Source organism: Podarcis muralis, chromosome 2 (assembly GCF_964188315.1).
Source record: "Podarcis muralis chromosome 2, rPodMur119.hap1.1, whole genome shotgun sequence".
In the NCBI taxonomy this organism is placed as follows: Eukaryota; Metazoa; Chordata; class Lepidosauria; order Squamata; family Lacertidae; genus Podarcis; species Podarcis muralis.
The window spans coordinates 27,814,176-28,102,533 of record NC_135656.1 but is presented as its reverse complement, the minus strand read 5'-3'; the positions used below and the strand labels follow the sequence as shown (position 1 = coordinate 28,102,533).

The window sequence follows — 288,358 nt, the reverse complement described above, 5'->3', positions numbered from 1 at the left end:
TGGCTTGATTACAAAGTTTTAGAAAAGCATTCAGAAGAGGGGGAAATGTAATTCACAAAACTGGCTGGTCAGTGTACAGGATTTTGCCCTTTCAAGCCAGACGATCAATGTTTTGGGATGCTTCTCACATAGTTAAAGGTAAAGGGACCCCTGACCATTAGGTCCAGTCGTGGCCGACTCTGGGGTTGCGGCGCTCATCTCGCTTTACTGGCCGAGGGAGCTGGCATACAGCTTCCGGGTCATGTGGCCAGCATGACTAAGCTGCTTCTGGCGAACCAGAGCAGCGCACGGAAACGCCGTTTACCTTCCCACCGGAGCTGTACCTATTTATCTACTTGCACTTTGACGTGCTTTCGAACTGCTAGGTTGGCAGGAGCAGGGACCGAGCAATGGGAGCTCACCCCATCGCGGGGATTCGAACCGCTGACCTTCTGATCGGCAAGTCCTAGGCTCTGTGGTTTAACCCACAGCGCCACCCGCGTCCCATTCTCACATAGTTAGCTGTACTTAAATCCACTAGAATCACAAAGGTGGATTGTAACTATGCTTGTCTTTCCCAAAGACCCATCTCTGTGGGAAGAAAGATGTCTCCTGTCACTTCTCAAGCACAACCACAGAGGGGAACTGTGCTTGGACAGGATGGTTGTATTTGCGTATTAGGTTTCTTTTAAAGATGTTGTTGAGACACTGGTTTCTTCATTTTTGTGAGCTGAATTTTATTGTTTGAATTTTATAGATTTGTGAGCCATGTTTTTGGCTGAAAGGCAGCACAGGATTAAACTCTGCCCTATCTTTTCTGCCATTGGGTCTAAATTTTTAGACCCAGCTCTTGAGGGGAAAAGCCATCTGGTCTGAGTTGCGGAGAACTGATTTCCCACAGGCTACTTGTGTTATGATGACCCTTTTAGCAGTGGCAAGGTTTGCTTGGGCAGTTTGAGACAATTTTCTGAAGTCTGAGCCCTTCAGTCTGATAAACAAGTAACGTTGTATTGTTACTATGAATATCTTGGAGGTTTTCTTTGTATTGCTGTTTAGTATTGATTGTTTTTGTTGTTTGACCTACGGAAGAAGCAGATCGATGGACCGATTCACTCACAACATAAACCTTCATTTGGCAGAAAGGACACAAAATGGGGAGAAATGAGGCACCTGATATGTGAAGCCACCTCACCCCCCCCCCCACTAACAAATTATACCATGTGTATATTTGTAGACCAGCCTTTTCTCCAACCTGGTTCCATCTAGATGCTGTTGGATTGTAGCTCCCATCATTCTTGGCAGTTGTCTACATTGCCTGAGGGTGGGAATTGCAGTTGAAATTCCTGGACTGCTGGAGGACACCACACTAGGGAGTGCTAATGTGGCTACACCCTCTCTAACCCTCTAACTAAGAAGCAATAAAAGGGTAAAAGTAAAGGACCCCTGGACGGGTAAGGTAAAGGTAAAGGTAAAGAGACCCCTGACCATTAGGTCCAGTCGCGGATGACTCTGGGGTTGCGGCGCTCATCTCGCTTTACTGGCCGAGGGAGCTGGCATACAGCTTCCGGGTCATGTGGCCAGCATGACTAAGCTGCTTCTGGCGAACCAGAGCAGCGCATGGAAACACCGTTTACCTTCCCGCCGGAGCTGTACCTATTTATCTACTTGCACTTTGACGTGCTTTCGAACTGCTAGGTTGGCAGGAGCAGGGACCGAGCAATGGGAGCTCACCCCGTTGTGGGGATTTGAACCGCTGACCTTCTGATCAGCAAGTCCTAGGCTCTGTGTGTTGTGATGTGGGGTTTGTGATTTCAGCTCTCTTGACATAATATGCTGGAGTCAGTTCTCTAGTAACACTTCTTTATTAAAGCAAACAAGACTGGGACTTGAGGAGGGGAGAGCTACATTTATAGGGACAGGGAACTAGCTAGAAAGGATACATTTTGGAGGGAACAATATCAGGCAATCACAGTCCTGCCTTTTGGAGGAAACCAATAAGACAGAGGATCCAAATACAGCAGCTTAAATGAACCAATAGTAGCTGTACCCTCTGGAACCAAAAGGCAGTTGCAAATACAGACAATAATAATACAGATATAAGATCCTTTGACTCAATACACAACACTGTGGTTTAACCCACAGCGCCACCGGGTAAAAGTAAAGGACCCCTGGACGGGGGTAAATCCAGTCAAAAGCAACTATGGGGTTGTGGCGCTCATCTCATTTTCAGGCCGAGGGAGCCGGCGTTGGTCCACTGACAGCTTTCTGGGTCATGTGGCCAGCATGACTAAACCACTTCTGGTGCAACGGGACACTGTGATGGAAACCAGAGTGCATGGACACCCTGTTTACCTTCCCACCGCAGTGGTACCTATTATCTACTTGCACTGGCATGCTTTCAAACTGCTAGGTTGGCAGGAGCTGGAACAGAGCAACAGGAGCTCTCCCCATCATGGGGATTCAAACCGCTGCAATCTTCTGATTAGCAAGCCCAAGAGGCTCAGAAGTCCCAAGGAGTTCAGTGCAAGATACTCCCGGGAAAGTAGTGGCTATAGGACCTCCACTGCTGAACTAGAACCATGGACCTCATGAAGCAGGACTCTTTTCCTGTGTCCTACAGCCTAAGCCCCCAGCTGCCCAGGACACTCAGTGACAATGGCTGAGTTGGAAAGGGGTCCTGTTTCTGGCCATAGCCCCTTCTGGCCGCTCTGCTTGCTGAGTCTTGCTTTGTGTAAATATCACTAGGTGTTTAGCAGTGAACTGATGGACTGATAGAGGAGCTTTGCACTTGCCATCTCAAAGTAAACAGAAGCTGCTGCTCAGTGCGAGAAGGCTGGAAAACCACCGGCAATGAAAGAAACACCCCACCCTCTCAATTCCTGCCCCTCCCTCCCTGCTCTCTCTCTCTCCCCCCCCCCCACCGCACACCTGCAAGCTCAGGTAAAGAGGTTTCTTTGGGTGCCTGTGGGAAACAGACAGTTGGAATTATAATGCAGCACCCAGAGCAATATTTTTAGATGCCTCGTGACTGATGATTGTGCAAAGAGGAGGCACAGCAAATAAAAACAGAATAAACCCATTGATATTTTGTGGATGTCAGTGCACCCATTTGTCTAGACATCCTGTTAATTTGCTGGGCTGTGTAACTATGACTGTGCAGAAAAAGTTTCATCTTTCAGCGGAGAATATTCTATCAAGTGATATACCTACTGTAAGGAAATTAACAATGGGACAACAAAAATGGACCCTACGCGCCCCAAATGGTGGACAAGAGATTGATTTTGATGAATTGGAAGAATAAAGATATGACACAGCAGGTGGCGCTGTGGGTTAAACCACAGAGCCTAGGACTTCCCGATCAGAAGGTCGGCGGTTCAAATCCCCACAACGGGGTGAGCTCCCGTTGCTCAGTCCCTGCTCCTGCCAACCTAGCACTTCAAAAGCACGTCAAAGTGCAAGTAGATAAATAGGTACCGCTCCAGTGGGAAGGTAAACGGCGTTTCCGTGCGCTGCTCTGGTTCGCCAGAAGCGGCTTAGTCATGCTGGCCACATGACCCGGAAGCTGTATGCCGGCTCCCTTGGCCAATAAAGCGAGATGAGCGCCGCAACCCCAGTCAGTCACGACTGGACCTAATGGTCAGGGGTCCCTTTACCTTTACCCTTTAACCAATGCATTGACAGCAGGACGTCACTCGCAACCTATGAACAGACTGCTAGCATTGGAAGATGGACCATAAATGTAGCACAGATCCTGTAGCAAGAAAAGTCAGCGGCTTTGACTGAAGCAATCGGAAGACCATCGGCTGAGTCATTCACTCTTCTGTGCAAATGAATCACCTCACGTAAATCATTTTCAAGACAATTTGCCTCTGACGCTTAGCGCTCACAGGTAGAGAATGGCAACATCAGCATATGGAGGAAAAGTGCTAAGCAGTTAGCTCATGGGTAGGCAAACTAAGGCCCGGGGGCCGGATCCGGCCCAATTGCCTTCTAAATCTGGCCTGTGGACGGTCCGGGAATCAGCGTGCTTTTAAGTGAGTGTCCTTTTATTTAAAATGCATCTCTGGGTTATTTGTGGGGCATAGGAATTCGTTCATTTCCCCCCTCCAAAATATAGTTCGGCCCCTCACAAGGTCTGAGGGATAGTGGACCGGCCCCCTGCTGAAAGTTAGCTGACCCCTGAGCTAGTTGCATATAACTGCCCACCTCAGAAAGAGGGCCAATAGAGAGAAGCTTCTAGAAGCAGACATTCTGAACAGGAAGCAGTTGGCTCTGTGTGAAAACAGCTCAGCTTGGCTCCCGCTTGGCTGAACAAAGTCTTTTTTAAAAAACCTAATAAAAAACAAAAGCTTTTTTACAAGTATTTTGTACCAGTTGTCCATCATATATATTCCCAGTGATGGTCCTGATGAGCCTTGCCCTTTGCAGGATCTCACCCACAGGAAGCACACCTATTCCTGCCAGTCACCGCTAATTGTCCAAGGCCCTAGCGCTGTTCCTTCCCTTACCGCTTAGCTTCCCTATCCATCCATCCATTCATTCCCTCCCTCCCTCCCTCCTTTCTCCTTTATGGCTGCCTGCGTTGCCTCAGCAAGCTGTTGTTTTTCACGCTGGCAGTTAAATGAGCCATTGGCAGATGGCCTGTCAAACAATTAACCTACCAAATGGCAGGCAGTGCCGAGCACCATCGCGGATACTAATCCAAGAATCCATATTTGCCCAGTTTGGCAGCCTTACTTAGCGGTAGATAGTGGTGCGTTCAGGGTGACAGTGCAACCGTTCTTTGCACCTAAAAAGGCCAAGAGGTGACTTTGCTTTTTGTCCCCGTATCTTTCTGAAATCACATCTCTATCTTCTCAGTTCAGAACACTCGGCTCCTTTCCAGGGGAGTCACTACCCCCCCCCCCCACAAAATATTGTCTATACTAGGGAACTTGTTCCTATGCAGGGTAGATGGATAATGGATTTCAAGCCTCAATATGGCATACTAGAAAGGGGCAATTTTATTACAAAGGAAGACAGATTTGAAGGAGGATTGTTCTACCTGCTGTAGCAGACCCTCCAAGGGTCCCTGTTTAACCGAGACACAACCAGATTTACTGAAGATGCCCCGGTTTCTGATTTGATAATGCAGTGCCCCATTTTTCCTTAGGGTGTCTCTATTTTCATTGGAGAAAAGTCGGAGGGGATAGTAGGATGTCCCCAGTTTCATTGGAGAAATGTTGGAGGGCATGGAGTTATGTGACCTCGAGCCATAACCTTTCGAAGACATCTGAAGGCAGCTCTGCATAGGGAAGGTTTTTTTAAATGTTTAATGTTTCTTCTTCTTCATAATAATAATAAGAAGAAGAAGAAGAAGAAGAAGAGGAGGAGGAGTTTGGATTTGATATCCCGCTTTATCACTAGCCGAAGGAGTCTCAAAGCGGCTAACAATCTCCTTTCCCTTCCTCCCCCACAACAAACACTCTGTGAGGTGAGTGGGGCTGAGAGACTTCAGAGAAGTGTGACTAGCCCAAGGTCACCCAGCAGCTGCATGTGGAGGAGCGGAGACGCGAACCCGGTTCCCCAGATTACGAGTCTACCACTCTTAATCACTATTTATACCCCACCCTCCCCGGCCATAGCTGGGCTCAGGGTGGCTAACACCAGTAAAATTACAAATATATATATATACAATTTAAAATACAGATTAAAATATAATTTAAAATGCAGCCTCATTTTAATAGTAGCCCATAGCTCAAAACCATAAGGGGAGGGAAACACAAGGGTCAGACTGAGTCCAAACCAAAGGCCAGGCCTTATGTTTTTATATGTGTTGTAAGCCTCCCAGAATGGCTGGGGCAGCCCAGTCAGATGGATGGGCTATAAATAACACTATTGTTATTGTTAGTCGTCGTCATCGTATTGAACAGGACATCCCTATTTTATTGAAGAAATGTTGGAGAGTATGCTTTGGCCCAGGAGAAAGAGGTGCCTCTTTTTTCACTTGACATGGCATCATTGCTCTTGGCACTCAGGAGTGCTCCTTCCTGTTTTCACCTACTAAGATTGCATAGTGATGGTGCCACACTAGAGGGAAAAGATGCCCTTTTAGAAGTAAGCAGATGGAGTTGGGGAGATCCTCTCACCATTGCAGCAAAGGGCTGGGAGGAGAGGTGGGCGGGAAACTGTGTTTTTCCACCCATTGCCACCCGTGGCTAGAGGGTATATGGCCACACAGTTAGACTAAATACAAAGGGAGGAATGGGAGGGGAGTCATGTCACTCACCGCTAGTGATGTTGCAGGCGCTGCATAACAGAGACCGATGACACCTCCACGATCACATTTGACCCATTTAATTTATATATTTTTAAACTGTTGCTATATCTGTATTGTCCCTGTTATACCTAATTGCATATTCAAATGTATCCCTATCGTGTTTTATGACTTCCTTGATATTGTATGTGGGCTGGAACTGGTCCATGACCGAAATAATAAAATTCATTCATTTGACCCACTGTAGCAAGGGGATGTGATCGCTTGTTTGGGCGTGTGGGGGGGGGGAATCATCTAATTTTCATCAGCAAAAAATGTTTTAGTTTGAGGGATGGGGGAATGTGATACCCTTCCCAAGGGAATGGAACTTCGGAGAAGACACCTATAATCCCTGCTACAAATGCATTTTAACGTGTTATTCTCACAAATCTGTGCTTTTTTATGCACACACCCCCTTCAAATGTTCACATTATTTGGTTGCAGAACTGCATCACAATATTTGGAGAGGTGCGAATTTCAAAGGATGGACGGTGTTTCGGAAGACGCAAATTATGTAGGCTTGCGTTCAATCTGAACTGAGCTGAGTTTCTCCTCCCTCTCTAGCAAAGGCTGGCACTGGTCACGAGCTATTGGCATGCCCAGTGCTGAGACACAGGTCAAGGGCTCTTCCACCCCTCCCACTGCGAGACATAATAGAAGCTTTGCATTGCCAGTTTGAAGAGTGGACACTGTTATCAAGACGGGGGAGTGAACTTTAGGGGAGAAGAGTGCTTCCTTTAATGCACTCCTGCACCTCGCCATGCAAGAGAATGAAATGAAAGGAAATCGCTCAGGCAGTGGACCTGTCCCAGCTCTCTCTCTCTCTCTCTCTCTCTCTCTCTCTCTCTCTCTCTCTCTCTCTCTCTCTCTCTCTCTCTCTCTCTCTCTCTCTCTCTCTCCATAGGCGTTTTCTATCTGAAATGAACAGGGGCAGTGGATTGAAAAGGCTGGATCTGCAGCCTATTCATGTGGCCACCAGGAGACACTCTTAGTCAAGAAACGAATTGCATGAAGTCTTATTCTCTGGCCTCTTCAGAAGCAAAATGAAGAGAGAACCATCCACCCCCATTCCTGATCGATAAGGCTGAAATGATCTTGATTATAAGGATTCTATAAGCTCTCTCTCTCTCTCTCTCTCTCTCTCTCTCTCTCTGTGTGTGTGTGTGTGTGTGTGTGTAGGTTTGCAGCCACAGCCAATCAAACTTTGTAAAGTCTAGTTTTAAGGATAATGCGTGTTGCTGGAAAGAATAGATGTAAATGTGATTAGCAGGCTATTTGTAAGTGGATTAAAATTTTGTTTTAAATATTTGATTAGATCACACACCTGGTATTTGCTGCAGTGTACCTACTTAAGAGCACTTAAACCAGATTACGTACCCTTTTATGCACTTAAAAGCCCATGCAGTCCCAGCATGGGTAGAAATATTTGTTCAACTTTTCAAATGTGTGCTTGTTGATGAAGTAGGGGGAACTGTTTCTGCTGGTGACTATGCATACAGATTATTTTGAGCAGGGTGTCTGTGTGAAGCCAATGTCCCAGATGAACCAACATGCCCACTGGGCAGCCCAGGACCTCCATAAACACCGGCCAGGTTTGCTCCCCAGCAAAGTCACTTTGGCGCTGCTAACACAGCGGTTTGACTTCATACCTGGAGGTGCACTCTATTGTCTCTGGAGACGGATGCCACCAACAACACCTTTGTCATTCTGTGTATTCCCTCTGCACAGGAAAATGCCACCTATGGGCCATCAGAGCTGTTGTCCAGAATTATTTTTGTTCCCCTGCCTAGGAGTTACTTCCCCCCTCCTATGGATTTATGGAGCCAATAGCCCCACTCTCCACGCTCCCATGAATCTGCTACCGTGCCGTGCATCAGAGCGGCCAATACCATCGCTCCAAGAACCCCACTCTCCTCCTTATCGCCAGCTTTTTACATCCCATCTGTGTGTTTCCAAGCATAATTCTGCCTGCGCCGCCGCTTCTCTCCCCGAGAAATAATAGCCCTGAGTCAACAAAGCAAGCACAGCTAATGGTGAGTAAACACACTCTAAATTTCCTGGGATCAATATGAAGTGGCTCTCGTAGAAGGCCCTGGTACAGGTTTTAGGATAGTGCTGCAATTGTGAGCTGAACATGTGGTCCTAGGAAACATGGACCATGTTTGCTTATCAGTAACATCACTGGTTTGGCGATTCGGGGCTATTAGCCTCTTGTTGGATGAAGAGAAGCACAGAGGATAAAGAAGGACTGCAGCAGAGCCTAACAGGAGCAGACACGAGAGGCTCTGGGGGTGACAGAAGGAGGAGGCCAGGAGAGCCTCCTTGTACCCTTCCTGTGCACAACAACCTTGTAAGGTGGGACAGTTGCAACTTGATCTGGTCATCGCTGCTGCCATCAGTCCCTTTCAAACTTGCAGCCTCAGACCAGAGCTGTAGCTAGGTGATCTTGCGCCCCTGGCAGAACTGTCCAGATTGCGCCCCCTGGCTACTGGCAAATGAGCTCTTCTTTCTGCTCCTCCACCACCCCATTCAATTCACCCTCTACAGTGGTACTTCGGGTTACAGACGCTTCAGGTTACAGACACTTCAGGTTACAGACTCCGCTAATCCAGAAATAGTACCTCAGGTTAAGAACTTTGCTTCAGGATGAGAATACAAATCGCACGGCGGCAGCGGGAGGCCCCATTAGCTTAAGTGGTACCTCAGGTTAAGAACAGTTTCAGGTTAAGAACGGGCCTCCAGAACGAATTAAGTTCTTAACCCGAGGTACCACTGTACTTAAAACATTTTCTTATAAGGCAATAATCAATATTTTTATTTATAGACATATTTATGAACATTTTTATAGCCGATTTTGCACTCCCCTCGCCTGCGCCCCTGGCAGGGGCCCACCTCACTGCCCCCTAGCTACAGCTGTGCCTCAGACAAGAAGGGACTCTAGGGTGCAAACAGGGCCATAAATAACTGCCCCAATGCCATCATGAACCCACCCCCTTCCTTTTTTAAAAGGCTGTCTCAAATACTACAACAACGCAGAAAGTTACACTTAAGATGTACGCTTGCCTCTGCCATCTGGGCCGGATTGAAGAGGAATCAGTTTCGGCAATAACTGTGTCAGTAAGCAAACATCTGGAAGCTCAGTGTCTAAATCCGCAAAAGATACCCGGAAATAGCAGTCCCTGCCACCACCATCACCGTAGGGATTTAAACCTACGTGTGATAATTTCCTGCACTATTTATAGTCCCAGAAGGCTTGAATGCTGCCACACCAATTCCTCTGCCTCAGGTCCCCACAGTAGTGCCTTTTGACCTTGGTCAGCTAGAATCAAGGAGCAGAAAGGCCTGGTCAAATGACCAGAGCCAACAGCCTTTTGGGCAGGGCAGCGGGAGAGAATGATATTCCCTGTGACTGAATCTGCCCTGGCAGTTAGTTCACGTTTTGACTCAGGGATGCAATAGTATGTCAAGGGCAGGACCATATTTCCCATCAGCTGCGGCATCCACAGGGGATCACATCCTTCAGTGCTCAGCTTTCATTCTTTCGTTCTTAAAAACACACACACACAATTCCTTAGCTCTTTTATTTGTCAAAATATAAGGGAAAGTGTGCAGGCGATATTAAGTAGTCAATGTGCTCCATGATTTCATGTATTCTGGCCAACCAATGCAAAGGCACTAGGCTTCTGCTTGTGGCTCCCTGTCCCTCCTGCATTAGGTAATGTCCAATTGGGATGCGGGTGGCGCTGTGGATTAAACCACAGAGCCTAGGGCTTGCCGATCAGAAGGTTGGTGGTTTGAATCCCCGCGATGGGGTGAGCTCCCGTTGCTCGGTCCCTGCTCCTGCCAACCTAGCAGTTCGAAAGCACGTCAAGTGCAAGTAGATAAATAGGTACCGCTCCGGCGGGAAGGTAAACGGCGTTTCCGTGCGCTGCTCTGGTTCGCCAGAAGCGGCTTAGTCATGTTGGCCACATGACCCGGAAGCTGTACGCCGGCTCCCTGGGCCTATAGAGCGAGATGAGCACCGCAACCCCAGAGTCGTCCGTGACTGGACGTAACAGTCAGGGGTACCTTTACCTTTACCTTTACCTTTAATTGCCTTGGCAGCAACATATCTCTGTGGATCTAAAGGGCATATGTGCCTTTTGTTTTTCTGGCTGTTCAAGTTGCGCAAAAGAGCTCAAAAAAGGCACAAGGTTATGCTTGGGGAAAGGGCAGTGGGCGTTGACTGAGATTTGCACAGGGAACAAAGGGAACCAGAGCTATGACAGTACCCTCCAACATTTCTCCAACAGGGATGTCCTATTCAAATAATAATAATAATAATAATAATAATAATAATAATAATAATAATAATAATACTTATATCCCGCCCATCTGTCTGGGTTGCCGCTCTGGGTGACTTCCAACACATATAAAACACAATAAAACATTACACATAAAAAACTTCCCTATACAGGGCTGCCTTTAGATGTCTTCTGAAAGTTGTACAGTTCCTTATCTCCTTGGCTCGGGGGGGGGGGGGTGTCACATAACTTCCTACCCTCTAACACAGGCATGGGCAAACTCTGGCCCGCCAGATGTTTGGGACTACAATTCCCATCATCCCTGACCACTGGTCCTGTTAGCTAGGGATGGTGGGAATTGTAGTCCCAAACATCTGGAGGGCCAAAGTTTGCCTATGCCTGCTCCAACATTTCTCCAATGAAAATAGGGACACCTTAAGGAAAAGCGGGACATTCCAGGATCCAATCAGAAACCAGGGCAGCTTCTGTAAATCTGGGACTGCCCTGGAAAATAGGGACACTTGGAGGGTCTTCTATGAATTATTAAGAACTTGGGTGGCATATCTGCCCTGAGCGTGTGGCCATGTAGGAGTGATAGGAAAGTTGCACTGAGAGCACTGGAGAGTTGTGAACAAGTCATGGGCCAGATCCTTCCTTCGAGCTATGCTACAGTGGGTGAGAATTCCATCACCATGTCCTCTTGCCAGCGGGAGTCACATTGACACTTCTATTCCCTGTGTGTATCTGTCTGTGCATTGTCTCATTCCCACCCAGTGCCACCCCTGCCCCAGGGCCACGCTCCGGCAGACTCGATGACCTTCATTCACGCCGCATCCAGTTTGGTCACAGCTGGAGGAATATTAGCCTGTTCCCATTTATTGAGTAGCTGTCTGGACTGATGGGATTTATGCTGGCATCTGCTTTTTGTATTAAGCAGGCAAGTGAAGTGTAAACTCTCCCACCCGCCTGAGCACAAGCCTCTCATGTCTGGCCTTGCTGCTTCATGGACACCCCTTTCTGTGAAGCCTGTGACATGCCTTTCCCTTCCAGGGTCAACCAGCCCAGTTATTTTCACAAAGAGAAGCAAACAACAACGATGATGATGATGATGATGATAATAATAATAATAATAATAATAATAATAATAATAATACCCCACCCATCTGACTGGGTTGCCCCAGCCATTCTGGGCAGCTTCCAACTAATTAAAACAGACCACAAACATTAAAAACTTCCCTATACAGTGGTACCTCAGATTACAGACGCTTCAGGTTACAGACTCCACTAACCCAGAAATAGTACCTCGGGTTAAGAACTTTGCTTCAGGATGAGAGCAGAAATCACGCAGCAGCGGCACGGCAGCAGTGAGAGGCCCCATTAGCTAAAGTGGTGCTTCAGGTTAAGAACAGTTTCAGGTTAAGAATGGACCTCCAGAATGAATTAAGTTTATAACCCGAGGTACCACTGTACAGGACTGCCGTCAGATGTCTTCTAAAAGTCAAATAGTTATTTATTTCCTGGACATCTGATGTCAGTGGGCAGGCATCACTATCGAGAAGGCCCTCTGCCTGGTTCCCTGTAGCCTCGCTTCTCGCCATCAGAGAACTGCTAGAAGGCACTGGATCTTAGTGTCCAGGCTGAACGATGCAGGTGGAGATCCTCCTTCAGGTATACTGGGCTGAAGCCATTTAGGGCTTTAAAGGTCAGCACCAAATCGACACCATGGCTGACCAAATTAACCTTACACACATGTATATTTATTGTTTGTTTTATTGTTTGTTTTATTCATTACATTTACAGTGGTATTGAGGGCACAAGGAGGGCTGCAAATTCTCAAAAAGGCATCTTTTCAAATAGGGCTTTGCTTCTTCTAAGCTTGATTGGGTGGTCCAATATGGACTCTTCACCTGAAAAACCTGAGCTGCCACACTCCCAAACTGGCTGTTTGACAACGTTTCCTCATACTCATCCAAATTGCCTAGTAGATTCTGGGCCATCAAATCATGTGGGCATCTATATGAAACTAGGGCTCTGTGGGCCAAGTCACGATACACTCAGGTCTACAGCAGGCTGACAGCATCTTTCGCAGAATTGCAAGCCACTATGTGTCTGCTTGGATGCAGCAATAAAACACCAGGCTTTCCTTGGTTGCTGGGGGTGGTAGTGACTTGTAATGCATTTCCTTCCCTTCTTCTTCCGCATGACTATTTGAAATACAGTACCATCACATCTATGGGACGCGGGTGGCGCTGTGGGTAAAACCTCAGCGCCTAGGGCTTGCCGATCGCATGGTCGGCGGTTCGAATCCCCGCGGCGGGGTGAGCTCCCGTCTTTCGGTCCCAGCTCCTGCCCACCTAGCAGTTCCAAAGCACCCCTAAGTGCAAGTAGATAAATAGGTACTGCTCCGGCGGGAAGGTAAACGGTGTTTCCGTGTGCTGCACTGGTGCCGGCTCGCCAGAGCAGCTTCGTCACGCTGGCCACGTGACCCGGAAGTGTCTCCGGACAGCGCTGGCCCCCAGCCTCTTAAGTGAGATGGGCGCACAACCCTAGAGTCGGACACGACTGGCCCATACAGGCAGGGGTACCTTTACCTTTACCTTTACCATCACATCTTACACATGTTTAACTTGCACAATTTCAACCAGGTACAGTTGAAAGCAGGCTGGTTGAAAGTGCGCAAGTTAAATCCAAGCATGGTGGAGAGCTTAAAAGCTCTTTTTGCCCAGCAAAACCGAGAGCTTGAATACTGGGAAACCCAAGCAGATCCAGCGTGGGGAAAAAGCTCCCTGCTTTGCTTGATGGGCATAGGCTCCAGCAGAACTGGGGATTCTTTCTTTTCTTTTTTTAGTATATAATTTTTATTAAATTTTCTGTTTTACAATGTGAAATACTAATTTTACATCCTTAAGATATCACTGACTTCCCTTCTTCTCTTTCCATGGTTCATTTTACATATCATAAATCTCTGCATATTTTACGAAAACTATGCCATTCAGTATTCCATTACTGCATCCATCAAAACTTATTTACACTGTTGAATTTATCTTGATGCTGCCAGCGTTTTCAGCTGTACACAATTATTTCCCAAATATTTAATAAACATTTTCCAGTCTTCTTTAAACGTCTCTTCTTGTTCTCTTATTCTACACGTTAAGTCTGCAAGTTGCGCATATTCTGTCAACTTAAGTTGCCATTCTTCTTTCGTTGGGACCTCGCTCGTTTTTTATTTTGGGGCTAATGAAACACGGGGTTCAGTAGTAGCATACATACCGGTAAATGACCTTTTTTTTGACACCTGGGAATTTCAGTCTGAATTATCCCCAACAGAAAGGACTCTGGGTTTTTTTTTGGGGGGGGAAAGTACTTTTAAACATTTTTTCCCCCAATTCATTATGGATCATTTCCCAATACTCTTTTACCCTTTTGAACTGGGGGTTCTTTCTCTCTCCTGCTCACCCACTATTTTTAATATATATATATATATATTTATTAGTTTTTTAACATAACATTTTCAACAATTATTGAACATACTTTTATATCTTATACACTTTTTTTTGAATTCCATCCATCACCTCTAAAATTTTTTCAATCTTTTCACTTAATTTACATTTCTTACTTTCTTACCAACAAAGGTCCGTATAGTTAAAGCCATGGTTTTCCCAGTAGTGATGTATGGAAGTGAGAGCTGGACCATAAAGAAGGCTGATCGCCGAAGAATTGATGCTTTTGAATTATGGTGCTGGAGGAGACTGTTGAGAGTCCCATGGACTGCAAGAAGATCAAACGCATCCATTCTTAAGGAAATCAGACCTGAGTGCTCACTGGAAGGACAGATCGTGAAGTTGAGGCTCCAATACTTTGGCCACCTCATGAGAAGAGAAGACTCCCTGGAAAAGACCCTGATGTTGGGAAAGATGGAGGGCACTAGGAGAAGGGGACGACAGAGGATGAGATGGTTGGATAGTGTTCTCGAAGCTACAAACATGAGCCTGACCAAACTGCGGGAGGCAGTGGAAGACAGGAGTGCCTGGCGTGCTCTGGTCCATGGGGTCACGAAGAGTCGGACACGACTAAACGACTAAACAACAACAACACTTTCACTATTACATTTAAATAACATAACTAGTATCTCTCTTCTTTCTCTTCTTTGTAATATTTCATATATTTCTCCTTACAAAACTTCTTGTAGTCCTACTAGCGTAATTTGTTGATCACAGTTGCTCTTCAAATAGTTCGTATATTTATTCCAATCTCTGGTCCCCGCAGGTTTCGAATCCTTCCTGTCATTTTATCCAATTCTGTGTAATCCATTAATTTTATCTGCCATTCTCCTTTCGTTGGTATTTCTTCTTGCTTCCATTTCTGGGCCAACAATACTCTTGCTGCTGTTGTTGCGTATAGAAACAATTTAACATCCTGTCTATTAATATCCTCACTTATAATACCAAGTAAAAATGCTTCTGGTTTTTTAAAAAATGTATATTTCAACATCTTTTTCATCTCATTATATATCATTTCCCAGAAGTTTTTTACTTTCTTACATTCCCACCACATATGATAAAATGTTCCTAACCTGCTCACCCACTAGCTGTGGGCGGCTCCAGGAGTTTGAGGAGACACGATTCTCATGTGTACGAGAAACCCTTGGAACTGAATGCCCGTGTGAGATGCAATCATACTGTACCCTCGGAGAAACATGCTGCTTACCTGAGAGAAGCCTTGCTTACCTGGGAGAAACATGCTGCTCACTCATGGGCAGGACGTAACAATGAACATGTCTTCCTCCAAATCAAATGTCAGAAAATACAGTGATTCATGCTTAAACAAGCTGAGTTTGGGTTGAAGGTGTTCTGACTCTCGTAACACTCCTCGTGTCTCATGGTAAGCCTGCGGTGTAAAGAAGGCCTATTTTGTCCCGCAGGACTAATGCAACCTTCAAAAAGTTTGGGAGGAGGAAGGGATATTATGGGCTGTCCCGTGAATCCGCTGGATGACATCATGGAAGAACGTTGCTTCAGGAGAGTGAGGAAAATTCTCAGGGATGATTCACACCCTGGCCGGCACTTTCTTGATCTCCTGCCCTCGGGTAGAAGATATAGAAGCAGGATTAGTCGCATCAACAGGGAAAAGAACAGCTTCTATCCGTGGGCTGTTCGGCTGCTGAATGAAAAGATAACAACAGGGCAACTAACTTTTGGGTTTGGTGTGTGTGTGTGTCAGTAAACGAGGGGAATTAAGACTAAGAGAGCTGAGTGGGGGGTACTCGTGTAATCTCACTGTATATAATCTCACTGTATACAAGTTGTACAAGTAACAATAAAGAATTTCAAATATTTATCTTGTCACCTTGGTTGATAGTCTCTCTAACAGACTGGCACCAGCGCACCACTGTTTTGCAATCAGATGCTCTGAAGTTAAGAAACAACTATGGCCAAAAAGAAAACAGCTGTAAGGTGAGTGTTCTTTGTGCAACTTCCGGCATGCCGAAGGCTCCAGGTAGTCTTGCTGTCCCAGGGAGGCTCGGCCAACCGCCCAGGGAGTCCCACAATGTCCCACAGGCATCAATTCACAATCTTAAGTGGTTTCCTTGGTAACAGCTGTTACTAGTTTTCCACCAATCAATGGCAAGCGGGGCTGGGAGAGTCAGTGTCCTACATAAAGAGTCAGACACATTAGTACGCTCAGCCGAGGGCTTATTCCCTCTGCGGACACGCTGAAGGAAGCAGCTATGGCTAAAGGGATAGGGGTCCAGCAGGCCGCACCGAGGCGATGGACCAGCTCCTTCGCCGCACTGTCACTGCTGTGCCTGGCTGTCCAAGCAGGTAAGGAGGAAGGGCTGCTGGGAAAGAGCTTTGCTAGGTGAGCAGGTTGGGCTGAGGCAGCAGGAGGAACTGTGAATTTATTCATTCATTTTACACTGCACAGAGTGTGGCACAGAGCCGCAGAAAGTGGGGCATGTTGCAGAACTTTAGCACCAGTGAAGACACTTTTAAGATGCACTTTAACCAAACTGTATCACCAATGTATTCTTCATTGGACCCGATGAGAATTGAGCAGCAGGGAATTTAAGGCTCCGGCCACTCCCTGGCTTTAACATCCCAGGGTTGAGACAGGGTTCGAGAGCAAATTATTCCATTCTACTGAACTCCAGGTACGTGAATGGTTTCCCCAAGGTTATACAAGGTGTTTGGCTGGGGAATAGATGCCAGGTTTCCCAAGTCATGGGCTTATTCTCCAGTTCTTAGACCACCCTGCAAGACCTAACGGGTCTTGCTTAAGCCTGCATATATTGAACAGGCTGCGCCCAGCTAGCGCTCAATGAAACCTTGACCTTGAAGATTCGGCCTGTCTAGTTCTCTCCTCTACAACACCCATTGGCAGAGAATCCCGAGTTATAGAAAAACTGGACTGCGTGCTAAAGAGGAATTTATAACCAGCCGCACTCTTACCAAAAGCCACTTTGATCATAATTGTAAGGGAAAAGAAGCATATATGTTACCAACAGTAACTTCCAGCATCTTCTCTCGATGCTGGATGTCAAACTGACCCTTCAAGGCGAAAGGCTGTGTGTCTCTCATTTCCAATCCTCGACTCAGCTTGGTTTAACTGTGCCGCTTGTGTTTCTGGAAGAAGCTAATCCGCTGGATAAGACATGGATTTAAAAAGATATTATATGGGGGCCAGTTTCACCGCAGGCACAAGGAGTGGCTAGGCAGATGCAAAGGAGTTAAAGGAAAAGTTGGGGTTGCATACTTCCCTACCCCCAACTCTGTACCCTGCTGAACAGGATTGTGGCACAAGAGGCAGATTCATTATGGAACTTAGTATGTCAGCTGTCCTTAATTCATGGGCTCACTGTGCCCCTCTTTTGGAGGGAGCCCTGGTCGCTAAATCTCACCATTGTGCTTGGGTGAATTTATAAATTCTGAACGTTATTAGAGATCACGGTGTGTTGTGACCAACCAGATAGATGGGTTCTAATGGTGTTTTTTTGGGTGGGGTGGGGAAAGGGGGAAAGTCAGTTTTGCATCCCCCACGGAAGTGATTTCCTCATGAACACGCTGCGATCCTTTCAACTGCTTAAATGCAAAATAAACATGCCAATTTTCCTCTCTCAAGTACTGGACGTTAGTGGGTAGTTGCCCGTGCAAATAGCAATCGAAACCAGAAAAGAATAAAAATGGATGTGGAGACCACACACAGAAAGACCATCTCAAGTTTAAAGTGGTGGGGAGGGCGGTGTTTCAGCTGCGGGTCTGCCTCCCTACGGAGCAAAGAGTCACAAACACTCTTCTTTGTCAAGAAGCTTCGACAAAAGCGATGTTTTCATAGCAATAGCTGCATTTGGTCCTTCCCCTTTAAGCTGCTCTTCCCCATCCCGCTGGTGTCTTTGTCCTAAGAGAGAGCTGGAGATTCTTTTGCCATTGAATTTTAACCTTTCATCCCTGCCCAAGTTGGACTGGGCAGGAGACACAAGCCAGGATACGGGGAGTGTGAACAAGCTAAGCTTTCTTTCCCTAGGGAGACCAAAGAAGTGTAACTTGGCTCAGCGTGAGAATTTAATTCATCCAGCGGCAGCGGTTTCATTGAGTTAATGACGGCTGTGGAACTGTTGGCTGAGCTCCAGCTCCCATGAGTAGTAAAGTGAAAACTCCGACATCCGCAAGAGCTGGCTGGGATTAGTCAAAGCTCCGAGGCGAAGGGTGACTTTAATTACCACCTTCAGTATTAGGGAGTCAGGCAGTCAAGGGCTGCTGACCTTAATTATTCTGTTGCAAACCTTGGGAGATTTCTAGAAGCTAGAAATTATGAAATATATACTAAAACCTTGGAAACCCCGTCCTTCCATTTCCTTTTTTAAAAAATGATTTTTTATTTTTTATTTTACAAGCGTAGAGTTATAACAATACCAAGTAAATATCTGCATTTAGAGATTTCTCTGAATCTCCAGACTTCCCACCATGGGTCATACTGTCAACATTTTCAACTGCATATTATTTCGTAATGCGTATTTTGTATGCGTCCATATTGTCCATAGCGATTGTTACATTACAAGTGTTATTAAAAAATTCTGCTAATGTTTTCATCTGCTTGCAGTGGTCTCCTAAATAAATTAGAAATTTTTCGCCTTCTTTCTTAAAGTTTTTGTCTTCTTGGTTCCTGAGTTTTCCGGTCAGTTTTGCCATTTTGGAGTGGTCCTTTTATTAACATAGTTCATTCCTATGTTTGGAAATATTTGATGCAGTCCATCAAAGACTAAGAATATGTACAGCAAGTGCAAACAAGCTGTTTTCACACACACACACACACACACACACACACACACACACACACACACAAACTTCACATCAGAACTCCTGCTTCACTTCTGGTAAGATCCCCTTACCTTGGGGGATCGCCTCAAATATTCCAGTGAGGTTTTTGGGTTCCAGGAGACATTTAAATACTTCCAAGAAAATATACCAGTTGATCATTCTGGGCTACTAGCGTTTCAGAAGTATGCTAGTACAGAAGCATAGCATGTATGATACCCCATATTTTTCTCTCCTGCAGCAGCCCATGCAGCTAGCTTCTCTGTCAAATATTTCACATTATGGCCTCATCCTAGGAGTCGCTAAGATTGCAACTAGGCCTAGGAAGGGCGTGCCGTTTATACTTTCTGTTGTGCTGCCCTAGATAGTTACAACTGCTTAGTAAATGTCAATAATATTTTTAGAATAAATTTTATTTTTGCATTTTCTATTTTACATAAACAAATGAATACATAAACATATAATCCCTTCTGACTTCACCCCCTCCCAATGGTGGATCTTATTGTACTGATTTTACCCTCTGCATCTCTATCATAACTCTATTTTTATAAATCCTTTGTCAATCTATAGTTCAAATTTTGACTACACGTTTTCTGTCAATTCTACCAATGTACAGTGGTGCCCCGCAAGACGAATGCCTCGCAAGACGGAAAACCCGCTAGACGAAAGGGTTTTCTGTTTTTGAGTTGCTTCGCAAGACAAATTTCCCTATGGGCTTGCTTCGCAAGACGAAAACGTCTTGCGAGTCTTGCCATTTCCCCCCCGCTTCCCCCCCTTTTTCTAAGCCGCTAAGCTGCTAATAGCCTTTTAGCAGCTCAGCCGCTAAGCCTTTAATAGCCGCTAAGCCGCTAAGCCGCTAATAGCGCTAAGCCGCTAATGGGGTTGCTTCGCAAGACGAAAAAACCGCTAGACGAAGAGAATCGCGGAACGGATTCTTTTCGTCTTGCGAGGCACCACTGTATGTAGTTATTTACAATAGCTTTTCAAAAAAATTATAAACTTTCCCCATTCTTTATTAAAGACCTCCTCTTCCTGATTTCTAATTCTTCCTGTAAGTTTTGCCATTTCGGCATAGTGAATCAGTTTTGTTTGTCACTCTTCTTTGGTCAGAGTTGTACCATCTTTCCATTTCTGAGCTAAGAGAGTCCGCACAGCCGTGGTCGCATACCTACAGTGGTACCTCGCGTTAAGAATTAAATTCGTTCTGGAGGTCCGTTCTTAACCTGAAACTATTCTTAACCTAAGATGCCACTTTAGCTAATGGGGCCTCCCACTGCCGCCACACCGCCACCGCACAATTTCTGTTCTCATCCTGAAGCAAAGTTCTTAACCCAAGGTACTATTTCTGGGTTAACGGAGTCTGTAACCTGAAGTGTCTGTAACCTGAAGCATCTGTAACTACTGTAAATAGTTTCGTCTGGTCCTTCGGGATCTCTGGTCCTATAATACCTAAAAGCTTCTGGTTTCTTAGGAAAAGTTATTTTCAACATTTTTTCAGTTCCTTATATATCATTTCCCAGAAGTCTTTTTTCATCTTACATGACCACCACATATGATAAAAAATACCCTTTTTTATTTACATTAATAAATGTTAATAATAAGGCATAGCATATCACTGGTCCAGCCTTTGTGATCCCGGTTTTAAAATACGGTCACAACTGGAACAGCAGCCTACTGAGACTGACTCTTCTACTCACCCTGGGCAGAACATCGATCACTGGCTGCAACTAAAGTGGATTCATAATTGCCCAATACCATGGAGCTTTATGTAGTTCAGAGAACCCAGAAAACTTATCAAGTGTATCTTCACAAAAGGCTAAGATGTCTGACATGGTTTGAAAGCTGCAGTTTGGGGAGAAGGATCCTCTCCTGCTCTCAGACATTTTGGATCCAATGACCACTTTTATTTCAAAATTCCCTATGCTCTGAAAATCTGAATACACCAATTGCATAGGAAATCTCTGGATTTAGGGAGCAGACAGTGTGAGACAGCTGTAGTCAGAGGGAAATGCTGCAATGACAGGGAGCGTTAAAGGAAGCACAAGGGGGTCCACAATCTACATTAAGCTGAAGTACGGACAGGCCCTAACCTAGGTCTGTTACTTTCAGTGGGTCTACCGTGAGTAAAACCTAGTTGGATCCCACCTTATTGGCTAGTGTTAAGGGGAGTTGGAGTCCTAGAACATCTAGAGGGCCACAGAATCCTCATCCTGGCCCTAAACCAGTTCTGGGTTTGGAAAAAAAATTAGTAAAATTAATTGAAAATAGAAAAAAGGCTTCTGAACTGCTCTTTGTGGCTTTGCTGAAAGAAAGGGGGAATCTGAGGCCAGCTTAACTCGATTGCATAGCTAGTTAGTCAAATTTATTTGTTAGAAACCATTGGTTATTGCATTCCCATTGTGCAAAGTGTTAGGACCAAACCAAGAGAATCACAAAGGGAAAAAGGGATTTCAGGAATGCTCCTCAAAATGAGCTATCCCAGATTAGCACCACCTTCGAAACAGGTTGAGACCCTACCTGCCCATACACTGTCTTGCCAGAGTGGTACATGCGTTAGTTATCTCCCGCTTGGACTACTGCAACACACTCTACATGGGGCTACCTTTGAAGGTGACCCAGAAACTACAATTAATCCACAATGCAGCAGCTAGACTGGTGACTGGGGGTGGCCGCTGAGACCATATAACACAGGTCCAGAAAGACCTACATTGGCTCCCAGTACATTTCTGAGCACAATTCAAAGTGTCGGTGCTGACATTTAAAGCCCTAAACGGCCTCTGCCCAGTATACCTGAAGGAGCGTCTCCACCCCCATCATTCAGTCCGGACACTGAGGTCCAGGACTGAGGGTCTTCTGGTGGTTCCCTCACTGTGAGAAGTTACAGGGAACCAGGCAGAGGGCCTTCTCAGTAGCAGCACCCACCCTGTGGAATGCCCTCCCACCAGATGTCAAGGAAATCAACAACTATCTGACTTTTAGAACACATCTGAAGGCAGTCCTGTTTAGGGAAGTTTTTAATGTTTGAAGTTTTATTCTGTTTTTAATTTTCCGTTGAAAGCCGCCCAGATGGGCGTGGTAGAAATAATAAATTATTATTATTATTACACTGTACCATCATGGATAGGGGACGCGGGTGGCGCTGTGGGTTAAATTATTATTATTATTATTATTATTATTATTATTATTATTATTATTATTATACACCAGAGTCAAGGGGCCTACTCTCAAATGGCCCAGTGGTTTCCTATCCAGCCTTCCCTTACATACTAATCAAACAATTGGGGGCTTCCCCCATGAATTTCATTCCACCCCCATTTCCCCAGCCCTGAAATCTCGCCTCTTGCTCATTGATTTTGTTTCACACTCTCTGCAGTCCAGAAGGCGGACCTCACTGGGGATTCCACAGTGGCCACCATCAACCACTCCCTGTCATTGCTGCAGCGGTTGCAAGAGCTCCTGCAGAACGGCAATGCCAGCGATACCACCCTGCGGGTGCACACTGCAGGCTCGGACGAAATCAAAGTCTTCCACACCCACCAGCTGATGCTCAGCTTGCAAAGTGAGATCTTCGAGAGCCTCCTGCACAACCAGACCATGATCACTCTGCACGAGCCACCTGACAGTGCAGCCCTTTTTGAAAAGTTCATCAGGTAAGAGGCTGAGCTCACTGACCTCATCTGGGTGGCCCTAAAAGAAGGAGTGAATGAGTCCCCTTCCTCGGTCCTGTTGGTTCTCAGCTGGAGGAGCTGTAGTTGCCCTCTGCTCTCCTTCCATCTCTCTCCTAAGAACCTGGCTGAACCTTTTTATGCAGTCCTGGGATGCAATATGGCAGGGTAGTCAACATGATGTTTTCCATTATATTGCTGGACCCTCTTGGACCATTGGCCATGCTGGCCAAGTCTGATTGGAGTTGGGATCTAACATCTACGTTGGCAGCCCCTGCACTTTTGCCTATAATAAGACAACTGGAAACACAGCTTGCTGGGAAATGTATTCTAAGAGAACAGGAAATGGAATAGACTACTGTAAATGTAACCTGTCCTTCAGTTCTGTGGCATGGCGTGTGTCCGATTTGCCAAGCTGGGAGAAACCAGAATGGGGCTTTTGTGGCTGAGAGCAAAGGGAGTGAGGCTGGACGCCCAAGATCAAAAAGAGACAGAAATGTTGGAGATGTGTGATCTCCACACCCTCCAACATTTCTCCAATGAAAATAGGGATGCCCTATTTAATAATAATACAGTCAAACCTTGAATGTAATCCATTCGACTTCTGAAATGTTCAGCAAAGTCAACGGAGTAAAAGAAAAGCTGTTCGACTTCTGAAAAACATTCGAAAACAGAAGCATTCGCTTCTGGGTTGTTGGCATTCGGGAGCCAAAATGTTAAGAAAACAGAGCCATTCGAGAACCAAGGTTTGACTGTAATAATAATAATTTCATTATTTATACCCCACCCAAGTTAATTTAAAACCAGCTAGGTGGTGGTCTCATGCAATGCCAAGACGTTTGTATGCTACCCATCTCAGTAGCTAGCGCAGTCTATTAAAAATAAAAATTAAAAAAAACATGAAAACCGTTGAGAGAAGAAATGTCACCAATATGAATGATGATTGTGTCCCTTCTCTAGATATCTGTACTGTGGTGAGATCTCCATCCTCCTCCACCAAGCCATACCGCTTCACCGACTAGCCAGCAAATACCGCATCTCTAGCTTGCAGAGAGGGGTAGCCGAATACATGAAAAACCATCTGGCCAGTGAGTCGAACCAGGGCCACGTGGTGGGCTGGTACCACTACGCAGTGAGGATTGGCGACGAGGCTTTGCAGGAGAGCTGCCTCCAGTTCCTGGCCTGGAACCTCTCAGCTGTGATGAGCAGCGCCGAGTGGGCCTCGGTGAGTGTTGATCTCTTGCTGCTGTTGCTGGAACGATCCGACCTGGTTCTGCAGAGCGAGTTGGAGCTGTACACAGCCGTCGAGGAGTGGGTGGTCACACACCAGCCCGAGGACTATGTCGTGGAGAAGATGCTGAGGTCCCTGCGTTATCCTATGATCTCCCCCAGCCACCTTTTCCACCTGCAGAAGCAGTCTCTGGTGATGGTGAAGCACTACAACGCTGTGCAAGACCTGCTCTTCCAAGCCTTCCAGTTCCACTCAGCCTCCCCAATCCACTTTGCCAAATACTTCGACGTCAACTGCAGCATGTTCCTGCCCCGAAACTACCTCTCCACCTCCTGGGGTTCTCAGTGGGTGATCAATAACCCAGCCAGGGATGACCGCAGCACCAGTTTCCAGACTCAGCTGGGGCCCAGCAACCACGACTCTGCCAAGCGCGTGACTTGGAACGTTCTGTTCTCCCCACGTTGGCTCCCGGTCAGCTTGCGCCCCGTTTACTCGGACTCTGTCTCGGGGGCCATTCAGTCTATCAGGATCGAGGACGGCCGCCCCCGCCTGGTTATCACTCCGGCCACGACTAGCTCCGACTTTGCCGGAGTCAGTTTCCAAAAAACCATCCTGGTAGGCATGAGGCAGCAGGGCAAAGTCTTTGTCAAACATGCCTACAGCTTCCACCAGAGCACAGACGAGGTGGCCGACTTCCTGGTGCATGCCGACTTACAGAAGCGCACCTCCGAATACCTCATCGACAACTCTCTGCACCTGCATATCATCATCAAGCCTGTCTACCATTCTCTGATCAAAATCAAGAAGTAGAAGAACGGCGGGAGATAGAGAACCACAAGACAAGGCAGGGGACGAGAATGACTGGATTGTACTGAAGAACAGCAATGAATACAGTACAAAACTGGCTGGCATCTTGTAATCTATGCATGTAAACTGGGCATGCAGGCCCTGGGTGCTTCTTGCATGAAAACAACTTCTGCAGCTACAAACCTGGGGACTTTAAAAAAAAGAAAAGAAGATGGGAAATTAAAACATGTACAGTCTCAGGGGTGGGGAATTCCCTTATCTCTGTTTTCAGATGCTTCTGTTTAGCTCTCTTCCATCTTTGAAGGCTGCAATCCTACATGTGCTCACCTGGGAGCCAGTTGCACTGAACTGAATGACTTACTTCTGAGCAGATGTGAATAGGATTGCACTCTTAAGGAACTCAGGTAGAACTGGAGGATCTCAGTGGTGCTTTTGATTAGATCGTTCTCCAAGATACCTCCCTTAGCAAGAGATTTGCCTTCCTAACTTGTTTAGAATCTGCCTTCATGTCTTGCCCATGATGTGGTGATCCCGTGGAATTGTTGTAGTTTGAGAGATATAGACAAAAAACAAAACAAAACAAAAAAACCCCAATGGTAGGTAAAAAGTCCTTAGAATACTGTAATATTCATATGGGTTCTTTAGTCACCCTTATTTGTTGATGCATCCAGCCTTCCACTATTCCCTCTAGTAGACTTGATACTAGATGAACGAGTTTGGTTCTTTAAGCGTTAAAAGTGGCACCATGGTCTTTGGTTCATATAAAGGGTAGATTATACATCCATACCCTTATTTTGTCTCAGTCCAAACCAGAGACGCGTGAATCCCATCTCCTGCTGCTTTTGACTGGATATCCTAGCCACAGAGTGGGTTTTTGCTGTCTTGCTGGTCAGGTAGGAAAGCTGAGCCTACTTTCTGAGTCCCTGATTAGTGAATTAAATACATACGAACCAATTGACCAGACCCATCACACTTCCTTCTCTCCATTTCAACCTCTGCCTCCTGGCCCTTGTCACATGATTTTTTTCCAAAGTAGGCAGATTCCAGTGTCCCATCCCAAAATAATAGCATCTTCACCTTTAATAAGAAAAACAACAACAACAACAAAGGCTTTCTTGTTGGTTTTCTAAACTTTATGTGATAAGTGTAATTATTTGTTTGTAAAATAAACGGGGCAAAAGCTGGTTTAGAACTGGAGGAGTTGGGTTGCAGACTACGGGCTAGGTGGAAATATGGTGCTTGTGCTCTCTCTGCAGGTAATGTCCACAGCCTTTTGAATAGATCATCAGTTACATAGATTTCTAAATAAAAATCAGGAAATGTATTGCTGGGGATGACTGTGTGGTGTTATTTTTGAGGTGAAAATGGTTTTTGAGCAGTGTTCTGCTCAAAGAAGGAGTCTTCATTGTCTTCTGTTCAATCTTCCCTTTCATGTATTGACTCCCTTACTTAGCCTGTAATCCTCTCTCTCCTTCCCCCAGTGTCTTGTTGTAAACTGCCCTGTGGTCCTTGAATGAAGGGCTTTATAGAAAATATAATAATAATAATAATAATAATAATAATAATAATAATAATAATAATAATAATAATTAATTCAGTCTTCAGCTAATCTGCATGGCTTCCAAGCCTTTCGCACCCCTCAAACTCTTGAAATCCTGAAAATTATTTTGATGCACACAAGGGTAGTCAAGGCCCCAGTCCCCCATGCTTTCTTCTTCTCCCAGTGAATGCATGCAGGTTCTGGGCCTTTTCAATTGGTTAGAGCATGGTGCTGATAACGCCAAGGTTGCAAGTTCGATCCCCGAATGGGACAGTTGCATAGTCTTGCATTGCAGGGGATTGGACTAGATGATTCCGAAGGTCCCTTCCAACTCTACGATTGTGTTCTATGGTGGCTTGGTCACCATGTCAAGGTGGTGTCACCAGTCACTGAGGGGGTGTTGACAGGGCCGTCTTAAGCATATCCGGCACCGTGGTGCAAATATCCCTCCGGCGCTCCCCCGGCAACTCAAAAACAAGGGAGGGGGCGGTAGAAAATGTCCTTTGCTTCCCCCACTGCCCCGATCCCCAGCGTGGTGGCGGCGATTGAGCTGGCGGACATGGGAAGCCCGAGAGGGCAGCCCGGGAAGGCTGCGCCGCCTATCGCCCGGAAGCAAGAGGAGGACAATGACCAGGAGCAGGGCTGTCCTTAGCAGATGCAGAGGCTTGGGAGGGAAACTGCGCAGTCCATTGAAGGCAGTGAAGGTCCTGTGTGAGTGTCTGGAGGCGGTTGGAGGATGGATGGCAGCTAACAGATTGAGGTTGAATCCTGACAAGACAGAAGTACTGTTTTTGGGGGACAGGGGGTGGGCAGGTGTGGGGGACTCCCTGGTCCTGAATGGGGTAACTGTGCCCCTGAAGGACCAGGTGCACAGCCTTGGAGTCATTTTGGACTCACAGCTGTCCATGGAGGCACAGGTCAATTCTGTGTCCAGGGCAGCTGCTTATCAGCTCCACCTGGTACGCAGGCTGAGACCCTACCTGCCCGCAGGCTGTCTCGCCAGAGTGGTGCATGCTCTGGTTATCTCCCGCTTGGATTACTGCAATGCACTCTATGTGGGGCTACCTTTGAAGGTGACCCGGAAACTGCAATTAATCTAGAATGTGGCAGCTAGACTGGTGACTGGGAGTGGCAGCCAGGACCACATAACACCGGTCCTGAGAGATCTGCATTGGCTGCCAATACGTTTCCGAGCACAATTCAAAGTGTTGGTGCTGACCTTTAAAGCCCTAAACTGCCTCGGTCCAGTATACCTGAAGGAGCGTCTCCACCCCCATCGTTCAGTCCAGACACTGAGATCCAGTGCCGAGGGCCTTCTGGCGGTTCCCTCATTGTGAGGTTATAGGGAACCAGACAGAGGGCCTTCTCGGTAGTGGTGCCTGCCCTGTGGAACGCCCTCCCTTCAGATGTCAAGGAAATAAGCAGCTATCCTATCTTTAAAAGACATCTGAAGGCAGCCCTGTTTAGGGAAGTTTTTAATATTTAATGCTGTATTATTTTTAACACTCGATTGGGAGCCGCCCAGAGTGGCTGGGGAAACCCAGCCAGATGGGCGGGGTATAAATAAATTATTATTATTATTATTATTATTATTATTATTATTATTATTATTATCCTAAGCCTCTGCGAGGATCGCTCTCCTCCTGCGGAGGCTTGGGAAGGAAGCTGAGCACCCGCCAGCCATATAGTGGGTGGGGTGCAGCTGGCGTGCGTGCAGGGAAAAGGGAGGCTGCCGGCAAATCCGCACAGCTCCCCCACTCACTAGGACGCCCCTGAGAGGCCAGCGCCCTGGCGCAAGAACCACTAACACCAATGGGAAAGCCAGCTCTGGGTGTTGAAACGAGAGGTGGCAACAACAGGCAGGTGTTTCCGCCGGGTGGGCACGTAGAAGAATGCTGCTAGATGCTGGTGGTCATTGTCATTATGTACAGCTTCTGCTGATGGTTCCACGGCAGCCAGATCCTCTTTTTGAAGAAGAAGAAGAATAATTTGGATTTGATATCCCGCTTTATCACTACCCGAAGGAGTCTCAAAGCGGCTAACATTCTCCTTTCCCTTCCTCCCCCACAACAAACACTCTGTGAGGTGAGTGGGGCTGAGAGACTTCAGAGAAGTGTGACTAACCCAAGGTCACCCAGCAGCTGCATGTGGAGGAGCGGAGACGCGAACCCGGTTCACCAGATTACGAGTCCACCGCTCTTACCACACTGGCTCTTTTTGGTGTCCACCAAGCCTCTGATGGCCAGCAGCAGGCAGCCTGCACGTGCCTCATGAACATCACAGCGGAGATAACCTGTGAGCTCCCAGGAGCACTCTGCACATCCCCAGGGGACCTACTCTAACCAGTGTTGGAGGTTCCTGACATCGCGTGATTGCCCTCTGCTCGCTTACTTGACGATAGCAGCCTTTTCCTTGTGTCATATTGACAGCTGATTAGAACACAAGGGGGGAAGGGCGGGAGAACAGGCCTGCACCAAAGAGACCCTCAAGCTTGCTGGTATCCCTTTTCACCTACAAATGTGGCAGGGAGACTTTGCAGGTTTGGCTATGCAGGTGACCTGCACACAGCTCCCTCCTTGCAAATCGGGGATGACGCAAACAGCAAGAGAGGCTGGCGAAAGGTCCTGCGCATAGCTGTCAACTTACAGATTTGAAAATAAGGGACCAGCAGCCTTGAAAATAAGGGACCAACAGCCAAAATAAGGTACCTGCAGCCTCACCTGTTCCAGGCACTCCAGTCTTCCTGCAGTCTGGTCAAACTCATGCTGGGTAGCTTCGAGAACACTGTCCAACCAACTTTGTAACCAGAGGTTCAACTGAATAGAATCTGAATCACATGCACCACAAGGCCTATGCAGCCTCAACTTAAGATGGCTCCCCGGCCTGGCTTTGCACTGCAAAGTTTGCAGCAGCACGTGCAACAAAATGGCGTCCAGCATTCAAAAACCCCCTCAGCTTGCATTAACTAGCCACACACAAGGCATGCAAGCTCCACCCCCCCAGTCGTTCTTAGACTTCTTATTGGGTGAGCAACACAGCCAAGCAACACAGTTGGAGCCTCCCTCCTCCCTGGCCGGCAGGGAGGGAGGGAGAGGAGCTGCTTCCTTTGAAATTTAAGGGGCATCCATCAATAAGGGACAGCAGCGGGACATGATGCTGGAATAAGGGACTGTCCCTTCAAATAAGGGACACTTGACAGCTATGGTTCTGCGTGGTGCCGGTGCCGCCATTTTGAGGAAGGCCCAACAAGATCCCACGGGAGCTGCTGCTGCTGCCACCGCCCTTATTAGCTGAGCAGCCCTTGCCAGTTTATTAAACCAGTCATCCTGATCAGCCATAGTTCAAAGCCTATGCTGATCCCTCGCCCCCAAAACAATATCATCAATTGGGTGTTTCTTAAAGGAGATGCTTGCAGGCATAACTGACCCCAGCCAAAAGCAGAGCTTGAAGACAGCGCCAAGCGTGGCAGGCTGGAAATGTTCTGCACCTCTGCAACCAGCTGTCGGGTTTTACAAAACGGGAGTCCTTGTGTTATATGCTGTAAGCCGCCCAGAGTGGATGTGGAAGCCCAGCCAGATGGGTGGGGTAATAATAATAATAATAATAATAATAATAATAATAATAATAATAATAATAATTCCATATCCATACATGGAAAGTGTATATAAATCACTCCTTTAACCAGGCTCCATAATCTCTTAAAGAACATAGTGACCTCACATTGCTTTGGCCACGTGTTTGCCAACCAGAAAAGATGGGAGAAAATGCATGATAATGTATATGGATACCCTTTGAGGTGAAGGGACGCGGGTGGCGCTGTGGGTTAAACCACAGAGCCTAGGACTTGCTGATCAGAAGGTCGGTGGTTCGAATCCCCGCGATGGGGTGAGCTCCTGCCAACATAGCAGTTCGAAAGCACGTCAAAGTGCAAGTAGATAGGTACCGCTCGAGCAGGAAGGTAAACGGCATTTCTGTGTGCTGCTCTGGTTCACCAGAAGCGGCTTAGTCATGCCGGCCACATGACCCAGAAGCTGTATGCCAGCTCCCTCAGTCAGTAAAGTGAGATGAGCGCCGCAACCCCAGAGTCATCCACGACTGGACCTAACGGTCAGGGGTCCCTTTACCTTTACCTCTTTGAGGTAAATTATTTGAAATAGTTCTTATTGTATATGATGCATTTGGATTTTTCTTTAGATTGCTTCAAGATCTGGTGATGGTAAGTGGGCACTAAATGAACTTAATAAGGGTAAGTGTTATGTACTAAGCTTGGCTGCCAATGGCCGCTAGTCACAACAGCTATAGGGTCAAAGACAGTACGGTATATCTAAATGCCAGGGTGCTTCGACATTTAGTATGGAACTGCCATGCTTCAAGTTAGTCAATCTTTAGAGGCTGCCACATGATGCTACTAGGCAGCCTTTGTCATCTTGTATTTTCCCCAATTTACTATCTCTTCACCTCCCTTCTATGGTTTGAAGGCTACCTCAGAGTCTGCTCCAACTGGATCTCTCTCTCTCTCTCTCTCTCTCTCTCTCTCACACACACACACACACACACAGTGTGGGTCATTCTACCACCAACTGCCAAATGTGAATGATCCTGACAGGTCTTTCTTAGACGCTGATATTGAAATATAGTCGGATCTTTCTTGTGTACTGCTTTCTATTCTGAAAAGCTATTTTAATACTAACTATGCAGAATATACCCAAGAGTGTATTCAAACCAATGCAGGTCTGCTGTAAGCCCATGAAGCATGTGTTTGGCAGAAACTGCAACCCGGAGTAGGCAGCAGAAAATACAGGAGGCTAAAGAGGTCTCTGGAAATGGCTTGAGGTTGGTATTGGATAATGCACGGTTCTATTTTCTTCCCCACGCTACCTTGCCACAGTTCACGGGATATACAAAAGTCAACATTTCTCAACTCCAATGTACGCATTTTTCAAAACCAGTTGCCAGTTCTCATGAAGAAAGAGCCATAGAGTATCCAACCCAACGGGAGACTCGCCAGAAATGCTGTGTGTGATCTCAAAGGTCTGTATCATTCCTCCACGTATTCAGCGATGGCTTCTGGTTGGCGAACAGTCTTGTTGCCCCTTGTTGGAAGACAGCCAACCACATCAGGCGTTTACCATTGCTTCCCACCCGCATGGTCATGACCTGAAGCTGTGTGGCTTCCAGAGGTCACCCCCTTCGTGTTCCTACCCCCAGAGGGATGTTCTGGAAAGTTTTAAAAGACTGAACTGTACTTGACTATGCAGAAATATAGCATGCACACAGCACTAACAGCAACCCATCTCCCTATAGGGTCACCCGGTTTGTGTGTTCTCCTCTAGCATAAAGGCACAACATAGCCACAAGCGCTTCCATTGAAAATAGATATCTGTGCTTGTGGAGGAAGGAGACCTCTGGCTCCTCTCAGTTACCATACCAGATGGATAGATGTTTTTATGCCCATCCAGAAAGATACTTATTGGAGTCTGGGGGAATCAGTCTTGGAGTCTGTTAAGACTTTTGGGGCAAACTGAATCCCTGGCAGGAGCACCCGCAACCAATTGGGTGGAGTCTTCCTTTGGGTCATCCTTTCTGCAATAAGCCACCTTCTCACAATGTCTTTGGCCACTTTGCCATCCGACTGAGTGCCAGAGGCAGCTCCCCGGGACTTCTCAACCAGCTTGGGTCCCCTCAGTTCTCAGCATCGCCGGTTCCTGCCATCTTTGCAGTGAGGGTTGGTGCCATTAACTGTGATATAGTTCAGCCGTGGAGGGCGCTGGCTGGGCTGGAAGTTTTTCTTGGAGATGCCACCTTGGTTGGAGGGGACTGAGAGAGAGGAGGCCTCAGTAGGACCTAAAGGGGAAGAAGAAGAAGAGGAAGGAGGAGGAGGAGGAGGAGGAAGGAAGATGACTCTGATTAAATTTCATAGGCGTTTGCATCATAACTGAACCCTAACCAGTGTTTGCCTGACACAACCAACCCCCCCCCAGTCCCTCATATTTCTTCATGATATAATTAATTACACTGACCTTTGTGTTAGTTCAATAGCATTCAGTACAATTCTGCCATCTCTGTAACCTTCAAAACCCTTAAACATGAGGTGGCATTTATTCTATGTAAGCTATTTCATTAATCCATTAATTATTTTATTTATTAGATTTATATACTGACCTTCAACATAAGATCTCAGGGCAGTTCTCACAATAAAGTACAGGATAAAACAAGTAAATTATTCCAACGAAACAGCAAAACAATAGCTCCCCCTTCCTGTGGTCACATTTAAAAGGCTGTAGAATATTAATCAGCCGAAAGGCCTGGTTGCAGAGGATTTTTTCTGCCCGGCGCCTAAAAATATATAACGAAGGCACCAGGCGAACCTCCCCGGGGAGAGCGTTACACAAACAGGGAGCCACTACAGAGAAGACCCTGTTCTCATGTTGCCACCCTTTGGACCTCACATGGAGAAAGCAAACAAAGAAGGGCCTCAGATGATGACTGCAGAGTCTGGGATGGTTTATATTACTCCAAAGTGAAAATGCGGGATCCTGCATGTGCACTGGAGGACAAGATGCTTTCCTTAAGCTCTGGCACCCAAATTCATAGAATCATAGAATCATAGAGATGGAATAGACCACAAGGGCCATCGAGTCCAACCCCCTGCCAAGCAGGAAACACCATCAGAGCACTCCTGACATATGGTTGTCAAGCCTCTGCTTAAAGACCTCCAAAGAAGGAGACTCCACCACACTCCTTGGCAGCAAATTCCACTGTCGAGCAGCTCTTACTGTCAGGAAGTTCTTCCTAATGTTTAGGTGGAATCTTCTTTCTTGTAGTTTGGATCCATTGCTCCGTGTCCGCTTCTCTGGAGCAGCAGAAAACAACCTTTCTCCCTCCTCTATGTGACATCCTTTTATATATTTGAACATGGCTATCATATCACCCCTTAACCTCCTCTTCTCCAGGCTGTGACCCATGGTTAACTTTACTACAGTGGAGGACGGCTGTTAACAGCAGCAAGATTTTACTTGCAGTTGCTTAGGTGCCCCTACCTGAGGATGGCTGGGCCTGTAGAAGTCTCACTCTGGACAACTGCACGGCTGCCCTCCCAATTCCCCGGGTGTTGTGAGTCCCTCCAGCGGCCGTTATCTTGTGTTCAGAACTGCTTTCCAGCGGATGACGGCGGGCAACATTGTTCTTCGGACACGGGAGCTGCAGGGGGAAGAGGCAAACACACAGGCTGAGAAGGTGGTTCGTGAACAGGGGGTGCGGATCTCTTTTACCATTCCATCATTTCTTATTAAGGAGCATTTGCAAGGGAGATATGAAGGGGGAGGAGATAAGGTCAGTCTACATAACTTTAATCCGCACTATTCATTCTACAAAAAAACAGCTTTCTGGTTGGGAACATGGCCAGGGGCAGGGGGAACAGTTCCCCTTTTAACGGAAGAACCACACTTTTTCTGTGCTTTTGGTTTAGCATTTGAATGCTAAGTTGGAAACATGCAAATTTGCCATGCACAAAATGGAGACTGGAGACAAGTAAGGGGCTATTTAGCCTGGCTGGGTATTTTTTTTTAGATTGCAACCAGGCTCTGTCGGAAGGTCTCATGTGAGTCTTCCTTTTTTTAAAAAAAGAAAAGTTTTTATTTATACTTTTCAAGTTTATACATTTTTATCTTTTTATATCTTTTATATCTTTTTATATCTTTTTTATATATGTGGTGGACTTGCAAGAAAGCAAAGGTATTTTGGGAAATGATACACGAGATAAAAAAAGAAGTTTTAAAAGAGTATATATATTTAAAAAGCACGAAGCATTTCTGTTAGGGATTAGAGGGGCAGAAATTACCCCTCCCCCCAAAAAAATGTTAAAGTTGTTTATGTATGTAACAACAGCAGCTAGGATTCTATATGCGCAGAAACGAGAGAAAGAAGAAGTTCCAATCAAAGGAGAATGGATAAGTAAGATCAGGCATCCCCAATCTTTGGCCCTCCAGATGCTTTGGCCTACAACTCCCATGATCCCTAGCTAACAGGACCAGTGGTCAGGGATGATGGGAATTGTAGTCCAAAACATCTGGAGGGCCAAAGGTTGGGGATTCCTGGGGATGCAATGGAGGTTGCAAAAGCGGCAAAATTAAGAGACTCTCATGATGAGGGTTTTTAGGGAAGAATGGATGCCTTTTTCAGACGGTTTGAAGAAATATCACAGTAGGACGAACTCGCGAACAGGATTTGAGCTACGAGCAACAGAAGCAACCAGCTAACAATATTGTGGTTAGGATTTGATAGATACAAGATAGGGGTGGCAGCGGAAGGGGAGAGATAACAACTCCATGGGAAACGGGATGGGACATCGGCAAAAATAAGAGAAAAGGCGAAACTGTGTACAGTGGTACCTCGGGTTAAGAACTTAATTCGTTCTGGAGGTCTGTTCTTAACCTGAAACTGTTCTTAACCTGAAGCACCACTTTAGCTAATGGGGCCTCCTGCTGCCACTGCACCGCCGCTGCACGATTTCTGTTCTCATCCTGAAGCAAAGTTCTTAACCCGAGGTACTATTTCTGGGTTAGCGGAGTCTGTAACCTGAAGTGTATGTAACCTGAAGTGTATGTAACCTGAGGTACCACTGTATATGTCAAAAATGTTGAAATTAACAAAACATAATTGGGTAGCTGTGAGATGCTGAAGACGTACCCTGTGGCCGGTGACCTCAAAGGACCGAGACCTTCGCTTCCTCCTCTTGGCCTCTAGCGATTCTTCCCTCTTCTCAAGCTTCTTGTTTCCCTTTTTGCTGACCCGGAGCCACGGCCCAGGGGAGCGTCTGGGGCCGTTCCTTCCTGGCACGGTCTCGCCAGTGCTGCTGGACAAGTTGTCCTCGCTGACGGCGTGCTGCAGGCCTGGGCTGGCAGGCCGGCAGAGGGCTGGGGTCTCTTGGCACAGGGGGTCCTCACTCTCGCTCAGAGAGTGGAGGGAGAGGCTGCTGTGTTCCTTGGTCGGCTCCAGCAGGTTTCTCCGGTCGTACTCCAGCACCCGGGAGCGGCGCCGGGCAGCCTTCACCGCGATGCTCTTGGTGCCGCTCGCTATCTCTTTGCGCTCTGCCAATGGAGGGTGTGTGTGCCAAAAAAAGCATATTTTTTATTGCACTTCGCATTTTCCTCTTTTTTAAATGCTTTTTATTGGTTTTCTTACTTGATAAACACATACAATAAAGTAACCAAAATAAGAAGACGACAGCAGCAACAACAACAACAGAAAAACAAGGAACAAGAAACATACATACAACCATAAATCCGTAAGTTCTTACACACAGACTTACGTCACCATATTCTTCATTCCCAATTCCTTTTCTTCTTTCCGACAGACTTCCGTCTTCCTCATAGCAGGTCTGTTTTGTCTATTTGTTAAACTGCTTCTTTTATCATTTCATCATTTCTACAGTTTCCCAAATACTATACTTATAATCCATATTATGGTTTGAGAAAATTAATCAAAGCAAATCCAGGTTTTGACTTGGGGGCACAGTTTTTTTTTATTTTAAATAATCTCTATAAATTTCCTATTCCTTTTGGAACTTTTGGTTAGGCCATCTCCTAATTTTCTCTGTCATTTTTGCCAATTCGAAATATTCAATTTATCCTGCCATTCCTTTTTCATTGGTACTAATTCACTTTTCCAATTTCTAGCTATTAATATTCTTGCTAAATAAAAAAAAATCCTTAAAATATCTGGGTTATAGTTACCTCCGCGCGGCAGGATGCCGTCAGAGCAGTGGTCGCTGCTGTCAGGGGAGGAATTTCGTTGGCTACTCAGGCTTACCAAACTCTCTCGAGGCACATACTGTGAAGAAGAACAGAGGCAGGAAAAGTCACGCACACACACGAAACGCTTGCTGCTGAAGCACCTCCTCTTTCTGCTCGGCGTGATCTTCTGTAAAGAAGCTGTGCTACGAAACTGCAGGTCCTTGCAGAACACTACCAACTACAGTCGTACCTTGGTTCTCGAATTTAATCCGTTCCGGGAGTCCATTTGACTCCCGAAACTGTTCGGAAACCACGGCACGGCTTCCAATTGGCTGCAGGAGCTTTCTGCAGCCAATCGGAAGCCGCGCAAGCAACGTTGGGCATTCAGCTTCCAAAAAATGTTCGCAAACCAGAACACTCACTTCCGGGGTTGCAATGTTCAGGAGGCAATTTGTTTGACAACTAAGGCTTCTGACTACCAAGGTACCACTGTATGTAGAAATGTCTCTTGTTACAGAGGAATGCCCGTGCATTCTTGAGACAAAGGCACACATCCTCTGCATATCAAGTCAGGGTTCTGTCCTCTCCCCCATGCTTTTTAACATCTACATGCAGCTGCTGGGAGAGATCATCAGGGGGTTTGAGCTGGGTGTTCATCAGTATGCAGATGACACCCAGCTCTACCTCTCCTTTAAATCAGAACCAGCAAAGGCGGTGAAGGTCCTGTGTGAGTGCCTGGAGGCGGTTGGAGGATGAATGGCTGCTAACGGATTGAGTTTGAATCCTGACAAGACAGAAGTACTGTTCTTGGGGGACAGGGGGCGGGCTGGTGTGGAGGACTCCCTGATCCTGAATGGGGCAACTGTGCCCCTGAAGGACCAGGTGCGCAGCCTGGGAGTCATTTTGGACTCACAGTTGTCCATGGAGGCGCAGGTCAATTCTGTGTCCAGGGCGGCTGTCTACCAGCTCCATCTGGTACGCAGGCTAAGACCCTACCTGCCCGCGGACTGTCTCGCCAGAGTGGTGCATGCTCTAGTTATCTCCCGCTTGGACTACTGCAATGCTCTCTACATGGGGCTACCTTTGAAGGTGACTCGGAAACTGCAATTAATCCAGAATGTGGCAGCTAGACTGGTGACCGGGGGCGGCCGCCGAGACCATATAACACCGGTCCTGAAAGATCTTCATTGGCTTCCAGTATGTTTCCGAGCACAATTCAAAGTGTTGGTGCTGACCTTTAAAGCCCTAAACGGCCTTGGTCCAGTATACGTGAAGGAGCCTCTCCACCCCCATCATTTAGCCCGGACGCTGAGGTCCAGCTCTGAGGGCCTTCTGGCAGTTCCCTTGCTGCGAGAAGTGAGGTTACCGGGAACCAGGCAGAGGGCCTTCTCGGTAGTGGCGCCCGCCCTGTGGAACGCCCTCCCAGCATATGTCAAGGCAATAAACAACTATTTTACTTTTAAAAGACAACTGAAGGCGGCCCTGTTTAGGGAAGTTTTTAATGTCTGATGTTGTATTGTTTTTAATATTCTGTTGGAAGCCGCCCAGAGTGGCTGGGGAAACCCAGCCAGATGGCCGGGGTATAAATAATAAATTATTATTATTATTATTAGTCACTCCCCCCACCCCTGTCGATTCACACCTCTTGAGTGATCATGCCGTTGACATGGATAGGAGGCGGTGTCACTACTGCTGAATTCTTGATCTGCCGGGCTCGAGGGCTGGCCTTGAACACCTGGCCTGCTTCACTGCTGAGAAGAGAAAGAAAGATAACCTGTTCGTATCAGATCTTGAGATGGGGGCTGCATGAGATACATTTCACAAAAAGGTATCAAGTTAATCTTACCTGTCTGGCTCGGGGACAAGGGGTGGGAGAGTGCCCCTGCGAGAATCCCTCCGTGGCGGCTGCTGGTACTCAGAGCCCAGGGTCCTTACACTCTCTTGGTCAGAGTCCAGGATACTTTCCACCGGGAGCGGGGGGAGCTTTGGCACAGAGGTGTCCTGCAGGGAAAACAGAACATGGATGCTCTGAGAGCCCTGCAGGTATAGCCGAAAGCAACTGCAACCTTGCATTCTCCACCTACAGTTTGTAGCTGAAGTTGATGGCCCAAGAAGGGGCAACACCACCGGTGGCATTAAGGGGTAAAGGGGACCCCTGACCATTAGGTCCAGTCATGGCAGACTCTGGGGTTGCGGCGGTCATCTCGCTTTATTGGCCAAGGGAGCTGGCGTACAGCTTCCAGGTCATGTGGCCAGCATGACTAAGCCGCTTCTGGCAAACCAGAGTAGCGCACAGAAACGCCGTTTACCTTCCCGCCGGAGCGGTACCTATTCATCTACTTGCACTTTGATGTGCTTTCAAACTGCTAGGTTGGCAGGAGCTGGGACAGAACAATGGGAGCTCAACCCGTCACGGGGATTTGAACCGCCGGCCTTCTGATCAGCAAGCCCTAGGCTCTGTGGTTTAACCCACAGCGCCACCTGCATCCCGGTGGCATTAGGAAACAAGTTATTAGCTTTGCCCTCTCATTGGATCAACTTTGTTTGCTACACCGCCCTTCATCATAAGACCTCAGGAAAGTTCATAGAAAAAAATACAGGATAAAAACAAGCAAAGAAGTAAAACGAAAGAGCAAAACGATATCCCTCCCTTCCCACAGACACATTTAAAAGGCTGTAGAATATTAATCAGCCCAAGGCCTGGTTGAAGAGGAACTTTTCTACCTGGCGCCTAAAATACATATAATGAAGGTGCCAGGCAAACCTCCCTGGCAAGAGCACTCCACCAATGGGGAGTTGCTACAGAGAAAGCCCTGTTCTCATGTTGCCACCCTCTGGACCTCAGGTGGAGGAGGCACATGAAGAAGGGCCTCAGATAATGAGTGCAGATTCTGGGACGGATTATATGGGAAGAGGCGGTCTTTGAGGTGTTGGGGTCCTGAGCTATTTAAGGCTTTATAGGTCAAAACCAGCACTTTGAGTTGGGCCCAGAAACTAATTGGCAGCCAGAGCATTTGGGCCAGGATTGGTGTAATATGCTCGGCCGCTTGGTTTCTCTGGGTTTTGCCTGCTAATTTATCTTTCTGATTATTTAACGGAGATGCAACAATGAGCCCAAGGATAAACTTGGGGGTGAGGTTGGCTGCCTCTGATTTGGAGGTGGTTAGGTTCAAAAAGCCTTCTGCTTCGTTGTTTAGGCTTGCGCAGAAAGCCTAGTGAGAAACAGGATTCTGGCTAGGTCTGTAGAGCCCCAAAGTTGCCTTACAAGGGCCATGCCAAGCCAAGCATTTCCTGCAGAATGGGACTCATAATAGGTCAGACAGTGTGGTCTTTATAGGTGAAGGCTGGTGCCACCAATGAGTTGTTGCTGTGGATTAGGACAGGACACGGTGGCAGCATGGTACCTTGAGGGCCCGGGAGGCCGCTCGGTCAATGGCAGCAACACGGTCCAAGCCTCCCTCATCCAGCTCATGCAAGTAAGCTTGATACAGTTCTTCTAGGTGGGATGGCACCGACAGCTGAGACTCTGGCAAGAAGAGAGAGGATGGGGAAAGGGTTGCACAATGGACAAGTCAATGCTCCACACATGTTTCAGGTCTAGTCTGCAACAGCGACCATGACCCCTATTAGACGGGTTAGGCAGAATACAAATAAAGGAATGGATGTTCCTTTATGCCACAGGGACTGCGAGAACACTAATTGCCAAAAATTGGGAAAAACAAACAATTCAGACAAAAAATGAGTGGCAAGATAAATTATTTGATTATATTGAATTGTCAGATTGACAGAAGCCATTAGGGGTCAGCCCAAGCAAAAATTTCAAAAAGAATGGGGAAAATATAGAGATTACCTTAAAAAGCAGTGCCCTCAAATTAATATTTGGACTTGTTTCTATTAACTTCTGCAAAATAATGGTATAAAAGTTAAAAACAGAAAGAAAATGTGGTAATAATGAACTAAGAAGGAGACAGTTTACCAAAAAACAAAAAGAGAACCGTGTTGAGGATGAAGGAAGTCAATTGGAAGAAAAGAAGAATTGAAATATTATATATATATATATAGTTTGATCTGTGTAAGTTTCCATACGTTATTATGTTTTATTTGTATTTCTTTGTTGTTTTTTGTTTTTGTTTTTCGATTGTGTATTATTACTTTTATGTTTAGTTCTGTGTATGTGTGTGTGTATGTGTATGTGTTGTAAAACAAACTTAATAAAAATTTGAAATTAAAAAAAAATATAATACAAATAAATCAATGAAAATATCTAAAAAGAAACACAGTCGTATCTCCTGACACAGCCAATAATTTCAAGGTTAACAGAACCACATTCTTCAGCAGTGCCGTACTAAACTCCGTGGAGGCCCTTAGGCAGTCAAAATCTTGGGCCTCGCAAATAATTTCCTAATATGTTTTTGTAATTTTCTTCCAATATTATTTTTGATACATTGTTGTGGGGCTCATAAACTGGTGCATACGCTGCCTATTTGGTAATCCGGCCCTGTTGTTCAGCCCTCAAATGTTTGGGTAAACTGTAAAGGTGGTTTTTTTTAACTCCTCCTGAATGTTACGTAGAACAGCACCACATTATACCATGGGTTCAAAATGGTCTATGAACATAGGCAGTCTGCATCAGATTGATAGAAAGAGTGGAGAGGGAACAAAATGCGAACCCATGCTGTGATTTAAAACATCTCAGGGACATTTCCACACTGGTGTACCTTTCTCACTCACACACACACTGTCAGGGGCTAGACTGAGGAGGAGTGGTGGAGGCTGCCCCCCCCTTCCCTGAACCTTCCTGAGAACAGGAGGACAGTATAGATTTAGAACAGTGGTTGGCAGAAGGCCAGAGTTCAGAGGTTGCAGAAGCTGGGAAAGAGCAACAGCAGAAGGAGGAGAAGCCACAGGCAGAGGAAGGGAGGTGCGGTAGGTGCGACCCGCCCCGGGTGACATCACTGCCCCGCCCCCCTGGGATGCTCGCTGCTCGTGGTTAGCCCCGCCCCTGGGTGCACAAGATGTACACCGCTCCGGGTACCGGAGCACTTTGCTCCGCCTCTGGGAGAAGCCCCAGGGGAGAGACAGCTGACAGACTCAGTGTCTCTGAAAAGCATTCCTGGCACACCCCTCTCCCAGGACCAGGCAGGCATTGAGGGTATTAGAACAGAGAACTCGGCAGCAGAAAGCTCAGATTAGCTGACATAGGAGTGACGTAGAATTGGGGAGACATGGAGGAGTGGGACTTTACTTGGAGCAACGCCATTATATAGGGAAGCAGTGGCATAGCGTGGGGGGTGCAGGGGGGGCCAGCCGCACCGGGCGCAACATCTGGGGGGGCGCGCTCGCACTCGCAGCTCTCTGCCCCTACTAAAATCCACGGGTTAGGGGGCGCAAATTACTTGCCTTGCCCCGGGTGCTGACAACCCACGCTACGCCACTGTAGGGAAGAAGAAGAAGAAGAAGAGTGTGGATTTAATATCCCACTTTATCACTACCTGAAGGAGTCTCAAAGCGGCTAACATTCTCCTTTCCCTTCCTCCCCCACAACAAACACTCTGTAAGGTGAGTGGGACTGAGAGACTTCAGAGAAGTGTGACTAGCCCAAGGTCACCCAGCAGCTGCATGTGGAGGAGCAGGGAAGCGAACCCGGTTCCCCAGATTACGAGTCTACCGCTCTTAACCACTACACCACACTGGCTGCATTCCTTTGCCACTCTCTGTGAATGACTGAATAAATTGCACAGTAAGAGCTTTTATCCTTTCTCTGATTCCCACCGTGGGAGGGATCTGATTCCCTGAAGCCTTACACACACACCCCATTCTCAATTAGTGCAAAAGGTGGGAAATGTGGTTTTCTGCCTGTCCTGGATCGCATGCCCTAGGAATGCAAGGTGCAGCGGATCCCCTACATCTGCACTGAACAGCGGTTGCGGCCGTACCATGGATGATCTGCCGCTGTTCGTGGATGATGCGGTGGCAAAGGCTGCGGTGGCGCTCGAAGCGGCGCACGGTCCGCTCCTGGTGGCGGATGAGGCTGTCCTTCAGCAGGGCCCCCGACTGCATGGCCGTGTTCTCTACCTCCAGCTCGTGGACCTTGCAGAGCAGGCTCAGAACCTCCCGCTGCTCTTCGGAGCTGATGCGCCAGGGCAGAGCCTCTTCCAGCCGGTGCCCACGCTGACGGACCTCCCAGAACCGCCTCTCCAGCTCTGTCTGGCACAGGGGGGAAGTCACACGCCGGGGTCACAGGGGGCCAGCAAAAGCAAGCAGAAGGGCTGCCCAAGAGACTCCTGCTGGCTGCAAACAGCTCAGCCTCAACAGACGCTGCAATCCCCCTGCGGCTGCAACCCTGGGCCCTCATCCCTCTCTTCCCTCGGAGTGGCTATTGCTTGGCTCCTTTGAGCTTCAATACCTTCTGCTTGTGAAGTTTATCCTGCTCCCTCAGGAGGGCTGCAATGTGTTCCCGGGCTAACGTCACTTCCTGCGGCTCCGGCACATCCGACAGGTCGTCCCCAGTGTCGGAGTCCTTCTCGCTTTCATCTTTGCTGTAGCTCTCCTTCCTCTGCTCCTCTCGCCACTTCTGGGCCCGCCGCGCCTTCTCCTGCTCCCAACTGTAGGGCGAGGCGAGTGGGGAAGGAGGAAGGAAGATGCATCAGGGCCCAAGCGCTGGTAAACCCAGCAGTGTTATTTTCCCGCCCTTACTCAGACATGGCAGCCTAGGCTCAGAGCACAGACTCACAGCGAATTCTCTCTCTGAATGTGGGATGGTGCCCTGGCAGCTCTCAGCTCCCTACTTACTCAGCAATAGCCAGGAGGTGGCGAGAACTCTCAATCTGGATCTCCATGTAATTATTCTCTAGCTCCATGAGGTGGCGCCGCACGTCCATTTGTTCCCGGAAGGTGCTGATCAGCTGCTCCCTCAGCTGGTCCATCTCCTGCCTCTCAAAGGGGTTGCCCTGGAGTTGCACTTCAGCTACGATGAACAGCAGGTAGGGAATAAGAACCAATGCAAGGAGTCTGGTCAAAATGTCAAGCAAGAAGACGCTACCAAACACCCCTATTATTTCTCCCTTCCCTCACGTTGTGCTATGAGGGCAACCAAGCTCTCCACTGCACAACTTGCTGCTGCTGTTGTTGTTAGATACACAACAACAACAACAACAACAACAAATTTATTATTTGTACCCCACCCATCTGACTGGGTTGCCCCAGCCACACTGGGCAGCTTCCAGCATATATAAAAACATAATGCAGCCGTAAACATTAAAAACTTCCCTATGCGGGGCTTCCTTCAGGTGTCTTTTAAAGGTTATAGTTACTTCTCTCTTTGACATCTGCTGGAAGGGCATTCCACAGGGAGGGTGCCGCTACAGAGAAGGCCCTCTGCCTGGTTTTCTGTAACCTCACTTCTTGTAGTGAGGGAACCACCAGAAGGCCCTCAGAGTTGGACCTCAGTGTCTGGGCTGAACAATGGGGGTGGAGACACTCCTTCAGGTATACTGAGCCGAGGCCGTTTAGGGCTTTAAAGGTCAGCACCAACACTTTGAATTGTGCTTGGAAATGTACCGGGAGCCAATGTAGGTCTTTCATTCCCTTGGTGTGTCCGGCCTGAATGATTGGGGTGGAGATGCTCTTTAAGGTATACAAGGCCAAAGCCATTTAGGGCTTTAAAGGTCAGCACCAACACTCTCCAAAACCTTCAACACACCGCTGAGCCTATCCTGTTTGGCCTGATGTGTAAAAGCTGAAGGAACTGCAGCCTTTCAGCTACGTTTGAGGGCCACAGGAACATCTTGCCCACCCATCCCATGGCACCTGTTCCCTTTGTACAGGTGTCACTTGGTGAGGCATGAAGCTACCACAGGCATAGGAAGGCTAGAGGCAGGAATGTAAGTGTCCATGTCCTGGCAGAAACATCCCTCGCCTTTCCTACCTTGTATACTGCGGATGTCGGACCGCATTGGGCGTGGCTCTTGCTGTTCAATCTTGCGCTGCAGCCGCTGAATCTCACTACGTAGGTCGGCAATGATACTTGTGTACTGGGCGATGTGATATGAGACATTAAGAAGGTTACGCTTTACCTGCCAAGGGGGGGAGAGGGAATGAGTACTGGAAATCCATGGACACTGTGGCATCCAATTTAAGTTCTCTTAAATTGCTAGATGTGGGAGGAAAACTGAAGGACATTCCACCAACATTACATATTATATAAATGTTATGTGGAAGGTACTAAATGGGAAGACTGGAGACATCAGTGGTGGTGTGAAAACATACCGGTATGTAGGGAACCTTGATGAAAGTCTGGATAATATTTTGTGAGGGGAGAACAGTTAGAAGGTTGCTAGACTGGAAATGCAGGATACGGGTGTTTTTCTACCCCCCCCCTCATTTTTTCTAGAAGGACATAAGTGCAACACCATCAGATGAAACCAGTGGTCCATCTAGTGTAGTATCCTGTCAATCATATAGCTGCCATGCTCTGAAAAGAGATGTCCTGTATGATATAAAACTGTCATTTCCTGGAGCAAGTCTTGTTCCCTACAATTGTGTGTCAATCTGAGAATGGTTCCAGCATTTAGGATGCTCAGGACTGGAGGACTAAAGGATTGGTTTGGCTCTGGTGGAACAACTAGAATGTCCACCCAGTGGCGTAGCGTTTTGCCCCGGGCACAAAATTGTTAGGGGTGCAAAATTGCAACACCCGGCGCTGCCTCAATACAGGTGCACACTTCCATCACTGGGCTCCACTGAAAATGGATTCTCCAGGCAAACCAAGAAGTGAGCACTCCAGACAACGGAACAACTCTTCTTATTTCTGTGGCTGCAGTCCCCTGGGTGACACAGATGTCATTTCCCATTCATGCTCTGCACAGCCCCGGGCTCTGGAAACCCACGCTATGCCACTGTGGCCACATAAGAGAGAAGTTAGAAATCTAGGAAGTGGAAGAACTTTTAGAGAAAGGGTGTGGGGTCTGGGGGATCCTACCGTGGTGCGGATGCTCTTGGCACGCTCTGCATAGGTCAGGGTGCTGCGTGACTCCTCAAAGGAACTGCTGGCAGGGCTGATGTGAGCAATCATTACCGTTCGGCTGTTCCCGCCTAGTGAATCCTAGGATTAGGGAGCAAAGTTGTAGGTCTTAACATAGGAGCCAGGACTCTTGACACAGAAGAGGACAAACCAGCCAGATCAGGAAGAGTAGAGGAGCAAGTGGCAGAGCCAGACACTGGGCTCCACACTAAACCTGAGCTGGACAGCCAAGAACTTTCTAAGCCAAAGCCACCCTAGATTGGGGTGCATGCACCACAGAACAGTGCTCCTAGAGCCATATTCCCTTTCCCCTGGTTCCACCGACACCAGGGGCCTCATCTCCCCAAAGTCTGCTTACTAATATAAGGAATACTCAAGATGGTAGCTGAGTGAGAGGCTACAGGATGTCCAGGACAAAGGACTAACCCAGTGTTTCCCAAGCTTGGGTCTCCATCTGTTTTTTCAGCTACAATTCCCATCATCCCTGACCAATGGTCTTGCTAGCGAGGGATGATGGGAGTTGTAGTCCCAAGGCAGCCGGAGACCCAAGTTTGGGAAACATGGGACTATGCCTTTGTCTCTTAACTCTTCAGGAAGGGTACAGAGCCTGATACATGGAAGTCTGGCCTAAGAGGAATGAAAGGTTTCATTTGAGTTCCAAATCTTGTAAGTGCAAGTTGTTTGCTTGGAGTGATATAAAGCCTTGCAACTCCATCCTGACCCTACTTGCCATGGCACCCTCGGGTGTTGATCACATGTCACGGCCTCCACTCAAGGGCAAGATTGGGCACTGTGGTCCTGTCATCCCACCCAGCCTACTTTGAGGGACGTTTGGTTCCTAATATGAGAGGACTAGGGAAGGAACTAAATGTTGTGGCAAATATGAGGCTATCAACAATACCAAACCCACCTTGAATTTTTCCACTTCCTCCCACCTCTGTCACCTTAAGAACAACACCACTGTCCCTTTGTTTCCTTGACCACAGCCACCAAATATGCTATGTTTTTTTCTTCCCCACCCCACAGGAGACAAAAGAAAACTCTGTGGTGTGGGGCGGTGGGTAGCGAGAACCAGACTGCCGCCATTTTGTTGTTGTTGTTGTTAAGCAGAAGGACTACAATTCAATGCACACTGGCATGAAATCCTTCCCCGCAAGCCAACCTTGCCTCGTGAACGTGTGAGAGAGAAGATATCATTTCATTCAGGCTATGCCCACCTTGTATGATTAGGCACCTTCCTTGCCAGCCCTACCCCGCAGGCAGACCTACCTTTAAGAGGCGGGTGAGCTTGCTATCCCGGTAATTGACATACTTGACCCCTGCCCTGTCACTGAGCGCATTGATGCAGTTGCCAAGGGCCAGCAGGGAGCGGTTGATGTGAGCCCCTTCCTTCATTCGCTTCCCGCGGTTCTGCGTCTGTGGGAGAAGGAGAGTAGGAGGGACACAAGAATGGAATCGTTGTTCCGAGAAAAACCAAGCAGGGGGCACGCTGAGACGTTTTCTTCGGCTGCAATTTTGAGAGTGGGTTGGAATCTCTTGCCCTCGTCTTCGCTGTGCTCTCTTGTGCCCTCGACTCCAGCTTTCAAGCTTCTTCCAAAGCAGCAGTCTCAGGAAGGAAAGAATGCCACTCCTCTCCTCATTTTAACCCCTTTCAAGCCCCCCTTCAGACAGGACACCCATAGTGTGTAGAGGGACCAGAATGAACTCAGTGGCCCCAGACCCATTGCTGGCTGTACCCCTCCTCACACCGGCCTTCACATATTTAGCAATTGCAATAATAACAATAATAATTTTTATTTATACCCCGCCCTCCCCAGCCAGAGCGGCTCAGGGCGGCTAACACCAATAAAATCACAGTAAAAACGTAATAGGGGGAAAAGAGAGGGGGCGGGAAAAACACCAATTTAAAATACAGGTTAAAATGCAATTTAAAATGCAGCCTCATTTCAAAGTAGCTGATAAATCAAGACCATAAGGGGAGGGAAACATAAGGGTCAGACCGAGTCCAAACCAAAGGCCAGTTGGAACAGCTCTGTCTTGCAGGCCCTGCGGAAAGATGTCAAGTCCCGCAGGGCTCTAGTTTCTTGTGACAGAGCGTTCCACCACATCGGGGCCAGTGCTGAAAAGGCCCTGGCTCTGGTTGAAACCAATCTAACCTCCTTGAGGCTCGGGACCTCCAGAGTATTGTTATTAGTGGACCTTAAGGTCCTCCACGGGGCATACCAGGTGAGGCAGTCCCGTAGGTACGTGGGTCTTAAGGTCTTAAGCGGACTTTTTAAGCGTTCCCCCTTCAGAGCCTGCCTTATCATGGTTCCCGATTGAGAGGAGGCCCATTAAGTTCATTCAGGCAAACAGAAAAAAGCCCCTTCAGCTCTTCGCACTAAACATGGGACACTTGGGAGTGGAGCAGGCAAACCTGGCACACACACAAAGATTTGGGGGTGGGGCCGATGTGCCCATTCCTCTACACACTTTGGCCCTCACATGTTCAGGCTGAGCACCAGAGGGCTTCAATGACAATGCTCAGGAAATACGTAGCCTCCAGAACAACCCCGTAGGCCAGTGTTTCCCAAACTTGGATCTCCAGCTGTTTTCGGACTACAAGTCCCATCATCCTTGACCTTGCTAGCTAGGGATGATGGGAATTGTAGTCCAAAAACAGCTGGAGACCCAAGTTTGGGAAACATTGCCCTAGACCAGGGGTAGGCAACCTAAGGCCCGGGGGCCAGATGCAGCCCAATTGCCTTCACAATCCGACTTGCGGAAGGTCCAAGAAGCAGAATGTGTGCTTTTATTTATTTAAGTAGAATGTTTGCTTTTATTTATCTGGCCCACCACATGGTCTGAGGGAAGGTGGACTGGCCCACAGCTGAAAAAGGTTGCTGACCTGACCCCTGCCCTAGACTAACTCCTCCTGACGAGAAGCCTGCCCCTTTCTGCTCGTACCTGAGAGGCCCGCTCCGAGCCAGCTAAGTCGATCATGAAGAGCCGCCCGACGCGCACCTCCTGCATAATATTCTTGACGCGGCTCTTCTGGCGCACGGTGACCTGTAGCACAGCATGGGAGCGCGAGGAAGTCCGGTTGGCCGCCGTGGGCTCCTGGGTACGCTGCTTGTTGCCTTTCATCAACAACTGCATGATCTGCAGGGAAGGGAAACAGCGGAAGGCACAAAGGCATCCTTCTTAAAATGGACAGGGAACCTGTGGCCCAATAGATGTTGGACTCCGACTCCCATCAACTCCCGCCAGCATGGTCAATGGTCAGGGATGATGGGAGCTGTAGTCTAGGAACACCTGACGTTCCAAAGTTTTGCCACCTCAATGTTAAATTGAGCCATGGATATTGTTGACAGGAGGCTTACTTAAACTCTGGCCATTCTGCGACACTGGAAACAGAGAGGATTAAGGAACCGCAGATAAAAGAACAAGTTTATTCTGGCCTGCAGACCTCTTGGTCACTGTTCACACAAACAAAGGCCAATATTCAGCTGGACGTGTCTGTAGGCATTCTTTAGAAATGTCCATCCTACCTCCTCCATATTGTTCCCATATCAGACTTACAAGAACCCCAACATTTCTCATTGTGGGAAATTATTTTGACTGAAGTCGTAAGACAACATCCCAGAGTTTCTCCTTTCTTTCTGCTTTCTGCTCTCTCCTGAGTGGACCAGAGGTAGTAATATTTCATAGCAATATTTACATGAACAGACACTTCAGGAACAGGACTCTATAGGAATAGGAGTCTACACTCCTCTTCCCTCCTCTTCCCTCAACTCAGAAAAGTGCAGAAACTGAAAATATTAAAGGTTTTGTAAGAGCGAAGCCACTACCTGTTGGATGATGAGAAGATGCCCCACAGGTGGTGAGAGCACAAAATGGAGTCATCAGGGAAAGACATAAGGAGGTAAAGCTCATGAGAATTGTTATGGGGATTTGGGGGGGCCGAGGACCAAAGAAAAGGAGGAACATCCTGGGAAACAGAAGGGGGAAGGGGACACCCCAACAACTCTGAGAAATGGATCTGTTTCTGGTTGGCCAAAACCTAAACAGTCGTTTTCCTCAGGTGGGGGGAAAAGCAGCAATACCACACTTTTAAAGCACCCATCAAAGGATTCTCAGAACTGTAATTTTTTAACGGTGTTATAGGTCTGTAAAGAGTAAACTACAATTCCCAGGATTTTTTTGGGAAATCTGTTTTAATTCTGTCATGTGTACGTAGCCCAAGTCTTCTAAGGCTGCACTCCTATGCTCATTTATCTGGAAGTAGGCCCAACTGAGCACAGCAAGACTTTCAGGTAAACATGCTGGTCCATTCCTCAAAACCACAGCATCTGCTGTTGCCAGGAAGTAATGGGCTGATCTCTTTCTCCTCTTAGCCAGTATCCAGGAAAGAATATTGAATTTCTTGTTCCATCACTGCTAACGTTTCTCCCCTCCTGCCTCGAAAAACTAAATCCAAATGCAAATAAGAATAACCTTTTCAAACTCAGCCTTAATGCTTGTCTCACCTCTTCATAAGCAGCAGAACAAACAATTGGGTTGACTAATATGGTTTTACTCTCTAGCAACAAAAACACAAATACAGAATAATTTTAAAAAAGGGGGGGAGAGGGTCGGATTATTTGTGGGCCATTAACCACGATGCTATGTGGGGATGCTGCACTGACAGCGTCCCTAACAACAAGGGCAAAACATGCAATCCTGGTCACAGAAGGAATGAAGAAGCTGAGATAGATGTACCAATGGTCTTGTCCAAGGCTACCCATTGTTGGCAATGTCATTCAGTACTGTAGGGCTATTCAGTATCGGGATCTTCAGTTAGAATTATCTCCAGCTTGCCGTGGTGATAGGTACACAATTATGGCAGGCTCTTTCAGAACATAAAATTCATAACCGGGATCACTATCCTGTAAAACTGCATTTGGCAGCAGCGAAATTTATGGCTTCCTGCTCCTCCCCCGTTGTATAATTGGTATATTCCCATTCACCTCCTTAGCGTTGATGGTGGACACTTCCGTGATGCCAGCCACTTGGATTATCCCTTTGGAATCTTCACGCAAATCCAGGTAGCCCAGGGAAGGGTTCAGCAGGTCCCGGATCATCTCATTGTAGATCTAGAGGGGGGAAGTAAGAGGGGCTGAAGGACCATTGCAAGCAGCTTAGCTATCTTTTAGCAGGTTCTAGAAGGCACCAATATGGGAGCCTAGGACTTGCCGATCAGAAGGTTGGCGGTTCGAATCCCCGCAACGGGGTGAGCTCCCGTTGCTCGGTCCCTGCTCCTGCCAACCTTGTTGGCATGCAGAGGGCCGGGAGGCCAGCAGGCTAGCCCCGGCTGGGCCGTCTCCTTCCAGTGGCCCAGTGCAAAGACCATCACCTCTGCTCTGACATAAATCAGCGACCTGGGCTTACTCAGCCAGGGCACACTATCAGCAGATCGAACTGCGCACACAGAATAGGCGTGAGGCTTGTGGAAGCATACTACAACTACAGATTTATTAATCATAAATCAGGACAAAGAAACATGTCGTCTCTCTCTCATGTCGTCTCAGAGAGAACAGCTAAAAGCAAAAGCTATACACAAACAGAAGTTCCCAGCATACTGTGCTGGAATGTAAACGGACATGTGACACGTAACAATCCCATACCTGTTCCTTAAGGTGGATTAGAAATGTCAACAGCCCTGCCCCTTAAAGCCCCCCCCCCAAATATTTTCTGTACTTTTGCAAGCCACAGGAATTCCCCATGCCCGATGATACCTCGCTCTTGTTTGTGAGTGCTCCCAATTTGGCTTCATAAGCAAGAGCATCAGAAACAGACGGGATGATTTGCAGTGTTGATATCTATCTTTCCATGCCGTGGCCTTGACTACGATGCAAGTGTGCTGATTTATTACTTCCTTGTTCTGCCCAGAGCATCTGGCAGTATTTTCTCTTTTGGGTGCAAGAGAGGAACAAATGAACTATATACGTTGGCAAAAGAAATGTTTATTAGAACCTTCTTCCCCTTGCATGCACCTCACAAGTAGGTAAGATGTCACTCTTGTCTCCCACAAGGGTCTGCCTATGGCTGCAGCACTGGCTATTAGAATCGGACACAAGGTCACTGAGAAGCTAGATCTCAGAGCCACATTTGAGAACTGCTTCAAACTCTGCTCCCCACATTCTCTCCCCAACAGGGACCCTGGAATCATAGCTGCAATTGCTTGTTGGGCCATAGAAGGCTCCATTCAAAATGACACTCCACCTGAATTGCTGTGTTAGCTTAAAAGCAAGCAAGGAAACAACCCTGAAAACCACTGCTGGCCATGACTCCTTGCGGATACCTCCCATCAAACCTACAGTAAATGTCAGGATTCCTGGAATTGGCCATTAATGCGTCAGGCAATCAATAAATTCAATACCAGAAGTGTCAATAAGGACTGCATTAGAGCTGTCTCTCCTGCTGGCATCCAATTTGCTCTAGAAAGTTAAGGATGCAGTCTAAGACCTTATTCACATTATTGTTCTGCCTATAGCCTGTAGCAAGGCAGTAGCACAGATACTTCTGCCATGTATCGAAGTCAGTTTGGATCAACTTGGAAGAGGTTTGGGCTAAAGGCAGTGGACAACAGACACGTGCAGGTGCCCCACTCAATGTCTGAAAACAAAACAAGACCCTATGGTTTCCATGGGTTCAATATTCTGAATAAGCATTGAGAGTGAGCCTTTCTAAGCCCCTGCGGAAGGAAGAAGCCTCAGCCAAAGAAGATAAAGAAGAAGACTGGCAAAATAAATTACTGAATTATGCAGGACAAATTATTACAAAAAAGGGGTAACTGTTTAATGCATTTTTTTAAGCTTTGTGTATAGATTTTTACATTAGTATAACTTTTAAAAATCACTTGTAATAAGATGAAAAAGGTTTTAAAATTGGATTGTTACGTATATAAGGTTTTATGGACGTGCATGAACAAGTATATTATAAAGGAACCAAGAGGGGGAGTGGAGGGTAGTCGACCAAAAAAAATTTGTGGTTTAAAAATTTGGTTATGATCCACCCCCTTTTTTCCCTTTTGTTATTTTTGAAAAATAAAAAAATGTTATTAAAAAAAGAGAGAGAGTGAGCCTTTCGAGACATGGTATACAATGAAACCTCAGTTGTCGAATGCTTTGGAAGCTGAACAATTCGAAACCCGAACACTGACAATCTGGAAGTGAATGCTTCAGTTTTCGGATGCGCCTCAGAAGTTGAATGGCTTCTGAGGTGAGCTTCTCCATTTTTAAAAAGGAATTTGGCGACCGGCAATTGTGCCTTAGTTGTCAAACATTTCGGAAGTCGAATGGTCTTCCGGAATGGATTTTGTTTGACAACCAAGGTTCCACTGTATAATGAAATTAAGAAAAAAATTCAAGTGACTTTTCCCTAGAGTTGCCATATTTCAAAAGTTGTTGAAGAATAGTAATAATAATACATTGGTACCTTGGGTTACATACGCTTCAGGTTACATACGCTTCAGGTTACAGACTCCGCTAACCCAGAAATAGTACCTCGGGTTAAGAACTTTGCTTCAGGATGAGAACAGAAATCGTGCGGCGGCGGCGAGTGGCAGCAGGAGGCCCCATTAGCTAAAGTGGTGCTTCAGGTTAAGAACAGTTTCAGGTTAAGAACAGACCTCTGGAATGAATTAAGTACTTAACCTGAGGTACCACTGTAGTAGTAGTAGTAGTAGTAGTAGTAGTAATAATAATAATAATAATTTTGCCAAAGTTGTTGAGTTTTGTTGTTTTCATGGAAAATTGTTGTTTTTATGTTGTTTTATGGAAAATCAGCAAAAATGAAACTACTGAAATGTGAATTTCCTGGACATTTTGCCGATTTCTGCCCAGACACTGCTTCCAACTGCAATATTCTGGATATGTCCAGGAAATTCCAGGTGTATGGCAACCCTGCTTTTCCCAAGAGGCCAGAATCCTTCCTGCCTGGGGACACTAGACAGCGAAATCCCAAAGAAAGCCTCAATGGTATTTAGGTATGTGACTACAGTGACAAGGATTCTCTTATGCTCAGAAATGGAAGGAGGAGAGAGAAGACCCTCAAAGGAAGAACGGCTGATAAAAAAATATTGGAATACGCAGAGATGGCAAAATTGATGGCACTGATAAAAGACACAAATTTAGAATCTTTTAAAGAAGACTGAAAACCATTTCTAGTGTATATAAAAAGTTATTTCCATATGCAAAGACCATATGGGTTGAATTTGGAATATAACTGTTGAGTAACAAATGTAACTTTCTATATGTGAAAAGATAAAATATTCTTTTTTAAAAAAAAAAGAGAGAGAGAGTGAATTGATTTGAGGAACAGAGGCTACTGAGAGCTGGGTTCTTGCATAGAGGGGATGCTATAAGCAAAGATAGGCAGATGATGGCTAATGTCCTTTGCCTTCTCTTCCTTTCTCCACCCACAACTGCCAAACCCCAGTTGTCTCTTAAAGTTGGAAAGAAGAACAAAGGGACTACCGCACTCATGTCCCAGTGGTGCTTTTCCAGTCTCTTAGCTTTATTGCTGGTTGTTCCAAGCTGCTAATGAGTGTCAATATTATACTAGCCTGAGTCCTGGTGTGTTGCCAAGGTGATTATCTGCACCCAGGACCTTGTGCACACCAGCCATAAAGGCAGAAGGATGGGGGGGGGGGGAGCTGCTAGAGAAGAGTCATGGTATGGGGTACAGGAAGGGGTAGGAACACTTGAGACAACATCAAGATTTCAAGGCGGGGGTGTGTGTGCTTCGGTTGTGAAGGCAATCTTTCCCACGCAAGTGTTTAAGGCGGAAGGCATGCGCATCATCACGACAATGTGAAAGTAAGTACAGTGGTACCTCTAGTTAAGAACTTAATTCGTTCTGGAGGTCCGTTCTTAACCTGAAACCGTTCTTAACCTGAGGTACTACTTTAGCTAATGGGGCCTTCCGCCGCCGGAGCACGATTTCTGTTCTCATTCTGAGGTAAAGTTCTTAACCCAAGGTACTATTTCTGGGTTAAAAAAGGTAAAGGGACCCCTGACCATTAGGTCCGGTCGTGACCGACTCTGGGGTTGCGGCGCTCATCTTGCTTTATTGGCCGAGGGAGCTGGCATACAGCTTCTGGGTCATGTGACCAGCATGACTAAGCCACTTCTGGTGAACCAGAGCAGCACGCGGAAACGCCGTTTACCTTCCCGCCAGAGCGGTACCTATTTATCTACTTGCACTTTGATGTGCTTTCAAACTGCTAGGTGGGGAGGAGCAGGGACTGAACAACAGGAGCTCACCCCGTCACGGGGATTCAAACTGCTGACCTTCCGAACGGCAAGCCCTAGGCGGTAGTGGAGTCTATAACCTGAAGCATCTGTAACCCAAGGTACCACTGTATGCCTTTGCCACCCAGCTTCAGTGTAGCTCTGCTGCTTGTGTACATTTTGGAAGGATGTGCTTCAGCAAAATCTCCAGCTTGTTACTTGCACATTCCACTGTAAGCAAGGAACAACTATGTGGGAAGTAGCTTTAACTCGGGACGCACCTCAAAAACAGTTGTGTGACTCAGCGCACAGGAAATGGGAAACGAAACAGCATTATCGGGCAGCGATTCCCCTCCAGGTCTGGGCCACGATGGCTAGCTCATCAAGCTTTCTGTGGGCACCTTTGGAATTTGGACAGAGCGCTATGGGCACCCCCACTCTGGTGTTACTCCCCTCCCCCCATTTCCCTAAGTCTCTTCCCTCCTTGCCCTGGGCAGATAGAAAAACAGAAAATATCTGTGCACACACATATTCTTTGATTTCCCATGCAGTCTAGGTAAAAGCTGGATCCTGTATGATTAAAACTGATCTTCCTTCATTTGCATTATTTTGCATAGCCCTCACCCAGTCCCCATCAAAATATAAATTACATTGGTGGACCATGCAGTAAAAATAAATAAACAGATGTGGTTCTTGCCGGCACCATAAAATACTGACCCAAGATCAACATAATTTTTACATAGGGTGACAACTGGCGTAGGGGAGAGATTTGTGGGGACCAGGAGAAGACTTCAATGGTGCCCTTGTGCCCATGGGCGCCATGCTGACAACTCCAGAGATAGGCCATCTTTTGCACCCCCACCCTGCTTTCAAGGTGACCCACCTCCAAATAGGACATAGACACCTTGTAGTCCATGTCATCACTGGTCTCCTCGATAGCACGGAAGAGGTCGTTGAGCGTTCGCACATAAATGCCAGGTTCATTGTCTGTGCCAAGCATGGTATAGGTCTTTCCACAGCCTGGAGGCGAGAGGAAAGTAGGGAAAGGATGAATTGGTAACATGTTTCCAGTTTAGGGCCACCCAAAGTTGGATATCCATCTTATTAGGTTTCTTCTTGAAAGGAGCACTTTGCTCCTTAAGCTCTTTCCTTCCTAACAAAGGTCGTTTTCAATATATTAAAAACCACTGGTCAAGATGAACTGTATCAACCTACATAATAAATGGATTTCTGGATGTCCAGCTCCTCACCTTCTGTGTTCAGAAAAGCACAGGGACAAGACTATGGAGGCTAACATGTCTTTTATGGAACAGGGACAAGTCTTATCTGGAACGAATATGGTGTGCTGGAATTAAGATGAGAAGATAGTACAAATTGGACTTTGCTCAAGGATGTGCAAGGGCGTTTGCACTACTTTTGTGCTTTGGATTTGCTCTGCTGTTAGCCAAAGGATGGTTTTCTAACGGTAATGTGGTGCGCTTGAAAAACCACCACACAGAAGTGGACAAGGCCCTTGTTTCATTAACATAGGGTGCTTGCAGGCTTGAGATCAGAGGTCATGTCTTTTATTTGTTTTTTGGGATGCTCACACAAATCTGCTCTCAGGCTTCCTCTCTCCGACTCCCTCTTCCCTGTCTAGATCCGGAGTCACTCCTCTTAGAGCCATTACTTCGAATTCAGCCCTGGGTCCAGAAATGGCTTCTTTTGACCCTTCCTCACACATGGAGAATAGAGCCTGGGGCCCCATATGAGAGGGAGCAGTTCTGAGGCTTGTCCCATTGCTTTCGGAACTAAAACAGTCCATGCCTAGAGCAGCCTATAGACCTTGGTTCCTACAGTGAGAAGAGACGGTGTCTCACGTTCCCATATGAGCCTGTTTTCTTACCAGTGGGGCCATAGGCAAAAACAGTAGCGTTGTAGCCAGAGATGACACCTTCAATGAGGCCTTTGGTGGTGGCACGGTAGACCATATCCTGAAAGAGGAGGGGAACAGAAGAGGGTAGCAAAGGAACATCCTGCTTCCAGGAAGGCAGTGGAAACAAATAGCTCAATATGAGTCAGCAGGTGGCAATGAACTTTGACTTTTCTCTAACACCACCTGCTCTTTGCTGCTTCCAGCATAGTATAACAGAGCCCTCCAAAGGCAAGAAGAAACGGCATTCCTTAAGGCAGCTATTTAGCCATGAATCTGAGTTCGTTTTATGTGGTTTAGCCTTTATCATCGTCTTTTTAAAATAAAGCTTATGATGCTGTTTAAATTTACTGAGTAAACGGCCTCAGTCCTGTATGTCTGAAGGAGCGTCTCCACCCCCATCGCTCAGCCCAGACACTGAGGTCCAGCTCCAAGGGCCCTCTGGTGGTTCCCTCACTGTGGGAAGAGAAGTTACAAGGAGCCAGGCAGAGGGCCTTCTTGGCAGTGGCGCCCTCCCTCTGGAATGCCTTCCCACCAGATGTCAAGGAGATAAAGAACGACACAACTTTTAGGAGGCATCTGAAGGCAGTTTTTAATGTCTGATGTTTGGTTATGTTTGCATATGCATTGGAAGCTGCCCAGAGTGGCTGGGGCAACCCAGCCAGATGGGCGGTGTATAAATAATAAAATTATTATTCTTAATAAGCAAACAAACTGGGATCCAGAGCCAGCCCAATTGGAGACAACACAAGTGATCTCTTGGTGCATCCATTTTTGGGGGGATGTCCTGAAGGAGTATTGTGGCAACCGAAAAAGAATGCCCAGGGGTGCCTCCAAGCTCAGAGAGGAGGCTGGATGCAGCCCTCAGATCACACAGTGCGACTGCACAATATCATGGGCAGGATCTACCAGGCTCTGTTTAAGGGAACACTTAAGACTAAAGTTCCCAGGATTCTTTGGGGGAAGCATTGACTCATAAGGTGGAATAAACATTGACTCTTAAGGTAGAATAAGAGTGCTCTAATTGATGGCGTGGAGGTGGCCTTGTAGTCACGTGCTCTCAGTCACTTCCATCCCACAATGTTCTCTCCTTACTCACTGCTCCTTCTCCATCTCAGCCCCTTACCACCTCTCACTTCAGGAGGAAGAACTGGCAAGATGAATGGCAGATCTCACTCAAGGAGCTCCAATTTCACGGCAACGTGCAAATTAGCTTGAAATGGAGCCTGGTGAAAGGGGAGCTTGTGGTTTGGCCCAGGCATGCCACCTGCCACCACACCTGAGACAGGTTGGAAGGCAAGGCTGGGATGTCAGAGGTGCCTTAGAGCTGGGACCATACGTTTTACGGCAGATCCGTGTAACACTCCCCCAGTTATCTTTCCTAATCAAAAGCAGCTCTGGGGAGGTTGTGATTGGGAACTGAGGAACAGGGAGGAATTGAGTAACCCTTTTTCCTCTGGGAATTTCCCCACTCGTAAGCTTCGCAGCTGGTTTTTTTATTTGTGCAGGGGAAAAGATAAGGGTACTTTACATTTCTTCTGTTGGGTGAAAAGGGGGAGGGTGATTCAGAACAGAAAAAAACACCCACCCCCACCTCCCTTGGGAAATATTTAGCTCTTCCACCCCAGCATCCCTTGGATCAGCCAGGAAACCAATGCATGTGCCTATCGCCACATCACATGTACTTTGGGCTCAGGTCCCTGGGTAACTAGGTATGCATGTTCGTCTGACTTATTTACCTGGGTAGCAGCAAAATCAAAGGCTACATCAAACATATAGGACTTCTCTCGTGAGCGGTTGGCGCGGAGCACGTCATCAGGGTCCTCCATTGGGTCCATCAGAACGACCATCTGCAAAAGAAAAAGAAAAAGGTGATGGGATCTTTTTGATACACATTACACTGGAGAAATGGAAGCAAACCGCAAGGAAGCAGTTGGAAAGAGGAAGAGAAAATGTGTGCACCAGTTCTTACTCGGCCCAGAGGAGAGTCACCCTGCTGCCAAGGCTAGCCACTGTTTCCAAATCCCAAATCTTTCCAGAGTACAGTGGTACCTTGGTTCTCAAACACCTTGGTACTCGAACAACTTGGAACCCAAACACTGCAAACCCAGAAGCAAGTGTTCCGATTTGCAAACTTTTTTTCAGAAGCCGAACGTGCTCCGTTTTGAGTGTTATGCTTCCGATTTGAGTGCCACACTTCCGTTTTGAGTGTTATCCTGAGATCTGACTGTTATTGCTATTTATTTAGCATTTCTGTGACTCTTTTTTGTTTGTTTTTGTGACTGTGTGGAACCCAGTTCAGTTACTGATTGATTGTGTGACTGCAGTACATTGTTTATTGCTTTCATTTTATGGATCAATGGTCTCGTTAGTAAAATTCATGTTAAATTGCTATTTTAGGGGTTGTTTTTAAAAGTATGGAACGGATTAATCCATTTTGCATTACTTTCTATGGGAAAGCGTGCCTTGGTTTTGGAACGCTTTGGTTTTGGAACGGACTTCTGGAACGCATTAAGTTTGAGAACCAAGGTACCACTGTAACAAGATTTGCCCATCCTCTTTATCCTCCCCTTTTAGGAGGAAGCAATAAAGTGGCATCATGCTGACATCGCTTAGAGCAGTGGTTTCCAAACTTAGGAACCACCTACAGCCCATAGCCAATGAAATACCAACTAAAGCGTCTCTGCCTGTTTCTCCCTCCCCGTCTCCGAAATCATGTCCCTCAAGGTACAGAAGCTTTTAATAAGCTGTATAGCACACCAGGATCCCCTGAGCACTAAGACTGCAACTGTGAACTGGCTTCTAACTAATTAGACTGCACAGTGGTAATAAGCTGGGAAATACCCAGCAGAATAAAAATCTGCTAGGAGGAGGGTTAGGATCTGATGTGGGGGAGCCTTCTGGGCTGCCTCACTGCTAACTTATATATCATCACACTAGCCCAGTGGTGTGTTCACAAGTCTGTCACCCAGTGGAGGAGCAGATATCCTCAAAGGGTCTTAGTCAACTGCTACCAGACTCTTTTAACTGGGTGCACCAGTGACGGAACGCTCAGACTTTCTGCATGCAAAGGATGCTTTCTCTCCCACTGAGCTGTGGTCCCTCCCACAAGGCAGGTAGATCTGACCTGAAGGGCATCAGGAAAACTGGAAGGATGGGACAGAAGAAGAGTTTGGATTTGATATCCCGCTTTATCACTACCCGAAGGAGTCTCAAAGCGGCTAACATTCTCCTTTCCCTTCCTCCCCCACGACAAACACTCTATGAGGTGAGTGGGGCTGAGAGACTTCAAGAAGTGTGACTGGCCCAAGGTCACCCGGCAGCTGCATGTGGAGGAGCGGAGACGCGAACCCGGTTCACCAGATTACGAGTCCACTGCTCTTAACCACTACACCACACTGGTGTTAGACAGTGAAATAAAGCAGAAGGCAAGTAGCAGAGAGAGAGAGAGAGAGAGAGAGAGAGAGAGAGAGAGAGAGAGAGAAATACAATAGCTATTAGAGCAGGCATGCCCTCTTTGGAAAAAAGTTTGGACACCACTGTATTAGAGCTTCCACACTGGCTGTTATTCTGAATGCAGGTGTTCCACCCACCTGCCTGTGGATTATTAATCTTCCTTTGTGCTTCTCTCTGATCCCTTCCAACCCTAATCTGATATGACAAAGGGGACAGGTCCATACTAGCTGTGCGGATGCCATTGCTGGTCTCAGATCAGGTGTCTGTTTGCTGGGCTTAATCCCAAGCAGATCAGTAGCCACTAAGGGATATGGGGGTGGGTGGGAAAGGGTGTGTATGTATTCATCGCTGAACTGTTGTGCTATGGAGTCAAAAGGGTTGGTTCCTTACTGGCACCTACAATTCCAGACCCTCCAAGTGTCCCCATTTTCCAGGGACAGTCCCAGATTTACAGAAGCCGTCCCAGATTCTGATTTGATCCTGGAATGTCCCACTTTTCCTTGGGACATCCCTATTTTCATGGGAGAAATGTTGGAGGGTATGGAGTTATGCAACTACACAACCTTTAGAAGACATCTGAAGGCAGCCCTGTGTAGGGAAGTCTTTTAATGTTTTGTTATTTTTTTTAGGGTGGCTGGGGCAACCCAGACAGATGGTTGGGATATAAATAATAACATTATTATTGTTGTCCTTATAAAAGGTAAAGGTAAAGGTACCCCTGCCCGTACGGGCCAGTCTTGACAGACTCTAGGGTTGTGCGCCCATCTCACTCAAGAGGCCGGGGGCCAGCGCTGTCCGCAGACACTTCCGGGTCACGTGGCCAGCGTGACAAAGCTGCATCTGGCAAGCCAGCGCAGCACACGGAAACGCCGTTTACCTTCCTGCCAGTAAGCGGTCCCTATTTATCTACTTGCACCCAGGGGTGCTTTCGAACTGCTAGGTTGGCAGGCGCTGGGACCGAGCAATGGGAGCGCACCCCGCCGCGGGGATTCGAACCACCGACCTTTCGATCGGCAAGCCCTAGGCGCTGAGGCTTTTACCCACAGCGCCACCCGCGTCCCGTTGTCCTTATAGGACACCTCTATTTTCCTTGGAAAATTTTTGTAAAGTATGTATCTGCTATGGGTTGCAGTGTATTTGAGGAATTTTTTTTTTTGCCAGATCCTGGAAAGGGGAATGAAACTATTGGATTTGTATTTAAGGATTTGCTTTCTTTGGGCGGAAATGAGGCTACGGCTAAGTACACACTACACCATTAAAGGACATCCGTCCCTCGCAAAGAATTCTGGGCACTGTAGTTTATGCTGAGCGTTAATGGGAACTGTAACTGTGAGGGACAAACTACAGTGCCCACAATTCTTTGAGGGGAATGAATGTGCTTTGAATGTGCTTTAAACGCATACTGTGTACACAGCCTTATTCTCTTTGGAGCTAGTACCTGGATAAATGAACTTGAATCCCAGAGAGATTTTACCTCAGTGCTGTAGTTTGGCCTTCCGGGAACGACTGCTAAGGCTTCACCTCACAAGATTTGTCTCTCGGCTTGGGGGTGGTTATGTAATGCCAAATGCCAGCCCCTCTGCCCGAGACCTCTGGCACTTAAGAGCTTTCACCGATGATGGGAAGCCTCTCCTTTTCCCAGTTCAACCGTTCAGAGGCAGAACTGGATACCTGCTACAAAAGTAGCTACCGATGGCACAGTAGATGTCAGCATCTGTCCCCCTGTGAGAGCAGCTTGTCATCCTTGCGTGTGCAGAGATCAGATTGCCCTAGACGGCAACGTTAGGTTGGGTTTCACCATCTCCAAGAGGCCTTAAAAGGGGCCGGTGTGTAAGGCAATCGCCATAGTAGGCCGGCAGCAGATAAAAAGAAAAGGGCGGCTTGGGATAAATTAACCAGCGTGGTATTGCCATATCGCAGAATCGCAGAGTTGGAAGGGACCCACGAGGATCATCTAGTCCAACCCTCTGCAATGCAGGAATATGCAGCTGTCCTGTATGGGGATCGAACCTGCAACCTTGGCATGATCAGCACCACACTTTAACCAACAGATCCCCACTCAGCCAGTGTTACTTTGAGCCAGAGTCAGCCTTAATTACCAACCCCGCATGGTTGTTGTGAGGATGAAATGAAGATGGAAAGAAGCGCCTAAGCAGTGCCTTAAGCTCATTGGAGGAAGAATGGGAAATTGAGTGTGGTAAATAAATAACTTAAGGAACATTTCTTGGGGATTCCCTAGTATGTCAGAATCTGCCACCAATATTATTCTCCTTTTAAGATCCTTATGCCAGTGTGGTGTAGTGGTTAAGACTCGTAATCTGGGGAACCGGGTTCGCTTCCCTGCTCCTCCACATGCAGCTGCTGGGTGACCTTGGGCCAGTCACACTTCTTTGAAGTCTCTCAGCCTCACTCACCTCACAGAGTGTTTGTTGTGGGGGAGGAAAGGAAAGGAGGTTGTTAGCCGCTTTGAGACTCCTTAGGGTAGTGATAAGGTGGGATATCAAATCCAAACTCTTCTTCTTCTTCTTATCACTGAGTTTATGTCAATCAAGAGCTCCCATTGCGAGCATTTACAGCAAGAGCCATGTAAAAGGATTTCAATGCCACTGAAGCCACATTACCATTCTCTGACATTACCGCTGTGGTCTAAACCACTGAGCCTCTTGGTCTTGCCGATCAGAAGGTCAGTGGTTCGAATCCCCGCAACCGAGTGAGCTCCCGTCGCTCTGTCCCAGTTCCTGCCAACCTAGCAGTTCGAAAGCATGCCAGTGCAAGTAGATAAATAAGTACCGCTGCGGTGGGAAGGTAAACAGCGTTTCTGTGCGCTCTGGTTTCCATCACAGAGTTCTGTTGCACCAGAAGCAGTTTAGTCATGCTGGCCACATGACCCGGAAAGCTGTCTGTGGACAAACATCAGCTCCCTCGGCCTGAAAGTGAGATGAGCGCCGCAACCCCATAGTCGCCTTTGACTGGACTTAACCGGCCAGGGGTCCTTTACCTTTACCTTTTACCATTCTCTTACATTAATCAGGTAGAAATGGTTGCAAATGGGGCACAAATAGCTCTGAGCAGACACAGCAGCAAACCAGAGGGAGGAAGGATTGAGAAGGGGGAAGCACCCAAGACAAAGCAAAGGAGCGACTTTTATCTTTAAGCACTGAATGTAGTTCAGTATAGCTGCTCCTCCACCCCACCCACCCCCATTTTCCTGCTCCACAATTTCAATTCGTGGTTGGAATCTACATGGAACGGGCAGGAAGGATCCCACATGCATATGGCGTGCCTCAGAAATCAGTTGCGGATTTGAATTCCTGACAGGATAAGACTCTAAATACTATGGTAACTCAAACACACATTTCCTCTGGCCTTCAACATTTGAGATGGGTACTGAAATGTAGGTAGGTTCCCACGTGGCAGGACACAGTGATAACAGCAATAACTTTTATTGAACTAACAGAACTGGACAACAGGGGCAAAGCAACTGCTTATATACATTTCTGGAGGCCTGGGCCACTCCCACTCCCAACGTGATTGGTTGTCTAAACTTCCAAGCTGCGAATCATGACTCAGAGTTTAAGGGCCAATGGCAGAGGCCCAAATCCTGAAATGTTCTGTGATTGGATATCAGACCACAGGGGCTCAGAATTCTGAGTCCAGACTCAAGCTCAGGGAAACACAGACCACTGAATACATCACAGATACTTTCAAGCAGGGCTATTTTTTCAGAAAAAGAGGTGCCAGAACTCACCACAAATGCTTCCCTTTTTTTCTTACAGTGGCAATTGCACCAACCTGAGAGGTGCCAGAACTCTGGCTGATAAAAAAGCCCTGCGTTTAGGTCCCACCCTATTCTTGTATTTTAAATTTGTTTATAACTGTTTTTAATGTTGTTGTTAATGTTGTTGTGACGCACCCTGGGACATATCACAATTTTAAATAAATTTCACTGAGATTAGGGATGTGTTGTCTCCCTCCTTCCTCTCAGAACTGGGATTTGAATGGTTACTCTCTTTCAGGTGGAGCCACAGGTAACTCTCAGCAACAAGAACAGCCTGTGCTGTTGGCAGCTCTCTTGCCCATTGTGCCCGAAGAAGCAGGGCATTGTTTCTGGGGCCATTCATGGGCGCTTTGTGAGCAACGCCAAAAATTCAATTGGCCGGCCTCATAACTTCGCTTGGACAAATGGGCCTCTGTGCGATTCTGTCCTGAGGTTTGTGCAGAGGATCTGAAGGAAGAGAGAGGGAAGGTGACCTACTAGGGAGAGGGACACAGGATGGTCTCCTCTTCCTCCCCTTTAAAACCAACAGACAAAACTCCCCCACCACTACTGCGACAGAGGTTAGATCCCCTATCTTTAACAACTGGTAACAATTCAACAGGAAAATCTTTACTCCCACTAACACATATCCATGCTAGGAAACAACCTCGCCAGTTGATTTCTGCCTATACTGTATAATGAGAGTTGTTAAAAGCACAGTAATGAGAGACAGGAAAAGCTGACTGAGAGGAAACTGTGAATCTCTGCATGATTATTTGCTCCGACTAAGTTTCCTCCCAGTAAGCTTTCTCCAGGGGCAGCTAATTCTCCTACATCTTTGCTTTTGGTGCTGTTGGGTCACCCAACCACATAACATGTCAGCCTCAGTTGGTTAGAGTGTGGTGCTGATCAGGGCTGTCTTACCCATAGGCGCAAGGGGTGCGGGGCACCCGGGCACCAGGCTCTCAGGGGTGCCAGGCCGAGAGTCCGGAGCCTGACAGTTGAGTCCGGGGAAGAGCCCACCCGTCGGTCGGAGTGCCGTGACGGGCTCTTCTGCTGCGGGCGGCTCTGCACCACGAATTAGGAGGTGACCGAGCCAGCGAGACGCTAAGGCAGCCGGTCGGCTCTGCCCTCCTGCACGCCTGGGACTGGGCAACCGGGGGGGCGGGGTGACGGGCGGATGTTTGCACCCCAGCATCTCATATGCTTAAGGCAGCCCTGGTGCTGATAACACCAAGGTGGCAGGTTCAATCCCTGTATCGGACAGCTGCATTGCAGGGGGGCTGGACTAGATGATCCTCAGGGTCCCTTCCAACTCTACAATTCTGTGATTTTATGTATTATTCAGCCTTAGAGGAGGCTGCATCTCTGCACGACCCATTTCTCTAATCTTGTCACCTTTCTTTTGGAGAGGCACTCTCAGAACAGCAAGTCTTGCTAAAATACGAGATCTTTTAAATATAAACAACAACAACAACCGTGTTCATAAGTTTTGTCCTCTATAGGCTGCAACGCTGGCAGCATTGTCTCACACAGAAGACCAGAACAAGAGAAATTAAATCGAGCTGAAATACACAAACAGGGGATGTATCAGAAAATAATTGCAGCCATAAGGTTACAAGGAAGAAGAAAGACAAGGACTAACACAGATCAATAACTGCAGGGTATGGACTCCTCTTACAGTGTGTAATTCTGACTCTTTAACATCTCTGAAAGTAAACCTTTGGGCATCAATCAAAACGAAGTGTTCCTCCCAATTGAATTCTGCTCAGCTATCAGGAGTTTTGAGGGGGAAAGCTAGGAAATTGTTTGTTTGTGCTGCTGTCAAATCTCTCCTGGCCGCTTCTGGACAGACACATCAGAAATTACAGAACACTACAAATGACTCCTACAAATTTTGCTGCGGGGATGGGAACGCAGGACCTTCCGTCGAAGGAAGCATCTTCTCAAGACTGTACATAGCCGAGACACAGAATAATCTAAAAGAATCTCTCCTTTGAGGCAGGGCATTCCCTTCCAACATTTCTCTGATGAAAACAGACAGTCCTGGTGAGCGGGTGGAGATGCGAGACTTGCTTTCCACATGTGACGCTTTTAGAAAGCAGCTCAGCTTGCGGGTGGGTGTGTTGTTTGCTCTGTTTTGTTTTTCCACCTACAGGTTTTATCTCACTGCTGGTCGACAGGCAAATCAAAATGTGTGTATATTTAAATTAATAAGCAAACACAAAGGAATAACATACTCTGCCACGCTTTCTGGGTGGAAAACCTGGGGAGGAGAAATGGCCTCTGGAAACAAAAGGGTTCCTCTTGGGTGAAGGAAGAGAGAAATGGGATCCAGGACGAATATTTAAGCGACAAGGCGGATAGTGGTGGGAAGTAGGGGGAGGAGAGAGAGGTGGGAAAATATTGTTAAAAAAGGTGTAGCCATAGGTATATCGGTGTATTCAAATCTGAATTGTCAAATTGTGTTATTATTGTTATTATGGTTATTGTTGTATGTTTCTTTTGCGGTTGTTGCTTGTATCAAAAAAATGATTAAATAAATTAAAATTTAGAAATGGGATTCAGGAAGCACCAGCACCACAGTCATGGCAGTGTCTTGAAAATGGAGGGTACCGGGTGTTGGTGAAGGGGATGTACATTCTTGACCTAGACTAGACAACTTCCTGGTGAAAACTCTCTTCTAGGATAGAAGTGGAACATGTTTTGGTTCTGTTCTTTTGAAAATTAAATGCTTTTCGGTGAACAGGGATAGACAGATATGAGAAATAAGATACAACCTGAGACCTGGGCCCCCAGGGATTGGGCAGGCTGAAAGAATGAAAGCTCTCTTTCTTTTTCTCTTGCAGGCCCTGTAAAGTGGTTAGAGAGCTGGGCCTAGGAGACCAGGGTGCAAATCGTGACCCAGCCACGAAGCCTTAGTATAGGGTGACCTTGGACCAGTCACACTCTCTGGGCTAAACCTACCTCACAGGTACAGATAGGTAGCCGTGTTGGTCTGCCATAGTCAAAACAAAAAAAAATTCCTTCCAGTAGCACCTTAAAGACCAACTAAGTTAGTTCTTGGTATGAGCTTTCGTGTGCATGCACACTTCTTCAGATACACACAGGGTTATTGTGTGACACAGAGAGGAGGGGGGCAACATATGCCCCCTTGAGCTTCTTAGAGGAAAGTTGGGCAATCATAAACAAACTGAGCTCTGAGTAAAATTTAAAATGTACTAATTAAGCCCTGGCCACAGCGACGGGCTTATGACAAAGCTATTGCCGGTCACAGGCTTGAGGAGGGAGTGGGGCTTATATTTCTCAAAGGGGTCTCTAGTAACCCCTGCATTAGCCCCCGGGAACAGTTCTGGCACGGTTCCTCCTCCCTGCTTAACCCCCACTTTTTGACTCCAGAGTATTGTTGCCATGACAACAAGTCACTCCCATAAACAATGGGCTGGCATGGCCGATAAGGCATCCACGAGGGAGGCTGTCTCCAAGGCAACCCCCTTTATAGGAGAAGAGGGGGGGAGATGGAGCCCTCCATTCCGTATCACTGGGGGAGCAGGAATAACCACGATAAGGATCAACAGAAACTTGCATCTCCTCACAAGCGGGCGCCAGTTCCCGTTCTCCAAAGGAACCTTCTTCATTTGAACCATTTCAACGCCTACTGTTGCCAAAATGGGGGGGGGGGGGGGGAGGAGGCAGGAGAAGCAGCTGTAGGTCAAAGCAAAGGAAACAGCGAGGCACAAGGATTAGAGGAGTTGCAAGGCTGCGTTTTAATGTTTTGATATTTTAATGCTGTATTTTAATCTTATTTTTAAGTTGTATCTCAATCAACTTGTTTTTATTATTGGTTGTTAGCCGCCCTGAGCCCGGTCTTGGCTGGGGAGAGCGAGGTATAAATAAAATTTATGATGATGATGATGATGATGATGATGATGATGATGATGGAGCCCTTTGACCATTTATGATCATCAGCAACCTAACCCTTGGTCACACGAGACTCGTATCCATTTATAACACGCTCACGTGCAGTGATTTCTTAGACGCATGTCCCTTCTGTGGAGGAAATCTACAGCAGCTGCATGCTGTTCTATATATTATCACCAGGCCTGTTTTCGTCACAGCTACTGTGGACTTTCTGCCATGTATACATGCAGTGAAACAGACAGATAACTATGTACGCTTGATTCCCACAGGGGTAGCGGTGTTTGTCTACAGCAGCAAAGGCGAGGATGGGTCCTGCGACATCTTCAAAGCTTACTAGCCTCTGGTTTTTAGTTTATAGTTCGGTGGGTCACGAGGCTCTTTGTTGTTTTGAAACAAACACGGATTCCCCACAGGCAGGCAGAAATAATAGTTTGGCTGTAAACAGCTCCATTATCCCAGACTCAATATTCTGGGTGTAGACATTTGCCAGCCATTATCCTATCCTGAACCTGTTGGACTAAATACCCCCTCTTATATACAACCTGTAATAATCAGCTCAGCAAATTTTGGATTTCCATCTCCTCCTTCCCAGTTTTGCTATCCCTTCAAGACAAGTCTCATGTTCTTCCTTCTTCATTGCCTGTCCTACTTGATTCTATCGAACCTACAAATTCACTACAGTGGTACCTCGTTTTAAGAACAGTCCAGTTTAAGAACGATTCGGTTTACAAACTCTGCAAAACCGGAAATAGTGTTCTGGTTACTGAACTTTACCTCAGTCTAAGAACGGAATCTGAACGGTGGAAGGGCACCGGCGACAAGAAGCCTCATTAGGGAAAGTGGGCCTCGGTTTTAGAATGGTTTTGGTTTAGAAAGGTTCCTGCCCCGTTGCTGCATCTCCAACAGATATCACTATAGTTTTTATACATTTTTGCCAGTCTGACCGGGGTCAGGTACCACAGATTAAGTTCATAAACCGAGGTACCACTGTACTCTCAAATTGCCTACTGCCCCCTTCCATCTTTAGCTTGTTTCACAAGAATGTAGGAAAGGTGAAAAACCAACCAATTTATAAATTCCCCAAGCTATACCTGTTCTTTCTTTCTTTCTTTCTTTCTTTCTTTCTTTCTTTCTTTCTTTCTTTCTTTCTTTCTTTCTTTCTTTCTTTCTTTCCTTCCTTCCTTCCTTCCTTCCTTCCTTTTCTTCCTTTTTAAAAAAACACACCTTCTGTTTTCCTGATGCCCCAGCGACATTCTGATTATGACTTTTCCTTTTCATTTGGGTAGCATTAAAATTATATTATTGGAGCCAAAACTCAGAGGGATCAGACAGAAGCATACAGCTGCAATCAGGGGCATTTTTCTGGGGTAGCCTAGAGGACATGAGCTACAGGTCTCTTGGATAGGACCCAGATCTCCTTCCCCAGACCCAGACAGGTTTTAAAAAAATAATCTTTACAAAGCAGCTGAGCAAAGCACTGTGCCAGTCTAACCTCAATTTCTTGCCATCTTAATATGCCAGAGTTCCTGCCACGTGTGCCGTACTAGGTGCAGGAAACTCTGTAAAGGAAAGGAACAGACTGCATGTCTACACAAGGATTGAGAGCACAGAGATTGGAATTTGGGCTTTGTAAACCTCTTAAGTGTTTGGTGTGGGAGCTGTAGACTTCGGCTGTCCATTGAAGTGGATGAGCTGTGCTTTCGCCTACAGTCGTACATTTGTTGTCGAACGCTTTGGTACTCGTACGTTTAGGCTCCCGAATGATCGAAACCTGGAAGTAAGTGTTCTAGTTTTCGAACTTTTTTTGGATGCAGTTTCTGCTATTGTTTCCGGCATGCCCGTGTAATCAGAAGCCTTGGTTTCCAAACATTTCGGAAGTCAAGTGGACTTCCAGGACACATTCTGCTCGAAAACCAAGGTACGACTGTATTCTCAACTTCTATGTATTTGTAAATGAACTCAAATATTACAAAATGCAAAGAAGCCCTGAGTGACCATCTTTCAGGGGGAACCTAACACATCCAAGTTCAGCCCTTCTGCAGCATCTTATAACTCAGAAAAGTGGGCTGAGTGTAACAGTATAATGAGGATTAATCCCTCTTTAAAGCTGCCTTCATCTGTCTTGGAAAACACACACACACCTGCCTACAGTTCTGAGAAGATCCAGGAAGGCTCTGCATTGCCCAGACATGATGCAATTCCTCAAACCAAAGCAAATGTAGCACACGGACGCAACAGCTTGGCTCCCCCCGGGGACTGTCTGAGTCTCAGGAGCCAGCTTGCAGAGTCAATTTGCAGCCAGCATTTCCCAGCAACTCTCAAGAGGAGTCCAAGAATATCCTTCTAATCAGCAGACCTAATTTCTCTCCTGACTCCAGCAAACAGGGAGACAAGCAGGGCTCCTTAGCAGCTGCTAATGAGAATGTTCAATGGCATAGACCAAGTCCAGAGATGGTGTTGTAGAGAACTGGGAATCTCAGCTTACCTTCTGTGCTCTGAGGAACCATAGGATGACAAAGGGTTATGATGAAAGACAACAGCACACCCATGAGAAACGCTATGGAAAACATTCAGCTCAGGAGGAACAGAGCAGGCCCACACACACTTGTGGATGGCAACGTGTTGCCCTTAAGCCCAGCACAGTGCAGCTCCAAATGGCAACTATTAGCAGTGGCGTAGCGTGGGTTGTCAGCACCCGGGGCAAGGCAAGTAATTTGCGCCCCCTAACCCGTGGATTTGCGCCCCCTAACCCGTGGATTTGCGCCCCCTAACCTGTGGATTTGCCCTAACCCCAGATGTTGCGCCCGGTGCGGCCGGGCCCCCCTGCACCCCCCACGCTACGCCACTGACTATTAGGAAGTGAAGATGGAAGAAACAAACGAAACAGAGAGAGCATAGGAAATCTAGGAAAGAGGAGACCCTGCAGAAGCCAGTGAAGGAGCCGCTGGGGCTATGTGAACATTGGTGTGCAACTGAAGTAGCCAACCAATAGTTCAGCATCTGGGGCCTTGGGCGATTGCCTCCATCTGGTACGCAGGCTGAGACCCTACCTGCCTGCAGGTGACCCAGAAACTACAACTAATCCAGAATGCGTCAGCTAGACTGGTGACTGGGAGCAGCCACCAAGACCATATAACACCGGTCTTGAAAGACCTACATTGGTCGGTATGTTTCCGAGCACAATTCAAAGTGCTGGTGCTGACCTTTAAAGCCCTAAACGGCCTCGGCACAGTATACCTGAAGGAGCATCTCCACCCCCATCGTTCAACCCGGACACTGAGGTCCAGCGCAAGAAGTGAGGTTACAGGGAACCAGGCAGAGGGCTTTCTTGCCAGTGGAACCTGCCCTGTGGAACACCCTCTCATCAGATGTCAAGGAAATAAACAACTATCTGACTTTTAGAAAACATCTGAAGGCAGTCCTGTTTAGCGAAATTTTTAATGTTTGAAGTTTTATTCTGATTTTAGCAGTGGCGTAACGTGGGGGGCGCAGGGGGTGCCGGCCGCACCGGGCGCAACATCTGGGGTTAGGGCAAATCCACGGGTTAGGGGGCGCAAATCCACAGGTTAGGGGCGCAAATCCATGGGTTAGGGGGCGCAAATTACTTGCCTTGCCCCGGGTGCTGAAAACCCACGCTACGCCGCTGGATTTTAGTGCTCTGTTGGAAGCCGCCCAGAGTGGCTGGGGAAACCCAGCCAGATGGGCGGGGTATAAATAATAAAATTTATTATTATTATTATTATTATTATTATTATTATTAGTGCCACATGGCAGAGTTGGCCTTGCGCAAAAAACAGTTTAATCCCCAAATGCATAGTGACAGTTTCCACAACTGTGCTCATGGGAACTTTTGGATTCCTCATTTGGAAGCCAGCTACCGCAAACAAGCATCCCTGAAGAAAGCAAAGGTGCTCAGTTCATCGGCTCAAGAGAGGGGCAGCAGCCAAGCCCAGGGTGAACCCAGAGTGTGCCTTATTGTACCCCAAAATCCACTGCACGATGCAGTGATTCCTCAGCAAGCAAGCCGATTGAGAAAGGGATCTCTGCAGATATAAAGTCTGGTCTATGTCATCCCTGCTACCTGGGCTCGAGCATGTACACAGCTTTAAAAAATAATATTATTAGTCCAAAGCCCTCTATTACTTGATTTCTCAGCAATCTCCTCCCCCTGCAATGATAGTCTTCAGTGTCAAGTCACTAGGATCCCCCTTTCTCATTCACTTTAACATTTGCCAGTGCCTCCACACTGTCAGGGCTTCATTTGGAAGAAGGCCAAGCCTGCTTTCTGTGCCACAGTGCCTAACCTTAAGAATAAAGAGGAGAATTCATTTATAAGATTCAGTAGATGGCAAGAAGAAGAGAAGGAGAAGAGTTTGGATTTGATATCCTGCTTTATCACTACCCGAAGGAGTCTCAAAGCGGCTAACATTCTCCTTTCCCTTCCTCCCCCACAACAAACACTCTGTGAGGTGAGTGGGGCTGAGAGACTTCAAAGAAGTGTGACTGGCCCAAGGTCACCCAGCAGCTGCATGTGGAGGAGCGGAGACACGAACCCGGTTCCCCAGATTACGAGTCTACCACCCTTAACCACTACACCACACAAGAACACGAAAGTGTCCAAGGCCCACCATGAGGAATGCAAGTTCATGGCCCCATCGTCTTTGGAGGGGCTGAACCTGCTTAGCAGGAATCATAAAATTGTAGAGTTGGAAGGGACCATGAGGACCATCTAGTCCAACTCCCTTCAATGCAGGAATCTTTTGTCCAACGTGGGTCTCGAACCCACAACCCTGAGATTTAGAGTCTCACACTCTACCAACTGAGCTATCCCTCCAGGAAGTAGCTCAGAACACGTGCCTGCATTTGACAGATCCCACAATCAGTCTCAGGCAACTGAGTTAAGAGGACTAGATAGGAGGGGGTGGAGGACGGCCACTGCCTGAGTCATTGGAGACTTCCTGGTATCCAATAACGGACTAGATCAGCGGTTCTCAACCTGTGGGTCCCCAGATGTTGTTGGACTACAACTCCCATCATCCCTGAGCTCTGGCCTTGCTAGCTAGGGGTGATGGGAGTTGTAGTTCAACAACATCTGGGGACCCACAGGTTGAGAAAGGCTGAACTAGATCAATGGTAGCAAGCATGGTGCCCTTCAGATGTTGCTGGACTACAATTCCCAAGAATCTCAGCCAACACGGTCAATGGCCAGGGATGATGGGAACTGTAGTCCAAGTGTAGTCTGGAGGGCATCGTATTGGCTACTACCAAGCTAAATGAACCAATAGGATAACCAACAGGCAAAGCAGCTTCCTCTACTTCCTATATGGGATGCATTTTCCAGCCTTTGAGATGATGCACCAGAACTTCTGGATCAGAGGTCGCGTTGCCCAGGCAGCTTGGAGCCTCAGGGACCCTCTTTATGCAACAGATTACTCCTTTCAGCAGCCCTGAACTCTTGGTGGATATTGCACCACCAAAGTGTTGGTGTTGACCTTTAAAGCCCTAAACGGCCTCAGCCCAGTATACCTGAAGGAGCATCTCCACCCCCTTCTTTCTGCCCAGACACTGAGGTCCAGCACCGTGGGCCTTCTGGCGGTTCCCTCACTGCGATAAGCAAAGCTACAGGGAACCAGGCAGAGGGCCTTCTTGGTAGTGGCGCCCGCCCTGTGGAACGCCCTCCCATCAGATGTCAAAGAGATAAACAACTACCTGACATTTAGAAGACATCTGAAGGCAGCCCTGTTCAGGGAAGTTTTTAATGTGTGACATTTTAATGTATTTTTAATCTTTGTTGGAAGCCGGCCAGAGTGGCTGGGGAGACCCAGCCAGATGGGCAGGGTACAAATAATTTATTATTATTACAGTGGTACCTCGGGTTACATATGCTTCAGGTTACATACGCTTCAGGTTACAGACTCCACTAACCCAGAAATAGTGCTTCAGATTAATAACTTTGCTTCAGGATGAGAACAGAAATTGTGCTCCAGCAGCGGAGTGGCAGCAGGAGGCCCCATTAGCTAAAGTGGTGCTTCAGGTTAAGAACAGTTTCAGGTTAAGAACAGACCTCTGGAACGAATTAAGTACTTAACCCGAGGTACCACTGTATTATTATTATTATTACAGTACTATTATTTCAGTGACATGTGCTGCATTATGTGTGTGTTTGTGTTTAAATTATTGAAACCCATCTGCATAACTCATCCTCGATGCTGGATTTCAAAGTCCCATCTCAAGAACTCATCCGGCACCATCCCCAGTCCCCTTCCCACCACTTTGCAAGGCATCAGGAAGGAGGACCCCATGGTACCTGATCATCCACTTTGTGAGCTATGAGCGTGGCTCCTTCTTCCAGCTCTGCTAAGCTGACCGGCCGTATGCGAAGAGCCACCTAGAATACAAAGAGGAGATGGATTATGAGCTACAGAGGGATTCCACCCCTACTGATTCAAGGAAGATGAGGAGGAGAAGGGGGTGGGGTGGGGAGAGAGAGAGACGCTTAGCACCTTCATGGGAGTCATGGCTGTCCAGAGACAAAAAACATGAAGAAAGTTCCTTCCACTTCCGAACTTTCTTCGGTCAATTTCTTCCACCACCGCCCTGCCCAGTGTGCTTCACCTGAGCATCGCCTGCCTAGAGAGAGAACCTGCGTCTCTCAGAGGCCTTGGCAGGCAGCCACACACAGACAATTACAGTCTTTTTCCCTGGATGAAAGGAAACACTGTCCAGAAAGCAGCATCTCTGACTTCAGACACCGCTGAGCCATGGGTCTACAGAAGCTGCTGCAGCCACGTGAGCCAGCAAGGTTCATTTCTTTCCCCCACTCGCCCTCTAAAGACAACAGCCCAGAGCTGCAAGATGTTCCATCACTGGAGCTGTTTGTTTACCAAAATGCCCACTTTCTCATCACATGAGGTCCAGAATTTGGAAGAAAGGCTTTCAGGACACAATCTAGAGGGTATACTTTCTAGGCAAGACTGTACCTTGGCGTTTGAGAAGTTAAAACACAGCTGGTTTTAAATCAAGCACAGCAGCTCCTGAAAAAAACAGGCCTTATTCTTATGTTGGGTTCAGTCTGAAAGATCCGCTTGTTTCTTATTCTTCCTTCAACAGAAATGCCCTTGAAAGGTTTTTTCCCTCAAAAACCCCCACACCATTTTATACAGCATCACATGGGCTGCCGTTAAGAAACTCGTTGCTGTTTCTAAACCACCCCTCTAAACCCTAAATAATAATAATAATAATAATAATAATAATAATAATAATAATAATAATTTACTTATACCTGCCCATCTGTTTAATGTCATTTTGTCATACGCACACAGTAGAACTTCACCTATCTTAAGCTGGAGCATCATTCAAAAAAGCAGAGAGGAAATCGAAGTCTACATAACTGAAATGCAATTCTACATCTACTGCTTTTTGCATTTTTACTGTTCCTACGGCAACTGCTTTTGTTTCTGATCTGTTTTATGGTTTTCTTTTGTAGGCTATCTTGAAAATCTAGATTTAAAAAAATATGGTTTTTTAAAAAAATGTCTGCATAACTGAGATACAATTTACAAATGACTGTATACCTAGGAATTAGAATTTTATATGACCAGAGTTTAGATAAAGCACTCTCTCTTGTGCAACAGGTGTAACTGCTCATTTAATTAGCTGGTTAGTTAGAATATGGATATACTGTACTGCTTTTCAATAAAAGTTATCGAAGCACTTTACACAGTACAATGTTGGCTTACAAACGTTCTTGAATAAAGTTGGTTACATTCTCAGTAGGGGTGGCTCCACATATATGCCTTCTGGTCTAGGCTCCTATATAGGTAAAGGTAAAGGGACCCCTGACCATTAGGTCCAGTCGTGACCGACTCTGGGGTTGTGGAGCTCATCTCGCTTTATTGGCCGAGGGAGCCGGCGTACAGCTTCCAGGTCATGTGGCCAGCATGACTAAGCTGCTTTTTGCAAACCAGAGCAGCGCACAGAAACACCGTTCCTTCCCGCCGGAGCGGTACTTATTTATCTACTTGCACTTTGACGTGCTTTTGAACTGCTAGGTTGGCAGGAGCAGGGACCGAGCAACGGGAGCGCACCCCATCGTGGGGATTCGAACCGCCGACGTTCTGATCGGCAAGTCCTAGGCTGTGTGGTTTAACCCACAGTGCCACCCGCGTCCCCAGGCTCCTACATAGGAATATAGAAATCTGCCTTATACTGAGACAGACACTTGAGACATCACGTGCTCTACCACTAAGCCACAGCCCCTTCCCCTATTACTCTCTCCCCCTCTGGCCCCATCCCTCTCTGTGCTTTTTCTCTCCATCATTTCCTTTTACATTGAAAGATCCATGAGGCAGGACCCTGTTTTCACTTCATACTTATGTGGCCCATGCCTTTGTGCTGAGGGTGCTCCAATTAGCACAGGCCTAGGCAAACTCGGCCCTCCAGATGTTTTGGGACTACAACTCCCATCATCCCTGACCACTGGTCCTGTTAGCTAGGGATGATGGGAGTTGTAGTCCCAAAACAGCTGGAGGGCCGAGTCTGCCTATGCCTGAATTAGCATAATTGTGTAGGAAAACACAGCAGGCTGCATGTACATTGCAACCGGAATTGAATTATCTGAATGTTGATTGCCAAAATGATCCCATTGTGCACGACAATTGCCACTCTATGCCATGAACACACAACAATTGACTCCTGGTTATCATCATGCCAGTTTTCATTATTTTCATCCCAGGGTAGCCCCTCTCCACTCCTTATCCAAATATCGATTCAGATACACAAGGCTACACAGGTCCGGTGTGATGCAATGCACACAGCAAAATACTCAGGAGCTTTTCCCTAGGCGTGCACCAGAGGCAACAGCCACAATGCACCCAGACTCCTTAAGAAACAGGTAGACAAGACTCTCCACCAAGATGCAGCCTGCCTAACCATCATTGGATAACATTTTATTTAGCAACACTTTGTTTGTTTGTTCACCCTAAGCTCCCAGGGTGCGTTATAGCATTAAAAGCAATATTTAAAATAACTTATACTATAAAGACAGTGCTTAAGCAGCCTGAAGTTTTATCTGCACCTAGGGAATAAAACTAGTGGACAGGAGAACTGACACATACTTTGCTATCCCAAGTCATTATTTGCAGCTAAGTATGTTTACAGGGCTTGACCTCTTAGGTCTGGGGCATAAGATAAGAGGATTTAGTTCCCTGCATAACTACAGCTATTCTAACCTGCCAGACGGGCTGCGCTGATAGAGTCAGCGAAGCTCTCTCTGGATCCCATTTTGATAAGGGAGACAGCTGATCATCTAAGACCAAGGGGCACCCTTAGGAACCTACTTTGACCTTTCATATACTTACCGTCTAACACAACCAACTCAGCTATTAATCAACTCGATCCCCATGCCGTTGTATTCGGGTTTCTTTGCCAATGGCGTGCGCGTGTCCGTGCGTGTATACCATTTCAAAAAGCGCTTGCCAACTTTTGTTTCTCGTCCTGCTGATGGACTTCACCGCCCGCTTCCCTTCCTTTTCACCCCTGGAGAGGACTTGGAAACAAGGAGCCCCTTTCACTCACCGTGAGCTGCTGGTCCTTGGAGTCGCCCGTCTCCTTCATGATCATGACAGGTGCGCACCCAGAAGGCGAGGAGGGTGGATGGAAAACCGGGGGCTGCTGGGTGGGAACTAACAAACAAGCGTCAGCCACGTGCGGATCCTCCTTTTGACTTCTCGATTTCACCTCTTTCTCTCTTCTTTACCCGAGGCTGGTCCGTTTCAGGCTCAGTTCATTCCGACCGGGAAAAGCCAAGCGGGCGCTTCTCAATCCGAGGCAAGACTTGGGAGGCGTCGCCATTCAACGGGCGCCCGCACCTTGCCAAATTACGCGCGCGCCTTCCCTTTTTGGAGAGCTGCCGCAAGCTGCAGCTCCGCCAGCGCCTCGCCTTGGGGGACTCTGCCGTTCCCCATCTGGGATCTGCAGAGACTCAGCCTTTTCTCTGCCCCCGCCGTCTCGCGCCTCTCTCTCTCTTCCTCTCGCTGCCTCCTGGTGTTTCGGGTCCCCTGGAGATCTTTCCAAAGTGTACACAACAACCGGGCGCGCGGGAGGCTTCCTCTTGGTGACACAGAGGCGCGCGATTGGCTGGGCTGCGCGGTCTTGTCCTGCTCCGCGTCGCCCTCTGGCGCCTAGTACCGAAGAGGGAGTGGGTTGCGGGTGCCAAGGAAGGATAGAATGATGGGATCGTAGAGTTGGAAGGGATCCCCCCCCCCAATTTCATCTAGTCCAACCCTCCTGCAATGCAGGAATCTCTGCTGAGAAGCATCCATTGCAGATGGCCAGATAGAGAAGGACCTGCGGTGGCTGCAGCCAGAGAACTCAGCCCGTTTCCAGAGATTCTGGCATTCGCTCTGGAGGATGTCCCGAAGTAACCCATCAAACAGCTTCGCCCCAGAACATGTGCAGAGTGCCTTTGCTTCATCACCGAACATAGGAGCCAACTCCTAGGGGCCGTGGTCCCTTCGCCTCCCCCTAATAAAATATTTGAGGGGTTTCCCCTCAAATATTTTATTCAAATTGGCACCCCTGGCACCGAACACTCGCAGGCCATTTCCCCCACTGCATGATCTGGGACTGAGGTGGAAGGGATTTTCGGGGGGGGGGGTAGCAGGACAATTATAGTATTCAAAGTAGCCATAATATCCATTTATCTGTACCACTTTGCATGGGACAAAGCAGAATAAGCAATTGTGGGGTCAACCGTAGCACCTCTTGTAACTTACCTGTTCTCTTCAAGGTTTCTCCCACAGAGCCCTTCCTTTGCTCTCTTTACAAGTCACTTGGTGGCTCACCTGGCTATTCCAAAAATTAGAAGCCTTGATTAGATTTTAACATGTGCTGGATGCAGGGATTAGAGAGGTCTGGCACTCAGCTAAACACCACAAACTCACAATACTATTCAAGGACAATGTCACAAATGCTACACTTGGCCTCTCCCTCTCCTCCAGCTACCGCTGAAGAGCTAAACCATGGGTAGGCAAACTAAGGCCCGGGGGCCAGATCCAGCCCAATCACCTTCTAAATGCGGCCCACGGACAGTCCGGGAATCAGCATGCTTTTACATAAGTAGAATGTGTCCTTTTATTTAAAATGCATCTCTGGGTTATTTGTGGGACATAGGAATTCATTCATCCCCCCCAAAAAAATATAGTCTGGCCCCCCACAAGGTCTGAGGGACAGTGGACTGGCCCCCCCTGCTGAAAAAGTTTGCTGACCCCTGAGCTAAACTAAGAACCATATTGCTGTGAGGTTGCCTAGAGGAAGGCTTAAGAGACACAGCAAAAGCAGATCATCTATGAAGAAATAGTGCCTGGGTTTGCTTACTTCCCCGTTTTCTTTTCCCCTTCCTCCCCAGCTGTCTATTTATTAGCTGCAAGGAGTGTGCTGTTTTTTAAACCCTCCTATATATAAAGCCCCTATATATCATGAGGGACGTGGGTGGCGCTGTGGGTTAAACCACAGAGCCTAGGACTTGCCAATCAGAAGGTTGGTGGTTCGAATCCCCACGACGGGGTGAGCTCCTGTTGCTCGGTCCCTGCTCCTGCCAACCTAGCAGTTCAAAAGCACATCAAAGTGCAAGTAGATAAATAGGTACCGCTCCGGCGGGAAGGTAAATGGCATTTCCGGCATTTTCGTGTGCCCTCGGCCAATAAAGCGAGCTGAGCTCCGCAACCCCCGAGTCGGTCATGACTGGACCTAATGGTCAGGGGTCCCTTTACCCTTATATATCATGGGGACCTTCATGAGACAGATACAGTGCTCCATGGGAAGGGCATCCAGTTTATGCAGCAGCAGTGATACGAAGCATGGTGGGATCACACAGGGTGCAAAAGAAAAATCACGAGAGCTAGAGACTTAGGATTTCAATATGTTTGGAACTGCTCTCGGCATGCAAAATTGTGCACGCTTTCAAACAAGTTTACCAAAGGGAGAGCTCAACCTTTGAGTAGTAACTCGCTAAGTAACTAACAGCAGGGACTGTGCGTTTTCAAGTGCATTTTGCACATAGGCCAGATGCCGTGTGCACATCAGGAAGGAAAAAATAATAATAAAGACTGTAACAAGACTCCATTGGAGGCAGCTCTTCTCCATTACTCTCACCCTCTGCTTCTACCTCGAGGAGAAAGTGTTTTGCATGAGCTGCAAGATGAGCATCCCATTAATAATTTAGCCAACAGGGATTGGTGGAGCTGCTGCCCTGCAATAGTAAGGCCTGGCTATGTTGACTTTGCTGCAATAACTGGCCTTCGCTCTCTGTTGCGTGGTCCCTGGCGCCAATGCTTCTGGTTATTGTAGCTCAACTGTCTTTGTGTCTGTGTCTCTCTCTGTGTCCTTTGCCATTTGAAGCACTGTGGATTTGAGAAGCGGCAGTGGGAGTTTTCTCTTGTCGCATTGGAGGAAGCAAATACAAAGATTCCTTTGGCTCAGACATTAAAAGGAGCAGGAAGGCAAGAGCTTTAAGATCAGATACCTGGAATAACAGGTTGGGAATTGCCCCAGAAAGATGTTAAATTATTTTTGTATGCCACAACTGCTGCTCAAATTTTATTAGCTAAGAACTGGAAAACACAAGAAGTACCAACAGTGGAAGACTGGCAGATGAAAATGATGGATTTTTTGGAGCTGGCCGATCTGACCGGAAGAGTCCGCAACCAGGAGGAGGAGTATCAGGAAGAATGGACAAAATTTAAAGACTATTTAGTTAAATATGTTAAGTTAAATTAATTGGAGATGCTTGCAAAAAACAGATAGGCTTAGGATTGAAATAGGTAATGTGATGAATTAATATGTTTAATGCGGAATGTGAAAGAAAGATGTTAAATGATTAAGTTAATTTTATTAGAATATTGGTTTTGGAAAACCGTTAGAATGATATCCACTGAAATTCAACCAGGGGGATACGAGGAAGTTACTTAACAATGTTACTAAGTTTGGTTTAAATATGGTTGAGATTTATGTTTGTTTGTTTGTTTAAATTTTTTTTGGAAAATCAATAGAAAAAATTGAAAAAGAGCAGATACCATATTTCCATTGTATTACACAAAGTGATTATAGGGCAGTGGTGGCCAATTCAAGGATCTGACATCTCATTAAGGAGAGCTTTGTGAGGAGGAGATGGATGCTACTTTGCAACTGTGCTGGCCTGATGAAGAGGAAATTTTACACACCTCTCTCGGAAAAGTGAGTGGGTGACATTGGAAAGAAAACCCACCCTTTGTGGAAATATATTTAGGTGCCAAGGCTCAAAGGGTTCAATATTTCTAGATAAAGTATTCTTCTTCTTCTTCTTCTTCTTCTTCTTCTTCTTCTTCTTCTTCTTCTTCTTCTTCTTCTTCTTCTTCTTCTTCTTCTTCTTCTTCACAATTTGACCTGCAGAACTAGTCACCCCAAAGGAAAATACAGAGCGTGGGGGTGGGGAGACAGAGACCTGTGGCTCTCCAAGTATTGTTGGACTACAGCTCCCATCATCCCTGACCCCTGGGGATGATGGGAGTTGGAGTCCAACTACATTTATTGGGCCACAGTGAGAATGTGTGTCCCATGCTTTTAAGAGTCATCTACCCATGTACGATCTGAAACCAAAGGCACACATAGGTTGCCAGATGTGAAATTTTCTTCAGCTCTCCTACCCCACTATTGGGTTTCCCCCCAGACTGATGTTTCCTCTGATTTATTGCCGGAGAGTGGGTTTTCCTGGAGAAAGCAGATGGGCAAAGACAAAACCATTTGGAAAAGCAGACAGCCACTCAGACCCATACTTTCTAAGTATAGAACAAGCAGAAGTGTGGATGAGCCCTTATTATATGTCTCTGAATGCTTCCACACAGGTATTTATTATGAGATCAGGGCTCCACATATATATCAATCTTTATTCCCCCCCTATTTAATCTAGATGTGTTTCTGGGAGAAATTGGGGCAGGGAACTAATAATGACCTGCTTATAATATCTCGATGACCTTTTTGCAAATTAAGCCCCCATTTGAAATCACTCTGTTGTCTCCTATGTCTCTTGGTTGCCTTGCCTAAAGTGCTTTATTAATGCCACTCAACATTATAAACTGCCACAGTACTGTGCCACACCTTCAGATGGCAGCAACAAAAGCATCTCGCTCCCTCCCCCATGCCAGAGGCGCTGCAAAGGGACTAATTTCCCCTTGTTGGCATTTATGGATTTCTCTCTCCTGTGCAGAATATTAAAGCGTCCTCTATGCGGAAGTTCCTTTTCTTGTTTTCAGCCCTGTATTGCTATCAATTCATCACGGCGATCTCAAATTTTATTTCTGTCTCTCTGGCACTGAGAGTTATTGCAAGTTTCCATGGCAAAGGCACTCAGGACTCAGCTGGACACTCGTTCGGGTTAGGATAGAGCAGGGGGCGGGGGGAAGTGCAAAAAAATGTTGCTACATTTATTGATAGAGTCTGTTGTGTAAAAAAAATGATAGAAAGAGCAAACAGGAAGGCATATAAATTCCATGCAGGAATTTCAGGGTTCCCCATTCACTCTTCTTCTTCTTCTTCCTCCTCTTCCTCTTCCTCCTGCAAAAAACAAAAACCAGGAATATGTCTTTGCAAGTTTGCACTAACAAGTGATCTCCCCTCAAAATCAGTCTCTGGGAGAGGTATATCCTTATCTCTTCTGGATTAAAAGTTACCATAATGAATTGGAAACCACTTCAGACAGGTGAGGAATTGCATTTTTTAAAAAATAAACAACCAAAAAAACCCCAACCCACTGCACATAGAAAACGAGAAATTCAGGGGAAAGGGTTTTCAACTTAAATGTTTTCCCTGGTGTACTAGTTCCTACACACATAAGTTTGGAAACCCCACCTGCAGTCTGAGGTAACGCAGCCCCTGAGGAACTCTGCCATACGATTCTGCTGAAGGCCACAGGTCAGCTCAGAGCGTTACGTGGTCCCTGTAGCCGTGCAAATTGGCTGGGGCAGAAATAATGCTAAGAAGAGTAAGGAACTCATTCTTGCAGGAGGCAGGGATTGCCCCCCAACTTCAGATAGGATTGCACAAATTCATGGAGAGGGCTATCAAAGGCTATGTTTTACCACCTTGCCAACAAAGGTCCATATAGTTAAAGCTATGGTTTTCCCAGTAGTGATGTATGGAAGTGAGAGCTGGACCATAAAGAAGGCTGATCGCTGAAGAATTGATGCTTTTGAATTATGGTGCTGAAGGAGACTCTTGAGAGTCCCATGGATGATCAAACCTATCCATTCTGAAGGAAATCAGCCCTGAGTGCTCACTGGAAGGACCGATCCTGAAGCTGCGGCTCCAATACTTTGGCCACCTCATGAGAAGAGAAGGCTCCCTAGAAAAGACCCTGATGTTGGGAAAGGAGAAGGGGACGACAGAGGACGAGATGGTTGGATAGTGTTCTCGAAGCTACCAGCATGAGTTTGACCAAACTGTGGGAGGCAGTGGAAGACAGGAGTGCCTGGCGTGCTCTGGTCCATGGGGTCACAAAGAGTCAGACACGACTAAACAACTAAACAACAACAAATGCTTCTGAAAAGAGTTGCTGGAAATCCCAGGAGAGGAGGGTGCTCTCGTGCTTGAATCCCGCTTGCTGGTTTCTCTGCAGACAACTGTTAAGCCACTGTGAGAGCAGAATGCTGGACTATAATCATCATAATTTTATTATTTATACCCTGCCCATCTGGCTGGGCTTTCCCAGCCACTCTAAGCGGCTTACAGCACATAATTTCCCCCCTAAAACATTAGACATTTAAAATTTCCCGCTACAGGGCTGCCTTCAGATGTCTTCTGCACTGGCTCCCGGTGGAGTACAGGGTCAGGTTTAAGGTGCTGGTTTTGACCTTTAAAGCCCTACGCGGCCTAGGACCCTCGTACCTACGGGACTGCCTCTCCTGGTATGCCCCGCGGAGGACCTTAAGGTCCACAAATGACAACACTTTGGAGGTCCCAAGCCACAAGGTGGTTAGATTGGTCTCAACTAGGGCCAGGGCCTTTTCAGTACTGGCCCCGACTTGGTGGAACGCTCTGTCACAAGAGACCAGGGCCCTGCGGGACTTGACATCTTTCTGCAGGGCCTGCAAGACAGAGCTGTTCTGCCTGGCCTTTGGTTTGGACTCAGTCTGACCCTTATTGTTTCCCTCCCCTCATGGTTTTGACCTATGGGCTACTATTAAAATGAGGCTGCATTTTAAATTATATTTTAACCTGTATTTTAAATTGGTTTTTTATTTTAATTTTTTATTGTAATTTTACTGGTGTTAGCCCCCTGAGCCTGGCTCTGACCAGGTATAAATAAAAATTTATTATTATTAATTATTATTATTATTATTCTAAAAGTCAGATAATTGTTTATTTCCTTGACAACTGGTGGGAGGGCGTTCCACAGGGCGGGCGCCGCTACCGAGAAGACCCTCTGCCTGGTTCCCTGTAACCTCACTTCTCGCAGTGAGGGAACCACCAGAAGGCCCTCAGAGCTGGACCTCAGTATCCGGGCAGAACGATGGGGGTGGAGAAGCTCCTTCAGGGCTAGATGGGACATGGGCCTGATCGAACAGGCTCTTCCTATGTTCTAAGAACATAGTCACCAGTCAGTGTGGACAGTTTTGAACCGAATGGACCAATGGTCTGACTAGGTATAAGACAGCCAGGTTTGCCAAATTGAATATTTTTGGGGGGGGGGGCAGGTAAGCCCCGCCTCACATAATCGAGGACAGGACACAGCACACGTATGCCATTTGAATGGCAATGCCCATCACCTTGGGAGGATGGCAGGCCTTCTCAGATATTTGATTGGGGGAAGCGAAGGGACCTAGGAGCTGGCTCTGATGATGACAACTATGTTCCTAAAATACCCTAGAACCTTCTTTTCAGTCTCGGTATAAAGTCTGAGGGATCCATGGTCATATCTGGGTAAAAACGCCGAGCAACCATGCCTTGTAAATTAGAGAATTTATTGAGGAATGGCAACCGATTGTTCGCCTCCATGTTGGCAGTACTAATGTTGTTGTTAAATCTTCTAGCTGATGGGAGTTGTAGTCCAAAAACAGCTGGAGGCCAAAGTTTAGGAAACACTGTTCTAGCCTGATGTGGCACACTATTCTTATGTTCATAGCTGTGGCAAATACCTCATACGGATCAACCAATCCCATCCATGCTCCTGTTTTATGGTCATTCTTGTTGGCTTGTGTGACAAGTTCGCTTGGGCAAGCTCCATTAACAAGAGTGTTCTTCTATTTTAAGGAGGTTGGGACGGGTCCAGAGTTTCTTGGATATCTTGCAGATCAAGGATACTCCACACATTAAATCAGGGGTAAGCAAACTTTTTCAGCAGGGGGCCGGTCCACTGTCTCTCAGACCTGGAGGGTGGGCAGACTATATTTTGAAGGGGGGGGGATGAACGAATTCCTATGCCCCACAAATAACCCAGAGATGCATTTTAAATAAAAGCACACATTCTACTCAGGTAAAAACACGCTGATTCCCAGACCGTCTGTGGGCTGGATTTAGAAAACAATTGGACCGGATCCGGCCCCTGGGCCTTAGTTTGCTTACCCATGCATTAAATGATATTTGGGAGTGGGATCAGGAATACTGACCTTAGGAAGGATTGGTTCATCGTCTTCTTCGTCAAATGTCCGCTCCTGAAATATGGAAGGATGTTATAAGACATGTGGCCATCTGAAACATCTTCCTGGAACATTCCTTCTCTTGCTATGCATTAAGTGCCCCTGTACCATGATGTCACATTCTTGGAGGCTATTTCTTCTACTTTATTTATTTATCTTTTGAATTATGGTGCTGGAGGAGGCTCTTGAGAGTCCCATGGACTGCAAGAAGATCAAACCTATCCATTCTGAAGGAAATCAGCCCTGAGTGCTCACTGGAAGGACAGATCCTGAAGCTGAGGCTCCAATACTTTGGAGAGGACTCCCTGGAAAAGACCCTGATGCTGGGAAAGATGGAGGGCACAAGGAGAAGGGGATGACAGAGGACGAGATGGCTGGACAGTGTTCTCAAAGCTACCAACATGAGTCTGACCAAACTGTGGGAGGCAGTGGAAGACAGGAGTGCCTGGCGTGCTCTGGTCCATGGAGTCACGAAGAGTCAGACACGACTAAACAACAATTTGTCTCCTCCTGCATGTAATTCCTATCCTGTCGTTCATCGCCAGACAACCCCAGGGTTACATACATTTCCGTAAATGATAGGTAAAGGTAAAGGTACCCCTGCCCGTACGGGCCAGTATTGACAGACTCTAGGGTTGTACGCTCATCTCACTCTAGAGGCCGGGAGCCAGCGCTGTCCGCAGACACTTCCGGGTCACGTGGCCAGCGTGACGAAGCTACTCTGGCGAGCCAGAGCCGCACACAGAAACGCCGTTTACCTTCCCGCTAGTAAGCGGTCCCTATTTATCTACTTGCACCCGAGGGTGCTTTTGAACTGCTAGGTTGGCAGGCGCTGGGACCGAGCAACGGGAGCGCACCCCGCCGCAGGGGATTCGAACCGCCGACCATACGATCGGCAAGTCCTAGGCGCTGAGGTTTTACCCACAGCGCCACCCGTGTCCCTTCTGTAAATGATACCTGGCAGCTATTTTAAGACTCATCAACCTCCCTGGACTTTGTGCTGTGCTTGCATCCTTTTCAGCGGCCCTGTTACCTGGTCGTCGCCAGTTTTGAGCTTGGTTTTCGCTCGCTCCCTGCGCTTGAGCTCTCCCTCGATGACGTCAAAGAACTCCTTCTGCACCCTTGCCAGGATCTCCTCCGGATTCTCCTCTTCCAGGTCCTCTTTGCCCCTGTCCTCCTTGCTCTCTGTCTTGGTCCTCTCCTTAAGGCGCATTTCGCGGTGGCGGGCCTCCAGAATCTTCTCTCGTTTCGTCTCCCGCTCAAACATCTGAGGTGCACAGAAGGATTACGGGCTGAAAAGGACTCAAGGGAGCCCTGTAGGCGGAAATGAAGCGGCCTACCTCACGGAGGCTAAATCAGTCATGCCACTAACTTTGGACTACAATGGTACCTCGGGTTAAGAACTTAATTCGTTCTGGAGGTCTGTTCTTAACCTGAAACTGTTCTTAAACTGAGGTACCACTTTAGCTAATGGGGCCACCTGCTGCCACGCAATTTCTGTTCTCATCCTGAGGCAAAGTTCTTAACCTGAGGTACTATTTCTGGGTTAGCGGAGTCTGTAACCTGAAACGTCTGTTACCCGAGGTACCACTGTATGGGGTTTCTGAGCCCTGTGATGGGGTCCTGTGATAGTTCATTAACCTTCCTATCAGAGAGATACAGACCTGTCTCATTTTAAAGATATATGGCAGATCCCATCATTTTTCTACAAGTTTATTTTTTTTAAAAAAGTTTACAATAAACTAAGGTATTAACTCATATTAATCAGGCTATCAAGAGACATTCACACAATTCAAGGACACATTCGAGTCATAGAATCATAGAGTTCGAAGGGACCCTGAGGATCTTCTAGTACAATGTAGGAATATGCAGCTGTCTCATATTGGAATCGAACCTGCAACCTTGGCATTATCAGTACCATGTTCTAACCAACTGAGCTACCCAGGCTGAGCAAGCCAAAACACTTGAGGAGGGTGTGTAACAGGACCATGGCCTTGGCAGAAGTCTGAGGGCTAGAAGGAGAGGTCCACAGGCCACATTCGCAGCACCTGGGCTGGAGGTCTCCTACCCCTGAACTAGAGGAACAAAACACATGCACACATTCCTGCAAGGAGGTCTCTTTGCCTCGCCCCCCAATCTGCCCCCTCGGAAGCAAGAGACACTCACTGCAGAAGCCAGGTTCTTCTCATTCCGTTGCAAGGTACATAGGCCAGAGGAAAATTCCAGCAGTGTCACCGTACCCAGTTTGGAGCCACAGCCAATAAAACGCCCGTTGTCCTGTAAACGCAGGCTGAAGAGAGGGTCATCACAGACCTGTTGAAGAAAGACCCATTCATGAGCGAAGGGTTTGCTGGCATTTCAATGCCAATACATTTTCAAGGACTGAGTGCTTAGCTCAGATTAAAAGGATCGACAGCAGAACAGATTTTTCAGGGTTTTATTCAAATGCCATTCTGTTGCCCCATTTTGCCACCTTTTGGGGGATGCTCCCCACATTTTCCTTGCACAGAGGCTTTCTCCATATAAGAAAAGTGGGCCATATGTGTGTAAATTGGCATTTAGCCTGCAGAAAATATGCATGTTTGGAAGCTGTTTCATGCAGAGGCCTTCAAACAAATGTAACTGTGGCAAAAATGCAGCCATTTTCAAACAGGACAAGGCACACAGGTGAACAAACTTTTCCCTTCCGAGAAAGTGGCTACCTGCTGGAGCCCATACTTAACTATTTGGCTACCGTTGCAGCACCAGAGTCACCCAGAGCTACTGCAAAGTCCGGCAGAAGTGACAAAAACCACTACTTAATTTCAAATGGGCACCAAGCTAGAGATCTTCCAAGTTAACGTTCTGCCTCTAGAGAGTGGAACAGAAGAATCTGAAATGTGGATATGTTTGTTCCCTCCGGAATCACCTTCAAGTTGAGTGTAGGGTCATTCTGTTTGAAGAGGAAGTCCCAGACATCAAGGGTGCCATCCATCTTGGTGGTGAAGAAGACAGCTGGCCGAGTGGTGCTCCAGCAGCCATCTGTGAGGTATGCCATATGGTATCTGCCAAAGAACGCAGCATTTCTTGTGTTTCAAAGGATCCATTTAAAAGACTTCCTACTCCAGCTGCTTATTAAAAGTGAAGCTTGGCATGCAACAGTGTATTTCAAAGGAGGGGAAAGTGTATCTACTGAACCACAGAGGAAACAGAAACCTATTGCATACCCTCCAATATTTCTCTGATGAAAATAGGAACATCTAATTAATAATAAAAATAATAATGCCCTGTCCATCTGACTGGGCTCCAGCCACTCTGGGCGGCTTCCAACATATATAAAAAAACATGACAAAACTTAAATCACTTAAAAACTTCCCTATAAAGGGCTGCCTTCAGATGTCTTCTAAAGGTTGTATAGTTACTTATCTCCTTGGCTCAGGGGGTCGCATAACTCCATACCCTCCAACATTTATCCAATGGAAATAGGGCCATCCTAAGGAAAAGCGGGACATTCCAGGATCAAATCAGAAACTGGGACAGCTTCTATAAATCGGAGACTGTCCCTGGAAAATAGGGACACATGGAGGGTCTGCTATTAATTCCCTGTGTTTGTGATGTAAATATCTTGGGCACTGGAATGTACATGGTTAGTCAATACCACTTTCACAGTCCACTTGAGGGCTGGAATTTGTATAAACCTCAAGGTTCCATATTTCCACAAGATCCCTTAACACCCTTCCTACAACCCTTCCGAGTTCAAGAAATCCAACATGCTGCATTGACCCAATTGCCTTGGCTATGCTCTGATACACTTGGGAGAGGCAGCTGGTTTAAGAGCAGAAGGGATCTCCTAGTTTACTGCTTTTCTCCGTTGGCGAGAATCGCGCTGTAAGTTGCACACAGAGGAGCACTGACGGGGCATTCTGTTTCAGTGTGCTTTCAACCAATTAATTGCTTAAAGCGTGCCGCCTCCCCAAACCACAAAACAAGCATAAGGTGTAACAGCTATCCAAGGTGGAAAGGATGAAGACAAACACAAAGGGTTGTTTAGACTGCTACGTTGACATGGACTTCATAGAATCATAGAACTGTAGAGATGGAAGGAACCCTGAGGATCGTCTAGAGAGGGCCTTTTTGGTAGTGGCACCCACCCTGTGGAGCACTCTCCCGTCAGAAGTCAAGGAGATGAGCAACTATACAACCTTTAAAAGACATCTTCAGGCAGCCCTGTTTAGGGAAGCTTTTTAATGTGTAATGTTTTATTATGTGGCTGGGGCAACCCAATCAGATGGGCAAGGTACAAATAATAAAATGATGACAATCCAGTCCAGTGTTTCCCAAACTAGGGGTCTCCAGCTTTTTTTTGGATTACAGTTCCCATCATCCCTGACCACTGGTTCTGCTAGCTAAGGATGATGGGAGTTGTAGTCCAAAACAGCTGGAGCCCAAGTCTGCAAAACACTGATCTAGTCCAACCCCTGCAATGAAAAGGAATATGCAGCTGTCCTATACGGGGATCGAACCTGCAACCTTGGCATTATTAGCACCACGCTCCAACCAACTGAGCTAAGACTTTGTTGGTAGGCATGCCAGAAATTGACCTTGGAGCACCCTCAAGGTGAAAAAGTTGTGGCCACATTGTAACCCCTGACAGCACCAAGGCACCCACTGTTATGGTCAGCTGACATGTATGCAATTTTAAAAACAACAAAATATGGGCAACACAATGTGTTACCTACTTAGTCCACATGATGGATGATTCTCTGCTCTCTTCTGACCAAATGCGTGCAGTCCAGTCCCCAACGGTCAAAAAGTTCTTGGGGTAGAAAGGATTCCTCGACAGGGCATAGATTGGGCCGTGGTGCCCACTGAACGTGCAGACAATCTTCTCAGCAGCAGTCTTGGCTTTGCGGTTACAGGAAATCACAATCCCTTGCTCTGTTCCCACCATGAACTTGGTTGGCTGTGGAAACACAATGGAACGCTATTGTTACGCTTCAGCATGGTGGGTTCTCTTTTCCTGGACCAAAGAGCAAAGCTCACGAAAGGACTCACGTGGAGTAGAAAGGCAAGAGATGGTGGATTGGTTATTCTTTTATAAATATTGCTGCAAAGTTTGAGGAGACAAGAGCAACGAAGCCCAAAGATGGAACTCAGCACTTACAATATTCACTGGAAGGAGAGACAGAGAGAGGTTGGCCGCCAAAGGATGGACAAGTGGAATCTGTAGATACCGTATTTTTCGCTCTATAACACGCACCCGACCATAAAATGCACATAGTTTGTAGAGGAGGAAAACAAGAAAAAAAATATTCTAAATAAAACAGTGGATGTATGATTTTTGTGGTTCAGACAAGTGATCTGACGGTGAGTTTGGGGTAGCCGTTGGGCTGAAGAACCTGCTGTCAAAAGCCCAAACAGACACTGACCTCAGCTTAGCTGGCTGCTGAGAGCTCTCAAAAACCCAGGTTTTATGGGAACTTAGACCATGGGACCTCTTCCACCCAATTACCTTGTGACCCTGGCCTTGAAGCCTTAATGGGAGACAGCTATATGTAAGCACATTCTTTCTGAGGTTCTAACCCATTCCTAGGGACGCGGGTGGTGCTGTGGGTTAAACCACAGAGCCTAGGGCTTGCCGATCAGAAGGTCGGCGGTTCGAATCCCCACGACGGGGTGAGCTCCCATTGTTCGGTCCCTGCTCCTGCCAACCTAGCAGTTCGAAAGCAAGTCAAAGTGCAAGTAGATAAATAGGTACCGCTCCGGCAGGAAGGTAAACGGCGTTTCCGTGCGCTGCTCTGGTTCGCCAGAAGCGGCTTAGTCATGCTGGCCACATGACCTGGAAGCTGTACGCCAGCTCCCTCAGTCAATAAAGTGAAGTGAGCGCCACAACCCTAGAGTTGGCCACGACTGGACCTAATGGTCAGGGGTCCCTTTACCTTTAACCCATTCCTATAAACCAGTCTTAAAGGGGTGATATCACCACACCTGGCCTAAGGATGTCTCATGTCTTGGCCTCATAACTTGACAACAACAACAACAAAAAATTATTATCTATACGTCTGACTGGGTTGCCCCAGCCACTCTGCGCTGCTTCTGACAAGTGAAAAGATAAGACCACACACCACAGAAAACCACAGAAAAAGGCAGTCCCTCCACCTTCAGAGTGTAGAGTACGATTCACTAGCTGGCGGGGGAGAAAAATACTTTCGCAATGACAACATTAAATATTATGTTCTTTAGACTTTGTGGACTTGTGTGTGTCTCTCTCCCCGCCCCCCCGCACAACTTTCAAAGTTAGGCTCGTAGGCTTGTTGGGATGTGTGATGCACAATGTAGCCTCCCTGCTGGCTCTCAGAAAACCTGCAGCCTCAGTGATTAGGGGCTTGCTTGGCCACCTAACAAAGAGATAAAGATGCTTATTGAGATTCAGCTCCTGCTGGCTGCAGAGATTAGATCCCTTCGCAAGCGGCAGCCGATTCCCACACCCCCAATCTCAGAAGCGGCCATTTCAGAGCAAGAAGATTTAACAACAATGTTAGTCAATGTGTTCCTCACCCCCCACCCCCAACATGGAGGTGAGCCATATTTTAAAAGTTGCACAGTTCCTCAGTAAATGCTGGTTGTTCTTACCCACTTGCTAGCTTATCCAGAAATAACAATGGATACCTCAGACTTTATACCAAGACTGAAAAGAAGGAAGTCGGGTGTTTTAGGAACATAGATGCCATACATCAAGTCAGACCACTGGCCGGTCCATCTAGCTCGCCTTCCATTGCTGCTCCCCATACTCAGCTCTCTTGCAGTTTACATGTTATATCCTCAAAAGTCCAGTTTGTTCCCTTGTACCTCTCCAATAAGGGACGTGGGTGGCGCTGTGGTCTAAACCACTGAGCCTCTTGGGCTTGTCGATCAGAAGGTCGGCAGTTTGAATCCCCATGACGGGATGAGCCCGTTGCTCAGTCCCAGCTCCTGCCAACCTAGCAATTTAAAAGCATGCCAAAAAGTGCAAGTAGATAAATAGGTATCACTCTGGTGGGAAGGTAAACGGTGTTTCCGTGCACTGCTCTGGTTTCGGTGTTCCGTTGCACCCGAAGCGGCTTAGTCATGCCGGCCACATGACCCGGAAAAACTGCGGACAAACGCCGGCTCCCTCGGCCTGTAAAGCAAGATGAGCGCCGCAACCCCAGAGTCGTCTGCAACTGGACTTAACTGTCAGGGGTCCTTTACCTTTTTACCTCTCCAATGCCTAGTCAAATTTCTGCAAAAGAAAATGCCGGTGTGCAGACTGTGTACTATAATATATATATATAAATGATGCCCTCTCCTGTGCTCCTGGTGCACTCAGGATGTCTTGGTTTTACAATGTGTTTCTCTAGGCACATCTCTATTGCCATTTCACTCTTAAGCTTTTTCCCGGATACTTTTTTTAAAAAAAGAATTCTCATGTGTTTTCTCTCCTTTAGTCCCCTCCCCACATAGTATCACTTAGGAACTGAAGACAGGGTTTTAGTGGCACCCAAAAACTAAAAGGTGGGGAAAGAAAGACGAAAGCCTTCTCTAGAACTCAGATACACAGGAGAGAATTCAGAGCAGACTCACCATGGTTGGCTCAAATTCCAGGGCAATGGCTCCTAAAGCATTTTCCAAGACCCCTTTCCTACTGATGTCCATCACTAGTGTTTCAGTTGGTTCAGCTAGTTTACGAATGTCCCACCACAGGACCTGGAAAAAAGAAATGCCATTACTGATGCTTTTTGAGGGGGGCCCACATTATGGGTGGGTTCAGATGGCTAATTTACAACTCGCTGAAATGGTGGCAATTTCATTGGATGAAAGGTTTCTGCCACACTATCAGTGAACTTGATGGTCTGATTGCTGATCCTTATACAACCCAAACAGTGCCATCCACACACAAGAGGGGTGGTATCAGCATGCTTGGGAGAACCCCAAAGTTTAGGGGGAGACCTAAGAAGGGACCCTCCCCCAAAATATATAGACACAACACAGTGAGACTGCAAATGATCACTGGCCATGGAATGCTCAGCACGAGTTGGGAAAAACAATGGAAAACCATGGGGAATGGAATGGGGTATCTGAGAAAACATGGCTGGCGCCTTGTTAAGGAACTCTCCATGCTGCAACACTGTTTTGCACATCTTACTAGCTGATTTTAAGAGATGAGAAACCATCTAACGACAGCTTCAGGTGAGCAGGCTATTGCTAATTTTAACTATCATGTGGCCAACATAGTCATCTGAATCGGCTCCCATCATGAACTGCAAGATCTAACATCAAAATGTCTAATCTCTGATCAACAGCATAGTACTGAAGAACCTTCTATGCTCATTCCATCTACAGGCTCTGTTTCCCCACTAGGGATTGTTTCCAAGCGAAGCAGAATGTGACCAAGTATGTATGCTCTTTCCTAGCGCTCTAGGCACCAGCCTTTCACACCCTTGGCCTTCAGCGTTGCTGCTTGTCAATGTGTTCACTGAATCTTCGGTCTGGAGGGCTGGAAGTGGCACACTAATCCCTTAATTGAATCCTTTGTGCAGAGCCCAGGACTTGCTGTACCCGAAACATTCCTATCAGATTAGTTAAAATCATTCAGATTATTCTGTGCTGTGAAAGCAGAGAACAAGAGCAAAGAAAGGTGCCCAAGGGGCATCACAGACAGAAGTCATCCAGATGGCTCCAGGAAGCAAGCTGCGTTGGATACTTAGGAGGGAAGGAAGAAGAGAAAAAGGAACTCAAAGTTCGTGGACCATCAGATCTGCAAGGAATTCACCTGCCAACCTAGAAGATTGTCGTCAGGATGAGATGGATTCTATTCCCAGAGCCTCTCCAAGATAAAAGTTTTTATCAGCTGGACAGCACATTCCCCCCCCCCCACACCATATGGTCTCCTCCATTGGTGGCAATTAGCAGTGGTTCATAAAGGCAACCCCCCCTCCAATTTAGAGGACAAGAATCTTTTTTATTATACTAGCTGAAGCTCCCTGTGAAATTCAGTTGAAATTATTCTACAAACCCCCCCCCCCCCCCGCTTCAAAGGTCCAACTCTATGTTCTATCCACAGGAGCCAACTCCCAGGGGCAGAGGGGTCTTTGCAACCCCAATACAATATTTGAGGGGGCCGCCCCTTCCCAAGGTGATGGGCATTGCCATTCAAACGGTGTGTGTGTGCCGTGTCATGTGATTATGTGGGGCAGGACTTACCTGCCCCCTCCCCAATATTTTACTCAAGTTGGCTTCCCTGGTTCTATGGCATCTGAGAGTTTTAGACTTTCATTAGTTCACGGGTAGGCAAACTAAGGCCCGGGGACTGGATCCAGCCCAATCGCCTTCTAAATACGCGAATCAGCGGTGTTTTACATGAGTAGAATGTGTGCTTTTATTTAAAATGCATCTCTGGGTTATTTGTGGGGCATAGGAACTTGTTCATTCCCCCCCAAAAAATATAGTCCAGCCCCCCACAAGGTCTGAGGGACAGTGGACCGGCCCCCTGCTGAAAAAGTTTGCTGACCCCTGCGATTAGTTAGAAACAACCCAATGACTCCTCTCCCTTTTCTTCTCCTTCCTGAACAGTGTAGAATTCTCACAGCACCAACAAGCCCTTCTTACTTTTTTCTGTCTACTTCTGAATTCTGCTATAGCGCTCCCAGCTACAGATCTTTCCATGAGCGTCCATTGCTCTATGGCTGAATGATTATTTGACGGGCACTGACCCAGAAGCCTTATTGGCTGCTCTTCAGAGATACACACCATCGGCTAGATGCACCATCTAGGATACAAGTACCGCCCGCATTCAGTGCTGTGGCTTAGCTGATAAATGCAGTTGATCGTTTGAACCAGCCAAGGGTACAGAAGCAGCAAGAAGCTCAAGTCATTTTTTTAAAACAACAGAGCCTGGAGCAAAGCTGCAGGAGCACGAAGACGTCTCTAGTTCCTCCGTAGGTCTGGTGCAGCTACTGCACCCCTTTTCCTGAGTATCTATCTATTCCTATAGATAGCAAACTGTAGTATCTGTCTTTTACCTGCCCATCGGTGGATCCAGAGAAGCAATCGGTCCCAGTCTTTGACTGCAGCCAGATAGCATTATACACAGGATCCCGGTGGCTAAGCTCAACTGTGGTCAGTTCCACTGGCAGGCCTCCTTTTCGAGTGTCCCAGTAAGCTGAGGGGCAGTGAAAACAGGAATTGTGGGTCGCTTGAAAGATGCTCAGGTCCTCCTTCCACAAACAAGGTTAATAGCATCTTTTGGCTATAGGATTACTTGAGGGTCCTAGCTTGAAGTTGTTCAACATGCATCAAGGTCCTTGGTTATGGTTAGCTCAGTTGGTAGAATATGAGTCTCTTAATCTCAGGTTGGTGGGTTTGAGTCCCACATCGGGCAAAAGATTCCTGCATTGCAGGGGGTTGGACTAGATGGCCCTCGTGGTCCCTTCCAACCCTACAATTCTATGGTAATCGGGAAACCGCTCCAAAAAGTTAATCCAGCTTCTTTTCGCCACCCACACTGTTCCAGTCTCCACTCGTCCTCAAAATGTCCTAAACTTATTTTGAATAAATTTCTCCAATTAATTAGATTTCAGGAATATATATTAATTAGATTTCAGGAATATATATTGAGCAATTCTTTAAAAATCAAATATATATCATAGCTTTGCAGCATTTGCATTTACCGTATCTTTCACTCTATAAGACGCACTTTTCCCCTCCTAAAAAGTAAGGGGAAATGTGTGTGCGTCTTATGGAGCGAATGCAGGTGGGAGGCTCTGCTCAGCGCTCCCTTTAAAGAGCCGTGTGGAGCGTGTGTGCGGCTCTTGGGGGCTTTTCTCCGAGGAAGGAGCACACACTCTGCACGCTCTTTAAAGGGAGCACGGCTGTTGGGGAAGCCTTAGCCGTGCACAGCCTCTCCCGGGCAGGGGGTGAAGGCTCCCGTTGCCCGGGAGAGGCTGCGCGTGGCTATCCCATAAACCAGGACAGCAACCAGGATCGCTGTGCAGTGATCCCGCTTGCTGTCCTGGCTTCTGGGATTCAGAATCCCCCCCCCCCCCTTATTTTCCTCTTCCAAAAACTAGGTGCGTTTTATGGTCTGGGGCATCTTATAGAGCAAAAAATACGGCCATTTTCAGATCCAGAAATGGAAGCGCCAATGTAAATGCCATACTCTAGTGATGTGAGGTGAGAATATTCTCTGCTAGAAAATTCTCTGGAGAATATTCTCCACAAACTGTAAATTCTAATGTAAGAACCAGTTTTACAATGCAAATTTAAAAAATACAGTAAATAATAAGTCAAGCTCTGATATTGCCAGTGTAAGTAATGAATAATGATTTTTGTAAAAAATCCAAACAAAAAAAATTCTTTCCAGTAGCACCTTAAAGACCAACTAAGTTAGTTCTTGGTATGAGCTTTCGTGTGCATGCACACTTCTTCAGATACACTGAAACAGAAGTTGCCAGATCCTTCTATATAGTGAGAAGGTGGGGAGGGGTATTACTCAGAGGGGGGTGGGAATGGGTGATTGGCAGATAGCTGTGATGAGAATAAACGGACATAAATCTGACATCAAGAATCACAAGACAGAGAAACCAGTAGGAGAACACTTCAATCTCCCAGGACATTCTATACAAGATCTCAAAGTAGCTGTTTTACTACAAAGGAATTTCAGAAGTAGACTGGAAAGAGAAGCTGCTGAATTGCAAATCATTACCAAACTTAAAACCATGGAGACACCTGGCCTGAACAAAGACATTGGATTCTTATCTCACTATACATGACAAAGCCATTTTTCACCTTCTCACCCCTTGCTTTTTCCTGTAAGACCTACTGCAGTCGTTAAGAGTTGTCAACAGGCTCATCACAGCTATCTGCCAATCACCCATTCCCACCCCCCTCTGAGTAATACCCCTCCCCACCTTCTCACTATATAGAAGGATCTGGCAACTTCTGTTTCAGTGTATCTGAAGAAGTGTGCATGCACACGAAAGCTCATACCAAGAACTAACTTAGTTGGTCTTTAAGGTGCTACTGGAAAGAATTTTTTTTGTTTTGACTATGGCAGACCAACACGGCTACCCATCTGTAACTGTAAAAAATCCAGTTACATTACTGGGCATTGTATTATTCACCACTGGCAGTTCTGAAATGTGAGCTACAGAATTTTTTTTTTTTTTAGTTTTAAAAATGCTATTCATTTAATTTGATGAAAATTTGAATTTGTATGTATTTCTACTATATGTAATAGCCTTTTTCTATTTTGGTGTGTCCTTATTCTTAGCAATTCTATACCCTTGGCTACACAGTGTGATTTTTTTTTTACAGAAAGTAGCTTTAATGCTTTATACACTTAAATACCTAGGCCTGTACAATTATGTGTAACAGCATGTGAGGTGGACTTCATTTAAACAGTTGACATTTCTTTATTTTTATTTAGTGCCAGTAACTGGTTTTTGCAGTGCCATTCAATGGTACAAGGTGCCATTTACCAGAGATTGACATACTGAAATATATTATCATATAATGATAATATATTTAATGTTAATGGCTTCTTTGCATATAGTTTTGTTTATCAAGCTGTGTTTTATATCATTTTCAACGCATTAAAATGAATATTCTCCTGTTTTAAATGAAAATTCTCTAATATTCTCATTAATCGAGAATATTCTCAAGAATATTCTCCAAAAGATTATTCTCGAGAATTTACATCACTATACTGGACTAACACAGAAAATTACTGATTGCCACAAAGTGCCCTATGTCTTCATCCAAATGTACCCCAAAATGATACAGGAGTGATTGTTATTTGGACTGGACCCCCCCCAAATAAATCGTATGTGGTCTGTGGCAGAAGCAAAAATTCACCAGATGTCTCTGGCGTGTGCTTTAACCCTTAGACCTAATTCAAAACTGCTTCATTATCAGAGGCTTCTTTTAAAGCTTCTCCTTTTCAAAGCACACAGATGGGCTGGTTTTTTGCAGACGCAGCAGGGAATTGCTTTTGCTGTCTATGGTTCAGTTATAATTAAGCCATTGGAGGTGACAGAGTGTGTTTCACGGGGCCATTACTGCCTGCCTCAGGAGGCCTGTGAAGGACAAAGTGAAATCAACTCCCTCTTCCATCACCTATGAAGTGCTTAATAACGTCCCTGTAATAGAGACCCTGTCAGATCTGATTGCTGATGAAAATGGCAAAAGAAACATAAAAGGGAGTATAATTAACTCAAAGGGCACATGTGAATGAAAAAGGCAATACGATCATAAATGGACCTGGCAAACCTGTGCTTGGTGGAACTCCGATAACCATGGCAGACAATCGTTCTTGTTAATCAAAAAGGGACAATTAGGAATAACGGGGTCGTGAGCTCCTTGGGTAACACTTCATGGCAGCAGCTATGCCATGTACCAATCTGAACAGGATCCCCAAGGCAGCCTTGTCGATGAAAATGTGACTACACATCCACACAGCACCCTGGTGAAGTCAGCCAAAAGACAGGCTGGGGTGTGCAAAGCCGGAAAACACCCTATTTGGTAAGGGTCAGCCTTAGCAGAAAACGGTAAGATGATTTTCTGGGGGGAGTAGGGCTGGGCGATATCTGGTTTACAACATTGCGATATATCACAATGTCTGGAATAAGAACAGAGCTGGTTTTCAACTTTGTGATATATCACCAGCTGAACATTGCGATATACAGTCATACCTCAGGTTCCTTCAGGCTACGTTTCTTCAGATTGTGGACCGCCGAAACTTGGAAGTACCGGAACAGGTTACTTCTGGGTTTCAGTGGTCGTGCATGCACAGAAGCGCTAAATTGCACTTTGCACATGCACAGAAGCACCAAATTGCAACATGCGCGTGAGCAGACGCAGGTTGCGAACGTGCATCCTGCACGGATCACTTTCACAACCCGAGCGTCCACTGTACTCAGTGCCAGATTTACGTATAAGCTAAACAAGCTATAGCTTAGGGCCCCACTCTCTTGGGGGGCACCAAAGAGGAATAGATTATGAGTTGTTGTAAATTGTGTTATTGCCAAATGCCGAAGTATTTGCATTACTAAGTTTGTTATGAATAAAAAATCATTTTAAGTTAGAGCTTAATAATTACTTCACTATTAATATACTTCTTCTTAATTGTATTTCACTATTAATATACTTCTTAATTGTATTTCTGTTCAGCAATTACTTGGATAAAATACATATTTTATTATGTTCAAATGGCTTTAGATACCTATTAGGTCCATAAATTACCATATAGCATATATTCAACACAAAAAACAGTGACAATTTGTTGTTGACAAAAGACAGCTGGACATTACCTTCAGTAGCTTAGGGCCTCATCAAAACTAAATCCAGCCTTGGATATACTGATCTATCATGACGTCTGTAATAAGGATGGAGCTATGTAGAGGCACTGGCTGGCTTCACGGTTTTCCCCACATTGTGATTTTTGCATAACACACACACACACACACACACACACACACACACACGATTCACAATATACTGCCCGGTCAAAAATTATGAAACCATTGTCATGATATGGACTTGAAACCAGTTTTGGATGATATATCACCTAGCCCTAACACGCATGATCATGATTTGCGATATATTGCTCAGTCAACAATTATGAAACCGCTATCACAATATGGAGTTGAAACCGGTTTTGGGTGATATATCAATATACCGTATTTTTTGCTCTATAAGACGCACCAGACCACAAGACGCACCTAGTTTTTGGAGGAGGAAAACAAGAAAAAAAATATTCTGAATCTCAGAAGCCAGAACAGCAAGAGGGATCGCTGCGCAGTGAAAGCAGCAATCCCTCTTGCTGTTCTGGCTTCTGGGATAGCTGCGCAGCCTGCATTCGCTCCATAAGACGCACACACATTTCCCCTTACTTTTTAGGAGGGAAAAAGTGAGTCTTATGGAGCAAAAAATATGGTATTACCCAGCCATAGTGGAGAGCAAGAGCTCCAAATGGTATTTGTGGGAAACACAGGAAAATAAGGAATGCTCTGAGTCCTCTCCCCCAATTTCCTGTGTCCAACAGTGGTGGTATCTGATGGTACATGGAAGGGCATGGGAGATAACTGTGTGCAGTCTGAGCTCTGCTTCCTGTTTTCTTTGGAGAGGTTCCTACTACTACTAGAAAGACATGCTGCTGTTCATGTATTAAAAAAGAAAAAGAGGAATGTGACGGGTGACGTCTTTGGCATGAGAACTTCTGCAAAGGAAGTAGGGAGGCGAAATTCCAGCTGCACACAGCCTGTTCTTTCAAGCATGAGAGTTCACAGACTCTTCTCTGAAAACAAGGCAAGTAGCCACAATACACCATGTGAATACACTCATCCTGGTCCATCTGCACAGCAGTTAGGAAGAGACAGAGCATATAGGGCACATCTGATGCTCTCTTTTTAAACTATAGAGCAGCGATGGAAGGCAAGCTGTGGCAGGGCATTCAGGTATGCCTCTCTATGTTCAAAGCCCACGTTCAAAGAGGTATAAAACCAAGCAGCAGCCTGAGGACGGCAATGAGGACTAGACAAAACATCTGGCAATGAGAACCTAAGGCACGGGGAATGGAAGAGAACAGCTAACTGTTAACCCAAAGTAGTACACTGGATCCCCCAGAGCCTTCTCGGTGGTGGCACCCTGCCTATGGAATGCTGTTCCTTAGAAGGCTCACCTGGGATCTTTGCTGCTATACTGTATTTTTTATTTTTCCAGGCTTCTAAAGAACAAATGAATTTTTGTTTGCTGTTCCGTTTTTCTTATTGTAATGTTGTTTTTGCCACGTTATTTTAATTCAGAGTTGTGTAAGTTTGGAGGGCAGGATAGAAGCTGATTAAACACATGAATAAAAACAGCTGCATGCATTCTGCTTTCCACAATTCAAATTCTATTCCAAGAAATGCCAAACTCTGAGTTACGCAAATCGAACACAAGCACTCCCACCATAGTTCATAACTGTGTTTTCATTCAAAGCAGTGGGTGCAGAAGTGGATATGACCGAGCAAGCGGAATTTGAAACCTTGAAACCTCCGCTATGGATTTCCTTTGCTCTTAAGACCAGTTATCAGTTTCCACTAACTCTGGACACTGAACCTGGCCTCCATTTTTAAAAAAAATTTTTTTTGGCTTTAGGTGCCTGTAGCTGTCAGATTTCTGAAAAAATAAAAAGTTCATGTACACTTTGAAAGCAGCAAATATTTTCAAAAACTGGAGTCGGTGCAACAAAAAAGATAAATATTATTTAAAAGCACGTGGTTTGCCAGCTCCCTTCCTCCATTTCCTTTTCCGGCACTATTGGAGTGAAGGCTTGCCAGTGACAATTACAGATAAAACCAAACAAGAATAGATTTCAAGGTACACAATGAGGGCCCCGAATTCCCCACGACTTTTTACCGTGTGCTAACCATTTCCCTTACCTATCTGCCCGTTGTAGCATCCTCCGATCAGGATATGTGAGTCTTTTGGGTTGTACTCTAAGCACACCAAAGGTGAGGATGGCCGGATAACAAGTTCTGGTTTGTTGGGGGTTTCTAAAGAGAAAAAAAGTGGGGTGTGTGTGGAATTACCATACAGAAGAAAATAACTGTCAGACTTCACAATTCTAAAGTGAACAGTAAAAAAATTATCTGTTTTATTCCCTTATCTCTTGTTCCACTGCACCCCATGGCTGCCATAAGCAACGTTTCTGCTCCTGAATATGAATGAACTGGGCGCAAATTCACCTGAAGGTGCAGGCAGTAGAAAAACTAAAATGAGGAGCAGAACGAGGAAATGGGAGGCAGAACTAATAGTGGGACTATACTTTAGAGCTGGGCAAAATCCAGGTAAGAGACCCTTTCTGCTTCCTCTATTCTGCAGAGGGCGGACATGGCAGGAGGCATCTCCCATAGATCCCAGGCAAGAGATGGATCTGCCAGCACTCAGGCCCAGTCTAGGGGAAATTATGCAGAAACTATAATCACCGCCTTCACCCCTTCTGACCCGTCTACTGCAATTATTAAGTTTGCAGATGACACCACCATAATGGGTTTAATAACAGGTAGAGACGAATCAGCATATAGAGGGGAGGTCCAAAAAATATCTACATGGTGCCTAGGGAACAACTTGCACCTTAATATCAGCAAGACAAAGGACTTTTGGAGGAAGAGAGGAGAACTAGCCCCGTTGTACATCGGGGTGGGCTGCGTGGAGAGAGTCTCTTCCTTTAAATTCCTAGGAGTTTATCTCAGTGAAGACCTTACTTGGAAAATCAATACAACCCAGGTAGTTAAGAAAGCCCAACAGAGACTCCATCTCCTCAGAGTATTGCGGAAGAACAATGTCAATCAACATTTGATGATCTCCTTCTACTGGTCAACAATAGAAAGTGCCCTTTCATACTGCATCACAGTGTGGTACTCTGGTTTGACATCAACTGATAGGAAGTGCCTACAGAGGGTGGTGAATACAGCACAAGATATTATAGGCTGTCCCATGAATCCGCTGGATGAAATAGCGGAAGAACGTTGCCTCAGGAGAGTGAAGAAAATTCTCAGGGATGATTCACACCCTGGCCAGCAATTTCTTGATCTCTTGCCCTCAGGCAGAAGATATAGAAGCATGATTAGGCGCACCAACAGGGTAAAGAACAGCTTCTATCCGTGGGCTGTTAGGCTGCTGAATGAAAAGATAACAACAGGGCAACTAACTTTCGGGTTTGGTGGGTGTGCGTCAGTAAACGAGGGGAATTAAGACTAAGAGAGCTGGGGGGGGGGGCGCTTGTGTAATCTCACTGTATACAAGTTGTACAAGTGACGATAAAGTGTTTCAATTCTTACCAAGATCCCATATGTATGAATCATAGCTCATGTCTTTTGAACTCCGCTGGAATTCTAGGCTGGCATAAGAGACTGCCAGCTTCCGGCTTCTGTCGGGGTGCCAGGAGAGATGTGTGGCTGTTCTTTTGATTGGGTTTGGGTCCCTTTTCGATAATAAAGAAGAAGACAACGGCATTTCATTTGCTCATAAGCAACAGGTTGTGCCATCAAATCTCACAAAGAACTAAAAATAAAAAATATATCTCACAGACAAATGAGTTTTATGTGCGTCTCTTATAACACTGAGCATTTTGAAGAAGGTGCTGCAGAAATCCTTCACTGGGGTGGGAGTCTATTTCCAGTCCCAAACGCCCTCAGTTCAGTTGTTCCAGAAATCATAACTACTGACTGAATAATATATGGTTTCTCGGTTTCTTCTTCATTTAGCCTACCAAGGTTTCCACCAGATGACCTGCTTCTCCAGCATCCATCCTAATTCACTTGCGCAAGGTTTGCACAGAGCTTAGGCTAAAGTCTGGTCTTTACTGAGCATTTGTCCTGATTTGTTTATGGGGTGGTTATACGACAATCCTGAAAGACCTACATTGGCTTCCAGTACATTTCCAGGCAAAATTCAAAGTGTTGGTGCTGACCTTTCAAGCCCTGCAAGTGCCCTATAAACAAATCAGAGCAAATGCTCAATAAATACCAAGCACAATCTAACCTCTGCATAAACTTTGTGCAGGCAAATCAGGAAGAGTGGTCAATAAACAGATCATCAGAAGGAGTCAAAAGAAACAGTTGTTCATCACTCTAGGCTTTTTTTTTTAACTGTATGGACATGATGTCTGCCACTACATTTAGTCCTACATTTAGTCTCCATTTAGGGGGAGATGGAAGGAAAAAGTGCCATAATAATATATCCTACCATGCCCTGTCAAGTTAACTGAAAACAGCAGGGATATGTTCAAAGAAAATGCTTGGTTTCAGGGACAGTCACTGAATGGCAGCTGGGAGCATCTTGCAGACAGATAGGGAAATAATAGATAAGAAAGACCACCCAATTCTTCAAATACAGACTGCCCGAATAATTTATGGTTAATAACGATCAATACGGGTGGCGCTGTGGGTTAAACCACAGAGCCTAGGACTTGCCGATCAGAAGGTCGGCGGTTCGAATCCCCACGACGGGGTGAGCTCCCGTTGCTCGGTCCCTGCTCTTGCCAACCTAGCAGTTCGGAAGCACGTCAAAGTGCAAGTAGATCAATAGGTACCGCTCCGGTGGGAAGGTAAACAGCGTTTCCGTGAGCTGCTCTGGTTCGCCAGAAGCGGCTTAGGCCAATAAAGCGAGATGAGCGCCGCAATCCCAGAGTCAGTCATGACTGGACCTAATGGTAACAGGGGTCCCTTTACCTTTACCTAACGATCAATACACCTTGTAGGACAGCAGCATCAGCAATATTTCAGTCATTACACAAAACCAAAGATCATCTCAAGCTGGATTAGAAGAGAGGAGAGAGGTTTCTGGCTGCTCAAGAGCTACCTGAAGACATTGATAGTTTTTGCTGATGGAGCCTCATCCGTAACTCCCGCCAACTCCTCTTCCTCAAAGTACTCCTCATAGATATTGATGGCATTGTTCTGCTTGATGCAGTGATCCATTTGCTACAAAAGAAGTAATGGAATCAGTCAGTGGATGCCCACAGAACAAACCTGGGGAGGTCATGCAGAAAACGAAGAAAAAGGAATAAGGAAAGCAGGTTGCAAAGCTTTGACATAGGCTGCTGATGAGCTGAAAGGGTGAGGCCAAAGGGACTTACACTGCCCAGCTGAGTAATGACGTTGATGTAGTTCTCATCCTTCTCAACTTTCTTGCGGAAGCGAATGGTCTGTTCCATTTCCATGGGGTTGACATCTTTAGGCCAGCCGCCTTCCACGTGGTTGATGCCCCGGGTTTCCATTTCAAACCTTTCTGTGTTGACCTGGTGTAAAGGAAAACCACAGCTGCCTTCAGTCTTTCCCCCCCTTTCTTTTTAAACAGCAGCAGCAGTGGCCTTGGATACAAGACCATGATGCTCAAGGGTCATACGTAAGAAATGGAGGAGGCCATAGAGGAGAACGTTTTGGCGACCAATTGGGTTGCATGTAAAGGGATAACACGACAAACACAACCAATTGCCACGCACATAATACCACGGATGATGTTCATCCACATTACAGAGTCCATCCAAAACTTCTGATTACCAGCATTGACAGTTTTACTACACGTAGGATGGTTAGCACATGGGAAGCAGTTGCTTATTTTCTTCCCATAGACAGAAATTGTGCACAGAAATTCCAGTAAGAACCATGCTGTACAAAGATAAAGATAAAGGGACCCCTGACCATTAGGTCCAGTCATGACCGACTCTGGGGTTGCAGCACTCATCTCACTTTATTGGCCGAGGGAGCCGGCATACAGCTTCCGGGTCATGTGGCCAGCATGACTAAGCCGCTTCTGGAGAACCAGAGCAGCACACAGAAACACCATTTACCTTCCCGCCGGAGTGGTACCTATTTATCTACTTGCACTTTGACGTGCTTTAGAACTGCTAGGTGGGCAGGAGCAGGGACCGAGCAACGGGAGCTCATCCCGTTGCGGGGATTCGAACCGCCGACCTTCTGATCGGCAAGTCCTAGGCTCTGTGGTTTAACCCACAGTGGCACCCGCGTCCATTGTACAAAGATACCTCCTCCATAAATGACACTTCCTTATACTGGCCACTAACTCAGCATTTTCTACTTGGACTGGCAGCAGCTGTACAGGGCCCCAAGCAAAAGTGCTGGGACCGAGCAATGGGAGCTCACCCCGCCGTGGGGATTCGAATCGCCGATCTTTCGATCGGCAAGCCCTAGGCGCTGAGGCTTTTACCCACAGCGCCACCCGCGTCCCTGTGTTTTCATATAGTGGATGTCAAGAAAATCTGCTTATCTGCAATCTTGTCAAACAAAACCTTGGTGTCCATCGCAATCACAGGAAGCTCAGCTAAGGATGGAGGAAAAGAAGCAGTACTTCCAACCTACATGGCTATGTAGCAAAATCCAGAAGCCGCCATTCATTAAGGAAATTCATGGATTTGTTTCTTTTTTTAAGGGCTTGGGTTTTCCAGCTTCAATTTGGAAAACAAAAAGCACTTTGTTTTAAAACAGCCACCAAAACAGGTAGGTAAAGGGCCCCTGAATGGTTAAGTCCAGTCACTATGGGGTCCGGCACTCATCTTGCTTCAGGCTGAGGGAGCCAGTGTTTGTCCACAGACTGCTTTCTGGGTCATGTGGCCAGCATGACTAAACAGCTTCTGGTGCAACAGAACACCGTGACAGAAGCCAGAGTTCATGGAAATGCTGTTTACCTTCCCGCCGCAGCAGTACCTATTTAACTACTTGCACTGGTATGTTTTAGAACTGCTAGATTGGCAGAAGCTGGGAAAGAGCAACAGGAGCTCACCCCATAGCGTGGATTTGAACCGCTGACCTTCTGATCGGCAAGCCCAAGGGGCTCAGTAGTTTAGACCACAGCACTACCTGCATCCCTCTGCCACCAAAACAATAGCCCCCATAAAGCCACATTGCACTGGATGAAGATTTTAGAATGGTTTCTGAACAGTGCAGAAATCTAGATTGCTTATTTATGCTCTTTTTCTAATGCCAAGGTTCTGTAAACAGAACTCTCTTTTTCTTGTCCAGCTGAATTATATGCAGTTTGGAAATCCTGCATAATCAGCCATACATTTCTCTTTCAGCATTCTGCCTAAAGGCAGAAAAGTAGAAAGTAGTATTTCAAGATCAGACACTCTACCTCATGCTCTGACATATCACCGGCACACTGTACTCCAGTATCAATGGGATCTCTTTCAATAAAATTTGTAGCTTGCAGTGGATCTGGCTGAATGTCCACATTGACCTCTGCCATCCGGTCGGAAAAGGTGCATTGTCGACCGAACTCACTGCGCGTCTTCACATAAACGTAGACAATCTCCATGGTGCTCACTGCAAATGGGAAAGAAAAAAGATCCTATTATTCCTTCAACACCACTTTTTAACTGTTGCTATTTTAGTGCATAATTCACACCTGACCCTTACTGGGGAAACACCAGTCTGTTGCAAGCTTGCCTTAAGGACCTTGAAAAGACTGGAGCAAGTAGACCCATCTAACTAGCAAGTAGACTTTAACTAAAGGGCAGATAACAAGGGGAGATCAATGGAGCCGAACTGATCACCTTATATTGATTTTTTTGTAAGGCTATGGAAGTGAAATTGTCACAGCACTCCAGACATAATTTTTCAAGATAGGACTTCTATTATGGGGATATTACCTCGTTCCAGAATACAAAGCGCAATATTTTGTCACTGGGAAACTGGCTAGGGAATCAATTAATCTTGCAATTTCCATGGGGATTGCGTTTACATAAGTGTCACAGGGCACTACCGTAATTGGTTAGAGACTAGGACATCACCGATGAAGAGTGATGCAATATTCCCATGTTGGGTCCATGTTGTAACCCTACATATTTAGTAGTGGGAAATTATGGATTTTTTAAAGCATCTGTGCAAGCCTTAAATTATTATTCCTTTTATATTGTGAGCCGCCCTGAGATCTTTTGATGAATGGTGGTATATAAATCTAAATAAACAAATAATAATAATAATAATAATAATAAAAAAAATAATTATTGAGCCTGACAGAGTCCAATATGAAAGAAAACAAGCAGAGCAGCAGTAACCAAAGCAACCTTAACTGTCTCATATACTTGACAATGTAGGTCTTATTTACTAGTCAAACAATTGCGAAGAAAATCAGTTGAAAAGGAGTAAAGCTCCCCAATAATGGAGGGAAAGAGTTGAAGGCAGCATAAGCCCTGGAAAAGAAGGTCTTTGGGGAAGGCTGGTCATCAGGCAGCAATTTACTTCAGGCAGCAAATGTCAGAGACGGTCACCAACTTAGCTAGCTATCATAGCTTTTAGGCATAATGCATTACCTCAAGGTAATGCCCTCTAGGTATCATTGGACTCCAATTCCCATCTGCCCCAGCCAGTATGACCAACGATCTGGGATGATGGGCTTTGTAGTCCAAAGAAGAAGAGTCCAACCATGTCGGCTGTCCCTGTATTATTTGCATCAAACATCTAAATGGGAGATGAACCTCTGGCTCTTTCGAGCTGCTGCACTACAAATCCCATCATCAGCCACCCAGCCTGACTATCAGCCACCCAGCTAGTGCTGATGGGGGTTGGAGTCCAAGAAACTGCTTGCCCACCCTCGATCTGGAATCCCACAGGTAGCAGGGACGCTGGCATTAAAATCGAAAGGTGCTTTTGTGTGTGTGTGTAAACAGGGATTCATGAAGGAGTTGTTGGAGGGGTGGAGGGGTTACGCAAACCCTGGAGGCAAATCTCTGTGAGGAAGAGAAGCAGAATTTGTTGCTATCTCTTCCCCGCCCCTCTCTTTATTTTTTATTTTTTGGCTGGTTTTCTATATTCATCGCCCTTCTGATAGACAGAAGTTCAGTAGGCGGGGAGAGTTTCCTTTCGATATTGTTGCTGGAATGTTTGCAGGGATGGACAGCTTCCATTTGATCATTGTAATAGATTGCTTTGAAGTCACTCCTGCGCTAGGCAAAATAATGTTTAGCCCCCTCCCCCGCAGCAACCCCCACCTGCCCTTTATTTTGCCTGACCTGTCCCGTATTTTGCCCAAAGGTGGCACCCCCGGGCTCACCTGGGCTGACTTCTGGGTGCTTTTCCTTCCAGTTACAGAAGGACTTAACCCCCAGGGCATGCAAAAAGAAAGAGAAAATAGAAAGAACAAGAGTGCCTCTGAGCATGTGCAGATTCCCCGGCGGCCCTTTCCCTGAACCATGCTTAGGTAACCATAGTCAGCATCACCCGCATCCGGGGCCGGGAAGCGGGTCGTGCCGCTAACCAATGGGAGCTTCCACCGGCGGCCTCGAGCCCGAGGAAGGAGCCGGGGAGGGGTGGTCTGTACCATTCCACGGTGGGAGGGTGGGAAGTGCGGCGCTGGAGGGAGAGCGCGCGTGTTCCATACGCCGAGATAATAAAAAGCACCCCTGGATCCCCCCCCCCTCTCGTTTCCCCGCGCCTCCTCCTTACCCGGCTCTTCTCCCCGCCAAGCGGATCCCGCCGATTGGAGTAGCGTTTACCCGTCACCTAGCAACCGCTTGCGAGTGCTGCGCCCCGGGCGGGCGGGGCTAAAGGAGACAGCCGCGGAGAGGAAGTCGCTTTGCCAATTAAAGGGCGGAGGTGGGACGAGACCATGTGCGGATGCTCAGAGGGGGGAAGCCGAGAAGTCCCCCGCCGTCCGCGAATATGGCGCCTCCCGTTTAAAGGGGAAGGAAGAGGATGGAGAAAGGTTCATGTAGGATGCGGTGGTTGTCTCCTTCCAGGGTTTAATCTGAGCCAGCATGGAGGGGGTGTGGTGTGGAGTCCGGTTGAGGGAGGACCACAGTGTGTAGAAAGCGTGCCTCTGGGCATGTGCAGAGTGCATAACGCCATCTCATAGAGCAGGCACCCCCAACCTTCGCCCCTCCAGATGTTTTGGGCTACAATTCCCATCATCCCTGACCACTGGTTCTGTTAGCTAGGGATCATGGGAGTTGTAGTCCAAAACATCTGGAAGGCCGCAAGTTGGGGATGCCTGATCTAGAGCCTCACCTCAGGATTATAGGGTGGATTTAGGCTAGATAGTTCAGTTGGTGAGAGCGTGGTGCTCATAATGCCAAGGTAGCAGTTTTGATCCCCGTATGGGACAGCTGCATAATCCTACATTGCAGGGGGTTGGATTATAGATGATCTTCAGAGTCCCTTCAAACTCCATAATATAGTCTATGATTTCCAAGCCAGTTCAGATCTGCTGGTTTGATTGCAGCATGAACTTTTGTGAACTAGAGTTTACTACCCCACTTCATCAGGTGCTATAACAATTAAGTGTTATCCCACTCACCTGGCAGGTGTGTGTGTGCGTTGCACACAAAGAAATTCAGAGGGCCAAATGACAATGAAAGGGGAACAAAGGTGCAATTCCAGTTAAGCTTCAGATAGCAGTAAAACAAACACCCGAGCTTTGCAATGTTAATTAACAGCTGTGTGGGGACAGAAAACCATTGTCTCAATTAAAGACAAAATAAACACAGCTAATCCCAAAGCCTGTCTTGCCTCTCGCTGGGAGCCTTCCTTTCAAATTCCCTTTCTGGAAAACAGCAACCATCAGGTCAGCAGCAGGCTGTGTTGAGGATGCTGAGGAATTAAAATGTTCTCCAACTGGTTTCTGCAACCCCGTTTCAGGGCCATCTGAGTTGGTGACTTTTACCACATCTTGTGGTAGAATATTCTGAAATTTAACAGCATTGCCTTCTGATTCTGGGTTTGCCTCATAATAGATTATTCCTGGATACCACTCCAAGCTCCCTCCCCCCTTCAATGCGGTGTAAGAAATGCATATTGTAAATCCTTTAAATTCAAGTTGCTGTCCAATTACGCTGGAACAAATGTGTACACACCATAAAGTATATTTGAAGCACATTTCTCTCTCAGATAATTCAATGACTTGCTTCTTCATAGATATGGTTAGGACTGCACTTATGTTTTATTATATGCAGGGTTTTCAATGAGCTGCCATCCCATTCACCCATAGAATCTCTCATTGTATTTCCATCCATGTAATAAGTGCCATTGCTTTTTCTAACAGCTTCACCAGCCAGAAATTCAAAGATCTTCTGGAAAGCTGGGAAAAGCTCCACACAAAACAAAACCCTTCTCTTTGTGAAAGAAGAGCATTTTGATTGAAGAGAACAGCTTTTAAGAGCAGGCCTCGCAAGGGAACAGCTCTCATCTTAACCCAGCTGCTTCACACAAGCGCGTGAGGACATGCTTTTAAAAATAGAAAATCAGACAAAAAAGGCTGCTTTTTTGTATTACCTTAATGATTTATTACAGCGCTGAATGACCCAACAGCTGTGCACTGCTGCCAACAATCATAAGCAGTGTCACTCAGTATCAAAACAGTTATCTACAAGTGGCCTATTTCCAGGCGCTGCTGCAAACACCCAGGGAGAACAGAACAGAATGCATAACAAAGGCTCCTCGTGAAAGTGTGCCGCTTCTGAAAGCTATTCAGAAAAAAAAGGGTGAGTCACTGAAGGGGAGAAGACTAAAAAAGGAACAACTTTCCATATTCAGAGATATGGGTTAGATTAGAACCTTAAGTGTAAGGAAGGAATAACCAGCTTCATAAATATAAGATGGCTTACCAATAGTACATGTGAATAAAAGGATCTGAGGGTCTTTAGTAGGCCACATGCTTAACGTGAGCCAACATTGTGATGCAGCAAGCAAAAAAGTTAATGCTATACAGTGGTACCTCGGGTTAAGTACTTAATTTGTTCTGGAGGTCCGTTCTTAACCTGAAACTATTCTTAATCTGAAGCACCACTTTAGCTAATGCGGCCTCCTGCTGCCGCCGCGCTGCCGGAGCCCGATTTCTGTTCTTATCCTGAAGCAAAGTTCTTAACCTGAAGCACTATTTCTGGGTTAGCGGAGTGTGTAACCTGAAGCGTATGTACCCTGAAGCGTATGTAACCCGAGCTACCACTGTACAAGGCTTCATCAACAGAGGTATAGTGTCCAGCTCAAGGGAAGTAATAGTACCACTCTATCCTGCCTTGGTCAGACCACACCTGGAACACTGTGACCAGTTCTGGGCGCCACAATTTAAGAAAGATATTGACAAGCTGGAACATGCGCAGAGGAGGGAAACCAGGATGATCAAGGGTCTGGAAACCAAGCCTTATGAGGAACGGTTGAGGGAGCTGAGTATGTTTAGCCTGGAAAAGAAGAGACTGAGAGGAGACATGATAGCCATCTTCAAATATCTAAAGGACCATCACATGGAAAATGGAGCAAGTTTGTTTTCTCCTGCTCTGGGGGTTGGGTAGGATTCATACTAATGGTTTCAAGTTAAGGAAATTCAAGAAAGGAGATTCCAACTAAACACCAGGCAGAACTTTCTGACAGTAAGAGCAGTTTGATAGTGGAACCTCCCTTGGGAGGTTGTGGAATCTCCTTCACAGTGGTTAGGTGTCCATTTGCCATGGATGCTTAGTTGAGATTCCTACATTGCAGGGGGTTAGACTAGATGACCCTCAGGGTCCCTTCCAACTCTACAAATCCATGACACCCTCCAACATTCCTTGGATGGCCATATTTATTGTGAAGAGAGCAGATGTGGAGCCTCAATAGACCTGCTCCTGGCCCGGAATGGGATGTTGTGCCAACAATTGCTCCTTTTTGCTCTAAAACATGTTTTGCACTAAACACCACCTCAGGAGATATCAGGAGGTGGATTTTCAGCAGGAAACTGGTGCTCAGCTGCAATCCATGAATACAGTACGTTCCCTATGGGGGCCATGCAGCTGCCTTTTCTTCAAAATAAATTGTCAATTTAAGCAAGGTTTTTAAAAAGCATGAGCACCATAGGATTGTAGCCAATGCTCATCCTACTCAAGAGTAGACTCATTGAAACCTACACTATTCAGCTCCATTAACTTCAGTGGGTCTACTCTGCATAGGACTAGCATTGGATACAACTCATAGTGTCTAGTTTGGTACTATGTGCTGGTGTGAAGGGTCACAGCATGGCAGAAGCCTGATGGAGTAGAGTTGGGTCGCTTATTGGTGATGTCACTAGTACGACCAAATTCATGTCTATGACACAGGCAGAATCACATTCCAGAAAATGCTTTCAAGTCACAATGGGCCCTGGAGAGCGGAGGAGAGAGATATGTGCTCAACAAAAACAATTTGAGATTTGAGTGCTGGGGAAGTGCAGTAACCTTAAAGTAGACATGAATGAAGAGGACTATGTTCCATGCAGCAGCAATGTAGGAAAAAATCCTAGGAAACAGCAAGCAAAGCATTGCACAGTTGAAAGGATATTAATAGGTGACAGAGGCAGCTTGTAGTTGTTTTTTTGGCTCCTGGTTTTGCTACCAGGCCCTGGGAAGCAGCATTTATCAGATCCCCCCCCCCAAAAGAAATTATAATAATTTGGCTTCACCAGCAGTCTGAAATATGCATCACCAGTTGGTGGCTTTAGATTTGTTGATGTTTAATGCCCTTTAAACCTCTTGTGATTAACATTTGTAATGCTTCAACATGTTCCAGCTGTGAGCTAAGATCCAAGAGCCATTGAAAGAGCAGATGAATTGCGGCAGCTAGAGTGGTGACTGGGAGTGGCCACCGAGACCATATAACACCGGACCTAAAGGATCTTCATTGGCTCCCAGTACGTTTCCGAGCACAATTCAAAGTGTTGGTGCTGACCTTTAAAGCCCTAAATGGCCTCGGCCCAGTATACCTGAAGGAGTGTCTACACCCCCATCGTTCAGCCCGGACACTGAGGTCCAGCTCCGAGGGCCTTCTTGGTAGTGGTGCCCACCCTGTGGAACGCCCTCCCATCAGCTGTCAAAGGAATAAACAACCATCTGACATTTAGAAGACAGCCCTGTTTAGGGAAGTTTTTACTGTTTGAAGTTTTATTCTGCTTTTAATGTTCTGTTGGAAGCCGCCCAGAGCAACTGGGGAGACCCAGACAGATGGGCGTGGTAGAAATAAATTATTATTATTATTATTATTATTATTATTATTATTCTGTACCATGGATAGGGGACACGGGTGGCGCTGTGGGTTAAACCACAGAGCCTAGGACTTGCCGATCAGAAGGTTGGTGGTTTGAATCCCTGCGACGGGGTGAGCTCCCGTTGCCCGGTCCCTGCTCCTGCCAACCTAGCAGTTCAAAAGCACGTCAAAGTGCAAGTCGATAAATAGGTACTGCTCCGGCGGGAAGGTAAACGGCATTTCCGTGCGCTGCTCTGGTTCGCCAGAAGCGGCTTAGTCATGCTGGCCACCTGACCTGGAAGCTGTACACCAGCTCCCTCGACCAGTAAAGCGAGATGAGCGCCACAACCCCAGAGTCGGCCACGACTGGAAAAATGGTCAGGGGTCCCTTTACCTTTTACCATCATGGATGCTGTCTTACAGGATACATGCACTGTGATTTACTTGTTTGTTGCAAGGGCAGCTCTGGCCGTGAGGTGGCACTCTTCTCTAAATCTCAGAGGCAAACCCTGGAATGCGTCCAAGTGTTTCCCATAACATTTTCCAGTAGTTCTGAAGACAGCAGCTAGGCACTGTGACTGCCACGGTTATTGCACAATGGATTTAAATTGAACACTTGCCCGACTCTTACAATATCCTCCTGCTGCTGTCCCTCATTCCTTAGGTAGAATGATTTTTCTCCAAATTCTAATTTATGCACTTATTTTTCTCTCTGGGAGAAGCATTCAAAAGATGCATGCTTCCACACAGCCTGAAATGGAATAATCCAGAAAATAAAAAATAAAAAATTCATGGGACACTGCCAACTGTATAACATACCAAGTCCATGAAAGAGACAAAGGAAACAGATATTCCTGGGGCCTTTCCGCAGCCCCAAATTAACTACTGTGGTACCTCGGTTCTCAAACGTCTCGGAAGTTGGAATGTTTCGATCTTTGAACGTCGAAAACCCAGAAGTAACTGCATCGGTTTTCGAACGCTTTTTGGAAGTTGGACGTGCCACGTGGCTTCTGTTTTGAATTTTCTGTAAGTAAACGCTTCCAGAAATACATGCTTCGGTTTGCGAACATTTCAGAAGTTGAACGGTCTTCTGGAATGGATTACGTTCAAAACCTGAGGTACCACTGTACTTGCATTCTCTTTTTAGAACTAAACAAGACAATATGTTAAATGCATGGAAGTGTTTAATGTAACAACTACTTTTAAAATAAATAAAAAGCTGTGGGTCGGCCCAATCAGGATTGGGATGGCAGGGACATTTTTTCTAACCCCCTTTTTCCTGCTCCAAGGCCTGTGGGTAGGTGCGGAATAGGGAGCTGGTTCCTTTGCTATCTGTGCCATTTCTGTTTAACCTGTGAATTCAGACGTTACAGAAACATACCACAAAGCACCTGCCTATTTAGGCATTAAGCATGCCAAAGTGCAAGTAGATAAACAGGTACCACTCCGGCGGGAAGGTAAACGGCGTTTCCATGCACTGCTCTGGTTTGCCAGAAGTGGCTTAGCCATGTTGGCCACATGACCCGGAAGCTGTACACCGGCTCTCTCGACCAATAAAGCGAGATGAGCGCCGCAACCCCAGAGTCGGTCACGACTGGACCTAATGGTCAGGGGTCCCTTTACCTTTATACCAGTTTTATTGTTTAACTCTAAAAAAGTCATAGCAATTGTTTACCCATTGGTTAGTTTCAGAAATGGAAATATGAACCGTATTCCAATACTGTACCCATTTCAGACACACTATATTCCATTATCATGCCGTGAGGTTAACATGAAAGTTGTTGCAAGATTATAGAGTTGGACTAAATGATTATCTGGGTCTCTTCCAACCATGATTCTTTAGATATAAAATGGCAAAAGAGAGAATATATTTCTTTCCTCTTCCATGAGTGTGGAGGTAATGTCAAGAGAGAACCAACTGGTTTGTTTGTTCTCCAACTCACACAAACAAACAGAGACGGACAGACAGACAGACAGTGAATTTACTCTGGAGGCTAACAACATTTTGAATGCTTCCCTCTAGAAATCTGATAGGGAACCTGTGAACTTTGGGATATCTGCTGGAGTTCAGCTCGTATCTCCACCTATGCTTCCACCTGTATTTGTGTTCCATATATTACAAAGCGTCCAGCGATCTCCTTCCAAATAAAACTATCCCAGCATATGCCGCACCTCAGATTTCTCACTGGCTGAAAAATTGGAATACATGTCAAAGCATCTCTTTGTCTGGGATGATGCCTTAAAGCAAAGCAGACCATACATAGATGTTTACTTTGTGCCTCAACCTCAGGGTAGCTTCAGCATCCAAAATATTAGGGTCTGCATCCACCAGGCTGCATGGCACTTCCTTCCCTGACTAGGGAGAGGAAATAAGCCAGCAATGGAAATTCAAAACTAGGTTTCAAGAGCAGAGTTTGCATTGGGCTGTCAATTTGTAAGTTATTTCTCTAATCGGAAAGCAGATACCCTGTGATCTGTGTTGAGACGCTGGAAAAATGCAACACTGCAGTCCTTATAACAGATCTGCAGAATATACGGTGTCAAGTTTTAATCAAAGCCAGGCAAGCTGCCTCAAGAAACCTAAGCGTAGTTTGCCTTTTTGACTGCAAAGGATAGAATTAAAATCACAGGCATATTACAAGAGTGGTCCCTACATTTTTGCACCGCCAGTACGCTCAACTTTGTGATGAGTTGCAGCCTTCTCCCCTACATGAACAGATCAACTTTTGGTTTCGACAGCCAAAATGAAAGCAAAACATTTTCACGGAATTGTGTTGTGTCTCTTACTTCAAATTGTTGACTGCTAACCTGCAAGACTCACATTATCCATTGTTGGGTTACAAACCAATCCGTTGAAAACTGTTGGGAATACCTGTTGAGAAGAAGCTTGCCCAACTCTGAACTGCAAAATGTAAATAAATGCCTCCATGTTCGTAAGGGCTGGGAAGTGGGAGAACAATACAGCGGTACCTCGGGTTAAGAACTTAATTCATTCTGGAGGTCTGTTCTTAACCTTAAACTGTTCTTAACCTGAAGCACCACTTTAGCTAATGGGGCCTCCCGCTGCCACTGCGCAATTTCTGTTCTCATCCTGAAGCAACGTTCTTAACCCGAGGTACTATTTCTGGGTTAGCACAGTCTGTAACCTGAAGCGCCTGTAACCCGAGGTACCACTGTACATTCAAAATGCAAATATAAAATGTCCCACAAACATTTAAAACCCAGTTTAAAAAAATACTAAAGCATGTTGGTTTAACTTTTGCTTCCGAAAGCCAACCAAACTAGAAACGCTTCTGAAAGGTATTTAGGCAAGTTCCCAAAAGGAAGACTTGCCTGGGGCAGCCTCAAAGAATGCTTCTTACAGCCATGTAATACAAAGATGGCATCTCCATGAGCTGTCTTGTTGCTGAGGGAAGGAGAACGTCATCAAGTATTTTCAGAGTTTGGAAGGTCAAAGCCAGTGCTATGTAGGATTAGGGCTAGTGAGACCCAGGTTCATAATCTGCCCTCATTTTTGAAGGTCACTGGGTAAAGCTTGGACTAGCCACTATCTCTTGGCTCAATCTATCTGCAAGACATTGTCAGGTGATGGGGTCAGAGGGATACTGGCCCAGGACTCCAACTGGCATAGACACACTGGAGCTCAAGCTCATTACAACAGCACTTTTTAAAACAACACCACATTTTATAGTCAGGGGATGGCTTCTGAGTATGTACATGTTTACAGATGTTCATTTTATTATTTTTTACTATAAAAACGCATTACCCTTTTCTGTGGCAAAATGGTACTTACTCCAAGTACAGTGGTACTTCGGGTTACATACGCTTCAGGTTACACACTCCGCTAACCCAGAAATAGTACCTCAGGTTAAGAACTTTACCTCAGGATGAGAACAGAAATAGTGCGGTGGCAGCGGGAAGCCCCATTAGCTAAAGTGGTGCTTCAGGTTAAGAACAATTTCAGGTTAAGAACGGACCTCTGGAACGAATTAAGTACTTAACCCGAGGTACCACTGTAAATGTTTTTTAGCATCGGGGCAGCAGAAGCACATTTCCTTCCATTTCTGTAGTCATGACGGTTTGAGCTATGAATTTAAAATGCCAAGATGCACATGCTCAACATATTTATTTCATTTTTTTGAAGTCAGGGGCGGGAAATTGTTCTATTTGGTTTTTTGCTCTCATATATCATGAAGGCAGACACAGATGTAAAGCATGGAACTCCATAGAGATGGAGGATTGGGAAAGACCATGGCAAAAAGATTTAAAATCCATGGCCTGTTACACAATAATAATAATAATAATAACTTCATGAAAATGCTATATAGATGGTACATGACCCCCAGCAAATTTGCCAAAATATATAAATCAAAGTCAAATCTATGCTGGAGGTGTAATCAAGGGGAAGGAATGATGTACCACATGTGGTGGGGTCGTGGCAAAATGAAAAAATTCTGGAACACTGTCTATGATGAATTAAAGAAATGTTCAGACAAACTTTTGAGGAGAAACCTGAAGCTTTTCTTCTAGGCATTATGGCAATTGATATTTCAAATGATAAATAAAGGGTTTTCCTATATGCTGCAACAGCAGCAAGAATTTTAATTGCTAGAAATTGGAAGGGGGACAGGACACCAACAAAGAACTAAATTGTAGGAGTATTCGGAATTGGCAAGAATGACAGAGGCAATGAGGAACCAAACAAACCAAAAACTTGAAAAGGATTGGGAATGTGTAGAAGATTATCTGGGAAAACATTGTTCTCAAATGAAACCCTTGATATGTTTCGACTAAATTTTGCAAAGTAAAGATCAAATAGAGAAGATATATTATTATGTATTAGAAAGGCAATAAGTAAATACAACACATTTGAAGAGAGAAATAAGACAGAAGGTGGTGGGAAGTCACTTGTGCAAAAATATTGTTATTGTTTGGCTTTTATATGTGTACAGTACATGTTAAAGAGTGAATGGAATATGTATATGAATAACCAATTTAAAACTCAACAAAAAGCAATTTTAAAAAAGATGCGTAAAGCATGGAATGTGGAGCGGGGGAGAGGTATGTAAATTGTGTGCTCCACAACTGAAATAATACTGTCTAAATCCTCTGCCTCCCCCGTAAGACCATTAAGTCCAGGGTCTTAAATTACCTAGCTGTGCGTTCTGCAGCAACTCATCCTATGTGAAGCAAAACTGTAAAGCCTCACTATTATGAAGGCATGGATGAAAGTCACCAAATCCAGACCCTATAAGTGCCCCTATTTTCCAGGGACAGTCCCAGATTTACAGAAGCCGTTCTGGTTTCTGATTTGATCCCAGAATGTCCCGCTTTTCCTTAGGACGAGCCTATTTTCACTGGATAAATGTTGGAGGAGATGCAAACACCACTAGTTTGTGCGGAAGAAAAAGCTATATTCTGTTGTTTGCTGTACAATTCAACCCTCAATCTCCAGTAATCTGCACAACCACAGGCTCTCATTGTATTTCCCCGTGACCTTGAACGGAATCTCTCCCCCGGAGCTTGTCAAGTTTGAGAACATGGGCGAGTTTCATGAAGCCAAATGGTACCCAATTTACTCAGGCCTTTGAACCCATGAAATTGTCCCTGCCAGAGACAAATCTAATAACAGCTAATTGCAGGCGCATGGCTCTGTACCGGAGGGGCAAAGGACTCTGTTGAGAACACAGGCAGCGGAAGGTCTTTTTTATTTTAATTTTAGTACAAGTGTTTATTATTCGTTTCCCAGTCAGTACATACAAATCAGGCATAGCTCCAAAAGGAGCCCGAGATGAGGTTAGCTCGCATGCGTTCTTTTTTATTTAAAAAAGTACTGAACGGCATCGTTACAATGAGACAATTAACAGCGTAAAACCAGGGTTCTCCCCGCCCCCATGCCTTAAGTTGTACACAGCCACAGATAAGATGAATGTATAAATTATGTTGCCATACATGATATGTACAAGTTATCCTTGATAAAAGACACAGTGAGTCGTTGCTGTCAAGTAATTAAAACCTCCGTGTATGCTTAGGAGGGCAACTTTTTGTACCTCTGCAGTTTTTAGCACTCTTAGATCGTGGGCAGTGATTGGGCAGAAGCATTTCTGAAGGATGTGTGGCCCAAATGCTACTCAGTCAGGCTGATGTTGCTTGAAAAGTCTCCCTTGCAATCCTGCCCATTGCTGAAGAGAAGTGGACGAGGCATTACTGAAGGGAAATCATGAGAAGTGTCCAGGTTTGACAAATGCTTTCTGGCCTTTTCATTTGTAGTTGTTGTGCTTTGGTGGGTTAACTGTTGCACATTTGTGTTTTCCCATGAGAAGGGTTTATGTATTGCTTTCTGTCCGTGCGACACCAAGGTACAAAACGCGGAGCGTTTCGTTGGGAAATCTGCCTAAGCAAATCCAACCTCGCCGATGGAAGAAGGGAGGGGAGAGTTAAAAGGGATTTTGGGAAAAGCTGAAACCAGACCTGTAAGGCAGGAGTGGCCAACGTAGTATCTCCCAGACGTTGTTGAAATCAGCTCCCACCAGCCCCAGTGAGATTGGCCCAAGGGTCAGGGATAGAATCATAGAAATGTAAGAGTTGGAGGAGACACACGAGGGTCCTTTAGCCCAACCCACCACAATGCAGGAATCTCAGCTAAAGCATCTATGGCAGATGGCCACCCAACCTCTGCTAAAAAACTTCCAACGGAGGAGAATCCACAAGGGTGGTGGGAGATGGAATTCCAACATCATCAAGAGGGCAACACACTGACTACCCCTGAGTAAAAGGATGCCCTGGAAATGAAATGACATTCCACTCATTCGTTTAGACTTACTTGAGATTCTCTTCCCACCCCCCAGAAATTCCTCCATTGCCAGCTGGACCATGGGCATAGCCAAGGGGGCGGTGTCTGTGTCTGTGTGTGTGTGCACCAGCTGCCTGCCCCGAATCAAGTAAGTAAATAAAAATACTTAGCTAAAAGTACTGTACTTTTCCGTGTATAAGACTAGGTTTTTTCTTTAAAAATCATGCTAAAAAGTGGGGTGTGTGTGTGTCGTCTTATACATAGGTAATGCATAGGGTGGACAGACGAGAGGCAGATTTTGCTGCGTGTGAGAGATTTTTGGCATTCCCTCCTAAAAAAAGCTCAACAACCTTGGGTAAAGGTAAAGGGACCCCTGACCATTATGTCCAGTCGTGGCCGACTCTGGGGTTGCGGCATTCATCTCACTTTATTGGCCGAGGGAGCCGGTGTATAGCTTCCGGGTCGTGGCCAGCATGACTAAGCCGCTTCTGGCGAACCAGAGCAGCGCACGGAAACGCCGTTTACCTTCCCGCTGGAGCGGTACCTATATATCTACTTGCACTTTGACGTGCTTTCGAACTGCTAGGTGGGCAGGAGCAGGGATCGAGCAACAGGAGCTCACCCCGTCGCGGGGATTCGAACTACCGACCTTCTGATCAGCAAGTCCTAGGCTCTGTGGTTTAACCCACAGCGCCACCCGTGGTCCAAAAAAGCTCAACAACTTTTTCTCATCTCTCCCCCCCCCCCATTTTCTTAAATTTGAGTCCCCCAAAATAGAGGGCATCTTATACATGGGGGCATCTTATACACGGAAAAGTACGGTAAGTTTTAGTTTTTTTAAGTTGCAAGATTTCGACTCCGAAGCTGAGCTGTGGTACACCATGCGGAAGGAGAAGTAACTCAGCAAAGAGCAGTTAAAAGAGCTGAACACAGCAGACCTAGTAAAAGAGGTGGAAATCTTTTACTTTTATACCATGAAAAAGGCTCTTGCTCAGCCATTCATCCAGTACCCTGTGGAGAGTAAAGACCTGGTTAAGGTCAACGATGGACAGGGGAGCGTCTCAATGGGCTGGGCTTACTGAGCATGCACAGAAAAACTGAGTGGGAGAAATTTGAGAAGGAAGTGTCGAAAAGGTTTTCAGCCAGTCCAATAAAACTTGTTTTAGTTTAATTTTTTTTAAAAAAAGATGAAAGAAAAAAAGATGTGCCCTTTGTAATTTTGCAAAATATATTGCATGAAAAGCACTCCCTGACGATAATTTTTCATTTAAGTTCCTAGTTTTCAAATGACTGAAGATTTTTGACAGATTTTTCTGAGGTCAAAAAGAAAGCCATTTAAAATAGCTATTGTTGAGACATTTCATTCTGAAATCTGCTGGATAGAGGGCGATGACAGGTGGGTGTCCTGCCCGCCCCAACATAAATCCTGGCTACGCCCATGAGCTGGACTTAACTCAGAGACACACACAGAGACACAGAAGAAGGGTAGAGAATTCCTCTCTTCAGTACTGGGTGGAAATGGAAAACCATGTTCCATTTCTATTGGCAGCCAAAGTTGTGCTACAATCGCTGCAGTGATGAGCACCAGTTCTAGTTTAAAAGGACTCCCTCGATTAGCATCAATAGCTTTCAAGAGTCTCTAAAGACAGTAGGTGTACCACAAGCCACGACTGGAGAAAAATAGATGAGACATTACTCTCAAGGGAAATTGTACCAAGACACTGTCTGTCAGCAGCACCTTCATGGCAATGGTTAGAGCAATTTCTCCCTATTACATACCAACCCAATTTTCACTGTTATTTTTATTCACCCTGCCCCGCCCCAGCATACTGAGAGAAAATAATGCTTGAATATGTCAAAGTTTTCCCCTGCATGGGCAATGGCATTTGATTAAGAAAAATCAGTGCTAAAAACAGAAATTTGTAAATTATTCAACATATTAAAAAAAAACTCACCTCACGTGTAATTAATAAAAAAAACTTTTAAAAGACAAAACAAGAGAGAGAGATAAAAAGAGGTTATGCTCTTTGGATAGCCGATATAAAAACACTGGAAATAACAATAATTATTGTAATACGAAGAACAAACAAAATGCATAAAAGAACAAAACAAACCCAGTTTGTTCTAAATAATACCTGAGGCCATTGAAGCTATGTTGGCTGAACTGCCTGTTAATTCTAATAACCAATGACAAAGGTCACTGAGTGTGGATCTCGTACCATTCTACACCAAATAGGTGCTATGAGAAGGGCAATGATGAAGATGATGAAGTAGCAGCCAGAAATAGGCTTTTTTTTGTGTGCAGAGACCTCTCTAGAGGAAAAAAGAAAATTCGCTCTAGCGGTTGGTATTGCATTTGACTCCAAAGAGTGGGGTGCGTTTTTCTTTCGTGGAAAGCAGCCCACCTCCCTTAGATCACTGTACACCACAAATCAGTGTTCTGTTTTACTTGTACAGTGTACTGGTCTTTGTTATTTGCTCCTAATAAAACAAACAAACAAAATCAAAAAGGAAGCCCGAACCACACCATCAATGATGGGGGGGAAAACCCAGCCCTCAAGTAAGTGCAGAGGGAAAGCCTGTGCATAAACTTCCGACAGTCCAAACCCTAATTTCACCCCGTCTCTCCCCCGCCCCCCCCAAAAAAAAGGTTTGGGGAGGGCAATGCACTGGTGGCAGGAAGGGATCGGGAGGAAATGGCGGAGTCAAGGAGGAGACTTCGGAGCAGTTCGCTCGAAGGATGGAAGCACCGGGTACCATCCTGTGTGTGCGAGAGAGGAAGACTAAACGTTGTGAGAGAGAAAAGGCTGTCGGTTGAGCACCTGGGATAATCCCTGGAAAGTTATATCCGTAGTGCCAGCGGGTGTCTTCTTCAGCCGACTCCCTCTCAGAGAGCCCTTCTGCATCCTTGCGGAGGCAATTCTATTTCCCTGCAGTCCGTGCGCCTTCAAGTTGTCACTGGGTTTTCCACTATAGCAACATTGTATTTTGTGGGCTTTTGTCTACAAGGTGAGTGCTAGGCTGGAAATTGGGGGCCGTGCTGTCGCCTGTGATCATCATTAACCGATAGATAGGTGGCTCGCATACTTGGAGAATACTAGGGAGAGGAGAGAGAAGGGGGACAGGAATTATGCATCTTGCAGTTCTCAACACCGGCTTAGGATCATACTGACAAAGACTATGAGATGACCATCCTCCCCATCCCCACCATTATTATTATTATTGTTATTATTATTTTAAATAAAGAAAGAACATGGGATGCTGCAAAAACAGTCCAGGACTCAGCTCTTGGAAGCTACGTCGTGCTTCACGCTAGGTCTCATGTGGCTAGAAAACAACATCCTAACCATTGGCAGCGGGTGGAGTGAAATGAGGCGGCAATAGAAAGGCACCCAGAAAAAAAGAGCGAAATGCTGGCAAGGGGGAATGGACCTGGTGTTATTTGGAAAAGAAAGCAGGGTAGTCGGGGGAAGTGGAAGCACACGAAACATCCCGCTTAAAATAAGGACCTATGTTTTCTCCACCCAAGAGTTACAGGCAAAACAGGGGGCAGAGAGGACCACCATCTGTTCTGAAAGTTTTGAGAGACATGGAACAAAATTCATCTGCTCACTATACAGGTTTTATTTTGTTTGGGTAAATTCCTGCTACTGACACCCCCCTTTTTTAAATTGTCACAGTGAATTCCTTCCTCCAACTACAGATGAAAATGATGCCTCCTAATCTTAAAATCTTTTCTGTGAGTTCTTCCAACCCTCTGGAGCAGATCGGGTGTTGGCGGTGTTGGCAGGGCAAGGACATGGGGGTGAAGACAGGAAGTCCTGTTCCACAGGTAGAAGTCCTTCCGCTGTTAGCAGGATGACTTCGCTGGATACAACCCCCGTTAAGATTCAGGCTTGTACTCTTTGCAGTACAAACTGAGGCCTCCTACTTCATTTTACTAGAATCCCAGTAGTCTGTCAACGTATGTCAAAATTAAAAAGCAAGGCTGCATACTCAGGATCTTTGAATAGTTAAGGCATAAGTGACCTGTGCCAGGTGAGTGCCAGTATGCACTCTTGCTTAAGAGGATGAGTGCTACCTTTGTGTTTTGGACCAAGGTCTACCTAGCAGAAGATACTGTACTTTTCCGTGTATTAGACAAGGTTTTTTTTAAACTGTCAAAGAATGTTAAAAATGGGTGGGTAGTCTTATACATGGGTAGTGATTTTTGGGGGGCTGGCGACTGGTTGCAGATGCAAGCTGTAGCTTGTCAGCTGCAATTGGGTTTGAGAATGGAGTCTGCTGCAAGCGATACTGTGGACCGGCTGTTGCTGCGGCATTTGGGTGAGCGAATGCTGGCTGCTGTTGGCTTGATGGCAGACACTCTGTTGCTTCTTCTGTGTGTGTGTTTGGTAGCGTTTATCATCAGTCGGGTGAGTGTTTTTTGGCACTCCCCCCCCCAAATACCTCAATAACTGTGGGCATTCTCTCCCCCAAATGTTTGACAACTCTGGGGGCAATTCCCCCCCTAAAAAGCTTGACAGCTCTGGGGGCAATTCTCTTCCAAAAAAGCTCAACAACTCTCCGCCATCTGCCCCCATTTCCTAAAACTGGAGTCCCCCAAAAGAGGGGGCGTGTTATACATGGAAAAATACTGTACTTAGCAACCAGTAGGTGACAAGACAGCCTGATGGGCATCAGTCAGTGGTCCACTGATGGCCTGAAGCCTGCCTTCTGTGTACCCCAGCCTTTCTCAACCCATGGGTCCCCAGATGTTGTTGAACTACAACTCCCATCACCCCTAGCTAGCAAGGCCAGAACTCAGGGATGATGGGAGTTGTAAACTAACAACATCTGGGGACCCACAAGTTGAGAACTGCTGGTCTACCCCATCCTATATAAGCTTATTACAGGTAGAAACTATTCTATGGTCATTTCCAGAGAACTGAACCTCAGTCCCCCCCAATAAATGCGCTGCAGTTCCATGTGCGTTGGGTGAGCCCTCCATGTACTCCCAAGATGCTACTTCTGTTGCAGGGATGTTAGTATCCAGCAGCCAGTGTGGTTTTAGGGAATCAACTGATGGGTTTGGATCAGGAAGACCCGGGCTCAAACTGCTAGGAAGCAGTCCCATAAAAAGACACAGGCAAGTATTCTTCTCTTTCAAAGCCTAGCTCACAAGGTTGTTGTTGCAAGGATAAAACTGCAACATATTTTTTTTTTATTTGTGGGGTGAGGAGAGAGAACCATGATCAGAGGACCCCTCAGCTGCTCGAAGGAGTGGAGGATACACAAATGCAAATAAACCGCAAGGGCCTGCAGTGGATTTCTTCTCTTATCTACAGTATCCACTGCCATTAGCTTCTGGAATGTGGTTAAAAGAGGCAAATTGCCACTGTTTAGGCAAGCATCATCCATAACTTCTCCCTCTTCCCACGCTCCTCTCATTTTCAAAAAATGTCTATTTCTAAATATTCCTGAAGAGAACGTTTGAGGCAAATTTATGGTGGCAAAAAAAAGGAGGACAAAAACTCCAGGTTCTTGAAGCAGCCATTCTCACCCAACGGCCAGGAAAATGCAGTGAGATCCAGTTTAATTTAACTGAGGAACCTAAGGATTTTTTCTGAGAGCTTTTTGTTTCTAGAGTCCCACTTTTACTCACCATTTTTCTATTTTGGGCTTGCCACTAGTGCTTTCCCAGCTTTGTAGCGGATGTTTATAACCCAATACAACCACTCGTGCATTTATTCTTAATGCGCTAGGGGTGGTTTAGGGAGGTTGGGCCTTCATTTCAATATTTTGGTTTTTAAAGCTTGAAAAGCAGAAAACTCATGACATCTCACCAGTCTTCAGTGTATAAAGGCACATTTTGAGCTTTCCTATGAAAAAAAAGCAAAACCCTCTCAAGAACTTTGCAAAGGCAGCTCCAGAGCCACACGGTTAAGTTTTGTTTAATAAACAGGATAAACCAATACGGGCACCTCACCCGTCTATTTTGTGGGACAGGGTTCCTGCACTTCTGGTATTATTGGAAGTATAAGACTAAGGAAAACAGCTAGGTGGGTTTTTTGTTGTTTTTTTGTTTAAAAAAACACAAAAAAATGTGTGTTGAGGGAAAAGAGCGTCTTCCAAATCACAGCATTAAGGAAAACGATTCACAGTCTTATTTTTCTGCGGCTCAAAAAAGCTCAAAAGCCTTTCCTTGGGGGATTTAAATTCCATTTAAATTGGGCTGTTCAGAGTGTGGGGGGAGGGGTTTGAATTAATCCGACTGCACTTATAGTTTCATCATCACCCTTGAGCTTTTGCAGCTCCAGCCTCTGCAACAGCAGAGTCCCAATGTTTAAACACCCGATTTAAAAATAGTTCCCGTAAAAAGAAGGAAGAATTGTCACTTAGGATTAAAAAAAATGGATGTTGCGGACGTTGTATTCTAAGTGCAGCTCTTCTGCTCTTTTTGAATTACCATCAGGGTGGCAGTCCTGATGCGTAGCCCAGGGTCTCGGTTCCCACCTACTGATGAAGCTACACATGGAGCTTTCCCAGACCAAGACTTTAGGAACAGCAGAAGCAGTTGTGAAGAAAGGAGTTCAGGGATATTTTTTCAATACGTTTTGTGTCTTTGCTTCTCAGTTTGAACGGTGTTATTTTATGCACTGTGACTTGCTGTTATTTTTTACTGATTACGGTTTAGAAATTATTTATTGCAATTGTTAAGAGTGAGTTTGTTTAATTATTACTTCCTGATATTTTATTTTATTTTGCACTGTTATATTCTGATGGATGGTTGAACATTACTTTATTTGATACAAGTTGCTTATTTGAAAGTTATGTTTCTATCACGACAATTTCGTATTGGATCAGATTGTTATAAGGTGCATGTGATCTTTGTTGTTTCTTCAGCTTGTAAACCACCTGGTGTATAGTAATATAGAAAGGCGGTATACAGATTAAAAGTGAAATGAAAAAATGAAATGAAATGGGAGAGCTGCCGGTCCCCCATCACTGATTTATTCACATTTGGGGTGAATGAAAGAATGATGTTCTGGAGTGGCTGGTTGAACACCTCTTATCAAAGAGGCTCAGTGTCCTGCTTGCATCAAAAATATAATTTGCAGCAATGCTCTAAAATGAGTTACTGGATGATGCAAAATAAGCCCAAAGGGTAATTGTGTAATTTTGTTAAATGAAGGCACACTGTTTTACTGATGCATGATTATTATTTTTTTGCTACTTTGGAGTTATTCCAGTGGCGATTTTATAGTTAGAATGCAATTCCTTCTCTAATTGGCCAATATGTACATCTAATTCATAGTTTCCCACTTTGGGCTGTTTTTAGACTACAACTCCCATCATCGCTAGGTAGCAGGACCAGTGGTCAGGGATGATGGGAACTGTAGTCCAAAAACAGCTGGAGACCCAAGTTTGGGAAACCCTGGTCTAGGTAGCATAAGAGCAGGTGTTTGGTGCCCTCAGGTGCCTTTCGCTTTGCTTGAAAATGGGACTTCCCAATTTCCCCCTCCCTTTCTGTTCTAAATTGAGCTCTTTAACTCAGAAAGAGGCAGGGCACTGTTTGCACAAGGAAAAAAAGAGAGTGTCTTGCAGCACCTTGAAGGCCAACAGATTCCCAGTGGCAAAAGCCCTCGTGGGACAGAGCCCGCTTTATCACATGCACAAAGTTCTGTCCTCATTTGGCAGGCGGAGGGTGGTGATGGCGGAAAGTTGTTATTTCAAAGTGAAGCCAGAGAGGTCCAAGGCATGCATGCAATGCGAGTGCCACATTATGAGCATGAGTTGCAAAGGAAATTCAGTCAAAGGAGTCCAAGATGCAGAGTAAGGAGGATCGACTCCTAAGTGATGATGAATAATGCACATAAAACACATAAGGAAAGCTTATTGCTTTCTGTAAGTGAGCAAGCCATTCCCAATCCCCATTGAGCCCCGTTCTGCTGCCATCAAACCTGCCAATGAACTCCAACATGGCAGCTTCATGCAAGAACCTGCCTTTTAACATTTTTCATCCCTTCTATCCCACTTTTGTCTGCAAAAAACTTAAGCCATGATAAATCTTTTGGTCTTCTAAGGTGTCATGACTCTCTCCCCCCCCCCCTTTTTGTGCAATAGATTAGCATGAGAAAGCTCCATGGGAATTGGTCTACGAAGCACAAGGGGAAATCCCTAGCTGGGTAAAGCGGAATGAAACTGCAGCACTGATGTTTCATTGTATCATATTTGAGGAGCGTCTACTAATTGTCTATTTAAAGCAGCATTTGCTAGGCAAATGTTTATTCCAAAACAACAACAACCAACCCTATTCACTTCACAGGTTCTCAGCATGCTGAGAGTTGGGGATCATTTGACCTGTAAACTAATCAAAGGGTTTTGTTTTTTTAAAAAATGCTCTAATTCAGGCACAGGCAAACTCGGCCCTCCAGATGTTTTGGGACTACAACTCCCATCATCCCTGACCACTGGTCCTGTTAGCTAGTGATGGTGGGAGTTGTAGTCCCAAAAACATCTGGAGGGCCGAGTTTGCCTATGCCTGCTCTAATTACTACACCATTCCCCAAATATACTGTACTTTTCCGTGTATAAGACTATGTTTTTTTCTTTAAAAATCATGCTAAAAAGTGCACAGGGAGGGCGTTTGATTGGTTGCTGCCGCAGCTGTCAGCAGCTATTGTGCGTGTTATTGGTTGCTGCGTCAATGGGTGGTGTTGATTGGCTGACGCTCCAGCAGTTTGGAAGGTGATTGGCAGCTTCTGCCGGCGAAAGGACAGACAGGAGGTGGATTTCGCGATGTGTGCAGTTGAGGCAATTCTCCCTAAAAAAAGTTCAACCACGCTGGGTAATCCCCGCCCAAAAAACTCAACAACTCTGTGCCATCTCCCCCCATTTTCTTAAATTTGAGTCTCCAAAAATATGGGCGCGTCTTATACATGGGGGCGTCTTATAGACGGAAAAGTATGGTAAGCAGCAGGCCTCAGTAATGCGAAATCTCAACCCTAGCAGCCTGAAATTCTGGGTGCCTACCAAGCTTTGATTTTTGCATTATCCCATTCTGGGGGAAACCTCCAGTTTCATCCAATGGAATCCACTAAACTAAGCACACCTACTGCAAATCAAAAGACTACAGGAACACTTTGAATTCTGGAGGTTCCCATGTTTATGAGGGTCAGGGGAAACGTACAGCACGCAGGGAAGTGACGGGAAATCACCAGGGAGGGAAAATAAGCCAACTCCAGCCCCAAAACCAAGAAAAGATACAAACAGAAAACAGATAAGCAACTTACTCTTGAAGGGCAACATAGCTCCAAAACAGGAGATGCAAAAACAAAGCAAAAGTTAGCAGGCAAGATGTGTTTCAAAGGAACGTTATGCCAAACTTAATAAAGAGCTTTTGCTTAAGAGTGAAGCAAGTTTGCAGAAAAACATGGAAGGATTATTAAAAAACAAAAAAGGAGGAAAAAAGCAAGCAAAGAGTATATACTCATCTTCTAGATCAGGCATCCCCAACCTTTGGCCCTCCAGATATTTTGGACTACAATTCCCATCATCCCAGACCACCGGTCCTGTTAGCTAGGCATCATGGGAGTTGTAGGCCAAAACATCTGGAGGGCCACAGGTTGGGGATGCCTGTTCTAGATGGTTAGAACTTGAGCAGTTGAACACAATTTTAAATGCACACAGGGATTATTTTTTTATGGCACTGTGTCACATGCTAATATATACAACACATAGAAAAGGTAATGCAAAGTCATAGACATCTATTGGCAAAACCGGCAAACGTTTGCAGGATATAACCTCACACCATGGGCTGCGAAGTACCAGTACTATAACACAGAGTTGCTCTCTGGCCTATTGCTACAAAGCTGCCCATAGCTTAGCCTGCAAGGATGCAGTCTCAATGGACTGCACCCTGTGTTGCCAAAAGGTGAGAGCGCTAAAACGGCTGTGGGAACAAGAAATGCCGGACTCAAAAAAGCAGGACTTCTTGCAGCAGTTTTCACCTTCCAGCAGATATGAATCTCTGGGTTAAGGACTGTCTTTTCCCCCTGAAAGGTGTGCATTCAGGGGAGGTTTCCCCCCTGGGCTTCTTTTCCTCATCTCTAGCATCAGAAACAAAACTATTTTGGCGTTTGACAAAAAGTAGGAGGCTTTCGCGTCCCGGGTTTTTATTTATTAAAAAAAAATATTTTTCAAAAATGCATTTTAATATAGAGAGGTTAGTAAAAGCAGAGGAAATGATAATAAAAAAGAGGGTCTGTTATAAAAATGATTTGGCCTCCGACGCCCACCGTACCGTGGGGGGAGGCGATCCTCTTCCAATCAGTGGGACGTTTTCATAGCGTGGGTTCCCACCAAAGAGCACAGCTTGGTTCCTGCAGGTAGAGAGGAGTTAAGATCAGGAGGGCAGTCTGTTGAAACGAACTCCGTTCTGAGCCTGCGGCTAGGAAACAATCCCCGTTACATTCCTACACAAGCAACCGACTCGAGTTGTGGGTAGGGGACAGAGGAGGAAGACGGGAAAGAAGAGACGCCAATTTAATAATGCTAGTTTCAATAATGCCAATCCTGTTCTTTGAAGCAGAGACAATCTATTCAACTAAAAAAATGTTGCTGGCCTGGTGCAGAGGTGGCAGAACATCAGCCACAGTCCGTTGGGTTGACCTCTATGATTTCTTTCTTTCTTTTTTGTACATAAATTTTTATTAAATTTTCCGTTTTACAATTTAAACTACTCGTTTTTACATCCTTAAAATATCAGTGACTTCCCATCTTCTCTTTCCACGGTTCATTTTACATATAATAAATCCCTGCATATTTTACAGAAACTATACCATTCAGTATTCCATTATTGCATCCACCGTAACTTATTTGCACTGTTGACTTTATCTTAATGCTGCCTGCGTTTTCAGCGGCACACAGTTATTTCCCATATACTCAATAAGCATTTTCCAATCTTCTCTAAACGTATGTTCTTTGATGTTCTCTTATTCTATATGTTAAGTCTGCAAGCTTCACATATTCTGTCAACTGAAGTTGCCACTCTTCTTTGTTTGGGAGCTCGCTTGTTTTCCATTTTTGGCCTAACAAAACATGGGCTGCAGTAGTGGCATACATAAATAACCCTTTTTGACACCTGGGAATTTCAGTCAGTTGACCTCTATGATTTCAAGACTAATATCTTCCCTTTTACTTTACCTCACACTACAACCAGGAGTGAGGAATAGAGGAATGTAGCAGCCGACACAATACCTGGATCTTTCCACAGCTCTGCCCTTTATAGGTGGAACTTATGAAGCAGAAAGGAGTCGTGCTGGCAAGCAGCTCCTCCATTTTCTAGAGGTACCCGTTTACCTCAGTGAGGGATGTTGGCAGAGGTGAGGGGCAGGCTAGCAAGAGCTGCGAGACTAGAGCAATGAATTAACAGGTGTGTGTATTTTTCTCTCCACATGACAGGAGGAAACACACTTCCGTTGGTCTACTCGAAGTCAGCCAGCGATGGATAAAAATGGGATGCAATCCACTTCCTGCCCACCTCTGGGCCTAGCAATTCTCAAGTCTTATCCAAGCAAAGAGAAGGAATGGTAACTCTGTGCTAACCTGATGAAGATTTAATCAAAACAAGCCAGCAGCTCAGGAGGCAGTACACGAGCGATTCTACCACATGCAGCTATGCATGCACTATTGTGCCACAGTCCATTCACGAGACTGTACTGATCTCTGAACGCCCATAGGGAAACTACTTGTTTGAAAACCTTGTCCCCAGGTTCCTATCTTCTTGTACATGGAGACTTGCAAGAGGTATGTTCCATGCAAGGACTTAGTGTTGTTGCATGCTAGAAACAGGGCGCGTGAATCAGGTCCCACTTGTCCCAGATGTGGAACAGCTGGCTAAGGACTGCTTATTGGGGTTCTTATTTGGGACACACGTGCAGGAAATAAAAATCTCTTTCTCCCCCCCCCCCCCCAAGAAGCACTGGGCACATGCAACAAGGAAGCGTTTTGGCACAATTGTTTCAAAACTAGCAAACACTTAAAATGTTGTTCCGAAACGTGTACTTTATTTTAAATTAAAGATTCAAATCCTGCAACTTCAACTGGACTTTAATGATCTTTCCACATTTTCACTCACTGTACTCGTCGTGACAAGCGTGCTGCCGTCATCTGGTGAGCAGAGACAAGCCTCAGCCTTCCTCCTAACCTTGGAGCTATGAAAATGTGTGGGGGTCTTTCTAGGGGTTGTACAATGACCTCCCCTGCCAGGCTCCAATGTTGGCTGGAAAGTTGTGACTCATTTGGGGCATTGCTAGGCACTTAAAGATTCAAGGCATGGGCCCAAAGCTACAAACTTGCGTAAGCTACCGTATTTTTCGCTCTATTGGACGCACCGGACCACAGGACGCACCTAGTTTTTAGAGGGGGAAATCAAGGAAAAAAATATTATTTCCCCCCCCCCAGCCCCAAAGAGCAACGGACAGGCTGCACGCAGCCTGTCCACTTCTCCCAGACCTTCTCGGGGCTGCGGGGGAAGCCCGGGTCCCCCCCCCCCCCAGCCCCAAAGAGCAAAGAAGCCAAGACAGCGCGCGGGGTCCATAGCTGCACAACCTCTCCAGCCAGGAGCTAAACCTCTCCAGTGCAGCTAAAGAAGAAGACAAGGCAGCAAGCGCGATCCATCCCGCTCGCTGCCTTGGCTTCTTCTTTAGCCTTGCGCAGCATCTTTAGTCTTGCGCAACGGGATGGATTGTGCATGCTGTCCACCGGGGCTGGACTAGATGACTCCTGGGGTTCCCTTCCAACCCTGCAATTCTATGACCTCGGAAGGTGTTTGGGGTCTCCACCACTGGAGGCTTTTAAGCAGCGGTTGGGGGACCATCTGCCTGGCGTTCTTTAGCTGTGATTCCTACATTGTGAGGGGGCTGGGCTAGATGACCCTCGGGTGGCCCTCCCAACTCTATACAGTCCTACAGTTCTGCGGCAGGAGATCCACAGCCACTTCACACAATGCCCACTCCCAATTTTCATTGGAGAGACATGTGGCTTCACTGTCTAGGGGAAGGGGATCCATGGTCCCCTTCCTTCCCTCCTCCGTAGTTGCTTTGAAGGAGGAAAGTGGGAGAGGAGCTGCTTACACGAGTGTAAGCTGCCCCCCTCCCACTTTCCTGCTTCAAAGCAATCACGGAGGGGGGAATCTGCTGAAGCCTCCAGCAGCGGAGGATCCATGGTCCTCTTCCTTCCCTCCTCCATAGTTGCTTTGAAGGAGGAAAGTGGGAGAGGAGCTGCTTACACGAGTGTAAGCTGCCCCCCTCCCACTTTCCTGCTTCAAAGCAATCACGGAGGGGGGAATCTGCTGAAGCCTCCAGCAGCGGAGGATCCATGGTCCTCTTCCTTCCTTCCCTCCTCCGTAGTTGCTTTGAAGGAGGAAAGTGGGAGAGGAGCTGCTTACACGAGTGTAAGCTGCCCCCCTCCCACTTTCCTGCTTCAAAGCAATCACGGAGGGGGGAATCTGCTGAAGCCTCCAGCAGCGGAGGATCCATGGTCCTCTTCCTTCCCTCCTCCATAGTTGCTTTGAAGGAGGAAAGTGGGAGAGGAGCTGCTTACACGAGTGTAAGCTGCCCCCCTCCCACTTTCCTGCTTCAAAGCAATCACGGAGGGGGGAATCTGCTGAAGCCTCCAGCAGCGGAGGATCCATGGTCCTCTTCCTTCCTTCCCTCCTCCGTAGTTGCTTTGAAGGAGGAAAGTGGGAGAGGAGCTGCTTACACGAGTGTAAGCTGCCCCCCTCCCACTTTCCTGCTTCAAAGCAATCACGGAGGGGGGAATCTGCTGAAGCCTCCAGCAGCAGAGGATCCATGGTCCTCTTCCTTCCCTCCTCCATAGTTGCTTTGAAGGAGGAAAGTGGGAGAGGAGCTGCTTACACGAGTGTAAGCTGCCCCCCTCCCACTTTCCTGCTTCAAAGCAATCACGGAGGGGGGAATCTGCTGAAGCCTCCAGCAGCAGAGGATCCATGGTCCTCTTCCTTCCCTCCTCCATAGTTGCTTTGAAGGAGGAAAGTGGGAGAGGAGCTGCTTACACGAGTGTAAGCTGCCCCCCTCCCACTTTCCTGCTTCAAAGCAATCACGGAGGGGGGAATCTGCTGAAGCCTCCAGCAGCGGAGGATCCATGGTCCCCTTCCTTCCCTCCTCCGTGGTTGCTTTGAAGGAGGAAAGTGGGAGAGGAGCTGCTTACACGAGTGTAAGCTGCTCCCCTCCCACATTGCCGCCTCAAAGGGAACCCGGGAGGAGGGAATCTGCTGCAGCTTCCCCCACCTCCCGCAGAAGCCGCACGCTCTTTAAAGGGGCGGTGCGGCTTCTCCTGGGTTTTCTGGGAGGTGGGCGGATTCCCCCACCTCGTAGAAAAGCCTGCAGGAGCCGCACAGCCTTTAAAGAGGGCGCCGCTCTTGGGGGCTTTTCCCCCAGGAGGGAGAAGGGACTGCTACAGCCAGTCAGTCCCTTCTCCCTCCTGGAGAAAAGCCCGCAAGAGCGCACGAAGCTTGTGTGCGGCTCTTGAGAGCTTTCCCCGCCTGCCTCCCCCCTGCATTCGCTCCATAGGACGCACACACATTTTCCCTTGCTTTTTAGGAGGGAAAAAGTGCGTCCTATGGTGCGAAAAATACGGTAATTTATATGCACAGATGCAAATGTAGAATTTAAATGTCACAGAAAGCAAGCAAATTTGCCCTTCCAGGCAAATCTTTCCAATTAATTTTCACCCCACCCCAGATCACCCCAAATTAGTTCCTCTTCAATTCATTTACCCTCAATTAACTTCGCAACAGATCGTGCTCCCTATCAGCTCAATTACCCATCGACTGCTCCCATTCATTGCCTCCCAAAATAATTTAAGGTTACTTAAATTATTATCCTACCTAGTAAACCCAGATCACCCTACCAATTCATTCTCTCCCAAAATCATTCTGGGCCTTTGCTCCCCACTGTAGCAACACTCCTGGCTCAGGCACTTTTGAGTGCCAAGACCAAGGAAGTGGCCAAACAGCTGATCTCCCTGCTTCCCTTTCCTGTAAGAAAGAGCGACGGAGGCTTCTTCAGTCATGTGACATCATTCATTATTTAGAAAGGAATAAAATATATAAATACTGGATACAATGCGTGTTTTGAGACACGGTGGAAAATGCAGGTAACACATACTCTTCCATCTAGGAAAACAGATGCTCTTCTAAGACTTTTCAAATATCCATTCTAGCAGGACTGTTCCCCCCCTCCTTCAAAACAATCAATCAAGAGCAACTTAGGTTAAGGCAATCCAGGGTTAGATCTGTCTAATGATGGGAAAAGATTGCCAGTATACAGCTCTAATAATAAAGCTTCAACAGCTGACTGGAGGTCCAAATGACTGCCAACCGATGCCTTCCCTCTTTGTAATGTTTAGCTAAAGATGTCCTCAGGATTCCTCCACCCATACAACACTTCGCTAGCTACTGCCCTCTGAGGACAGAAAAATGGTACCAGGATACATGTTGTTTTAACTAAACATTACCAGAGGTGCATGGAAAAGCTGGGAGTAGTCATGCGTGCCTTCTTTTGCAAAGTATGAACCTGAACCTCGTTTATTGTCATTCCTTCATCATCTCCTTCCAATCTACCAGGAATGAAAACTGAGGAAAACAAATGAATCAGGCGGAAGAAGCAAGGAGGAGCTAAGTGGGCAAGGCTCCTCACCTCAAATCGAGCTGTTTTGAAACAGAGAAGCCACATGTTTCTCGCTTGCTGGATGACTAACTTCCAAAAATAAAAGTAAGTGGGAAAAAAGACCATATCATGGTAAAAGAGGATGCAAACTTAGAAGCTAACACAGTACAGAAGATAAGAAACTGTGTTAAATCAAATCTTCTCTAGATACAGTCGTACCTTGGAAGTTGAACAGAATCCGTTCCAGGAGTCCATTTGACTTCCTAAACCAGGCACCCCCAATCTCGGCCCTCCAGATGTTTTGGGACTACAACTCCCATCATCCCTGTCCACTGGTTCTGTTAACTAGGGGTGATGGGAGTTGTAGTCCCAAAACATCTGGAGGGCCGAGTTTGGAGATGCTTGTCCTAAACATTTGGAAACCAAAGTGCAGCTTCTGATTGGCTGCAGGAAGTTCCTGCAGCCAATCAGAAGCTGCGGAAGCCCCGTTGGACGTTCGGGTTCCAAAGAACGTTTGCAAACCGGAACAATCAATTCCGGGTTTGTGGCGTTTGGGAGCCGCAAAGTACCAAGGCATTTATGATCCAAGGTACGACTGCATTAGCATTTCAGGGTCTGTGTCTATAGGCTTCTCTTTAAAAACACTTCTTCCAAAAAGCAAGGCTTTTGTTTCTCTGTATCTTTAAGTGAGCCAAAGACGGCTCACCCATTGAGCGGTTGGGAACATCTGTCCAAGGGATCAAGTCTAGAAGGGCTACTGGGTTGCCAGCTGTCGAGAGGGTGGGATGGAGAAACACAGCAGTTCTCAAAATAGGGATGGAAAGATGGAAGCAAATATGAAAAGTCAGCATGAATCCCAGCAGGGACAGATGGTATCGAAGGATGGAGAGCAGAGGATGGAAGGCACTCCTGAGCATACTGAGCCACCCAAAAAGGTTAGCCGATCCCTGCAGTGACCTTGAGAATTCTACAGACCCAGACAGGAGCCTCAGTGCTGACTTTTGGTACCCCAGGCATCTTGTACTCACATGTACTCTGATACTGGCGCGTTGGAGATGGTCTGTGCTGGAGGCTGCAGGCTGGTCTGGCTTCCCAGGCTGCTACTGTAGCTGCAGAAACTACGGAGCTGCCCCCGGCTTGGGTTGTGGGCAGCAATTCGTCGGGCCTGCGGATTGAAGGGGTCTTCTTCATCTATGTCGTCATAATCCCGGTCCCTAGTCAGAAGGAAAAGGGAATAAATTAACACCGGACTGAGGCACCAACTCAACCTCTACTGGCCAATGGTCAAGAAGACATGAGTTGTAGACACCTGTGGACCTTCAGATGTTGCTGGGCTCACACCAGACCCATTCAGAATGGCCAATGGTCAAGAAGACATGAGTTGTAGACACCTGTGGACCTTCAGATGTTGCTGGGCTCACACCAGACCCATTCAGAATGGCCAATGGTCAAGAAGACATGAGTTGTAGACACCTGTGGACCTTCAGATGTTGCTGGGCTGACACCAGACCCATTCAGAATGGCCAATGGTCAAGAAGACATGAATTGCAGTCTAGCAACATCTGGAAATCCCCACAGGTTCTCTACTCCTGCTTCATCGGGTGGTACCTGGGATGCCTCTGCAGGCTCTTTGACAGGAACCATCAAATCTGCACAGCTCCAACTTGTGGTGAGGGAGAGAACAAAGCCCATGATCCTAGTTATACAGTTCCTGGCTTAGAAGCAGAAAGCATACAGAGCGACAGCACCCATTGTTGCCACTGCATTCATCCCCATTTAAAACCACCATCTGCAACGAGCAATTCTGTCTCCAGCATACCCATGTGTGCTCCTGGCAGACCCTCTTCCATTTTACCTGCTGGCTAAATGCTTCCAGGCACGCGGCACGGCACAGATGACGGTGGAGAAGGACACGGCAGCCAAGAGGGAGAAAAGAATGAGGTACAGCAAGCCTTCCACCCCATCGTAGCAGATCCCAATCAAGGCATCCAGGTAGTCCTTTAATTTGATGGGAAAGGGAGGGGAAACGTCTCAATTCCTTGTGTGCCAACAGGCCCCAATCCACACAACACTGCCTCCTCCACACCTCCCAGCGTGCCTCACCTTGTGTAAGCCCCGGCAGTCCAACATGGCGGTCAGCTGGTGGAGGCTGCCCTCTGATTTGTTCAGTAGCTGCTGTATGCCTAGCAGATCTCTCTGCAGCAAAGGGGGGGGGGGTGGTGAGGAGGAGGAGGAAGACATATTTGCGGCAGGAAAAGGAGCATGGGTACCGTGAAGCTGCAACATGGCCTAGCAGCCCTATGAAGCTGGATAAACTTCCCAAGATGCAGGGCCGGAAGGGGGAGCCCCAAACTGGTCCCTTCTAACTGTGTGCAAGGCTCCTTTCTACACACACACACACACACACACACACCTCCATAACAGATGGACCGTGGGTGGGTGAATGGGGCCGGTAGGAACAGCCCCCGCTCTCCTTTTCACACAACTTATTTGTGTGAGGGGAAATGCTTGAACAGGGCTTGTGTCTTGTGTCAAAAACCATCAGGCTGGAACCCTGGTCTGGAAGGCAACTAGGAAGTTTACCTGGTTCAGAAACAAAACTGCAACCATTAGTTCCTAAATGTATTCCCCTGGTTATGACTTGTTCAAGAGGTGCTGAGCAGTGATCAGGTTGCTCCTAGCATGACTGATTCTTGCTGCTCTGCAGTTCCTCTGTGTTCTGAAAATGGCTTCCAGCTGTTGCCCAGAGCACTCGATACGATATCTTTATTGTCATTGTCCCATACACAACAATGAAATTGAAAAATCTACATAAGACATTCAAAAACTAAAAACTCTGAAACCCCATTTTTAAATACAATATATAGTATAGAGACTCCTTATACTGCATTTAAAACCAGAATTAAATTTGGGTAGAAACTGTTTCTCAGGCGGCTAGTCCTGGTCTTTATAACCCTATACCTTCTTCCAGAAGCTGAAAGAGATCATTTTCGGGGTGCGTACTATCCTGCGCTATCTCTGCAGCTTTCTTATGGCACCTGACAGCACAGATTTGATCTAAGGTGGTAAGAGTGCACCCAATTATTCTCTCTGCAGTCTTTACAACCCTGGACAGCATTGTTTTTTCTCTGGCCGTGCAGCTCCCAAACCACACACACAGACCGTAAGTTAATACACTCTCCACTCGTCTCTTGCCTCAACCTCTTTGCCCTACATTCAACATCTTTTCTGTCGCTTGCCATACCCTCGAGCCTCTGCAGGAGAGAACCTAACAACCTCCATGTTAAATTTGTGTCCCCCCCCCCCTTCCCACATTGCCAGCCCGGTCCTTGCCAAGAACTAATCTTGCACACGGAAAGTACAAATCTGCTTCAGCCCAGTTCTACGCAATATATGTTGACATGGAAGGCTCCACAAAATGGCTTAGCACAGCCCTGATTCGTTAAGACAACCCAGCACTGTGCTGTTTACCTCGGCTGTAGGGAAAAGAGGGAGAGCAAACTGCATGAGGCCTTGGATCTGGATCTGCATGGTCGTGAGAGAACGCTGGTAGATGGTCAAGGCCTGCAAAGAGGGAAGGTAGTACAAAATGCATGAGCCAAGCTTTCACACAAAGGGCCACAAGTTCTAAGTCTTCACCGCTTTACAAGTCGACACAACCAGCCTCTTCCAAATCCTGGGAGCCAGTCAGCCCCCTGTCCTTACATGGCAAAACTTTAGCCTCTCTCTCCCGGCCCCCAACCCACTGCGAAGCCTGGGTGGTTTGACCTATGGGCTCTTAGAAGCATTTTATGGCTTCTCCTATTCCTCTTCTCCACGAAGATTACCAGATTTCGGGAAACCCTAGGGATGGGTTCCACAATAGGGATTGAACTTGTGAGACAATTCCCAAGTTCAGGCAAGGAAAACTCCTTTTATTGGAGAGGTGTGGCACCCATAAATCTAACTCCCCACTCCGCAAAACTTAGCTTCCGATGCGATGGGAAGTTCATTCATAGAATGAGGGTGCATCTATGTCTTGCAAAGTTGGAAGGAAGCCCTGTGGGCTATCTAGCTCAATGCAATAAATCTAGAGTTAAGAGTGTCCTCAAACAGCCTCTGCATGGAAACCATCAGCATGGTTACCCCTCTAGATAATTGGTTCCATTGCCAAACTGCTCTTACTGCCAAGGAAGTTTCCTTCCAATGTTCAACTACAGTCCACCCTCCTGTAATTCAAGCCTGTTAGATCTTTCCACTACAGGCAGACTGAAGACATACTATGGGGGATTCCTATCATCAGGGTACCCACATTTCTTACCTGCTGGAAGGGGTTGGTCAGACTCTGGCTGCAATACAGGTAGTACCGTACAATCTCTGCAAGGAAGAGGGTCCATAGGTCAATGGGAGAGTGGCACCCCTATTAGCCCAACCCAACTTGAGCACATCTCCTATCTGGGAATCTGCCTGCTTGGAATGCAACAAACCCTCTTGTGGCTCGGATAGTGCCATAAAGAATTGTCTCCCTTTCACAACGCTGACTCTGCATAATACTGCGTCGAAGGGAGGTGCTGCAGGAAAGCCTTGGGTCTGACCAAAGAGCTGCCAAGCCCAGGATACATAGGAAAACAAGGTCAGGATGCCCATATTCCTGGTGCCCCACAGCACAGAATCTGCTATGGAGGCATGATTCTGTAAGAATTCCAGCTTTAATTACGGGTGACTATTATTATTATTATTATTATTATTATTATTATTATTATTGGATGCAGGTGGCGCTGTGGTTAAACCACAGAGCCTAGGACTTGCCGATCAAAAGGTCGGCGGTTCGAATCCCCGCGACGGGGTGAGCTCCCGTTGCTTGGTCCCTGCTCCTGCCAACCTAGGAGTTCAAAAGCACGTCAAAGTGCACCGGCGGGTGCACCGGCGGGAAGGTAAACGGCGTTTCTGTGTGCTGCTCTGGCTCACCAGAAGCGGCTTAGTCATGCTGGCCACATGACCCAGAAGCTGTATGCCGTCTCCCTCGGCCAATAAAGCGAGATGAGCGCTGCAACCCCAGAGTCGGCCACGACTGGACCTAATGGTCAGGGGTCCCTTTACCTTTACCTATTATTTATTACTGTTTATTAGTTTGTATACTGCTCAATATGCCAAAATGGCTTCTAAGCAGTTTACAACTATAAAAATCAATGCGTAATTAAAATACACAGCAACAAATCCACTGGGGCATTAAAACGCCCTTAATTAAAATATGTAATAAAAGAAGCAAATTAAAAAGTGTAACAGTTAAAGAACAGTTATACTGAACATTATGCTAACAAATGTAGTTCCCTGAATGCCTGTCTACCCATTAGTGTGACTGTGTCATTTGCAGAGCATAATTGGCAAAGGGGTGGGGGTGGGATGTTAATGCTTCTTGCACTGATTTTCCCATGTAAATGCCCCCCCCCCCCCGCATGTGTAGTTTTGTCCTAAAAAGGCGGGGGGATTGGAGTGAAGTTGTGCCCACAATTTCTGAAAAACAAGTCTTCAGCAAATACAACACAAGAGAGCTTTTGACACAGTGTCCAAGAGCAATAAATGGCCTATACAACGTTTTTGTACCACTACGTAACAGACCATCATTCCACCTCTTCTTCATCACTCCAAATTTATGCAAAACATTTAAGCTAAATCCCAACAAAACTTCCAAACACTGCAATCAAAGCTCAGGTTTATTCAAAACTGCCCCAAAACTGTGTAATTTATTATTTGGATTTTACATGAAAGGAACTTGTTGCAAAATATCCCAACCACCAAGGAGAGAGACAGATGCATTGAGAGTCTTAGAAGTGTTGACAGGCCACAACATGCTCCTTGGTTCTCGTTTCATGTCCACTTCTGATTGCAAAGAGACAGATTCTGCATTTATTGTGGGCCAGAGGCAACTGGGGAGGTTTTGACAGCCCTAGCATGTTTTATCAGCTACGAAAATAAAGCTACTATGTCCCTGGAGGTCCAGGGATTGGAGCTTCCTTCCTGAACTAAGCTGAATATTTTAAAAGCTAGACTGGTGACTGGGAGCAGCCGCCGAGACCACAACACCAGTCTGAAAGACCTACACTGGCTCCCAGTACGTTTCCGAGCACAATTGAAAGTGTTGGTGCTGACCTTTAAAACCCTAAACGGCCTCAGTCCAGTATATCTGAAGGAGCGTCTCCACCCCCATCGTTCTGCCCGGACACTGAGGTCTAGTGCCGAGGGCCTTCTGGCAGTTCCCTCACTGCGAGAAGCCAAGTTACAGGGAACCAGGCAGAGGGCCTTCTCGGTAGTGGCACCCGCCCTGTGGAACGTCCTCCCACCAGATGTCAAAGAGAAAAACAACCACCAGACTTTTAGAAGACATCTGAAGGCAGCCCTGTTTAGGGAAGCTTTTAATGTTTAATAGGTTATTGTATTTTAATATTCTGTTGGAAGCCGCCCAGAGTGACTGGGGAAACCCAGCCAGTTGGGCAGGGTATAAATAATAAATTATTTTTATTATTATGAATATTTTAAAAGCCAAAAGTCTGTTCCAATACAAGCACAAGTGTGACCTTGGATGCCCTTTGTTCAGACAGGTATGGCAGCCTCCCTCGATCCGAGTCTGCAGCTGTACACCCTAAGGATACCCTGTGGACAGCAATGCCTATCTGAGAGCAGGAACAGGGTCAGGCGAGACAAACGGCAATGTCTGTTGCGCTTTACCCAACTTCTGTCCCAATTGAGGCATCGCCCACGCCACCCAAACGGCATAGGAATCTCACCTGCACTGAGGTCGCTTTGCGTCATGTTCATGATGAACTTGTCCGGAGCCATGCAGAAGTCACTGGTACCCTATGAGAGACAGAGTTTTAAAAAGGGGGGCACTGTGATGGCTGGAAGTATGACTTGAGGAGGTCATACACCTGGTTGGGTGGGGAGGAAGGGTTGTAGCTCAGTGGAAGAACATCTACATCAGCCTTTCTTGGGTCCACAGATGTTGTTGAACTACAACTCCCATCACCCCTAGCTAGCAAGGCCAGAGCTCAGGGATGATGGGAGTTGTAGTCCAACAACATCTGAAGACCCACAGGTTGAGAACCACTGATCTACATGATCCAGTTCCTGGAATCTGCAGGTAAGGCCAAGACTCTGAAACCCTGCAGGGCTGCTGTCAGTTAGTGTAGAGAAGGCACGTCCAACTTCCAAGAGATTGCGATCTACTCCCACTATAAAAAAAACTGGAAGTGATCTACCGATTGGATTGACCAGAATTTTTTTTGGAAAGCTTCATCACAGTTGTTGAACTTTTTTTCCTTTTTGCTTTTTTGGGGGGAGGGGAGGAATCATGATCCCACGATCGACCAGGACCAACAAGGGACATTCTGCCATCAACCAGTACATCCTGGTGTAGAGAATGTAATATTCATTACAGGTATGTGTGTCTAAAAACCACACCTGTAGACGGGGTGGATTTGATTAAAATCATGATTTAAATCAGTAGTCAGTAAGACTTGATTTAAATCATTTTTATTTTTACAAAAAGGCTCATTCTTGCTGGTATAATCTTAATATTTACAACCAGGTGAAGGTTTCACTTTCGGAATAATAAATTTTCAGAGTAGTTTTTACAGTTATATCAAAAATTTCTGATATGGTTATACTATTAGAAACACATAGACAGATAATTATGAAATTATTGTGCAGGTTTAATAAGTTAACTGTTTATATTTGGACAACTTTTCCGCTGTACTTTTATTGGAAGGAGAAAAATAAATAATAATTTCCCTAATAACAATTTGAACAATTTATTTAACTAAAACAAGAACATTACAGCATATGTATACATGTTTGTTAACTGATGTGGTTAAACTTTTTTTTTTTTTTTAAAAAAACAACTTAGACTGAGTTTTAGCACACATGAAAAACTTAAATCCTTATTTCCTGATGAATATCCTTTGGACTAAAATGCAACTTAAATAGAAAACTATCTTTAGAAAGATTTTTCCTCCAAAAGCATTTTATTTTAAAAATCCAATTTAAATTTTAAAAAATCCAATTTTTTTTAAAAAAATATTTTTAAAAATCATTGATTTTTTTATCCACCCATCCCATAGAACAGGCAACTGCTTTTAAGACTTTAGCACTTTCTATGAAGGTACATTTGATTTCTATATTACCCTTCCAATTCCTCTCCTGTTATCTACAGCATTCATACATATGTGCGAGTGTGCGAGTGTGCGAGTGTGTGCACGCGCAAGTGTGAGGTGCTTCTGGTGGCCTCTCAGCCACAAAACCAACCTTTCGGGGTGGTTAATAAGAGCAGATCAACAAAGAGGCTTGTAAAACACCTCCTGCCTCCAGTGCTGGAGAAAAATGGAACTATTTTTGACTTTTTAAATTTAAGGCATTTCCACCTTGCCTTTCGTTCATATTGCACTCACAAAGCAAATCTGAAACACCAAAAAAAAGGGGGGGGGGAGCCAGCAGTGCAGTAAAACACACACACACAAACACAAATTTAAAACCAAAAACCAGTTTGTAAATAACAGAAAAGGAACTGGGTTCATACCAGCCTCCCCTGAACCACCAGCAGATGATATGCTAAACCCAAGTCCTCCCTGAACAACACATAATGAGAACTTTTGAAAGGGGGCTGGCAAATCCATGAGTCTGACAGCAATGATTGCCCTGTGCCAAATCAAAACGGAATCATGCAGACTGAATCTGAGCAGTTGGACAACTTAGGGAAGCTTACTCAAAATCACTTATTGCATTTTAATAACTGACCCCTTTCGTACTCCCTATCAGGCTGGCAGTGGGAATCCCAGTACACGTTTGTGATAAATGAAAATGGAACTAAGAGCATCTTGGCTGTGAGTCCTGGAAGAGCTGCTCCCTGACTTGCAGGCCTTTTCCCACCTGGCTTGACTGACTCCAGCTACAAAAAAGGGGCCCTGACTGACTCCAGCTACAAAAAACTGAGGCTGCTGAACAGACTCTTGGGCTGGGGTCTTGTTTAGGGGTTTTTGTTGCTGTTGTGGGTATGAATTCTTTGGATCTTTATATTTAAATCTTACGTTTTACATGGCAATTTCTATTTGGTAGTTAGCGTACTTTCCGATGTGTTTTGTTTATTGTTTATGGCTACTCTTAAGTTTTCAATGATGTGAATCTTTTTATGCTGTCAGCCGCCTCGACAATCATTTTTATGTATGGAAAAGCAGGATACAAATAAAAGGATGCTGTTGCTGTTAAGAGGTGTCGTTCCTCCGGAAACAAAACAAAACTACAAAAAGGACTGCGGTAGGCATAGCGAGAAGACCAAAAAGTTTGCCCTGGCTTACCGTATTTTTCGCTCTATAAGACACACATTCCCCCCTCCATAAATTAAGGGGAAATGTGTGTGTGTCCTATGGAGCGAATTCAGGCTCCTTGGCTTTAGCGATAGCAACGCGAAGCCTCCGAAGCGGAGTGGGGGCTTTCGCTCTCCAGGCTTCAAGGATAACCGCCTGAAGCCTCTGGAGCACCTCTGGAGGCTTCAGGTTGCTTTCGCTGAAGGGTAAGTGCCCCTTCAGCTAAGCGGGAGGAGAAATGGAAGGGGCTCCATTTTTCCTGCCTCTTCGCTGAAGGGGCGCTGCGCAGAGAGGGGGAGATTCCCCCCCCCATTCTCCCCCTCTAAAACAAGGTGTGTCCTATGGTCGGGTGCGTCCTATAGAGCGAAAAATACGGTATATGCATCCAAAAATCAGAAGGCTTCAGCAGCTCACACGCTGGGAAGCTGGGTTAGGCAGGCTTTCACCAGCCAGAGCTACTAGGTGAATTGGGAAGGGAGCACAAAAACAAAACACAAGCCATCGCAAGGCACACAGATATCGTTCCAGCTCTTAAAGCAACCTTAGATATAACACAAGAGAGGAGAGAAGTGGGAAGCTACGTCCCAGGTTTTGTGCTTACCACTGCTCCCGACACATCTGCCGCAAAGGAAGACCAGCTGAGAATGAGTGTGAAAAGCCCACAGCACAGAATCCTGTGGACAAAAGGCAAAACAGTCAGTGGACAGAAAGCGGAGCTCGCTGAGAAGGTGTCGAGACAGGAACTCCACCACCACCACTTATGTACACAGCACTTAGCGCGATGAGTGGCTTCTGGTCCTCGCTGCCCTCAGCCTTACAATGTACCTGTAAAGCAGGTTGCGACTGCACCTATTTTACAGATGTAGAATGGAGGCAGAGCGGGTAAGGACTGTGGAAGCAGCGCCCAAAATGAGCCTAGGGACAACTATGCAGACTTAACGTGCCGTGTGATGGTTTATATATTCATTCCGGTGATTTATAGCCTGGCTCTCTGGTAAAATCAATCCCAGAGCAGGGCCTCAACATGAAACAATACAATACATAATGAAATAAAAATGACCCGAGACAAAATATGAACCCTAACAAACAAGAAAACTATAGATTGCATCAAGGAAGCGTGAGAGCGACAAAATGCCTGCTCCGGTCAACTAACCCAAGTGCAGGAGTCCTGTACTCACACAATAAGCAGACATTTGGAGTGCTTTGCTAGGCCCAGGCAGGCAATAAGGCAGATCACCAAGTCCAGGATGAAGAGCAAGAGGTAGGAGAGCCATCTGCGGAGAGAGGGAGGCTGGTTATAGAATCACAGAATTGCAGAGTTGGAAGGGACCCCATGGATCATAGAGTCCAAACCCCCAGGAATAGGCAGCTGCCCCATACAGGGATTGAACCTGCAACCTGGGCGTTATCAGCACCACGCTCTAACCAGCTGAGCTATTCAGTTATGATCCGGGCTGGAAAAGGTGAAATGCTAGCAAGACCACAGATATTAAACGTGAGGGACTGCAGAACCTCAGAAGCAGCCTTCTCTAAGCTGGAAACTCTCCCACATATTTTGGAATACAACTTCCATCAGGCCTAGCCAGCTTGCACCAAGCCACCCCCGGGCAAACTCTTTCGACATCCGGTAAGACCGGCTGTGGCATGGAATGGACGTGAGCAACAGCCCAATCCCTCTCTCCCAACCCCTTTCCTCCTTTCACGTATTACTCAACATTTTGCAGGAGAAATCACAGGCAGCTGTGTCACTGTTTTCTTGGGGGACAGTTATATTTTTGTGGGATGCCAACACAGCGAATGTGAAATTTCATGGCATAGGCTTTCCTGAATTTTCTGTGTAGTTCCCCTCCCCCCACTCCCCGACAAATATATTTATGGACGCTATATGGCCCTATTCCTCGTTATTGTGGCAGTAGGGGGTGAGGGACTTAAAATAATGCAGTTGTGCAACGGTTTCTTTGATTTTTATTGGCATCGTTATGAAGAACCATGTTCTCCGCACAGAGAAGCGGGACTTTGACTTTGGGCCGTGCGCACTCTCTCTGGGAGGGTAGGCATCAAAACACAGAAGGGAACACTGTCATGGCTACGTCTGAAATTGAAGCGTGAACTCGGTCCCGCAAATTACTGAAAAGAGAGGTGACAACTGTCCTTTCCGCATACTTGAAAAGCGTATTTCCTTGTTGAGGCTAGGGCTTTTCAGTGTCCAAGTCAGAAGATGGGCCAAGACAGCTTCCCTGCAGAAGAAGTCTAGGACTGAGAGATTTTGACAGCAGCTTCACTCTATCAGCCTCAGGGCCAAGTGCAGCATATTTCCTTACAGGGATCGACAAGGACAGGTTGGATCTCCTGCCCTTTCTCCCTTTTTAAAGTTTCTTTTTTTAACCCTTTGCTTACAAGGTGGTTTTCTTTTCAAGAGGTAAATGAAATCTGCAGCTACATATAAAAATTAGCATATCATATGCAGCTTTTTACCTGAGATCCAGCTCCGAGGGCCTTCTGGCGGTTCCCTCATTGCAAGAAGTGAGGTTACAGGGAACCAGGCAGAGGGCCTTCTCGGTAGTGGCACCCGCCCTGTGGAACGCCCTCCCATCATATGTCAAGGAAATAAACAGCTATCCTATTTTTAAAAGACATCTGAAGGCAGGGAAGTTTTAAATATTTAATGCTGTATTGTTTTTAACACTCAATTGGGAGCCACCCAGAGTGGCTGGGGAAACTCAGCCAGATTGGCGGGGTATAAATAAATTATTATTACCATTACTATTACTATTATTATTATCATCATCATTTGCATCACGGCCCCATGCCCTGGATCTAGCAAACATCCCTGGAGACCAGACAAATGCTTCTAGGACAACCAGAAGCAGGGCCTGAAAAACTCTATAGTCTTCTGACAAAGCCATTTCTGAGTTGCTGTCCGTGATATTCCAGCTTCAGTTCCCCAGCCCCCTCGGCGGTTCTGAGAATCGTTGCAATTTCCAGCCCACATGGTTGTGAAGATGTGCTTGTGTGTGCATTGGGAAAAGCATGGGGAAATCTCAGAAGCTATTGAGTGGGGCAGGGTGTGCTGAGCACTCAAGGGGCAAGAGGCTTCAGCACCTTGAACGGTTCTTTGCCCTTCTCCGAAAAGGAAAGTGGAAGGATGCAGATTTGCTTCGTTCGAATAACTTATTCGGGTTGCAGAATTCACTATTCTCTGGCAGGGAGTTCTCTTTTTTAAAAAAATGTTGATGGCATCTGTCTGTCCGTCTGTCTCGAGAGAGAGAGAGTGCGCCTCCAGGGATGAAGTCAAACTGCGTAGGGACCTCTCCAGGGTGGAAGCCTGGGCAAGTGTATATGGAGGTCCTGGGCTGCCCAGACACGACTCCATTCTCAGCCTTGTTGATGTGGTTCAAAGGAAATCAGAGCAATACATTTGGCACCAGCTTGGCTGCAGGAGTTGCCAGAAGGAGGCGTACAAGGCACCATCAAACTGTCTTAAGGACTCCACGCTGGATTTGTGTAGGGTTTACTCCTTAGCCCTTTCTTCTCCCAAAGATGTCCCACAAGGGTGAAGGTTTAAATATATGTACAGTGGTACCTCGAGTTACAGACACTTCAGGTTACAGACTCTGCTAACCCAGAAATAGTACCTCGGGTTAAGAACTTTGCTTCAGGATGAGAACAGAAATCATGCTCCGACGGCACGGCAGCAGCAGGAGGCCCCATTAGCTAAAGTGGTGCTTCAGGTTAAGAACAGTTTCAGGTTAAGAACAGATCTCCAGAACAAATTAAGTTCTTAAGCCGAGGTACCACTGTGTATATACGCACAAAGAATATACAGTGGTACCTCGGGATGCAAACGGGATCCGTTCTGGAGCCCCGTTTGCATCCTGAATGGAGTGTAAGACGCGACAGCGGGTCTGCGCGAGTTGTGTTTTGCTGCTTCCGCGCATGACGTCATTTTGAGCGTCTGCGCAGGTGCGAGTGGCAAAACCCGGAAGTAATGCACTCTGTTACTTCCGGGTTGCCACGGAGCGCAACCCAAAAGCGCTCAACCTGAAGCACATCCAACCCGAGGTATGACTGTACACACAGGTTTGGCTATAGCCACTAGCTAGATTTGGTGATATTTCTAGCTCCCTAATGCAAGATGCTCTGAAGGGAGGGATGCCACTGCAACACACTGCAGCTTGTACAGTGCTGTACGTGTATGTGTGCGCATGCAGCAGTGCCATGCAGCAGCTTCTCCCCCCAGCCTTCCAGGGCAAACAAATAAGTTCTCTTCTCGCTGGCAAAAGATGGGCTTTTGATCTCTCCTACCCTGCGTATGCCGCTGTGCTCTGTCTTTATTCACAGCCAGTGGCTTTCTGCCTCATTAACACTACAGAGGAGAGAAGGAGGAGCAAGATCAGTGGGTTCTTCCTCTGTTTTAATCACTGCCTGGAGTCAGGAGAGACCCAATTAAAATTCCTCTGCCTTGGTCAGGAGCTGGGCACAAGCTAGTAGCTCGGGGTCCACTGTCACAGCTCTCAAGGCGGATGCTAAATTTGGAAAGCGGGAACCGTCGGCGGGGAGCTCCAGCCTCATTTGTGGCCTCTGCTGCCATGCTGTTTAACACTTGCTGCCTCCAGAAGGTAGCTTACAATAAGAAGGCACAAACTATAAACCGGAGGGGTTAAGTCACCAAAAACATAGAACTTCTGTGCTGAATTCAATGTACATTAAAAGCTGGCCACACAATAAAGCAGGTGTTTAGAATTTCCGCCGCACAGTCAGTTTGATTATAAGAGCCTTAGGACAACACAGGATGGGAAGTTAGCAGGGGAGAGGCCTTGACTAAGTGGGGAAGCACATTTTTTACATGCAAATGGAATCAGGTTCGAACCCTGGTGTTGCCCATTAAAAGGATCAGAGGAGCAGGTGATGAGGAAGAACTGAGACCCTAAAGTATGCAGTGGGCTGGTGGTGGGGAACCTCTTCCAGCTAGAGGATTGAACGTCATGGAACTGTAGAGTTGGAAGAGACCCTGAGGATCATCTGGTTCAAGCCCACGCAATGCAGGAATAAGCAACTGCCCCATAAGGGGATCGAACCTGCAACCTTGGCGTTTTCAGCTCCATGCTCTAGCGAACTGAGCTATCCTTCTGGGCAGCCACATGCCAGTGGTGGGAGGGGCTGGAGGCAAAGGTGAGGAGGGCAATTAATGCAAATGTTACCTCTGTGCAGTGGGCTAATTTCTACGCACATTCATTCATCCTCCTGGGTGCTCAAGAGACTGCTACCAATTTGTGCGAGGCATTCAAGCGCTTACGTAAGGTTTGCACAGATAAATTGGACTGGAGAACTGTCACCCCAGCACATCAAATCTACTTTATATTTTTTTAAAAGGCAACAGAGTTTGTGGTTTGCAAAGTGACGGGGCGATACAGTGAGAAATGTGGGGGAAAACAAATGATTAAACGGGAAGAGAAGCGCAAGCACTCTGCAAGCAAACCAGAATGAACGTTCCTAGTCATATAGCTCTCCCCATAAACAAACTGAGAGCGAACGCTGAATAAAGGAGTTATTTGGAGGAGCCTGCTCTCTTCCATCCAGGCAAGCAAAAAAGTATTATGGGGGTTCAAGGACACTTTCCAGCCAGGCAAAAACACCCAAGGAAGATGTGAAGGAGATAATGCAGGGTGTGTGTGACCTGGGCAGGAGTCCTGAAATTCTCTACGCCTGCCATAAGAGAGCTGATGCCAGCAGACAAGAGTGTGCTAGACCAGGGGTCAGCAACCTTTTTCAGCTGTGGGCCGGTCCACCATCCCTCAGACTATGTGGTGGGCCAGACGACATTTTGGAAAAAAAGTATGAATGAATTCCTATGCCCCACAAATAACCCAGAGATGCATTTTAAATAAAAGGGCACATTCTACTCATGTAAAAGCATGCTGATTCCCAGAGCACCCAAGGGCCGGATTTAGAAGGCGACTGGGCCACATCTGGCTCCTGGGCCTTAGGTTGCCTACCCCTGTACTAGACAAACACTCTGACCTGGTAAAAAGCAGCTTCCTGTGTTTGGAAAGTCATCTGCCAGCATTGCAGAACTACCAAATGACCGCTTCCCTCTGCCGCCACGTGTGACATGTATGGTACTTGCATTTATCAGCCTTTATGCAGGCAGAAATAGCACACATGGTCAAGACAGCCTTGCCACTTCTGAGCTCTTGAAATGACATTCTCCTTAGGAAGGTTGCTTTCAGCGTTTATTAAGGCAAGAGAGCTTTCCCCAGTTCATGAATACTCTGCACATTTGTCTTCTTCTTTTAAACATACAAAATAGGAAGGCTTGTGTCAGGGAACTGCCATCAGCTCAGAGGCGAGAGGGGGAAGGGCAGCTGGATTACAGGGAGCCTCCAAAGATCGTGGGAAGCAGGACTTCCTCAGCGGAGGAGGGAAGCCCCACCTCTAGTGGGGAAGAGATGCAGGGCTCGGAGGATGCAAGAAAGAGCCAAGACACGGTGCATGAGCAAAGTGTGTGGGGGGGGAAGGCGGTCCCCCTTTACCCAAGCCCTCCCTGCGCAGTAGGTTTTCGCGCAGAGAGGGGAGGCGTCGGATGGGGGTCAAGTGACTACTCTGCTGGGGGAAAGTTTAAGGACCGCCCACTCTCAAATTCTGCTAGTGACTGACCAAGACAAGGCGTTCTGCACTGTAAATGGTTTTTGCACCAATAATCAAGCCTTTGAAAAGACCAGTGGAGATCTTGCCTGTTCGCTCTCGAGCAACCACGTCGATAAGCATAACAGTTTGCAATTGCCAAACGACAGGAGCGGCAACAAGGTTCCCACAGTATTTTGTTCAATATTTAAGGTTGCTGTGCACTTGGATGAACTCCTAGCCGAATGGCATGTGGACAACTGACCCGTGAGAATGGAAAACTGTTCATGTGGACTGCACAAACCCATGCCAGCTCTCTGCTGATACCTGCGCAGCACTGTAGTAGCGCACCTCAGGGCAGACTAAAGCTCCCCTAAGCACCTGGGCTAACATCAGGACTGCCTAAACAGATCCCCGGAAGAGAAAGCCGTCTAGACGTATCTACCAACAGCCCAGCCATCTAGTAAACCTTTTATACAAATGTAGTTTACAGGAAGCTTAAAAAGCCTGCTCGTATTTCCCCTTCACATTAAGCCATGCCTCTTTTAATTAGCAAGCCCTTTTAGCTACGTCAGTCTTTTACTAAGCAAGCATCATTCTAGACATTCTGACAGCCTTTCAGATAAACAAAGGTGCGCGACTGCCAGTCATTCAAGCCCAAATCAAAAGACTTTGGATTTGGCGGCCACAACCTGCTGCTGCACCACATGACCGGCTCAGAAGACCACTCATTTAACAGACTCTTCCCCTCACTAACAATTCATAGAATCATAGAACTGGAAGGGACCCTGAGGATCATTTGGTCCAACCCCCTGCAATGCAGGAATATGCAGTTGTCCTATACAGGGATTTTGGACGTGGGTGGCGCTGTGGGTTAAACCACAGAGCCTAGGACTTGCAGATCAGAAGGTTGGCAGTTTGAATCCCCATAACGGGGTGAGCTCCCGTTGCTCAGTCCCTGCTCCTGCCAACCTAGCAGTTCGAAAGCATGTCAAAGTGCAAGTAGATAAATAGGTAGCGCTCTGGCGGGAAGGTAAACGGCGTTTCCATGCGCTGCTCTGGTTCGCCTGAAGCGGCTTAGTCATCCTAGGGGAGGGATTCCAAAGCGGAGGAGAGAGATGAACAAGGGGATTCCCACCTCCTAACTCCGTGATGATGTAACAGTTTCCATAAGTCTAAGACTAAACACCCCTCCATTGTCTTACAGGAAGCAGGTGGTGCTGTGGTCTAAACCACTGAGCCTAGGGCTTGGCGATCAGAAGGTCGGCAGTTCAAATCCCCATGACGGGGTGAGCTCCTGTTGTTCGGTCCCAGCTCCTGCAAGTAGATAAATAGGTACCGCTCCGGCGGGAAGGTAAACAGCGTTTCCGTCTGCTCTGGTTTCACCAGAAGGTTTCACCAGAAGGGGCTTAGTCATGCTGGCCACATGACCCAGAAGCTGTCTGCAGACAAACGCCGGCTCCCTCGGCCTAAAGAGCGACATGAGCGCTGCAACCCCAGAGTCGTCCGCGACTGGACCTAACGGTCAGGGGTACCTTTACCTTTGTCTTTGAGATGCTCTGCTTTTGACAGGAAATGCAAGGCTGCATAGCAAACTCCATGAAGTCTCCCAATGGGCCATGCACCCCGCCCTCCGCAATATCCCCTCTCAACTTACCTGTAATATTCCACGTAACCAACTTCACCAGCGACTTGAGACAGGTCTACAGTGACATCGTTCCAGACAGGGAGCCCCGAGAGCTGCAGCACAATATTGCCAGCCATCTGCTGCAGGAACTTGAGCGTCTGCACGTAGTCGCCTCGGGTGGCAAAGATCTCGTTCAGCCGCGCCAGGTGCTGCTCCAGAGCCACCTTCATCTGCACAGAGGTGTTTGAGACCTGGCAAAAGACAGCAGACAGACCATTCAGAACCAGCAAGCTGGTTTCTTTCTGAACCAGTCATATTTTCTATGGGTAGAAGGGACGGCCAAGAACAGCTCAAAGTCAAAGAGTTTCCTTCGGCTTCCATCACGTGCACAAACAGGACTTTGACCAAATCTCTTCAAATACACTCAAGGAAAAGATCCGCTGAAACCAGAATAATCACCACCACCTCAGTTTCTATAGCCCAAATCCCAAAAGCAGATTGGTGAAATTACATATGCATGCACTAGAAGAACAGACCAAAAAAACTCTACCCTAATAATGTAGAGTTGGCAGCGACCATGAGCGTCATCTAGTCCAGGGGCTGGCAAGGTTTACTTCACTCCAGTGGAGATCCCTCCATGGGCTGGATCGTGTGTGTGTGTGTGTGTGTGCGTGCACAGATGCAATTTCTGGTGTCTGCGTCTGTGCAGATGCGATTTCCGGTGTCTGCATTTGTGCAAACGCATTTTCAGCGTCTGAGCATGCGCAGACCCAATTTCAGGCACAACGGAAGCGAGTCCCTACGTTGCAGTGCGCCGGTTTAGCGCAATGTGTGGGGACTTGCAGAGGTGGCGGCTCGGTTAGGGGGCGGCTTGTGGGCTGGTTAAACAACCCCCGTGGTCTGCTTGTGGCCCATGGGCCTTAGGTTGCCTACCCCTGATCTACTCCAACCCCCTGGAATTCAGGAATCTTTTACCCAATGTGGGAACCCTGAGATTATGCTCCAGCGACTGAGCTATCCCAGTTTATATCCCAGTTTAACCACTTGAATGGCCTCCATTATGTGAGCAACGAAGATGGCTAAAGTCTGCTCCAAATAATATCCCTGTTTACTGGTGTTGCACTGGCACCCACAAAAAGGAACTCTTTTCCAATACAAAAGCTGCTATGGAATCTATCTATAGGCCTCCTTCTGGCCACATGGAAGTCAAAGCAGCAAGAAAGCAAGGACAAAGCTCTACGCAGCAGAGCCTCCTCCCTTCAAAATATTCTGCGAAGTCAGAAAATCCATAATTGACATTTTCATAGTAGATTTTAAAAGTGAGTAACCCACCTGGAGTCATTAGGGTGAAAGGTTGGTACATATTGGTATTATTATTAGGCATAAACAGGAGCTTGGCACACTAAAACGATCAGGCGCTCCAAGAACCAGTGAAAGCAAGCCAACTACAGGGCATGGATATATATTGAAACTGAGGGCATCATTTGAATACATTGTGTTCACTGCCTAGTACTTAAATATCGCTAGGTTTTTTGGATTACCACCACCACTCAGAAACAGAAAACCCAGTGCGTGTATATGTGAAGTAAACCCAGGAGAAACACAAATTAAACCAAGATGCTAGGAGTACCATTAGTCCCCTAGATGGAGAGAGAGGTTTCATTTCCAAACCGGTCACCTTTTGGTAGTAGTTTGTTGTTGTCGTTTTGCAGTTGGGAGTTTCCATCTCAGGTCTTAAGCACTGCCGCTGCCTTTTTTCAGCTGTGGCTTTCTGCCAGGAATTCCTGAAGAAGTCATGAGAAGCATGGACCCAACAGACTCCCAGGTGATATCCCCTGGGCACGGTGCCATCTGAATTGCTCTAGAGCTGTGTTCTCAACAGACCAGAATCAGAGGCGTGTGGCAACATTTTTAGCAGGGGAACAGTTAGGGCTAGAGGGGCCAGTTTGCGAGGGCGACTGGGAGGGGAGAGGGACGCCATGCTTGTGAGCATCACGCCTGCCCCCCTAAGCAGGACAGAAGCTTCCTGGGCTTTGCAAAGGAGGCACCAGGCTTTAATACTCTAATTTACTACCACCAGCAGCTTGAACTATAGCCCCCACCCACCAACCCTGTTGGTGCTTTCAGTAAGAAAGAAAGAGAAAGAGTTTGGATTTGATATCCCGCTTTATCACTACCCGAAGGAGTCTCAAAGCGGCTAACAGTCTCCTTTCCCTTCCTCCCCCACAACAAACACTCTGTGAGCTGAGTGGGGCTGAGAGACTTCAGAGAAGTGTGACTGGTCCAATGTCACCCAGCAGCTGCATGTGGAGGAGAGGGGAATCAAACCCAGTTCACCAGATTACGAGTCCACCGCTCTTAACCACTACACCACACTGGCTCTGGGCTCTTTCAGCACTGGACTCTCCAGTCTTCTGTGATTCTGGGGTCCAACAATCTTCCCTGATCTCAAGCTCTGCCTTTCCTAGGCACTGGGTTTCCAAAGGTTATCAGGAAAAAGCTACGATCTGCAACTACAGAGAGTTGAACCCAACACTGACCGAGGGGAGTAGAACCGCTTTGTGCTTCCCATCTCTGTCCCAATTTCTGAAAAGAAATTGTCTCCATTTTCGCCTCTGGGAAACGCAGAAAGTAGGGTCAGGCTGTGAATTCTGACAGCAGAGAGCACATGCTCTCCTCCGGATTAAAACGGAGATAGATGAAGGAGGCTTTAACACAATGTTTGGCTTGTTTGCACCAGCCTCTGTGCTCTCCCTAGCAAGAGACATTGTTGTTCTCAGACAGCTGCTCTCAATCTCAGGCATTCCAGATAATTCGTCAGGACCAGAGCGCTTGCATTAGATGAAAAGGGGGGGTGGGGGGGGGGAAGAATAATAATATCGGCTCAACCCATCAGATTCCTTACCAGCGAATCAATCTCCGAAAGAGTGCGATTAGCATTATTTAGGGCGTAGATCAGTTGATAAACCCCATCGTTGGTTTCGCTGTTGCCATAGAAACCAATGCCAACAGCAGCACTGGGAATGAAAGAAACACAGAAATATGGGTTAGAAGAGGAGAGAATAAAAATCAGTGTTATTTAAGGTAAGGGCTGAAACAAAGGCCTCATTGAGGCCAACCCGTCACTTTAAGATACCCTTCTCAATTCCCCACAAACAGAGAAGTTACACCTCCCCTTGAATATACAAAGCACATAATTGGTTTGGTCTGGCAGGGAGATGGAGGATAGCCCATCTTCCGATTTCCAAAAGGTGTGAAAAGCACTTTCTCTGACAGAGCCACCTGTCAATCATGAAACTGAAAATATGGCCCTTGCCAAACAGTCCTTTGTCCCTCTAAGCCACTTAGCTGGACTATCAACATTGCTGCATTACACATGAGGAGACCAGGTGCATGTTTGTAAGCAGCTGCGATAGAACAGGCTTGAACTGAAACATTTTCTTTCTTTTAGAAGCACCATTCTGCTTTTAGCTTTGTCCTCCGGTCCTTTTTTTCTGAATCAACTTCATAAAAGTTGTATGTTGGAGTTTGGGGTGCATTTCTGCCAGACTCAAAGGAAAGTTCCCCCTCAGGCGCCCAGATCAACTTGAGTCATGGTGTGTGTGTGTGTGTGTGTGTGTGTGTGTGTGTGTGTGTGTGTGTAGTGACACAGAAATCAAACTACACTGGTATCTGGGGAGAGACACAAGAATATAAGAGTCTGCTGGATCATACCAATGGCTCATCTAGTCCAGCATTCTGTTCTCACAGTGGCCAGCCAGATCCCTGTGGGAAATCCACAAACAGGATTTGAGCAAAAAAGAACCCTCCCCTGCTGTGGTTTCCAGCAATGCATATTCAGAACCATTACTGTCTCCAACTGTGGAGGTAGAGTGGCAGTCCTCTATAGTCCTCTCCTCCGTGAAGTTGTCTAATCCTCTTTTAATTTTTTTATGTTTCCAGGTGCCATAAGAAAGCTGTAGAGATAGTGCAGGATAGTGCGCACCCGGAAAATGATCTCTCTCAGCTTCTGCCTTCTGGAAGAAGGTACAGGGTTACAAAGACTAGGACTAGCCGCCTGAGAAACAGTTTCTATCCAAATGCGATTTTGGTTTTAAATGCAGTGTAAGGTAGTCTTTATGTGAGTACAGTGGTACCTGGGGTTACATACGCTTCAGGTTACATACGCTTCAGGTTACAGACTCCACTAACCCAGAAATAGTACCTCGGGTTAAGAACTTTGCTTCAGGATGAGAACAGAAATCGCGCTGCGGTGGCGCGGGAGGCCCCATTAGCTAAAGTGGTGCTTCAGGTTAAGAACAGTTTCAGGTTAAGAACGGACCTCCAGAACGAATTAAGTACTTAACCTGAGGTACAACTGTATATTGTATTCACTTATGGGGTATCAGAGCTTTTAGGGGCTGACCAGGCTGGGATAGCAGGCTTGTGGGTTTTTGAATGTCTGGTGTAGATTTTTTCAATTTCGTTGTTCTGTATGGGACAATGACAATAAAGATTATTGTATCGTATCGTAAAGCAGTCCGGGAAGCAGGCAAGATAAATGTTCTCTTTGATTCCCCTTGCAATTATTTGCTTTGCACCCCTGGAAAGCCTTATCATCTAGGAGTCAAGGGAAATGGCCTACCTAGACTGAGAGCAGTGGAAGGGAGGGAGTGAAAGTCCCCCCCCCCCCCGACTTAAAGGGGCTTTTTAAGATATTCACCAGGATAGTCAATCTGCCCAAAGATGAAATGCAGAAACCCCTCCAAACTCAGCACTCTGCAACTGTATCATGGGTGTCATTTGTAAGAACTAGGAAACAGCTGGAGTAGGTTTGTTATAGAAATCCTAAGGTCTCGTGTATATATATAAAATAAACATTCATAAATATATAAGACAAACACACACATAAGTATATAAACCTAAAGCCTAAAGCCATTTTGACTCTTCCAGCAACCTCAAATATTCTCCCCATTGTCTCTTTGCTCACAAATCCTGTCTTAAGGGTGAGCCTATGACCTGGATTCAGGAACTAAGTATTTACAATCACAAAAGATTGGCCAGGCTGCCAATGATCGATCATTATCAGGTATCCTGACAGACAGGTTTTCTGTTGTAGACCTCGCCCCTGTGATGTATTTCTGTGGTAGACTGCCCCTGTGGCGGTCTGCTGGGGACCACCTCTTTCTGTGATGTATGTATGATGTACAAGTAGATAAATAGGTACCGCTCCGGCGGGAAGCTAAACGGTGTTTTCGTGCGCTGCTCTGGTTTCGCCAGAAGCGGCTTAGTCATGCTGGCCACATGACCCAGAAAAACTGTCTGCAAACAAACGCCGGCTCCCTTGGCCAGCAAAGCGAGATGAGCGCCGCAACCAGAGTCGTTCGTGACTGGACTTAACTGTCAGGGGTCCTTTACCTTTACCTTGAGCTACAGGGTAGGCAATTTCAAAAGTCTATGGAAGAGCTTGCACACCATTGTTCTGGGTTCCTCTCCTCCCTCTCTGCATGGGGGGAATGGGGGACCCTGTTGCAACAGGTTAATAAAGATCATGCTTATTAGCTGCTTTGCTTCTCAATATTCTCTGGCTGGCCTCTGTTATTTTCTCCTTCCGACAGGGGACCCACTTAAGGATTCTATATGGGCTCTTGGATACCCTATAAGGGAAAAGGAGCAGACCCCCCCCCCCCATAACAGGTTCCTGCGTACAATTTGAGGAGGTGGCTGGGTGGTCTTGAGGTTCCATTTTTTAAATAAATGCTGAGCTAAGCCAAGCCCTTTTCGCTCAACTTGCCCCAGAAACAACCAAACGTTCTGCCGGCAGGATCGTAGGATGTTTGGATGAGCCCCACTATGAAGTGTGCTTTATGTATCGGCACAAAAGACCAATTGCTGCAAGACAGTCAATACTGGAAATGGAAGAAAGCCAGAGAGAACTTGCTCACATATTTCAGGTGTCTTGTTACAACCCACAGTGTTTAACCCAAACAGAGAGATGTTTTTAAGCCGCCGGTAGCAGCCAAATAGTTAAAGCCATGGTTTTCCCAGTAGTGATGTATGGAAGTGAGAGCTGGACCATCAAGAAGGCTGATCGCCGAAGAATTGATGCTTTTGAATTATGGTGCTGGAGGAGACTCTTGAGAGTCCCATGGACTGCAAGAAGATCAAACCTATTCATTCTGAAGGAAATCAGCACTGAGTGCTCACTGGAAGGACAGATCGTGAAGCTGAGGCTCCAGTACTTTGGCCACCTCATGAGAAGAGAAGACTCCCTGGAGAAGACACTGATGCTGGGAAAGAGGGAGGGCACAAGGAGAAGGGGGCGACAGAGGACGAGATGGTTGGATAGTGTTTTCGAGGTTACCAGCATGAGTCTGACCAAACTGCGGGAAGTAGTGGAGGACAGAGGTGCCTGGCGTGCTCTGGTCCATGGGGTCACGAAGAGTCAGACACGACTAAACGACTAAACAACAACAACAAAGCAGCCAAATAGGAAATGATTGTTTCACATTTGTAATAATGTAAGAACCTTGCCAGTTTGCAGCTAAAACAGCTTCTTTTCGGAGAGAGCTTACAATTTACATTAGATAAGCAGGACTGGGGTCAGAGAGAGGCCAGAGGATGACCATGATTTAGCGGGGGGGGGGGGGGGGGGGAAATGCGCCAGTTCTGGAGGGAGAGGAGAACAGAAGTGCTGCGAAGGTGCCAATAGAAACTGTCTCCTCTCTTGGCCTTTTAAGACATTAGTGGTCCTCTGCCAATTGACAACAGAGCATTGCCAACCAGATTCACTCCCTCCAACTCTGGGGCTTAAAGAGGATGCTACAAGCCTGCGACACACTGAGCTGTAAGCGAGTTCTCTCCCAAACACCCAAGAGATTTAGGCCAAAAGGCAGCAGTGGCGGTGGCGGGGGGGGGGGGGGAACCCCTCCAACCTCGCCCCCGCCCCTAAGCAGATTATCAGAATCTGTTGAAAGAAATGTTCCTCTGGATTACAGCCGCTCCTTGGTTTAACCTTCAAGAAAGAATTCTAGGGTCTCTGGAAAAATCCAGCCAGAAACAATTCCTCTATGCCAGGGTAAATGCCAAGGACCCGGAGTCAGAGATCAGGACAGTAAATTGGTGCTCTTTGGTTTACGGAAGGGAGATGAGTGTGAGGAAAAAAGATGCCTTTGGCAAACCCCCTTCTTCCAGATAAATCACATTATATCTATGGGAAGGGCCCCAGGGGCATTACTGTTTTGTTGTTTTGGTTAGTTATTTACTTGTATTTTATTCTGTGAACCACCTTGATGAAAGGCAGTACAGTGGTACCTCGGGTTACATACGCTTCTGGTTACAGACGCTTCAGGTTACAGACTCCGCTAACGCAAAAATAGTACCTCGGCTTAAGAACTTTGCTTCAGGATGAGAACAGAAATCGTGCTCCGGCGGCGCGGTAGCAGCAGCAGTAGGAGGCCCCATTAGCTAAAGTGGTGCTTCAGGTTAAGAACAGTTTCAGGTTAAGAACGGACCTCCAGAACGAATTAAGTACTCAACCCGAGGTACCACTGTATATGAATTTAATAAACAACAACAACACACCAAACACATGCAGAAGGGTAGTACAATGCTACCTCGGGTTACAGACACTTCAGGTTACAGATGCTTCAGGTTACAGACTCCGCTAACCCAGAAATAGTACCTCGGGTTAAGAACTTATCTTCAGGATGAGAACAGAAATCGTACAGTGGTGGTGCAGTGGCAGCAGGAGACCCCATTAGTTAAAGCGGTACCTCAAGTTATGAACAGTTTCAGGTTAAGAACGGACCTCCAGAACGAATTAAGTTCTTAACCTGAGGTACCACTGTATATAAATTTAACACCGACACATGCAGAATACCACAATTCACATTCATTTCAGAACAGCTAACACACTCTAGTTTTACAATCAGGTTTTTAGAATTCCTGAGATGGGCACTGGAAATGTAGGTTCGTGAAATGTACCCATTCCTAACTGCTCAGCAGAAGCAGCCAATAAGGAAGGCTGGTTGACTCCGACTCACGCCTCTCCTTGCTGCATTGGCAATAAAAATGATTCATCCTGGCCAGTTCTCCCCTATTAGCCTTTGAATGAGCTCCCTATTTCAAATGGGCCCCTGCTGTTTGGCTACAGCATATCTCTGGCTGTAAATAACAACAAAAGCGATGCTCGGCTATGGCTACGTTTCTCTCCGCTGCTTCCGCTGTTCACTGAACGTTGAAGGTTAGCTCCGAAATTATGGCCCCCGTATGGAAGCGTGCTGATGCTGCTTCCATGGGGAGGCTGCAGCTCAACTGCACCATGAAAACTCGTGCTTTAGTGCAGTGTTTCCCAACCGGTGTTCCGCGGCACACTAGTGTGCCGTGAGACACCGGCTGGTGTGCCGTGGGAGGGAGGCGGGCGAGTCGGGCGCCTAGGAGAGAACAAAACCAAGTGAGCAGCGCGCGAGAGGGAAGCGACCCGAAAAAGAAGCGCGTTCGGAGTCCGGAGGCACTTTTGGGGCTGCGTACGAAGGGAGGGGGGGGGGCACGGACGGCGGAAGGGGGCGGGGCGCGGTTGCAGAAACCCGCCAATGCTTCCACCTCATTGGGAAAGGGAAGGGGTTGGGCCACCTAAAACTCTCCGCCGGGGCCACATCCTGCCTCCCAGCCCCCTTTCCTCCACCCACGGAGGGAGGGATGTTTTTAACACACCCCCCCGCTCACAACCCTTTGGTAGCGTTTCTCCAATCTGAGGCGAGCGCCCGCCGACGCCCCCTTCCCCTGCTCAGTCGCGCAAAAACCGAAGTCTCCTCCCTACCCCTTATTCCCTCAAACCCCGTTTCCATAAGGGGGGGGGGGGAATAACCCCTTCCGTCGCGCGCGAAGCCCAGCTCCCTCCGCCCTTCGCGGTCTCCTCAGCACTTCAGCCAGCCGTTTACACTCTCGGAGCCACTGGGCAAAACTCGCTCTCAGAAGCGCGCGCGCGCAGAGAGAAAGAGAGAGGGAAACAAAGTTAACTTGTGGGGAGAGAGAAAGAGCGAGCGGGAGCTAACTTGTGTCCAAAGGCAGATACAAAGTAGCCCCCCCCGCCCCGAAGGCGACCTCTCTTGCTCTGCTCCTCTGGGGTGGGGAAACCAACTCCACCACGCGGAGCAGCCCCGAGGCGGGGAATTTCGCCCCTTCGTAATGTATGCATGTAAATGAGGCGGGCGCAAGGGGTGGGCGCGGAGAGGAACTCGCGCCTCTGAGGCCGCCGCCTCCTTCTCCTCCTCCTCCGCCCCCCCCCTCAAACCCAGGCGGCGGCGGCGGCAGGAGGCAGCAGCGGCAATAACAGAAGCAGCTGCGCTGACAACAACACGTGTTCGCTCGGGCACCATGGAATTCGAGGAGCTGGGGATTCGGGAGGAGTGCGGCGTGTTCGGGTGCATCGCCTCCGGCCTGTGGCCCACGGAGCTGGACGTGCCCCATGTGATCACGCTGGGGCTAGTGGGGCTGCAGCACAGGTAGGGGACACGGCGGTGGGGGGGGGAGACGGTCTGGGGAAGCGGGGGGAGGGTGGGTTGCTTGCGAGACAGCGGAGGAGGAGGAGGCCGGCATGTCCGGGCAGCAGCAGCAACAGCAGCAGCAGCAACTCCCGGCGACGGCTCCTCCTCCGCCCGCTATCGCCGCCGCCTCAGCTGCCGCCGTCCCTCAGTCCCTCGCTCTGCTGCCTCCTCCCACCCCGGCAAGGGGAAGGGAAAAAACTTTCACTTTTGTGCGTCCCTCCCGGCGTGACGCTGCGCGCTGACGTCACGGGGCGGGGCTTTAATGGTGGTGTGCCGCGAGATTTTTTTCCGGTAAACAGGTGTGCCGTTGCCCAAAAACGTTTGGGAAACACTGCTTTAGTGGATAAGAATGTGCTCCACCGGCATAGAAATTCCCTGTAGCTCAAATTCAGGTGGTTGATGCATCTCAGAAGTAATGGCATCTAAGCAGAGCTCCTGACGCAGGGGAACTGTTTCCAGTGGTCAGGGATGGCATGGTTCTTATCAAGGCACCGTTTTTAACCAAGGGAAAAAATAGGTTCTCCCACCTGGAGAGGCACTAACAGCTCCTATTTTAATATAACTCTTATTCGCACATGTCACATTACTGTGAGTTACAATCCAGCTTTAGCTACACTTCAAATTGCGTAAACCTCAGGGTTACACGCACACACAACTGAAAGCCAGCCTGAATACACCTGAATACCTGGGTTTGAGTTGTGAGCGTTTACATTGCTGGGAACGCTTGCGATAGATCTAAAAGTTCAAACTACTGGGCAGTGTAAGCGGGTCTCTCTGCTGTCACTTTTAGGACTCCGTTTGCAAATGCTTAGCAGAAGCCTTGAGAGGTTCTGCTCTTTTTAATAATGGTGCGTTTTGCAAAAAAAAATCCCACCCCCCAATTAGGCTTGCCTTCCCATTCAGTTTTTCTTTGCCGTTTCTGCATCTAAAGGCTACTTCTTGCACGGTTGCTGGGGGTGGGGGGAGAGAAGTGAGATGCTGCCACACTCCCATCAGATATGAAGTGTGCACGCTTGCAAATTGTAATGTAATAAAATAGTTACCGTATTTTTCGCCCTATAGGGCGCACCGGCCCATAGGGCGCACTTATTTTGCGCCCTATGGCGCAAAAAGCTCGGGGGAAGCCCGAGCTTCCCCCGACTCCAGCCCCCAGAACAGGCTGCTATCCGCAAGCCTTGGGAGTCCGGCGGGAAGTCGTGCCGGGCTCCCAAGGCTTGCGGAGAGCTGCCCAAAGCCCGGGGTGCGCCCCGCTGCGCTCTCCGGGTTTCGGGCTGCAGGCTGCTGTCCGCAAGCCTTGGGAGCTCGGCGAGAACTCCCGCCGGGCTCCCAAGGCTTGCGGATAGCTTCCTGAAGCCTGGAGAGCGAGAGGGGTCAGTGCGCACCGACCCCTCTCGCTCTCCAGGCTTCAGTGAAAGCCTGCATTTGCCCCATAGGACGCACACACATTTCCCCTTCATTTTTGGATGGGAAAAAGTGCGTCCTATAGGGCGAAAAATACGGTACTTTTCCCTTAAAGAGAAGCGGGTGGGGAGCCCTTCTGATTATAATGTCAGCCCTTCAGCCCTACCAGATGGCTATTTGAGGAAACCTGTAAGCTTCGCTGGCAGAAGAGGAATATACTACATACTTCCCCTGTTCTTCTGCAGCTGGGTGTTTTTTTTTAATGGCTTCACCAATGCCTTTAGTACTAAAGAAGATTATTGGGGTGGGGGGATAGGGGAGAATGCAGCATGAAATGATTGTAAGCAGAAAAGGGTCTGCTTATATAGGAAGGAGCTCCAGCCTGGAAAGGCAAGCTTGACTGATCTAAAGTAATAGGTTTGAAGAGCAAGAACGAACCTGAAACTCAGGATTCTCCATTCCCACAGATTTCCCTAAATCATCCATTTTATAGCATACAGCAAGCAGAAAATAGAAGTCTGCTAGGTGTAGCGTAACAGGCGGGGAGCTTCGCTCTGATCGATGCTCTTGCTACGCATTTAAGATTCGAAGAACCAGATGCCCAAGCAGTCAGTGCAAGAGCTGCTCTATATTGTTGCACTCGCAATCAAAGCGCCCTGGGGACCTGAAAAGCACTTAGGATATTTATTACTCTGCCTACCCCTCATCTCACTCATCCAAAGCTTATGGATAGGAGACAATATAGCCAGAATTTCAACAAGCCTAAAGCCCCAGGGGTGGGGTGGGGGGGTGGGGAATCATGTGTTTGGGTTAGGGAAGAAGGCAAGTCATGGGAACAGCACGCCGGTTTAATCAGCATGTTTACTCCCAGATACAGATACTTCCATTCAGCGAATAAAAGATCACCCTCAAACTATTAAGCACTAAAGCCCTTTGGAAGTCCCTGGAACGTAGAATTGAATGAGCTGATTGAGAAGGGTTTGCGCAGTAAATGGCTGAAGCCAAAAGAGTGCAATGAAAACCTCCCAGCAGATGTAGGTAAAAGGTAAAAGGACCCCTGGACAGTTAAGTCCAGTCAAAGGCGACTATGGGGTGTGGTGCTCTTATCGTTTTCAGGCCGAGGGAGATGGCATTTGTCCACAGACAGCTTTTCCGGGTCATGTGGCCAGCATGACTAAACCGCTTCTGGCGCAACGGGACGCCGTGACGGAAACCAGAGCACACAGAAACGATTCCTGCTGCAGTGGTACCTATTCATCTACTCGCACTGGCGTGCTTTCGAAAAGCTAGGTTGGCACGAGCTGGGTCAGAGCAACAGGGGCTCACCCCGTCGCAGGGATTTGAACCGCCGACCTTTTGATCGGCAAGCCCAAGAGGCTTGCTGGTTTAGACTACAGCGCCACCCGCGTCCCTCAGCAGATGTACGAATTGGGGGAGACATACCAAGCTGATAATACAGTGGTACCGCGGGTTACAGATGCTTCAGGTTACAGACTCCGATAACCCAGAAATAGTACCTCGGGTTATGAACTTTGCTTCAGGATGAGAACAGAAATCGTGCTTCGACGGTGCGGCGGCAGCGGGAGGCCCCATTAGCTAAAGTGGTACCTCAAGTTAAGAACAGTTTCAGGTTAAGAATGGACCTCCAGAACAAATTAAGTTCTTAACCCGAGGTACCACTGTACAGCGGTGTTATTTCCTCTGTGTTTGCAGCTATGGGTGGCCAGATGTCGAAACCATGTGCCTAGTTCTACTATTTATAACGTCTGAGAAAGTAGAAGGAAGATCGGGGCCTGAAGATGGGCAACCCCCACTCCCAACTTCATCCTTACAGCCAGAAGTAACCCAATTGTGAAAGCCTCAGGCAACCGAATTCATCTGATCACTCTGCCTTGCATAAGAGGCAAGGTGAATTGAGCGCAGATCTGCCACCTGGGATGAAACCACGTGTCTCAGGCAGAGGCCAGGGCTAAGAGTGTAAAAAAATGGGGGAAGAGGCTTTGTTTTCTCCAGTACACCCAGGATTCCCATCCCAACCATCTCCCGACCTACATATGAACCCCACTATCCAAGCCGAGCAATTTGCGCAATGGCGATGCAAAAGAGTCAGTGCCCAAAATGGACGGCTCTCCTCGCCTCACAGCTGCAGCTTCCCCACTGAAGAAAAAGACGAACAGGAAGCAAAATGAGAACATGCGCTCACAAACTGCTCCACTTGTGGTACAAATATTTTTCCCTTTTGTCTGTGGCACTTAACTCACATGTACGCATTGCCAGGCTCTCTAGTAGTGAAATTCTGCATTCCGTTTCCACAAAGGGGTGGCTTGGCAATTGTGAGCAAGAGAGTTCATTTTCTGTAGGTGGTGCAGTCGGGTAACTTGTGTAACTGTGGGAAGGGAGCAGCCAGCACACGGGCACAACAAATTGCAGCTGCCATTAGGAAGGCAGGTGGGCACACCAGCCCTAAATTGGGGGAGCAGAGAGAAAGGGGGCCCCTTTGAAGGCAAGGCGGCATCTCAGCAACTAAACATTTCCCCCTTCTCAGGGGAAATTGATGAGTTTCACTTGCCCTGATTATTTTACCAAGATACAATCCCCCGCCCCAAAGCTAAATTAACTGGCAACTGTGCTGTGCTGTGCTGTGCTGTGTGTGTGTACACACACGCCACAAGAGATGCTGGTATGGCTTGATCAAGTCAAAGCACTCCTTGTCTTTCTATTTTACATATTTACCCCCCCCCAAAAAAATATTACATACATATTTACATATTTTACATTCATAAAAATTCCAGAGCGTTTACAACAATTATATATGAAACCATCCAATTAAAAAAAAACCCACCACACAAACAAAAAGTTAAAAACAGAAAACAGCAAACTATTAATGGAAAGATGCATTATTTATTGGCTGAATAAGCCTGACAGAAAGGCGGGGCGGGGGGGGGAATCAAGCAGGCGTTTAATAGTTGAAACAGAAAGCAACTGATTGATCTTTTTTGGCAGAGTATTCCACAGAGTATTTGGCAGAGTATTGGGCTGGTGACACCAAAGCAGGGTTTTTTCCCCTCTGGTCCACACTTTTCAGAATAAAAAATTGCTCGGGTCGCACCAATTTTTTTATTGGTAAGAAATACAAAGAAACAACTCATGGCAGAGCTGGATTTTGAAAAAGGTATCTACCCATATTCTGCAAATTATTGTTTATTTTATTTTGATACTGTACTATACAACGCTACACTGAAATGTTTAAATATTTAATGTTTAAATTATAAATAATTATAAATACTTACGTTTAAATTATAAATAATATTTAAATGTTTAAATATTTCTTTGATTGTCCCTGGGTCCTCCTGCCACACTTGCTATCCTCTCCTGCCGCACCCTTTGAGAACCACTGCACTAAAGGCTCAGTTTCTTGTTGCATCCAATGAGCTCCATCAATTCAGGGAACAACCAACAATGATCCTGCCAATGATTGCATGCAACATGCAACACTAGTGAAGCGCAACGGCCTCCAACAACTTGCAGCAGCGGCACTACCAGCTGCATAACTCCTTGGATGATGCCTTATATTGTATACATGTTCAACCATTAGATTTTTTGGGAAGGTTCTGCAGTGGGTAGACTTGATGCAGGATGGAGAACCTGTGGCGCTCTACACGTTGAGGGACTCCCAACTCCCATCAGCCCCAGCTAGCATGGCCAAATGTCAGGGAAGACGGGAGCTGTAGTCTGACAGGATCTATGACATCGCAGGGTTGCAGGTTCCTACCCCTGGACTATATACCTTTGCAATTCTGTGATGTAGCTATGACCTGTGCTAACATCACTTGCATATATCATTGGGGTCAGGTGGGGTGAGAAGTGGGCTGGGCTTATTATCAGTTGCTTTAACTTAGGGTGAAATGACGATTTCTTTTTATAATGGTTTTTATTAAATCTTCCAAATTATTACATTACTCCAATTGTATTTATTAGGGTTCCCCCCTTTCTTGACTCCCCATCCCTCCTTCCCTGATTGTTTTTTAATTCCCCCTTAATAGCTGCTTTAAAACACATCTACACTTATTTTCTAAGCCCCCCAAATCCATTCTCTACATTCTTCCCCCTATATCAAATTCAGCACGTGATTTCATACAAGAATTATAATTTGATAGATAGTCCACCAGTGGCCTCTGTTCTTCTATGAAAAGATGATGTTACAATTCCTTGCCACATGCAGTATCTACCTCTGGACTTGCTCAACCAACTGAGCGATGAAATAACACCCTAGACATTCAGGAAGCCTCTTCCTTTCTCAACCTGTGGGTCCCCAGATGTTGTTGAACTATAACTCCCATCACCCCTAGCTAGAAAGACCAGAGCTCAGGGATGATGGGAGTTGTAGTCCAACAAGATGTGGGGACCCACAGGTTGAGAACCACTGCTCTAGATGAAAAGTATTCTTCATCCTGGAGAGGTACAGGCGATGGAGAGAAAGCAATAGACAAGAACCTAGGGCTTTCCCTTTCCAGGGACCACCAACCCTGCTCTCCCTCCTTTGATTTGAGTCAGACTCCATACACAATTAACCTCAAGCCTCACGTGACCCCGGACAGCCAGCTGTGCCATCTGCTTAGGGGTGGGATTAAAAGCTAAAGGACTCCTCCACACCCCCATCTCCCTTCTCCTCTTGGGATTAGCCAAAAGAGGAATGAATACTGGAGCAAAGAAGCCCTCTCGAGGAAACAGCGATTAAAGTGAGGCACCAGGAGCATCTGCAAATGCGCACAGCATGCTCGCTCCTCTTGAGCAAGACAGGGAAGGGCCTTCAAGAGCATTGAATTGCAATGTCCAAACTAGGGGACTGGTGGTGGAAGATGAAACATGAGTCTTTGGCTCAAGGAATAGGAAGCTGTCAAACCATGCCCTTTAGCAAAACAGTAGCTGAACTGTCTCCCTTTCCCTTGTGGACCCTTTGTTTCTTTAAGGGTGAGAGAAATACAACAGGACAAACTGAGTGCGAGCTGCCATGTGTGCATGCGACAAAACAGAGGCGTGCGCCATGCATTATGGCCTACAGGCAGTTTTCCAAGGTGGAACTTGACCTCTGAGCGTATTACAGTGGTACCTCAGGTTACAAACACCTCAGGTTACCGACTCCACTAATCTGGAAGTAGTACCTCGGGTTAAGAACTTTACCTCAGGATGAGAACAGAAATTGCACACCGGCAGCACGGTGGCAGTTTCAGGTTAAGAACGGACCTCCAGAACGAATTAAGTTCTTAACCAGAGGTACCACTGTACACCGATCCTGGTGGCCAAGTAAGTTCCGGGCCCAATTCAAAGAGCTGGTGTTTACCTATAAAGCCTTGAATGGCTCGGGACCACAATGCCTAGAGGACGTCCTCTCTCCATGTCAACCAACCTGGACCCTGCGGTCATGATTTGAGGCCCTTCTTCAGGTGCCTCCTCCACGAGATATCCAAAGGGTGGCAACGTGAGAACGGGGCCTTTTCTGTGGTGGCTCCTCGCTTGTGTAAAAGGTCATATATTTAAGCTCTGGGTAGCCAAGCACAGACAGATTTACACATTCGTGGGCACGTGCGTGTGTGACAAATTCCAGAGGAGCCGTCTTATTAGGCTGCAATAGATTGCAATGGGTTACTTTGAAGTCACTGCAGTACCAGATTGGGGGGCAGGGAGAGGCCCCACATTATATTTTTTGTCTGTACAAAGGTGGAAACGCTACCAGTGAACCCAAGGATTTCAGACACCACCCACCCGCTCCATCACCCATGGGCCTTCTGCTCTCTAGGCTCCAAATGAACTCACCAACAGATGAGGCCGGCGACCACAGCAGTCCAGGTGATGCAGCACAAATTGGGCCTCTTCGTCTCCGACTCCTCCTCCCTCTTGCAGCAGCACAGACAGATCAGATAAATACCAAGGAATACCAGGTTGAGTCCCAGAAAAACAGCTCCAACGAGAGCCAAGAGCAACAGGGACTAAGAAAGGAGAAAAAAAAGAGAGAGAGATGATGAGCATCTGCTTATGCCAACAGAGAACAAGTCGTATCCCCTCATTCCACTTTTCAGAAACATACATTTGAGGCTATGAAAGCTAACCAATGAAAAGCCCATTGCTTCAGAAACCCTTTTTAAACACTATTTCCCCCCCAGTTCCATTTATTAATAACCCTTAGCACGCAAAGTGGCTGTCGTTCGTCTTTCTCCCATTAGAAAAGGGCCCTTTTGTAAAAAGATTGCAGCACGGACAGACTCAGCCAAGCACTAACCCAAAGCAGTGGAACTAGTGACTGCCCACCGCCAGTGGAATGAGAAGCTTTTGGAGAAGATTTTTGCCTTCTGTGTATCTAAGGCTTGTTTTCTGCAAAGCACACACACTTTATCTCCTGAAGCGCCTGCTTCATGTAAGGTGTGCTGCTCTGCGGTTGTGTACACACTATAACTTTATTTTTTTTAATTTTTTTTTAATAATATTTATTAGGCATTTCCAATTATAACAATATCAAAAACAAAACATCCCAATTTAAAGTCTTATTTTCCATATCATCTTTCCAGGACTTCCCCTCCCCTCCCCCTCTTGCATTCCAATTCTTACAAATAAGTTCAGCAATTTCTTATCCCAAATTTTAAACTTAGTGTCATTATCCCAATTTAAAAATATTAGCCCACCTCCTAAAATCGACTTAATCCCTTCCACGCGTTCTCCCCTTTAATATACATAATAGATTAAAATATAATAAAATAAAATGTAGTTTTACACCCTTTGGATTCCAAATTTCCCTCCCCCTTTCCCCGGTTGCGTCCCCAATATTTCTCGAATCTGATGTCTTCCAGTGGCTCCCACATTTATTTATTTTTTAAGCCATAGTCCTTTACCAGTCATTTTTAATTTTGTATATCCAATCTTGGAAGGAGTCTATCTCAAAAGGGCCCATTTTTTCCATCCAGACTTTTTTATACTTGGGAGTGAAAACTCCAGTTTTACTTCTTTATACTTTTTCTGGATGTTCCAAATGTTCCCGCTTCCAGCTTTATCCAGTTGTCGATTGTTCTTGTTGTTCTTGTTGATCTGTCTCCTCTTTTTCCCCTCCTTTTCTTTTCCTATTTTCCTGCACAGATGTTCCAATTCAAAAAGTCTCTATATTCCTCTGCAAAGGCTCTGTTATTCAGGAACCAAACATGATGCCAAATCCCTTCCATTCTTCGGTAGATAAGTCCATTGTCTACTTTACATGTGTAAGCCTCTGTAGCCAAAATAATGTTCCATTTCTGCAGTTTCCCAGGAGATAAAGAGTTCTGTTCAAATTCAGTGCTGACAACTTGTAATATCCCTCAGCTCCTCTAGGTGACTTACAATAACTCAGTTCCCTTCCAAATCACAACCAGCAGTCATAGTAACTTAGTATTCCTTGTTTTAAACATTCTAAATCCAAATTATAACAAATGTAACCGGTAAAGTCCTTGCAACAAAGTTCTTTTTTGTTCTTCTGCTTTGACAGCTCTTTGACAGCTGTCAAAACCTCTCCTTGTCTTCTCCGGGCGCTCTAGCTAAAACGCTCCCAGGTTCCGTGGGGGGGTTGCTTTTTAATTCACTTCCACTATTCTCCTCCAGCTCAGTCTTATAATTTTCCGTCGCGAAATTTGATAACTTTTTCAAAATAGGGTTGCACTCGATCTTAGATATTAAGTCCTTTGCTTTAACTCCTCTACAACAGGGGGGGGGGGGCTGACTTCCTTTTTACGCCCTCCCCGCTTGTTCCAAATTTTTTATAAATTTTGTCCTTTTTAATCCAAGTTCCAATTACTCACGAGTTATACTTTGAGTCCGAATTTCCAATGGAAGAAGTCAGCGCTCTCCGTCGAATGGCATGCGGCTTCGCTCGGCAGGGGAAGCGGAGTACTCAAAGCACCACCCCCCCCGTCACCCGTTCCGTAGCCTTTAAAAAGGCTCCTTCGCGGGTCGAGGGGGGGCTTAAAAGGTGCCAGCCGAGTCACCATGTCCATGGGTTTCAGCGCCCATGGTTTTTGAGGGTCCCCGCGTCGCCGAAGTGGGAAGACCCAACCCCTGCCGAGCAGGCTCCCTCCGGAGCTCGGAGGGAGTCCGCCATTCGGCGATGGCGCCAACCCGGAAGTCCTCTGTGTACACACTATAACTTTAAAGCACGTGTGAAGGACAATTTGCCCCTTCAAAGGATTCTGGGCACTGCAGGTTGTTAAAGGCCGAGGGGAATCGTAACTCTGCAAGGGGAAAAACTACAGTGCCCAGAATTCTTTGAGGGAAAGGATTTTCTTTGAATTTGCTTTCAAGGTATAGTGTATGGCGCAGGAAAGGAGAAGGAGGTGTCTCCCTATATATTCCAATAGCCACAATGTAGGACACCTCTATATTATTTTTCAAATTAACAATCCCTCCCTTCCTTCCCAAAGAACTCTAGGGCAACAAACAATAAAAACGGCAAAACAACACAAACATTTAAAAACATCCTCCCAGCTAAGTAAGGTCTAGGTTCAGCTCAGTGTTAGAAACTCTGATATGTAAGTTAGGTGCCAAATGGCTAATTAAACCAGGCTTAACGGTCACCAAAACAGAATGCCTAGTTGCCATTTTGGTGGCCAGAAGGCTTGAAAGTCGTATTTTTTTTCAATAAGACTTTTTGGTTCCTGAAATTCACTCTGATTGTGTAGATAAAATATAATGGATATGATTCTACAGGTTGTGTTGCTAGTGTGTGAAAACAGTCAAGATCCGAGGACCCCCAGGCGTGCACCTTCAGGTGATGGAGACGTCAGGCCCAATCCTGGCGCCCGGGCATCTTCGCTTGGTCACAAGTGGCCGATAGCCAGGTGCAGAATACGCCTGGGGGGGTTTCAAAGGCTGTTTCAGTTATTTAACACCTGGGTGGGCAGGAATGTTTTAAAATTCCACATAGGTAAAGGTAAAGGGACCCCTGACCATTAGGTCCAGTCGTGGCTGACTCTGGGGTTGCGGCGCTCATCTCGCTTTATTGGCCGAGGGAGCCGGCATACAGCTTCCGGGCCATGTGGCCAGCATGACTAAGCTGCTTCTGGTGAGCCAGAGCAGCACACGGAAACACAGTTTACCTTCCCGCTGGAGCGGTAGCTATTTATCTACTTGCACTTTGACGTGCTTTCGAACTGCTAGGTTGGCAGGAGCAGGGACCGAGCAACGGGAGCTCACCCCGTTGTGGGGATTCGAACCGCCAACCTTCTGATCGGCAAGTCCTAGGCTCTGTGGTTTAACCCACAGCGCCACCCGCGTCCCAAAATTCCACATAGATTTTAATGAGGCAGATAAGACACACCACACAAGGGAGGACATTTCATAAACAAGGAGTCACTAGGCAGCGCCCATTGGCAGCCACCCACAACAGGGACTCCTTGCTGTACCCTTTCTATTCAAGGAGACATCAACAGGCAAAGCAGCTACATTGGCCGCAAGCTGCATCTTCAGGCAGAAGCGGCCCTACTTAGACAGTCACCAAGGGAAGGATTCTGCTAGCATGTACAGATGTATCAGGCAAGTCTGTCATGCAGTCTATTGTGTGCTCCTCACTTCCGATAGCCTTGGGAAATATTTCCCAAGTTGGAGCACAAGATCATCCCACTTCCATGGGTGCTTTTATTTCTCTTCAATTCTAATCAAAGTTAGCATCCTAATTTAACAAAATCCCTCGTCTGTATCTGCGAGCAACAGCTGTGCCCAATTCTTTCTTCTTCTTCTTCTTCTTCTTCTTCTTCTTCTTCTTCTTCTTCTTCTTCTTCTTCTTCTTCTGCAGATAAGCTAATCAAGGCAGCCCAGTGCCGCAGAAAAGAATCTGCCTCAGAACAGCGGCACAGAAAAACCTCGCTAACTCAAAGCAAGCGGTTAGTGCTGCCACAGCATCTCCACAGCTATTTATTTACAGTGCAAAGCGTGGCATGATCCAGGGAGCTGTTGAACAAACAAGGTAAATAAAGGTTTCTTTATTTAAAGGGCAGGGGGTTAAAAATCAGCCTATGGGAGGAAGCATCACAGTATGCAAATGATGTTCATTTTCCAAGAATGCATTTTTGCAGCCTAGTCTCAGCACTAGACAACAAGCCACATTAGATTTGCAAATACACCACGTGGAATACGCACAAATTATGTAAAATGGAGGAAGTCATAAATCTGCGAAGATATGGAAGCGGGTCTGAAACATGCATACTGCGTGGGGACACAGAAAGCTTCCTCACAAAGTGTGAAAAACTAGCCAATTTCATCCATGGAAGATAAAAACCATGGAGATCCATAGTCCCAGTGACTACTTCAGCTTTGCAAATAAAGTCACAAACATTAGTAGCCCACAGATACTAGGTGTGCCGAGATGTAACTATACAGTGGTACCTTGGGTTAAGAACTTAATTCGTTCCAGAGGTCCGTTCTTAACCTGAAGCATCACTTTAGCTAATGGGGCCTCCCACTGCCACTGCGCCGCCGGAGCACAATTTCTGTTCTCATCCTGAAGCAAAGTTCTTAACCCGAGGTAATATTTCTGGGTTAGCGGAGTCTGTAACCTGAAGCGTCTGTACCCTGAAGCGTATGTAACCTGAGGTACCACTGTATTAGATACAGTATATTATTGCCACAAAGGGTCAAAAGCAAAGAAAAACCAAGCCCCACATGCTGATTTTCATCTTGCAAAAACACCCCTGCTTGATTGCCAAGAATTCATACTTGCCACAGGGAACCAAGTAAAGCGGCTGTTTACAAGCCAGATGTAATGTAAACAGAATCCATTCACTAGACTTTGCCACAATTGCTAAAATGAAGTTGCTGGTGTGGATTCTCTCAAAGCTCCCTTCTGACACGACACTAAAAACCCCACTTTTTATTTACTGCTTTATTAGTCGTTCCCAAGAGCATGCACCTGCTTCTCCCAGCAGGAACACCAAATTTGGAAGGTCCGCGGCCAGTCAAACATTCCAACATACAAAACAGTTGTTTTTTGTAGCCACAGCCACACTGCATTTGAAACATCTGAACAGCTTAAGCGTTCCGGGGAGGCCCAGTGCTAAAATCCAAAGGAGGTCAGGAATTAAGCAGAAAAGCAGCACAGGGTTGCTCTGATTACACACATTCAGAAGCAACGAAGAAAAGCTTAACACCCGCCTGGCTAAGGGCAGGCTTGCAAATCACGTGACCTCCAGCTCCTCACGTGACCAGTGGCAAGGCTACGTTTCCAGTCAAGCAAAGTGAGGTCCTGGGCATGGGATGTAGCACGAGGCATTCTCGTACCAGTGAACATATTTTACTCCAAGCAAAAAACAGTCCCTACCAGCCTTCGAGGAACATCTGGCAGCAGGGAACAGAGAAAGAGAGGAGAGGCAAGGCAGATTTTACATGGAAGCCTAGGAAAGTTGAGCTGCAGAATGAAGGACTGTAAGAGACATACAGTGGTACCTCGGGTTACATGCACTTCAGGTTACAGACTCTGCTAACCCAGAAATAGTACCTTGGCTTAAAAACTTTGCTTCAGGATGAGAACAGAAATCACATGGCGGCAGCAGGAGGCCCCATTAGCTAAAGTGGTGCTTCAGGTTAAGGACACTTTCAGGTTAAGAACAGACCTCTGGAATGAATTAAGTACTTAACCTGAGGTACCACTGTATTGCACTTCCTGGTTCCTTGCCAGGGTTCACAATTGTCTAACATTTTTACTCTCTTTTTGTTAGAGGAAAGAAGCTACCAATATTTTTTGCTCTATAAGTTGCACCCGACCATAAGACGCACCTAGTTTTTAGAGGAGGAAAACAAGAAACAAAAAAGCAACGCAAAGCCCCTTGAGCGAAGAGGGAGAAGTGCTCCCACTGCGCTCAAGAGGCTTTGCGTGGCTACTCCTGAAGCCAGAAGAGCAAGAGGGATCGCTGCACACCGATCCCTCTTGCTTTTCTGGCTTCTGGGATAGCTGTGCAGCCTGCATTCGCTCCATAAGACGCACACACATTTCCCCTTACTTTTTAGGAGGGGAAAAGTGCGTCTTATAGAGCGAAAAATACGGTATCTAGCTAGGCAGGGGTTTGTTTGTAAGGAGAGAGATAGGTGTTCCCAACTATCTGATTTCTATGTGGGGGGGGGGAGGAGCTACATTTGCAGAGAATGGTTATTGGGTAGGATGAGAGGGACAATTAACTATTCTTCTGCAGCCCCCACCCCCTGGCTCTGTCCCCCCCTCCCCGTGCACAACCACAGTGGGCTGGCCTGGGGGGTTGGGGGACACTGGCAGACGGTGTGTAACACTCCCCTGAAAATGCTGCCTACTTCATGTGACCAAAGATACGCAGGAATCATGAGCATGTTGGTGTACCATATGCATGTACTTTTTACACGTGCACAACTATTGCAAATGTAAAAAATTGTCACCTGTCTCTCCTCCACAACAACTTCTTGTCAAACAGAAGTGGTTTGGTTTTCCAAATGTGTGTGCTCAGATCTGTATATCAGAAATCCTTGGAGCATTACGCCACATATCACAGCATTACTGTTCGAAGAGAAGCTGAACAAACCTATTCTATGATCTTTTCCTTCAAACAACCAATGTTCAGCTATCCCTTCAAACCATATTTCACAACCAACATTTAAGAAGCACGTTTGAGTTTCTGACAGGGCCCCTGATGCCTAATGCAAGCATTATTCAGAAAGGGCAGAAAGCATGAGAACCATGATAAAAAGCAGGTGTACATTTGGGGCAGTGAGTGTAGGTTTTACATTTCCATTATGAGCTAAGCCTCATGTGTATAAAAGCTTTTAACAGGCAAGAGTTGAACATATGAGCCATGAGCTATGGAGAAAGCTACAAGTACTTAAGACACGGATTCAAATTACCCCACAGCTTTATTTAACTCACAAGACAGAACACCTATAAAATAAGAATCCAGTTATGAGAAACCAAGGCCACTTACCATATACATCAATTAGAATGTGGAACAAGGACTGCAAAACACTCTGCACAGTATGGATATGGGAATCTAAGTCTGACCGCTCTGTTAGAAGGCACGTTGCAAGCTCAGTTTTATTTGATATAGCCATAGCAAATATATCAATATCCTCAACGGGAAAGTATTTTTTATCGGGCAATTCAAACTATGGACTCCTCTCAATATGGTGCAGAGCTTGCCTTGTCTTAATGTGTTGCATATGCAAGGCTTCCATGCTAAGCGAGCTCAAAGAATAAAACACAAGCCATATTTTCCTCAGAGAGCCGCTTTGTTATTTAGCCTCTCCTATCCCATCCCAGAGCACACAGTGGCCTTTTCATTAGGATGACCGAATGCCTGCTCATGCCTTGGAACCATGAAGCAAAGCTTTCCCCTGCCTTCTCTACATCTCCACAGAGCTGTTTGGTTCTCCCTTTTGTTCTCATTTCCTCCCTCCAACAGGATCCTGCCCTCCCCACCTCCCAGACCCACATTCCTTTTAAAACCATGGTGTGAGAGTAGCTTTCCTGTGGTTACAATCCATGGCGTTGCTGTAATAGTTGAAGGCCCAACGTCATGCAGATGGGGCAATATCTTGGACCCTTACCACACATTCGCTGCCTGCAGACCTGGGATGAGATACTCAGCCGGTTCCTAAACATGAAGCATTAACTTAAGCCAGGTATGGCACTGGTGGAGATCACCTGGGCATCCGTTGGCTTGGAGCACCCGTCTGTCTCAGGAGACAATGGAAGAGTGTGCCTTTGGGGGTGAAGTCAAGCTGTTGGAAGGTTGCAGCGCCTGGTTTTGGCTATTGCAGAACATTCCATACTGGTGCTAGCAATCACTAGTCTACTGAATCAGCACTTCAGGAAGGGATGCTTGGAACAGTTTCACAAGGCCTCCGAGAGTAAATAAGAAAGGTGTGCATTGATCTACATAAACTAAATTCCCAGTTGTTGTGCAACACCCACAATCACCTTAGGATTAAGGAACAATTTGGGTGGAGGGGTGGTATCTCCTGGTGTTTAAGATTTCGGCACAAAACCCTGTTGACCTCATCTTACTCCTTTATATTGCTACTTCAAATCAGTTCTGAAAGTGATAAACTGTCGTTCCTAAAAGAGGAAATGATACAATTGGGCAGTTGTGTGCTTCCATTTGATGAAAAGGATCACAAAACACCAGGGATGACATCAGGCAGTTCACAGGATCAGTGAAGCCATGTCTTTCTATCATGTTCCAAAAAGACTGCTAACCAATGAGCAAAGGAACAAATGGTAAATGTGGTGGCAGATTGCTATTTTCAGTCAACATCAAAATCCAACACACTTTAATGAGTAGCATGCCATTTGCCACCATATCAATGCTCGGCAGGTGGAAAAGTGTGAACAGGATATTACCAAGCTGAGTTACTCATACAATCAACAAAACAGTAGATACTATCAACTTTTCAAGTGATTCGCATGACGAAGAAGCTCTGTGCAAGTAAGCAGCTCTGTCTTCTCCAATTTACACACAGTGAACCAATCAAGGAGGAGTTGTGCAGGTTAGAGAACATTCTCAGCTTACGTTTTCAAAGTGGTGTTTTGAAAACTGTAGTTCCCACTGCCAATCTTGTCTATAGCACCTTAGTTTCTTCTCCAGACCACACTTTCTGCACCCTGCACCCGAAAACATGCATATCCTTGTGCATTATCTTCATAAAGCAGGGCAATGCATTTGAAAGGGGAACAACTAAGGCACAGAGTTAATTAAGTTACTTGGTCAAAGATCACTCTGAGGTCAAGGGATGAATGGAAGTACCCTCAGTTAGGAGGATGTGGACACAGCTGCCAATGCCTCTTTCTTCCCCCAAAGGCGCTTTCTGAGAAATTATCCACAGCACTGCCTGGAACAGACTTCAACCTGGCTCAAGGTTGACTCAATAAAATTCTGAACGGCAAAGCTATTGACAGGCTATGTGCCTGAGCAACAGACCTGGGGGGAAGGCTGGTCTTTGAAACTTTTAGTGACCATTGCTTCCTCAACAGCATTGAAGCCCTCTTGTTTTCCAACCTTCCAGGAACACAGTGGGCTTTGCACATTGAACCTGCCACATATTAGGATATCTGCCTGAACAAACATCTTTTGATACTTTGGTTCCTAGATTCTTGGAACAAAAGCATATTAGGCAGAGCATTTTCTTCTGAACTGTGAATGTTTAAATCATGCACCCAGGAGCCTGGTATAAATTGAGGGTGCTTGCTACAAAGCCCAGTGAATTAATCTTCATTATCTCTAGACACCCACTGCCAGGAATATACTCAGGATTTGGGACGGGGGCGGGTGGGTAAATAATGCAAATTACGAAAATGAAAATGGTATGTCAAGGGTGACTCCATTGACCTAAGAACAAGCATCAAGCTCACTCTTTCTTTCTCTTGACTTTTCATCAGTAGCCTGGCTTTGCATTTCTACTCTACCATTAAGGTTGCTGAGTGTTTGTGGGCACTAATCACTATTGCATAGCCTAGCCTAGCCTAGCCTACCTCGCCTCACCTGTTGTGAAGATAAAGTAGGATAAACCTCATGTTTAATTTTCCTTAGTGGAAGGGTGGCAAAAGTGAAAATAACCTATGCAAATTAACTTACGCTATTTATTTCTGTACTAGCCAGCTAAAGCTCCCTCACACTCGCCAATAGAGAATCTGACCCCTTCTAAAAATGAGTATGTTGGGGGTGGAGAGGGGGTGTTGAGTGGAAGCCTACCATTATCTGATGGAAGTGGTTCAAACAGTCGTCTAAATACACCAGCAGCTTTTGGAATAACTAAACAGCAGAGAGAACTACAGCCTTTTCTGTGTCTTAGCAGTCAAGCATTAAAATCATTACGCCATGTTTATAAACAGCTAATCCCCCAATTGTCTGTAGGAAATAAGAATTGTTTCCAAGCAACCAAGCAGAAAAAGGAGACTTGGCTGTTCTCTTCCCTTGCAGGCAATTTTGATGTGCTATAAATGACTATTTTTTGAAGACGTGTGGGCTGGCGGGCAACTTCTGAGAACTTATATAGACAAATGTAGCTTCTTCCATCACAAACCTCCTCACCTGAAAGTTTCAGGCTTCTGTGGTTGGTAGGTATTGACTAATCTAATCCTCCGTAATATGCCGCAAATAGAATTAGATCTCTAAATGGCTACTACAATGTAGCTTCCAGTGTATGAATTTCCTTTGGAAGAAATAATTCAGAAGGGCCCCCATACCAACAGCCTTCACTCTCTACTGTTGTGGTCCTTGCTTTCCAGGCCAGTTTATTTATTTTACCATGTGGGGTTAGGAGTTGAAATTGCAGTGTTACACTCGTCTCAAGCTTTTAGCTGAAAGAGATATTTGTATTGGTAAACATGGAGATGGACAGACAGACAGACAGACAGACAGACAGACAGACATCAATGAACACAGCTTAGGAAAGAAAGCAGAGCAAGCGAGGCATATAAATTCTAATTTTCTGCTTTGTGTCTACATTGACGGTCATTTGCTGAACCAGCTGTAAAGTTTCTAGAATGTATGAATCAGCATTCATATATCCACAACTGGATTGGTCCATGATAGACAGCATTTTCCCCCAGATGGGTGATTTCTAACTCTCTCTCTCTCTCTCTCTCTCTCTCTCTCTCTCTCTCTCACACACACACACACACACACACACACATACACACACAGAGAGAGAAATCTTCTCCTTTCCAAAAAGAGACAATGAAAAGTGATACAGTGGTACCTCAGGTTACATACGCTTCAGGTTACAGACTCCGCTAACCCAGAAATATTACCTCGGGTTAAGAACTTTGTTTCAGGATGAAAACAGAAATCGTGTTCCAGTGGCGTGGCAGCAGCAGGAGGCCCCATTAGCTAAAGTAGTGCTTCAGGTTAAGAACTATTTCAGGTTAAGAATGGACCTCCGGAACAAATTAAGTACTTAACCTGAGGTACCACTGTATTTTCCTTTGGGTCTCTCTTGGCCAATCAGGAATTGAATGTCAGGTGTTTGGTTTATTTTAATAATTTTTTACTTGGTGGTTACATTCAGAAAATATAGACACAATCTAGAACCTGAACGTAACAACCAAACTATATGCACACATCGTGCGCATTATAATGAGATCTACTGTATTGTGATGGGTCATGATTGATTGCCACTTAACTGGGATTTATCCATGTGGAAGGAAGTGCATTGTGACTTCAGAGACAACAGGTGAGGGACATGAATCCCCTGGGCATATTTGCCATTTCCTAGGTTAAGACTAATGCAACACGCACTCAGGGCTACCTCAAGGCAGTTTTCAATTTATAGGCCGTTTGCCTATAAAATACATCCGAGAAGAGGTTTCTCATGCATGAAAGAGAAGATGCGTTTGGCACAACATAAAAGTGTAGAACAGACACATTTTGCCACGAAATATTGGTGGGTACGACAATTGGCATGGCGTAGCTAGCCTCTGAGGACACCTGCAGATTGAAAGACTGGACGGGAGCTATAGCCTAGTGGTTTGCAAAATAGCTGTGGCCAAAAATCCAGGATAACTGCATCATATCAGGATGCCAATAACCCTTATTTACTAGAGGTTTTCCTTTCCTGACCACCTTGTAAAGATGGCACGAAACTGCAGCCACCATGTATAATGACACAGAATAATACATTACTCAAGAGAAAGCTGCTCAGAATTCCACTCAGAGTCTCCCTTTAGCACTTCATGTACCCTGTGTGTTTTCTTCTCTATGCAGTGCAGGTTATATTTCAAAGCTGACCCCCTGAAGTTAGAATAGAGTTTTGCCAGAGCTGACTAGGAGTGATTACTATACAAGTTTCAAACTTCTTGTACATATTCTGCAGCAGCACACACTCCAGATGCAATTCTATGCGTGCGTTTTAATTGCTCAGTAGTCCACTTGTGCAACAAACGCAATTTGCAATACAAAACGGTTGTTGTGGAAGGGCACAACCTGACAGGCAGACCCCCAGAGTTGGCTGGGCCCTAGGGAACACTCCTATGCTTTGGCTTTAAGAGGTGGATCTATAGTTCATGTCAAATGGATTGCAGCTGTCCAGGGCACAGCTGCTTAGCAGGCGGAAGCTAATACACTCGGCTCCCCTTCTCCCATCTGCCAAGCTGCTTGGAAAGGCGAAAGGAAAATCCCCCCTTCTCCATATATGTTGGGACCCTCATTGCTTCCCTTGCCCTCTTCCGATTGCCCCAATAAAACTATTATTATAATTGCATTTACACCAATATTCTTCCTCCAAAGCATACCTTATAGTTCTCCATCTAGGTAGCTCAATGCTTAGCTTCAGTAATAAGAACTTTGACACTTGCCTTAGGACCATATTAAGCAGGGGTCAGCAAACTTTTCCAGCAGTGGGCCGGTCCACTGTCCCTCAGACCTTGTGAGGGGCCAGACTATATTTTTTGGGCGGGGAAATGAACGAATTCCTATGCCCCACAAATAACCTAGAGATGCATTTTAAATAAAAGCACACGTTCTACTCAGGTAAAAACATGCTGATTCCCGGACCGTCCGTGGGCCGGATTTAGAAGGCAACTGGTCTGGATCCGGCCCCTGGGCCTTAGTTTGCCTACCCATGATATTAAGCATTATCCCATGGCATCTGCAGCATGAACTGTAGACCACTTGAGGGGAACCTTTGGCCCTCCAGATATTGCTAAACCACAATTCCCATCGGCCCCAGCAAGCATGGCCAATGGCCAGGGACAATGGGAGTTTTATTTATTCAAGTTATAATCCTGCCCTTCCTCCCAGAGGAGCCCAGGGCGGCAAACACATCCATAACTTTTTTTTAAAAAAGGGTTTTAGTCCAGCAAAATCTGGAGGGCCAAAGTTCTCCCCTTGCCTGCTCTGGACCTTCATACCTCTCACCAGTGATGTTGATTTTTCTGGGAAATGTTGAAAGCAGAAGCTTTTCCAGAAAATTTTCCAGTGACTGTAAACTGAGTCTGCATACTTGACTTAAGAATCATAAGAGTTGGAAAGAACCACAAGGGCCATCTAGCAATGCAGGGATCTTTTGCCCGACATGGGGATTGAACTCACAACCCTGAGATTAAGAGTCTCCTGCTCTGCAGACTGAGCCAACTTGTATTTCACAAACATAACCTTTTAAAAGCATGTCATGCAAACTGCTTTTTGCTGAAACAAATGGGTGGAATTTGACATAATTTTAAGTGGGGTATGTGAATGGGGAATGAAGTGCAGGCATACAATGAGACTTTTTCATGCTCTCTTTCCCCACATATCCCCTAAATCTATTCTAATCTGTTATCCCCCAACCCTCCAGAGTAGATTGGGGGGCACAGGGGAAGGAGAGGGAGGGAAACCCCTATTGTGCAAGCGGACCTCATTTCACACAGGCAACAACTTAGCTGAATTGAATCCCCGCCCAATGTAAAACCTTTTAATACACAACAAACAAACAAACAGCTTATGCGTCCTTTATATTGTTCGGATTTTCAAGGAGACAAATGAGGCCCTGAAAATTAATTTCTGCATGCCCCCAAAAGTGAGCATTCAAATGATATATGCAAGAATGCTTCTATGGAACAGTCACCTGAAAATATATATACTAAATTGTAGCATTGAAATTTCCTAGCTTGACTGGTGTTGTATACATTCGCTATGCCGCAAATTAATTTTGTGCAACAACACATTTTTTTGAAACAGAAACATTTCAGCAGGTAAAAAAAATCACTTCTTGCCTATACTATTCCTACTTCCTTTGAAGCTTGCACAGTCTTATCTTTTGCTACAATAATTGCTTAACGCATCCAAAATCTGTGAAAATCCCAAAGATTGCACTTGAATTGAGCAAGCATGCTAATTCACTCAGCTTCTATAGCATGGGTAGGGAAACTAAGGCCGGGGGGGCCAGATCCGGCCCATTCGCCTTCTAAATCCGGCCTGTGGACAGTCAGCATGTTTTTACATGAGTAGAATGTGTCCTTTTATTTAAAATGCATCTCTGAGTTATTTGTGGGGCATAGGAATTCGTTCATTCCTCCCCCCAAAAATATAGTCTGGCCCCCCACAAGGTCTGAGGGACAGTGGACCGGCCCCCTGCTGAAAAAGTTTGCTGACCCCTGTTCTATAGCCACCCAGCCCCAAAAAGCTCCTCAGCTCAACAAATACTCAGGGCAGCTTAGACACAGTGCCCCACATCATGCAGAAAAATGCACACCTGAAACATAAATTTTAGGTAATGTGATTTAATGTGGGCAGCCAAGGACTGAGATATATGCTCGATGAGCACTTTGCCAATATGCTGCCCCTGCTCTCTGTTTAAGATTCTCGGTTGTGATAAAACACAGCTGTGCAGCGGTTCAGGCCAGCAATAGCCTCCTAAATAGCAAACAAACCATTTCCTGGAGAAAGGGGTCAGAACTGTCTCATGGCCCATGACTCAGAAACCCATGAATGCTGCTTCTCATTTCACCCCTGCTCCCTGCAAGTGGCCAAGTTTAGGTCTGAACAGCCTTAACCTTCTGTGCAGATAACTTCTGAAACAAAGTGAGACGGCCAAATGCCCAGTTCTGCTTCTCCCCTCCTTGCCACACACCACATCAGGGTGGAAACGTGGTACTAGCTGGTTCCAGAGCCGGATGGCAATTCAGCCAGAAGCACAGAGATAACCGTAGAGAAACTAGGAAGGAGTCTGGAGAAAGTGGGGGAGCTCATTGAGCGCTATTCAAAAATGGAGAGTTCTGCAAGGACTGTGAGTGATGGCATCAGAGCACCCTGCCTCTCCCACAAGCTTCCTAGGGATAGCAGCAAAGTCCTGTCTGATTATTTCTAGCCCTAAAGGTAAAAGGACCCCTGACCATTAGGTCCAGTCACGGATGACTCTGGGGTTGCGGCGCTCATCTCGCTTTACTGGCCAAGGGAGCCGACGTACAGCTTCTGGGTCATGTGGCCAGCATGACTAAGCCACTTCTGGCGTACCAGAGCAGCGCACGGAAACGCCGTTTACCTTCCCACCAGAGCGGTACCTATTTATTTATTTGCACTGAGTGCTTTCGAACTGCTAGGTTGGCAGGAGAAGGGACCGAGCAACGGGAGCTCACCCCGTCACGGGGATTCGAACCGCCGACCTTCGGATCGGCAAGTCCTAGGCTCAGTGGTTTAACCCACAGCGCCACCCGCGTGTGATTATTTCTAGCTGGCAACAAACACCTCAGGAGCACAGCACATGACACAGCGAGACAGCCATCCTAGGGACAAATGCTAACAAGTAGGATGTCAGTAGAAACAAGGTAAAGGTAAAGGGACCCCTGACCGTAAGGTCCAGTCGTGGACGATTCTGGGGTTGCGGACTTCGATCATAAAACACTCACTCACCCTGCACTAGTGACAATGGCTGGATTCAGACATTTCTTCCGTTTTCCTGGTGTCTGCCTATATGATACTTTCCATGTGATCTTTCACACAACATACAAACCATTTCTGGAACACTAGCGGAAGTTCAGAACTCATTTCCATGTAAATTGCTTCCAGGAAGAAGAAAAAAATCCATGTGGCAACCCTGTTAACCCAGAAATCACAGGATGAAATTTGGGGCAGCACTCCAGGCATGCAAGTTTCTCCCCCTGGGTATTTTTGGGGAGGGGGGATGGACAGAATTAATTGCACAGGCATAAGAAGGGTGCTGATGATACCTTCTGTTGTATCTTACACCACGCCTGCTGGTGCAAATGAAATTTACTGTAACACGGTGCTGCATCAATCCAAAAGCCGCAGTTCTGTAATGCAACAGGTAACTCGCCATTAAAAAGAACATTATAATGCCAGCGCTTCTGCCCCAGTTTCTCACCGGGAAAATGAACTCAAATAACACCCACATCCGAATGTGCTCACTGTTAAAAGATTTGCTTCTGTGCTCATTTTAAGATGCTGTTGTTGAAGTCCTAAACCAGGTGTGGGGAATCTGTGGCTCTCCAGATGTTGTTGGACTCCCAGCTCCAAGCCAGCATATCTAGTGGTCAGAGACAAGGTGATTTGTATGCCAACAACATCTGATAAGCCACAGACCTAGGACCCCATTATCTACTGCCTACACCTATATTAACCTTTGTAGTATTAAAGACCTTCCTCCCAAGCCCGGCTCTCGTCTCTTGCTGAAGCAGACCGATTTGGAGAGCACCACTTTGCAGTGGCCCCTGGGCTACAGACCTCTCTCCCTGAAGAAACTCAACAAATACTTCTCTCTGCATATTCAAGCATGCTTTGAACATGCTTTTGATTTGGATTATTATTATTATTTTTATCTTCATACGGCTGGCATAATAACACCATGGGAAGGGGATTTCCAGCTCCCACCCCCTGTCTTTGGAAGGCTTGCAAGTTGCTGCAGGAGAGGGACCGTAAGCAACATTTCTAGGACCAAGGTGAAACCAACACGCTCCTTTGTTATTTTGCCATTTGTTATTTTTTGCTATTTTGTTGTTAAGGTAATCTTTGCTGTTATTTATAGTACTGAAACATTGTTTTCTGTATGTTATACTTGCTATTGTGTTGTTGTTTCGCTATGTTGCTAAGAAATTTTTTGTTTTGTTTTTGCAATTGCATCCCTGTTCTCTGTTGTAAGCCACTTTGTGCATGGTTTTTATTTTTATTTTGGCATGGAAAAGTGGCATACAAATACAATTATGAATTAATGAATGCTGATTTTTTAAAAAGGCCTTTTAGCCTTGGTTTTTAGCATTGTGAGATTTATATAGCTCATATGATTCTTCCGTTGTTTAACAATTTTTCCTAGGCCACCTTGTAAAGCAGCTGGTGTCTAAATCACTGAGCCCCTTGGGCTTGCCGATCAGAAGGTTGGTGGTTCGAATCCCCGTGACGGAGTGAGCTCCCGTTACTCGGTCCCAGCTCCTGCCAACCTAGCAGTTCAAAAGCACGCCAAAAAGTGCAAGTAGATAAATAGGTACTGCTCTGGCGGGAAGGTAAACAGTGTTTCCGTGCGCTGCTCTGGTTTTGCCAGAAGCGGCTTAGTCATGCTGGCCACATGACTCGGAAGGCTCCCTCAGCCAGTAAAGCGAGATGAGCGCCGCAACCCCAGAGCAGTTCGCGACTGGACTTAACTTTCAGGGGTCCTTTACCTTTTTTAGCCACTTCCTGGTGGTACTAATCCCTTCCATTTCTAGGCTAGTGCTTCTCCCTACAAGTGCTTGCAGGAAATCCTTGTATTTCTCATCTCGTCATCAGTTTAATATTTATGCCGGGAACTCCTGGAGTACGCTCCCCCAAGGGGCTGCCTGACATACTTTTAACAAAACAATTTGATTTGCAAAGCAGTCTCTCCCCTCCACAAAATGTACAAAGCTCTTCACATATTTATTCCCAGTGCTTCGAGACTACCCCATAACCAACACTCTCACCGAAACTCACTTGCATTCGCTATCAGCAATTCTTATAACCACCACTTTCTAACGTACACCATTATTATTATTTTCTTCCTTACTTCAGATGGGAGGCGGAGGGGACTGAGGCAGAGAAAATGATGGTTCACCTCAGACCATGAAAGCTGACCGGAGATTTGAACGGACACTTCCCAATTCACAACTCATAAGTGTAACAGCCAGTGAAGTGGTTAACTACATTCAGTGTTAGAAACTCAGATCTGTAAGCTAGGTGCCAAATGGCTCCTTAAACCAAGGCCACAGTCGCCAAAATGGAATGTCAAGTTGACATTTTGGGGCAAGACGGCTTTCAAGCCTTATTTTTCAAATGATGGACTGTGACTGATTATCAGTTAAACACCTGGCTGGTTCAGATAACAACCTTGAGCTAGGGTGAGAACTTTGAGAACTTAAAAGAAGAAAAGTCACTTGAATCCCAGGGACAGTCCACATAGATATTGGCACATACCAAGCTCTTTTTCTTAATGTTGACACAGATCATTCATAATGTAATAATATTCACAACCGTGAGCAGGGCTCTGGGGTGGGGTAAGTGGAGACAAGCTAGAACCATTAATTATAACGTTGTTATAACTGCTCCTGCTCAGGCTGCACAGAAAAAGCATTTTGGTTCCAGGAATTAATTCTGATGTTGCAGAGAAAAAAAGATAACTGATAGAATTGTACAGGATGTGGTATTGGTGTGTGAAAACAGGCAAGATCCAATGATCCCCATGCACCTCCAGGTGGCGGAGATGTCAGACTCCATCCTAGCGCCCAGGCATCTTCACTCGGTCGCAAAATGCGCCTGGCGCCTGGCTAATTTCAATCCCCGACTATGGTGTATGGAATCACTGTATTGTTCACTCTATAAGACGCACCAGACCATAAGACGCACCTAGTTTTTGGAGGAGGAAAACAAGAAAAAAAATATTCTGAATCTCAGAAGCTAGAACAACAAGAGGGATAGCTGCGCAGCGATCCCTCTTGCTGTTCTGGCTTCTGGGATAGCTGTGCAGCCTGCATTCGCTCCATAAGACACACACACATTTCCTCTTACTTTTTAGGAGGGAAAAGGTGAGTCTTATAGAGCAAAAAATACGGTAATTGAAATTCTGGGCAGTTATAAGAGAACAGTAAACCCAGGAAGAAATATTTCACATACATATACATACACAAATGGCTACACACATATAAGCTGTATGGAATTATGATGGCAGAGAAGAGGAAATGTATGAACCGACACATCAGTGCAGTCTCCCACGCTGTTTCCCCTCAATAAAGCATTATTGAGCCCACTCACTTCAGAGGCTGGCTGTGTGGGGCTGCTTTTCATCAACCCACCCTGGAAACAGTAAGGGTCTTGTGGAGGAGAGGGGCCAAACATGAAGCACGCCCCCCCCCCAAATGGGAGAGGGTTTTTGTTTTTTAAAGAGTTGCAAGGAGTGCTTCAGGCACAGAGCAGTGTTTCCAGGCCTGTTCCTAGCTGCTGTCAAGAGGCCTCTCTTCCACCCACGGGATAGAAGGATGCTTTGTCAGACTGGGTTAAGATCAGAGGCTCCCATCAGCAGGTTCAAACCAGCGCTGGAACACAGGGGTGAAGAGAGGTGCAGACCGTCAATGCACACAGCCATACAATGTCACTTGACAGCAAAAAAAAAGCCCTAGCTCTGATTATCTGGAAAGTCAAATGAGAGGCTGTAAGGTTTGCAAGGTCACACAGGGGAATAAAAGGGCTCCCCCCCCCCCCACAAGACCAGTGGCAAACAAACAGCAAGTGTTTGTTAACAGAGAGAGCCTTCTGTGGCAAGCGAGACCTTTAACTTGAAAGGACAGAAGAACAAAGGCAGGCCTTGCTCAGTGTGATATTTTCATGCTTCGGGAGCAAAAAAACCACAACCCTCCAAGCTATCTACAGCAGACACCAAGAACCTGTACTCTTGTCATAGCTTCCTCTGATCTAAATCACACAATTCACTTCCTCCCCCTCCACCACTTAAAAAAAGAAAAAAAGGATCCAATCTCAGTGGTAGGTTTTTTAAAAAAATATATTAAGGGGTGGGTTTATCTGCTTCTGTAAAAAGCATTTCAAGGAGACAATGATTATTCCATAGCCTAGTAACAGACAATGCAGCACTGTGATTAATTAATACAGCACTGTGAAAAAGTTTTGATGAAAGGTTTTTTTTTTTGGGGGGGGGGCAGAAACACACAGAGCCTTTTGATCACACTTTAAATTTGGTAATAAACCAAACATAAAATGTACCAGGGCCACCTTTTAACCCATGCTCTCTGTTGCTGCTGTTTTTGTTTTTTTTCTGTGCAGGGGAAGTTGCTTAGTCTATACAGAAGCAGTGGTCAAAATATGATAGCAATATGTGGTGTAGTGGTTAAGAGCGGTAGTCTTGTAATCTTGTGAACTGGGTTTGATTCCCCGCTCCTCCACATGCAGCTGCTGGGTGACCTTGGGTTAGTCACACTTCTCTGAAGTCTCTCAGCCTCACTCACCTCACAGAGTGTTTGTTGTGGGAGAGGAAGGGAAAGGAGAATGTTAGCCGCTTTGAGACTCCTTCGGGTAGTGATAAAGCGGGATATCAAATCCAAACTCCTCTTCTTATTCTGTCAAGCTCAGGATGGCTACCATCATGCTATAAACAGAGACCATAGACCACAGGCCACTTATTTTGTCCACCACCAACACACATAACATACTCCTCTCCCTATTGGCCATGGGAGAGGCTCACATCAGAATAGGAAATGAATGAGGCTCACGAAGGAAATCCAGTGTTGAAAACTGGAGCCAATTTGGAGCACAGAGGTGGCAAGGAAGGAAAGGATTAAAAGCATGCCACGAGCGCCGCATTCCACACCAGCCCTCTGGAAGCAGCACTGCTAAAAGAAACAAAAGGCACAGCGCTGGAGGTCTGAGTACAGAGAGTGGCACAGAAACACCTCCTGTCCCGTGAAACCAACTGTATTTTTCGCTCCATAAGATGCACCTGACTATAAGACGCACCTAGTTTTTAGAGGGAGAATGCAAGGGGAAAAAAATTCTTTAAAGGGAGCACTGAGCAGAGCCTGTATGCATCCCAGGCTCTGCTCAGTGCTCCCTTTCACAAGCCGTGTAGAGCATGTGTGTGGTGCTTGCAGGCTTTTCTCCCTCCTCAGGGAAAAGCCCCCAAGAGCCGCACACACGCTCCGTGCGGCTCTTGGGGGCTTTTCCAGGAGGTGGTGGAAGGGACTGAGGGGCTAAGCCGGAAGCTAGAACAGCAAGAGGGAGCGCTGCGCAGCGATCCCTCTCGCTGTTCTGGCTTCTGGGATAGCCGTGCGAATCCTCCTCAGGGCAGCAGGATGAAGGCTCCCCGTGCCCTGAAGAGGCTTTGCGCAGCTAAGCCAGAAGCTAGAACAGCAAGAGGAATTCTGGGATAGCTGCGCAGCCTGCATTCACTCCATAAGATGCACACACACATTTCCCCTTACTTTTTAGGAGGGAAAAAGTGTGTCTTATAGAGCGAAAAATATGGTAACTGGCAATTTTGACCTCTGTGTATAGTTCAATGAGAAACAGCCACTGGCAGAGGTGGGGACCTGATGAATGAATGCACATGGAATAAGACAGTTGCATTTTTAAAGCAGAGGTTGGATGGTCACCTGTCCTGGAGATTCCTCCATGGCAGGGGGTTGGACTAGAGGATCCTTAGTGTCCTTTTCCAACTCTACAATTCTGTGATTACAGAGACCTGAGTTTTGGAAGGATCCAATACTCCTATTTGACTGTGCAGCAGTTGGTGAAGTACTGAGTTATGCTGCACTGGGGGGCAAAGCTCAAGACACAGTATGCAGTCACCTGCCACAGGCAGAACAGCATGCCAAGGATGCTGCAGTCACATGGCTTTGATTGGCAGCAGATCCCCGCCGCCGGTTTATTCTCTGCCTGCGAAGAGAAGCATTCAGTGCACGTTTCATCGCCAACACTCACACCACCAAGTGCCCTTGGGAAGGGAAGGATTACCATCAGGGATCCCCCAGAGTGGGCAGCTGCTGTGCCACGCTCCAAAGCCCGCTTCCCTGCTGGCACCAATAATCCCAAGCTGTGCCAAGATCGCAAGAGGCAACGGTCCGCAGCCTGGCCTGTATCTGCTCCCACTTGGGCCCCTTCCAATCCTGAGCTCAGAGCAGCGTTTCACAAAGGGGTGGGTGTGTGGGAGGAGAAACAAGAGAAGGAAGAAATAACTCTGCCCGCTTCCTTTCCCCAACCGCCAGCTACAGGGCTGATAAATGGCCGCTCAGTTTCATCCTGGCACAGCGCCCCACGCACTCAGCCCCCAAACCTCCTCTCCAATGTGGCCTAATATCACCAAGCAGGGAAAGCTCTGTGGTCTTGCAAAAGGCATGCCTCCCTGTCCACGTGGGACCCCGCAGAAACCTTCGTATTTAGAATGGTCATCAAAACATAGTCCCTGTTGTAAGAATTTTAAGGTCTCATATATATATAATAAATGCTTATAAATGTATCAATGTCTGGAGCAGCACAGGAAGGCTTCCCTGAAACCATTTTGACTCCCAAAGTGACCAAATGTTTTCTCTGCAAAAAGGGAGGGGGTGAGGGTTCTTTCCCATTGTTTCAGGAAGTGGGTAATCACCATTTCAAAGGAATGGGCAGACCACCAGAAAAGGCAATCAGATAAGGCATTATCAGAAAACCTGCCAGACAGGAAAAACAACAACACTCAAATTTCTGTTGTAGACCGCCTTTTCTGTGATGTAGGTATAATGTTTGTGGGGGGAGGTCTTGGGTTACGCCCCTTCTGCGATGTATGTATGATGTATGGATGGGTGGTCTTGAGCTCCAGGGCAGGGAATTTAAAATGTCTGCCATAAGTGGCTTAGTCATGCTGGCCACATGACCTGGAAGGTGTCTGTGGACAAATGCCGGCTCCCTAGGCCTATAGAGTGAGATGTGCGCGCAACCCCAGAGTCGTCCGCAACTGGACCTAATGGTCAGGGGTACCTTTACCTTTATATAAGGGCAGGCACACCTTTGTTCTGGGTCCTCCTCCTTTCCTGTGTGTGAGTTGCAACAGATCAATAAAGATCAGGTTTACTAGCTGCTTTGCTTCTCAATATTCTCTGGTTGGCCTCTGTTATTTTCTCCTGCGCTGGGGAACCCACGTAAGGACTCTATATGGGCTCTTGGATACCCCATAAGGGAAGAAGGGCAGATTTTGTTAAAACATTCCAAATCACAGTAACCTTGGCATGCTGGTTCTCGTTCAGTATTGTTTACAATGGCTGGCAGCAGCTCTCCAGGGTTTCAGGCAGGAGTCTCTCTCAACCGGTGTTAGAAATTCAAATATATAAGCCAGGATATATATTTAGTGTATGGGATTCTGGAAGAGAGACTGAAGCTGCTTTGATCTTGCCTGGTCATTCTGCTGCTGTGCTAAGTCACCGTTTGGCTTACAGTACCTTGTTGTCCCAACCTATGCTAGTGGTTTCATTCTCCAAAGTAAATCACAGGACAAACCATAGTTGCAGCTCAGAGTTTGTTTGGAGAGAGCTAAACCACAAACCCGGGTTCAGATAACCCAGAGGGTGGGAACCAGTTTTGGCTCCATGGCCCAGATCCTTATCAGGATCTGACTATCTGGCCAAAATTAGCAGGTGGAAGGAGCCACTCACCTGGCAATCATGTGACATTATTTTGGTTGACAGTCACAATCCTGTTTGCTCAGATCTTAAAGCTGGAGAAGGAAACTCGCAAAAGCCTTTAAGATTGGACTTGGAAGGAGAAAAGCTTTCGCAAGCCCCCTCCCAAGTTCCCAATCTTCCTCCGATTATAAAGTGGGGGGAGAGAGGCTCACAAAGGCTTTTGCAAGCCTCTCCGCTTTAAGATTGGGACTTGCAGTTCTCTCCTGGAAGCCCTAGCACGAACTCTCTTGGATTCCATGTCCTTAACCAACCTTTCAAATGCATCTGCACAGCCGATGGTGTGCAAAGTTGGAACAAGTTAAAGTTGGGGTTCTGAGGATTCAGAATAAGTTATCCCTGTACAAGTTGGGTGACATAATTACAAATACCATAGTTTTCAATAGGAATGAGGAGATCCTCACTGGTTGTTGTTTTATGCCTACGTTTGGCGCACTTTGAGACTGTACCCCTCTAGCAGCACAATGACTTATCAGTGCAAAAGCAAAGAAGTCTTGCACTAATCTACAAAAACCAGCAGCTCTCCTAGCTTTGCCTGTGAATCAGAGGTCAGAAGTGTCAAGCAAGAAGTCCAATACAACTGTGCATTGTCTAAGTGCTTCCTTCCTGTCAATATGCTTTGGTACAATACTACTACTCTTCCACACACACACACACACCCCACTCCTAACACATGCAGCTGAAACCAGCACACCAATCACCAGCTAAACTTCCCATACAATATTTTGCAGCAATCCCAGCAACCTGGATGTTATCTGCATGCACAAACACACATCACACACAGTGTGCATGCAGTTTTTTGTAGGCTTTTGCCCATCACGCTGGTCCAAAATGTGGCATAAAAGACTTAGCATTATGTCAGATTCCATCTATGATGTGAACAGTGGCGCAGAAAGCGCTCTTGCAAATTGATGCATAAAAGATTTGGTCTTGCAGACGTTTCCACATTAAAACTTGCCTCCTTCTGCACTTCAGTGCAGCTGTACTGCATGCACACGTGAAGGCAAAGAGGGGCATTGCTAGAATTGTAATCAAGACACAAAAAGCCCCGAACATCAAAGTAGAGTTAAATGGGGAGTTTGCATTCCCACCTTCTATCCCTGTTTGCTCAGTGAAAGATTTGCAACATTGTCCTCCATTCTTTTTGTTGTGGTTTTGCAGGCAACAATTCTTACAAGTATCAGAAGTATCCCACCTGGTGCCTTGCAGATGTTGCTGGACTGCAACTCCCATCAGCCCTTGATCATGCATATTAGGACAATGGGAGTCCAAGAACCTCTGAAAGGCATCATTGCTGGCTGTTAAATGCTGGCTACCTTGCATTATTTCACGGCCTGTTTTTATAAAACCAGCCCATGCATCTGACAGCAGAACTGCAGGAGCCACTGGTACTTATCCCACGGAGGTTTCACATTAGCCGCTTAATGGAGACATAAGTATCTCCCACTTTCTGCTGATAAACAACCAACATTACCTTCAGCAGCAATTAGACGAAGCACAGAGCATCTCTCTCCTGGGATGCTGGTAAGTAATTCTGTCCCACACAAACAAGTTTCACGCCACAATCTGCAAGAGGTCATGATTCCAAATGCCCCTTCAGCACTGAGTCTGGGAAAGCTCAGCTCCTTCCTCCCTTAGCCAGCAAAAACAAGCTTCCCACTTATTTTTTTCTGGGCAGAGCACACTGACCCTGAAACTGTGAGAAATCCCAAACTACATCCTACCAGCCTGGCTTTCACTCCCTGGAAATGACAGCATGGCCCCAAAGAAGAGCATTTCAGAGTGGCGAAATGAACCAGAACAGGAACATCCCCTCTAAACAACAGACAACTTTGTATTTATCTGGGGCAGCTAGAAGCTGAACTGTCTGGTGGCAACTTAAAAGACTAAACAAATGGATCTTGGCAGAAGTTTTACAGGGCCAGGGGCCACTTCAGATACATACCATGTTGCTGTCTGCTGTCTGTGTATATTTGAGTGTATAGTAGAGCTGGGTGATATATTGTCCAAAACTGGTTTCAAGTCCACATTGTGATACCGGTTTCATAATTTTTGACCTGGCGATATATCACATATCATGCTGTGTGTGTGTGTGTGTGTGTGTGTGTGTGCGCGCGCTATGCAAAAACCACGATGCAGGGAAAAACGTGAAGCCAGCCAATGCCTCTACATAGCTCCATCTTCATTTCAGACATTGTGATAGCTCGGTATATTGTGATGTTTTTAGCTGGTGATAAATCGCAATGTTGAAAACCAGATATTGCCCAGCCCTCGTATGCAGAGACGGAATGCGGGGGGGGGGGGGGTAGAGAGGTTATTATGTAGTAAATCTAAAAGTCTGTGTTATATAGAAATTTAATAAATAATAGTAAAAAAAACCCACACCACATAGTCCCATCACAAATCACCAGCTACTGCTCCCAAATAAGACTTTGTCAAATGCATCATCAAGGATCTACAAGCCAACCCTGAGGGAGGAGTCTTCCACTACGCAGATGAAAGGGCCTGGGACTGTTTACAACAGGCATAGGCAAACTTGGCCCTCCAGATGTTTTGAGACTACAATTCCCATCATCCCTGACCACTGGTCCTGTTAGCTAGGGATGATGGGAGTTGTAGTCCCAAAACATCTGGTGGGTTGAGTTTGCCTATGCCTGGTTTACAGACCCCCCCCAACACACACACACACACACACACACACACACACATATACACACACTCCACATGCAATGGCTCACTAGTAGCACTACATCATTCATCAGGAATATAACCCAGGAACTAGCATGCCCCACCCTAAACCAACCCCAATGCCAAGTCTGGCCCTCATATCTACTCAAGATACACTTATCATGTGGCCTCAACCTTACCACCAAAGGCTCATTCACCTTTACATGTCTGAACATGATATATGCCACCACTACTTTCCTAAGACGATGTGTGCCAGCAATGCCCTTCTGCCATGTAGGTTGCCGGGCTACCTGTACAAGAGAATGGATGTACCCAAATCAGACATTAAAAACAGCGAAGACTCAGAAATCAGCACAGAAGCAACTCAGGTTTTCCTGGGCATTCAGCAAGACACTTGCCAGACTTCAGCAAAAAGGTTTCAAAGGGAGACTTCAGCTGCCAAGCTGGAATTCATGTGCTCATTCTATCCTATCAGACTTGGGCTCAAGAGGGACTGGGAGTGACAGGTTCACTACTGAACGCAACTGCCCCTCTTTAGCATACAGGGAAGAAGCTATTCATCTCACTTTGCAAATTCATTAGCAGCCAGGAGCAGGCTACTCCCACCTTGTTTGGCCCTTCTACTCTCAACTGGATCTCTTTTGCACATGCTCTGCATAGCATTTTAATACAACATCTTCCTCGCACTGCATTTGCTGGCTTTCCTGTAGCAGCATCCTTCCGGCGGTCATCATGTGTTTAGCAGCTGGAGAAAACACACTAGCTCAACCCCTGTCCTCCTTCGTAAATTGCAGGATGATTATCTGAAGCAAGAAAGCCTCCAGTACATGTGAAGGTGTCTGCAAGAAGAGGAACCCTGGGAAATCAGGGTTCTCTATTGCATGGGGAGCCCATACTGGGAGAAGCAGGCTCACTGCTTCAGACAGTCAAACTCATGGGACAGGATGATGGTGGCAGAGGTAGAGACCTCATCCCCATCCCATGTTGCTTTCTCCAGCTTCTGAATGCCTGTACAGTGGTACCTCGGGTTACAGACGCTTCAGGTTACAGACGCTTCAGGTTACGGACTCCGCTAACCCAGAAATAGTACCTCGGGTTAAGAACTTTGCTTCAGGATGAGAACAGAAATCGTGCTCCGGCGGCAGCAGGAGGCCCCACTAACTAAAGTGGTGCTTCAGGTTAAGAACAGTTTCAGGTTAAGAACAGACCTCCAGAACAAATTAAGTACTTAACCCGAGGTACCACTGTACAGGGCTTCTCTGTTCCTGTAATCTGTCACTCAAGCAGAACACTTCATGCACCAGATGAAATAGAAAAAACCTTAGACCACAATAAATTTGTAATTTTTTAGACGCCATAGGACTATCTTCATCTCCAAGGCCAACTCAGATCTCAACCGCATTGCCGTTTCAAACAATTTTGTAGTGAATTAAGGGGAGCCTTATTTTTAGAGAGATCCAACCCTCCTTGAATACTAACTTATGAGAGAGCAGATTCTTTTTTCAGTTCCTAATATTTGACCAATGCTGGAGCCTCTAGACCAAGTACATTCATTTTCTACAGGCAATTATGCTTATTCTTAATTGGGGTTTTCTGCAAATTCAAACAGATTGGGATTCGGAGAGGTCAAATATAATACCCAAGGGTCGATTAACTCTAGTTAAAATCGAAAGAATGTGTTAGTTTAATTGTGCCATTCCTGACCCACACATGTTGTGATCTGAATTCTCTATTACCAGCAATGCCTTGTAGCTGTATCTTGAAACCCTGTTTCAGGTTGCACCAGAGATGTTTACCAGCTATCCGTCTTGTGACAACAAGCTTGCAGCGAATCTGTTAACAACTAGGGCACACATTAGGAGGCTGCATTCTCTTTTAGGCTGAGCACGCCCTATCTTAGGGCAGCAGAAACCACCACAAAACATACCACATCCGTAATGTTTAGTGAGCAAATAATAGCTGGCGATTGCTTATCTACATCAGTCCTTAATGTGGAGAGATAAAAGCCATATCATAGAATCATAGACTTGAAAGGGACTCTGAGGATCATCTAGAGTCCAACTCCTTGCAGTGCAGGAATATGCAGCTGTCCCATATGGGGATTGATGAACCTGCAACCTTGGCGCTATCAGCACCAGGCTACAACCAACTGAGCTGTATATTATCATTGTTGTGAGTGCCAGCCCCCAGTTCAAGATATTAGGGCTGGAATCATGCATTGCAAGCTGTTCTCCAATCGAGTTGCAGACCCTCTTTCACCTCTGATACTACTCCACAAGGGCCTTCCAACCTTCAGGAGCATGTTTTTTTTGCGGGGGATGTGAGGGACTGCAGTGAGAAATCAGTGGGGCTGAAAAACCTCAGTGCACATCGCAATACAGTGGTACCTCTGGTTAAGAACTTAATTCGTTCTGGAGGTCCGTTCTTAACCTGAAACTGTTCTTAACCTGAAGCACCACTTTAGCTAATGGGGCCTCCCACTGCTGCCGCGCCGCCGGAGCATGATTTCTGTTCTCATCCTGAAGCAAAGTTCTTAACCTGCGGTACTACTTCTGGGTTAGCGGAGTCTGTAACCTGAAGCGTCTGTAACCTGAAACATCTGTAACCCGAGGTACCACTTTAGTCTGCAGCTGCCCTTTGGATTGACTCTTCTCTGTGGAATAAAAGTATAGCAAAGAATACCGTGGTACCTTGGTTCTCAAACTTAACCCATCCCGGGAGTCTGTTCGACTCCCAAAATGGTTCGAAAACCAAGGTGTGGCTTCCAATTGGCTGCAAGAGCTTCCTGCACTCAATTGTAAGCTGCGAAAGCCACGTCGGATGTTCAGCTTCCAAAAAACGTTCGCAAACCGAAACACTAACTTCTGGGTTTGCGGTGTTTGGGAGCCAAGCTGTTCGGGAACCAAGGCACCACTGTACTTGTGCCTATGGAATACCCATGGTCGACTTTCTGTAAACAATGTTGGGGCTTTGCATCCTGAACCCAAGCCCCATTCATTTCTTTTCCAGGAAAACACCTAAAGACTGGCTGCCGTTATGTCCAGTGCCATTCTCCTCCTTTTCCTGCGACGGATCTGCCAATGCCATTACCCACTTATGCCTCAAGCTAGAATCGCAGCCAATCACATGCCTCAGCCACACGGGGAATGACTTGAAGTCCTGGATTCAATTAGCCCAGTTTGGATTCAGCATTCCTGCCAATGGAATTGGAAAGCTTTCACCCGCAAGCTGCCAAACCTTCCGTGGACAGAATATTTTGAGACGTGCAACCAGAGGTAGTACGACTTGCACTACACCGTGAATAAAAAATTAATTACGGCAGTGCCGCAATGAAACGCAGCCACCTGCTAAGGTGGAAGGTAACATCTGACCAATGCAGCGTACAAGAAGAACTCAGGTGGGCATCCAACTAGGTAGGCATTCTAAATTTGGGTTAGCAACTTCCAAAGGAACAAACAGTAGTTCCTCTACATTAGAATCACCACGCTGAGGTAATTAATTAGGAATAAAGAAAAGAGTTACTGCTTAAACTACTCTTTGTATTGAAGGTGCCAGTCCTATACAGTGGTACCTCTGGTTACGTACTTAATTCGTTCCGGAGGTCCGTTCTTAACCTGAAACTGTTTTTAACATGCGATACCACTTTAGCTAATGGGGCCTCCTGCTGCCACGGCGCCGCCACCACACAATTTCTGTTCTCATCCTGAAGCAAAGTTCTTAACCTGAGGTACTATTTCTGGGTTAGCGGAGTCTATAACCTGAAGCATCTGTAATCTGAAGCGTTTGTAACCCGAGGTACCACTGTAGTACAAAATACATGTATTGGACATAAGAAAAGTCTAGTTTCCAATTAAAATACATGTGTGCACTGAGTTGAAATGGATTGGGTGCTGAGACCCGGCCTAAAAGATTTGGGTTTTTTTTAATGGGAAAATGTGCTCACCCTTTACACACACACACAATCAGATTTCTAGCTATTAACCAGCATGTAGGCTGCTATTATTAGATGCAGAAACTGTGAAGTAAAAAGTGAATAAGGCAAGCCATATGCGTGTGGGTGCGTGTGCAAAACGCAGCAGAAGGAATAGAAAACAGAATTTCTGATGATCTCTACTAAAGGGTTTGCCAATACAATTCTTAAAGTGACAGCAGAGGCAATACTGCGTTGCCTAGCAGCATGAATTCTTAGATCTTTCACAAGGCTTTGCAGTAGTGTATGCTTCCTTCAAAAGGAAAACGAAAGTATATCTAGCCCAGCAGGTGTTAAGTGCTCGGTATTCAAACTCCTGCCAGCTATGTACAATCCATAGATAAATCTATTGCTTTATGTAATCTGAACTGAATATATGTATTCATAAAGGACTATAAAAAAGGAAGTGTTATTGCCTGACCTACACAGACTCGTGAATTAAGATTCTTTCCAACTAGTTTTTTACCAGAGGGGTAAAAAAACAACCTAGGTAAATACTATGCCGAACCTGACTTGAATCTTTAAGAAAATAACTTTTATTGAGCCAACTATGTTAGAGAAGGTTTAGTAGGCTTTAAATTGCACAGAAGACGCCTTCAGGCAGAAAAGCATCTCAGCCAGAGGCGAACTTCAAGCTTGAGGTTCCCACAGTTTCCAGGGAATGAACTTGAGTGACCTTTCCTCTAGTACTCATGAAGATGGAGCATCTTCCATACAAAGCCTAAGTACTCCGCTTTTCCTGGCCCATATTCTAACAAACTGACAGCAATAAGGTAGTTGTAAAAAAAGTCACTGACATCTTCCTAGCAATTGCAATGAGCTGGCCTACATACCACCAGGCTCTGAAAGAATGATGAGAATCAGACAGCCTCTATTAGAGAGGGAAAGGGAATGGTTCTCACCTTTGTGGCTTTCTGAACTAATTAAGGGCACATTTACATAACTGCAGGACCCTTGGTTATTAATAGTAATTTTGAGGAACTGCCAGCAGGGAAAGAGACTCCCAAATACATCAAAAGGCAAAGTGAGCACTAAACATTGTTATCACAGGTTAAGTAATCACACAAGGAAGCTTTGAGACAAGTCCCACAGTGAGGGTCAAGTCCCAGTTGTAACTTGGAGCAGCACACATGTACACAACTTCCTGCTGACAAAGCAATACCAGCTAAACACATACAGTGGTACCTCGGGTTAAGAACTTAATTCGTTCTGGAGGTCTGTTCTTAACCTGAAACTGTCCTTAACCTGAAGCACCACTTTAGCTAATGGGGCCTCCCGCTGCTGCTGCGCTGCCGATGCACTATTTCTGTTCTCATCCTGAAGCAAAGTTCTTAACCCAAGGTACTATTTCTGGGTTAGCGGACTCTGTAACCTGAAGCATCTGTAACCTGAAGCGTCTGTAACCCGAGGTACCACTGTATCACACTCCATAATTTCCAAGAGAGTATAGAAGTGACCTAAGCAGGCCTAAGGGATGGTTAAGGATGCAAAGCTACTCAATTTATTTTTATATTGGACAAAGCCTCTTTCTGCAGATAGTTTCTACGGATACTACCTTCCCACTTTTCCATCTTTGGAACAAGCACACAGCCACCCAAAAGAAATGTTCGTTTCCTAGAGCAGTGGTTTCAAGCCTTTTTTTGTACGGCAACCCATAAGTCCAAACTTACTTTGTGCAGTAACCCATCGCTGTATTCTCACATGAATTTTGGACCACAGGTCTTCGGTGGCCATTGGTTTTGTGCATTTAAAATGCAAGTCTGCCTATTGTACAACCATTATGTGAGACATATATGCAACATACATAATTTGATGAAATATTTATAGGGCTTACAAAGATAATCATTGTTGTGCTTATGGGAGTGTAAAAACAACCAACACCTGATTGGTAAGTAATATAAATTTGGTGCTTGACCTCTGGAGGCGCACTCCATTGTCTCGAGACAGACAGATTGCAACAAAAACTTTATAAATTCATTCCACAAACACAGTTACACAAGGCCTGTTAAAAATACTTGTACAGTACTTCATTATATCTTATGATTTTTTCATGATGAAGTCCACTTTGGCAGGTATCAATGGGATGACAGAGCTTGCGTTTTGCCAAAGAGCAGGTGAGTGCAGGGTTTATTGGTTGTCAGACACAGTCTCAGATCCTTCCCGAAACATAGCCTGCTTCTGCATTTCAGTCTTCATAGCAGTTGTTGCTGAAAATCCTGCCTCCCAAAGGTAAAGGGACCCCTGACCATTAGGTCCAGTCGTGGCCGACTCTGGGGTTGCGGCGCTCATCTCGCTTTATTGGCCGAGGGAGCCGGCGTACAGCTTCCAGGTCATGTGGCCAGCATGACTAAGCTGCTTCTGGAGAACCAGAGCAGCGCACGGAAACGCCGTTTACCTTCCCGCCAGAGCGGTAGCTATTTATCTACTTGCACTTTGATGTGCTTTCGAACTGCTAGGTGGGCAGGAGCAGGGACCAAGCAGCGGGAGCTCACCCCGTTGCGGGTATTCGAACCGCCAACCTTCTGATTGGCAAGTCCTAGGCTCTGTGGTTTAACCCACAGCGCCACCCGCATCCCTTGCCTCCCAAAGGTATGGGCTACCAAATGGCAGCAGCGCAGTTACTACTTCTTCATCCACAAGTTCAGGCTACTCAGTGGCAACATGAAACCAACATTCTGACAATTTTTGGAAATGCTGTTGTCTTTGAGGGTCCTGTCACGTGATAGTTCAACGAGCCATTGTTCTTTCTGCACAAGTGGTGAGATCTGGTTGCAAATGGGCTTCATATACACTCAAACTTCTTTGTTTCTAAGCAAACTACAAATTACCCTTGACTATTAACGGGTTCTGAGATGGTTCACCAGAAAGTGCTCATACAGGGAGTTTTTTGAGTATTACAGCTTGCCTCTGATGCAAGCTCTATTAGCACTTTGTGGGAAACTGTCCCCAGAAGCATCGCCAGCCAGCAGAGAACTGGCCAATAAGAATCACAGAATCATAAAATTGAAGAGCTGGAAGGGACCACAAGGGTCATCTAGTCCAACCCCCTGCAAGGCAGGAATCTTTCACCCAACATGGGACTCACGACCTGGGGATTAAGCAGTGCCATGCTCTACCAGAGTCTTTCAGACATGCGGTTACAAGCAGCAACACAGCATTATAATAAGCCAATAAAACAGCTGTAAGAGGTACTCCTTCATGCCAGTTAAAGGCTGCAAGTGATATTTGGGATTTACTTATAAAGCCCGCAACCCATCTGCACTTCTGGGTCAAAACCCACAGGTTAGGAAACACTGTTCTAGACTATCAGCCTAAGAAGACCCACTTAGCCATGAAGTTCTCACTGAGTGACCCTCAGATGATCAAGTCACCATCTCTCAGCCTAACCTAACAGGCTTGGTGTGAGGATAAAATGTATGCCATCTTGAGATTGGCAGTGGAAGGGGGTGGGAGAAAAAAACAGAAATGCAATCAATAAAGACCCAGAGCAATGAAGAACTCTGCCACATCATTACCAAGGCAAACTAGTATATGGACAGCAAAGGAAACACAACAGAACTGGCTCCAAATACACAGATGACAAAATACAACAAACACTGTGCATCCAGAATGGATAGCAGCGTATCTGAAGCATTCACTGAAGTTAATGGGATCGCTACTTACAAATAGATTTCCACCCAAACAAGGATGCACAGGGAACTGAGGGGGAAGATAAAGGATCCAGCTATCTGAAGAGCAGACAAGGAGGGTTTCTAGCATATCACACATGCAAATAAGAGAGAGGGTTAGTTTTGCAAGGTTTTTTTTTTTGGGGGGGGGGGGTAAGAATGTTATATTTTGTGGGCCAGAGGGAGATGGGGAGAGGAGGGCGGAGTCAAGTTTTGGGGAAGCCAATGGAAAATGTAACTGCCTTTGCATGTGCAAGAGCCGAGCGAAACATAACCTTCGGGCAGGACTCAGAAAGATGCCTTATTAACACAGAGACGCCTGCTTCTTTAAAAAGATTTGCAAAATTCAAATGGCACCTCTCATCATCGAATGCGCGCGTCTATTTTAATTTGCAATTCAGGTCAATTCCCCCCAAAAGGGTGGGGTGGGTGACGGGTGGAGGGGATAAAATGCTACACAGCTTAATATTTAAAATCAGAGCCACTGGATCTTGCCCACAGCACAGAGGAAACAGGACCTGGCGTGTTTGGGGTTTTTTCCCCAGGCTGCCCCCCCCCCCGAGAATCTTAATTACCAGGCGATTGGCTGGGATGCCGCAAAAAGGGGTCAAAAGAGGCACTGCGGGAGACTGGATGCTGGTCTGCTTTACTCCAAAGGAGTACAGGACCGGTGGCCACGAGTCATTTGCGTCCTGATCGGATAGGCACAGGAGCATATATGAAGGTGCGCAAGGCAACAACTGCCCACGAGGATTTCACGAGACCACCACGCTCAGAATAGCCATCGGGGGGTGCGGATGGGTGAGCGCAGGGGTGCTAACTTGAATAAAATAAGGGGGAGGCAAGCCCCGCCCCGCATAATCCATCCATCACAAGACGTGGGGCAACCACACCATTTGAACAACAATGCCCATCAACTTGGGGGGGGGGCTCAAATTTTTTTTGGGGGGTGAACGGACCTCGGCCCCTAGGAGTTGGGGTAGAAACAAAGCGGGGCAGCGAGGACGGCACTTGACGGAGTTGCAAGCCCCTTCCATTAGAGGAGGCGTTTTGTCGAGGGCAGGCATTTTGTGGGAAACCGATCGCGGGGGGGAGCCACTCCGGATCTCTCTCCCTCCCTCTTCGGTAGGCCGAGGGATCCAGTCCGGGGGGATCCCACCGCAGGACCTGGCAACCGCCCCAGAGCTGAAGGTCGCGCTGGGAAGCGCGGGAGGCCCAGCCAAGCGCAGCAGTGGGGTTTTGCATGGAGGGCGCCCCATTCATTCTACCCTACGGGGGAAGAGGATCATGCACCGGGCGGGCGGGCAGCGCACCTGCTGATAGTCGGCGTCCCTCGGGCGGAAGGCGCTGGAGACCGGCTGCAGGCGGAGGCTCAAGTGGGGCAGCCCGTGCAGCCACGACGCCCACCAGGGCGCCAGGTAGTCGGCCCGCGCCGCAGGCAACATCGCGACCCCGGGCCTGCCGGCTGCAGATGCTGCAGCTGCTCGCCCCCTCCTCGGACAGGCACCCGCTCCTCCTGCCGCCGCTGCCGCTTCTCGTGCCGCGTCCGCTCTCCGCACGCCGATCGCGGCCCGGCCTCCTTCGCCGTCGCGGAGCGCGCTCGCCAAGCGCCGCCCCTTCTATTCTCCGCGATGGGGAGGCGGGGCAGGGCGGGGACGGGGCGGGGGGCGCAAGCCGGGCCATTCTGGGAGGGAGCGGACGCCCCCTGCGGGATCCGCCCGACTGGCGGGGGCGATGCTTGCAAGGAAGTTCCCAGCAGCACTCCGTCTTCCTTCTCTCCCTCCCGGCAAGAGATTTTTGGGGGTGTCAATCCTTATGTGGGGCGCATGGTCGCAGCAGGATTATGCTATATTTGGGGTGTGTGTGTGTGTGCAGGACACCCACCTGTCATCATCCTCTGTCTGGCTCCGTCTAGCACATTAGGAATTTCTTTTGACCTCAAGTGCTGAGAAAAATCTGTCCGAATCTTTCTCCTTTTTTAAAAAAGTATTTTTATTTATTTACTTGATTTTTTTTGGATGGGGGCAACTGTCCCCCTGGCTATGGTGGGGCGGGGTGTGCATCTCTGACTCGCATGCAAACATAATCCTGTGTTCTTGCTTTTAATGTCATCTCCTAGTGAGGGGGAAGTGAAACATCTACAAGGGAGGGGCTGCCCCAACTATGGAATATCCTCTCCAAAGAAAATGCGCCTGGCACAAATTTCATTGTCTTTTAGTCACTGGGCCATAACTCACACTCTCTCTCTCTCTCTCTCTCTCTCTCTCTCTCTCTGTCTATCTATCGATCTGTTAAGTTGTGGGTGAGCATATCAGACAACACAGCGATTCTTCAAACAGCTCTTGTTTATTCACAGGCCGGAACAGAACTGAACTGAAGGGTTCAACCAGCCTGCTTATATAGAGCTCCACTAGAACACAACAGTAACCATTTTCTGTAACTATCCAATCACTGAACGTCACTTTCAATCTCTTATTTGCATATGTGGACCTGAGTGAAAACTATCTACAGTATCCCCCTGCTGGCCCAGCGTGAGAACTTCAGTACATAACACCATCTATCTATCTTCACTCATTTTTCACACAGTCATTTCACTCAGTCACTCAGACATTTCAAAACATGTTTACTATATTAAATATTTCAAACTCTCCTACTGTCTATTGTGCTTTGTATTTCCTGCATGTACTATTTATTCTTTATTTTTATAACCCTCCTTGGAAATCATTAGCAAAATGCAGCACATAAATGTTTTAAATAGAGTTCTCTCTTTAAAAACAAACAAACCCCCACACCTTTCCCACAAAGCCTTTGCCCTCAATCCAACTTGTTCAGCACACACCTTGCCTCAAGGAGTAACTGAAGAGGCATGTCAGCAGGGAGAAATGTGTGAGGGGAAGCTGGAAGATTCAGGCTAGGCAAGAGACTTCTTCACACAACAAAGCATGGATTTTGCCCTCACTAGATGTAGCGACAGCCACCAATTTGGATGGTTTTAATTAAAGATAGGACAAATTCATGGGAGGATGAGGCTATCAAACGCTACTAGCCATGACTAAAACTAACCAACTAAAACATTGGTCACTAGCAACGGTGGTAGAAACCGTCCCAAGAAGAGAGACATTCAAGGTCCCAATGCCTGCATTTGAAACATGTCTTATGTCTCATGACCACAAATAGGAATTCTCTGTCGTTTCTCAGTTGGTAATGAGGAAGTTCTGAATTGGCCTAGGGATTGCTTAACTTACAGAGCCTAACTGCTTCCTAACTTACAGAAAATCACTACTTGGACATACTACTGCCTGCTATGTCGCAAAAGCGCTAATTTGCAGTTTCTCTTCCCATTTAAAAAATAAATAAAGCATAAACCTCACAAAGTCAATCACTGGGTGCATTCTGCAGGGGACAGATCATGTACAGGAAGCATACACACAGAGAATTTATTTTCAGAGAAACAATCAGTGCAAGATGGTAAAAGGGTGGGAGCCATCCTGGTCCCTGACTCTACACCAGGAACTGCTAATTCTCTACCCAGAAAGGGCTGTTGACTCCACCCTCCCCCACAAAAAAACCAACCCCTCCCCACAAAATCGAGCCACATGCAACTCTTCATTCATGTGTTCACTGAATGGTAGTGTCTACATGACGATTATCCCCACCTTTAGCGTTCTGTGCAGGACTTGAAACACTTGGGTGCGATTTAATGCATACTTTCATAGAAAACCTCTCCCTCACTGCTTATTAACCCAACCCTGACAGCCTCTGGATTATGGCCAGTATTACTTTGATAATACCATCAATATATGCATTAAAGTCTATATGGAAGTTGTAGTGCCTCAGTTGTCTACACACTTTCATGTGGGTGGGTGGGATATCCTGTGTTATAGAGAAGGATCAATAAACCTTATTTTTATAACTTATTTAAGGGCAGTAGAGAAGCAAGCCTTGTGTCCCAGACTGTTCATCAAACCCTCTCAGGCATGCCAAAGCATGCTGCCTTTTTGACTTTACTAGGTTAACTCAGGAAGTGGGAAGAAAGTGCATAGGGACAGCCATGTGGCAGAGTTGTTTTGTTTCATGCTTTCCATTCATGACCGTGTCCATGCTTTCAGGAAGCGACAGATCAGCAGCAACATGGGAAGGGGTAGTGTTACCCATTACCAGAACTTGAGCTTTTTCAGTTCCATGGAAATCTGGCAGGGCCAATTATCCTCAAACATCAGTGTGACAGCAGTTTGTAAATATCTGAATGAGAGGCATGGAGGGATGGAGTTTGAGGAAATGACATAGATTAAACCCAGCTTCTGCAATGACACTGTATCTCCACCTCACTTCAAGGTCTCAGCATCAGCAGAAACAATGGATGGGGAAATCATACAGACCCCAAACAGCAGCTGTTATTTGAGGAATGCAGCAGTGCTAGCTCAGCTTATTTCAGCACCATTTTCTTCCCTGTAGAAATCCTCTTTCTGACATTTGGAGGAGGCTGCTGCGGAAGAGAAAGCAGCGTCTACCCCAGATCTCACTTAGTCCTTTGCCATATACAGCACTTACCTAATGATCTCAGATCATCTTGCCAGCCTTTGGAATTCTCTTGGGAGTTAGCGAGACCTTGGGCTACATATTGTGAATCGACATTTTTATCAACGTAGTGCAGAAATGGGCAGGCCCCCTAGCAAATCAATAAGAAAAAAAGTTAATTAAATCAGATCTGAGCTGCTAGTCAAAGGAAAGGGAGAAGAGCCATTTTTCACTTTCTAGCAGCACAAATTCTTGGGCAGAGGGATACATGTTCTCTCTCTGAATCATTCTAGAACACAAAATGTCCATCACTGGGGAATACTGCCTGCAGAAAACCATCTTTAGTTACTCTTCTCACCGATTCTAGAGGGTAGCTGCATTAATCGACTGCAGCAAAACTAGTAAGACCGCCGAGTAGATACCAGAAAAAGAACAAAGCAAATTCTCAATTATTTGATTTTCTTGGATTTCCAACACAGAATATTTGCCTGGAGATACTAGTCCATAGGACGTGGGTGGCGCTGTGGACTAAACCACAGAGCCTAGGGCTTGCCGATCAGAAGGTTGGCGGTTTGAATCCCTGTGACGGGGTGAGCTCCTGTTGTTGGGTCCCTGCTCCTGCCAACCTAGCATAGAATCATAGAATCATAGAATCATAGAATCATAGAGTTGGAAGAGACCACAAGGGCCATCGAGTCCAACCCCCTGCCAAGCAGGAAACACCATCAGAGCACTCCTGACATATGGTTGTCAAGCCTCTGCTTAAAGACCTCCAAAGAAGGAGACTCCACCACACTCCTTGGCAGCAAATTCCACTGTCGAACAGCTCTTACTGTCAGGAAGTTCTTCCTAATGTTTAGGTGGAATCTTCTTTCTTGTAGTTTGGATCCATTGCTCCGTGTCCGCTTCTCTGGAGCAGCAGAAAACAGCCTTTCTCCCTCCTCTATGTGACATCCTTTTATATATTTGAACATGGCTATCATATCACCCCTTAACCTCCTCTTCTCCAGGCTAAACATGCCCAGCTCCCTTAGCCGTTCCTCATAAGGCATCATTTCCAGGCCTTTGACCATTTTGGTTGCCCTCCTCTGGACACGTTCCAGTTTGTCAGTGTCCTTCTTGAACTGTGGTGCCCAGAACTGGACACAGTACTCCAGGTGAGGTCTGACCAGAGCAGAATACAGTGGCACTATTACTTCCCTTGATCTAGATGCTATACTCCTATTGATGAGGCCCAGAATTGCATTGGCTTTTTTAGCTGCCGCGTCACACTGTTGGCTCATGTCAAGTTTGTGGTCAACCAAGACTCCTAGATCCTTTTCACATGTACTGCTCTCAAGCCAGGTGTCACCCATCTTGTATTTGTGCCTCTCATTTTTTTTGCCCAAGTGCAATACTTTACATTTCTCCCTGTTAAAATTCATCTTGTTTGTTTTGGCCCAGTTCTCTAATCTGTCAAAGTCGTTTTGAAGTGTGATCCTGTCCTCTGGGGTGTTAGCCACCCCTCCCAGTTTGGTGTCATCTGCAAATTTGATCAGGATGCCCTTGAGTCCATCATCCAAGTCGTTGATAAAGATGTTGAATAAGACATAGCAGTTTGAAAGCATGTCAAAGTGTAAGTAGATAAATAGTTACCACTCCAGTGGGAAGGTAAACGGCGTTTCCATGCGCTGCTCTGGTTCACCAGAAGCGGCTTAGTCATGCTGGCCACATGACCCAGAAGCTGTCTGCCGACCAAAAGCCGGCTCCCTCGGCCAGTAAAGCGAGATGAGCGGTGCAACCCCAGAGTCGTCCACGACTGGACCTAACAATCAGGGGTCCCTTTACCTTTTACTAGTCCATAACAATATTGGTTTCTGTTTTTATATTTGTTAAAACACACTTGTGGAATGCAGTGCTCATCTATTATATAAAGTGCAAAGGGAAAACTGAAAATACGTACCTAGAGCACTTATGATGTTGGATGGTACTACAAGTTCTGCTGTTTTAGAAGTAAGCTGTGGAATCACACATTTTAGTTCACTTAAAAATAATAAGATTCGACTCCTTTTAAAATGTAAGACTTCAGTACATATAGTGACTGTACGGTTTAAGGCTTTGATGTTTTGTATAACGTGTGTGTGTTTTGTGTGTGGATATAACGTTTAATACAAATAAATGTTTTTGCCCCCATCCCAATAAAATGCTTCCAGTATTTTAACAACCATTTGCTTCTTCTGACATCTCAGACCCAGTTGTGGCCATACTGTACTGCTCCAGTCTTAAGGAGGAAAAGCATTGCTTCACAACCTTGCCACATGCTTCCCCCTCCAACATCACAAAAAGAACTGCCTGTCTTAAGTGGGTCAGATCACTGGTCCATCAAGTTCAATATTATCTACACTTAGCAACAGCTCTCCAGGATTTCAGACAAAGGATGTCTCAACTCTACCTAGAGATGCTGGGAATTGAAGCTTGGGATTTTCAGCTTGCGAAAGAGACACTCTGCCACTGAGTGATGGCCGCAGTTCCGCCCTTGTTTCTTTCCCCTAATGTTGTGACAATCTGTTCCATCTCTGCACACAGCTCACTTGAGGATTGGACTTTACCTGACAAGCTTGTTTCCTTGAAACAAGCTGTATTTGTGAAAAAGCTCTTGAAAAACCTACATTTGGAGGAAAATATTGAGCAGTGGCTCAGCAGGAAATTAGCCAGACTACATAATAGCCCATCCGGCTTTGTAGCCTCTATGAATCACAGTAGCCGTGAGCTGTATTTATAGCTTCCTACGCCTTTGGTTAATAGAGTGTATAAATCCCAAAGCTTTTTCAGCATGATGTCATGACCTCCAGCCTGATGCAATGAATCTTTCACACTCTCCCAACTCAAGGCTTCTTTATAGGGAATGGTAATTATCACACTGCCATTGAGATGGCCCTCTCGACAACTCCAGGATTGTGCTAAACGCAAGTGATATTTGCATGAATAAACAACAATCTTTCCCTACTTCGAAGACTAGGCATCAGATGTTTTCATGCTACATCTAAATGCCCCTTATTAAACTACCAATGGTCTTGATGGTACCTTTATAACAGATATAGACATACTTCAGAGGATCAACTTGTTTATTATCACTAATCTTCTTATACGCTGCCTTCAAAAGCCTACCATAAAAGGTCACCTGTTTCAATACATTTCTTTATTACTGTGTTCCTGCCAAGCCATATGGAACTAGCCAAGCACTGGCAATTTCCACACCTTATATACACAACCACGTGGAATCCTAGAGTCTGTGATGAAAAGATAATGGCTACACTAACCCATCGGGACACGGGTGGCACTGTGGGTTAAACCACAGAGCCAAGGGCTTGCCGATCAGAAGGTCAGTAGTTCAAATCCCCGCGACGGGGTGAGCTCCCGTGGCTCGGTCCCTGCTCCTGCCAACCTAGCAGTTCAAAAGCATGTCAAAGTGCAAGTAGATAAATAGGTACTGCTCCGGTGGGAAGGTAAACAGTGTTTCCGTGCGCTGCTCTGGTTCGCCAGAAGCGGCTTAGTCATGCTGGCCGCATGACGCTGTACGCCGGCTCCCTCGGCCTGTAAAGCGAGATGAGTGCCGCAACCCCAGTCATCTGCGACTGGACCTAACGGTCAGGGGTCCCTTTACCTTTACCTTGACGAATCAGCCTCAGTTATCCTAGCAAAACCAGATGTTTTCTTAAGAATAGCGTGTATTTATGATATACCTGGATAACTTCCTAAGCATGTTGAACTTCCCCAAATGTTTCAAAAGATTTGGGCTTCCTGGTTTTATCAACATAAACTTGGGTCCAGATATCTTGTGAGCTGAAGGCCAGATATGCAATGCCTCCGCTGTTGAGACAGGTGATTATATCTACTATTTCTCCATTCCCCTGCAGTACCCTGCAAATGTACATCACCCAACAGCAGGTGATGTTGTAGGGTGAAATCTCTGAAAATTCCCTTCCACCTACAGAGTCCACTGCTCAATGAGATACTGTACTTTTCTGTGGTTGGAAGGAGCTCTTACTACCACACGCAAGAACAAGTCTGGATCTAAGCCATCGTGTGTACACCTGAGATAGCTTGTGAAAAATAGTTTGACTTCTCAGCAGCGCGATGTCTTTTGTTTCTGTATTATCGCTTCCTGTTTGTATTCATTCCTCAAGTGCAAACAGAATTTCTTCCAAGCGTGTGTTAACAACCTGTAGCAGTAACTACAGCCAGGGGGGAGGTAGGAGTCAAATTTCAGAACAGTATAAGATTTTATGAGAATCAACTGAAATTGGAAAAAATACAAACATGTGCACGCACACACTCACAATCTATGGTGATCTGGTGTTACGATTTTTGGAGGCAAACAGGATCCTGCTTTCGGAAATGATTAAGAAACCACCCATTTACCACTGCAAGGCAGCTCAATCCTACAAAAGCTGTTCCCACACTCAGTGGATGGGAATGATTTACTGCTAGTTAGCGAATGAGATTCATTGCTATTGCACCCCCCCAACCCCCCCCCCACCAGTATTATGTATATCACAGAAAACACAAGTATAGTATATAGTATAGTATATAGTATATTACTAGAAAACACAAGGGGGGAGAGGATGGTTTTCTGTGATGTGAATCAAGCTATATTTAAAAGCACCATTCTAGAGGAAATGGGAGACAAAGTTCACATTTGGATTAAAATCTCTCATGTGCTGCTGGTGAACCCCAGGGTCACACTCTGCTTTTGCTTTTCTCTCATGCAGAATTTGCTTATGCTCCTTCATTTCCACAAGCGGCACAATGAACAGAAACAATAAGCATTAATTCCTGCAGGCGAATTAAAAAGCCTCTGGAGCAAATGTTATCTAGCAAATGTTTCCCCAGCGTGAAACAATACACAATGGGAAGGCCTGCTTTGTGCCAGAGGAAGAGCTAGGCGTCTATTATTAGATATCAGTGTGAAACATTTTGGGAAATGAAACGGTAGTTTAAGCCAGAGCTTCACACAGATTGCCTCTCCTTCCATTGCGGTTAATGTTCAGCTATATCCAGCAAAAGGCAAGCAAAACCCAAGCATGCATTGTGATTTGGCAAATTTGATTCTCCCATCCCACCCCGAAACCCATTATAACCAACACAACTTTTCATCTATTGTCTCACACTACAGTTCCCATGATCCCATGATACAGGTTCTGCTAGCAACAGCTGATGGGAGTTGTAGTACAAAAACAGCTGGGAGACCAAGTTGGGGAAACACTGAACTAGAGGATCCTTCTGGTCCTATGTGGTTCTATGATATAAATCAAACATTCTTCTTAACATACAGCACCATCTAAAGGCACGATTTTGAATAACATTCACTGCGAGTTTACAGTACTGTATTTAAGAGTGCAACTTGCTTCTTCGTGCAATCAATAGAGTCCCCATCTGCCTTCTCTTCAAATAATCATGAGTGACTAATTTGAATGCCTTGAGAAGCTATTGGCTGAAACCACAGACAAGTAGCTGCCATTTTGGGAAAGCTGCTATACGCTTCCAGTGAGTAAATATTTGGTGGGGAATTTCCACAAGAAGCTTAAAAATAGGTGACTCCAGATAAAATACTTGCTAACCACCATCTACAGACCAGCAGCTTTTACAACCTCAGAGGCCCCAGAGATATTGAAGCAGTTAATTAATTCTTACACAACAAAAAAACCGGCCATCAATATATATACACCTTTGTTACTGTTGTTTAGTCGTTTAGTCGTGTCCGACTCTTCGTGACCCCATGAACCAGAGCACGCCAGGCACTCCTGTCTTCCACTGCCTCCCACAGTTTGGTCAGACTCATGTTTGTAGCTTTGAGGACACTGTCCAACCATCTCATCCTCTGTCGTCCCCTTCTCCATGTGCCCTCAATCTTTCCCAACATCAGGGTCTTTTCCAGGGAGCCTTCTCTTCTCATGAGGTGGCCAAAGTATTGGAGCCTCAGCTTCAGGACCTGTCCTTCCAGTGAGCACTCAGGGCTGATTTCCTTCAGAATGGATGCGTTTGATCTTCTTGCAGTCCATGGGACTCTCAAGAGTCTCCTCCAGCACCATAATTCAAAAGCATCAATTCTTCTGCGATCTGCCTTCTTTATGGTCCAGCTCTCACTTCCATATATCACTACCGGGAAAACCATAGCTTTAACTATACGGACCTTTGTTGGCAAGGTGATGTCTCTGCTTTTTAAGATGCTGTCTAGGTTTGCCATCGCCTTTCTCCCAAGGAGCAGGCGTCTTTTAATTTCGTGACTCCTGTCACCATCTGCAGTGATTTGTTACTAGCAAATCTATTTGATATACAGGTAATGAGAGAGGAATGGAATAAAGAATTAGATATCTCAGTTTCAACCACACAGTGGGAAACTGTTTTAAGTGCCATAACAAAGGTGTTTCAGGACCTTAAATTGAAGCTCAAAAAAACAACAACAAAAAACATTGACAATATACTAGACCCCATTATGTTTGTTTTAAAAAAGGCTATCTAAGGTATCTACCTGTTGGAGATGCAATAGGGATAGTGCTTCTCTAAAATGTATGTTTTTCATTGTCCTATATTGAAAGTTTTTGGGCAGAAGGTAACTGAAACTATCAACAGAACTGTATGGAACAAGCTTACATTTACAGAGCAAAATATCCTTTTGAATTATATACCCAGCATATGAAATCTTACAAAAGGACAATATGAGTGGACTCTCCATGCCCTTACCACAGCAAAAAGACTGATACTGATGAATTGGAAAAATAAAAATGTGGCTCCCTTCTACGATTGGATTGAAGACTTATACAAACTCGCAACATGTGAACAACATGCATATAAACACAGACTTACCATGGACAAATTCAATGATATTTGAAATCCATTCTTACAAATACTGTAACAGGTTAAGATCTGGTGAAGTACAATACAGTGGTACCTCGGGTTACAGACGCTTCAGGTTACAGACTCTGCTAACCCAGAAATAGTACCTCGGGTTAAGAACTTTACCTCAGGATGAGAACAGAAATCATGCGGCAGCAGGAGGCCCCATTAGCTAAAGTGGTACCTCAGGTTAAGAACAGTTTCAGGTTAAGAATGGACCTCCAGAATGAATTAAGTTCTTAACCCAAGGTACCACTGTAACAACTTTGTATAGTATGGTTTTGGGTTTTCCCCTCCCCCCTTTATTTTCCCTTCTACGTGGGTGCTGTTTCTCTTTTTCCTTTTCTGTCTTTTCTTTACGTCTCACCGTGTTTAGTGCACATATAATTATGTACTTTTAAACTTTCAATAAAGATGTCTGGAAAAAATAAAAATAAAAATGAGTGACTCGCTCTGTGCTATTTCAGAAACAGCAACTTTCACACCTCAGCCACATGGTCCCATCACTCTCCAACCACAGAGGTTTCCTGGCTGGCAGGCTGGCAGCTTTTGCACGTAACATTTTACGCCGGATGGAGGATTTGCCAAATAAGGGAGAAAAACGGTGAGTGCAATTGGAAATGACCAATACAAAAACTTTTAAGTTGCACACATATATTTGTGGGTAAGAGGATTAAAAAGGGTTGAATACTAGGCTTATTCTATACAGTGGTACCTTGGTTCTCAAATGTCTTGGTACTCAAACAACTTGGAACTAATTACAGATAGGTAGCCGTGTTGGTCTGCCATAGTCAAAACAAAAAAAATTCCTTCCAGTAGCACCTTAAAGACCAACTAAGTTAGTTCTTGGTATGAGCTTTCGTGTGCATGCACACTTCTTCAGATACCAAGAATCTGAAGAAGCGTGCATGCACACGAAAGCTCATACCAAGAACTAACTTAGTTGGTCTTTAAGGTGCTACTGGAAGGAATTTTTTTTGTTTTAACTTGGAACTAAAACACTGCAAACCCGAAAGCAAGTGTTCTGGTTTGCGAACATTTTTCGGAAGCTGAACGTGCTCCGTTTTGAGTGTTATGCTTCCAATTTGAGTGCCACACTTCCGTTTTGAGTGTTACACTGAGGTCTGTCTGTTTTTGCTATTTATTTTTTGTTTTTGGTTTTTTTTGTTTGTTTTTGTGACTGTGTGGAACCCAGTTCAGCTACTGATTGATTGATTGATTGTGTGACTGCAGTACATTGTTTATTGCTTTCATTTTATGGATCAATGGTCTCGTTAGATAGTAAAATTCATGTTAAATTGCTGTTTTAGGGGTTGTTTTTAAAAGTCTGGAACGGATTAATCCATTTTGCATTACTTTCTATGGGAAAGCGAGCCTTGGTTTTAGAACACTTTGGTTTTGGAACAGACGTCCAGAATGGATTAAGTTTGAGAACCAAGGTACCACTGTACATGGAATCTTATCAGATTCTACAACCTCTACTGTAACAAGCAAAATCCTAACTTTCTTCAAATACCTTGGAGCATAACATGGTTTTTATGTAATGCTTCTTAAATTGACACTTAGAGCCTTCCTTGATCAATAGTTTTAACAAATGTCCTTAAATTCTATTGTTATCTCTTATTCAGAGCTGTAAATGAGGTATTTTCTTTTGCTTCTCAGTAAATCTAATAATTTCTTTAACACAATTTTTGGAAGGAAGAATTCCTTTAAAAAAAATGCTTTATTGGTTTTTAAAAAAATAACAAAACAAAAGACCAAATCAAACAATATATAGCAATCAACAAAAGGCAATTCAAAATTAACACTCATTAACTACCAAAAAGAGACACAAAATTAAGTCCATCCGTCGCTAATTCTAATATGACTTCTGGTCTCCCCACTGTTCCTAAGTTTCCTTTCACTGCTCATTTAATTTTATCTCTCCTAAATTCTCTATCATTTCAAATCTATAACAATCTCTTATTTCATGCAGAAAATCAATCCAAGCCTGCCAAAGAACTGGTAATATTACAATGTTCTTTTAAATAATCTCTTCTTAGTAATCTCTTTTAAAATAAAAAATTAAATAAATATTCCACTCTCTGTTGAATATTTGATCTGTAGGGTCTTGGAATTTTGCTGTTAATCTTGCTAGTTCAGCATATTCTAACATCTAGTTTTGTGGGCGCGGAGTCCCCTTTCCATATTTTAGCAATTACTACCCTAGCTGCTACTGTCGCATACATGAATATTTTCCTTAATCTTTTTGGGATTTCATTATTCATTATGCCTTGTAGGAAGCCTTCAGGCTTCTTTGGGAAGGAGTATTTAAACATTTTTTTTAAAGTTCATTGTAAGTTATTTCACAAAAATCCCTAATTTTTTTACAGTTCCACCACATATGGATCATGGTGCCTTCCGCCTCCCCAACAGATGTTTGATTTAGCTTTATACATTTTAACGAGTTTTACAGACGTTAAATACCATCGGTAAAGCATCTTCATGCAGTTCTCCTTCAAATCGTAGCAAGCTGTAAATTTAAGGCCCTCCCTCTACAGCCTCTCCCATGATTCCATCTGGATGTTGTAGCCAAAGTCTCTAGTCCATTGCACCATAACAGATTTCACTTCTTCCTCGACCTCCCAGTCAAGAAGTTTATACATATGAGTGTTTTATTTGTATTGTCTTTTTCTAATCTTGAGAGTTCCCTGGAGAATCCTGTTTATCCTTTCGAAATGTTTCGTTTAGCTGAAAATACTGCAACCAGTCAGTCAGATGTGTCCTAATTTCTTCAAATTTTTTTTAGTGTTGTTTTATTTTTCTTCCAATAGATCTTTATAAACTGCCCAATTACTTCTCATTTTTTTTTTCTTGGCTAAGAACGCTTCCCTGCCCTAGCCATACCCATCACTCACTCTCCTTTTTGCCTTCTAGAGATTTTACCTTGCTGGAGCGAGTCCTTAAACTGTGCTGAGGCATCTTGCTTGCATGGATGAAGCATGGTGTAGTCTGACCAAAGCGTTTTGCCCCTGGCATGCAGCCCTCCCCCCCATTACCCATGAGGAAATGTATGTCCTGGAGTGAATAGGGTTCCCCACTAGCAATGACTCAGAACACACACCTGGTGAACAGAGATCTAGCATCAAATTGCAGATCGGAGTTGCTGGAAATGCATTTTTTTCATATGCTCTGGAGCAGCAATGTCCTTATCCATTAACAACTTCTAGGGTTAACTAGGTCTTTCAAAATGAGCTCTCAGGCATTCTTGGATAAATCCAGTCTTAAATCAGGCCTGTTCTGTTCCCCAGCTGCAGATGAGACAGAAACCAAAACTCTACTGCAAGTTGTATTTGGCACTATGCAACATCTGAGTTTTGACCTGTAAGTCCTTAAACGGCTCAGGACTGCCTTTCCCCATATGAAGCAGCCCAGGAACTGAGGTCATCCTCCGAGGCGCTTCTTCTTGTACCTCCTCCATGAGAGGTTGGGAGGGTGGCAGCCTGAGACGGGGCCTTTTCTGCAGTGGCTCCCGTTTTGTGGAATGCTCTCCCCAGGGTTCCACTGGAGCCTTCGTTATATATTTTTAGGTGCCAAGCAAAAACATTTCTTTTCAAACAGGCCTTTAGCTAATTGACATCTAATGCCATTTGAAATGCGTTGTTAAATTTGGTTGTGGTTGTTCTTATTTTTACTAAGTATGTCAAAGGCCTGGGAATGATGCCTTATGAGGAACGGCTAAGGGAGCTGGGCATGTTTAGCCTGGAGAAGAGGTTAAGGGGTGATATGATAGCCATGTTCAAATATATAAAAGGATGTCATATAGAGGAGGGAGAAAGGTTGTTTTCTGCTGCTCCAGAGAAGCAGACATGGAGCAATGGATCCAAATTACAAGAAAGAAGATTCCACCTAAACATTAGGAAGAACTTCCTGACAGTAAGAGCTGTTCGACAGTGGAATTTGCTGCCAAGGAGTGTGGTGGAGTCTCCTTCTTTGGAGGTCTTTAAGCAGAGGCTTGACAACCATATGTCAGGAGTGCTCTGATGGTGTTTCCTGCTTGGCAGGGGGTTGGACTCAATGGCCCTTGTGGTCTATTCCAACTCTATGATTCTATGTTGTGGTTTTCCCATTTTAGTTTTATGTTGTGCACCTCCCTGATATTTACAGATGAGGGGAGGTATACAAACCAACCAGTCACCGTTAGCCCTCTGGATGTCATGCAATCTTCCCCATGCTATGCCCTTCATTTTTGCCTGGATGGAGAATAGAAAGGAGCGTACAAGTGTATGCAGAAATTAGGCTACTGTACAGAAGTAAAATTTACTTGTTGCTCTGCTACTTTTGTCTCTGTTCCCAGGTGCAACGGATATGTGGCCCGAAAGGGGCTTGCAAGAGAACTGGAGCCAATGAAATTAGCGTTTAAAACTCTTTTAAAAAAACAAAAACCAGCCACTTCAACCTTAGTGTGGTATTAGTAACATTTTATACTTTCTGGCCATTTAGAATGAGCCATGTTAGAGCTTAATGTTTTCCTCCCTGGTAGATCACAAGTCTCTTTAGACAGCAGACTCCACTAAAATAGTGTGATATCAGAATCAGTATGTGATGCCAAGGATCACATGCTACTTATTCCAGCAGAATCTACATAGGATGCCTCTATTCCATATGCTTGATAAAACATGTCAACCGCATTAGAGTGTTTCTTCAACTCTGTCGCTGTAATGAGAGCAGCAGGGTCAGATTGTACATGGAACAGTCCCAATTAACCCAACTCCCAAGTTAGAAATGAACATTCTCTCTTCCTCCATTAAGCCCATGGATTTCACACTGGAGATTCTGCAAATGTCCTGGGGCCTGTTTTGTGAAACATATTGAATTTGGGTGCTAGTTCTTGTGTTTTTCTGCAGATCTTTTAACTCTGGAATTTTAAAGAGCAGTGTATCAAGTTTATCAGCTTGTTAAATCTTCAAACTGTTGGCCATATATTCTACTGGTATCCAGAATAGCTATTAGCGATTACTGAAAGCACCCCATTATTTTTTTGGATTCAATTTGAGATTGATGAAGAGGGGACCAGCAAGCTGACTGAAGATCACAACACCTCCTCTCTCGAGAAGAGCACACAGTCCCTGCAGAAGACAGGTAGCTGCTACCCTCTAAGGAACAATGCTGCTTAAACAGTAGCCTGCCCATGCTTCCCTTTGGAAAAAAGAGGACACCAAGAAGAAAGAACAGTTCAGTCCTTTATTACAATCCACGGCCAAGATTTCAAGCATGACTGGTTCATTTCAGCTCTTTCACAGCCAAACCTAAAGAGAAGGGAGAAAAAGAGGCTGAGAAACTGAAGAGACAGATTCTGATCTCATTACTTCTGCTCATCAGGCTGGCAAACCCTCAGAGGTTTTCATCTATATCCCAGATACAAGCTGCCGAAGCTTATTAGCAGGTCTGAGCGTGCAAAGAAGCATGACTTTCAGGCTTGTGAACCAGGTGACCTGAACACTCACAGGGCTTTTCATACGTGAACTGCTACTGTGGCTTAGTATGAAATGTCACTGAATATCCAAAGTGTCTTTACTCTGTCCAGTAGTTTTCCTTGTAAGCCAGTGACATTTAGACTAGTCTTTAAAAGCCAACCTTATTAGGCCAACACTTCCTGCTGAATGCACGACTGAGGGAATGGTGTCCCCTTTTCCGCACTTTGAATTCCTGCCCCCAATTGATGCAACTCTTGAATCCGTGTCTATCAAACACTTCAAACTACAGCTTGTTTTTACATGTACAAGAATGCGGCACAAAGAAAAATGTGGATTTGTTAACCAAAAAGCGTAGCTATTCACGGCACAACTGAAACGGAGTTAGTAATGATTCAACCTTCCTCTCACACCATGCAAGGGGGAAAGGGGTTTGAATGTGTTACTTTACCTAGCGGTACCAGAATTTTCCAAATGGGTGCAAGTGCCACCACTGGGTTCCACATTGGCGGTACCCATAACACTCCAAAACAGGGTTCTTGAGATAGGGAGGGGCTGAGCTGGATCAGGCCCCATGCTGCGCTTTGAAGTTCTGACAATTGGGACTTCAAAGCACAGCATCACCTGACATCATAGTGACTAACAGGTGGGCAGCCTGTTAGATTTGCCCCATCAGGGTTGGAGATCTATATCTTGCTGGTCAGAAAAGGTTCCTGACCCCTGCTTTACAGGATGGCGTCACATACATGGTTGCTTTCAAAGGGGGATCTTCTTATATGATACACATGAGAATACCCATCACCTTCTGTTACTATCAGGAAGCACCAGATGCTACTCTGCCCACCACCCAAGTCTTCTCCCATGACTAACAATCTCCTGCATGGTTCAATTACCTGGTGGAAGAGACTGCTTCAGTTTTTCAGCCTTTTCCTTGTCTGTGATGACCAGCGTATACAGATACCGGCTGCAACGGACCTTGAACTTCACGTTATCTTTGTTCTTCTTGATCTTGACAGCTACAATGTAATAACACTGAAGTTAGCAACATACCCTTAATATATTAAGCAATAGGCTATCCAGAATCAGAGCCCAGTACGATACACTCTCCTTTAAAGACAATTTGATTAAATCCTGCTTTATCCCATAATGAGTACAAGCAAGTGACATCTGTACTTCAGTGCCATTTTGCCATTTATTTTGTTCCTATGCATGTAGTCTCCCGCCACGACAATGCCCCTCACTATATTAATATTGAAACAAACTTGTTTATCAGGGAATAGCTTTTCTAAAAAGACACGTACATAAAAAAATACACAAAAGCTAACCAAATTCCAGACTGGTGCTATTATTTGATCCATTAAGTTTCGACTTAATGATAATAATTATTAATGTTTACAGACTTATGCAGCTTTGCTTTGTTATTTCTGTTCTCCAAATCTATTACAAAGAAGTAGGTAGCAAGATCAGTGTGAGCAATTGTATAAAGGTGCTTGGATTCTGGCGAGTTGGACATAATGTGAATTTAAGTTTCTTTCTAGAAATGATCTTCATGGAACATTTATAATCAGATTTCGGTGTCCTGAGCGGCTCTTTGGGTACATAAAGTTGTATGGGTTTGAATGCATCACTTCAAAAGATACTAACCAAAACTATCTTGCAAATTGGCTAGGGTGTCAAGTTTCATTAAACTTCCAAAAGCACAAACTGCTTATAATTTTCACATATCTTTCACAAGCAATGATATCTTTCTACCTGACTCTTATGCACTCTGACACCAGAGGGGTTATTTTCAATTCCATGCCGTATATAAAGCGCACCTGAACAGTGAAAAATCCAATTTACATTAATTTCAGAAGTGTGAAAACTGAAGCACATTCATAGTTAATTAGGCACTTGTACAACCTTCTTGCTTTGCTCGCAATTCAAGTAATTGTAAGTGCTGCTTTTAAAACCAGAGGTTACACACACTTTAGAAAATTATGCTGTTCTTTAAGCTCGATATGAAAGTCTATTTGATGCTATTTAGCAAAGAACTACTAAGCATTAGCTTAACAGAATACAAAGCAATGTGCTATGCCATCAGAATGGAACACTTTTGCATACATTACTCCTGATTTTTTTTACGCAAGATGAACAGTTAAAAACTCAGTTCTGCGCAAACTATATATACTATCAGGCCACATGATTTCAGAGCCAGCATTAGGAGAAATACAGAGAATCCATAATAGCTACAATAATTTAGAACTTCAATTATCTACTACTGGGGAAAACTTCACAGGTTAACGGCTCTAGTTTGGATAAACTAGCTAGCATAACAACAGAAGTGTCTGCTGAATCAGGCAAATAGCCCATCTACTCCAGCATCCTGATCTTACAATGCCAACCAGAAGCCTATGGGAGGCCCTCAAGAAGAACCTGGGGACAATAGCATTTCCCTACTTGTGATTCTGAGCAACTGGTATTCAGAGGCATACTGCCTCCAACAGGGGAGAAAGGCTACAGCAATCATGGCTAGTTGCCATTGATAAACCTCCATAAATTTGTCCAATTTCTTTTGAGGCCATCAAAGTTGGTGGCCATCACTATCAAATTCCATAGTTTAACTATGCTCTGTGTGAAGAAGTATTTTTGTTTGCCTGTCCTGAATCTTCAAATGTTCAGCCTCGTTGGATGTTCTAGGATTATTAGAGAAGAAAAACTTTTTTCCTATGTGCATTAACAACTTGGAATTTAACTTCCCTTGCTTCAGTTAGTCATGTAGCAGTTAATCCAGACTGTAATCATTCATGGGTACGAATGGGTAAAATAAAAACAATTTATATTGTAAGCTGTTTGTAAGAGTTTGTTTTAAGAAACTCAAAATATTGCTAGTATAAAGACACTTCAACTACCATTGGCTTCACCACAAATATCACTGGGATTTTTTAAAATGCAAAAATGTTACAATTATGATGTTATAGAAAAGTTTGTTGTTTAAAAACACCTTGGTTTCTCTTCTTCAAAAGAACTGTGCACCTCGAATCCACCATAACCCAAATCCTGCTAACACCTCCAAATCTGGGGGGTTAGGGGAGCCATGTCAAAACAATTTGCTTTTATGGAACAGATACGCACTCATTCATATTGCCAATCATTTTACTTTTTAAAAAGTTCAAAGTTATGCTCTATTTTAGGTATTGAATTAGAACTTGAATTATTCTATCCAGAAAGCGCATTCACGACATGACATGACAATAGATTACAATAGATTAAAATGTTTGACTTGGTCAGATTTATGTTACTTTTCTCCCACCCTCATCATTGCACACAGTAATATTATGAGTCTGTCTGGTACAGTGGTACCTCGGGTTACAGACGCTTCAGGTTACAGACTCCGCTAACCCAGAAATAGTACCTCGGATTAAGAACTTTGCTTCAGGATGAGAACAGAAATCGCGTGGCCCCATTAGTTAAAGTGGTACCTCAGGTTAAGAACAGTTTCAGGTTAAGAACAGACCTCCAGAACGAATTAAGTTCTTAACCTGAGGTACCACTGTATTTTGGTTTGCAGTGCAGCTTACTGGAAGAGGACAAGTTGCAAATGCACCAGTGACAGCACCAGACTTGGTCCACCGGTGTGTTTGTACCATGCAGATATCACCTCTTCTGGCAAGCTGTAGTGCAGCTGGTAAGCCAGCCTGCTGCTGGGACGCTCTCTATATTCTTTTCTCTTTGTATATGTGGTACACCCATACTGGGAAATTCTAGGTATATTAGCTGCAGGGTTTAGATGACCCTTGCATTTTAAAGTCCTTATCTAGTAATGGATATGACTGAGCAGGCTGGTGGACTTGGAGCAGTCTTGTGGTATGCTCTCCCCAGGGAAGTTCGCCTGCCCTTCATTATACACCTTTAGGCACCAAGCAAAAATTCTCCTCTTTAACCAGGCCTTTGGTTGATTGTCATCCAATGCCCCTTTAAAATGTGATGGGGGTTATTGGGCTGTTTGTGCTTTACTTTTGATTATGTATTTTGTGTTTTTATGTTGTAATTTTATCCTGTGAAACACTCTTATGGATACAGGTCAGTCTACTACTACTACTATTATTATTATTATTAATTTCAACCCTCCGCTATGCTTGGCATAAAAACCAAACAGCTGCCAGTGGAGAGAACTTTCCTTCTCCATGCCCAACACAGAAAGGGGTGGAAGACTCCCTTTTCTACTAGTCCAACAAGATAGCACTATTTCTTGCAGGCTAGTAACTTTAATCTTTAATCCTCTGTACCATTTCCAAGTCTTGGGCAAGAACAGTATATTTGCCCAAGACTTGGGAATGGTAGGAAGTAAAGGGCAGAATGCGCAGTGCTGCCACTTCATAATAAATAATGCAACTCCAAGTAATTTGTGCTACATTTTTAGCACCAGCCAAAATAAAGAAGGAATCTAGACAGGAAAACCCTCCAGGAAAAGATCAAGAAACAGGGACAAAACAGTTAAGTCATAAACAGCTACTTACATTTTGCATCCTTCCTTCTGGCTGTCAATAGAAAATCTTTGATCTCTTCGATTTTGCGAGGCTGTAATTAAGTAAATACAACCTTAAATATGAGCTTGATGCCTTGTACAAATATATGGTATCTTCAATTCTTAGCTCTGCAGCCTAGACTCTTTTCCTTTGGCACTTAAACCCATCTCAAACAAATACCCACAGCAGATAGCTTGTAAGCGTGCAGAATTTGAGGAACTGCAAACACAAATTGTTTTCTTTTCAAGAGCCTTCCTGATTTCAAGCCTGCAGAAGAACTGGGGAGGAGTAAGGCTCCCTAAAAAGACATCTTCAGAGACCTGCTGGTGGGCACCCTGCTGGCCACTGCTAGGAATAAGAAGCTGGGCTAGAGGCACTCTTGGTTTCATTCAAAAGGGCTCCAAAGCCCTTTGAAAAGGACGCTATCTAAAGGCCAGGCTCTATGTTTAGGGAAGTTTTTAATGACTGGTGTTTGAATGTATTTTTAATATTTTGTTGGAAGCCGCCCAGAGCAGCCAGATGGCCTGGGTATAAATAATTATTTATTATTATTATTCAAAAAGGGCAACAGTAAACATGTCCAGCTACCGGGACACGCACACTGTGTCCCCTCTTCCGTATGAATGATAGTCATGCTTGCTGCAAAACACACGTGTTCCCCCAACCCTATTAAACAGAGAAGTCTCTCTACAACCGGCTGCCTTCCCCTTAACTCGCGATACTTCTAAGACCTCCGCCCGAATCTTGAGGGAAATAGACGGGGGGGGGGGGAGGAGAGAGACGCTTCTCCCGCTTCACTCACCATGGCGACGGCTTCTGGCGAGTGTTACCTGCAAGAGAGAAATCAAAATGGCAGAAGAGGCTACTCGGACGCTGCGCGCTAAACAGTCTTGGCCGCCGGATCTCTGCTAGGCCCTCCCCCAATTCCCCCGCCGCCAGGCCCTCAAGACCCCCGCGCCCCATCACCACCCTCTTACCGGGTCCCCAAATCTAGCTTTACCGCGGATGGCGCCGGATCTCAAACGCCTCTTACCGAGTTGCTGAACTTCTCGGCCGCAGCACCCGAGAGAGAAAAGAGCAAGCACTTCCGCATCCGGGTAATTGAACCCGGCTTACGTGAGGTGGGTGGGCTGGGCTACGGAAACAGAAGAGGGTCAGAATTGTTAAAGCTGGCTCAGACCGCGCTGTTTTTTTTTTTAGAACGGGAGTCCTGAGGATTCCGATGGCAACAGCAGTCTTATTCCACCGGCAACCACCGTTCTTTGGATCGATGGGGTGTTTGGTTATGTCCGCTGGTGGAGGAGCAGGGACGAAGCCCTGCCGCTTATTCCACAGCAGCAAGGACGCCCTTGGGGCGCTGTTTGCCAGCCCTCTGCATTCCAAGCAATTGGCTTTTCTCCACCCAATTAGCCGAGCAGAGGGGGAGGCATCCAAAGTGAGCCCCCAGCCCCCATCAGCTCCAGCTGTTTGGAATCTAGCAACATCTGGAGGGCATGGTTGAAGTGATGCTGGAACCAGGAACTTCCCAGTTCACATTTTTAGGCTATGCACGCACATCTGTTTGCTCAACGTCCAGGGAAGCAGCGGTGTACACGACATTAGCCACAATTCACACCTATCCTGTTGTTTCTTCTTGTTCCTTGTCAAATACTTTGTGTTTTTGATGTATTTTACCTTCAAGCCTGCTTTGGGTCCGAATTGAGAGAAAGAACAACCTAGATGCATTTTAAGCCGGAAATGTGTACATAGCTTTAGCTAACACATCGTGCCAGCTTTCCCTTAAATAGGTCATGATACAACTCTAATCATTGGGAAAACTTATTTACGGCAATATACATGGTCTGTCCTCCTCTCTCCCTTCAATACTCGTAAACCTGTAAAGCAGGTTGTGCTGAAAGAAAGAACCAAAGCCAAAACAATCATCCAGGGAGGATTTGAACCCATGGCCCATCACACTAGCCGCTACAACACCTTTGCTCTCAACAATAGCTGTGTTTTGAGTGACCCATAATGGGGACACCTCAAAAAGTTGCATCCAGACTGTACAGCAGGGACCCAGGTGGAGATTGTGGTGGTGATGGGGCATTTGTCAATTATTAGCTATGCACATAAAAGCCTTGCATTCATTCATTATTAGCTCCTGTACATAGATTTGCCTTGTCAGATTGGCCCGTCTGTATTCACAGCCTTGAAAGGCCCACTTGTGCTTCACTGTCCAGTCTTCATTTATGCAGCAGAGCAGGAAGAGGAGTGCAACTAATGTGTAGCCCTATTCCATTTTAGATGTGTATGTAATAACACAAGCAAGGCACAAGAGGGCAGTTTGATTACAATTTTTAGAAAAACTGGGAAAATTAAAAGGCAGACAAACACACCCAGCAGTGAAAGTAATCATACCTGTAGAGTAGTTCACCCTGTCTACACAGAAAATAGTTCATTCTGTTAGTTGCCTATTAGGAACATAAGAAGTTACCTTGTACCTTGTCAGATGCTTAGTCACCCACCTCAAGTTTTGTAAACACTGGTAGGGCAGTGGCTCTCTGTCAGGAATCCCTGGCATCTTCCTACCTGGAGTTGCCACGGATTTAACATGCGACTCTTTGCATGCAGAACACAGCTATGGCCCCCTCTCTGTCACTAGCCATCAGGAAGATTCTGTGTCTACAAATGGACTGGGGCATAGCTGGCGTTTTATGGAATGAAAGCCTCAAACCCAGTGGCGTAGCGTGGGGGGTGCAGGGGGGGCCGGCCGCACCGGGCGCAACATCTGGGGGGGGCGCTCGTACGCGCAGCTCTCTGCCCCTACCTGGCTCACTCACTCTAGGGGGCACAAATTACTTGCCTTGCCCCGGGTGCTGACAACCCACGCTACGCCACTGCTCAAACCTATTATGCAGGACAAAAAAATTCCTTCCAGTAGCACCTTAAAGACCAACTAAGTTAGTTCTTGGTATGAGCTTTCGTGTGCATGCACACTTCTTCAGATTCTTGGTATCTGAAGAAGTGTGCATGCACACAAAAGCTCATACCAAGAACTAACTTAGTTGGTCTTTAAGGTGCTACTGGAAGGAATTTTTTTGTTTTGACTATGGCAGACCAACATGGCTACCTATCTGTAACTGCTATTATGCAGGAGTAAGCCTCATTGAACTTGAGCTAGTGCACTGTAAAATCATTTGCAAAAGACACCGAGAGACATATGCTACATATACATGACAGCTTACTCTGGCTCCTGTGCACTCCCACCACTGGTGTTTGAAGCCAGGTACGTGTGACATTATGGGACGTGGGTGGCGCTGTGGGTTAAACCAGAGAGCCTAGGACTTGCCGATCAGAAGGTTGGCGGTTCAAATCCCCGCGACAGGGTGAGCTCCCGTTGCTCAGTCCCTGCTCCTGCCAACCTAGCAGTTCGAAAGCATGTCAAAGTGCAAGTAGATGAATAGGTACCGCCCCGGCGGGAAGGTAAATGGCGTTTCCGTGTGCTTCTCTAGTTCGCCATAAGCGGCTTAGTCATGCTGGCCACATGATCCGGAAGCTGTACGCCGGCTCCCTCGGCCAATAAAGCGAGATGAGCGCCGCAACCCCAGAATCGGTCACGACTGGACCTAATGGTCAGGGGTCCCTTTACCTTTACCTTTACATGTGACATTAGTCACCATCTGTAGGCACACCGTAGCTTCTTGAGAAATATTCCTATTTGATGCGCTTTCCCTCAATCCAGTTTGCATCCTATTAAAAATAGAAGGCGTGTACAGTTCAGGAAGCGACTGTGCACACGCAGTGAATTGGAGTTTGGTGCAAATCAGGCAATGGCCATGGGGTGAAGACATTCCCACCTACTTTTCTGGTCTGTACAGCTGCTTAAGAATGTGACTTGGATGTTTGCAGCAGGGAGGAAATGACCTTATCTTTCAGACTGCTTATGTGTATGCAACCATAGACATTTGCCTGATTTGCACCAAACTCCAATTCACTGCGTGTGCACAGTGAAATGGCTCCTTTTCCTTTATGGGGTAGCCAAGAGCCCGTATAGAGTCCTTAAGTAGGTTCCTCATCGGAAGGAGAAAATAACAGAGCCCAACCAGAGAATATTGAGAAGCAAGGCAGCTGGTAAGCCTGATCTTTATTAACTGTTGCAACAGGGTACTCACTGCCACACGCAGGAGGTAGGAGGAACCCAGAACAATAGTGTGCAAGCTCTTATATAGATTTTTGAAATTGCCCGCCCTGTAGCTCAAACCACCCCCCAAAACATCATACATACATCACAGAAAGAGGCGGTCTCCAGCAGAAATCCTGTCTGCCAGGATACTTGATAATGGTCACTGATTGCATTACCTGGGCAGCCTGGCCATTCTTTTGTGATGGTAAATACTTTAATTCCTGAATCCAGGTCACAGACTCACCCCATTCATACACACGTATGCCCTTAAGACAGGTAAGCAAAAAACAAGGGAGAGGCTTTCCCATTTCCTTCCTCCTTGCAGAGAAATATTTGAGGTCACTGGGAGAGTCAAAATGGTTTGGGAGAGTCAAGATGACTTCAGGATTGTTCTCCTGTACTATTTCAGACACATGGTTTATATACTTATGTATGTGTTTGCCTCGTACATTTATGAACGCTTATTTTATATTTGGGACCTTAGAATTCTTATAACATTGGTCTTGGGAAACGGGAGAGGGCGGAGCTGGGAGTGGGACCCACTGGTAGCATGGGGACCAAAAATCAAATCAAATCTGGGGTCATTCCTGAAAGCTGTTCTTGGCAAAGCAATGTAGAAATACTGACTTTGCTGTGATTATACAGGCTCAAAAGCAGCTTGTGCCCATATAAACAGCTGCACAGCATCTCACCCATGACAATCTGCATAGCTTCTTCCAAAGGAGGAGTGGTAAAATGTATGCACAGTGCTCTCTGGCTGCATAAAAGCGAGCAATTATTATAATAACTTATTTGTACCCCACCCATCTGGCTGGGCCTCCCCAGACATTCTGGGCGGCTTCCAACAAAGATTAAAAATACATTAAAGTATCACAACAAAGATTAAAAATACATTAAAGTGTCACAACAAAGATTAAAAATACATTAAAGTGTCACACATTAAAAACTTCCCTGAACAGGGCTGCCTTCAGATGTCTTCTAAATATTAGGTAGTTGTTTATTCACAGGGCGGGCGCCACTACCGAGAAGGCCCTCTGCCTGGTTCCCTGTAGCTTTGCTTCTCGCAATGAGGGAACCACCAGAAGGCCCTCGGCACTGGACCTCAGCGTCTGGGCAGAACAATGGGGGTGGAGACGCTCCTTCAGGTATACTAGGCCGAGGCTGTTTAGGGCTTTAAAGGTCAGCACCAACACTTTGAATTATGCTCGGAAACGTACTGGGAGCCAATGAAGGTCTTTCAAGACCGGTGTTATAGTTCAGCAGTAGTTCAACAACCTAATGCTTAATCAGAAATGGAGGAAGCCTGGAAGAAAAAAAGAGGTACAAAGCTTCAAAAGGGCTTTGTGCAACATTGATTGGACATTTTTTCACTTTTGCTGTGGGCTACATATGTTGATCTCATTGATTCCTTGGTCTGTTGTTTGGACCAGTAGGAACCAACATGGGCATTATTATAGTTCCTGTGTGGGTATCAAGTACCACCTGAAAATAAGTGCAGCTACAAGTGGGTTAGAAAGCCTGTGGCCCTCCAGATGTTGTTGGACTCCAACTCTAATCAGCCTCAGTCAGTATAGCCAATAGCTAGGGATCATGGGAGTTGGAGTCCAACAGCATCTGACGTGCTGCAGTTTCCTCACCTCTGAGCAAGAAGCGCCTGTTTTGTGCAATTGCAGCACATGAATTTTGACCAAGAGGGTATCAGAGGCAGGAGGCACGCCATCACTTGCAACCTTTAAAGTGGAGATTAATCTTCTTTCTAAAAATACTAATCTTAATGGGATCTAAATGGGAACTGTTCCACCAAGTTCTGAATAGGGGACAGCAAAGATATCTCTTGTCTCCCAAGACTCCAAAGCTCCGAACCACCCATGCCATATCTGCCGTGAGAAAGGAAATGAGGACATTTCCGCGCATCTAGGGAAATGATTTTGGAGCAGGGAAGCATCCATCTTCGGTCTAAGAGAGAGATGGCATCTCCCAATCTATCAAAAATGTGACGGAGAAAGGGAACATTAGCTACAGAGAAGTGTACCAGCCCTTCAGAGAGTAAGGGACAAGGGGGCAGCCTATCGGCTTGTATATATCTCGCATTCTGCGGCGGGAGAGAGGAAATCGATAGAGCTGTCAGGCCATTAATGCATTCAGTATTGCAAACTCTCCAATCATGGCAATCGCCAGATGGATGTTTCAAATTAAAAAAGAGAGAGAGAGAGAGAGAAGGGGAGATAAGCATCTGACATGCTGGAGGGGGAAGGCAGGAAGAAGAGCAAGTGCCGGGGAAAATTAAAGACCATAAATCACAGCGACCTGCGCAAAATCCAGAACAAGTTACTGACAGAGCAGTCCCTTTAAATAATAAAAAAAGGACTACATGGGACTGGCAGAGATGACTGGCAGAATTCGAGACCGGGGGAAAGAGGCGGTGGATGAAGATTGGAATAAATTCAAAGTTTATCTTAAAAACTGTTGTAATTTGGAAAATTAGGGGCTCAGGGTAATAAGAGATAAAGAACTACAGCTGTATTAATAACTTATAGAAGTTAAATTTATGAAATATAAACAAGTTTATTACGCAAGGGTTGCTGAAAAATCTTGAAACAAGAATGCAGAAAAGGGGTGGTACGGGGAAGTCGATTTTGTGTTTGTTTATGTTTATGTTTTTGCTTTGTTTCTTTTTTACTTATGGAAAACTAATAAAAATTTATATATATAAAAAAAAAAAAAAGAGGGAGGGATTGCATTAGCATCGCTGTCGCTGCTTTGCTGGGGCTTACATGTCAGCATAAAGGACTATTTTGAAGTGGTGGCTCCAGGCTGAGGAGGAGGCAGCAGAGAGACCATTCAGAGCCAGGGAGAAGTCATCCCCTCCCCCCACCAGATGACCATTGGATGACAGCCGCTATTTTGGAATAGTTTACTGACAGACATCACCATAATCAGCAAGGCTCAGGGAACTCAAACCAAACCGAACTTGCTTGTGCCAAGGAGACCCAAACAGTCTGCCCCAAATAAACCATGCACATTGTGCTTAACTTCTCTAGGTTCGGGTGCAATTAAAAGTAGCACCAAGGTAGGGTCAGGGATGCAGGTGGCGCTGTGGGTTAAACCACAGAGCCTAGGGCTTGCCGATCAGAAGGCTGGCGGTTCGAATCTCCACGACGGGGTGAGCTCCTGTTGCTCGGTCCCAGCTCCTGCCCACCTAGCAGTTCAAAAGCACATCAAAGTGCAAGTAGATAAATAGGTACCGCTCTGGCGGGAAGGTAAACGGCGTTTCCGTGCACTGCTCTGGTTCGCCAGAAGCGGCTTAGTCATGCTGGCCACATGACCTGGAAGCTGTACGCCGGCTCCCTCGGCCAATAAAGCGAGATGAGCGCCGCAACCCCAGAGTCGGCCACGACTGGACCTAATGGTCAGGGGTCCCTTTACCTTTTTAAGGTAGGGTTGCCATATTTTGAAGAGCAAAAAAGAGGACCTAAAGCCTAGAGTGGCCCTGGGAAGGCTACACCAGGCTTGGTGGCCGCTGGGGACAGCGCAAGCCCTGGAGTGGCCCTTGGAAGGACGCATGAGGCCTCACCACTGCTGGAGATGGCATGAGTCCTAGAGTGGCCCCGGGAAGGTCGCCCCAGTCACTCACTCTGTGTCACTCAGTCCGCCGGCTACGGGTGTCATAAACAATGGTACAAAGTAATAATAAACCTGGGCATTTTGCAAAATTTTTAAAATCTGCCCGGATGGTGATTTTACCTCTGAAAAAGAGGACATGTCCAGGAAAATCCGGATGGATGGCAACCATAGCTGAGGGGATTGCTGCATTAGCACAAGCATTTGTCTTTGCCCGATGGAGCAACCTTCCCTTTCCCCCTACCACCCGCTATTCTGGGGAATCTATTGACGCAGCTTAAATCGGGACTGTTGAGGGGTATGAAAAGGTTCACCAGTCATCACATGAGATTTCAGAGGGAATTTATCAGGGGGTACAAAGTTCCTTTTGGGCCCCTTCCATTCTCCATTAGTCATTCTGTTTTTATCCACCATAGTTTCATGCCATGAGCTGCAGCAGACCCACCCAAATGTCCCTGTTTTCCATGGACAGTCCCGGATGTACAGAAGCCGTCCCGGTTTCGGATTTGATCCTTGAATGTCTCACTTTCCTTAGGACGTCCCTATTTTCATTGGAGAAATGTTGGAGGGTATGGAGTTATGCAACCACCGAGCCAAGGAGATAAGCCAAGGAGATAAGGAGATACAACCTTTAGAAGACATCTGAAGGCAGCCCTGTATAGGGAAGTTGTTTAATGCTTTGCTATGTTTTTGTATATCTTGGAAGCCATCCAGAGTGACCGGGGCAACCCAGTCAAATGCGTGGGGTATGATGATGGAATAGGACGTCCCTATTTTCATTGGAGAAATGTTGAAAGTATGCTGTAGCCTGACAGGTCAAAAAGGGCATGGAATACGAGATAGGGATGGAGCAGAGTGCTCTGTTAATTTTCTGCATTTGAGGCCTTATGCTCTTATACTTCCTCCATGATAAATATAAATACATACAAATAAAATAGAAGAGGATCAGAGATAAGGAAGCATATTTGATTTGAACATCATTGTTCATTCTACAGTACAGATAAGGAGAAAAAATTCACACTGAAACATCCTTTTATATAGCAATGCAGATTAGATCACCAGAAGACATTAGTATTAGTAAAAAAAAAAAAGGTAGATAAACTTACTATTTACTTTTAAAACAGAGCTTTTCTGCCCTTTTTTGTGTGAAAAAATACAATTCACAGCATGAAAACCAATTGTTCCCGCAATATTTGATTCAATACTTAGTCTGGCCGAATCCAGAAGGCATTCCTGAGACATTGTAGACCTTAAAAAAAAAATCTTATTTAGCTTAAGTTTGCTAAAGGACCTGTCTGCAGAAGCTACTGTAGCTGAAATTGTTAACAGCATTCTTAAGCTAACACAAACATTTGGAAACAGGCTACCAAGTCTGTACTCTGTTAACAAGTTCAACAAATCTAATGGCTTTAACTGTGCATTTACAAAATTTGCTTTTTCATTTCTAAAAATCATCACCATTAAGGTCAGCAGGATATTGCTCTGATAAAGACAAAGCTTTTCTATTTGCTCCACATGGTGAGATATTTCCACAGGAAATCTCCCCCCCCCCCCGCCAACTGCTAACAGCATTGAAGCAGACAGTTAATCCTGCTATAACATTGTCTACAAAACATAAAACACACTTTCTGAAGTAGGCTTGTTTTGGAGTATCATTTCTGCCATTCATTTCTTCCAAGTTTGCAACCAGGTATGCGGTCTTCATGATGCCTTGTCCTCTTGAGCCTAGCGCCATCACACAACCTAACCATCTTGTTTCAGAAATACCATGAAGAGAACAACCAATATGGTGGTTTTTTTGCAGTAATTCCCATTGCTTAGGACTGGAAATGAACAGGTAGTACGCACCTTGAATTGTTCCAAAAATAGGTTATTGCTTCAGATATGCATTTAGCAACATCACTTCCACGTAAGTTGAGTGTTTGACAGCCGCAAGATGAAACAATTACTGTTGAGCATTGCTTTTGTATTTTTGCTTGTGTGCTGTTGTATTTTCAGGTTATATTTGCCCCATTATGTAGGCTTGAGCGCTACAATCGCTGAGAGGAAGTACGTTCTTTTCAACGCTTGAGTTATCAACGGAGCAATTTATTTGCCTCTTTTGTTGCTACGATCGGCAAACTGGAGGAATCTTTCTTGAAATCTCATACCGCGTATCTTTCAAAAGTACGTATCTCCAAAGAAACGTTGTTTGTTCAGTATGGTGTGGAATCTGGTGTGGAATCTACTATCGCTGCAAAGTAGTTTGCAGGTTGCCTCTCAAGCAAAATGTGTTGTTTCCCGATTTCTTGAGCCCTGGATGTGAGATTTGCGGCAAGAGTTCTGTAGGTCTGCACAGGAACCTCTTGGTATGAGGTTTGCACTCTTCAAAATAATAATAATAATAATAATAATATCCTGTCCATCTGGCTGGGTTGCCGCAGCCACACTCTGAGTGGCTTCCAACACATATAAAAACATAATAAAACAACAAACATTAAAAAGCTCCATATATAGGGCTGCCTGTAAAAGCCATTGATGGATTGCTCCAGGGCCAGGAGTGAAGAGCTAAAGGCCACTGTGGGGCATCCACATTCTATTAAAGAGCCCTCTTGGAGCTATTCTTATAGATCCCCTAGTAGACTTTTCCCATTGATTAAGCATTTAAAGTTAATCAACTAAAAGAAGCTCTAATCAGCTAGAGTCCCTGCAGTCTATCTTCCTAGGCTTCTGGTTTGCTTCCTCACGGGCAGATTCCCTGTTTCTCAGTGCGAACACACACCTCTCAATAAAGAAAGAAAGAAAGAAAGAAAGAAAGAAAGAAAGAAAGAAAGAAAGAACGAACCCAGGAAGAGATTAACAGAGTGATGTCTTCAGTGTATTACAACCGACTCAGGCAACAGGTCTGAGCAATTAAAAGCAATGGCCATATATTCCAAAAGTAATTACTGGAGCGTCAGTGCAGTCCCCAAGGTGAGGAGATTAAAAATATCTTTTTTTATATATAGTGGCTGGCTTTCAAATGAAAGCCTGCTTTAATATAAGGACAAGGCTGTTCAAATCACCTGCTATAGGGGAGCAAACAAGGCACCGAGACCATCGCTACGGGACGCCAGCGTTCCCAAAGAGCACCCAGATCCCATCTAAAGGCAGACACCGGGAATGTCAGTGGCTTCATAGGATGAGACCCATCATGGTAGATGCTCAGAGATAGAATCATAGAATCATAGAATCATAGAGTTGGAATAGACCACAAGGGCCATCAAGTCCAACCCCCTGCCAAGCAGGAAACACCATCAGAGCACTCCTGACCTATGGTTGTCAAGCCTCTGCTTAAAGACCTCCAAAGAAGGAGACTCCACCACACTCCTTGGCAGCAAATTCCACTGTCGAACAGCTCTTACTGTCAGGAAGTTCTTCCTAATGTTTAGGTGGAATCTTCTTTCTTGTAGTTTGGATCCATTGCTCCGTGTCCGCTTCTCTGGAGCAGCAGAAAACAACCTTTCTCCCTCCTCTATATGACATCCTTTTATATATTTGAACATGGCTATCAGATCATGGCTATCAGACCATGGCTATCATATCATGGCTATCATATCATGGCTATCATATCAATCATGGCTATCAGATCAGTGGGGTGAATCATTTTCCTTCAGTCAGTTTGGGTAAACAGCTCCAGAAGCTGGAATGGAATAGCAAATATATGCCATCCACATAAAAGTGATTTTCTTGGGGGGAATTCTTCCATGCAGTAATACATATTGGAACTTGGTAGGGGGGAGGAAAGGAAGTCATTGAGCTGGTTCCAGATGCGGAACATAAAGGGAACATAAAGAAGGTTAGATATCAGTGGCCACCTTCTGATAGCAAATGACTCAGGGGCTTTTGTTCATGGGAAAAAGTTTAGGGGCGCAACTTCTCCTATGACAAATAGTGCCGTGAAAGAGAAATAACTCCCGTGGCTTCACACTGCTATTAAAAGTGAAGGAGCATCCTTTAATTAAGCCCAGATGTTGGCAGCCTTAATACCAAGCTGTTAGCTGGGGCAGGACACGAAGCATCCTTTGAACGGAGCCAGCTAATTAAAACCCTATCAAGTTGTTTTTGGGTTTTTTTAGTGGTGGCCAGTAAAATTGCCATTCCCACCCCTCCTAGACTTTGTTCGCCTATCCAAAAATGGGATATCTCACACTGAAGACATCCCTGACATATCCCACTCTGAATATCCAAGAAAAGAGATTCTTAAATGTTCTCCACAAGTCAGTATATCTTCTTCCTGTCAGGAGCTCACCCTCCTCTCGAGTAGGACCCTGGCAGAGACACATGCCCGACTGGCATGTTCTCTCCCTCCTGGTCGATCGTTCGGGAGCTTCAAAAGCTTTCTTCTGCCCGAACATCACAGCGACCGATGCCAACCGACATCGACACACTTAGGGATCTGCAGAGTCTTCGCAGCTTGCGTAACAGACCTCAGCAAATCAGCATTTTGGCTAATCTACTTTATTTACACATAGAAACACACACGGAGCATTGCAACATGGCTCCCCCTCTCTCTCTAGCATCGGACAGCAAAGAGAAAAAGAACAAAGGACAATAGTCCTACTTCACAGAACACAGTAACACAAACATCCTGTCTCCGTCACTTCCCACTCTGTGGAGTCAAAACATACGCCGTCATGTGATAGACAAAAATCCCATGACTGCAGTCATGGAGCAGGAATTCTAACACTTCCATGGGCTCCGCTCACAACTTAGAACATTTATCTGTAGTTTAAATTCATTGCTGTTGGTATCGTTCTCAGTTGACTGGGTGCACAATGGTCCTTTCTCTTCTTTTTAAAGAATTAAGATGCTTCTTCTTTTCTCTAGACCAGTGGTTTTTAGCCAGTCTGCCATGCCTGGTTAACCCATCATTTGGGTTAGGGGTAGCTCAATGTTATTGGAGTTGAGTGCTGCATTGAGTCCTGATCAACCTTCCTGAGGCCACATATTAAAATAGGCACGGCCAGTGTAAATAATGGTGTGGTCGAAGTGGGCATGGTCCAAGTGGAAAAACAGCTTATCCCCCCCCCCCAAATCTTTGTAGCTCTTCCATGAATCCTTTCCAGGATGTTAATGTATTTAAACTGTGGAAGCCAGTTTATCTTATTACCGTATATGTGCAAGAACATAAATGCAAATTTCAAAAATCCACAAGGCAAACTTTGATCCGTTTGAAGGCCATGTCCCGTAAAAATCGGTAGTGAGAAAGATCCATTGCTGACCCATCTGGTCATTTTGGTTGTCCCTGCATTTATTGATCATTGATGTCCAGCTTTTGCTTATAGGTCCCACATCAAAGAACCTATGCAATCTATACCCCTATTTAGCTTTTGATCTCAGTCTCTCAGCTTCAGGCAAAAGAGAAAATTAAAAGCAGAGACGGAATGATTTTTCAAATGTAATCTCTGCAAAACAGAAGTATTTTGGTTTCCCTTTTTATCGATTGCTTTCCACAGAAAGCCTCCAATAGTGTAATTACAGAAGGACTTTGGATGAAATAGCAGAGAGAAAGCCTCAGTCCGTCCAAACTGCGTTGCAATAAATTGGGGGGGGGGGGAGGGAGATGTCAGGTGTCCTAATAAAACGAGCGATAATTTTAACTGAAATCCAATTCCAGACAAGGGGGAGGGGTGCGGTGCATTCCACTGATCTGTTCTTACGGAAGGCAATTGGATTTGATGTTCCCGTAGTCAAGAGCAGATATTAAAAGGGTTAGATAGAGAAAATTGGATGATTCACGAAGTTTGAAAAGATTTTTTTTTTTTATTGAAAAAAAATCTCAGCAAATGGAAGAGGACAACTTATTCCATTTCTACCTCACATTCTTCTGAGGAATTGAGGGCAGTGTACGTATTGGCTTTCCCTATTCCGTCACCACTATAACCATGTAAGGAAGGTTTGGCTGAGAGATAGTGACTGGCCCAAGATTACACAGGAAGCTTAATGGGAGAGCAGAAATTTTTAATGAGATTGGTTCAACATGCTTTTCATTGCGCCACTAGGCCTGTCTGCACTCTGTTTAATGCATCACTCTGTCTCTCCATGGACTTGCCAAACTTTAGCAGTTGTCATATACCATGGGTAGGCAAACTAAGGCCTGGGGCCTGGATCCGGCCCAATCGCCTTCTCAATCCGGTCCAGGGACGGTCCGGGAATCAGCGTGTTTTTACATGAGTAGAAATGTGGGCTTTTATTTAAAATGCATCTCTGGGTTATTTGTGGGGCATAGGAATTTGTTCATTCTCCCCCCCCCCCCATATAGTCCGGTCCACCACATGGTCTGAGGGACGGTGGACTGGCCCATGGCTGAAAAAGGTTGCTGACCCCTGTCCTATACCATGGGTAGGCAAACTAAGGCCCAGGGCCCAGATCTGGCCCAATTGCCTTCTAAATCTGGCCCACAGACGGTCCGGGAATCAGCATGTTTTTACATGAGTGGAATGTGCCCTTTTATTGAAAATGCATCTCAGGGTTATTTGTGGGGCCTGCCTGGTGTTTTTGTATGAGTAGAATGTGTGCTTTTATTTAAAATGCATCTCTGGGCTATTTGTGGGGCATAGGAATCCATTCACCCCCCCCCCAAATATAGTCCAGCCCCCCCCCCCAGGTCTGAGGGACAGTGGACCGGCCACCTACTGAAAAAGTTTGCTGACCCCATCCTATACACACCCTGATGACCAAGTCATGGGAATTGCTCTAGAGAGGGATGAAAATTCATATGTGCTACCAACAATTTTTAAAGAGCCAGCATGCTTGCATATTATATAAACTGCTGCACCATCAGATTTCATGGTACCCAGATTAGGCGCATGGAATTGATAGGTCCAGACACAGATCCAAATGTTACATATTGTGAAGATGCAAAACATGGTTTTGCACTTTCCAAGGGAAAGAGGGTAGCACTCCCAAACTGATCTAGGTTTTATCCTGGGCTATGTTACATTTCAGAGGTAGCCAATTTGATACCTTCCAACTGTTGCCGGTCGGTGGGCTCTTACCTCTCCCATCATGGCCAGGAAGTACTGTCCAACAATATCCGGAAGACTACTCCTGCCATATCTTCTGCTTGTGATCTTAGGCCAATTGCTTAGCCTAAACTATAGTCATATCTATAGCCAGTGGATGGTGAATGTGTGTGTGTGCACACAATTCGAGAACTTTTTTTTTCAGAGTAGGAGTGATGATGGAATGCTGGAATGCCAGGGCAATTGAGCCACACTCTGGCAAACTAATGAGGTGATAGGAAGTCTTTCAAGTCAAAGGTTAGCATAGGGAAAGGTCCTCAACCCTTTTTGGGCCCATGGACACATTTGGAATTTTGCAGGAGGGTTGCGCATTCTGCCACTGCCTCGAATCCCAAGTGATTTCAAAGAAGCTCAGAAAACTCTCTGCCTGGGAGTTTATGAGTGGCTTATTGGGAAGTGGGCTGCCACAATCTTCTGCACTATTGGAACAGTTTTCTAGGGTGGCCTCAAGGTGAGTGCACCGCAATGGTCTTGTCTTGATGGGATGGTAGCATGAATGATGTTTGCCAGAGCCTCATCAGCTAGGGAGGGCCACAGCTAGGGTGGCCGGATGTGTCCTTGGCCACCAGCGCGACCCGACTTTCTATAGGCCCAGCTGTAGATTCCAAAGCACCCCCAGGATATAAAACCCGAATTTCTCATCACCCAGAGTGATCTGTGGAGGGGCATGCTCAGAAAGACAGATTGCTGGTGTGCAGCAGTAATTATGGCTGTGTACCTGGGGGAGACGTTTATAACTCACTAAAATCTACCTTTTGTTGTCGTTGCAAACCTATTAAACAAAGCTGTTTAACAGAGAACAAGGAATTACAGCTCCTCTGGGACCCTTCCGTTTTGCTGTTCGTATGGGAGGAAAGCCTTTGGATCTTGACTCCCTTGTTTCCTTTCCTGGGGGAGTGGCAAGAAATCTCTCCAGTTAGTCCATATGATTCCAGCTTTTCAGAGCCTCAGCTCACGGCTTCTTTTTAAGCACTACATGGGAATCTTCATCCTATCAATATGCATTGCTTCAGCAACCGATAGAGTGACTTGTGTTGAGGGAGCTAGGAGCAGTGGACCCTGTTTGGCAAGTGAAGTGTCTGCTCTGCCGTGCTGTTTGTCAGCTCTAAATAATAATAATAATTAATAATAATAATTTATTATTTGTACCCCGCCCATCTGGCTGGGTTTCCCCAGCCACTCTGGGCGGCTTCCACAGAGACCAAAAATACACTGAAATGTCACACATTAAAAACTTCCCTGAACAGGGCTGCCTTCAGATGTCTTCTGAATGTCAGGTAGTTGTTTATCTCTTTGACATCTGATGGGAGGGCGTTCCACAGGGCGGGCGCCACCACCGAGAAGGCCCTATGCCTGGTTCCCTGTAACCTCACTTCTCACAATGAGGGAACCGCCAGAAGGCCCTCGGTGCTGGATCTCAGTGTCCGGGCTGAACGATGGGGGTGGAGACGCTCCTTCAGGACTTTTAGCCCAAGATGAGTTTAGATCAGCACCTGGGTTTTAGATGCTCCCATTTGCTCTCATTGCCTCCATGGCTCCCCAACCTGCATTCCCCTTACACCCCAAATCTCCCTTGTCAACCACTTTCTTCTTCTCAGAGAACCCAGGCTCTCCTATTTTGTGGTCCAATTTGAGATTTTCCCAGTCCCTCTTCCTTCTTGACTCCAGTCCCTTGCCAGTCCAAACAGCTGTTCCTGACAGCAGCAATCTTGACCAGTTAGAATATTTATGAACATTCCATGATATCATGGAAGCTCAGCCAATGGCTAAGACAGGTGACTTTTAAGGCTGTTATATGCTATATATATATACAGCTGGCTTTCTGTAAGCACAGATCATTCCTGACTGCTGCTGGAGATCACTTCTCTCAATCCACGTTTTATTAAAGTGAGTGAAGGGGGTGCTCCCATACCCTCCATTACGTTACATGCACTGCTTTGGCAGGCATGTATTACACCGTAAACATTATGAGCTGCCACTGCAATTTCCCATCCTCCAGTCTGAGGGTGGACAAAGCACATGATGTGGGAACTCTGGTTGTGTATACACATTCAGCCCATGCAAGGCTTGGTTTTGTGCTTTTTCGATGCACCCTGTACGTTCCAAGTTTCAATCATTAAGACAACAAAATGTCATGTTTACTGATTTGACATGAGAACCCCCTAGTGAGTAAATAGCAGCGGTGATGTCTTGGACTAAGTGTGAATCAAACTCCAGCTTTGGGTCTCTGGAACAGTGGTGGCTGGTGTCCACTGAGACAGGTAGGGTCAGTGGTGTTGCGTGGGGGTGGTTGCCCCAGGCAAAAAATTCTTAGGGGCACAAAATTTCAACACCTGGCACTGCCTCAATACAGCTACACACTTCCATTGCTGGGCTCTGCTGAAAACAGCTTCTCCATGAGAACCGGGAAGTAACATCTCCAGATAACGGAAAAACTCATCTTTTCATATATCTGCAGCTGCGGTCTCTTGGGTGACGCAGATGCCATTATGCAGTTGAAATTTGCATGCATACTCCGTCTGTTTCCCTCCCTCCCACCCAACCTCTCTGCGTGGCCCCGGGTGCGGGCAACCCACGCTATGCCACTGGGTAGGGTGGAAGGGCAGGGAGATCCATGTGTCAGTTTGCATTTCTTAGTGCAGAAAGTATTGATCTGAGGTGTAGAGATCTTTCCTATTCTACTTAATTCAAGAGGGTTCTGGAAGCCTCTCTGTGTGAAAGAAACAAGCAGCAGGTTCATGATGCTTGGGTTGTACCTTCAGAGAAGCTGAGTACAGCTGGCTTAAACTGGTTCTCATATCTCTTCTGTCAAGGTCAGGCTGACTATAAAAGTACAGTGGTACCCCGCAAGACGAACGCCTCGCAAGACGGAAAACCCGCTAGACGAAAGGGTTTTCCGTTTTGGAGGCGCTTCGCAAAACGAAAGCCCATAGGGAAATCTCCGGGGACCTCTTTTAAATGCTAGCAGTGGGGAGCAAAGCCTTCCCCCCCCTCCGGCCTTCAGAAGAGGTCCAGGAAGGCTGGCGGGGGCCGAAAGGCTTTGCTTCCCACCACCAGCATTTTAAAAGCAGTCCGGGATAGCAGGGAAGCGCTTCCCGCTATCCCGGACGGCTTTTGAAGGCAGGAGAGGTCCGCGAAGCCTGGGCGCGCTGATCTCAGCGCGCGCAGGCTTCGGCATGCCGGCAACTCACCGCAAGCAGCGGCAGCGCTGCCGCTGCTTGCGGAGAGGTCCGTGAAGCCTTGGCCGGACAGCTTTTGAAGGCAGGCGGGGGGGAGCAAAGACTTTCGCCCCCGCCAGCCTTCAGAAGAGGTCCTGGACCTCTTCTGAAGGAGGGCGGGGGGCAAAAGTCTTTGTCCCCCCTGCCTGCCTTCCCAGGGGCATTTAAATCGCCCCGGACAGCGGAGAAGTCCTCCGCTGTCCGGGGTGATTTTAAAATGCCGCCCGCCAGCATTTTAAGATCGCCCCGGACAGCGGAGAAGCCCTTCGCTGTCCCGGGGTTTTTTAAAATGCTGGGGGTGGGAAGAAAAGCCCTTGTGTCCCCCCCCAGCCTTCAGAAGAGGTCGGGGGACAGACTGTCCCCGGACCTGGTCTGAAGTCGGTTTCCCTAGGAACGCATTAATTGATTTTCAATGCATTCCTATGGGAAACCGTGCATCGCAAGACGAAAAACTCGCAAGAAGAAAAAACTTGCGGAACGAATTAATTTCGTCTTGCGAGGCACCACTGTAAGGCCAGAAGAAGCCTGGGTTTCACTTTCTTTCTCTTTCTATCTTTTTTCCTTCTGGTGTGGTGTTCTGTATATAGTTAAGGTTTAGACTTATTATAAGTTATTGTAAGTGTCTGCCTGGACACTGAGGTCCAGCACTGAGGGCTTTCTGGCGGTTCCCTCACTGTGAGAAGCAAAGTTACAGGGAACCAGGCAGAGGGCCTTCTCGGTAGTGGCGCCTGCCCTGTGGAACGCCCTCCCATCAGATGTCAAAGAAATACACAACTATCTGACTTTTAGAAGGCATCTGAAGGCAGCCCTGTTTGATGTTTTATTGTGTTTTTAATCTTTTGTTGGAAGCCACCGGAGTGGCTGGGGAAACCCAGCCAGATGGGCGGGGTATAAATAATAATAATAATAAGAAGAAGAAGAAGAGGAGGAGGAGGAGGAGGAAGAAGAAGAAGAAGTCTGCTGCAACTGGATTTCTTATGGACAGTGCCAATCCTGAATGTATTCGGATTGTGACCATTATGCCCATTTGCCTTCTGTAGCAGTAAAGCTCTGCTGGATGAAATATTAATTGCCTGTGCTCTATTTTTGTTTTAAGTTTTTACTCTGCTAACTATACATTGGAATCTATGTGGAGACACAGCCAGTGACAGGTGGTGCCACACACTGACTGTCTCTAAGCAAAGCAAGAAGGGGCTTGCCAAGGGCAGACTGAAGCTGGCGGGACAGTTTCCTATTTGCCCTCATGGATCAAGCATCCTGAGCATGAGTATTCAAGAGGGCGGGAATAAAAGACTGCACAGCCACAGACCTCAGACCCAGCCCTGCTCTGGCCTTTTCAGACGCTGGCTCTACCTCTCCACATCCTGCTAACAACCTCTTCCTGTCTTCTCTGCTGCCAACACTGGATCACGAGCATTTCGGTGTGTGTGAGACTCTGCAATTATTTTGCTTACTGTTATGTACTGAGTTGAATAGGATCCAAAATGCAGCAGTCTGATTGGTCCTAGAACAATAGGATCCAGAATGCAGCTGTCTGATTGGTCCGCAGGAGCCACCCAATCCAACTCCAGGTGGAAGTGAATTCGCAACCTGATTGGCCCACAGGAGAATCCTGGAATTAGCCAATCATGTGGGGCCCATTGTGTAAATAATGTATATAAAGCAGACATTTCGGGGGAAATTGCATCCCTCTCTACTATGAGCTGAATAAAGAGCATGAAATCCACACTCGACTCTGAGTATATTTCACTTACACCCAGAGGTTTGGTCTTTTATTGGTCCACTCATAGATACCACATTTCATAGGAGCGAACTCCTAGGCACCGAGGCCCCCCCCATAAAATATTTGAGGGGGCTCAAACAGAGTGTGTGCGCCACATCTTGTAATTGATTTTGCAGGGTGGGGCTTACCTGCCTCCCTCAAATATTTTATTCAAGTTGGCACCCCTGCCACCCTTTATGCATGTGTGAATGCAGTTGAGTGCCTGACGTTGGCAGATTCTTTGGCTGCTCTGGGTATTATAAACCAGGAGGCTGGCAGCTCGCGTCAGTTATCTGCCGGTGATTAGCCTTTGTTTATGTTCTTTGCCTTGCTGGTGCCTCTCCTGTAGTCGTGGATCCCTGTTCTGGATATCACTCATGCTGATCATAAAAGCCACAATTGATATTTCCATTAGTTATAATTTACAGAGCGATTACCTTTAATTTATCTTTTATTGTATTTTAATGGCTCAGAATTTCTTCTTGATGAGGCTAAGTATGCTGGGGTGGGGAGGGTGGAGAATCTGGTTGTGCTGTGTGTGTGTGTGTGTGTACACAGATACACAGCTTGTAACCCTGTCCTTTCAGTTTAGCTAATTGCAAAAGTCCACCCTATCACGCTGGTGCCACCAGGGATCTGTGGATATTGGTAATGCAAAGGTAGATGGGGAAAAAAAGCCCATATATCCCTGCTTCCTTGCTCCCCTCCACCCTGCAAAAAGCACACACACACACACACACACACACACACACACACTGGTACTTGCCCTGCCTCGCTGCACATTTTCTTGGCTAAGACTGCATTTAAATGCTCGCTAATGGATGTGATTTTAGCACAAAGAAGCTATAAATCAGAGCCTGGGAAGGTTCATAAGCAAAATGAAAAGAAATAAAATAAACATTAAAAAAGCGCCGTCCCAGCCAGAGGAAACTTCTCCTTTTGCATGGTGGAATCTAATAAGTGGCTTTTGATGAATAATTCAGGCCATGTGGCTGGAATGGGAGACAGAGGTAGGCAGACCCTTGCACTCTGCCCACATGCATTGGAGTACACACACGCCTGCACAACACCCACCTGAGTGAGGCTTTTCTACTTGACCTCACACAAGAGTCTATCCCAGGGGTCAGCAAACTTACCACACTTCGGCCCAGTGTCTCCAGCGCCAATTGCACAGTGGGCCAGAGGGTGGGGGAGCGCATGCCCATACGCATGCGCACATGCTATTTCCGGCGTACTTCCAGGTTGGAGATGGAAATAGCTTGTGCGCATGTGCACAGGCGTCTTCCGATCCGGATGTGCACTGGAAATAACGCTTGTGCATGTGCACAAGCTATTTACGGTGCTCCTCCGACCCGGAAGTGGGCAGCCACACAGTGCCGGTAAGAGTGGGTGGTGGCAGCGGGTGGCAGGGGTCACCACGGGCTGGATAAACGAGTCCCTCGGGCCTTATCTGGCCCGCGGGCCTTAGTTTGAGGACCCCTGGTCTATCCAGAGGTACTGTGTGCTTCAGGCAAAGCCAAAATCCGGAAGGCGAAGAGCTCTTGGATTCCTGGGGAAAAAGAGGTCTGGGCAAACCGATCCCTCAAGGCTGGCAAACCCGATCCCTGGAGTGTGCAGCCTAGCCCACGCTCCAGGAAGTTCCCCAGCCAAATATCTTGGGGCTCTTGATACACTGTGTGAGTCCCCACCTGAGTGATGCCAGAAGATGCACCAGAGGGCTACAGATTGCAGATTAAAACTCCCATCAGCCCCCACTGGCATTGCCAGTGGTCAGGGATGATGACATTTTTAGTCTGGAGAGCATTATGCTGGCTATCCCTATCCTAAAGGGTTAATCTTACTCAAGGTGGGAAATAACTCTTTTTAATGTTACCTTTGGGATGACAGACATAGGATTGCAGAGTTGAAAGGGACCACAAAGTTCATCTTCTCCACCCCCTGCAGTGCAGGAATAGTCATGCTATTGTACTTCAGTTTTTCTTCAGACACAGTGGCCTCCAGTTTGTAAGTGGAAATCTCATGTTTGCGTGTGCACAGCTTTAGAATGACGCCTCTGTAGAACGTTATTTTCTGCCAGAGGCCTGCTGGTCCTAGAGACTGTGATTGGCACCAGCATTGCCTAAGCTTCTTACTTTAATCCAAGAGGCTGGATGCCAGTAGTCTAGCAAGTTTGCTGTCCTTGTTTTGTTTTTTAAGAAAGAGGGTCAGAAAAGTTTTAAGAGGATCAAGGATGAACTGGGATATTTCGCCGCATCCCGAAATTCAAGTGGGCTACAGCGGATGGCAACAGCCCGATGAGCCTCCATGTGGCCGCTAGGTGGCAGTGTGTATTAATGGATGGGGAAAGAAACCAAATTAGGCTCCTCAGGACAAGCCTATGTGAGCACGTCAATAATGTCTCAGGATATTAATGTACCCTGGAGAACTGGGGTCCATTTGTGCACTCTGGCTGTGAAAACAGATAAAAGACACCCGCCCCCTTTGTGAGCGATAAGATCCAACATTGCCCTTCCAATGTCGGGCGACCCAAGCAGAGGAAAAACGCAGACCAAAAGAAAACGTAGCCAAAACAGTGGGGGCAGCTTGGACCAGTGGCTTGACTGCTGGGCTCGGGGCATGTGAAATGCTCAAAGCAGTCTCTGCTCTGGGCCACTTTGCAGATACCAAAGGTGGAATCACTGTACATCTCAGTTTGGCACATGCTGAGATGGCAGACCCTCCTATTTTCCAGGGACAGTCCCAGATTTACAGAAGCCGTCCTGGTTTCTGATTGGATCTCAGAATGTCCTGCTTTTCCTTAGGGTGTTCCTATTTTCATCTGAGATATGTTGGAGCGTACAGTGGTGTTGTTGTTTAGTCGTTTAGTCGTGTCCGACTCTTCGTGACCCCATGGACCAGAGCACACCAGGCCCTCCTGTCTTCCACTGCCTCCCGCAGTTTGGTCAGAATACAGTGGTACCTCAGGTTACAGATGCTTCAGGTTACAGACGCTTCAGGTTACAGATGCCACTAACCCAGAAATAGTATCTCTGGTTAAGAGCTGTGCTTCAGGATGAGAACAGAAATTGTGTGGTGGTAGTGGGAGGCCCCATTAGCTAAAGTGGTGCTTCAGGTTAAGAACGGTTTCAGGTTAAGTACGGACCTCCAGAACAAATTACGTACTTAACGTGAGGTACCACTGTATATAGTAATATAGAAAGGCGGTATACATATCAAACGTGAAATGAAAAGAAAATTCTCCCTCACCTGCCCCACTTAGGGAACATTATATTGCATGGTGAAGTGTGACGCACACATCCTGAGAAAACCACAACAATAATGAGTGGATATACTATATGGAATGTGGTTTCACTATGGCTCCAGTAGGACAAAGGCCACAGAATACTCTTAATTTCTTGATTCAGGAGTTAGGCGCCCCTGCATGTTTTGAGCAGAGCTCTTAGTCAAGGGGCAAAAGCTAATTTGCATCATTAGTTATCACTTAGGGTGATTTAACGAGGGCTTTTAAGAGCAAACACAGCAGGTTCTTTGCAAGTGGTTTAAGCCCAGATTTGCAAATTGCATTAGAAACCTACACTCCAACGATTTGTAGGATGTTTCAGCTGTCACTTCATTCCTTTCCCTTCATGCATTGGACAAAATGTCTGCCTTTTTACAATTTAAAAAAATATAAAAACAGCACTAGTATGTTTATTTGTTTACATGTCTGTTATTCATATTGTAAAAACCTAAATAGATAAGCATCAACAGACATAAAAGAGGCAGAACCTCTTTGATGATTGGCTGGGGCGGCTGGGTGAAGGAGATGTGTTTGTGATGTCACAGGTATTAGCCAATTCAGCTGTTCCTTTCCACCCAGCCCAGACTGCCCACACTGCTAACTTGTAGAAGTGTGGGTTATCAGAGCCTGAGCCCTTTCTAATTCCTGGATCCAGCATTAATTCCTTGGTGAATTAAAGGGACCCCTGACCATTAGGTCCAGTCGTGGCCGACTCTGGGGTTGCGGCGCTCATCTCGCTTTACTGGCCGAGGGAGCCGGCGTACAGCTTGCGGGTCATTTGGCCAGCATGACTAAGCTGCCTCTGGTGAGCCGGAGCAGAGCACGGAAACGCCGTTTACCTTCCCGCCAGAGCGGTACCTATTTATCTACTTGCACTTTGACGTGCTTTCGAACTGCTAGGTTGGCAGGAGCAGGGACCGAGCGATGGGAGCTCACCCCGTCGCGGGGATTCGAACCGCCGACCTTCTGATCGGCAAGTCCTAGGCTCTGTGGCTTAACCCACAGCACCACCCGTGTCCCGTATGGTGAATTAAATGGGGCTCAGGCATACAGCCTACCCCCCTGCCCAAACTCGCAACAATCTCATATTTACAGTTATCTTAATTGCGTGGCAAGTCCCCTCCCCCCATGTGAAATGAAGACACTGGACACATTATTTAAGGTTAATGGGCATAAAAAGGCCACAACTTTATTGATTACAGGAATTGAAAGGTATTGGCCTTAGGCATTGGCTCCTATTGACTACCCGGCATGGAGACCGGTAAGGGTTATCCACAAGCCTTGGGAGTCCTGTTGAAGTACGCCAACTAGGATCCCACGGGTGTCACCGCTCAGGGGGTGCCGGAGGCCCTTACCTCCCTAGGTTTCGGACAAGGCAATGCCCCCCGGAGTCCTCTACCGGACTATCCTTTTCATTGGGGGAAGGTGATGGCGCTTCCTCCCCCCCATCTGCATAACAATTACCCCTGCCAATGCCTAACCGCCAATACCGATGCAGTTGTGACGTTTGCTACGAGGTAGGCGAAAAAACCAAAAGGCTGGAAGTGCGCCAAGTTGGAAAAATTCCTACCAGGCCCCTTGCGGCGACCAACCGGAGTCCATAGCAAGGTCATAGCTAGCTAAACCTAAAGGGTGGGTGGGATGGGAAAACCGGTCCGCTGGAATGGGGCAAAGAGGGCGGTCCCCGGGCGCGCCTGGCCTTAAATGGGCTAGGCCACGCCTCCCCAGCCCGCCAATTGGCGGGCAGGGTCGAAGGCACTCCCGGGGATTCCCCTGTTCTCACGAGGGCAAAAGCCAGCTCCCGTGTGAGTGGGAGGGGGTTGCCTGCAACCCCCTCTCCTCTCAAGTTCGGAAATGGCTTTGTCCATATTCTAGCAACCTTCCTGTTTATATTCCTTCATACAAAACATGAAGGTACAAATATCTGGGTGGTGTCGTTCCCTTTTATTTTTATACCTTTGTGATTTTAGATGGTGTATATACACACATACACGTGTGCCAATAATTACTTAATTTGTATGCAGGATTATAATAAGCAACGTTAGTATTATGTTGCGCTATGATGACATGCAAACACTTCTATTTGCGAAATCTCCTTTGCCCCTGGATCTGCACCGCGCGACAACCTTGCGTTCCGAAAAAGGCCTTTGCGAATGAATCTCAGAAGGATCCAAGTGAGAGAAGTGCTGTAAAAGAGCAGGAGCTGACGCTGGCTGAGCAATCACTCATCACCAGCTCTGTTGAGAAGCCCCTTCTGAGCAACCCTTCTGTATCCTGACGCTCAGGCTGCTACCGGTGCAAGGAGAGATGAAGAAAGCTACAATGAGCTTCCCCACGGAGTCCATCTTTGCCTTCAAAGCTGCCTGCTATTCTCTCTCTACCTTGTTAGAGAGGAAGAGAATTGGCGAAAGAGAAAGAGCAGAGATTCCTCAACAAGCCCAGGCAATTCTGAAGCCCAGCAGTGACGATGCCAGGCATTCACCATCCTTCGCCTGCTCTTTGTGAAGCGTTTCAAGGCTGAGGCTCCAATAAATCCTTGGCTCGTTTTTCAGTTGCACAACAACGCTGCAAAAGCTGTGAGGCTCTGTTTGCATGTTCCGCTTTGACCACGGCAATGCCATTGCCAAGTGTGTTCCCTCCCCTCCCAGCCAGGTTTATTTTAGAGAACGAAATCCCCTTGCATGTGCCCTTGTAAGAGATTTATCACGTGGTTTACGTCGCATCAGAACAGCCTTTCTCAATCCAGCTCCCTCTAGATGTCGTTGAACAACAAATCCTGTCACCCTGACACTGGGAATGATGGGAATTGGGAGTCCGACAACATCGCGTGGACAGGCCGAGTCCCCCAAACCCTGGGAGGCCCCCATGTGGAATAACGACTCAAAACAACGTGCTATGGGATTAAAACTGGCCACAACTTTATTATGTTTCAGATGTGGGTAGACCTTGGCTCAGGCATTGGGCGTTTATCAACCCCTAGTCCCCCGCTGGGGATCTGGGGAACATCAAGGTTATCCAGTGTGTGTTGCAGATGGGCTGGCTGGCTCTGGAGAACATATGTTCAAGCAGAGAGAGCCCGCCCTCTTTACGCCGCTATCGCGGGGGAGAGCAATGACAACCTCTAGGCGTACGGCCAAAGCCTCCCCTCAAAACAACCCCTTTAACGGGGAACCCTGGTATCGCCACCGCAAAGAGGAGGGGGCGTGGGTCACCGCTGCACACCCTCCCCCATTTAGGGAAGATAGACTAAAGGATTCCGCCCAAGGCCTGATACCGCCAAAGTTGTGACGTTTTGCTACGGGAAAGGCAAACCTGCCAATGCAGGAGAATTCCTTTCTGGCCCTTCAACAGCTACCTTGACGTAGCAGCACCTGTGTACCTGTGGAGAAAAGGTTAACCTGCAAAAGAAGTCTTAACTGAGTGTGGGTAGAGTGGGAGGAGCTCTGGAGCCAACTGACGATTCCCAGGTAAGATCCTCCCCCTATTGTGTGGGCAGGTGGTCCCTCCCCCTACCTGGCCTGATCGCCTTGGCAACGCCTCTCCAGGCAGGATTGGGCAACTGGCTGAGGTAGGCGGAGACCTCCAGGTATCCCACCTGGGGAAGGCGAAGCCAAGCCTGTGCTAATGGTGCCGCATAGGGTCCAGGGGGCTCTGCGCGACCACACAAAGGGCGCCCCCCATTTAATGTGGGGAGCGGTCATTCTGGAAGTTTTCAGGTAGGAGAAGGCTGCAGCCGAACGAAACCCAGGCTGAAGCACAGCATATGTATATGCTGCCTTTCTAAAGTTAAAGCCATGCTCAAGGCAGCTTGCAACAGGCAGAAAATTACGTAATTACAGACATAGGAAAAGCAGTTATAAACAATAAACAATAGATTACTGCAATGCATTATATGTAGGGCTGCCTCTGAAGACGGTTCGGAAACTTCAGCTAGTGCAGAATTCAGCGGCCAGGTTGCTCACCGGAGCAAGGCAGATTGAGCATATTACGCCGATCCTGGTCTGACTGCACTGGCTACCAATTAGTTTCTGGGCCCAATTCAAAGTGCTGTTTTTGACCTATAAAGCCTTAAATGGCTCAGGACTGCAATACCTCAAGGACCGCCTCTTTCCATATGAACCTACCTGGACCCTGAGATCATCTCCTGAGGCCCTCCTTTGTGTGCCGCCTCCTCGAGAGGTCCAGAGGGTGGCAACACAAGAACGGGCCTTCTCTGCAGTGGCTCCCCGTCTGTGAAATGCTCTCCCCAGGGAAGTTTGCCTGTAATCTTCATTACGCACCTTTAGGCGCCAGGCAAAAACGTCCCTTTTAAACCAGGCCTTTGGTTGACCTGATCAACATCTTATACCCTTTAAAAATGCGTCTCTCTCTTTTTTTTGGGGGGAGGGGTGTTATTGGGTTATTGTTATTGTTTTTATTTTTATTTTATATACAATGGTACCTCGGGATGCAAATGGGATCCATTCCGGAGCCCCGTTCGCATCCTGAATGGAACGTAAGACGTGACGCTGCGTCTGTGCGTGCGCGGGTCGAGTTCTGCCGCTTCCACGCGTGTGCGAGACATCATTTTGAGTGTCTACGCATGCGCGAGTGGCGAAACCTGGGAGTAACGTGCTCCGTTACTTCCGGGTTGCTGTGGAGCGCAACCCGAACGCGCTCAACCTGAAGCACATTCAACCCGAGGTATGACTGTGTTGTGATCTTTTCTGTGAACCGCCCTGAGACCTCCGGGTATAGGGCGGTACTAAATTCAACAAACAGAACTTCAAAAAGCACATGACCAAATTGAACAACTTCCACATATATCAGAAGATCCAAAATAAAATACAAAAAAATGCATCAACAACAGCAATAACCCCATCCCAATGAACAATACCCCAGCCCCAGAACATAAGAAGATATCCTCTGGATCAATTCAATGGCCCACCCTCCAGAATCCCTTTCCCACAGTAGCCATGCCTATGAGAAGCATGAATGCAAGAGCATTATGAACTGTGGAAGAGCACATTGACTCACAGCCATTGTGGCTAGTGGTGCACACCCTCCAACTTGCTGAGTCCCCAAACTGGGGCACATATCTTCCCGTCCGTGCTCCCATTCAAGCTCACGGAGCCCCAAAGACATGCTTTTTTGGGGTGAGATATTGGCGTGAAATTTCACTAGAGCATGGCAGCCAAAATGTCCACTGTGCTCTTGCGGGGGGAAAAATGGGATGTCCTGTTCCCCACCCCCCTGGGACATTTGCAAGGTATCGTAGTGTGTCCTTTCCTCGGCTGCCCACCCATCAACCCCATGCAGGGAAGAAATATTGATTGAATTACATGATCTAATAATAATCTAATAATTTATTATTTATACCCCGCCCATCCGGCTGGGTTTCCCCAGCCACTCCGGGCAGCTCCCAACATAATATTAAAAACACGATAAAACATCTGCTTAATTGTAAACACACACACACACAAACCAACAAAAAACCAACTTCAAAGCTGCAGTTTTCATAAAGCAACGTTTGGGTTAGGGATTTTCAAAATATTGAAGACAATATTGACACTTGTAGTTCTTATTCAAATCAATGCAGCTGCAATTTTCCAGAATGCCAGATACTTAAGACATTGAGATTAAGGTATATTCCTGAAAGTATGGGGAGAGTGTCAAGCTGAGCAGACGCACATGCACGCACACACAACAAATTTGCCTATTCCTGCCTTGCTTACTTAGCAGCCCCACGGTTCTGTCACCAGGCCTGGCCTTCAGCCTGTCTCTCAGGCTTTGCTTGCCACCTGTCAGCAGAGTAATTGAGCTGCTTCTTCCGTGTGAGCTGGCTGACAATAGCCAAGTCCTTCAGGAATGGACTCTCTCTTTAGTTTGTGCAGAGCTCTGCCTTTGACATCTGGCCTTATAGGAATAAGTTAATGAAAGCCTTGTTAGAAGTGACTCAAAAGGGGGGGGGGGGAACAGAGAGGGTTGAGCAGTCATTCCCCAGACCTCAGTGCCTCTCAGAAGCTTCACTCTTCATCCACCCTGAAGCACAATTTCTCTTTCAGGTTTCATCTGGGGGCAAGAAAGGCATCTGCAGGCAGCCTCTGGTGCTGCCTTCCAGTCTCCCAAATCTCTCTTGAGTCCTTGCCCTCTCTTGCTTACGAAATAGTACACATGGGCTGATTCGATACGCATCTAGGCTGGCATATTTCAGCAAGGCCCAGGTCTCCTATACAGTACTTGCCTGTAATCACAGGGCAGAAGAGGGAATTTCCACAGGGGCGACGTTTCTAACAACACGATTCACGGCCAACAAGGAGTAGCAGTTTAATGCCAGGGGAGCATAAGTTGACCCAGTGGCGTAGCGTGGGTTGTCAGCACCCGGGGCAAGGCAAGTAATTTGCGCCCCCTAACCCGTGGATTTGCGCCCCCTAACCTGTGGATTTGCGCCCCCTAACCTGTGGATTTGCCCTAACCCCAGATGTTGCGCCCGGTGCGGCCGGCCCCCCCTGCACCCCCCACGCTACGCCACTGAGTTGACCTCTAGCAGAGATACGACACAATTTCACAGGAATTTGACGGTGGCTGAAAGCATATTGTGACATGTTTATTATTTCTTTAGACCAGTGCTCACCATGCAAGGAAGGACTCTCAGATTCTGACAGAGCATCACGCTTAGTTCCCTCCCTAAGCCGGGAAGTGTAAGGAGTTCAGCCTACACTTGAGTAGGACCCTGGCAGAGACACATGCCCGACTGGCATGTTCCTTCCCTCCTGGTTGATCGTTCGGGAGCTTCATAAGCTTTCTTCTGCCCGAACATCAAAGCAACCGATGCCAACCAACACTGGCACACTTAGGGATCCACAGAGTTTGCACAGTTTGCGTAACAGACCTCAGCAACTCAGCATTTTGGCTAATCTACTTCATTTACATATAAACACACAAGGAGCACTGCAACATGGCTCCCTCTCTCTCTAACACCAGACAGCAAAGAGAGAAAGAACAAAGGACAATAATCCAACTTCATGGAACACAGTAACACAAACATCCTGTCTCCGTCACTTCCCACTTTGTGGAGTCAAAACATATACCTTCATGTGATAAGACAAAAATCCCATGACTGCAATCATGGAGCAGGAATTCTAACAGGAAGAAGCTTCCTGGGCTTTGGGAAGGAGGTGTGAGGCTCTGATTTGGGGGGTGGGGTGGGGAAAGGTGACAGTACTGCATCACCAGAAAAAGGGCTCTGCTTTAGACTATGCATATACTACGTTGCTACAGCAAGTTACCAAAGTGCTGCAATAAAGGAAAAGGTGGGTTGCAAACATCTCCCAGTAATGTTGTTCGCAGGGTGATTGTTATTCATTCAACTATTTCGGAGCTGTAACCGAACCGGGTCAGCTGGGGATCTAGGCTGTGCACACATTCAGTGTGTACATCCAATGGTTTGGGAAGTGGTGTATGCACACCATAGTGGTGTATTCATACCTATCCTGTAGCTACCTTGCTGTTTCTTACCAAATACAGCATTTGGCAGCATTGATCTGAATGGAGAAAAAGAACAAGCTAGCTGGTTTTCAGCTGGTAGTGTGTATGCAGCCCTATGGACTCCCCTGGAAGTGCCCATAGAGAATCAGATGATTTGTCTCTTCAGGCCAGCACTGGCTACTCTGGCTGGCAGTGGCTCTCCAGGATCTAAGGCAGAGATTTAGCTCCCCTTGTCTATCCCAGCTGGGAGGGACCATAGAGCGGGGGGGGGGGGGGAGAGTGTGTGCACTACAGGCAGAATCCTTTCGATTCAGCCACCAGCATCTCCAGCCAAAAAGATCAGGTAGCAAATGCTTTTAACCAGAAACGTCAAGGGGTGGACTTAGGACCTTCTGAAGGCAAGGTGTGTGCTGTTCTGTGCCACTGAGATATGGATCCTGGCTGCCCCAGCATTTCTGAACTAGCCTAGCTGTCTGGGGAGACTTTTCCTGGCGAGAGATAGCAGCCCAGCGGCCACTAAACAACCCAAATCATGTTGTCTCAACTAGTGCTTCCATTCTGGGAGAGATGGCAATTTCCTGGTAATCCAAACACGAAATCCATTGCTCTTCTTGTCCTTTTCATGCTCTGTGGAATGTGTTTTGCACAGCTCCTATTGGATGATGCCAATGTCATCACTCCAAGGCATACCGGATGTTGTTCTGATTGCTCCCTACCAATACCAATGTGAATGCCTCCTTGTTTCAAAACACTCATTTTCCCCTTTAGATGACGAGCCCAGCCCCCCTCTGATACTGGAGTGCTGGTTTGATGTGCGAGCAACACAGAATGTTTCACAGAGCTATCCGGGAAGGGCCCAGGGAGGCACACAGCTGGGATCTCAAGAACTGTCATGGGCTCAGTCCTATACACACTGGCCAACTCTTGCAAAGTCCTTGCTCAGCTGGAGACAGCTGGCTTTTGCGCTTTGAAATGTGGGAACTAAAGCAGAAAGGAAAGGAAGCCATTTGTAAACTGAAGATTTCCAGCTGCTCTTTCTAATGCTCTGCCAAGATAACCAGAAAACCAAATAAACTATCTGGTCCATTCCTTTCTTCCTAGTGCATTGCTCAATAAGCTGTCTCAGCAATTTCAAGTGCACTGTGTGACTATACCATTGCTCAATGTGGGGGTTATATATACAGTGGACACTCGGGTTGTGAATGTAATCCATGCAGGAGACACGTTCGCAACCTGCAGTGTTCGCAACAAGCAGCACCATGTCTGTGCATGCACGGGTCGCAATTCCGTGCTTCTGCAAATGCGCAAGGCACAATTTTGCACTTCTGCGCATGCATGAGCGCTGAAACCGGAAGTAACCCGTTCTGGTACTTCCGGGTTCAGCACAGTGCGCAACCCGAAAACGCGCAACCTGAAGCGTCTATAACCCGAGGTATGACTGTGTGTGTATGTGTGTGTGTATCGCACTTCAGTTAAAAGTCAGGCCAAGGTTAGCACATGCATGAACAGACATTTTCTCTCCTCATATTTTTTTTATGATAACCAGGAAAGGAGACAGATTAGCATAATCTTATTTACCATGCCCATAAATGTAACTCTGATGCATTGCTCAAGAGCTCCAGCAATTCAAGTCTAGCCCGAAGCCTAGTTCTCACCCAGGCCTGAGTTCCTCGCACAGACACATAAGTTATTTCCAGCTTGCAGCATCAAGTTGTTCTTGTCTTACAGTTTCCCCATATTGCTGCCCATGGTTGATTTCAGACTAGACAGTTAGACTGTAATGGCCATCTACTCAGACTGTGATGGGTTTTTCAGAAATAAAATTGGTTGTCTTAGAATAGAGATAGAATACTATATATATGTAGCAGAGTTCAAAAGCTTGGAAGTTGGAGTTACTCCATCACCCATTGTCTGTTTCATTCACACATCACCATTTAAAAAGATAAAATAAACTACAAAGGACTCATGCTGGGAAAGAAAAAAAGAAATAAAAAGCTTCTTTACTTACAGACACAGTCGTACCTTGATTTCCAAACAGCTTAGTTCCTGAACGTCGTAAACCCGGAAGTGACTGTTCCGGTTTGCGAACTATGTTTGGAAGCTGAACATCCAACAGGGCTTCCGTGGCTTCTGATTGGCTGCAGGAGCTTCCTGCAGCCAATCAGAAGCTGCGATTTGGTTTTCGAACATTTTGGAAGTCGGAACGGACTTCTGGAACAGATTCCGTTCGACTTCCAAGGTACCACTGTACTACATATTCGCAAAGACGGCTTCAGATTCTACACTACATGACTGGAGCTACCTCCGCAGCATCCTTGTGCGAGAAGGATGGAGAAGAAAGAGCGAGCGAGCGAAAGGAAAGGTTGGAACACAGCCGTTTAGTGGAAAACCACAAAGTATATTTTCCCAGACAATCTGTTTGTCTCTACGCTGCCCTCTACTGACTGGAGGCATGCAACAGCTTTTATGGAGAATCTAGACTTGGTTGCTCTGACCTGTGGCATCTTTTGCTTTCTTTATCATTCTCCTGTCTTTTTTTCAGACCTAATTTATCTCCCCACTTAAAATGCAACTGCAGTGCCGGCTTCTCTGCTGTTGACTGGCAAAGTACTCTTGAGCATTTTCAGGGCTGCTGTGCTTTTAATTAGAAGTTTCCCATTCGCAGCTTGTGCCTTTAATTGCTTCCTGCCCAGCGAAGCATGCCAGTAATTTGAATCCATTCTTTAATTATTTGGTTCCTGCTCTCCATGTGCAGGTGTGTGTTAATTACTATCACTTCAGATTTCTGGGCAGGCACTTGAATGCTTAAGTGCTCCTCCATATAAACAGTCCAGTGTCTCTAGAAAAATAGATGCTGGAGTAAAAGGTTTTATCCCTACTTTCCCCAACCTGGTGCCCTCCAGATATTCAGAACTACAATCCTCAAGCTGGTTGGAGCTGATGGGAGTTGCAGTCTAAAACAGCTTGGGGGAGAGTGTTCTAGTTTATCCTTAAGCATACAAAACTGCATTACATGGAGTTAGAACACTGAGCCACCATCCAAGAATTCACTGCTCTGACTGACAGCTGCTGTCCAAGGTCTCACAAAGCCATTTCCGAGCTTGGGAGGAGAGGGGGTTGCGGGCTACCCCGTCCCACACACGCGGGGGCTGGCCTTTTGCCCCCGCGATAACAGGGAATCCCCGGGCGTGCCTTCGACCCTGTCCGCCAATCGGCGGGCTGGGGAGGCGGTACCTAGCCTACTTAAGGCCAGGCACGCCCGGGGACCGCCCTCTTTCCCCTTTCCAGCTGAGCGGTTTTCCCATCCCACCCACCCTTTAGGCTTAGCTAGCTATGACCTTGCTATGGACTCCGGTTGGTCGCCGCAAGGGGCCTGGTAGGAATTTTTCCAATTTGGCGCACTTCTAGCCTTTTGGTTTTTTCGCCTACCTCGTAGCAAACGTCACAACTGCATCGGTATTGGCGGTTAGGCATTGGCAGGGGTTAATTGTTATGCAAATGAATGGGGGGAAGGAAGCGCCATCACCTTCCCCCAATGACAAGGGTAGTCCGGTAGAGGACTCCGGGGGGCGTTGCCTTGTCCGAAACCTAGGGAGGTAAGGGCCCCCGGCACGCCCCCGAGCGGTGACACCCGTGGGATCCTAGTTGGCGTACTTCAACAGGACTCCCACGGCTTGTGGATAACCCTTCCCGGTCTCCATGCCGGGTAGTCGATAGGAGCCAATGCCTAAGGCCAATACCTTTCAATTCTGTAATCAATAAAGTTGTGGCCTTTTATGCCCATTAACCTTAAATAATGTGTCCAGTGTCTTCATTTCACATGGGTGAGGGGACTTGCCACGCAACACCTGCTACCTGGTCCTTTCCCCTGGAAATTGAACACAGGATCTTTTAGTTACAATCTATGTGCTCTACTACTGTACTGGCTCTCCCCTATAACTGATATACTAGTTTTTGTTCATAGAGAATTTCCCCCTATGCAGGGAACAATTCAGCTCTGAAGTAGCATGGTCTGGAAACAGTTTTACAGATTAGCTTTTGCTGTTTGTTTGTATGCATTGCATTGCCAGTCAGTTTTATTGCACATAGCCAAAGGCTGCCGCAATCTACACAGAGTCATTCGACAATTAAAAGAAAATATACTGGATTGATACAAAAGACTTAAAACATTTATATTATCAAAACACAACGTACTCTAAACAGAGCTATAAAAGTACCCCAATAGACAAATCAAGACATTAAACAATAAAATTCATAAGCTAAAATCATCACATGGCCACTAATATATCAAAAAACAATGTCAATTAATACAGTTTGCAATTTATACTCGGAATTTGGTGACAAAGATAGAGCATAGGCTGATGTAGATAGATAGGGTCAAATAAATTCATCTCCTTGAGTTGAAGAATCTTACTTCCCAGTAAGTGGGTTTAGCAAATCACTACTGTTTTTTTTATTAAAAAAACCCACATTTTACAAAGAGGCGATCTCTTGAGCCTCCTTTATGCATTGCTTTGAAGGAAGTCTTTCTCTCCCCACATGTTAAATTAAATCCAAGCTTGTCAGGAAGGCTGGTTCTCTTTCCAGAAGAAAGCCGTCTAACAGGCAAACTAGACAATACAAATACGTAGCTAGACAAGAACCAAGAAGGTGGCATGTTGAGATAACCATTTGACATGGTCTATCACCGCAGCCCTCCCTTAGCTAAAATTCAGCTTTGCTTTGCACCTGGCACCTACAGAAATGGGTTGCCTCTATGAAGCCCAAGTTGGGTGTCTTGCAGCTTGGCTGATTTATATAGATGAGTGTGAGAAGTCCCAGCTGTAGGATAGACCTTTCTAAGGTAGTGAAGGTGCGGGGCTACATCCAGTGATGTTGTCCTGATTGTGCAAGGAGTTCCACTTGCACAGTGGAATTTCCCCTCCCTCTCCTCTCCCCCTATGCCCCCTCAATGAGCCAGTGTGGTGTAGTGGTTAAGAGCGGTGGACTCGTAATCTGGTGAACAGGGTTCGCTTCCCCGCTCCTCCACATGCAGCTGCTGGGTGACCTTGGGCTAGTCACACTTCTCTGAAGTCTCTCAGCCCCACTCACCTCACAGAGTGTTTGTTGTGGGGGAGGAAGGGAAAAGGAGATTGTTAGCCGCTTTGAGACTCCTTCGGGTAGTGATAAAGCAGGATATCAAATCCAAACTCCTCTTCTTCTTCTCAGTCTGCTCTGTAGACTTGGGGAAAGCCTCAGAACAGATTTGGGGGGCGTGTGGAGGGAGAGGAGGGAAATTTTCATTGCGCAAGCAGGATTATTTGCATGATCGAGATGACATGGTTGCATGCAACTCCGACTTCCAGGTAAGGGAAATTCCACTTGCCTTTCTGAGCCATTCTCTATTACTCCCCCCACATCTGGTACTCAGGGGTACGCTGTCACTGAAAATGGAGATTCTTATTCCCCCCTCCCTGCTATAAAGACTAATAAAAGTTAATAGACCTCCCACGTGAAGCTGTCTAAAACTATTTTACATGATAATGATGGATTATGCTTTGCTTTGGCTGCAATTTGCAGTTGTGATCATTGCACACCAATCAGGATGGAAGGCTATCCTCAGAATTTACAAGCAAGTGAGCAAACAGAACATTTAATTATGGGCTGAACCCAAGGAGCTTCACCTCTTAGCGCCAAACTAGACCCATGCTTGAAGACAAAGCAGGCAGGCAGCCACACATCCTGGTTTTTCTCATAGCGTCAGACTTCTTTTGGGCTCTCTTTCCTTCACAAGGGTCTCTTACACCACAAGGCTACCCTACTGATTTTAAAAGGAAGGGTCAACTCTATTCTGACTCTAAATGAAGCTTCTGAGAAGGGGAGGCTGATCTCCCCATTGTCCTTTAAGATCCAAATGAATATAGACCCCCTCATTGAAAAGCCATAACAACAACAACAACTCAATGGCACTAATAGGGACTTTCCTCCCTATGGCTCTGAGCCAGTGGCATACTGTGGGGTGGGGCACAGGGGCGCTTGCCCCAGGCTCAAAATTGTTAGGGGCACAAAATTTCAACAGCCAATGCTGCATCAATACAGCTGCACACTTCTGTCTCTGGGCTCTGTTGAAAATGGCTTCTTGATGAGAACCAGGAAGTGAGCTCTCCAGACAATGGAACGACTCTTCTTTTCTTATCTCTGCAGCTGTGATCTCCTATTAGGTCAGGTATGTCCAAAGTCAGTTTCGGGGGCCTAATCTGGCCCGCCAGTTGATTTAATCAGGCCCCCATGGCAGTATATTATGTCCTGGGGTAAAATCCTAAAAAAAGCTCAGCAACTTCAATCCTAAAAAGCTCAACAACTTTGGGGTAAAATTGTAAAAAAATTTGGAAAAAGTTGGGGCATCCTGTGTTAGGCAGTTGAATGCACATGTGTACTTACGTCCATTCCCCTCCCTTCCACCCATCCTCTCCACGTGGCGGCCCCGGGTGCTGGCAACCCATGCTATGCTACGACTCTTAGTTCCACATGGGAGTGGTGTGTGTGGCTTTCACTGCAGTCTTGGTGGGCAAGTGAAGAGCCTTCACTGGTCTGGTCTGTAGAATAAGCACTGGAAGACGGGTGGCAATCCAACATCTGGAAAGCAAACGTCAACTACTATTGCTGTACAGATGCCCCACAGTTTCATGGAAGGAACTCAAAACCTCCTCTCATGGCATTAGGCTGTGTAAGCACATTACCCTGCTCCTCCTCAATCATCCTGGGAACTGACAGAGTTACAGTTCTAAGCACCCTTAATAAAATACAGTCCCCAAGATTCTTTGGGGTGGCTGTGCCTTAATTATATGGTGTGTACAGTTGTTACCCATCTGGAAGAAAATGCAGAGATGATAACAGTTGTCCATTCTTGCCAATGCAAGAAGTACCAGAAATGCCTAATTAAAGGGTATGGGGGAAAGAGAAGCAGTTTGCCTGATAAAATTCTATGTCCTAATGCAGCCTTCTTTGGGGCTCTCTTTTCTTCACACGGGACTCTCATACCACCACCACTGAATTTAAAAGGAAGGGCCAACTCCATTTGCACAAAGAGATTCAGAAGACCCCCCTCCTTTAACCTGGGACCAGTGTTGTTGTTGCCTGTACCTTTTTAGCAGTGCGAACATTTGACAAGTTTGAATCCATCAGTCAAAAATACCTTGACAGTTCTCTCTCCTGGTCCCTTGTGTGTGCCCGTCCTACTAAAAGTGGCATGGGACTGCATGATCCTTTACATGCAGGTTTGACAGCTATGACAGCCATATGCATCAATCAGAAAGTGGGACAGGCTTTTTTTCCAGGCCTTTGGTGTGTCATTCTTATGACAAATGTGATGCGGCAAATCCAGGAGTGTGGGCAGCAATAAACTGATTGCAGAAATAACTGCCACGCAGCGTGTGATCTTTGCTTCTCTACCCTCACGTGGCATTTCTCTTCCAGCAAAGTTGCAAGATCCTCTGGCTTGACTTTCTCCCAGTATGTATGTTTTTCAGTGCAATTATGCCTTTTCAGAGAAGTTGTGAGTTTTTTTTAAAAAAAAGACTTTTACCTAACACACACACACACACACACACACACACACACACACACACTTTTATATATGGAAAATAGCAATCAATCAACAATACTGTTTAACCAGAGAGGTTATAGCAATAACATTACTATAAAAAACACGGAAAAACTGGTAGCATAAAACATTTTGTTAAAAGCAGTGTCGCAATAAAAAATAACTTCCTAAACAGGAAATGTGGTAACCAAATGCTCAAGAGAAAGATAATTTACAGACTCTATGGCACTGATTTCCATAAATCACCTGATTCTTTCTAAATATGCTGCAACTGAAAAATCTAGCTACCCTGAAGCTAACGTATTTGTACAAATCACATATTTCAGCTTTACTATTCATCTTCATTTTGAATATGTTTTGACAATCCAAAAAATATTTCTTTCTTAGGGTGCCTCCACTCTGGGTTTTCCACTCCCCAAGGAGATTCTGCAATATGTCATTGACACAGTAACAGTGCATTAGCGGTGGATTTATACAGTCATACCTCATGTTGCGTCCGCTTCAGGTTGCGTGTTTTCATCTTGCGTCCCGCGGCAACCTGGAAGTACCGGAATGGGTTACCTCTGGGTTTCACCGTTCCTGCATGTGCAGAAGCGTTAAAACGCACTTCGCACATGCACAGAATTGCTAAATCACGCCATGCGCATGCGCATATGCAGCGCTTCAGCTTCCGCCAGTTCTGTGTTATGAATGGGTCTCTGGAATAGATCTTGTCCGTAACACAAAGTAACACAAAGTTCCACTGTACTGGACTGTCCGCACATCATTTTGCTTTACTGCATTATTGCTATCCAGAGGGGCACTTTTGCACTGTAGCGCAACAAAAGTGGGACATAAAAACTAAACTAACCTGAAACACTTGTGGTATAAAAAGTGATAGCATTTCAGCAAGATGTTATGGGGCATGCACTGACAGGAAACAAGGCAGTATGCATGCCCTGAAACTTATCCAGGCACAAATAGTATTAAAAGTGGTATAACTGCCCCGATACCATCATGAGCACAGATCATCATGAATGCACAGTAAAAACCACATCTGGATGGGCCCTTAGATCATAGTTTGTTGTACATTAAGGCAAAGAAGAGCCTATACTTTTCACGCAAGGTGAGCCACAATTGTAGAGCCATGATGCTGAAGGCATATTTTAATATCATCCCTCAAGATGAGGTGGCCTTGCTTCCAACCTTAGGGTCAAAAATGTCCAATGGAGCGAGCTAGAAGGTCAAGCATATAACAGTGTAATCATTTACATCAGTCTTCCCTCACATGGTGTCTGCCAGATGCTGCCATGACCACTGGACGATGGGAGTTGTAGTCCAAAACAGGAGAGGGAAGCTCCGTTGAGGACTTCCGGAGGCGGCGCGTTCGGCAATGGCTGCCTTCTCCCGCTAAGGAGAGGGAAGCTCCGTTGAATTTGGGTCGTTCGCTACGGCGAAGCGGAGACCCGCTTTGGAGAACCACAGGCGGCAGAAGCCTGTGGGCTTGAGACCCGGCGGGCGCCAAAAAGCACCCCCCAAAACGTTGAAGGGACCCCGTAAGGGGCTCCGGATCACGGAGGGGGCAGCGGCGCTGTGGGTCGTTTCGCGGTCAACGGAGTGAAGCCGCGTTGCTGTTGTCTTTCAGCGCTGACCTTTCTTCCTGAAAACTTCAAAATTTGGAAAGTCGCAACCCGTGAGTAATTTGGACTTTACAACCTCTAATTTTATTAGACTTTAAGGCTCTTAAGGCTTCTTAAGAGCTGGAATTTGGCTGAAAGCGGAGTGACGAAAAACAGGAAGTCCGTCTTCCGCTAACACTGAACTTGAAAGCAAAGTGCAGGAGGAGTGGAGACAAAGAGCGATGCTTCAATTAACTGATCTGACCCCCATTTAAACTGCATTTTGGACTTGGATAAAAACTTTAAATTGTTGATTCCTGTTGATTCAAAGATATTTTCTTCTGTTGAATTAGTGGATTATAAATTAAATAAAAACCCCAGGTGCTGGAGCTGCCTGACTGAGCATCAGTCTGCAACGTTGGATACATTGAATCTAAACTCTGAAACATTCTGAGCAGGGACCTGATACTTGGAAACAGTTGCAGCCTGGCACTGTTAGTGACACTGTTTTGCTTTAAGTAGACTCTGCTTAAAAAATATTACTTTATGGAGGCTTTCGGATGTGGAATTTGACTTATTAACTTGAATCGGACTAAACTTTCTCCCTAAAGACATATTAAGCTCCCTCTAGAGGATTTTGGACTTACAGCAGTGACTTTGTTTTACTTTCCTTTTCCTCGCTTTTGTTTGACTATTGCATCTGGGCTTTTACTTTCCCATGGGAACAACTTGGTCTGACCTTGGATTACAGATAACTTTGGAATGAGTGGCACAAGGAAAAGAGGAAGAACTAAACAGACAACTTTAACTTTATCTGCAGCCTCACAGCGTAGATCATCTGTGCCTGCTTTGCCTTCTACTTTGCCTCCTGAGATAGAGGTGCCCTCCCTGACGCAGGCAGGGGAGGGAGAAACAGAGGAATTGCATCTGGGAGATATGGCTTCAGGAATAAGTGGCTCTGTTTTAGAGAAATTTTTTGAAAAATTGGAGGCTTTGGACAAAAAGGCTGATTTGCAAACGGCTAAAATCGAACAGAACACAGAAAGCCTGAACAAATTGACTGGACAAGTCGCACAGAATGCCCAATCTATTGGAGAATTAAAAGAGGCTGTAGGTGAAAATCGGAAATTGGCTGAGGCCACTAGCCAAAGATTGGGAGAACTTGAGAAAGAGGTAAGACCACTCAGTAAACAAGTTGGAGAACATCAGATTCATTTTTCGATGACAGAGCTGCGGAACAAGGAGGCCAACTTGAGGATACGGTCAGTACCAGAAGTGGAAGAAGATAATCTAATTGAATTTTTGACCAAGGAATTTTCCAAGTTCTGGAAGTTAGAGGAAAAAGACTTTAAAATAGTATCTGCTTTCAGGCTTGGAAGACTTAGGAGGAGAGAGAAGCCCAGAGATTGTTTGATAATATTGAGATCCAAGGAGGAAAGGGACAAGATTCTGGGTCTGCACTACGAAAAGTCACTGGACATTTTGGGCATGAGAATTGAGATCTACAAGGATATCCCTAAACAGTTGTTGGACCTTAGATCTGACTACAAGGAATTAGCAAGACTGCTAAGAAGTAACGCAATTATCTTCAGGTGGGAGTTTCCTCAAGGATTATCCTTTACCTACAGAGAGAGAAAGATTAAAATCAAAACAGTGGAAGATAGAGACAAGTTTCTTGAAGCACACGGAGAAGACCTCCATAAAGGACTTGGACTTCCAGTGCCCGAACCTCCAGGGGAACCTGCCCCCTCGGACCCCAAAGGACCAGAGAATAAGATACCACCCCAGCAAGAATAACCAGATTTATCCAGGATGGCTCTGCAGCTTTTGAGCTGGAACATAAATGGCTGCAACAGCCCGGAGAAAAGGGCGAAAATTTTTCATATTTTAAAAAAGGAACAATTGGACATTATATGTTTACAAGAAACACATGTGATTAGGCTCCACAGAAAAGTGTTAATAAACAAAAGGCTCGGTCAAGAATTTATATCTTCGGACACAGTTAAAAAGAGAGGCGTAGTGATCTATGCAAAAGAGAGCCTTTCACCAAAATTTCTTTTTAAAGATGAAAATGGAAGAATCTTGGCAATAGAAATACAATATCAAGGAGAAAAAATCTTGATATTAGGAATCTATGCTCCAAATGAAGGAAAATCGGATTTCTACAAGAAGCTGCATGAGACTATGCTGGACTATCTGGACTACAACAACATCATCATGATGGGAGATATGAATGGGGTCGTATCAACGAATATGGATAAGTCATAGAATCAAAACATTACTAAAGAAGGAAGACTATCTAAGACTTTCTTTGAAATGACTGACAATATGGACTGGATTGACATTTGGAGAGTGAGAAACCCCTTGGGAAGAGAAGGAACATTCTTTTCTGAAGCCCAACTGACCTGGACACGAATCGACCAAATATGGATAACTAGAAGTCTGGCACCTAAGATTAGAAAGGTGGAAATCTGCCCAAAGACATGCTCCGACCATAACGCATTGAGAATGGATATGACACTGACCCCAACTGGCTCCTATAGATGGAAGATGAATGATGGCCTGTTTAGAGATCAAAAGTCTGTAGAGAAGGCCCAAAAAACCTTAAAGGACTATTTTGAGGTCAATATGTGCACCACGGTGGAAAAAAGAACTATCTGGGATGCAAGCAAGGCCGTGATGAGAGGGTTCTTGATACAACAAAATTCGATAAAGAAAAGATTACAAAATGATAAGAAGGACAAGATTCTGGAAAGAATTAAAGAGTTAGAAAAGAAGTTAAGATCTAACCCGAAGTCCCAGCCGATTCTGCGAGAAATTAAACTTTACCAGGCACAATATTCTAAACTGATAAATCAGGAAATAGAATGGAAGATTAGAACAATGAAACAAAAAACTTTTGAATCGGCTAATAAATGCGGAAAACTGCTAGCTTGGCAGTTGAAAAAGAGACAAAGATTAAATACGGTAACAAATTTAGAGATTGAAGGAAGAAATATCCAGAACCCCGGAGAGATCAGAAAGTGCTTCCAGAGATACTTCAAAAAGTTATACACCCAAGGGCCACAAGACGAAATAGAGATTAAACAATTTTTGGAAAAAAATGGATTAGTAAAGCTGTCAGAAGAAAACAGAACAACTTTGAATGGTGAAATAACACGACAAGAGATTGAGCAGGCCATCCAGAGTTTGAAACAGGGCAAATCGCCAGGGCCAGATGGACTGACCTCCAACTACTATAAGACATTGAAAGATTACCTGATACAGCCACTGTTGGAGGTCAGCAATGAAATAATGGAGGGGAAGAAGGCGCCAGAATCGTGGAAAGAAGCATTTATCACATTGATACCAAAGTCGGAAACTGAAAAGACACAACTCAAGAACTACCGTCCCATTTCTCTTTTAAATGTGGATTACAAAATATTTGCAGATGTTTTGGCACGTAGACTCAAGAAAGTTTTAAGTGAGATAATCCACAAAGACCAGGCAGGCTTTCTTCCGGGTAGACACATGTTTGCAAATACAAGGAACATTATAGACATATTGGAACTTTTGCAAACAAACATAAACACTAAAGCAGTTTTAATTTTTATAGACGCGGAGAAAGCCTTTGACAACATATCCTGGAAATTTATGAAGGGGAACTTAAAAGAAATGGGAGTGGGACGGGGGTTTGAGAATGGGATTGAGGCTATATACTCAGAACAAAAGGCTAAACTGATAGTCAACAATGTGGTTACAGAAGAGTTCAAAATAGAAAAAGGTACACGACAAGGCTGCCCGATTTCCCCATTACTGTTTATTTCGGTTCTGGAAGTGCTGTTGAACATGATCAGGGGGGACCGGTTGGTGGAAGGGATCCAGGTCGGAGCGAAACAATATAAACTCAAGGCATTTGCAGATGACCTAGTTCTGACATTACAGGAGCCGGAATCTAGTACGAAAAGAGTATTACAACTGATTCAAAACTTTGGTCGAGTGGCGGGATTTAAATTAAATAAGCAAAAAACTAAGGTTTTGGGGAAAAATTTGTCAGACACTGAGTCGGAACGGTTTCAGAAAGAGACAGAATTAACTGTGGTTAAAAAAGTTAAATACCTAGGGGTGAACATAACAGCAAAAAATCTGAGTTTATTTAAAGATAATTATGAAAAATGTTGGTCAGAAATTAAGAGAGACTTGGACAGTTGGTCAAGATTAAAACTTTCCTTGTTAGGCCGAATAGCAGCCATCAAAATGAATGTATTGCCAAAAATGCTATTTTTGTTTCAGACACTACAGATTGTAGATAAGACAGAATGTTTTCGGAAGTGGCAGAAAGATATCTCAAAATTTGTCTGGCAGGGCAAAAAGCCCAGAATCAAATTTAAAATATTAACAGATGCGAAAGAAAGAGGGGGCTTTGCCCTGCCAGACTTAAAGTTGTACTATGAAGCTGCAGCTTTCTGCTGGTTGAAAGATTGGTTACTCCTTGAAGACACGGATGTATTGGATCTGGAAGGTTTTAATAATGCATTTGGATGGCATGCATACTTATGGTATGATAAGGTTAAGATAAACAAGGCTTTTAAGAATCATATTGTCAGAAAATCAGTTTTTAATGTCTGGACAAAATATAAAGACTTATTGGAGAATAAAACTCCGAGGTGGCTGTCACCCCTGGAGGCTAAGGCTCGAAAAAGAGCCAATATGGAGGCCAATTGGCCAAAATATTGGGAGATAATAGAAAAGGATGGTGACAACTGGAAATTGCAGAGTTTAGAGAAGATGAGAGATAAAGTGCGAGACTGGCTACACTATGCTCAGATTAAAGAAGTGTTTAAAAATGACAAAAAGTTAGGATTCCAAATGGAAAAGTCAAAGTTAGAAACCGAATTGTTAGAACCTAAGACTAAAGTACTTTCAAAAATGTATAACTTGCTGCTGAAATGGAACACACAAGACGAAATGGTTAAATCGGTAATGATAAAGTGGGCGCAGGACATTGGACATAATATTATGTTTGAAGATTGGGAAAGGTTGTGGACCTTTGGGCTGAACTTCACTGCATGTAATGCTTTGAAGGAAAATGTAATGAAAATGATGTATAGATGGTACATGACCCCAGTCAAATTAGCTAAAATATACCATTCGTCGGATAACAAATGTTGGAAATGTAAGGAAAGTGAAGGAACATTTTTTCACCTCTGGTGGACCTGCCCGAGAGTGAAGGCCTTTTGGGAGATGATATATAACGAGTTAAAAAAGGTGTTTAAATACACCTTTACTAAGAAACCAGAGGCCTTTCTCTTGGGTATCGTCGGCCAGAGTGTGTTAAAGAAGGATAGAACATTCTTTATGTATGCAACAACAGCAGCAAGAATACTGATCGCCAAGAACTGGAAAACTCAGAAGCTACCCACTTTGGAAGAATGGCAGATGCAGCTGATGGACTATATGCAGTTAGCTGAGATGACCGGCAGAATTCGAGACCTGGGAGAAGAAAGGATGGAAGAAGATTGGAGAAAATTTAAGACTTATTTACAAAAGCATTGTAATTTGGTTGAGTGCTGATTGGGACGTCAGAGCAGAAAAAAATTGTCTATCACTAAATTAGATCTTAAGTGTGAATTATACGTTAATCAAATTTATGAGAATGAGCAAAATGATAATTTGCTTGGAATTAATTTTATAATGATGCAAGTGCATGCGGGAGGTGTGGGGGAGTCCAATGTAATAATGGAAAGATGGATGATGATGATTTGTGTTTTTTCTTTTAAGTATGTTTGGTATGAAAAACCTTAATAAATATATATTAAAAAAAACAAAAACAAAACATCTATAGGACACCGGGTTGAAATGTTTTGTACTTTTTGAAGTTAGCCCCGTTAAGTTCAGTGGGATTTACTTCCAGGTAAGTATGCTTAGAATTGCAGCCTTAAGAACTCTTTAGTTGTTTTTATAACGGGGTAATATGCATGGAAAACTGAAGATCAGATTGCACACAATGTTCACAAAGCTTCTTTTTTTAAGATAACTTTGAATTGGGGCAAAAGTCACCAATCCTAAATTCTGGGGATCAATGTCATAGCAACAGTGCAACTGGCAACTTCAGTTCCCAGATCTCCTCTGCTCCAGAGGAATGTTGGGTAATCCCCTTTTCTCAAAACATCAATGTTGCAACAACTCTCAGTTCAACAGGTGTAAGTCATATTTCTGTTCTGCCCCTGTGTATACAGCACAGTCTCCTGGGAGTCCTCTCCCCAACCAAGACCAAAGCAATTTGTTTTGGGGGTACATAATACTCGAATCCCAGTGTTTCCTAGGACTTTGGTGCCATATGTGATTTATGGAAGGACTTTATCCAAGAAACCCTTAAGTGATGGTAAAATTAGTTCCTTTCTTTAGGACAGGAAAAAATTCACTACTGCCTTGGCTGATGATAACAGCTCCCAGCTTGGTTCCAACAGGCAGATGGCACTACCATAAGCATTTTCCCCTCAAATCCCAGATAATTACATATTTTGACTTGTTCTAATTCGTATTCTTTATGAATTCATAGTCATATTATTCAAAGAGGAATTCGTAGCAAGAATGGCAGGCTTCAACTAAAACCGCATTAAGGCCTTAAAAACAACAACACTTCCCTTTAAAATATTCTTTTTGACAAAATGTTCCATGAACGCTTCAGCACAATTTGTGTGGTAGAGATAGCAGGCTGATATCATAAACAAGTAATAAAAGAGACAAATTATGTGATAATTAAAATAAGGAATCATGCTAGTGACAGGAGATCAGAAATCAAATTGGGCACATAAAAGCCGACGCTAAATTGGTTGATTTCGATTTTTTATAGCTTATGGAATCAGAGTCAACAGGTTTCATTTCAGTTTATGACAGGCATAGGCAAACTCTGGCCCTCTAGACGTTTGGGACTACAATTCCCATCAACCCTGACCACTGGTCCTGTTAGCTAGGGATGATGGGAATTGTAGTCCCAAACATCTGGAGGGCTGGAGTTTGCCTATGCCTGGTTTTGAGGTAGTAAAATTACCAGGACTGTCCCTGGAAAATAGGGACACTTGGAGGCTCTGAAATCATAGGTGTTCAAGCAACTGTTACTGCTTTTTAGCTTAGAACAACTTGCTTCCATTATCGGTGAATGGAAGGAAGAGGCAGTTCCCCTGCTTTGGTGTAGCTGTAATGAAACAGCAATAACCTTCTTGATGGTCACTCATATCATTAATCTTTGAAGAGGTGACTTGGAATTAGGGGTTTGTGTCTGGCCTGTGAGTGCATCTGCTCTCTGCCGCAATTGTTAAATGCATCTTTTAACTGAAAATGTCCCCCACTCCACCCCTGGTTAAAGAAATGTCTTGTTTTAATCACTATGAGGAAGCTTAAGAACAAGGCACTCTCTCATATAACGACCGGTAAATACTATGATTATTTTTCACTGGCTCAGAGTGCATTGTCTGTGTCTTTATTGGACTGTGAAATGGTTATCTAGATTGTCAGATGCAGCCACCGGCCTTGTTGTTAGTGTTTCCGGAGGAGGGGATGCAGCACATGGGCGGAGGGGTTGACAAGTTGTCATTAGCCATTAATTAGCCATTCTGGAAGTAAAAAAACTATTGACCGAGCCTCAAATTTACGCCCAGAATATCCTCTGTGCCTGCACGCACTTGTGTGTTTAGAAAAGAATTATTATCCATCCGCCATGAAGAGAAACTGTTTTTCATGGGGAAAACTGACTCTGTGCCAAAGCCAATCTGCTAATTACCTTTTGATTAATGGATTCGCTTTTGACATTGCTGAGTTCCGGGGAATCCTCTCCTTCATATTGGTCACTCTCACCTGCGTCCAAACAAATGGATGGCTTACCACTGGATTTTAAACTGGTCTGTAAATTAAAGTTTATATTCTCATGTGTTTTGCCTCCTCTTAACGTTCCCTGTTATGGATGTTGCTGAATTTAGGACAAGGAAACAAAGGTGATGGTGTGGCGTTTAATGTACTGATGACGTGATTCCCTTCAGATTCATCAACAGGATTTCAGTTCTTCATTTTTTTAAAAAAGTGTTATTCTTAGCGAGTTTTCAATAAAAAAATATTTTTTGAAATTTTTCATTTTAGGCAATAATAGTGATAATAATAATAATAATAATAATAATAATAATAAGAAGAAGAAGAAGAAGAAGAAGAAGAAGAAGAACAGCTATATTTCAGGCAGCTGTGCAGTGTAGTGGTTAGAGTGTTGGACTAAGGCTGGGAAGTCCTGGGTTCAGATTCCCACAGATGCATGAAGCTCACTGGGTGACTTTGGTTGGTCATTCTCTTTTTCTGATACACTACTTACCTGTTAGGACTGATGGGAGGATAAAATGATATATGGCACCTCATGCTCCATAAGGAAGGGTGGTGCTATATGCACTGCAAATCTTTGGAATGCCTTTGAAATAACTTTTGCCACGACATCCTCCAAAGCATGTTGGGAGATGTAATTTGGTAAGGGCAAAAGTGTTAGAGATGTTAAGTATAATTGGTTTAATTAATGTATGTGTATTAATGAAGGTTTAAAATGGAAAATGGCTAAATGTGTGTTGCTAACATTGGGGTTTTTCCACAGTGGACTCTGAGCTCTTGCTGAGTCGATAATTAACTAACTGATTGTTGTTCTTTGGTCACTAACACATGAGTGTTGTAACCTTAGATCATGTGATGAAAGTATTGGGTTGCAAATCTCCATTTTGAAGTGAGTTGCCTTTGAGTCTTTGCCTCTCAAACTCCATGAAGTGAGGATGTAAATCAAGCTTCCTAAGGCCCATGGAGGCTGTGGGGAGAGACAGACCTCTGCTTCTAGGTCTGTTTGGATTAGTTCATATTTTCTAAGATGCTGAGCCTGTGCTGGACAGCACAAGACACTGTATGGATATTTTGGATGCATCTTTGATGCTTATGTTCTTTTTTTAAAGAGTTCTGCCAGTACAAGTTTGAACAATCTTTTTTATGGGCCTGGACAATTCTTCATTTCCAAAAGGAGTCAGTGCTTATCCTTCCAGTCACTTCAAACTGTGCAAAATTAATATCTGTAACAGAGATCTCTGCCTCCCTCACACAGAAGTACCGTTCACGGCTTCCAAGGATGGAATGGGATTAGATACAACATTTACAATACTACTCCACCATAAAATCCAGAAATCCAGAAGACACAAATATGATCTTCACTCAAGATTAGGGATGGAGGAGAAATTCGATCCTGTTCGCATTTAAAACCGAATCTACTAAATTCACATCTTACAAATTCTACAACTCCTTGAAGAAATGCGGAAAAAGGAGAAACTAAGAGAGCCAAATTTTACATATTGCTGTATCCCTTCTCAAGCATGTGATGAGGTGTATCCTGCATTGCAGGGGTTGGACTAGATGACCCTTGGGGCCCTTCCAACTCTATGATTCTATGTTTAGTTTGCCCTGCGCCGAACAAAATGAATCCTCACTAACACGGAATCCAGTAAAGAAAAAGCCCTTACAACCTCCCTCTTTTTTGCCTTCCTCCCTCTCTCACACAGACAAGAATCTAACCAAAGATAAACTCTTGTAAGCCCTTTTGCTTTCAAAGGAAGTTATTTAAGCATATTTTTAATTCCCCCATTGGGACCTAATCCCCCCTTTTAGCTGCAGGTACTTTACATTTTCTTTTCAAAACTATTATTAGTCAGTAAAATTGCAGGAAGGTAATCAGAGAAGGGTATTAGATAGGATATTATTGGCACGTTTCTGGTTGGGAGAGTGGGGGGAAGCAACATCCCAAGGCCATTTTCAGATGAAAATTTACTACCCCTTATCTCACAGGGACGCGGGTGGCGCTGTGGGTAAAAGCCTCAGCGCCTAGGGCTTGCCGATCGAAAGGTCAGCGGTTCGAATCCCCGCGGCGGGGTGCGCTCCCGTTGCTCGGTCCCAGCGCCTGCCAAGCCAGCAGTTCGAAAGCACCCCCGGGTGCAAGTAGATAAATAGGGACCGCTTACTAGCGGGAAGGTAAACAGCATTTCCGTGTGCGGCTCTGGCTCGCCAGAGCAGCGATGTCACGCTGGCCACATGACCCGGAAGTGTCTCCGGACAGCGCTGGCCCCCGGCCTCTTGAGTGAGATGGGCGCACAACCCTAGAGTCTGTCAAGACTGGGCTGTACGGGCAGGGGTACCTTTACCTTTACCTTATCTCACAGAATTTCCGTATTTACCTCTCAATTATGCATTTCTTCTGTTTTTTTATTGCCATTAGTCTTCCCTCCCACTATCTGTTTCTTTTTAACAATATATCTCAACTTTCACAGTGCTTCTTGAAACCCCACTAGCATTGTTTGCACATCACATATTCTTTTCAGATAGTCAAGAAATTTTCCCCAGTCCTCGATGAACTTTTGGTCTCGAAGATATCTGATTTTCCCAGTTAGTTTGTCCAATTCTGCATAGTCTGTCAGTTTCATTCTCCATTCTTCTATCGTCGGTGTTTCCTCTTGTTTCCATCCAGAGGGAATGACTTTTAAACCACTCAGAGAATTGTAGCTGAAAAATAAAATCAAAACCAAAACAGCAGCAATAGACATGAAAGAAAACACATGCTTTAGGGTTGCCATGTTTCAAACAGTGAAAATCTGGGCAGAAAAGTTGTTGAGCTTTTTTGGCAAAGTTGTTGCTGTTGTTGCATACGTCTGGATTTTCCCGGGCACTTTGCTGATTTCTTCCTGGGAACTGCTAGAGACAGGAGTATTCCAGACGTATGGCAACCCTAGAGTCAGTACCTGCCTTTCCAACAGTAAACAGCCTATGTTGGAAAAAATCAACATACTGGCACCACCAGAGGAAGTAATTTATTGTCCTGACCTCAGGGTCAGTACAAGGAGACCACCTGCAGTCTAAATCAATGTCATTCATTGCAAGCTGCAAAATATTTTGTAACTTTAGGACTCTGTGAGTAATACTTTGCCACTGTGATATCTGAATAACGGATGTTTCTGCTGCGAGCGCATTAGGAGTTAATCAAACATCCACACACGGTGCAATTGAAGGATGATGAGGAAAGTGTATTATGCAACTTATGCAAAAAGTTCTTAAGGAGTGTGAATTGGAAGTCAGGCATTTATTAAATAAATTGATTGAAGGATTTGTTTGTTATCCCTTGCTGGTAACACACAGGCATGCGCAGCTATGGAGCTACACCTGAGAGTCATAGTTAATCTGGTTTATCAAAAGTATCATCTTTCCAATAGATGCGCTTTGAGCTGATCTTAAGTATTTAGGTTCCCAATGCAAAACATTAAATTTATTTATTGGCTGAGTGAAATGCCAGTTTGTCATTCTCCATTTATATGAAGCGGAATAACCTTCCTTGAATATTGAGATCGGAATGAAATTTGGCATGTATGCTCAGGACACAATTCTGTGTCCGTATCCCAGCTTGAACATTGGCTTTGTCAGAAAAGATAGATTTCACTGAAAACTGAGAAATTCTACAGACTTCATTCGCTATGTGCACACGTTTAAGTTGATATTCCCCATTTGAAATTCATAGCCAGCAAGACAAATCCCCCTCTATTTCAAATACATGTTGCAAAGCATGCAATGTCTAAAATACTGTGATTTGCTCTATTATATTGATACCCTGTGTCCAATACAGTATCACTGCTCCCTTTATGTACACAGTTTCTACAGTCTCCAAGGGGACAGAAAGGAGCAGTGAAGGGGCCGGAGGTTGAATTTCTCATTGGTTTGAAGTAACTAGCCATTTTTTGGCGGCTAACACTTGACATTCTTGCCCTAAAGCATTTATGATCCAAAAGGACTTAAGCCCCAAAGTTTCGAATTTCAAAAATCCAGCTGCACTTCCCATGCGTGTGACTTACTATATTTGTTCATAGAACAAACAGGATGCCCCGAGTATGTGGAGAAGAGCAAGATTGGGACGACAGCCCCAGTGCTGACCTTTGTGGATTCGGATCAATGTCTGGGCAGAGCCAGCAGGCAAACAGCTTGTGTGCACAGAGGTTCTGCATGCGAGACCAGGAAACCTGCCGAAACAACAGGTCTCTCAATCACGTGGAGTGAACTTATGTGCATACTTGACCAGGACGCAGGCCAGGAAGCCTTTTTATTTTTTATTTTAAAAAGAAGAAGAAGAGAAGAGTTTGGATTTGATATCCCGCCTTTCACTCCCTTTAAGGAGTCTCAAAGCAGCTAACATTCTCCTTTCCCTTCCTCCCCCACAACAAACACTCTGTGAGGTGAGTGGGGCTGAGAGACTTCAAAGAAGTGTGACTGGCCCAAGGTCACCCAGCAGCTGCATGTGGAGGAGCGGAGACGCGAACCCGGTTCCCCAGATTACGAGACTACCACTCTTAACCACTACACCACACTGGCTCTCAGTTGAAAAAGCTTGAACTGCATTGCAACATTTGGACAAAGTGAGGATTTTGAAGGATGGCTGTATTTCTCTCCTCACATTTTATTCTCACGTCAAATTTGAAAGATTTGGCTTCAAATGCCAGCTGAACCAGATCTTTCCCCCCTAGCCTGAGTTCTAGCCAAAGATTTTTCCCTGAGCCCGAACCTTCCTCTAAATTACGCCAAGGCATGCAAAGAGGTGGTAGAGGGGGATCTACAGCAAGCAAATAACCCCAGGTTCTAAATAAAACAACAGCTTCCTTCTTCATTACTTGCACATGGCAGCTCTGACACATATTTGAAAATTAAAAATTTCAAAACAAGAGACTTTGCACTCCAGGGAGAATCTGCTGGCGCTCTTCCCCTGGTGTTTGAAGGCTCCTTCCTCCCCCCCCCCCCATGCCACGTGATCTCTGTTTCTCTCCTACAAGGGCTCAGTATATATATAAGCCACACACAAACATCTCAGCTATGCATCCGTGCCCTGAGGCAGCACTTGTTTCATCAAATTTAGATTAAAAGGTGCAATTTGCCTAAGAAAGCCTACCGCTCCCAGGATGAGACACAACTCTTTCTTTCTGTTCCCTCCCCCCTGCCGCTGTGCCGGCAGAGTGACCCCCTCCCTCAAGCCCCACATCATGTGCCACCAAGAGGATCGCTCGCGAAATTGTACGCTATTGATTTTAATTCAGTCTCTGTGATCTTCCGGCTTTACACATGAAGCTGAGGAAAGGGATGGGGTTTAATTTGCAACAATAGGAAGGGTGCTTCTTTCCTTCCTTCTCCCCCCCCTTTTAAATTGCCTGAGGTTAGGCGTGTTTATACTTAAATTAAATGTCACACTGCTGGGAAATCAGGGATATAAAAGGAGAAGCTTGCAAAGTGTCGCAGAAAAATCAGGGGGATCCCTGTCAGTGCTAGAAGAAAGGCAGTTGGAGCAACCTTCTTTCAAAGGAGCATTGTGTAGAATTACAAGAAATGAGCCCAAGGGCATTTAAAGGGCCCTTTTAAGCTTTGGCTAGCTTATTATGTATTTCACAAGATGTATGCGCTCCACGATTGTAATAAAACCTCGACGTGGTCAATGAAAAAAAATGAAGCAATAAAATAATCAGTAAAATACAGTTGAAAACAACTATTTAAAACATTCCGAAAATCAATGGTAAGTTAAAATCCAGATGAAAAGCCACATGTCAACAATCTACATGTCTGGATAGACTTGCTTAAATGAAAATGTTTTTAGTAGGTGCTGAAAAAAAGGGTACAGCAAAGACAGCGGCCTGATGTGAATAAGCAGGGAGTTTCAAAGTCTGGGTGCTGCTGCACCAAAAGAATGGGTTGCACAGATTGAATCTCTTGAGTGGGCATATATGGGGGTAAGGTGACCTCGCTAATAACAATAACAATAACAAATTTTATTTGTACCCCGCCCTCCCCGGCCGGAGCCGGGCTCAGAGCAGCTAACATCATATAAATAACACAGTATACAGAAAAACTGGCATCAATTAATTAAAACACATCTTAAAATTAATTCAGACGAATTAAAATCCTGACAAATGGCAGTTATCAGGTTAAGACTGAGAGCGGTTAATACTTGCCAGGACCAACTGTTTTCATTGATTCATTGATGATTCATTGATATAAGGACCTGTGAACAGGATGGGAGGCTCATTCACGCTTGTTCTTATACAAAGGAAAATAGGTCAGACTGCACCCCGGCCAATGGCCTGGCGGAACAACTCCGTCTTGCAAGCCCTGTGGAAAGATGTCAAATCCCACAGGTCCCTAGTCTCTTGTGGGAGACCGTTCCACCAGGCCGGGGCCATGGCCGAAAAGGCCCTGGCTCTGGTCCAGGCCAGTCTAATTTCCCTGAGGCCCGGGATCTTCAGAGTGTTATTGTTTGCAGATTGTAAGGTCCTCCGTGGGGCATACCAGAGGAGGCGGTCCCGTAGGTATGAGGGTTCTAGGCCATATAGGGCTTTGAAAGTTAAAATCAGCACCTTAAACCTGGGTCCCAAGCTGTACCAATAGCGACACCTCAAACTTGGCCCGGTAGCAAATGGGCATGCAGTGCAGGTCTCTGAGCACAGGCGCTTATATGCTGATGTGGTCTCACTCCTGTCAGCAACTGCACTGCAGCATTCTGCATCATCTGCAGCTTCTGGATCAAGCGCAGTGAGTTACAGGGATCCAATAGTGAAGTAACCAATGCACAAACTGCTGCAGCCAAGCTTTCTTGGTCCAGGAATGGTCATTGCTTTGTACCAGTTGCAGCAGTTTTAGCCCCGGGACACAAAGCTGGATTCAGAAGCACCTTCACGCTGTGAACCTTCTCCTTCAGGGGCAGTGCAATCCCATCCAGGGGAGGCAACTGACCGATTTCTTGGACATGAGACCTGTTATGTACTGAAGTTCTCACCCTGGGCCAGCAGGGGGCTACTGTAGATAGTTATGCAAATGAAGGATCGAAAGTGACGTTCAGTGATTGGCTAGTTACAGAAAATGGTTCCTGTTGCATTCTAGTGGAGCTCTATATAAGCAGGCTGACTGAGCTCCTCAGTTCAGTTCTGTTCCAGCTTACAAATAAAGAGCTGCTTTGGAAGAATTGCTGTGTTGTCTGATATGTTCGCCCACAACTTAACAAGACCCACACCGCCTCCATCTAGTTGCAATGTGGTGAGTGCTGGTGGGATTTCAGATTTCTCTCTCTCTGTATATGCATTCTTAGGAAGGTTAAAGTCTCCCTCCTGTATATCACCGCAATCAAGCGGCAGAAACAGTCTCTGCATCTTAAGATAATTACTGCCATCGCTTTCAATATTTTATTCTGGATATTGTTCTCCTCTTGTTTCCATGTTGATTTTGCTGAATTGTTTAACTTCACTATCGTGAGTAGCCTTGGGATTCTCAATGAAAAGGTGGCATAGAAGTGTTTTAAATGAATGAAAGTAAATAACAACGCATCGTAGGAAAGTGTTGAAAGCCTCGTAAAATATTTAGCGTTGGTTTTGATAAAGTGCTTTAGGGTGCTCGGCGTGCTTATACATTATGTCAAAACTCGTTATCTCATTAAAAGCTGTCAATGTGAGCAAAGGGATTTCATCTTTGGCATGCGAGCCTCATCCGCAGGCCCGTCGAGCTGTTTATTCTAACAAAAGTTGCTCAAGCCAGATCTGATGTCAGCAGACATGGGTCTCAGAATCAGGTTGTCACCAGATCGGTGCATCGTGGGTGTCAGAAGCAAATTATATCAGGACAGGGTGTGGCTGCTGTACACGTTCTTGAGTGCATGCACTGCCTCCTTTCCTTCTCAATTGAAAGGAGAGATTTTTTTGAAGGTCAGAAACTTAACTTTCAAGACTTGTTTGAAAGTAGAACCCCCAGGTGGTTGTCACCAATGGAAGCAAAAGAGGTGAAAAAATTGAATATGGGTTCTAATTGGCCTAAATATTGTGAAATTATAGAACAAGATGGCGAAAATGTAAAATTGCAGAGTTTTGAGAAACTGAAGTTTAAGGTGAGAGATTGGTTACATTATCGACAGATAAATGAAGTATTCAAGCAGGACAGAAAGAAAGGCTTCCAAGTGGAAAAGTCAAAATTAGAAACAGAACTGTTAGAACCCAATACTAAAAATTTGTCAAGAATGTATAATTTGCTGTTGAAATGGAATACTCAAGATGAAATGGTGAAATCTAATATGATTAAATGGGCACAGGATATTGGGCATGACATTGAACTTGCTGACTGGGAGCAGTTATGGACCACTGGTGTTAAATTTACGGCATGCAATGCCTTAAAAGAAAACATTATGAAAATGATCTACAGGTGGTACATGACTCCTGCTAAGTTAGCAAAGATCTATCACTTGCCCAACAACAAGTGTTGGAAGTGCAGTGAAACGGAGGGAACCTTCTATCACCTTTGGTGGACCTGCCCGAAGATTAAGGCTTTCTGGGAAATGATCTACAATGAAATAAAAAAAGTTCTGAAGAGAACGTTTGTTAAAAAACCAGAGGCCTTTCTCTTGGGTATGGTGGGCCAAATGGTGCCAAAGAAGGATAGGACATTTTTTATGTATGCCACTACAGCAGCAAGAATTCTTCTAGCAAAGTATTGGAAGACGCAAGATTTACCCACGTTGGAAGAATGGCAGACGAAGGTGATCGACTATATGGGACTGGCAGAGATGACTGGCAGAATTCGAGACCGGGGGAAAGAGGCGGTGGATGAAGATTGGAATAAATTTAAAGTTTATCTTAAAAACTGCTGTAATCTGGAAAATTAGGGGCTCAGAGTTATAAGAGATAAAGAACTACAGTTGTATTAATAACTAACTGAAGTTAAATACATGAAATATATTTAAGTTATGATCAGAGGGTTGCTGAAAAATCTTGAAAAAGGAATGCAGAAAAGGGGTGGTATGGGGAAGTCGAGTTTTTGTTTGTTTATGCTTATGTTTTTGTTTTGTCTTATGGAAAACTAATAAAAATTTATTATAAAAAAAAAAAAAAAAAAGCTGTCAATGTGAGCAAAGGGATTTCATCTTTGGCATGCGAGCCTCATCCGCAGGCCCGTCGAGCTGTTTATTCTAACAAAAGTTGCTCAAGCCAGATCTGATGTCAGCAGACATGGGTCTCAGAATCAGGTTGTCACCAGATCGGTGCATCGTGGGTGTCAGAAGCAAATTATATCAGGACAGGGTGTGGCTGCTGTACACGTTCTTGAGTGCATGCACTGCCTCCTTTCCTTCTCAATTGAAAGGAGAGATTTTTTTGAAGGTCAGAAACTTAACACACTTCAGCCAAGAGAAGCTGAGCCAAGAGAAGCCATTGGCTGCATTGACATGTAACATTTCTGCCCCTTCAAACCATAGTTGGCTTAATGAACTACTAGTTGGATCAACCCACAGCTTGCTGTTGTGTCCACCCAAGAAACTTTGGCTTGAGTGAGCCTTCCAACACGTGGGCTTGTTTACAACCTTCCCGAACATGATTTGCAGAACTGGACATCTGCAGCAGTACCCAAAGCTTATGGAATTTCTTCCTTGGGGAGATTCAGCAAAACCCACCCCTCTCTCTGCATTTTTAAAATACACGTTGAAAATATTCGATTCAAGGAGGCCTGTTGTGAGTAGCTTTATGTGTGCTGATTCATTTTTAGTCTATTACAGTGGTGCCTCGGGTTAAGAACTTAATTCGTTCTGGAGGTCCGTTCTTAACCTGAAACTGTTCTTAACCTAAAGCACCACTTTAGCTAATGGGGCCTCCTGCTGCAGCTGCGCCACCACCTCACCGTGCTGCTGCGGCGCAATTTCTGTTCTCATCCTGAAGCAAAGTTCTTAACCCAAGGTACTATTTCTGGGTTAGCGGAATCTGTAACCTGAAGCGTATGTAACCCGAGGTACCACTGCATTAACTTTTCTGTTTTACCCATCTATTCTGTTAGAGTTTGTTGTTTTTATTCCATCTTGGCTTTCAGTCCCGGAAGAAGTAGTGAAGTGTAATGGGGGGGGGGGGGGCGCACAGGGGCAGTTGTCCTGGGTGCGAAATGGTTGGGGGGTGCAAAATTTCAATACCTGGTGCTGCCTCAATACAGCTGCATGCTTCCTTTGCTGGCCTCTGTTGAAAACAGCTTCTCCATGCGAACCAGGAAGAGACCTCTCCAGACAATGGAACAACTTTTCTTGTCTCATCTCTGCAGCTGTGATTTTCCGGGTGAAGCAGACACCATAAGGCAGTTGAATACACATGCATACTCTGTCTGTTTCCCTCCCTTCCACCCACCCCTCTGCATAGCTCTGGGCATTGGCAACCCTTGCTATGCTACTGCCCAGAACACCGGCTCCCTGCCTTCCTAGCCTTTTCCCATCTGGCCCTGACTGACTCCAGCTACAAAAGCTGAGGCTGCTGAACAGACTTTTGGGTTGGAGCATTGTTTAGGGTGGTGTTTTTTTAAAGGGGGGTGGGTTGTTGCTGTTACTGATATTACTTTTTGTATCTTTATTTTTAGATCTCATCGTGATCATTGCATTTGGGTTGTGTACTTTTTCATAGTGTTTCTTTTATTGTTTATTACTGTTTTTGTTATATTTGGAGTTAACATGATTTTTTTCATGATGTAAGTCGCCTTGAGCATGGCTTTAAATAGGAAAAGGTGGCAAACAAATAAATGATGCATGTATGTATGTGGGATGCGGGTGGTGCTGTGGTCTAAACCACAGAGCCTAGGGCTTGCCGATCAGAAGGTTGGCGATTCAAATCCCCGTGACGGGGTGAGCTCCCGTTGCTCGGTCTCAGCTCCTGCCACCATAGCAGTTCAAAAGCACGTCAAGTTCAAGTAGATAAATAGGTACCACTCTGGTGGGAAGGTAAACAGCGTTTCCGTGCACTGCTCTGATTTGCCAGAAGCGGCTTAGTCATGCTGGCCACATGACCTGGAAGCTGTCTGCGGACAAACGCCGGCTCCCTCGGCCTATAGAACCAGATGAGTGCCGCAACCCCAGAGTCGTCCGCGACTGGACCTAATGGTCAGGGGTCTCTTTACCTCTTTCATGTATGTATGTATGTATGTATGTATGTATGTATGTATTCCTTCTTGTTACCTGCCTTGTTAGACAGTTAATCTGAAAGGTGCAACATCCATCCAGGGGCAAAAACAAGGGTCCACATGACTGAAGCTCCCCCAGTGTCCAGTAGGGGGCGCACTGACAGGCACTACGCTGGGCCTCTTCTTCTTCTTCTTCTTCTTCTTCTTCTTCTTCTTCTTCTTCTTCTTCTTCTTCTTCTTCTTCTTCTTCGCCACCACTGCAATGACCCTGGTTACCTGACTCTCATACTGGCCCAAACGATGGTGCAGGTGAGAATGAGGAGCAGTAGACAACATTGCCTGTTGTGGTGTTGTGAAGGTAGATTCACTGATCCATCATTTTCCCTCTCCTTCATCTGCCAGAGGTAGAGAAGATGGTTTCTAATTATCTAAAGAGATTATTAGAATGGTAGAAGGAGGGAGAGCTGGATGGGTAGAAAACTAATGGCCTTAGGGAAAGGTAATCGGTGTCTGCTTTGTGTCTCTGTGACTGACTCAGATAATGTTTTCCCGAGCCACAGATTCTAGGATGTGCATTTATACACAAACCTATCTTGGTTTGAAAATGAATTGAAGATGTTTATGATCTCTGATATAATTAGATTGGGTCAGTTTGATTCATAATGAAGCCAAGTCTTATGGATGATTTGCTCAGCCAGTTTGAAGAGCCTGGTCTTTAGAATACATTAAACGTTGCTCAGCCAGTTGACATGCTTCTCATCGTGTGATCCCTGCCAACCAATCGAAAGCTGACAAAATAGCAGTTACGGGATTAGTAAGTGCTTATATTATAAAATTATGTTCAATAAATGAATGCTTTTTTTGCAATAACTTTGCACACTTCATTTGCGACATTTATACATGCGGTGCAAAGTTTTAAGTCCCTATGATTCGACTATAGCAGGGTTATGGTTCAGGAAGCCTGAAATGCTACAACGAAGTGCTGGTGGATTGTCTTTGTAGGGGATGGAAAACCTACGGTAAATGCATTGACTCTCACAGCCTCCAGCCACTTCTAAAGGACCGCAAACTACTGCAACAATACAGGCATGGCCGTTGTGTTTAATAAGCTTGCAGACTTCTTCTGCTCTTGGCTCCTATCCTGCAGCTGAATTCTCTTTCCCCTTTTAATCCATTGCTCCTTGGGTATGTGACCTACTCCACATTATTACACTTGGGTTATTATTATCATAAATCCTTCTGGTTTTGCTTGTTCCATTTACATTAAATATAGTTCCTGTTACAATGGCCTAAATGAGCTTTCGGGAGAGGAGAGCTCTCTGCATTATTTAAAGCAGGCTTAAAAGCAAGGATAAAGGGCCAAATTACCCTCTCCGCTGGACTTTAAATCCCCCAAGGTGGGGAAACCAAGCTGCAGAATGCTTCCTTCCCTCTCCTTTGAGCTGCCCTGCCACCCTGCCGGGTGTCCCCTGATAAGCCTCTGGCGCTATGGTTCACTCACCAGGACATCCATTTGCTAATGACAACATGAGCAACATTGCAAGGAAAAACGTTCAGGCGAATTGGCCCAGCTGGAGGCAGGCCCTGCCCAACCAATGGGGAATGGGGCATTTCTGTAGACAGTTGCTCCTGTGGGCCAGGCCAGACAGCTACCTGAACAGGGATGTCAGAAGGCCTTGGTTTCTGATCTGACCCAACAATTTCCTGGAGGAGAAGCAGGGAAATGAGGTAGGCAACTTGGAAGCACCTGTCAGTCGCTCAAGCTGATGGAATGCTGTGCTACTATGGGACAGGTCCTCTAGGATCACTTGAGTCCTAGGACCAAGAGGATTCTGGATTAGCATCTTAGGTGGAACATCATCACCTGACCTGCAAGTCCAGTGATGCTCAGAATACAGAATCAGTGCCTCACCTGGTCAGCTCCTGGTCCAGGTTCTGTGGCCTCTGACAGCGCATGGTAGACGATCGCTGCTTCTGTCTTCTTCACATTATGTTCCATTTGCAGCTAAATAGACTCCTCAAAAATGCCTTGTCCCACGGTGTAGGTGGCAGACTGACCTTTCGTTCAGTAAGCATGATAGATGGAGAGTGCTTAGCTTCCCACGTTCTGTACAGGACATTTTCCTGTGCACAGAAATACCCTTGTGTTGCCTCTGCCAATGACCATTGGAAGAACATAATGGTTTCATCGCTATCAAATGGAATTAGTCCAAAGAGGTATAAAGTGTAAATGATGATGATGATGAAGATGAAGATGATGAAGATAATGATAATAATAATAATAATAATAATAATAATAATAATAATATAATCCCCCAAAAACTTTATTTGAAATGGTAGCCGTGGCTATCAGCTGTTGAAAGCTTTACCCTCCTCCAAGGAAATGTCCACTTCTCCTTCAAATACCATTTGCATTATTCACCACCACATTTTGTGGCAGGGAATTCCGTAAGTTAATTGACATGCCTGCTATGTAGAAATACTTTGTCTGTCCTGAGGCAATTTGCCTATATCCAGATTCATGCACATGGAATATGGATAGATTGTTGAATTTATGTAAATATATTTTTACAAGTTTTTCCAATACTAGTGATAACAGTGATTTTCCAGCCTGGCACATTTATTTTTATTTTTTTGCTGGTGCCCCCTTAATAAAGTTTTGCTTTTTTCCTGGCTCCCCTGCCCTGACTCCATGTTAAGGTTTTGAGAATAAAATTAGTCCTTTCTAGCACAATTAAATATTTTCCCCGTGTGTGTGTGATGAACTGGTGTACCTCTTTTATTTCTGGATATATATATTTTTAGGGGGGAGCATCTGCCATCCACATTCTTTACCTCTTTCAACTAGTATTAATACCTTTTCCTTATGCCTACCTGGGTGGCTAAAACTCATCTCCTTTCTGTAAATGAAGGCTTCCATCTAGCCTGTAAACTTTATGGTGTGGAGGACTCTTCATTACGAGGTTTGCATGCTTGAGTATTTCCTCTCAACAGTGGTAGTTCCTCATCCTTATGAGAATAAGATTTGCATTAGAGCATGACATATGACCATCAGGAGGTGTGAGAAGCAGAAGCTCAAAATCCACAACCAATCCACCTTCCTGATTTTGAAATTGTGGTTCACATATTTCCGCACCTACACCTATATCTCACCAGGGATGAGTAACCCTCCAGATGTTGCAACCCTCCAGATGTTGTTAAGACTCCCATCAGCCCTAGCCACCATGTGGCCAATGACCTGGGATGATGGGAGTTGCATGTTGAGGACCACGGGCTCCCTATCTGTGGTGTACATGGTGATAGCATGGATTTGAAGACGAGTTATCTTAAGGAAGTTCATGGAAGGAAAGCTTCCCATCCTCTCTTCCCCCAGCAGACTCCTACTCACCATCTCACATCAACCAGCTGTTCCCAACCGTCCAAAGAGACTTTCAAGGGGTTGCAGGTGGCTGAGGGGGAAGAAGGGAAAGGAAAACTTTTGTGAACTTTGTTAAGGTAACATATTGGAGGATGCTATAACACCAGTGCAGATAGGAAGAATGTACAAAACTGCTTCAAATATATGCTGGAAATGTAAGGAAAAAGAAGGGACCTTTTACCATATGTGGTGGGATTGTTGTAAAATTAAAAAAATCTGGGAAATGATATATAATGAGTTGAATAAAATGTTCCAATTAACATTTGTAAAAAAACCCTGAAGCCTTTTTGTTAGGAATTGTAGGAAAAGACCTGCCAAGGAAACTGAAAAACATTTTCATGTATGCAACAACAGGGGCAAGAGTCTTAATAACACAGGGATGGAAGAATGAAGAATGAAGAACTGTGGCAAGAGAAACTGATGGACTATATGGAATTGGTGAAACTGACACATAAACTACGTGATAAGGACAACTGTGACTTTAAAGAAGAATGGGAACCTTTTACAAAGTACTTAAAGAAACAACAAAATGAACTAGACTCCTTGGCAGGTTTTGAATAAACAAACACAAATTTATTATGGGTAACATAAAGGTAAAGGTAAAGGTACCCCTGCCCGTACGGGCCAGTCTTGCCAGACTCTAGGGTTGTGTACCCATCTCACTCAAGAGGCCGGGGGCCAGCGCTGTCTGGAGACACTTCCGGGTCATGTGGCCAGCATGACAAGCTGCATCTGGCGAGCCAGCGCAGCACACAGAACGCCGTTTACCTTCCCGCTAGTAAGCGGTCCCTATTTATCTACTTGCACCCGGGGGTGCTTTCGAACTGCTAGGTTGGCAGGCGCTGGGACCGAGCAGCAGGAGCGCACCCCGCTGCGGGGATTCGAACCGCCGACCTTTCGATCGGCAAGTCCTAGGCGCTGAGGCTTTAACCCACAGCGCCACCCACGTAACATACAGATAGATAAATTAAGGATCTTTATAATTTAATAATATGCAGAGATTAACATGTGCTGAAAAACCAGGGAGAGGAGCTGAGGGAAGTCTCTGGAAGGGTGGGTTATTTCTTTTTTCTGGGGAGGGAAAAATAGGGGGGAAATAAAAAATTGAGGATGATATGTGTTGGATAAACTGTTATGTTGAAAATTTCAAT

General features: G+C 45.9%; 5 protein-coding genes across 8 annotated transcripts; 1 reads left to right on the top strand and 4 right to left on the bottom strand.

The window, feature by feature from the left end:
* The first annotated feature begins 16,241 nt into the window (after positions 1-16,241).
* On the top strand, positions 16,242-25,165 carry BTBD17 (BTB domain containing 17). The gene is made up of 3 exons (XM_028714131.2): positions 16,242-16,379; positions 22,243-22,519; positions 23,495-25,165. The coding sequence occupies exons 1-3, from the start codon at positions 16,286-16,288 to the stop codon at positions 24,573-24,575; spliced, it is 1,452 nt and encodes a 483-aa protein (XP_028569964.2). The 5' UTR covers positions 16,242-16,285; the 3' UTR covers positions 24,576-25,165.
* A 5,642-nt stretch (positions 25,166-30,807) lies between these two features.
* On the bottom strand, positions 30,808-77,291 carry KIF19 (kinesin family member 19). Of its 2 annotated transcripts, none has more exons than XM_028714112.2 (20): positions 76,745-77,291; positions 73,476-73,556; positions 57,774-57,884; positions 56,008-56,095; positions 55,006-55,142; positions 49,857-49,982; positions 47,815-48,009; positions 46,138-46,284; positions 44,827-44,949; positions 43,774-43,921; positions 42,639-42,813; positions 42,253-42,451; positions 41,783-42,053; positions 39,251-39,372; positions 37,693-37,847; positions 37,489-37,594; positions 35,847-35,943; positions 34,801-35,201; positions 33,153-33,312; positions 30,808-31,956 (listed from the first exon to the last, which is right to left on the bottom strand). In XM_028714112.2, exons 1-20 carry the CDS (start codon positions 76,787-76,789, stop codon positions 31,802-31,804), a joined length of 3,042 nt encoding a protein of 1,013 aa, XP_028569945.2. In that variant the 5' UTR covers positions 76,790-77,291; the 3' UTR covers positions 30,808-31,801. The 2 variants fall into 2 exon arrangements, with proteins under 2 accessions (XP_028569945.2, XP_028569938.2); XM_028714105.2 differs by having other exon boundaries at positions 37,489-37,597; positions 76,745-77,290.
* Positions 77,292-81,606: 4,315 nt separating this feature from the next.
* On the bottom strand, positions 81,607-108,906 carry DNAI2 (dynein axonemal intermediate chain 2). 2 transcript variants are annotated; one of them, XM_028714078.2, is made up of 14 exons: positions 108,783-108,906; positions 106,471-106,661; positions 104,456-104,617; positions 104,179-104,300; positions 102,657-102,799; positions 101,256-101,369; positions 94,857-94,996; positions 92,419-92,541; positions 89,556-89,779; positions 87,746-87,881; positions 87,004-87,150; positions 85,871-86,104; positions 84,808-84,852; positions 81,607-81,757 (listed from the first exon to the last, which is right to left on the bottom strand). In XM_028714078.2, the coding sequence occupies exons 2-14, from the start codon at positions 106,651-106,653 to the stop codon at positions 81,719-81,721; spliced, it is 1,812 nt and encodes a 603-aa protein (XP_028569911.2). In that variant the 5' UTR covers positions 106,654-106,661; positions 108,783-108,906; the 3' UTR covers positions 81,607-81,718. The 2 variants fall into 2 exon arrangements, with proteins under 2 accessions (XP_028569911.2, XP_028569897.2); XM_028714064.2 differs by lacking the exon at positions 108,783-108,906 and adding an exon at positions 108,391-108,601.
* A 10,088-nt stretch (positions 108,907-118,994) lies between these two features.
* Positions 118,995-205,327, bottom strand: TTYH2 (tweety family member 2). 2 transcript variants are annotated; one of them, XM_028714046.2, is made up of 14 exons: positions 205,043-205,323; positions 170,096-170,268; positions 156,259-156,370; positions 153,384-153,604; positions 146,281-146,376; positions 145,704-145,776; positions 142,532-142,601; positions 140,068-140,123; positions 139,239-139,331; positions 137,871-137,963; positions 137,623-137,765; positions 136,796-136,981; positions 130,382-130,460; positions 118,995-123,193 (listed from the first exon to the last, which is right to left on the bottom strand). In XM_028714046.2, exons 1-14 carry the CDS (start codon positions 205,172-205,174, stop codon positions 123,113-123,115), a joined length of 1,608 nt encoding a protein of 535 aa, XP_028569879.2. In that variant the 5' UTR covers positions 205,175-205,323; the 3' UTR covers positions 118,995-123,112. The 2 variants fall into 2 exon arrangements, with proteins under 2 accessions (XP_028569879.2, XP_028569887.2); XM_028714054.2 differs by lacking the exon at positions 130,382-130,460 and having other exon boundaries at positions 205,043-205,327.
* Positions 205,328-220,332: 15,005 nt separating this feature from the next.
* RPL38 (ribosomal protein L38) lies at positions 220,333-226,245 on the bottom strand. Its single transcript, XM_028714028.2, has 5 exons — positions 226,118-226,245; positions 225,887-225,914; positions 225,076-225,136; positions 221,470-221,592; positions 220,333-220,411 (listed from the first exon to the last, which is right to left on the bottom strand). Exons 2-5 carry the CDS (start codon positions 225,887-225,889, stop codon positions 220,386-220,388), a joined length of 213 nt encoding a protein of 70 aa, XP_028569861.1. The 5' UTR covers positions 225,890-225,914; positions 226,118-226,245; the 3' UTR covers positions 220,333-220,385.
* Positions 226,246-288,358: the final 62,113 nt, after the last annotated feature.

What these genes read in the sequence shown, in the direction of transcription:
- RPL38 (XM_028714028.2), bottom strand. An exon ending in CAGAAGGAAGGATGCAAAAT is followed by an intron (nt 221,593 to 225,075) that starts GTAAGTAGCTGT and finishes ATTACATTGTAG; the next exon opens with CTGTCAAGATCAAGAAGAAC. An exon ending in GAAGCAGTCTCTTCCACCAG is followed by an intron (nt 220,412 to 221,469) that starts GTAATTGAACCA and finishes CCTTCTCTTTAG; the next exon opens with GTTTGGCTGTGAAAGAGCTG.
- KIF19 (XM_028714105.2), bottom strand. Translation starts at nt 76,789, where the DNA reads ATGATCATGAAGGAGACGGGCGACTCCAAGGACCAGCAGCTCACG. An exon ending in TTTTGCCTATGGCCCCACTG is followed by an intron (nt 55,143 to 56,007) that starts GTAAGAAAACAG and finishes TCTCGCCTCCAG; the next exon opens with GCTGTGGAAAGACCTATACC. An exon ending in ACGGCATGATCACTCAAGAG is followed by an intron (nt 35,944 to 37,488) that starts GTGTGAATCGAC and finishes TCTTCTTCACAG; the next exon opens with TATGTGCCTCGAGAGAGTTT.
- BTBD17 (XM_028714131.2), top strand. Translation starts at nt 16,286, where the DNA reads ATGGCTAAAGGGATAGGGGTCCAGCAGGCCGCACCGAGGCGATGGACC. An exon ending in GTGCCTGGCTGTCCAAGCAG is followed by an intron (nt 16,380 to 22,242) that starts GTAAGGAGGAAG and finishes CACTCTCTGCAG; the next exon opens with TCCAGAAGGCGGACCTCACT. An exon ending in CTTTTTGAAAAGTTCATCAG is followed by an intron (nt 22,520 to 23,494) that starts GTAAGAGGCTGA and finishes TCCCTTCTCTAG; the next exon opens with ATATCTGTACTGTGGTGAGA.
- DNAI2 (XM_028714064.2), bottom strand. Translation starts at nt 108,496, where the DNA reads ATGCTCAGAGGCACTCTTGTTCTTTCTATTTTCTCTTTCTTTTTGCAT. An exon ending in AAAACTATCAATGTCTTCAG is followed by an intron (nt 102,800 to 104,178) that starts GTAGCTCTTGAG and finishes ATTATCGAAAAG; the next exon opens with GGACCCAAACCCAATCAAAA. An exon ending in TGGAATTTGAGCCAACCATG is followed by an intron (nt 89,780 to 92,418) that starts GTGAGTCTGCTC and finishes GTGTTTCCACAG; the next exon opens with CCAACCAAGTTCATGGTGGG.
- TTYH2 (XM_028714046.2), bottom strand. Translation starts at nt 205,174, where the DNA reads ATGTTGCCTGCGGCGCGGGCCGACTACCTGGCGCCCTGGTGGGCGTCG. An exon ending in GTCGCCGGCCTCATCTGTTG is followed by an intron (nt 156,371 to 170,095) that starts GTGAGTTCATTT and finishes TTTCATTCCCAG; the next exon opens with TGCTGCTGTTGGCATTGGTT. An exon ending in GCAAAGCGACCTCAGTGCAG is followed by an intron (nt 140,124 to 142,531) that starts GTGAGATTCCTA and finishes TCTTCCTTGCAG; the next exon opens with AGATTGTACGGTACTACCTG.